Source organism: Ostrinia furnacalis, unplaced genomic scaffold (genome assembly GCF_004193835.3).
Source record: "Ostrinia furnacalis isolate ACB-3 unplaced genomic scaffold, ASM419383v2 OfSCF0638, whole genome shotgun sequence".
Lineage (NCBI taxonomy): Eukaryota > Metazoa > Arthropoda > Insecta > Lepidoptera > Crambidae > Ostrinia > Ostrinia furnacalis.
In genome coordinates, this window is record NW_021130877.1 from 700,246 (window position 1) to 988,603 (window position 288,358).

At 36.6% G+C, this 288,358-nt stretch overlaps 14 protein-coding genes and 3 long non-coding RNA genes across 24 annotated transcripts; 10 read left to right on the forward strand and 7 right to left on the reverse strand.

The window, feature by feature from the left end:
* Positions 1 to 1,306: 1,306 nt before the first annotated feature.
* Positions 1,307 to 31,922, reverse strand: LOC114366576 (phospholipid phosphatase 2). 3 transcript variants are annotated; one of them, XM_028323493.1, is made up of 7 exons: positions 31,486 to 31,922; positions 14,989 to 15,076; positions 6,664 to 6,818; positions 4,537 to 4,751; positions 3,529 to 3,655; positions 2,843 to 3,025; positions 1,307 to 2,461 (listed from the first exon to the last, which is right to left on the reverse strand). In XM_028323493.1, the coding sequence occupies exons 1-7, from the start codon at positions 31,585 to 31,587 to the stop codon at positions 2,345 to 2,347; spliced, it is 987 nt and encodes a 328-aa protein (XP_028179294.1). In that variant the 5' UTR covers positions 31,588 to 31,922; the 3' UTR covers positions 1,307 to 2,344. The 3 variants fall into 3 exon arrangements, with proteins under 3 accessions (XP_028179294.1, XP_028179295.1, XP_028179297.1); XM_028323494.1 differs by lacking the exon at positions 31,486 to 31,922 and adding an exon at positions 20,045 to 20,265; XM_028323496.1 differs by lacking the exon at positions 31,486 to 31,922 and adding an exon at positions 17,435 to 17,572.
* A 5,204-nt stretch (positions 31,923 to 37,126) lies between these two features.
* On the forward strand, positions 37,127 to 41,697 carry LOC114366577 (uncharacterized). Its single transcript, XM_028323497.1, has 4 exons — positions 37,127 to 37,288; positions 38,283 to 38,473; positions 39,588 to 39,701; positions 41,541 to 41,697. The coding sequence occupies exons 1-4, from the start codon at positions 37,174 to 37,176 to the stop codon at positions 41,673 to 41,675; spliced, it is 555 nt and encodes a 184-aa protein (XP_028179298.1). The 5' UTR covers positions 37,127 to 37,173; the 3' UTR covers positions 41,676 to 41,697.
* A 5,417-nt stretch (positions 41,698 to 47,114) lies between these two features.
* Positions 47,115 to 161,042, forward strand: LOC114366545 (phospholipid phosphatase 2). Of its 3 annotated transcripts, none has more exons than XM_028323455.1 (7): positions 47,115 to 47,439; positions 123,621 to 123,720; positions 156,026 to 156,180; positions 156,635 to 156,849; positions 158,513 to 158,639; positions 159,294 to 159,476; positions 160,145 to 161,042. In XM_028323455.1, exons 1-7 carry the CDS (start codon positions 47,311 to 47,313, stop codon positions 160,274 to 160,276), a joined length of 1,041 nt encoding a protein of 346 aa, XP_028179256.1. In that variant the 5' UTR covers positions 47,115 to 47,310; the 3' UTR covers positions 160,277 to 161,042. The 3 variants fall into 3 exon arrangements, with proteins under 3 accessions (XP_028179256.1, XP_028179258.1, XP_028179257.1); XM_028323457.1 differs by lacking the exon at positions 47,115 to 47,439 and adding an exon at positions 76,593 to 76,856; XM_028323456.1 differs by lacking the exon at positions 47,115 to 47,439 and adding an exon at positions 98,975 to 99,037.
* LOC114366547 (uncharacterized) lies at positions 68,792 to 69,134 on the forward strand. Its single transcript, XR_003657026.1, has 2 exons — positions 68,792 to 68,831; positions 68,911 to 69,134. It is a non-coding gene; the product is annotated as an uncharacterized LOC114366547 (long non-coding RNA).
* Positions 161,043 to 169,425: 8,383 nt separating the features above from the next.
* Positions 169,426 to 179,400, reverse strand: LOC114366582 (uncharacterized). Its single transcript, XR_003657030.1, has 3 exons — positions 179,387 to 179,400; positions 173,412 to 173,414; positions 169,426 to 169,981 (listed from the first exon to the last, which is right to left on the reverse strand). It is a non-coding gene; the product is annotated as an uncharacterized LOC114366582 (long non-coding RNA).
* Positions 179,401 to 181,453: 2,053 nt separating this feature from the next.
* On the forward strand, positions 181,454 to 187,143 carry LOC114366586 (putative phosphatidate phosphatase). Its single transcript, XM_028323506.1, has 6 exons — positions 181,454 to 181,860; positions 182,323 to 182,477; positions 183,066 to 183,262; positions 184,607 to 184,721; positions 185,315 to 185,491; positions 186,596 to 187,143. Exons 1-6 carry the CDS (start codon positions 181,812 to 181,814, stop codon positions 186,695 to 186,697), a joined length of 795 nt encoding a protein of 264 aa, XP_028179307.1. The 5' UTR covers positions 181,454 to 181,811; the 3' UTR covers positions 186,698 to 187,143.
* A 526-nt stretch (positions 187,144 to 187,669) lies between these two features.
* LOC114366560 (facilitated trehalose transporter Tret1-like) lies at positions 187,670 to 195,464 on the reverse strand. The gene is made up of 4 exons (XM_028323478.1): positions 192,624 to 195,464; positions 191,911 to 192,518; positions 190,106 to 190,232; positions 187,670 to 190,009 (listed from the first exon to the last, which is right to left on the reverse strand). Exons 1-4 carry the CDS (start codon positions 192,703 to 192,705, stop codon positions 188,685 to 188,687), a joined length of 2,142 nt encoding a protein of 713 aa, XP_028179279.1. The 5' UTR covers positions 192,706 to 195,464; the 3' UTR covers positions 187,670 to 188,684.
* Positions 195,465 to 199,323: 3,859 nt separating this feature from the next.
* Positions 199,324 to 202,692, forward strand: LOC114366579 (formin-like protein 2). The gene is made up of 2 exons (XM_028323499.1): positions 199,324 to 200,725; positions 201,279 to 202,692. The coding sequence occupies exons 1-2, from the start codon at positions 200,369 to 200,371 to the stop codon at positions 202,140 to 202,142; spliced, it is 1,221 nt and encodes a 406-aa protein (XP_028179300.1). The 5' UTR covers positions 199,324 to 200,368; the 3' UTR covers positions 202,143 to 202,692.
* LOC114366580 (uncharacterized) lies at positions 200,441 to 203,682 on the reverse strand. Its single transcript, XM_028323500.1, has 2 exons — positions 202,259 to 203,682; positions 200,441 to 201,225 (listed from the first exon to the last, which is right to left on the reverse strand). The coding sequence occupies exons 1-2, from the start codon at positions 202,733 to 202,735 to the stop codon at positions 200,971 to 200,973; spliced, it is 732 nt and encodes a 243-aa protein (XP_028179301.1). The 5' UTR covers positions 202,736 to 203,682; the 3' UTR covers positions 200,441 to 200,970.
* Positions 203,683 to 208,181: 4,499 nt separating this feature from the next.
* LOC114366571 (uncharacterized) lies at positions 208,182 to 210,133 on the forward strand. 2 transcript variants are annotated; one of them, XR_003657029.1, is made up of 3 exons: positions 208,182 to 208,779; positions 208,986 to 209,517; positions 209,813 to 210,133. It is a non-coding gene; the product is annotated as an uncharacterized LOC114366571 (long non-coding RNA). The 2 variants fall into 2 exon arrangements; XR_003657028.1 differs by having other exon boundaries at positions 208,182 to 209,517.
* Positions 210,134 to 210,514: 381 nt separating this feature from the next.
* Positions 210,515 to 213,626, forward strand: LOC114366570 (uncharacterized). Of its 2 annotated transcripts, XM_028323489.1 has the most exons (3): positions 210,515 to 210,862; positions 210,965 to 211,048; positions 211,738 to 213,626. In XM_028323489.1, exon 3 carries the CDS (start codon positions 212,224 to 212,226, stop codon positions 213,313 to 213,315), a length of 1,092 nt encoding a protein of 363 aa, XP_028179290.1. In that variant the 5' UTR covers positions 210,515 to 210,862; positions 210,965 to 211,048; positions 211,738 to 212,223; the 3' UTR covers positions 213,316 to 213,626. The 2 variants fall into 2 exon arrangements, with proteins under 2 accessions (XP_028179290.1, XP_028179289.1); XM_028323488.1 differs by lacking the exon at positions 210,515 to 210,862 and having other exon boundaries at positions 210,871 to 211,048.
* A 5,891-nt stretch (positions 213,627 to 219,517) lies between these two features.
* Positions 219,518 to 233,134, reverse strand: LOC114366532 (uncharacterized). Its single transcript, XM_028323429.1, has 2 exons — positions 232,562 to 233,134; positions 219,518 to 220,520 (listed from the first exon to the last, which is right to left on the reverse strand). Exons 1-2 carry the CDS (start codon positions 232,994 to 232,996, stop codon positions 219,705 to 219,707), a joined length of 1,251 nt encoding a protein of 416 aa, XP_028179230.1. The 5' UTR covers positions 232,997 to 233,134; the 3' UTR covers positions 219,518 to 219,704.
* Positions 220,483 to 221,427, reverse strand: LOC114366535 (uncharacterized). Its single transcript, XM_028323431.1, has 2 exons — positions 221,386 to 221,427; positions 220,483 to 221,252 (listed from the first exon to the last, which is right to left on the reverse strand). Exons 1-2 carry the CDS (start codon positions 221,390 to 221,392, stop codon positions 220,759 to 220,761), a joined length of 501 nt encoding a protein of 166 aa, XP_028179232.1. The 5' UTR covers positions 221,393 to 221,427; the 3' UTR covers positions 220,483 to 220,758.
* LOC114366531 (uncharacterized) lies at positions 223,866 to 225,834 on the forward strand. The gene has a single exon (XM_028323428.1). It carries the CDS (start codon positions 224,332 to 224,334, stop codon positions 225,820 to 225,822), a length of 1,491 nt encoding a protein of 496 aa, XP_028179229.1. The 5' UTR covers positions 223,866 to 224,331; the 3' UTR covers positions 225,823 to 225,834.
* Positions 226,310 to 229,067, forward strand: LOC114366534 (zinc finger BED domain-containing protein 4-like). Its single transcript, XM_028323430.1, has 2 exons — positions 226,310 to 226,630; positions 227,210 to 229,067. The coding sequence occupies exon 2, from the start codon at positions 227,574 to 227,576 to the stop codon at positions 228,552 to 228,554; it is 981 nt and encodes a 326-aa protein (XP_028179231.1). The 5' UTR covers positions 226,310 to 226,630; positions 227,210 to 227,573; the 3' UTR covers positions 228,555 to 229,067.
* A 44,489-nt stretch (positions 233,135 to 277,623) lies between the features above and the next one.
* On the reverse strand, positions 277,624 to 280,111 carry LOC114366557 (facilitated trehalose transporter Tret1-like). 2 transcript variants are annotated; one of them, XM_028323474.1, is made up of 4 exons: positions 279,984 to 280,111; positions 279,477 to 279,520; positions 279,201 to 279,327; positions 277,624 to 279,078 (listed from the first exon to the last, which is right to left on the reverse strand). In XM_028323474.1, the coding sequence occupies exons 2-4, from the start codon at positions 279,510 to 279,512 to the stop codon at positions 277,799 to 277,801; spliced, it is 1,443 nt and encodes a 480-aa protein (XP_028179275.1). In that variant the 5' UTR covers positions 279,513 to 279,520; positions 279,984 to 280,111; the 3' UTR covers positions 277,624 to 277,798. The 2 variants fall into 2 exon arrangements, with proteins under 2 accessions (XP_028179275.1, XP_028179274.1); XM_028323473.1 differs by having other exon boundaries at positions 280,066 to 280,085.
* Positions 280,112 to 280,432: 321 nt separating this feature from the next.
* Positions 280,433 to 287,494, forward strand: LOC114366561 (uncharacterized). The gene is made up of 6 exons (XM_028323479.1): positions 280,433 to 280,456; positions 281,712 to 281,823; positions 282,558 to 282,662; positions 282,968 to 283,131; positions 283,755 to 283,827; positions 287,454 to 287,494. The coding sequence occupies exons 1-6, from the start codon at positions 280,433 to 280,435 to the stop codon at positions 287,492 to 287,494; spliced, it is 519 nt and encodes a 172-aa protein (XP_028179280.1).
* The last annotated feature ends 864 nt before the right edge of the window (positions 287,495 to 288,358 follow it).

Sequence of the window (288,358 nt, forward strand, 5' to 3'; positions counted from 1 at the left end):
AAGAGAATGCCACATGGCATTAAGCTCGCCTGTTGTACCACTGTATTTTTATGTAGGTATGCAATAAATATTTTAAATAAATAAATAATACAAGAAAGGAAAGAAATACACACAAAAGAGATGGCACTACTTATTTAGGCGGTCAATCTTCTAAGGCTTGTAATTTTTTATATGCTTAAAATAATGTTTGTGATATGATATCGTGGTAGAGTCACCTCTACAACGTACAATTCAAATGGACCTCACACTTTAAAATACCATTTGTAATGTAAACTTTAGCAATTCACACCATGACAAAACGGGTCTCACAGTGTTTGCTGGCCCTTTACGAATTATGAGAACTCTTATACCAATTTTTTAGAATTACCTAAGCCAACAGGAACTTATCCACTTGACTCGAAAGGTGTTAATCGATAAAACTATTCTTAAAATCATAGTTTTTGATGAATGTTTTGAAGAGGTGGAATTAACTTAATATCTTTCTTGGATTTGGAAAAACCTATCATGTAGAGTCTTTCTACTCTACCCATATAGAGTCTCCCACCCATTTAGTCTTTAGTTTATTTGTATCATCCTCATCATCATCAATATGTATTTCAGCCGCATGATCTATTTGTCTATCAAAATGTCGATCGTATCATTGATACCACCCCGATTGCATAGGATATGAAACCTTGACACGCTTGCACTACGAAGATTGAGCGTAGAAAATTGAAGGGCTATAAATAACATACCTACCCACATTTATAACTGCTTTTGCCCATAGCTTTGTCTGTTTTGTAGGGAATTTAACGATCGATTTATAAAAATCGCCAGTAAGTCATTTTCTAAATATTTAAATTGACTTTTAAAATTACTTGAAAAGTTTTATGTAATTTAAAATTTAATTGAATATGGTATATAAACCAAGTAAAGTATAAGTATTAAAATAAAAAAAGTGGAAAAAAAGTCTTAACTAATTTAAACCTGCTGCCCTAGACAAAACGCACTTTTTGATCGAATCGAAAATCGAATCCGTCAAAACTGGGCAAAACAAAAAAGGGGCTTTTCGACCACTTTTCGACTGGTTTGCGATTATAATTTGCACTTTGTCTAGACCCACTGAACCACTAAGGCCGAGTTGCACCCACACTTTGACGATAGCCGGTGATTTTTGTATAGAGTTTGACAGATATTTTGACGTTTGTCAAAGTTAAAGTAAGATGGCGTGGTAACCCAGCCTAAGAAGTTACTGAGCAGATTAACCTTACTATCCCACTTACTACAAGATTTTTTTTCAAAAATGAGGGAAAATAATACAAAAGTATTTTTAACAATATTTTAATATCCGTAGTAGATTAAAATTAATGGCACCATCTATTTACAAGTTGCATTTTCGTCAATATATCTCATGTCATGCATGAGACTCGGTGAACTTACGTAATATAAATTACTTAAGTATAAAAAAATACACTAAATTCAATACTGACCGTTCACTACTTCGATACATTATTTACATTAAATTAAATAAATTATATCCTAAAACTAGGTATAGCCGCAGTATTTAATAATAACTTAAAGCTATTCGCACGTTGATACACATTTTTCTTGTGAAGACTGGCTTATGTTTGACATTTTTGTTGAAGAGTATGATTTTGTTATGATGAACAGATCATTCTAGTATAGCTATTTTTACCTATAGCTATATGAGATGATAGTAAGTAGGTAAATATTGTAACTGCCACAAAAAAGAGTCTCATGCCCGTTTTCACTTTCAATCCCTATTTTTTAAGTGACCCCTATGTAAACAAAATTCCTGTTATTTGTTACCATAGGGGTCACTTAAAAATTAGGGATTGATGGTGAAAACAGGCATCAAAGTCCGCTCTTGCGTATTGATTACTTAAAATAGCACTACAGTTAGGCTCAGTTGCACCACCTAATTTTGACCGTAACTTTAAATAACCGGTGTTTTTTTGTATGGAGTTTGACAGATTTTTGACGTTTGTTAAAGTTAACTTAAGATGGTGCAACCCAGCCTTAGTGTCAAATAGTTCGTGACACCCAAAGTGACCAAAAAGTTAACACAACCTTAGTAACAAAGACGTAGGTATTGCGAACTTTGGGTATCACAAACTACTTGTCGTTGACTGTACATCCTATTAATATTATAACAATTTAAATTTCACGCGGGTGAAGCCGCGGGCAAAATCTAGTAAGAAATATTTAGCCCTTTAACACTACATTATTGAGAAATGTCCTTTGAAAGGTATCACATCGCAATATTCTTAATTGCTTCACTGATCTATGATGCAGTCTTCTCAAGTCTTTAATTAATTAATTTACCTACAATTTAATTATATTGTCAAGGCGATCCTACGCTTGTTTGCGAGTCGAATACCAGAGTCCTGACGGAAGACTGGGTGGGAGAGGATTCTTCTTTGTTGCTTGTTCTTGAGAAGTTCTTGCAAAGGACTACGGCCTGAAAAGAATAGTTAAATATTATTTAGGTGCATTTTTAAATGTAACCACTTAAAGGCAGAGACGAAAAGTTCTAAATATGAATAAACGTACCTATACCTACTGCGCGAAGGAAGATTTAATGAACACTACTGACAACACCACTCTTGAAGCAGAGTTTTGGGCTGATACTGTGTCAAGACGACAAGAACGTGACAAGTGTATAGATAACTATAATAGACCGAGCAAGTAAGAACTACGTATAAAGGAGAAAGAATAGGACGATGGTGGTTTATGATCATCAGACAGCCAGAATATAAAGAGGTACCTAAATAAAAGTAACAATGACCACTGTGGTCTATGGCAGACTGAATTTAAAAATAAAGACGATAAATCAACTTACCGCATAGAAAAAGGTGGCAAAACCAATGAAGAACCCAGCGAGGACGTCCCACCAGTGGTGCCTATGGTCCGTGATCCGGGACAAGGAAGCCAAGGCTGCGAAGCTGACTGCAACGAACTGGATGCAGGGGACCACGAAGACGGTGCGGTGGCGCCAGTCGAAAGCCCTCTTTTGAACGTACCACTGAAATTAGAAAGAGCAAGTTGTAAGGTGCCATTTGGAGTGTAAAAGCCCGTAAAAGCGCATTTTAAAACTCTTTTGCAGGAAATCAATGTCATGAATTAAAAATTACCTCTTGAATGTACGAGTAACTAGGAATAGAAAAGATTGAATTAAAACAAAGACTAATTAAGTTTAAAACTTTGATTGAGACTGTTTTTGTTATTTCATGATATTTGTAACTGATGATAGTACTTTTGTGAAAAGTCCAGTGCTTATAATTGAGAGCTACAAAACTGAGGATATAGCCCTGGTGTTTCTACTTTTTAGCCATCAAAAAAGTGTAACATGGCTCAATCGGGCTGTCTAATTTGAATAAAGCAAATTATGACACTTGCGCGAAACTATGAGTAGTTTCCCCGCACTGCCAATAGATGGTGCTGCTCGTACAATAGATCGCAGTAACAAGCACAACTATGCTGTGGAATAAGTAACTTGAAATCAACAAAACTGTAAAAGTAACTTACCGCAATGAACAGTCCACAGTGCACAGACAATGAGGTATGGCCTGAAGGAAAGCTGTGGTGGGCATCATTCTGCATCCACCAGGAGAATCTCTTCGATGTGCATTTGTAAGTAGTTACGAATTCATTTCTGAAATAAAACAATTTTATGTCATTGATATGGTTTACATAAATAGTAGAGATGAAACGGATATCCGGTAACTATCCGGTAGGCCGGATATCCAGCCTAAATTTACTATCCGGCCGGATACCGGATAGTAACTCACTATCCGGCCGGATACCGGATATTAAAAAACTACGACAATTTCCTATTAATAAAATGAAATACATTAATCTTTGAGGTAAATATCAATAAAACGGCTTATGATAATGACGGCTTTTATTTAAAGTCCAAAAAGTTATAAAAAAGCCATATTAAGGCGTTTCAAAAAACTAATTTCTTTTTCTGGGCTATTCACTCTAATGACGAATACATAAATAGTAAATATCTGTAAATGTCGAAATATTGCACTGATGGTCTGATGACGTGATGCATGCAGTTCAGTCAGATTACGCAGCAAGTAAACTAATTTAATTTTCGCTATTCAATCACACACTCACGATAGCAACCGAAATCGCCCGAATTGATCTGCCCCCTAATCTAGTGGCAAAATCTGACATTCTATTCGGACGGATTCGATTTTCGAAAAGTTAACTAGTCTAGTCTACTAATAGACCCACTGATGGCGTTAAGCACCTGTGCGGCGCTAAACTCGTCACGACATGAAACGAGACAATGGGCCAACTATCCGGCCGCCGGATATCCGGCTATCCGGCCTAGCAGCTGGCCGGATATCCGGTATCCGGTATCCGGCCAAACAACTATCCGTTTCATCTCTAATAAATAGTAAAAGTGACTCTACAATAGTACTTTAGTGAGATATAAACAAATAAACAGCCTGTCTTAGCACTTATATTATTAAGCTCTTAAGAAAACCTATTCTTCAAAAACAAAGAAACCTAAATTCTTACCCATTGCAAGTCTTAGCAGTATCCGGCTCGCACAGATCGAAGAAGGTAGGCCTGGGGCTGCCTGCGAGGCCTTTCATGACCTCAATGACGACGAAGTTGAAGATCAGCCCGTAAATATAGCATTTGTATACCAGGAGGCACTTGATGAAGGCTTGGCGGAGCCTCGCTTTGTAAGAGTAGTCCGAGTCTGTGAAGATGAGTTCGGTGATGAACATCTGGAAAGAATAAATGAGGTTACTGAGAGCTCTTAATACATAGAAGCATATAGAGCTTTTGACACATAGAAATAGCTTCATATTTTATTTAATAAACCATGTGAAACCTTAAAGGTAGGGCCTACAGACTGGTGTTATTTTTCAAATTTTTAATGAACTGTGACCTCAGGTCACAAACTTGATCACAGCAACTTATGAACCTCCATAATGTGTTAAGTGAGACTTAAGCCCAAGTAGGTAATTTATCTCAGTTTCAGAAACTCCTAGTAAAATGTATAGTTCCCCGTCATTTGTTTACTTAGTTAAAGTGGTAGAATCTCATCTTAATCAAAGATAATTTCCTGCCTCGAAGGATATTTCCTAGTAGGAATATGAGAGATCCTCACAAAGTAGGTATATGAGATGCCAGTGAACACACATGCTGACTAATTTCCTTATAGGCCAGTACAATTAAACACAAAAATTGANAGCATAGTCCGATGTTTTAGCAAGCTGAAGTGATGGGCAGCATTTTTTTCTCGTAATATTTTGATAACTAATATTGTTTTCATAACAACAGATCTTTTTTTTTGTTATAATATGATTATTTTCTTAATATAGAGCCAATTGTACATAAAGATTTTAAATTTTATTGCTATTTTTGATTAATATGTAACAAATTCTGATTCATATGGGCACAAAATATTTAAACGTCGATATCTTGAAAACTACTTTACAAAAACGAGTCCCTTATCCAAATATATCTTATTGGGTGTACCTATTTTCATATGAGTCTATGTTACAGACCTAAAATTGAATTTGAAATTTGTCCATATGAATCAGCCGAAGAATGCAATTTCGAAGAAGTGCCCTTGTCCAAAACATATGAATTTGGTCTTATTCAATGCAGGATTAAGTGCCCTTCAACCGTCATGAAGACCACTTTTTGATAGGGTAATTCCTTTACGCGGTATAACCGGAAAACCGAAAAAATGCCCCTTTCGGGGGCCCCCACCACTTAAGCACAACTCCGTCGAAGTCGAAAACTTAGGAGAGTTTTAATGGGCAACCAATGAAGCCATTAAAACAATAAAATCTTTTGTAGGAATTATTTCCGATTTAAAAGCTAATTCTACTGGACTATTACTGGAACTTTATAATAAACTTTATTCAAAAAGAGCTGTTCAAAATAAATTGAGAAAAATTACTTTTTGTGACAGTTCGATGATTCAGTGATAGTGACAGACTAATCTCTGACGCTATGCAGTTATTACTGGTTGTTGCCTCAGCAGTACAGTTCCGTATATGACCTATGTCAGTCACCTATTAACTAGTTTATAAAGAATGACACTAGGACGGCTAACGACCGACATCGGTAATTGTACGGACTAGACAACTAGTGCGTATGAATGAATGTAAATAGCCTACTTCTAATGTTATTGTAACACTTTTATATTTTGTTAGGAGTGGATTCATCACAGTAGTTGACTCAGTAACTATGTATTACAACGAGGATCTCAAATCGACTACATTTAGATGGATTCCTCAAAAATAAACTGGAACAAATAGTTACACAAAGTAATTTTACACACAATATGCGTCCCCCTTGCAAATCGAACCCTGAACTACCCAGTTGGGAGCATCTAATCATTAGATTACGAGAGCATAACAACTGGAAACTTGGAAAGTGATTTACAAATACGTTGAGCATCGCTCTTGAGAATCGAACCCTGAATTTCCCAGTCGACAGAATCTTACTATCTAGATCACGGTCTTCTTATTTGCCTGGCCCATTCCCATTTTATTTGGGATCGGTACCGTCTCCAGGCGGCTCGGTTCTGGGTCGTCTCACTGTTGACTTGGGCCTCTTTAAAGTCCTTGTTTACTACGGACATCCATGTAGCATATTATATTTTATTATTTAATAACTTACCACTACAATGGGAGCGAAGAATATCACGGCTATGAGGACGCCCGTAGAGACTGTGTCACCGTTGAAAGGGAACGACAAGGATGGGTCGCCGCACACGAAGCCAGCCTTGTGACTCGGGATGAAGCCCAGCTCGAAGAGGCCGATGAGTGCCAGGACTGTGGACAATGAACACAAGCATAAAATAAATATTGGTCCAATAATTCCCATAGGCTAAGAATTCCCACTTCGTAAGGAATACATAATTCTACCCCAAAAACTCAATTAGGTTTCAATTGACCGTATCGTTCGTTTGTTTCAGCCAAATGACGTCCACAGCTGGACAAAGGCCTCCCCCAAATCTTTCCACAACCCACGGTCCTGCGCTGACCGCATTCAGGTACTTCCTTCAACCTTCACCAAATCGTATCCATCATCGTATTGAAATATTTAAAAAACCATTCATCACCATCATCATTATCATTGTCAGATCAACCAATCTCTTCCAGGAGGCAGGACCCTCTCTAATATACTAAGGCAAGTGATTATCCATCATTACGAATCCATAGCATTCCACTCATCCATCATCATTTTTCAGCAAATGGCAATCCATTACTCTAAATTATGACCTCCCAATTTTGTCACTTTTCTCTTTCGCTCATCCCTTCTAGAGGTAATCAGACACTACATTTGCTGTGATATAAACAAAACAGTCAAAAATCGATTGTCCCTTTATCCTGTAGACTAATCAACCGAAATAGGCGACCCGTACGTTCAGTGGGCAATCATCTCCCCTAATCTATTACGTAAAGCCTCAATTGGCCGTCGTGAACGACGATTAGTGACGTAACTACTAACTAGTTCCTGCACGTTGCCCACCGCGTGTAGACGGGAGCGTGCTCGGGCACATTGCTGGCATAGAGTAACAAACAACACTAGGTGAGACAGAAGGGTCTAACCGGTCTAACGCCAATATTCACAGACATTACTAAGAGGTCTCACAGTGCGCAGAATCAATCACAGAGCTCTATTCAACGCTGTGCGTTCGATTTGCTGCTTCACATAAGCAAGCAACGTTTGTGAATACGGGCGTAAATTAGGTACAAACATCACACAACTAATAGTACTGTCAACCCCTCGCGGTAAGCTTACTTAGTTTGGGTTAAGATTCACCACAATATTCTGCGCAGCGGGGTACACCCGCATTTCTCGGATCGATTCAATCCAATACCGACACCATAATAATGCTAAATAGAACATGAAGAACCTCCAAAAACTGTTAGATGACTAAATAAGAACAGTCTCTGGGTGACGAACGCCGTGAGGACGAAAATGGAAATTGTAGAGTCTAGGCAGATTTTTATGTTTGTTTCGAGGATTTCAATTTATTAGTCTAAAGTGTCGTGTTGTATAAAACTGCATTTAGGTATAGTGACTAATAAATGATGGAAAAATGAGTAATTAAAGTATTATCATGTGCGTTTATAATATCTATAATTACTGGTCGGTGAAGTCACTCAATTGAAGTCTTAGACGATGAAATGATTTATTTTCAGCAGTAAACTTTATTGACAAAGGTAGATATTTAATGACATTCCAAACACGACAGACATGTAAAAAAATTAGGTGTCATAATAATATCGTCATTTTCTATTCTGCGTCTGAACTTAATCTTTGTCCGCCAGCAGCAATTGCTATAAACGGTACTCCAGTTTCTACTGCACCTTTGATATTGTTGTTTTGCGGGCAAACATCTTATACAAGCAATATGAGATCGTAAACATGGACTTTAGTATAATATTACATTTCGATTAGAATCCATAACAAAAATAAACTTGTTCTAGAATGTGGAGTCAGTTGAAAGGATGTAAAAAACGTGTTAACTAAATAACTGTAAAGAAATTAGTTTTATAGTATTTCTCATTTTTCTTAGTTTTTTTAAGCTAGTAGGAATATTTAACAATACTAATAATTTAAATAGTTCAGAGTTAGTGGTTAGATAGAGCTAGAGTTTTTTTTAATACAGTCATATCGAACATAATTTTTGACGATTCTATGATTTCATAATCATTAAAAACTCATTTTATTTTTGCAGGTAGGGTTTTAAAATCACTTTTCACGTTGTTTATTATACTCATAGGAGGCAGGGCAAGCTTAATGTATTTAGGACGTGTAAAATTAAATGCCCTGAAAATTCCATAATTATTATAATTTTTTGAATTGTACACAATGTATGAAACAATCACTTTGTATACGGAACCACACACCAAATTGGCAAATGACCCGTATTGACATTGACTTTGAACTTGCCAGGAGGAAGTGGGGATTCGGCGGCAATTGGCTAATGCCAGTGCCAACGGCCACCTCAGTGCCAGCCGCGAAATGCGCCTTAAATGGGGAAGCGGTTACGGGCACTTGCTCTGTCAGATTATATTGAGAGTTATAGCTTGCCTTTTGATTACTTCTTTGTTATTCAGCCATAATAATATAATTATATTTTATTTTTGTGAGTTTTTTTCCATATTAATGTTCCCTTACTAAAACAAGATCGTTACTTATTACAATGTATTGTATTATAACAAATTGTAGAGCGCATTCAAAATCAAAAATATCAGATTGTTGACACAAAGATTTCAATTAATTTCAGGATAACGGTTTGGTTTATAAGTATGCTGATCCAAATTAATGTTATACTAAAAACAATCTCTTCTTCTTATTGTTTCGACAACAAACCTAAGTAAACAGTGTCAGCCCAAAACTCCGCTACAAGAGTGCTAAAAAATAATAGTTCTAAAAAGTACTAAAAACAACGTTACCTATATCTTGTTATTTCATTCAATATAAGTGATAATAACAAGTCGTAAATATTGGAATAACATAGTTACACTAATCTCGCGTTTGCTGTAACTAGTCTTTCTACTCGCCGATAGATGGCGCTAGTGCATCCGATACAGCTTTTACATGAATTCGAATCCAGTCAATGCTAAATAAATATACCGACAGTAATTAAATCAATGTACTAACAATAATTATTTATAATAATTAGTGACGAACATGTAATAGGTTTTTATACAAATCATTAATGTTGTAATAGTGAATGATTCATTAAACCTACTCATAATAGATTTATTAGGTAGGTACCTATATTGTACAACTAATTTGAATGCATTTACTCCTGGCAAGCAATTACTGATGACACGGGAAGAACTATCAATTGAAATTTATTTTTAACTTAAGTGAAAATTACACGGGTGTCAATCCTGAGAGCTTTTTGAATTAAAATGCACCTACTATGTTTCTATCTTATTTATCGAATCCCATGGGACCATTTATGACCATAAAATGAAATTCCCTTTTATGGTACTTTCGATTATGGCTTCGATGTCCAAATTAGGCGCCAACATAAGTAATGATGGGTGAAAGTTACGGTGTATGGTAATAGTCATTTAGAATCTCCTGTGGTTAACTAACTGATATTTTAAATGTGATGTTGATTAAAATACCTAATTATAATTAGTAGATAGACTTACAGATAAACAAAGCTTCCGTGGTTTGAGAAATGGAGTCTCTTAACTTTGTGGTTCCGAGTTCGTTAAAAAAAAACTAAGTCAAGTTTTTTAGACATTGGTGAAGATAAAGACCTACATCATCAAATGGACACCCAAAGTTGCTAAAAATTTCGCAACACGGTTACAATTAAAACAAGATTGAGTTGTCAACTTTTTGGCCATTTTGGGTGTCACGAACTATTTGACACTGACTGTACTATCCCGACTACGCGACTGTCCGAAAAGTATTATGATTAAAACTCATAAAACTCATTTATTTCTGTAAGTAGGCTTTAAAAAGCACTTTTACATGTCCCAGTATTAACCCTACCACTGCTTCAGGACAATAAATGGGCCAGTGCTGAGAAGAAGCAGCGCAAGAAACTCAGACACTATTGTCAGCCTCTTTTTCAAAGGTTTACAAGCTTTAAAAATAATAGTTATAAATGCGAGCTATGCAGTTACGCATAGCTTCAGAGCTTATTATGCTGTCGTATGATAGAGCTTAGCATATCAGCTTAACGCCTATGGAGGCACATGAAGGCGCTACCAGTTTTTTGTATTAAATTCTACTTAAACATTAACTGTTTGATTTTTTCCAAGAGAACAGAGTAGCATATAACAGCAAAGTTTATAATAACAAACAAAATGTACGGACAAAAACTCGTCTGACTTTTTGCAGTTCGAATTCAAGTCATGCAACCAATCGAGTTGGACACCTTTTTTATGCGATAATATGCGTCGTCCATAAAAGGATCTCCTTTTTAAATCAATGGACGATTAAAGTTTGTTGAACTGAGAAACAGACAGTCAAGTTGGCTTGGTGTAGCGATGCGCACCCATTTTGAGGCGCACCTAAACATTCCTCGAAGTGCACCTGTATTTTGTTGCCCTGGTAGTCCTGGTACTTATTATTCATCTTAGTAGAAAATAGAAATACAGTTTAAAATCTTTACAATAGTAGAAGTAGGTGCGCTTCTAGGAATTGTATAGGTGCGCCTCAAATTGGGTGCGCTCCTATGTTCTGTTGCCCTGGTAAGTACCTTTTATTCATCTTAGTCGAAATTAATTCTAAAATCATTACTTTGTAAACATAGGTGCGCTTCGAGCAAATAGTTTAGGTGCGCCTCAAAATGGGTGCGCTTCAAAGAGCATGAACGTTTTTACAGTGATTTGTATGATTTTAGGCGATTTATTCTTGCGAAATTTCTAACTTCTAATTTATCACGTTTATATTTATTTTTAATTGTTTACACAATCGCGATTTCACAGTTAAATTTATTATGCATGCTCGTTTGATATAATTGTGGCCGCTCTCAAAATAATTGCTTCCTACAATGCCGGCATCGCGCGATGGCATTTTTTACAGATATTTGAAATATTTGCCCAGAAAAATATAAACTATAAGTGTTACTTACCTACTTAGGTATTGTGATTTTTTTACGATTATTATTGTATTGATAAATTAATTGGGTAGAGTCACCACACAAATTGAAAGCCTCAAGATATTTCAGGCTGAAAAGTTGATAAATCAATAGAAAACGGGAGTCACAACACGCAACAGTAAGTATCAGATCTGTTTTTAATTGATAACATACACTCAGATGCACTGTTAGGTATTTCCATTCCAGAGTCATAATATGACTTAAAAAAAGTTTAAAATATAGGTAGGTATTATATTTTTTGTCATCAATGTACAAGCTCTGCTTTTAGGACAATCGGCGTTTTATGACAACATACGAGTAGTTACTATTATAACTTGCATGGTATACTAGGTACATATTGTATAATTATGACTAAATAAGGTGAGGTGTAGTTAACGCCTTTCTTCGTAAAGTATTTCATGTGAATTATCGGCAAAACATAATAACTTAATAACGCACAGCTGTCGTTGCGGTAAACGGACGGAGTCATGTGCGTTCTGCGAAGTTGAGATTGCAATGCGATAATTCGAAAAAGGCTGATGTGTATAATAACAATATTAATTTATTATTATCTTTCGCTGACCACGATTGTCAGAGCAAATATTTATGTTTAAAAGAAAGGTGTTATTATTTTTGGTACGCAACACAGTCTTAATACCTATGTTTATTTATTCGTTTATTAAAATGTGTTTTTGGAAGTCGTATCTGTACACTAGTAAGTCTTAAAAGTCATATGTTTTCAGCACATAGGCTTTTAAAAAGCGCTTTTACACGTTAAGGTTTAACACACAGAGAGTGTCAAACTATAGTACATACAACTTAATACCCATATTTTTTTTAATTTGGATGATTTACATACATTAAAGATTAATCGTGCGATGTGGAGTGGAAGTCATTGGGGGAGGCCTATGTTCAGCAGTGGACGTCCTAAGTATGGCTGAAATGATGATGATGATGAAAGATTATAAAGAAAATTGTTTTATTTGATCAGTTCCTAAATCTTCTTGTCGTGTCGACAACTAGGACCTATACAGTGTTCCTAAATAAAAAAGAATATCTAACTTAATTTTTAGTAAAAGTAATGGTGTAGTCCCTGCCTTATCATCGAAAGGTAACTCGTTAAAATGTAAATGAGAAGTGTGTGACATTAGGCGTAATGTCCACAAATGTAAAATTGTTTTAATTAATAAACCAGCGTGACTTATGTCATATTATTATGTGTACACCAACGCTGGTAATGATACGACGAAATTAAATTTTAATGAGGATGATTATTTTTGTGTATGAATATTTTAATTGGTGTCCACAATTATTCATGGGCGTATTGATGAAAAAAATCTATCATTTCAATATTGTGGTTTACTTATACAAAATTAAATGTTGTATAAACTACAATTTATACCTAGGTTCAGTCTTAAGTGCATATTAATTCAAAACAACATAATAAAACCAACTAAACCCAAATAGTCTCACTTAAGATATAGGTAATAATGTTATCCTGTGACCAATGAAAATCCTCAATACATGAATGGAACTGAATCGAGTTTCAGCTTCGTTTTAAGTTTAATACTCATTTAAAACATGACGTCATCTAATTGAAACTCAACTCCAATTAATTTCTATATAAACTACGTATTTATACGTCAATTTTACAAACAAGCTATAAAATTACGTACATATTATACGCATGTGCGTGTACTCATGCATTTGCGTCATAATCTCTGCATTAAAAGAGCAAAAATTTTAAAAGTTCGTTGCCAGTATCAAAAATCTTTTTATTTTATTTTTAAAACTTGCACACTGCGATTGCATTGCCATGCGTTCGCCACGTGTGTCACATTTAAACCTCTTTTTAAATTCTTTTGCCGATTATCCACATCTGTAGAGAATAAAATTTTGTTAATCTGTTTTTAATGGACCTTTTAATTGATTTTTTACTATTTTCGGTCTTTTTCGATGCGGTGGTAAGGGGTTGATGTGAAAAATATGACGCTCTTATGATGGAGTGTATTTTAGAATTTTTCTAATAAAACTATTTTGTAATAAAATAAGTGACTTTACCAAGTTAGGCCTAATTTGGCATCTCTACGTATAATTATTTTGAGTGTCAAATAATTAATTACTTATTTTCCTTAAAAAAACACCTAAATACTGAATCTATGCACATTAATCTAAATCGATATTCTATAGTTAATCATCAAGATAATTTAATCGATATGAATACACTCATATAAATTTTGTTATAAACAAAACAAGAACGTTAAGATTTAACTGATAAAAAGACAGCTGCGTGTAACGCCGTCTGCTTATTTAGCAGATCGAAAATGTTCTTTGATTCTTTGTTATAAAGTATAAAATAGTTTAACATTATCAATATCTTAATTTCAATAAATTACTTATTCGAATATTATGTTAGGTATACATCACTTCTGTCGAAGTTTTTACAATGAAAGGTATTCATTACTTTTTATCTCACTCACCTATTGACAGTTTTGATTAAAATGTAATTTATTTAAAACAAGTTTACAACTTAAGCCCGTGTTTTCATCCGTGTGAACTATACTTAAGTTAGTTACTCTCGTTTTCAGTTGATAAAATAAAAATCACTACTTATATTGACATTAAAAGTTAATAGACCAACAAACTGCTGCAACAACAAAATATTTTTTAACTCATTCTTTTAAACTTAAATTACGTAATATCTTAGTTCCCGTAATGATTTTGTATGTCACTTCAATGGATTATAAATCAATAAAAAAGAAATTGCTATCATGAAGAAGTAAATACATAAATAATTCATTGCGATAATGACTATAAAGCTATCTCTACATATTTATCTTTCAGATAAAATAACACGTGTTTAATCTATTTCGATAAGATAAGATTCTACTTAGAGCAAAAAAATAAACAAAATACCTTAAAAAATAATCCTCTAAATATTAATAAGTCAAAAACTTTAAACTGATAGAAATTGAAACCATAATTTACAAAAAGATCGCCTTATCTGAGGTATTGGTTCTTTCCATGGGGTATTTGAATACTTGTTAGGTCATTGTATGTAAATATTGTTTAAGTTGTTTACATAAAAATAATCTTTTTTTTTGTTTACTATGATTGTTATTAACTTATGATTGTGGGTTATCTAAAATTTAGATTCTAAATTAAGAACAAAATACCTTAATAACCCCATTTTAAAAAGCCTTAAGTTCTAATAACCATAATTTTAAAATTAATTCCTAAACATCGACATAACAACATAAGACAGTTGCGTCTCTACATTGAAAAAATGGTGCTGTTAAATTTTATATTAAAGCTCCTTTTTAAAAGCTCCTTTGTAAATAAGGAAGCTTTTATGAAGAAAAGCTCACAAAACTTACCGACACATAGTAGAGGAACGTCAATCAGTAGTGTCCACCAGTAGCTATGTCGTTTTGTGCCTTCTTTTTGTGACTCCACGTCTTTCCTCTGTGGACAAACAAATATAAAAATATAGTATTTACAGTCACATATTCCTAACATTTTTAACGCAACAAAATAAGTAGATACATCATTTTATTAATGAGAGTTTTGTAAAACATTCACAATTGAACTTCGTAAATAGATGATTAGCATCCAAACAATGTATGTTATTTTAAATAGGTAGACAAACTTAGTTTAATATTATTTTAGACACTTTGAAATAAGTTTTAATTTATAACCGTAAATAATAACAACCGGTGCGTGTCCCTAGTAAATATTAAAGCAGAAACTCCTTTAAACTTTGAATAGAAATAAACAGGCACATTTGGGGACTTTGAGCCACCCTTCGAAAGGTAAAGGTCACCAGCCAAACTTTAAAGTCCCTGGTACTAGGGTTACCATCAGGAAATTCCGGAAAAAATCCGGAAATTTTTGAAGTCCGGTAAACTGGTGGTTTTTGATGGTTTTAACCATAAAATTTTGCCAAAACGAGACATAGATTATATCTCGCATTACGAATCAGTTCTCATGTAGAGTCAAGCTTCTAGCTCTACATGCCTTAACTCAAGAAGCCTAAACTAAGCTAACTCTTACTTACTACTTACTTAGTCAAAAGTTATTAGTGGCACCCGGTTTTGATAAAGGCTTGTCTTGGCGGGGACACTCCTGTGCCCCTAGATCCCTACAGTGACATAGTGTTATCTGTGCTTAAAAAGGTTTGCGCCCAGTTTGTTTTAATCTAAGGCTCTAACTAGCTAACTCTAAGGAAAATTCCAGTTCCAAAGCCAAAATTCCGGTCAAGTCCGGAACAATAAGTATTGGTGGTAGCCCTACCATGTAACTTTGATCATTATTCGTATCGACCCGCCAAGGCTGACCTTCGGCCATTTGACCTTCGCACTTGAAGGGAAGGGGTGAGAGACCTTGACTTCTTGGATTGTATTTTTGTACTTCAATGCCAACATAATTAGTAGGCTTTCGAGTTAAGTATGTCATTATTGACGATAAAATTAATGATACTGGCTGTTAACGAAAATTTGACGGTTAAGGGCTCTTTCATATTAAACATTTTGAAACGGACGTTATTGTCGTCCGTTTGCAAGACCGCACACTCTGTTGGTAATTGACTGTAATTTTTAGGGTTCCATAGCCAAATGGCAAAAAACGTAACCCTTATAGATTCGTCCGTCCGTATGTCACAGCCACTTTTTTCCAAAACTACGAAGAACTCAAGTTCTTCAGATCGCTGGGAACAAAACAGAAGGGTGATTCCATACTTTTTCTCATACGTAAGTTTTATACTTACTTAAAATATGTCATCACGTCAAACAAATCTAAATCCGGCTTTATAAACTGCACAACATGCTGTAAGCGCCATCTATTGATGAGTGTTACATGCAGTCTCCAATAGATGGCGCTGTGTCCATTTAGATCGCGGTATCATTTGATTTTTTCTCGACTTTCAAGACAAACGTAGATTGTTCACCATAACAGTATTCGCAATCTATGAATTTTTCAATTTTTGAAATCGTCCACTTCTTTTTAAGTGGACGACGTTAATTATGTGCCTTATTGCAAATAATTGAAGCGATGAACACTGGTTAACATAATGAATTAACTTAAAATGATCTCATTGGAGGTCAATACAAGTGAATTAAGCAAGGAAGTTTACCCGAAGTTTATAGTTTCATATTAGGCATGTTCATAATATAATAGGTTATGGTCTTACCATTGGATGTAGATTAAGCATTTTAATAATTAATATCCTTGGACATTTTACACTACGCTTCTAGTCCCAAACTAAGCAATGCTTTTACTATGGGTTCTAGACAACGGATATAAACATACTTATACATATATACTATTTTTGTAAATACATACATAATAAACACCCAGATCCATCACAGAAATTAAAATTTATCATTTCAATTTCTGCCCGGCCGGGAATCGAACCTGGGACCTCTCGGCATAGTAGTCCGTTCTGACCAAACGGCCGACATGATGAAAATTTATTTATTTACAACTAGCTGACCCGGCGAACTCTGTTCCGCCTTAAAGGCAATAAATAAGCCATCGCAATTTTTCCTTATTTGCTCACCGTTTAGACCTACCCTGGACTACGACAAACATTTTAAAACCAAAATCAGCTCAATCGGCCCAGCCGTTTTCGAGTTTTAATCAGGCAAACGAGCAGAAATTCATTTTTATTTATATAGATAGATTTGTAACAAAAAGCATCACAAACAAGTAAAGTTGAAAACAGAAAACACTATTAAAACACGGCACAACATTAAACTCTACATTTTTGTTTCAAAAACGCAAAGCTACACAAAAATGCTAATATCAACATATTTATTTATTTACCGTGCTCAACACAGGAATACTTCCGTACATATCCATGTCGTCTGAACACTAAAACACTGAAAAATATTATTTATTTCTATATTTATTTCCTAATGAAACACATTCACTATACTAAATAACACACATGAATGACTTACTATATTTTATGTTCGATGATTAATTGGAGCTTATCACAAAACATCTGCATCATCGATTTGATAAGACATTGCTAAGTTGAGTCAATTCATGGCAAATAAATAGACAGAAAGTCACGCCCGTATTTACAAACATTACTATGAGGTTTCACAGTGCGCGTGGATGCACAGGGTGACACACAAATAAATCACAGAACTCTATTTAACGCTGTGCGTTCGATTTGCTACTTCACATAAGCAAGCATCGTTTGTGAATACGGGCATTAAACTCAATCGAACAAAGCAAACACTGTTCTATTTAATTTTGCAGTAAATTTTTGGCACCCCTAAAAACAACAATTTGACAGCTAAAAGCTTGGAGTTAGTAAAAACGGAGCTATGAATACAAATTAAAAAATAAGGGAAAGTTGGTATTTTCAATGGAACCGATATTTTTTTAGTTTAATATTGAGCGTCGTTGCAGGTTACGAATCTTACTGTTTTGTAGAGTTTGCTCATTATCTTCTTTAATTTTTGATCGTGAATATTGAAAAACTTGGCCATTATTTACAATCAGATATCAATATTAGCTTTTTGATAACGATACCTCGGCCATTAGTCATTTCAATGCGCTTGAATTTCTTTAGATATCACTTACGCAGGAAATACCTCTGAATAGATAAATCAACAACGTCAATGATACGTATAAATTATGCGTAATTTTTGTCAACTTTTCCGGAAAATTATTGAAAATTATCATCATCATTATCGGATCATTTAGTATCCACTGCGAGAGTACTAGGTACTACTTTCTAATGTACAGTCACGGAATGAAAAGGTTCGTCAGTTTTCAAATTGATTCCTTCAACGAATCGCGAGCACATATTACCTTTTGAAACTATGTTACAGAATAATCTCGAGTTAGAGAAAATAATCTTTAACTGTTCGTCAGTAAAGTTCAAAATTATTCAGATCAAAGTTGTTTGACGATTTATCTTGTCAAGAAGATTATTATGATTGATAAACTAAAACCTTCTTGTTGGTTCAACCTGCCATTATTATTTCTATTAAATAAAAAAAAACTATTGTCAATTGGTCAATGTCATCATTGCATTGCACTGATGGGATAGAAAAATAAACAAGCAAAACCTTATTTGTTAGCAAACGTCATATTTATTTAAATGTTAGCAGCTCTGTTTCTTGCACTGTTATGTTGGCAGGTTTGACTCTTACAGTACCTAGTGCAAGCGAAAACCGACACTAAGTTGACGAACCTTTTCATTCTGCGACTGTACCAGAGGCAAAATGGAGAACTTCAATCCCCGAATAAAAACAAAATACATCAGTGGCAATGGGCAGGGCACATATGGTACGCAGAACTGACGGCCGAGTGGGCAGCAAGGTTCTGGAGTGGAGGCCGCGTACCGGAAAACGCAGCGTGAGACGTCCACCCACAAAGTTGACCGACGACATCATTAAGGTAGCAGGAAGGCGCTGGCCGCAGGCCGCTACCAACCAAGAGCTCGTGAAGCACTTTCAGGATCAGTAACCAGTTTTTCGATATCTTGTATAGTTTAGAAATAATCGAGTGAGATCACTTATCGTTTCCACCCTGTATTTTACAGTTACATATTTTCTTATTTATCTCTACAACTTTGATTCACGATTGAGTAATATCTTCCTTCATTTGTCTTACTTATAAGAAAGGAGTTAATTATTTATCAGTGTGGTATAATATGCGCTATAAAATAGGAAATCTATGGACTTAACCCTTTAAGTGCACAGCAGTAAATTATAATTGTTTTTTTTTTAAATCTAATGATAAGTAGTTAAAGTCCAAATTAAGGTGGAAATATATTCACCAGAGCCATGTAAAGGCTTAAAGTGAAAACTTTATCTTCAATAGTTTATTATCTCCTACCGCAGGCCGCTACCAACCTGGCAAAATCAAAAACATTAGGGGAGGCCTATGTTCAGCAGTGGACGTCCTGTGACTGAGATGATGATGATGATATTATCTCCTAGTATACAAAGGTGACTGAGTTTCTTCCGCCACTTCTTCTCAGCACCAGCCTATATGTTGTCCCGAAGTGGTGGTTTGGGCAAGCTATATTTCGGACGTGTATAAGTGCCCTGGATAAGGGTCTATGTTCTGATCATCATTTCAGCCATAAGACGTCCACTGCTGAACATAGGCCTCCCCCAATGATTTCCACAATGGCCGGTTGGTGGCGGCCTGCATCCAGCGCCTTCCCGATATTATGTTATGTACTGATATACATATTATGTACTGAATAAACTATTGTATTTGTTTATTTATAAGCGCCCTGAAAAGGGCCTACGTACTGAATAAAATATTTGACTTTGACTATTCAGTTTAGAAGACCCCGCATTAACATTTTCATCTAAGTCTTGAATTTGCAAAATGGCGTACAAAGATTTCTTGTTTTTTCCTTCATGTAGTCTTCCTTCTATGAAGATTATCATGTGTATTTACCTGTTTATCATTATTCCTGCTCCTTCTAGTAATAGAAGCTATTCTTTTGAATCCCTCTATACTCGTTCTCACTGCACTTTGGGTCACCATTTTTATAATTTCACTTTAATGTTAAGATTTTTCACTTTGTTGTATCACAAATGTATTTTAACTAAATAGATGTAGATACTTGTTACACATGCAACTTGTTAATTAATCAAATACGTACACTCAGTTATAGTTTTCCGTCACGATTGACTATTGAATACAAAACCGCAATAGTTTTATTCAACAAAATGAGTAATTTAAAGGAAAACCCAATAAATACGTCACAGGTTCTTAACCTTAAGCCAGTGCATTAATCGTCATTAATTAAATGTAATTACAACTGTATGTAGAACGAGGTCAATTTTACGCATTTTTTGCGTAAAATATACGTCAAAAAGGCTTTTACTTGGAAGTTTTACTTTTGTATGAGTCATCGAAAAGGTTGAGGTGATTCCTGAAATGCACGCAAGCAGAACCTGATTTGTTTTAAACTGGTCCGTCCTTTTTTTTGTAGTAAAATACAATATTAGGGCTCATTTGCACGACAATCCAGTTTTTCCCGCCGCCGCCTAATCCTTAAAACCAGTTCCTGCAAAAATTGGGATGTCTCTCGTTTATTGTTTTTTTTTTGCCTCAAGACAAAAACGTTTGGGAAATTATCCTTTAGTTAGACGAAAAGTCACTCATAGAACGTCAGATTTAGCATTCCCAGAAATGTATTGACTCTTAACCCTTCCATATCAAGTGCAAATAATTACATGCGCGACACCTCGCCCGGACAAATGGCACCAATATTTCACGCCAAGCAAATAAATAAAACGAAGGATATAAATAAACAGGTCCCGTTTAGCAGCAGTCAAGGGTTATCGGCAGTACCTATCTGGGATGGTGTTCTGAGGAATGAACAATTTTATTTTTTAAATTAAATAAATAAAAAAACAGCTAAGAGATAGAGAGAGATCAATTATGGTGTACCTAACTCTCTTACTATCTGAATGCAATAAAAAAGTTATAATGGCATAAAAGTGTGAAAAAGATGAACAATTGTGATTTCTTTCGTTATAAATATGCCGAAAGATAAATCGATAAAAAAATACAGTGCTTCATTTTTTAAATAGATATTGACCTAGATTACATTTTTTTATTACAAATGATACAAACAGAAACGAAAATAATAAAAAATACTCCTTTTTTATTTTGACTGACATAAAGAACATAGAATAGGTACACAAATTTTAAAAAGCTTACAAAATTCTATGAATTTAGATGTCGCACTTTTGCATGACCAAACCACCAACATTGGTCATAACTCAAGATGCGCAGGCGCAGGATAATCGAGACGTCGTCAACGACAGCTAAGGGCCATGGCACACTCGAAACTAACATTCCAATTAGCATTGCTGAAGATAGCGAACAGTGTCCTGCTAATAATTTTACTGCTTTTTAAAAATTCTACTGCTTCAATTCTTAAAATAAAATATCGAATTACCTATAAAAAAATAAAAAAAAAATAAAAATAAAAGAAGATAAGAAAATACCTACCTATTTGCTTTTCTCAACACTGCATTTTATTGTTGTTCTGTACTAAAGCAGTAGTAGTAGGTAGTAGGGTTAACGAGCGTTCTAGGGCACGTGCTGATAGACAATTTGTCGCTTTTAAAATTTTACGTTTAGTATTAACTAGATTCAGAACTTTTGAATCTGAAGTACCTACCTACACAATTTTTTTTTTCAAACTTCAAAAACGAATCACAATATTATTGTGCGAGTGCACTTACTTCTACACACTATCACACACATACAGCTATAATTCATGCCTTTAGTGCATACAGATACCTACAACGTAAGCGGTTTGTGTAAATAATGTGGGTATTTGCTATATTTATTACACATAGCAAATACGAGTATTATGCGAGAGAACTCACGTATGCCGAAATAAAATAGGTACCTACACTGTAAATAATTAGATTTACCTACCTTCCTTTTCGTATTATGACAGTTTAGGTAGTAGGTCTAAACCGTCATAATAAATAATGGTTGAGTAATAGTGGTTATAGGCATTTTACCTTTTTTGAATATTTGTTGATAGGTTTAAAAGCTTAGTGACGTTTGAAAATACCCCAATACAATTAAGGAAAGTATGTAGGTAGACATAGTTTCACGTAGTTTCACGTAACAAAATTATGTTTTTTTAACATTATGATAGAGTCGAAGGTCACTACTTGTATAAAGCTGGACATTCACGGTCGGTTAAACTGATCATTGTACCGTGTATGCCTTTTTAGCTTTATGGTTCCTAAACTACCCTTATTAAAATTAAATTAAATAAATATCCTTGGACATTTTACACTGCGCTTCTAGTCCTAAACTAAGCAAAGCTTGTACTATGGGTACTAGACAACGGATATAAACATACTTAAATACTTTTTTTTTGTAAATACATACTTATTATACATAGAAAACACCCAGTCCAATACAAACAAATATGTTCATGCACACAAATGTTTGTACTGTGCGGGAATCGAACCCGCTACCTACAGAATAGTAGTCCGTTTCGAACCAATACTACACCAAACGGCCGACGGTCTGTTGTGAAATAAAACGTCATAATATGTCAATGTCACCCCTCCCGTGCCGCTTCCATACCTCATGCACTGAGTTAAGAGCTAGACTAATTCTTCGAAAAATGCATTTTTAATTGCACAGCGAAGTCATTGTGTAATGAATTGCATATTTAGTTGCATTTCGGAGATTTGATAAAACTACACTATTGACTTATACTAAGAATGCAACAGTACCTTAACAGTCTGTCTACATTGTAAATATGTATTTCGTAGAATATGTAGTAAGTACCTACCTACCTACTTTTCTTGATTATATGAAGTACATGGCATGTTAACAACAACATTTTTGTTGTTGCATTATGGTAACATGCCTATTCAATGTTAATGTATTTTTCACCTAAAATGTACCTACCTAAGCACCTTACAAAAATTAGCGATTAAGATAATCTATACTTATAATAAATCTGTAGAGAGGTCAATTCTGTACATGAAATATATTTTCAAAATAACTATCAGGAGGTGATTAGTGATCGATACTGATGCCAAAAATGCAATCAGTAAAATTTTTGTCTGTCTGTCTGTCTGTCCGTCTGTCTGTCTGTCTGTCTGTCTGTATGTTCCTTATAGAAACAAAAACTACTTGACGGATTTTAACGAAACTTGGTACAATTATTCTTCATACTCCTGGGCAGGTTATAGGATACTTAGGAATTCCCACGGGAACGGGAATTAGCGGGAAAATCCTTTTGTATGAAAAATCTAAACCGCTTGAGTTAGACGCTTGAAATTTGGCATGCAGGTACCTTAGTGAACGTAAAGCTTAGTTACAACAGGATATTGCAAAATTCCCACGGGAACGGGAGTTAGCGGGAAAAAACATTTGTATGAAAAAATCTAAACCGCGGAAGATAGATGAAGGGGGTAAAACGGGATCCACGCGTACGAAGTCGCGGGCGGCCGCTAGTAAGTAATATAATACGTAATAAATTAAATAATGCCCCTAATTAATTGTAACTCGAGAAGTCTAGTCTAGACCGTTATTGCTATAATTGTGTCTAGAATTATAAACTAAGCGCGTGGGCGTAGGTGCTCGTCCCAATTGCCTAGTTCACACGACTGTATCTGAAATTGTTATTCGAGATCAAATACCATGCAAAACTTAACATAAATTATAGCTGTGGGTGCATGTTTGTTTTAGAGCGATAGCGAGCTTTTAAACTTTCTTTTAGCGCCATCTGTTGTTGAGTAGAAAAACTAAAAGGCTTCATGAAAAACAGCTACAAGAAATAATAAACATTGCAGTGAATTTTTTCACCGTTCACTCGTGTCAGGAAAGTGAAACGACCATGCAATATTTTTGACTAAGGTTTTTTTTTGAATTTGTAAAGTCTACATTGACTTTTTCACAGTGCGAGTCTCAATTATGAACGTCTTGGCAACATTTTGCATGAAAATGTTGTTGCTGTGATAATTCTTATCAGCTAAAAAGTTGAACCTTAGAAACTTTAACATTCGTTGCAGGTGCTATTTTATGGCAATAAACTTCTTTTTCTCAACGTTATCTACCCCAAAATCTTCCTACAGCAGATCCTAAATGAAATTTTTAATTACTAACTAATAAATAGTTTTCACCATCAATCCCTAATTTTTAAGTGATCCCTATGGTATCAAAACTCCTGTTATGTGTTACCGTAGGGGTCACTTAAAAATTAGGGATTGATGGTGAAAACGGGTATAAGTCTACTGAAATAAGAGTAAAAGTGTCATGAACCACAAATTTTTTAATGTTCTTTTTGCCTACACGTGTTGTGTGTTACATAAGGTCTAAAGTATTGTCAAACGCGGAAGAATCAGACAATTTATCTAAGAAGGCTAGGTATGGTCAATCAGAGGTCATCCGGGTCATCATCGCCGGGCATGGACCCTGTTATTGTTGTCTATTTTGATGGCTGATGATGACAAATTGACAAATTGGTGACTATGGAAGTTTACGGACGACGCAATAGCTGTCTTGGTCGTTGTCCTTTTTGCCTTGCTGGATTAGTTTTAATACTACTTGCTTTTGGCCGTGGCTTTTCTCGCTCTTCTATTAATTATAGACATTATAGCCCAACGGTGAAGTGGTCGGACTAGCCGACTCGAGAGCCAAAGAATGCGGGTTCGAATCCCACCGCCGCTCGACTATTGTGGTGAGCCCACTCGTAACACAATCTTATTTAGCCTAATACGAGGGGCTAACGGGACTATTAGTAATTTGTGCAATACAAATCGCTAATAATCTTTTATTAAAACAAAATTAACTCTAGTTATCGTTAATTATAACCTTTATGATGTCAGTAATTCTAGTACATCGTTCGTTCGTTTCAGCCAAATGACGTCCACTGCTGGACAAAGGCCTCATCCAAGGTTTTCCACAATGCAGGGGTTGGAAGACGTAGCGTAGGCAGGCCTCCTACTAGGTGGACCGACGATCTGGTAAAGGTCGCGGGAAGAGCCTGGATTCTAGTACATAAACAATAATAATGTAAGTAGATCAAAATCCTTTCAGCAGCTTTTGCGTGAAACTGTAACAAATACCCTCACAGACTTTCTTTCAAAGAAGCTTCCATCCAGGGCTGTTGCACATAATTTACTCTATTGCCTGAAATAATATGTCGAAAACGCAAAGCATAGTGACTCTTTAAATTATTAATAGATAAACCAGTGAAACCTAGCGTCTATTCAAAATTTAAAAATACCAGCGGCCGCCCGCGATTTTATACGCGTGGATCCCGTTTTACCCCCTAAGAACGTGCTCACGGATATTATGAAACTCCACCAGTTTCGTAAAATCCATTCTTAATGAGCACCTACGTTCTAAATGGAACCCCCATGCAAAATTTGAGACTCCTAGCACTTGTAGTTTCTGAGATTTCGTGATGAGTTAGTGGGTCAGTCAATCAGTGACCTTTCGCTTTTATAGAGTAAGTGGTAATCGAGTTTCATTATTATAGATTCTTAGTAGATTTCAGGTTTCCTGTACATAAACGCACTCACTCGGCCATGAAAGAAACTAAGTAAGAGTCAGTCTAACATAAGTTTTAAAGTAAATATCGGTATTTATAATAAAATTGTAACAACAGAACGTAGAGCTCTAGCTATTTAACTTTCAAACGATCTTGATGCTTTGATTTATAGGCTTAGATTAATAAAACCTAGATGAATAGTCTTCATACAAACGCTTCGTCTAGAGTGAGGCAAAAATCTTATGTCATTAGTGTCAATTTTGTTGGGGAATGTAGACAGTGAAGGCGATTTTCCCGAAAGTAGGGAAATTTTTAAGACTTTTTTAATTATTTTATAACTAACAAAAACAAAACGCATCATGACCATCATGTACTTACTTATTTATTGAATTCAAAGTACCTACCTAATTACAATAAGATAAATCGACTTAAAAGTCTCGATTTCATAAAAAAGGAAGTGTATTTGTACGGCGAACAATTTTATTGGGAAATAAATTTTCTTGTTACTGGTATCATTCCCGTATTTAATTTTTGAAAGCCAAATTCAAGCAAAATACGCGTCGAATCGTAGTACTTACTTATGAAATGTAACACTGGTCACTTTCTTTAGTTTTTCTGATGTATTTAGACACCCTTTCACAGCACAAACCGTCTTAATTAATTAAAAGTCGTCGGACGTGTTTACCAATTGTTCACTTTGACAGTTCATGTGACGTTTACGAGTAAGCCATTCTGGCTCACTAAAATCTGCCTCACCCTTCGTGCACTGACTATCTATCTAGGTTTTATTAATCTAAGTTTATAGGTGAAAAATGATATGAATTTGATAGAAAGCAAGATACATATGTGACTTGATTAATATAGTGATATGTTACCGTTTCCTTGTTTATTTATTTAATACCAGTAGCTGCATAGTTACTACGCTCTGCTTATTTAGAGACTGTGTGATTTAAGCAAAATTTATCTTATTTTTGAGAAACTTCTGTCAATATTACCCAATTGAATCGAGCATAGTGGACTAAGAGACGTTCATTGGCTCTTTCTCTGTAGTTATTGTTTTAACTATGCTTCTATCATTTTTAAAGTGATCTTAGGAAAAAATGAAGAGACGTATAAAAGCTCCTTAGAAGCAAAATTTCACGATTTGTAAAGTAGGTTTTTTTAATTCTTAGGTTTAATCCACTAATTTTACGTTACATGTTTTATATTTACCGACTATAAATAAAACAATTGCCTAACTATATTGCCTTAATTGGGACGAATAAACTATTATGCTCTTAACAATTAAAACAGTATGAATATTTTAATAACTTTATCAAAGAATACAGAACAAAGTTTAACGTACTTTTTTTTAGCTAATTGCACGTTTCCAGTCAAATTGAGTCCAATTTAAATCAAGCGCTTGACACACGATGCGCACGCGCCGGCAATTAAAATCTGATACTTATTTCGTAATGAGTTTAGAGTCATTTTTGAATAACATCTAATCATCGAGAGTGACAGATTTCTAAAGTAATATTTACTTTAATAATCATATTATTGTTATGAAAACAGCTCAATAAGAATATATCATCTACAATAAGTAAATGGACAATTGGATATATCTTTATTGTTTATAAATACACTGTAACTTTTAATTATGCTCTGATTCCTAAACTAGTGAAAACTGTATTTCAAGAGTCAGTATCGTCCCAGTACCTAATTGGGTGCTTAATTTCGATTTGTAAACACATCTTAGTAGGACTTATAGAACTTCTAAATGTAAAAACTTTAGTCTTTCCTCAGATTTGGCTGGGAAAATACGTTTAGTTAATTCGTCTATGTCATAGTATTTCTTTCCTTCCTTTAGTAGGTAGGTTTATCTTAACTAAAATCAGACTTTAGACTAAAACAAATGGATTTTCAACAGGCTGTCTCAATATCAGTTGAAAACGGTAAAATTATCATAACAAAAACATTTATTTCGGCCTCGTTTTGTTTCAAAACAATCGTTTTCGTACGGAGTTATGATAACAAATACTTCAATCAATAACAGTGGGTCTAGTCAAAATGCCATCGCAAACCAATGTGAAGTTTTCACTAATGTCAGTCGCCGCGTCACCAGTGATTCGATTCGATCGGAAAATGGCAGCCAAAATGCACATTGAACCACCAACGACGCGGCGATATAAAAGTTCATTCAAAATCGAATAAAAGTTAAAAAATGTCTATGACTTTGCGATTGTTTTTACTTTTTCTAGCTTTTTTTTTTAAATTAGTTTCTTCCTTCTTTCTGCTCTCTGTTTACATCTATGCTTCGCTGTCAAACTAGCTGTCAAAACGACATCGCGATACGGATTTGTCAAAACAGCCTTAGGGTGGGTTGCACCATCTTAGTTTAACTTTGACAAACGTCTAAAATCTGTCAAACTCCATACAAAAAACACCGGTTAACGTCATAGTTACGTTTAAAGTTAGGTGGTGCAACTCACCCTATTGGTTTTCGATCGAATCCAAGCTTATCACCGGGGTTTTAGTAATCGCAATGAAAATGGCGGGTGTTGCGATTCGATTCGATTTTGATTGAGTCTTAAATGCATGTTGGCTAAGCCTTTGTATGGGAAATTTCAATCCAGTCTTTCGATTATCGATAGGTAGGGCTTTGCGATTCGATTTTTTGCCGTTTGACTAAGCCTTTTTTGTTATCGACCTCTTTTGCGATTTGTTTATTTGTTTGCGACTGGTTTGCGATGGGTTTGCGATTTTAAAGTGCGTTTTGACTAGACCCGCAGAGTGTACTCTGTGTTATGTAACTAGATATTATTTTGGCTACACATAAATCAATATATCGCAATACCTGCAGCCCACTGAAACTTTCTATTTCTTACACTATACGAGTACATTCTCTCGGATTGACATGGTAATTTTACAAAAATGACGGTCAAAGCTCTATTTAAACTGTAGGTGTATTGGTTTTGAATATTTAGACTACTCACTGCTTTTAATCTTATCTTGAGTATAGATTTACAATTGAGTGTTGATTCATTCGCATGTCAGGAGTGATGACATACGAAAGGTCGCTAGCACAAGATGTTATAAGAGACTTTTCCCACCTCTCCTTTCCTGCAATGTGTAGCCAGGATCTGCAGCTTGACCGCCAATAAAAACCCTACCAGGTCAAGTTTGTCTGAACTGAAGATATCTTTGGAAATATCATAGATATTGCCACGAGAGTAAGACCAAATTATAGAAAACACTTTCTACTATACAAAAAGTGGAAAAAGTGGTTTTGCCAAAAGTGTCAGTTATTTAATTCTGCCACGACGATGACGATATGGACTATTCCCCTGATACAAGACGATGTAGGTTAGGTAACACGTGCTTTGTTGAATACCAAAGAACACTAAAAGGAAAAGTTCTTATGAGGTTGGTATTTCCTTGTCTTCTCGTGAGTATTTAACTCTTTAGTATTCAAGGTGCAGAACATATTACTGCTTTAGTGAGTCACGATGTGTCAGCGGTATATCCGCCTTTAACAATAGACAAAGATGGGGTATGAACTTTAAACAATTTACAAGTTTTTTTTTACTTAGATACTTTACAAGGTGGTCCAGATAAGTTAAGGGATTTTATTTTAATACCATATCAAATGATGTTATGCATTTTTTAATCTGAGAAGTACCTAGATTTTCTTTTCGCATTGAAATATGTAAGTAGGTACCTAACTAATTTTGATAATAAATATTTTTTAACTTCAAATATGTAAGTAAATTAAACGTAAACTTCAAATAAACAACGGTTCTTTACGGTATCTTTAACAATTATTTAGTTAATTACATTTTATAACTTAACAAATCCCAATAGGTACTTACATCATAAGAACTCCACATCTGTGATAAGAACCTATCTTTCTTTGCAAACTTTTAATAATTGTTTGATCCGTGGGAACAGTTATTTTATTGAATATTCTAATTAGTCCTATTTGCTCACTTCATGCAGAACTAACCAGTTATTTTAATTATATGAATTGGCAGCCTGTTTCATCCGAGCCAATGTCCCAACCAAACTGGAATCCTCTAGCCCAGTGTTTTTCAACCTTTTTCATGCATTTTATAATGTTATAAAGATGTAGGAACCGAATATTTTAAAATCTATCTTTATAACTTTACTGATGTCTAGCCAAGATGATCCGGGAGCGCTGACATGCAGTACAGTCAGCGTCAAATATGTAGTTCGTGACACCCAAAGCAGCCAAAACGTTCACAACACGTCTTTGTTACAATTGGAATAAGGTTGTGTTGTCAACTTTTTGGCTGACTGTACAAATCACGGCACATAAAGCTAAACAATGTGGCATACTGGCATCTTAAGATGTTGTAATAGGGGAGATTTTTCAACAAAAATGTATAGTCTGACGTGATGTTGGCTGTACACAGCACATGATAATTAATTGGATCATCATCATCATCTCAGCCATAGGACGTCCACTGCTGAACATAGGCCTCCCCCAATGCTTTCCATGTTGCCCGGTTGGTAGTTGCCTGCGTCCAGCGCCTTCCTGCTACCTTTATGATGTCGTCGTCCACCTTGTGGGTGGACGTCCCACGCTACGTTTTCCGGTACGCGGCCTCCACTCCAGATTAATTAATTGGATATTAATCAGCAAAACCTTCTTAATTCTAAGCTGAAAATCTTTAAAGCTTTGTAGGTTTTTCCCAGTTTTTCTAAATTTAGACTTTTAGTAGCTTTGAAAGCTCATTAAATAAGTCAATTGAGTATACGGACTAGTGAGTTAGTGACTTCATGGAGCCCCTTTGACAGTCAAACTCTATGTAGAGCCGCGTTTTGACAGTTCTTAAAAATATGTCAACTAACTGGTAAAAAAAACCTTTTTCGTCTCACCACACACCAGCAAACATGCGACAATGCCCTGAAAATAACTTTTTTGTTACAACAAAGGCTTTTCGTGCACTTAAAGAGATTTAGAACAAATGATTCAAGATTTTGTGAGATAACATATTTAAAGATATAAGTAAATGAGTTTGCATATTATCTTTGTTTATCTTGAGTGTGTTCCTTTACAATCTAGCAACTGATTGTTTATGCTATGTTAATAACGTGTAAGAAAATAAAAAAATATTAATAGTGTAGATAAAAGATGGTAGATAAGGGAGACGACATCATAGGTAAAGGTAGCAGGAAAGCGCTGGACGCAGGCCGCTACCAACCGGGCTACATGGAAAGCATTGGGGGAGGCCTATGTTCAGCAATGGACGTCCTATGGCTGAGATCATGATGATGATGAGATAAGGGAGAAAGTTGAATACCTCAAGCAATGGGTCATGAACTCATGATGATAAGAAGAGCAACAATTGCAAAAACTATTCAAATAAGTTTTATGTTGTTATACCTTATTATTACCTACTGAATATTTTTTGTAATTACCTGATAACCGAAATTCACACACAATTTTATTTAGAAGGGAAGATGAATGTTATTATGTAGGTACCAAATACTAAATTACAAATATCAATCTCAGCCGATTTGTAGGTATCTACTACCAAATTACAACTATCAAATTTAGAACCGAGATTAATTTAGAACTATCAAATTTAGATACATAATAATGTTATTTTCTTAGGTATTCTCATGTAACCTACATTACGTATGTATTTTCAGAAAACAGTTTTTCTTGTGATGTTGTCCAGGCACCCAGAGTCTAAGTTTTGCTAAGTTTACGACTAGATGGCGCTGTTTATGATAACCATGGAAAGGCCTAAGTCTTAAATTAACAATACGTTCTCGAATCAGTCATCCATACATTGACCATTCAGTTCAAACCTACAATTAATAAAAAGTTACATACCGGTTCATTCAAAGTAGTATTCGATGATGTACTGATGGCGAACACTTCTGTACTGTCAGCTAGTTGCATTTTTCCGCTTGACATGCAATCTAGGGCACCCATACTCTATCTTCACTTGTAAATGTTTCAAATCTTTTCACTGGTATTAACTTGTAGTTTTAACTCAAAGTCATAGTAATAAAGTCTTTATTTACCAACACACAACGCCTACGTTAAACTAAATCGAAATAACACAACACAATCGATTAAATTTCAAAACATCGATAACAACTACAAAGCACCTAGCAACCGTGATTACTACACGCGTCGATAAAAGTACTTCAAGTTCTCACAGTAAACGTAAACAAACGGCTGTCAAACAAAATAGAACAACTTTCGTTTGAAAAATCGGAACTGGGAAACCGTAACCCACGAGCTGTGTCTCACAACTGACAGTGTGCGTGCGCGCAGCAGGCCAACGATATGTGAGCAACGGTATATTGGATGTGGCATCTTTAACTTTCCTTATCAACTCGTATTTGAGATGTGAATCATTGTGATAAATGGCTTTACGTTAATGTTTTCGTTGACATGTTAAAATTACCTTCGTGACAACGCGGTGTTAATTGCGGTAGCATGCATGATGACTCATTAGCATTTTAATAGCGATTGAATTAATTAGATTACGTAAATGGAATAATTGTAAATTCTTCGTTTTCTGTTAGGTGCTTATGAATGCTGTTTACAAGATTTACTTTCTTGTCTTATCAACAAAGTTCTTTTGTATGAATCAGGTTAATTTACTTCTAACGTCAGAATATTAACATAAACTTATTTTCTTCTTGGATGGCTTAAACATGGAGTGCAGGTGCGGTTTTGTTCCCCAGTCGATGAAGCACCTGATGTCGTGCCCTGAGTGCCCAAGCAACTGCACTCAGGAGGATTTGATGAGTGCTGCTGACAACGCCACTCTTGTGGCGGAGTTTTGGGCTGACACTGTAGGTTTATTGTCGACACAAAAAGAAGAAGAATTTATTTTCAAAATTGTGGTAGCTGAAAATAAACCATAATAGGCGTGCGTTCTTTGTAATCTAATAAATCAAAGGTTATCTGTTAGTTTTACTGAAGTGATAAGAAATAACTAACTATTATGACTGTTCATGTATGTTTCATCTATTTATTGTTACACATGACAGTTATTACACCAGCCCATATGCTGTGCTGAAGGGCAAGTTATGTTTGGGACATGCGTGTGGCCTGAAAAAGGTCTACATGGTAATAAAGAATTTGGATTTGGAATTGATAGATTTCATTGATAGATGGTGCTACAGGATACTGATTTCCTATTTCGGATTTGGAGCAGTATGAACAGTCCTGTAAATCAACCAGGGCCAGAAAATTACCATATTAAGCTGCCCGCTTTTACTGTCATCAGGCTTGCAACGGAGGGAAGTCGAACCTTAACTTCAAACTCCTCCTACGTTCTTCTAATTAATTTCATTGCGGGTCCAATGATCCTCGTAGTTAACTTTCCCCCGGGACAAACTTGACTTTTACTGGTTGGGTTTTTATGGCGGTCAAGCTGTAGATTCTGGCTACACAGGAGTTGCAGCGTTGGGAACGAGAAGTGGTAGTTTCGTGCTCGTTTTTTACAAAATACCTTTTAACTACGAGTAGGTTGCTATTACAGTCTTAAAGGAATGTTATTAGGAGAGTGGGATTTCAAACGTTAATAAGACTTTGCGAATCGAATCTTTTATCTTCTTACGGGTCGACTGGGCCAGGATTGTATTAACTTTATTATGAATAAGTTATTGCTGTTTAATGTGCCACATCCATTCACTCGTTTTCGTGGCTCCAGCATCATGTTATAGCAACAATCTCGCATGAATCACACGTGAGCACCATACGACACGCGCCACCGCCTCTGGGGACTGATGTTGGCTGTCCGACTGTCAACTTGGCTGACCACGTCGACAGCGTTCGTAAACTCTATGCACTTCTAGCAACAAACTTTCGTCTTCGAATCGTTTGCGTATTCGACAAAATTCGATACACAGCCTTCAAATTCAACAATAACGTGACGATCTCGATTGTCAAAATTAGTTTCGTGCTATCATTTCTCGTACTAAGTTCACTACGTCACATGTGCGCTGTTTATGTTTTCATACAAAATCTTTTGAATACGCAAACGATTCGAAGTCGAAAGTTGTTCGTGTTAGAGGTACTGACCGATTAACTACGTCCAGCGGTCGTTCCAACGCAGTAGGTCACGTAACATGTTGTTTGGAGAGGAACTACGTTTAAATGCGACCATTTGTTGCTTCATTTGATGAGTTATAGCGTCCACTTTTTTTAATAGAGACGCTCAAGCAGGATGACGTGTACTGATAATGCTTTAAGACATTGGTTTCCAAGCTTATTTGAGACGCGCCCCCTTTCGACCATACCAAAAATTCCGCGCCCCCGCCTCCTCCAGTCAAGATTATTTATTGGTCGTATCGAGCAGTCTGGAATGCATTCTCTCAGCAGTCGCAGGTTTTTTATAGGTATTAATAATAACTAATTAGTGCTTTATTTATCATTACACATCAATACACAGTTGTAGTGTCTAGTAAATTTGGATAACAACGTTTGCGGTACACAAGTCAATAAAATTATTATACTTTCTAGCTTTTGACAAACTTTTTCCTAACAGTAACGAAAACAAATAATTCATAGTGTTTTATTGTAATAAAAATCACTTAATCATTAAAAATAGTAGTTAAATCCCTGTAAACTGTTTTATGTCCTTCAAAATAAAATATTTAAAAGTACTACATAATTATCTTTTGAGTCATTCAGTAACACTTAGGCCTCAGCCTCGAACATAGCGGGCAGCGGGGCGGCGGCGGCGGCGGCGCGGAAGCGGAGGATCTTATGCGTAAAATCAAATAGACCGGTTCTCGAAAACAGCGGCGCGGCAGCGGGGCGGCAGCGGGCAACGAGCGGGCAGCGGCGAGGGAGCGGGCAACGAGCGGGCAGCGCACTCCTTCTTTTGCCCACAATAAATCGAGCGTTAGGAATAAATTTGAATCGAAATAAGATTGTTGCCGTTGTTCAGACATTTCGTTTGCGATTAAAAACAAATATCTCGACAACACAACCCCGAAGTGCCCCGAACACAACACTTCGCCGCTAAAGCGCCGCGCGAGCTGCCCGCTTGTTGTTCTAGCGATGGGCGTTATTCGTTATCACTGGTTATTAAACGAGTGATTAGCCCGACCAGTGATCACTCGTTATCCAAAAACGCCTAAACTAGTTTTTTTCTTAACGTCATACAACGTTAGAATCTCTTCGTTATTCAACACGATTGCTTCCACAACGCTCTAAAGCTAAACTGAATTCACTCGTAAGCAAACAGCATAAGGTAGACGTTTGGTTGACACAAAAAATAACGTGTTTCCGGCTTCGTTATGACAGTTTTGAGGACAACGTCGTACATTGACGATTCTTAAACATATTTTTGTAACCTAAAGGAGTAAAGCGAGTAATGTATGGTGTCCAAATAATAAGGATCGCAACGAATCGAGTGCGTGTGCGAGTGAGAAAGCCATAGGACGTTAACATAAGTGTGGATGAAATAGGTATAATCTTCGTCGTACGTTAGATATTCAATCGAATTTGAGTCTTATTTTGAAGGTCATAAGTTCCTAAAGGCCTTGCAGCTAACCAAACACCTAACGTTATTATTATCACTCTTGCTTGAGCGTTGTGGAAATAACTTCGTTTAAAAAAAACTAGTTTTGAAAACGTTATTCGTGATTCGAAAACCGTCGCGTTTCGTTATTTCAAAAACCCATAACGACACATCTTTATCGAGAACGGGTCTGCGTTGCCCGCCCCGCTCCAGCGCCGCCGCCGCTCCCGCCCCGCTGCCCGCTAAGTTCGAGGCTGAGGCCTTAGGCTGGGTTGCACCATCTTACTTTAACTTTGACAAAAGTCAAAAATCTGTCAAACTCCATACAAAACACACCGGTTATCGTCATAGTTACTGTTAAAGTTAGGTGGTTTAACTCAGCCTTAGAGGCAATCATAGTAGGTAATACCGATAGCAATAAGTACTTTAGAAGGAAAATATTTACTTATTCTAAGGATACTGGTAGTACGAGTACTTGTTTAACCACTCGTACTTCAACATTTGCAATGGAAAAACAGAATAACCAATATAGTTAAATAAGTAAAACCAATACCTACTCATTGTAATGCTACTTAGATAAGTAAACCTAAAAATACCAAAACAAAGTTTACAAACTAATTTAAAAACGATTTATTTATTTAAACAAGTTCATTTAAGTCAATATTTTTAGACCCCAAAATACACTTATCTTGGGTACGTAACTTAGGGTTTAAAGAAGAAGTTAATTTGCTTCTAGGCAGTTCCTTATCGTGTAGATGTAATAAAATTTTATTAGTTAAACACTCCACTAGTAGATGCGTAAAATAAAACTCTCACCACTGTAATTCCTTGCCAGTCTGCATCTGTAGCTTGACTACTGAAACTGAAGTGTATAATAGACCCAAAAAAGCCTCTACATAAACACTATGTACTATGTATGATACCACGTTTTCACAATTCAGTGTTTACCAGGGGCGTTTTAGCCTAGGCGCAGACCAGCGACTTTTAGTCGGCCGATAGTTGGACCCGATTTTAATTTGTATGAAGATTCGCCCATACCAAATCGGTCTAATGTGCGCACTTTCATTCATGTCCAACTAAAAGTGGGTGGTCTGCGCCTAGCCTTAAAGAACTTAGATACCTGTAGTAACAAAGTTTCGTATAATCAGAGGATAGAAAATCAAGGGTGTAGGTACTTCCACATTACCTACTGAATACAGTGCCACCATCAATAACTCTCCCATAGTATACAGAAGTTACTCCCATACCTAAAGATATCCATGTAATTACTACTGGCGTGTATCTTAATAAAGATAAAGATATTTTTATTTACCAGATCATGTGTGACAATATTACAATACAGAAATATATTTTTGGTGTTAGTAGGTTTTAATTAATTTTTGCAAAGATTGAAAAATCTCAGACTGCTTCTAGCACACTTTAATCTGCTTTTCTTCGAAGGTTTTTTAACGGGGTCATGTTGTAAGTTGTGCAAATACCAGTCTGCCATTCAGTGGAAGGAGTGACTCACACATATTTACTTTCGCTCGCCTGACGCATTGGTATTGGTTTTATATTGCCAATGTTTGAGAATACGGCTTGCATACAAATGAAAACTATGTAGTAGCAATTGTTTAACTATCAGAAAAATGCATCGCTAAGTGATTTTGTTAAGAGAAAAACTCAAAAACAGCTTGCTTGACCTATTCATCAATTTTCAAAAATTCATTTAAGCGGGAGTAAGGTTATATTGAACAGAGGAAAATCCCGGAGATATAGGTACAATCTGAAAGGCTTTTCCTGATTTCACAAGAAAGTTTATGAACACATTTTTAAGAGGCAAAACCACCTTCGTTGGACTGGGTCTAAGATGTTTTTATGTCATTGGATTGGGTCGGATTAGTTATGAATACAATAAAACCTTTCTTTTACATAAAAAATTGTCAATCCAAAAAATGTATTCGCCAATTTCATTTTGACAGTCACCTCTTGTCTTGTCACATATTCGTGTAAACAAATCAGAAAATATTTTGTAAAAATAATTATCCACCATGAATATACCAGAAATCAAGTCTTATGAAGAGCAAGCGATCGATACTTTAGTTTCTGTGATCAACCAGGCTCGGGAGAAATTAGGAGAGCGACAAACGCTTAGGCAACTTGCAGGTACTGATAAACAGCATAACAGCTCGTCAACCTAAATTCTGTAGCTTATGTAGTGGTAATAAGAACGCTTAAGGTAGCAGGGAGGCGCTGGATGCAGGCCGCTCCCAACCGTGCGATGTGGACAAATGGAAGTCATTGGGGGGAGGCCTATGTTCAGCAGTGGACGTCCTGTGGTTGAAATGATGATAATGATTAAGAACGATTGTGCAATTAACAAAATATAGGTATCTTTTTGTATCAACGATAAATATTTTCCTGAAGATAATAAAAAGTACAGAAAACAAGGAAAGTCATTGCAATGGCTATGATTAGGAAATGCTTCAGAAAAAAAATATTTTTACTATTACTATTAATTACTATTGGTTGGGCCTATGTCCAACTTTCTTCTCTTCCTTTTCTTCGGTGGCTCCAACTCTCAAATTATCTAGCTGCATGAGATGGTTTCCCACTAATCTGTTTATCGGATTCGGGGCCAGCACCTTCGCAGGAGCCAACCTTCGCGAAAAACCTCTATGGAAAATTAAGAAAAAACTCTATGTTGTCTTGGAGCGTCTGTCAAATGAAGTCAATGTGAAAAATCCGCTGAATATTTGCTGAAGATATTGAAATAATCAAAACCGCAAGAAATATCGACGGGTCGACCCTCGAAGCCTGGTCTCCGTCTCCTGATCCGCAGGTTGGTGGTTTCCGTTTTATGCAGCTGTATTTTTGAGTTGTTTGGAGTCACCAGCCGACCCCCGCATCATCTTTCTTCCCCGCAATTTTTTTTTATCCTGGTGTGGCTATTTACACGCCACACCAACTATTTTTTATCAATTTCAACAAAAAGCAACCCTTGGTCTTTTCTTTTTCTCAAAGGTATGCTCTAGTCTGGTTTGTATGGTTGGTTCCCAAATGCTCTGAAAATGGAATATAAAATCTCCCAATATTTTTGGAATCTATCACTTATTTTAGGCACCAAATTCCTAAAATAACCCCTGTGTCGTCTTTCCAGAAAGCAGGAACCTCCTCTCCGGAAGACCTAAGGTAGTCCTTACCAGCTTGCACAGCCCCCTGGCCATCACCTGTGAGGATCTGATCAAGGACACCATCGAGAAGAAGTGGAAGCTGACAAGTACCCTGAAGTATGTCCTGTGGTACAAGGGGAGTTCTAAGGATGAGTGCTCGCAGTATTACTACTTTGAGGTAGGTTCAAATACTTTAGGTGGTAGTCAATACATTTTATAGGGTGGAATTTTGTAATGTCACCTGAACGGAAAGTAGGTTTATATAAAATTTTACTCAGAGAAAACGTTCCTTTAATTTTGAAACGAAAGAAAACTCCATTCACATATTTCCGAAAATTCACTTGCCACATCCGTGAATCGCACCGACCAAAATTCGTAAGCATTACACCCTGCACTTTTGTTGCCTCGATCGGGATGAAAATTCTCTAACAAACTTCATAAAACAGATTATAGTCATCACAACTCATAAGAAAATTCTTGTGAAAAATCAAGAAGATGAAACACACCAGCCCAAAATATGGTTCCAAAATCTTGGCAAGTAATATTGGGGCTCGTATGTACCTGAAAAGTGCTTCTACATCCATTCGATCGTTATTTATAAAACAAAAAAAACTAATCCGTATATTAACAAATATCAAGCCCAAAGTCAGTTGTAGATAAACCTTATTTTCAAAAGTACAAAATTATACCTTTGCCTCGTATCTACATTTTAAATATTTGTAAATTTGTCCGCTCCCACTTTGAGTTTTTTACCAAACGCGAAGAATCATGTCCAAAATATCATTTGAGAAATAAAAATAAATTAAAAATACCAACTATCCGCCTAAATTTATCTTCTTCAAGCACCTACAATAATATTGTAGGTGCTTGAAGAAGATAATGGCCATAAAAATATATAACAAAGTGCCCGATCATTTGTTAAAAGAAAATAATAATAGTACATTCATAACAGGACTAAAAGAGCTATTAACTACGAAATGCTATTACACCATAAAAGAATATCTAGACGATAAAATTAATTAACGATGTACCTAACTAAACTATAACTTTCTATCTATAAAAAGAAGCCTCCTCTCCTTAGATTTTAAGTTTGCAGCGCCCAACAGGGTCCTTAATGATCTCCAAATATATGTAACACCTAAATGTACTTAAGGAAGCAATAACCATATTGAGTATTGAGTAAAAGACCATGATGATGCACACAGTAGCTTAATTATACGAGTATTAGGGGCTATTTTGCTACAAAAACCTGACCTGATGTCCACTGTACTTGAACGATTCTTCTTCAACAGGCAGTCTTCAGTCAGCCGACAGTGTCGTATCCCATCCCACAAGCCACTGTCTCTGTCTTCTTCAGAGTTGAAGATAAACATCTTGAGCCTTTGGAGTTAAAGGGTGTGCCTTCTGTAAGTACACCAGATTACTTTCATAACTTTAACCTTGATGCTTCCTTGGGGGAGGCCTTTGTCCAGCAGTGGACGTCATTTGGCTGTAACGAACGAACGAACGAACCTTGATGCGAATGCGTGCAGCGCAGGACCAGTCGTTATGGAAATCCTTGGGGAGGGCTTTGTCCAGCAGTGGGCGTCATTTTGCTGAAACGACGAACGAACCTTTACAGACAAAATGTTGATTTTTGTGTTTGGATCTTAATAATAACGCGGTTAGGTTCCAACTCCCACTCGGTGAGCCGATGATCATGTGAAGGTCGCGGCAAACATTTGGATACGGGGAACAGAACTAGTCGTGGAAATCCTTGAGGCAGGCCTATGTCTAGCCAGTGGACGAAATTCGGTTGAAACGATTGTTCTGAATTGGTGTTAACTGTATTTAAACAATCTCGATTATGAGGAAAAGGCTATAATATTATAATATTGTGAATTATAAGTATATTTACATTACATTAATTTATAGCCATAATATAACTACTAAAACACATGCGATGAGGTTTCTAACTAGCTTTGAATGTTTGTTGAAAGTTAACTAGAATGTAATCTTTTATTTCCATTTAAGAATGATTATTATTATTACCACTTTCATCTCTAACTACGGATCAAACAATCAATAAATCAATAAGAAATCTGTATTTACATTATCGACAAATTATCATTCGATACTATCGTCGTACACGTACCTAATATAGCAATGACAATGTATATTTATGAAATTTAATAACAAAATTGTTTTAAATTGTAATAAGACTCGTCCAATATGAATGCGAACCAATTTCTACATTGTACTTTCCTTCCGGTCAAAAAAGCCTTCAATATCCTACGTACTGCGTAGTAGTTTTTGTTACAATTTGTAACAGTTTATCGCGAAATAATATTGTATGTTCTAATAATAAAACTTGAAACTAAATAGACAAAAATCGGTCCTAAAATTAGTTATGTCCTAAATCAAAATTATTAAATCTTACCTAAGTCTGTCGCCATAACAACAATGTTAAAAGCATTGTTGTGTTCCGGCAGTTAGAGGTAAGATAGCCAGTTCCTCTGTGGTTGAGGATTCCGGGTGAAGCTCGCTTCCACCTTCGGCCTGATCATCACTTACCATCAGGTGAGATACATTCTAAGAGCTTCTTCGTTGTGAATAAAAAAAATCTACTAAACTAACAAGTTATTCATAATTTTAGTTATCTAAATCGCTAAAATAATTTATGTCAACATAGAGTCGTCGTTAGAAATGTAAATACGTATTATTGAGTTTTTGATAGTTTACGTGCTTTATCAGAGTATTTAAAAAATCCTATTCTAGGCTAATTCTGTATTAGTAACGAATGAGTCAAAGAGATAAAATACGAGTACTTTACCAAATGACACTTACTCTGTGTAAACACATTCTTTTGCTATTTTAGCCCTAATATTGCCTGATTTAGCTGCTATAATGATAAAACTGACTTAAACAGTCTACGATTGTCTAGGAAACTAAACAATAAAGTAACTTCGTAAACGATAAGTCATAATAAAGAACTTATGGTGTGAAAATCCTTGGAGGAGGCCTTTGTCCAGCTGTGGACGTCATTTGACTAACTTCTATTTAGTGGAGGAGGCCTGTGTACAGTCAGCACTGGACTGACATGGACTGATGATGATGACGAAAGTAATGATGATGATGACGATTTAGGTGAAAAGCATGATGATTATGATAGCGGTACTGGTGGTGGTAGTCGTGATGAAAATTAATTGTTGATGGTTATGTAATGGTAACGATGGTGATAATGATGAATACGTTTCTGTCACCAGCTAACCTTCAGGATCGAGGGTCACAAGAGCGATCACGACGTGCGTTTCGTCAAGTTGACGGCCGACTGGATACTCGGCGTCATCATGATGAAGATCAAGCTCTTCAAGAGGATTGAGAGCATCAGATTGTTTTAAATGTTTTAAAATTGAGTTTTTTCTTATAATAAATGTTTTGTCTTTTAATGAATACTAGTGGTTTCTCAAAAGCCTTTAAAGATTTCTTAAAACGTGATATGATAACATTCAAGAAACCTAAGTACGTAGTAGGTAGTCGCCAAACAACAGGTTTTTAGCCATATCATGAACTAAATATTTTTTCACGTTTAGGCGATAAAAATCATGAAAAAATGCATGTTTTTTAAAGAAAATTTACCACTTATAGTTCTAGCTATTGACTCAGTTAGTGCCTGAGGTATCGGAACGGCACAGGAGGGTGTTTTTAGAGCGTCAAACGTCAGCCACAGTCTAGGGCGGAGCCGCGAAAGAATGTCTAGGCCGTCTAGCTCGGACAATAACTCGCAGCTCCGTCCCAAAGACTTCGGGAGAACATCGTCAGGTTTTAGTGAGTAGGCCCTGCCCATCTGGTAGGGAGAGCCTCACATAACCCATTTGTTTCCCCGGGCCAGAGGGTATGCAATTTCATGCATTTCCTGACAAAAAAAAAATAGGTGGTGCAACTCAGCCTTAATAGGCTAGTTTCCTAAAAAAGTTTTCTTAGTCCGTAATGTTTAATATCAAAAAATATTGGACACATATATTTTTATTTGTCAATCTAACAAATGATTACGTCATAGTTATGGTGCGTTGAAGTTCCGCACGACGTCACAACGTGCGGCACTTTTATGCACGCATTGACGTCACGGGCTTCTTCTTATAAACTTTGGCGCGCTTTATCTCTTTAAATTTTCATTAGTTTGAAACAGTGAAAAATACGTGTAGAGTATTTTTTGATAAGTTAACTGACGGACTAATTAAAACTCTTGCGTTTTGACCCAGGAAACATCCCTATTATGTCAATGTGTGCCCTCCCGTGCCGCTCCCATATCTCAGGCACTGACTGATCTAAGCACGACTATAGCTTGAACATAACAGACAGTAACAAGGAAGTCTAATTCAAGTAATACTCATGTTCATCATCATCATGTCAGCCATAGGACGTCCACTGCTGAACATAGGCCTCCCCTAATACTTTCCACGTTGATCGATTGGTAGCGGCCTGCGTCCAGCGCTTCCCTGCTACCTTTACGATGTCGTCGGTCCACCTTGTAGGTGGACGTCCCACGCTGCGCCTTCCGGTACGCGGCCTCCATTCCAGAACCTTGCTGCCCCATCGGCCGTCAGTTCTGCGCACTATGTGCCCTGCCCATTGCCACTTCAGCTTGCTAATCAGTCGGGCTATGTCAGCGACTTTAGTTCGTTACTCATGTTACGTAGTGATAATGGAGTGAACTTATAGATGTATTAATACCCTAATGGTGTTAGTTTGCAATCGCTAAACCGTGTTTTAATCCTTTGCAAGTCATTGGAACTTTCACTATAAGCATAATGGCATACGCATTTGAAATGCAAATCCAATGTGCAGACTCGATCGGACTCTTTAGGGTTCCGTTGGGTAATCCAAAAACCATACTGAGTTCAACTTCTTCTTTGGTTCTGACTCTCCCCGTCTGCTAAAAGCTTAGGCTGAGATGCACCATCTTACATTAACTTTAACAAACGTCAAAAAACTGTCAAACTCCATACTCCATAATGTTTCATCCATCATACTCCATACCGGTTAATATTATTGTTACGGTTAAAATAAGGTGGTGCAACTCAGGCGAAAAGCAATATTTTGGGAAATAGTAGGTAGGCATTATAATCTATAATATAGATTCTATATGTATTATCTACTTCGACTTTTTTCTTTATTTTTCTTTTCTTTTGCAGTTTTCATAGCAGTTATACTCTATTTCCCATGACTACTTCAGGTTGGGTCTCATAGGCAGGTAAGTTGCTGATCATGGTTATACAGTAGGCCTATATCCATCATTTTTTAAACAGAGCCCTATCCATCCATACCTATAATAATATCTCAGTTTACTTGTGGAAGGTTGCGGGAAGCGCCTGGAATCAGGCAGCATAGGATCGGTCGCTATGAATTTCTTGTGGAGAGGCCTTTGTCCAGCTGATTTCGGCTAAGGAAAAAAGAAAGCAGTGGTAACTTGACAAAAAAACTGAAGCGAAGTTATTTTAGAATTAAAACTCTCGCTTATCTAAAGAAGCTGCTGCGTGTATAAAGAATTTGGAAGATAAAATAACTAGTCTATATGCAGCTACGGAACCCTGCCTGATATTGACATTTAAGAACTCTACCTACGCATTTTTTATTGAATTATCATTTGTGGCACGCTATCGTATTATACAGGGTGTTAGGTAAATGGGTATATGAGCCGACACTAGCCCATTTTTACATGGTCATATAAATGGTATGGTGAAGTCAGAAAATTGATATCTTCATTTTAATTATTTTATTTTTCATACAAATCAGATTTTATAAAATTTATTTTAGGCTCATATACCCATTTACCTAACACCCTGTAGAACTCACTAAGGAATCGATTTATACTGAATAATATCGGCTTGAAGGTTTTGTGTTGGGTAATTGTGAATTTATTAATTTTGACTCTCTTTAATGAGCGTCTCTAGTCTCTACTTTGAAAAGGTATTATTTTTTAAAGAAATAATATATTTAGTTGGTGCACACCCTAGATATAGGTACTTACTACAACTAGGTACATGATTTAGATACAATAATTAGATAACAACTTTTTTATCCACATCGAGGAAGCTCTTGGCCTGCATCTCACCTGAACTAAAACTATTTAACAGAGTAAAGGCACCAAAATCTTACCATAATGATCGAATCTACTTGAAAATTTTCAAGAATATAAAAATACTATTAATATTAATGTATTATTAAATGTATAATCAATGAAAACAGTTTTTATGTATGTTAGTGATTGGTTTCATTCAAATGATTAGTAATAATAATGCTTGACTCTATTCTTACGTATTTTATAATTAAGTGTCAATTAATATTGTTTGTTTAAGCAAATGACATTTTTATTTAATTAATGTTAAAATATAGATAAAGATAAAGATAAATTTTATTTGTTCAAACATGTGTACATAAGGTGTTAAGTCAGCATTTAAAATGGTATCAACATGTCGTACCTTTGCGGTGTACAAATTAAATTAAAAATAAAATATAAATTACAATAATACTGCATAATCAAATCAAATTAAAGTTAAAGTCAATGTTGCATAATCAGATTAAATGGAAAAAATAATAATATTAAGAAGTAGGTAAATCAAAATTTGTCACTTAGGAAGTCCGTCAGATTATAATAACATTTTTCAATTAATAAATTTTTAACCTTCATTTTAAATTCATACAATTTTAATTTTTTTATTGTTAAGGGGATGTTATTGTAAATTCTAGGTGCCATACATAATATACTTTTACTCATAAGAGCCGAATTTGAGGGGGGCATCCGTAGTCTTGAGTAGTCGCGTCGGTTGCGACTGACAACATCCTCTAAACGAATAAAAAGTGACGGATTGGCCTTAACAAACAGTACTAGGTATTTCTAAAATATATATTGACGGAAATGTTAAAATTTTATGTTTTTTGAAAACTGGCTTACAACTGTCAGCCGCTTTCATTCCAAACATTGCTCGTTTACAACGTTTCTGCATTTTAAAAATAATTTCTCTGTCAGTAGAATTCCCCCAGAAAATAACGCCGTATCTCAAATTCATGACCCGCATAATGAAATTCTCAAAATAACATACAGACGCTACCGTAATTATTGCAATAATCTTATTAAAAAAATTAAATACCATTATGAGAGAGAACTACTAAATAAAGCAAAAAACAATAATAAATTATTATGGGAAACTATAAGGAATCTGACTAATCTAAATAAAGAAAAAACAAAAAATACCGAATTACTAAGCANGCTTCTAAGTCTTTACAATAAATCTTACAGAAAACCCAAACCAACGGAATAATACTGCGAGTTCTTTTCAGTCTTGAAATTCGATAAGAAGTAACACACAGCTAAGAAAATTTATAATTCATTTACTCGTCACAATTTTTTTATTGAAACTCCAAACTTCGTTTTTGGAGTCCATATTTTTGTTGGAACTTTTTTGTGTGATCTTGGAAAATTAAATTAAATATGAATGCATTAAGGCTTGGTATTTCTTCTAAAGTATAGATGACCCACGCTGAACTGTCCCGCCAAACTCAATGACAGGGGGGCGCTACCATCGTTCAACTTTATGGTTTCCAACATGGCAAAAATCGGAACCAGCGATTCGGTATTGACGGTGGCGCCCCGCTGTCAATGTCATCGATAGGACAGTTCAGTATTTTGGAACTATAGGTATTTTGCGCTGTCAAAATCTGCGCGCGCAATTCTTCGCCGAAAACAGCGCGTCAAAGAGCTCCCGCCACAATTTCCAGCTACACAGTATAGAAATACGCAGTTGGTTAGGTTAGGTTGACTTCCTTCCCTTCAAGCGTCACACTCACAACACTTTCTAATAGAAATCATATCCAAGTGATACAAATTAAAACACCTTTCAGACTTTTTGGGAATATGTTCTAGAATCAGAGGCCGTGGCGTCGCCCGACCTTCTGGAAGTTCTGCACCGGCTTAAAGAATTTCAAGATTACGTCACCCGACCTATCGGTAGGCCCTTGGGAGCTTGAGCGATTGGATTTTTTTTTTATGATAAGTTACTCTTAGTAGCGATTATTTAGAGCTTGGATAATAAATTTAATTATAGTTGTTGCAATTCACGAAGCTTTGCATGTGGTTAATAACATTAATCAGTATAGGTACGCATCAATTTTGTTCAGTCTCTTTGTTTATTAATAAATTAAAATATCATACTAAAATTGCAGAAACATATTTGTTTGTATTGGCCTGGGTGTTTTCTTTCTATAATATGTNTATAATAAATGTAATATAAATCAATCACATCGACGAATAATATTAAGATGTAAGAACAAAATAAAGGAATTACATCTTACATTCTCAGTCGCGTGGTATTTTAATTACACTTGAAACTACACTAGATTATTGCATTTGATTGTTTTGGATCACTTTTTATTTTTTTTAATGTTTTAATTACCAACTTGTGTGATTGGTACTCCATTATGCTCAATACTAATGACCTTTTAAATATTTATTGGTAGAAACAATAATTAAGAATTAATTGGTGCGAAATTAACGCTTATTGCGTATAATTAATTAGTAATTTTAATGATATTCTTAAAATCTAATTTATACTCACAAGCTCAATTTAGAGGGTGTAGACGTTTAGGCACAGTGGAGTCAAAATAAAAACTACTTTTGCATCTAACTGGCTGTTAAACAAAAAAATGGCGGATGCAAACAAGAAAAAGATAATTTCATGACGTCACACCGTGTCGTCACGACTACCTATCTCAACATCTGTAGATGGCTCTACCTGGCTGACTCACGGCAAACCAACCACCCGTAACGTTCGCGAGCGTAATGACCTAAACCTGTCATTCGCCAGCGCTCAAGTTGCCCAGGCGCACGCCGCCTCGCGCCGCGAAACAAAACACTGTCGCCGTTCCATTTTTGAATGAAAAAGTGTCGTGGCATTTGTTTTTTGAATCAAAATCGTGTTGTCATTTGTTTGTTTAGTGATCTTGTGAAGTTTTACAGTGAAGTGATAGCCAGTGATAATGGTACGCACTTACAAAGTCGTCAGTTGTTTCAAGATGCCGAAACGTGGTACCAAGGTGGTACCCTCGCCTAGTGGTGCTGGGGTATTTACTATAGACATGTCTTCCACTTCTACCCTGGACATAGCTGTAAGTATGCTTTATTTGGTCTTACATCGGTATTTATAATGCAAACAGCTGTTTAATAAATAGACGTGGCGTTTCTTATGCTCAAGAGCATAAGGTCGAAATTAAATATCGTACTGTCTATTTCAAGGTCCATTAGACACAGTCACCAATAAATTATAGACATTAAAGTATAATGTATAAATACGGATGTAACTTTATGTACAATGAATAATTAGAATAGAAATAGTCATAATTATTATGTTTCAATTGTAGTAGCGGTATTACACGCTAAGTGTAAGTTATACTTCGTAAAACAACTAAGTAGCATGTAACATGTAAAGTTTATATTTTATGATCCAATACATTGTTTTTGTATAAATAAGTAAGGAAATTTCATATTTTATGCAACTCGCGTTTCGGGGATATCATAGTAAACAAGATTCGTTTATCTTTGAATGACTCACGTTATCTCGAATTAAGTCCTACTTAAATATTCAGTTTTTATGGTTCTCTGAAATATCTTAAAGCTTTTTTTATAAAACTCCCATAACAATGCTTAATTCCTACAATATTGTACTGAGAGGAAACTTGGTAGGTACTTAATTGTCATAAAAGAATAATAAATAACTACTACAAAATTTACAAAGTAATAAAGTTTTAGCTGACTTACAAAACCTATGAAAGTAAACAATATTTCAAACATTGTAGTATCAGCACAAGTATGAATGCTTTTACCATAAGTATTAGGCAAAATAATAATTAATTGAATTTTCTGAATCTTTAAAATTGAAAACCGCTAATGAGTACTTATTTTAATCTCTATTATTTCATGTCTATGTTTAAATAAATAAAAAGCCTTATCAAAAAAGGCCTCTTCAAATCTGTGTAAAAAGACAAGCATCGTTTACGATAAGACATCTCTTATCTTGTATTTGAGTATACAAACAATCATACATTCGTGTAGTAATACGCATACACCCTAATGGACATCTCACATACAACATGACAAGTTAACTGCGCACCTGGAAGCCGTGACGTCACATCGATGCTCTGGTACGGACAGGGCGAACGCGGGGAGGTTTGCGGGTGAGTTCGAGGAAGAGTTGCATTCCAACGAGGTGCGCAGTTAACTCTATCGGGTTGTACTTAAGTAAATTTAAAAAGTTTTCTGATAATCATATTATGAAGAAATATTTGGCTTTTATGATTGACCTAGTACCTACCTACCTATTTACCTACCGGATATAGAACATTACTAGAAGGTCATTTTTTATTAAGTTTTATCACAGGTTTTATTCAAAGAACTAAGAATGAATGGAGGAAACCGGTGATCATTAAAATAAAATAAAAAATCTGACGTTGCCGTGTCGAGGGATTTATCTCACGGTTTGTTAAATAATTGAATAATATAATTAAGGTTGTTATTTACTCCCTAATTCATATAATGGTAATAAAATAAAAGTTCTTGTGGAAAATAATAAACTAGCTTTTGCCCGCGATTAGCCCGCGTGAAATTTTGTCAGTCACAGAAAAACTTTATCGCGCGCGTCCCTGTTTCAAAAATCGAGATATAAAAACTATCCTATGTCCTTTCCTGGGACATACTCGTACCTGCCAAATTTCATGAAAATCAATTCAGTGGTGTAGGCGTGAAAGATTTTGAATTATAATAAATTACTAGTAGGGATAGGAATAATGAACTCTTAGGGATAGGAATAAGAAATTCTTTTAATTTGTCAAATGTTAATTTCAATGTGAAGAAAATAGACAAATAGTGTTAAATCAAAACGAAAACAGAAAGCTTTAGTTTCTTTGAATAACGGGGTCACTTGCTCTAAAAGGTCACTTTCTTTTTACTTCAGGCTCGTGCAATTTAAACTCCAGACAAGTAGACCAAAGAACCGTTAGGCATTCGTCCTTGCTAATTGTTAGCTGAGTAAACAAACAGATATGGTTAGATTAGGATTGTACCGTTAACACCATTAAGGCTGCTAATGGACATGGCGCACAATTTTTGTTGAAGATGCCAAAAAAAACTACAAAAAATTTGAATGAATACTGTATTTTTACTTTTTTGATATCTTTAAAAATGACTGAAATATTCAAGCTCAAAGTGCGCTCTTCCGCTAGGAGCGATTTTCCGCGCGGATTTTGAAAATGTGACGTAGTAACATGAAAAGCTGCATGTAAGATATTATCTGTGTACAGTGGTTAGAATGGTTAGTAGGGGAGCCGAAGCGGGGATTTCGGGACTTACTAAAGAGTGGCAGACTAACATACAAGGAAATACTTTGTACCTGGTTGAGTACCTCTAAATATGAATTTTTGATATAAAACGGCATTAGTTCTTATGCCTCTCACCCAAAAAATACCTCAATTAAGCCCAAATTTGAGACCGCATCCAAACTTTGACTGACGATGGAAACTAGCCTAGATGGAGGACACATGAAATTGAACTTCTGCTTCTTCATTGATAAAGACTTATCATTTACCATAATTATCATTTTGTAATCTATTTTCAAGTCACTTTTTTTTCGCTTACTGTTTAAACAAAACGTGGCCTGGGATTTTTTTTAAATCTCAGGTCTTTTGAACGCACATCTGAACGATGTCTGGTTTTAATTTCTTCAGTTACTCCGTGACCATGGCGCTTGCAACAGTGCCGAAATATTGGAAACTCAAAACTAAGGTACATTCTAGCAATCCCGTCAGTAATAATAATAGGAAAATGTCTTGAAAAATAAGTAAATCGTATATTACTTTATGTAACTAATTTTATTATGTATCATACTTATAACTAATCATTTCATTCAGAACTAGAAAACGATTCCAAGGATTCCACTTTTCTTCAATAGATGATCAAGATAAAGATTGTCGGCCGTTTGGTGTAGTGGTTCAGAACGGACTACTATGCCGAGAGGTCCCGGGTTCGATTCCCGGCCGGGCAGAAATTGAAATGATGAATTTTAATTTCTGTGACGGGTCTGGGTGTAAATATGTATAATATGTATGTATTTAATTAAAAAAAAAAGTATATAAGTAGTATATCCATTAAGCTAGCACCCATAACACAAGCATTGAGTTGCTTACTTTGGGGCTAGCTGGCGCTGTGTGAAATTGTCCAAAGATTTTATTTTTTATTTTATTTTATTTAGGAACCAACGGCGTTACAATGAATAAATCTTAAAGTAACTTAACTATAAGTATGGCTAATTATAGGTTTCCCTGGAATATCCTTAAAGTAAATCTACCGTTCGGATTACCGAGACGCAAACTCCAAAAGATGAAAACTAGAACATTACAAATAACTTACTTACATAATATTATTATGAGAATACATTTTGACACCCTATAAAGTTGAGCCACATTTGACGACTAAATTAAAGTTAATTAACTTAAAATGTAATTAATTTAAATTACTTAAACCACAGATAATATAATCTTAAACTAAGGTTTATAGTTTGACAGACAAATAGATATCAGATACCCGAACAAAATTAAATAATCACTCACCCCACAGACAACCCAAAAAAGATGTAGGTCAATTTAATAATAACTAGATTTTACCCGCGGCTTCGCTCATGTGAGATTAAACTTATTACGGATCATAACATCATTTATTAAGCATATGTATTTGGATGTATAAACTACTATGCAGCTTTTGCCCGCAGCTTCACCCGTGCGAAATTTAGTTTGTCACAGATCGCCACAGACCATAGCAAATATGTCATTCTGGGCTATAAACAACAACACTGCATAGTCTCATCAAAATCCGATCAGTAGCTCTTGCGTGAAAGAGAGACAATTAGATTTATTATTTATTTATTTATTATAAAGAAGTATTTATTATAAATTGCTCTTCCAGCATTTTAATTATTCTATCTTGCTTGATGAAATCTTTTTCAATTTTATTTACATGGTCATATCATTTTCACCATTCCTCTGCACCAATTTGTGAGTTACACCTGAAACCCCCGATAAAGCAGCTATTATAAGAATAATATTTTAAAAAAACCCTCCTTCTGACGCAGTTAGGTAATAAACTAAATTATCAAATTTCACTCCAACTTACTGTCAACCCAACGACGCGCTTTAAAATCAAAGATTGACTTTGAATTATGCCTTATTTTACAATAGGCTAGTTGCCTAAAAAAATTTTTTTAGTCCGTAATGTTTAATATCAAAAAATATTGGACACATATATTTTTATTTGTCAATCTAACAAATAATTACATAGTTATGGTGCGTTGAAGTTGCACACGACGTCACAACGTGCGGCATTTTTAAGCAAGCGTTGACGTCACGGGCCTCTTCTTATGAACTTTGGGGCGCTTTATCTCTTTAAATTTTCATTAGTTTGAAAAAGTGAAAAATACGTGTAGAGTATTTTTTGATAAGTTAACTGACGGACTAATTAAAACTCTTGCTTTTTGACCCAGGCAACATCCCCATACACATTGAAAACAATATGACTTGCTTTCTTGAGCTTTTTCGACTTTTTCACAAAAATAACAAATAGGCATGAAGAGATTACAATATTTCTGCAGCGACTGACAGTTCACTTGATTTACTTTGATAGGTGACAGTAAAGCCATAGACATTTGCCATATGAAAGACACACTTATCCAATGTTTTTGTTTGCCGTGAGATTCTGGTACACCTATACCTATCATTTAATGAAAAGATAAACGAATTTTTTTAGCACAACGAAAATCTGCTTTGGCGCGTAGGGGCCGTCCATAAATTACGTCATCGATTTTTTCAGATTTTAGACCCCCCCCCCCCTACAATCATCCTATCGTCATTTCTTAATGACCCCCCCCCCCCTTCTCCCAAAATTGACGTCATTACAAAATTAAAACACTTGGTTATAGAATCACCTTTTTTTTTTAATAGATAGAGTGATTCTTAAGTGGAAGGTTTATACAGTGTGAGTCACGTTAAAGTGTACATATGAAATNACCCGCGGCTTCGCTCATGTGAGATTAAACTTATTACGGATCATAACATCATTTATTAAGCATATGTATTTGGATGTATAAACTACTATGCAGCTTTTGCCCGCAGCTTCACCCGTGCGAAATTTAGTTTGTCACAGATCGCCACAGACCATAGCAAATATGTCATTCTGGGCTATAAACAACAACACTGCATAGTCTCATCAAAATCCGATCAGTAGCTCTTGCGTGAAAGAGAGACAATTAGATTTATTATTTATTTATTTATTATAAAGAAGTATTTATTATAAATTGCTCTTCCAGCATTTTAATTATTCTATCTTGCTTGATGAAATCTTTTTCAATTTTATTTACATGGTCATATCATTTTCACCATTCCTCTGCACCAATTTGTGAGTTACACCTGAAACCCCCGATAAAGCAGCTATTATAAGAATAATATTTTAAAAAAACCCTCCTTCTGACGCAGTTAGGTAATAAACTAAATTATCAAATTTCACTCCAACTTACTGTCAACCCAACGACGCGCTTTAAAATCAAAGATTGACTTTGAATTATGCCTTATTTTACAATAGGCTAGTTGCCTAAAAAAATTTTTTTAGTCCGTAATGTTTAATATCAAAAAATATTGGACACATATATTTTTATTTGTCANAGGCCCATGGTAAGCGACCACGTTTCAGATCTTTAAACTTTCCTATTTATTTCACGACTAGCTTTTGCCTGCGGCTTCACCCGCGTGAAATTTAGTGTCACAGATCGGCATAAATTATAGCCTATTGTTAATCAGGGTTACAAACAATAATATTGTACAGTTTCAACAAAATCCGTTGAGTACTTTTTGCGTGAAAGAGTAACAAACCTGAGACACAGGAATCTTCTTAGTTCAGGTATCAACCCACCAACATTCTTACTTTTTGTTTTTCCTGATTGTTTGTTATCATAATAATATTATCTGTTATGTTGGTGAGAAATAAACATTACTTTACTTTATTTTAAACTTCCAGACATCCAGACATTCAAACTTTCGCATTTATAATATTAGTAGGATACAATTATGTAATGTAGAAACATACAAGACAAAAAAAAAGTATACTTCAGCAACGCGAATTTTTTTATACTTCAGCATATTTAGGACACCCGGCAGCGTATCCTGCCATGATCAAAGAAAAAAGAACTCGCAATTCAGCAGGTACATTAATTTGACTGTTTCACAACTCTAAATCTATTTATTTAACTTACAGTACATTAAATTTATCACATTTATCAAAGCTTCTTAGCTTGTCTATGTCCCAAAATTATAAAAAAGTAGTTGTCAAAAACCTTTTTTTAAGGCGGATTTTTTTCAATAAGGCGGGCGCGCGCGCGTCTATAAACGAGGTCACAAAATTCGGAAAGAACATAGCGAAATCTATTATTCACCAATTTTCAAAAATTCCGGAAAACTTTCCAAGTAAAATTAACAAATAACTGGACTATTTACTTGTTATCGAGCACAGAGACACAAACTTGGTTATTTTTCCAGAAAAATTATATTTTTTTAAGTGCATAAATAGGCATAATAATGGTTACTTTTTTAGCGCCTAGTTTGAAATGTGATTGAACGATGACAACTAACAACAGTTGTCAGTTAGGTAAAATTTTATTTTAGTTGGAAAAAGACAAAAAGTGGTAAATGGGTTAACGTGCGGGGGCTGCAAAATCATGTTGTGACGTCACGCGCGAATATTGGAAATTTTTGAAAATTTTAAAAAGTCTGTAAACTTCTCGAGGCTCTATATTCGGTAATACTTGATGGATTGAGGTGAAATAAAAACTAGTGTAATGTGTGTGATCTAAACTTTAAATTAAGACATAATTTAACTTAATATTACAACTTATGCGTGTTGTCCATTATGACGTAATTTACAACATGACTCTACCACATTTTGCATGGCAAAGAGATCGTAAAGTACTTAATGAGACGAATGGATTTAGGGCTATATTTCACCTGGATACCATGGCGGCGCAACCAGTTGCCGAATATATATATAGCCCTAAGAAAAAGGAAGTGTGAAGGATAATATGGCTGAAAAACATCCTAGACAAAGTAACATTGAGGACAGATTAAATATCTCGAACGCTATACGAAGCGATGTAATAGTGACCAAAAAATAAATAACGAGGCGATCACGAAGATGAATCTAATGTCACGAAGCTGCCGATAACATCACCAATTACAAAAAAAATAAGTCAATAGGTATTATGTTTATTTTCGTTGACATATATCCATACTACTTCCTACAAGTTTTTCCAAACTGATATAGAGCTAATGTGTAGGTTAAATGACCTTTCAGCCCGCATATTTAAGGCGGAAAACATATCGACCATGGAATTTCATGAGTTTTCTTTGCTTGCATATTAACATGATTTTCAAAGAATACTAAATTTTATTCGAAATACTACTGATATTATTCGCCGCATCATAAACAACCAAAAAAGGAAATAAACTATAAAGGTTTATTTCACTACGCAGTTATAAGCAGTATTTATTTTTAATTTAATGTAAAGCGGTATTAAATTATCAGTTAACTATGTGAAACTTTATCTAGAACCGGCAAAACTGGCTCTATCATACGAGTATACAAATATTATGTAATCCTACTAATATTATAACTGCGAAAGTTTGGATCTCTGGATGGATGTTTGTTACTCTTTCACGCAAAAGCTACTGAACGGATTTTGATGAAACTTTAAAGTATTATTGTTTATAACCCAGAATAACATAATAGGCTATAATTTATGACGATCTGTAACAAAATAAATTTCACGCAGGTGAAGCCGCGGGCAAAAGTTAGTATAAACTAAAATTATTTGTAGGGATACACAACAAGGGATATGATTATACTAAATCTGAAAAACCCCATTCCCCAACCGGTCTAGCCAGCGAGGAAGGCCAAATCGACCATTTGTATTGTGTAAATTGGAGAGAATCGTGATCTTGTAGAGACTGAATGACCTAATGATGATTATGGAGTCCGAGAGCATATATCACGCAAAAGTTTTTTTTTTATCCACAACAAGGAAGCTCTTGGCCTGTATCTCACCTGATGGTAAGTGATGATCAGGCCGAAGGTGGAAGCGAGCTTCACCCGGAATCCTCAACCACGGAGGAACTGGCTATCTCACCTCTAACTGCCGGAAAACAACAATGCTGTTAACATCGTTGTTATGGCGACAGACTTAGGCAAGATGGTGGTAGCTAGCCAGGCGGACTTGGAACAAGCCTTACCACCAACCAAACTGAACAGAAAATTCTGCCCCCACTGGGAATCGAACCCGGGACCTTTGTGTCTGAAGCAGGTGGTCTAACCACTAGACCACAGAGGCGGTTTACTGATCTCACGAACTTCGTCCCACCTATATCCATTAAAAAATAGGATTCCAATGGTGAAACAATTTTTCAAATCGGTCTAGTAGTTTCAGAATTTGTTCCAAACAAACAAACAAAAATGTTTCCTCTTTATAATATTAAAATGTAGACTTTTCCACCCTGTATAATCTGGTTAACCACAGCGTGATTTGGGGAAGTACTAACTGCCATTTGACTGGTTTAGATAATTGCATAACAAATTAACTCGACACGAACCGATAAAAGGACTTTACTGATGATAATTATAAACTTGAGTCATTTACACGCGGACATTATAAAATGCGTCAGAATCTCTTAACTATCTTAAAAAATAATTAAAATAATTATTTATGAAGTACCTAACTGTAATAACACAATAGACGCCGTATATTTTACAGCTAGCTGTGCCCGCGACTTCGTACGCGTGAAAACCCGTTTTCGCAACATTTTTCATTGTTGCTCTGCTCCTATTGATCGTAGCGTGATGTTGTATAGCCTATAGCCTTCCTCGATAAATGGGCTATCTAACACTGAAAGAATGTTTCAAATCGGACCAGTAGTTCCGGAGATTAGCGCGTTCAAGCAGCGCGGCATCGGCTGAAACGAACGAACGAACGAAATACTTATTAATAACTAGCTAACCCGGCGAACTCTGTTCCACCTTATGGGCAATAAATAAGCCATCGCAATTTTTCCTTATTTGCTCACCGTTTAGACCTACCCTGGACTACGACAAACATTTTAAAACCAAAATCAGCTCAATCGGCCCAGCCGTTCTCGAGTTTTAATCAGACTAACGAAAAGCAATTCATTTTTATTTATATAGAAGATTTGATGGTAGCAGGACTTCCAAAAGATCATTTTAATAAAACATTCCCATAAAAGTTATACTTTATAACTATGCTATTCAAACTGGATTTTATACATAATATGTATGTATAACTTTTATTCGTGTCAGTTTTTAATATATTTCGATTGAATCACTGCTTCTTTCAGCGTATCATTTACATTGGTCATACCTTATTTTTTATCAAAAAAGAATAAGATCTTCTCATGCTAAAATTCTGCTTAAAAACTATGATCCAAATTCTTGGTAAAAATAAAAACCTCATAAATATTCATGTTCGCTTCAGAATCTATAAATATCAATTAAGTGGTCGACCTTGTATCTTAGCTGCTAAAGAAATCGTTTTTTTATACTTCGTAGTATTCGTCTAATTGGTATATTTAATCTTCAGTATAATCTGCTGCTTTGCATATTTAATCATGAAGATTTCGCGCCATAATTGAGGTAAACTTGCAATGAGGGTTTTCGCGATTGAAAAATCCACCAGACGGCAATGCGTAGACGCGAGGTCCAAATGCTGCGTGATTGGTGGATTTTGACATATCTGTCATTTGTCATGTCAAACATAACCAATCATGCAGCATTTGGACCTCGCGTCTACGTATTGCCATCTGGCGGATTTTTCAATCGCGAAAACCCTCACTAAATTGCATTCGATGCAAGTCAGAAAATTCGATCCAGAGTAGCAGTAAATTAAATAGTACTTATTTATTAGTAAAGAACTAAAAATTTTGGAAAAGCAACTAAGGCTGAGTACTGGAAACCTAAGCTTTAACCGTAACTATTTATAAGTTTGACAGATTTTTGACGTTTGTTTGCTTGTGGTGCAACACAGGACTACAATAAGTTATTAGAATGCAAGTTGTTACGTCACTTTTAAACGCAATAAATACTCGTACGTACCTTTACGTGCCTTAAACAATATTTGTCGTCGATATGTAAAATATATAGTAATATAAATAAATTGATTCTTACAAGACATAATCGTTCATAAAATGTGTCAGGTAGGTTCATTGGAATTTCAGCTTTATGTTTTGAAGATAAAGTATGAAAACCCAAATGAGAAAATATGTGTTAGTTCGAGGCAGGTGATTTGCTGACAACTATACAAATTAGATCATGTTAAAATACAGTCTGGTGCAAATTAGTCTGCTAAGTTACTAATAGGTAGGTAATTTGGTTGTGAACTCCGTCAGTTCATAATATGACGCGTGAGATTGTATTGTAAACTAAAAGTGGGTTAGATTAAGTTACATTGTAATATCTAACTGAATCAGTTTATAATCTGACAAACTTTACAATGTATTTTACTTTTAACGAACTAAGCAAAATACCCAATTATCATGTATTTAAGAATGAAATTGAAATGATGAAAAGTAGAGTTTTTGTTACGCTTGATAAAGTAAAGATTAAATTCAATTATAGACCGAAATATACCTCTTGTTTTACACAAGAAACAACCGTAGCACCCTACTTAATGATAAAACAATACATATTGGCAGTTGAACACTTTAACACCACCAAACGTATTGTTATATCTGGAAACCAGTCAAAGAAGAGCCGTAGAAAAAATCCCATTCTATTGTGGTAAAAACGTACCGTGAGAATATCCAAGTATCATTGATAAAAAAGGTCCGTAAGATAGTTCTATACCTGCGAAGTAGACCGATCTTAAAATGTGCAGTATTACCCTTATACCTTTGTGATAATCGTGCAATTAAAATTGAACTTTAAAGTCATAGTATACAAAGTGTGATATCGTTTGCGTTGTGTACCAAGGAAGGCTTCGAAGGAAATACATCAAATGACTGGGCTGTAAATTCCTGAGCGGTTGTTTCATACAAGAATTCCAACTTAGTACTCAAGTTGTGGTAGGAATGCTGTGGTTTTTGTTAAGTTATTTAAATATTCTCGAGTATTCGCGGAGCGAAATTGCGATTTGAACTGGTAATTTAATGTTTTGAAGTGTTTTGTTTCAGAGATGTTTCATTAAACAGCTTGGGAGGAATTTTAGATACAGTTTTGTGGTATGCCGATAACGTTGAGAAAACTGTTTGAATGAGATTAGAATAAGATTAAAATATTCATTTAATGTCTCGATGGAACAGTGGATTGAGTATTACACTCCTCGATTCATGATTTCTGGGTTCAAACTTATATAAATCCTAACTTATTACTAAACATTAAATGATTTTTATAAGGTTTTACAAATAATATCGAGGATACACTTGCCTATTAAAGTAGTTTCTTCTCAGCACCAGCCCATATGTTGACCCGAAGTGGTGGTAGGGCAAGCTATATTTGGGACGTGTTTATGTGCCCTAGAAAGGGCCTATGTACTGAATAAACTACCTATTTGAATTTGAATTTGCTGGATCATTGGCTCCATTATTTTGGTTAATTACAAAACTTATGACAGTAACTGTTGAAGAAATAACTGCTTATTTTAAAAGACAAAGTCGACCGATTTGAAACGTTTTCTATACATTCAGACACTAAAATAAATCTAGAAATGTTTCAGACTCTATTGATGTTATAGTATGACGTGTCATAGAAATTACTTTCGCAGTTTATTTATATAATTATTTGGACTACTTACAACAAAAACAAGACAATAAATAATTAGAGCAGTTGTAACGTTAAGTTCAAAGAAACCGAGATTTATACAGTTAAAAATTGCAGTAAGTATTGGTGTTTTCACAGTTTGTTGGTTTGAAAGAGACAGACAGTGAAAGAGTGCTGTTATTAATATCAACTAATCGATCTTCAGTAATAATAACAGATCTTCTTAGATAGGGAACAAACAAGATCACGTTTAAAAACGTTTTGTTACAATTATTTTTAAACTCATTTTTTATCAATCTGTCCATCTTTAAAAAAACACACATGCACTGTCCACAGTCCGTACCTGTGTACAGACTCTGGCATTTTCTAATGTGCCGTCGGCCGTAAAATATTATTAAAAAAACAATATTTTTAAGAAAATCAATATCTTTAAGAAAATCAATTCAAACAGCGATTGACTTATCTGATCCCTTCTTTTATCTGTTCAGTTTGCATACAGATTGCCTAAATTTGAACATCATGGCAGTTAAAAAATTCGGTTAAATGTAAACATAGGCTGTTGACAAATAAAAATACCATTCATGGCGGATAAGCACAACAAAGCAGTGGAAACGTTTCCTGCCATTCAGCAGCGACCTTTGGCACCCAACCGTGATGGAAGGGCAGGAATATGCGTAGTGCAGTTTTAGACTAGGCGCAGACCACCGATTTTTAGTTGGCTGATAGTTGTGCCCGATTTTGAATTGTATGAAGAATCGGCCAAATCAAATCGGTGTAATGTGCGCACTTCCATACATGTCCAATGTCCATACTGATCAACTGCCCGACTAAACTATCGGCCGATGAAAAATCGATGGTCTGCGCCTAGGCTTAGGTGATTTCTTTTGTCCTAATTAATTGGGTGGATTACCCGTATTCACAAATGATATTTGCTTAAGTGAAGGAGCAAATCGAACGCATAGCGTTGAATAGAGCTCTGTGATTGGTTCGTGTGTCACCCTGTGCGTCCACGCGCACTGTCTCATAGTAATGTTTGTAAATACGAGCGTTAGTTCGGTAGGAAGTACTTGTGTTACAAAGACAGAGTTGTTAAATGAGAAATCAAACTGCAATGTCAGAGTTAGATAATGTCTTTACTGTTTAACTTAATTACACTAATAAATAGGGGAGACCGAGGAAAGTTGTAACAAATGTGTCTTAGGGCCCTCTCCCTCGACGACTTTTTGTAGCGATGCAGTAGTGCTGTAGCGCGTTAGTAGCGCGTTGGCATCACTTCTGTAGTGCGCTGCAATTGCGACTAACACGTGTTAGTAGCGATGCTGTCGTGCCGTGGGTGGCCCTTATAATAAAGCTTCCTACCACAATTTCACGCAAACTGTGAATTGTTGAAGTGGCAACGAATTCGCGATGTTGCGGGGTTCAGGGAAACGGTCTTTGCAACAACTCACCTCTGTTACTACTCTCCTCGGTCTCCCCTGTTTATTGTTAATAGTCATGGAGCCTTCACGTGTCCTATTTTTTTTTGCCTTATACAGCTCTACCAGCGCTTCGAGACACATTTGGCAAGAGCTGAGAAGTAGCACCGCAAAAAAACTCACTAATTATATTAATAAAGACTAGTTTTATAAATAACACATTTGAGACGAATCCTAGAATGTGCATAAGAGGATACAAACAAATGGACCAAAATGATTCATATTTCGTTAAAAAAATTAAGACTTATCCGCGGATGAGTCAAGCTTAGTAATGTAGCCAACATAACCCCATTGTATTCTAAATAATTATAGTTCTACACGTTTTTATATCACACAATTGCATGACGCGAACAATGGGCAGTGAAATCGGGACCACGACACTACGAGTATCTAGCTCTATATTGTAGTAGTTTCTGCAGAAAAAAACTGAAGGTCTTCTTTTTCAATAATCTTAATCGCCTTATGTACCAACTTTGTGGAATTAAATTATAAATAAATAAATTTTCTAATCTATTGTGCTGTCGCCTACGTCGCATCATAAATTGGAAAAAGATGGCCAGATCCAAAACTTTTTATTGCAACTGCACTCGCACTGCTGGATATAGGCAGCGCCCAATACGCGCCTTATAATACCCTGACTGCTAGCGACCTTCAGCAAATCATCAATCCACTCCAATGACTGGTTAACTTTTGCCCCGTACAAACATGACCTTCACTGGTTGGGTTTTTAATTGGCGGTCAAGCTGATCCTGGTTACACAGTAAACCAGTGAAGGTCAAGTTTGTCCCGGGGAAAAGTTAAACTGTCATTGGACCCGCAACGAAATTAATCAGAAGGGAGAAGAACATAGTTTAGGAGAAGTTTGAAGTTAAGGTTTGACTTCCCTCCGTTGCAAAGCGTACTAATATAGAGTATTAGTACCGAAGTAATGAAGCTGCTGATTTGAAGCTGAAATTCAAATTACATATTTTAATTGTAATGACGATTAAGATCTGCTAATGAGCGCTCTCCCCAAGCCAGCTGAAACTAATAAATAGAATCCTACAAAAAACATGTCAACAAAAAACTGAAAACCGCCGCAGGAACGTTGCGTGAGATCAAAAGACGTTCGATTCATAATCAATATTGAAAAACACGACGTGATGAAGTTTTAAAGAATTACTTATCGAAAATATTGTTTTTCATGCGTGAGTTATCTTATTTAATTGTCCAACAGTGTATTTTCTCTCGAATATAACATACTCGTATCTTAATGTCACTATAATTGACATCAATTAATACTCTGAAGTAATTATGATTAACAGCTCACCCACTTTTCTTTAACTTCAAAATGAAATAGTATGTGAAAATAGTTTTCTCTTAAGAAACTACAAGCACTGGGAACGATTACTTCTAATTAAATGGATGCTGTCATTATAAAATATGTAGCTACGTAAGTATAAGTTATTATTGCATTTTTAAAGAAATTTAACCTACTTACAAAAATAATGCTCGTTTTGATATAAATGAATAAAAATATCAGTCGTTTTGTAATATCATGCAAGTATAATCTAGTTGCTGTATAACTAGAATTGCATTTATAAAAATAATGTTTTTCTAAATTAATAGACCGGGAATTAAATTCAACATTCCTCAATTCGAACTAAGTATTTTAAAGAGCGTATAATTTTATTACTTTAAAACCATTCCTCATTTACCAGAGTGACTAGATTACCTAGATAACAGATAAAATTACATCTACAACTAATACGATGTACTCGTATACGTATTAGTCAGACTAAAAGTCAATGAATATGTTTATAAAATAATAATTGTGCTTGTCATTAACATTTTTGCTCCTAGCGGAAATAAAACTCGTTAGTACCGCATGATGCTATAACCCGATCGCCCGTATTCACAAACGATGCTTGTATAAGTGAAGCAGCAAACCGAACGCACAGCGTTGAATAAAGCTCTGTGATTGGTTCGCGTGTCACCCTGTGCGTCCACGCGCACTGTGAGACCTCATAGTAATGTTTGTGTATACGGACGTAAGCTATTCAGCCGATGTATGTAATCCCACAGAAATGCACTCTTAATAGCCAAAGCTTAGTGTATACTTACACCAACTTAAGCTTTAATGGAAGCGCACAAGAGTTAACCATATTATTAGTTCTCTGTAAGCAGTTTAAAATTGCCTCCAGGTATATAGCTACAGTATACGTGTAGAGAAAAAGTGAACAAGCCGATCATAATTACGAATAACATCGGTAATAGAAGTAGAGGGAGTAGGATCAGTTCTTAGTGATAGTAGAGCAAGCGAGAGCATGCAAAAAGCAATCCTCAGTCTTTCCACAGAGAAGGAACTCGCTGATGGTTTTTGCGGTGATGTGATATGTATACTTAAGCGATCGAACTAGTCAGAACAGATTTTAGCATACTTGGAGACTGACTGACAGCGCATATGGTCACTAGTTAGGCCCTAACTAGGTTACGGTTAGGCCCTAACTACGTTTCTCAATTTACGCTATTATATCCTAACAGCAACGGGTGGAGCAATGAAGACACCTTGGCATGCCCATTCTAATGTTTCCTTATCGCCTTCATATTTTTATCGCTTATTAAATTAATTGGCAATCAAACTCTAGGTTTCAGCATCACAGAGTTACAATGATAGCTACCGAAAGACCTACTACTACGACTAACTACTCGCATTACGAACAATCCAGTGACAGTTTAAAATTAAATATACCAAACTACCTTGGAACTTTCTTCTTAGCCATCACTGATTGGGTTTTATTCGAATAAGCTGAAGCTCTCTACACCGGAATTGTAGTGCATACGTAAGTGGACCTACTTCTTACACCTTTATTGCAATAACATCTCACATACCAGTTTCCATCAATATTTATATCTAGGACACCCTCGTATAAGTGCTTCATTTTAAACCTTAACACTTTACGAATAAAGGTCACGTACAGATGCTCTTATTGGTACCAGACGGCCATGATCGGACAAGTTCTATGAACTATGTCTTAGTCTATGGATCAAAAAAAGTTTACATTATACCTTGGTACAGCATCAGATGTTAGTCACAATTAGTTCTTACGCCAAGGTGGTAAGGCTTAGAATTGCTCACCATTTCGATGCTCCATGTAGTCAGAAGGTAAATGTCAGGTATTACATGAAATGCCTAGAATCTAGATTGGATAATGGTTAGTTTTAGCAAAATGGAGGTAAGTAAGCATAAAAGCTTGTAGCTTTTGATGGCGGCTGAGCTTTGATAGAGGCCATACAAGAATGCGTGGTAAATTCAGTGAACTGCTCCTGAATCAAATGTACCGACTACTGCTATTTATATTTATTTATATTAACCGGCAGACAGTGGTGACTGAGTTTGTTGTGGCGCTTATTCTCAGCACTTGCCAAATGTTGGTCTCGAAGCGCTGGTAGAGTAAAAACATTATGAGACATGTAGAGGCTCCTTAAGAGCAAAATAATGGACGATTTGTAAGTACTATTTATTAGTCTAAACAAATAAAGAAATTTTGACTTTGACTTTAGAGATTAGTGTTCATTTTTAGGTATGTTTCAGTTATAGGTACTATGTAGGATCGGAGTAAAAAAATGATGTAAATAAGATATCAATTAAATCAAATCATTTTTATTTACGAACATGAATACAACAACTACTTATACTGTTTAGTTGTTATAGGTGTTGTCATATGTTTTTAAGTACCTAAGTATCTTCTTCATCAGTTCAGATTTCTTCAGTTGGTTGGAACTAGTTTATTCTTTTCTTTATCATAATTATTATAAAATGTAGTATAATATTTTAAGCTATTATGTTGCATTTTTACTATAAAATTATAACGTCGGGAGGGTAAAATTAAATATTTTATTTACCGTCTAAAATAGATATATTATTGCAATAAATCCCGTGAAGTGATAATTTTAAAATGTAGAAGTTTGTTCACGTGGGTTTAGCTTGCCATTTCTTCACTAATTTGCAAAGACTTCTAAGTAGTATTACGAAGCTAAATTACGTAAACAATAATATGCGCACCTACGTAAGTACATAGTGACGTTTATTCACATTAGACGTGATTATTTAAGCGTAAGTACAACGTTCTAAGGCTTAAGATTAAACTAAATTACTTAAAGAGGTTTAAATAGGTACTTATGTGAAATCTCTACATACTGGACTACCACATCAAGCGTTATTATTTTATTGACGAAAAGATACGGTTATCTCGGTGTTTACAATGTTCTAAACTTTTCCATTGTTCCAATTTAATTCTTAATGTCTTTAAACTTGGTACTTACATCCCATCTTAATGGTGTAAAGATTGAAGAGTTGATCACTGACTCACATCGCACATAATGATACATATCACACACGCAGGCTTACCTACTCTCTCTTCGCATTCTATGTAAGCTTATTAGTAAACTAGCGACCGCCCGCGACTTCGTATGCGTGGATCTCGTTTCACCCCCTTAGGGGCGGAGTTTTGTAAAATCCTTTCTTAGCGGATGCCTACGTCATAACATCTGCATGCCAAATTTCAGCCCGATCTACTGTCCACTGATTTGGGCTGTGCGTTGATAGATCACTATGTCAGTCAGTCTCCTTTGAGTTATAATATAACTCAAAGGAGATATAATATATTATATGTCACCGTAAAATTGTGAATTCCGTCAGATTATAATCTGACGTAGTTAAATTACAATCTAACCTAACCTAACCCACTGTTAGTTTACAATCTAACGCGTTATATTATAAACTGACAGAGTTCACAATTTCACGTTGACATATGTCATATACATATATTTAGATGGTCTCTACAGTGGTCAATTCTACAGTCATTGAGTAATCCAAAGGCATGTCAAATCGCATTTGCTAAATATAACCGCAGTTAACCGCAGAACTATTGCTACTGCATGTCAAAAATATAAATACAAGTCCGGCAACTGAGTCAACATAAGGCCTGTATCACACGATACAAGAATTCAGATTATTTTTAGTAAGTATTAAAATGAAATCTAGTATTATAGAATAGTAAAAAAGTTGACATAGTTAAATAAGTCCTACATTTACATTCTTCTGATCATGATGATGATCGACTGAAAGCTTAAAGTAATTTCTTAAAGTAAGCTCTCCTGTGGTCTAATAGTCTTGCGTAAAAGTTGCGTATCCAGGTAGGTGGACATACATCTTACCACTAATGCACTTCACTGGTTGGGTTTAATTATTGGCGGTCAAGCTGTAGATCCTGGCTACACAGGAGTTGCAGTGGTGGGAGCAAGATGTAGGAATAGTCCCGTTAATCTACTAACTGAATGAATAAACAAAATTCAGATAATAATAATGAATAAATCAATTATGTAACAATCAATGCAATCAACTGAAGATAAGTTTAAAATAAGATTTTAATCAATAAATTTTATTATAACTCGCTCCAATTATTATAACTATTATAACAAATAACGTAATCCATTTTGGTAGGTATGTTAGTTAAAAAATAATACATATAGTTCAAAGTGTGGATAAAAGTTAATTCGGATACTTAATACTTACAATAATTAAGAAAATGTCTAAATTTGTATGAACTAGTTTAAAACCTGTATCTCAGCTTGAATCACAAGTACGTTATGTAACTTAATTCAGAGTTAAAATAAGTGAAGTAACTTTTACAGTTAAGTATCTTTATTTTTACTGATTAATAGATTATGCACTAAAATATTATTGAAATAATTTCGGTTATGTTAAGTAACGTTAAAAATCTAATGTAATAAAATAAGTGTGATAATAAGTAAGTAGTAGTTACTAAGGCTGAGTTGCACCACCTAACTTTGACCGTAACTTTGACGATAACCGGTGCGTTTTGTATGGAGTTTGGCAGATTTTTGACGTTTGTTAAAGTTAAAATATGATGGTGCAACCCAGCCTAAGTATGGGTCATTCCATAAAAAACTGTACATTTTCGACGTCATTTTGTCCGTAACTTTTTTAAGATGCTTTTGAATACTTTATTAGTGTAAATTATAGTTTATTAATTCATTATGTTATGTCTAAAAGGGCCAGTCACTTTATGCTTTATTTTAGGAGAAATTATAATTTTCAATTTTTTCATACTACATTACTCCTATATGACTTCTATTAAAGTGTAAAACATATAACCTTAACATTTATAGATAAGTTAATATACATAATGTACTTGTTTTGTTATTATCACTATATAAAAAACATCATTCCCTAACTAGTAATTTAGTCCCAAGTGCCGTTTAAAGCTAGGGCCTGACGCTCTAGGGACTGACGATTTGGAGTAAAACTTAACACAAATGCAGATTAACTTTATATTATAAGATGCTTAATACGATGTGCCGAAAATAGCCAAAAAGCCACACGTAAATACTATTAAATTATATACAATTTCCTATTGTAATCAATAAAGCTACTCAACTAGGGACTGACGAAGTGACTGGATTAACACATGTTTCCGCAACAACTGGCACGTTTGCACTATAACCTTAACATTTATAGATAAGTTAATACACATAATGTAGTTGTTTTGTTATTATCACTATATAAAAAACATCATTCCCTAACTAGTAATTTAGTCCCAAGTGCCGTTTAAAGCTAGGGCCTGACGCTCTAGGGACTGACGATTTGGAGTAAAACTTAACACAAATGCAGATTAACTTTATATTATAAGATGCTTAATACGATGTGCCGAAAATAGCCAAAAAGCCACACGTAAATACTATTAAATTATATACAATTTCCTATTGTAATCAATAAAGCTACTCAACTAGGGACTGACGAAGTGACTGGATTAACACATGTTTCCGCAACAACTGGCACGTTTGCACCAATTCAAAAAACGGCTAACGCAAAGCCAGTATGGTCTTGAGGATAACTTCGTATCGTACTTTAAACACAACTAAATGTCATTCACTCTAAATACATATTAAAGCGCAAAATTATAAAATCAGTGCGTGGCGAGGGAATGACGCTAAAAGCTGTAGACTCTTTTTCAACTAAAGAAAATCAAATTATTGTTTATTGAAACCGCAAAATATTAATAGAATTTGGTGTAATATACATTTAAATAGATTATTCGTTAATTAAAACAAAGGATAAAGTTGATGTTTTTATAAATGTGGGTCCCAAAACACAAACTTTTGGAGTACGGACATGCCTAGGGAATGACGTTTTGGGTCATTCAAAAGGAATTTAAGATGTTTTAAAAATAGTTTCAAAAAATATAAATGGGTGATGAATAAAGCACATTGCGAGCTGTTACTTAACAATTTTGGAATAAAATATTAACAAATATTTCATGTGAAATGTGGCGCGGACTAAGAGTTGACATATTTTTGTGGAATGACCCGTATAAGTAACTAACAATTATTATACAGCTGATCAGCAAAGTCTTTTCAAAAAGTGCCCCAGCCATCAGCTCTGCTTGGCGCGCCCACGGCCACTTGATTTTAAGGAGCTATTTGTCAGTCACCCAAAATCGAAATTATAATAGCCTGAAAAAGACGTATTAAATTAGTATTTTTTTTAGACTGTGTATCGTCAGATCTCTTCATTATCCTTAATAAAATAAAATAACTTAGATTACTCTTCTTCGTAGCCATCTGATTCAACCATGACTCACGTGGCGCCACCTAGCCGTAGGTATTCGTAAATATTATACGTAAATATACGACATTCGTACATTACTCACTGTGCACTGGCTACTGTGCTGGTAGTAAATACCTACTTACTGAAATTATGTCACAATGTTTGAATGGTAGGTACGTTATGGAACGAGTACCTGTGTAATGGTTTTTCGAACAAACATTGTACAATGGGAAAATTAAATAAATAATAGGTAGGTAAATATTATTATGCTTTGTGGAATTAATTGATTATTGACAAAAAAATATTTATCAATTTCAAAGGTGAGCTCAATTTAAAAAAATAATAATTTATTATTCGGCATGTGACGATGCACAGCATCTGGTGAGAGATGCGTCTACTTCCGGTGTAGTTTTTTTTACCATTTTATACCTTAAATGACGTCATTTCCGCAATTATTTAATAGGAATTGATTTGACTTACTTCCGTTTGCCGCCATTTTAGTCACCTGGGGGCGAGCTTGCTCGGAGTTCTTCATAGCGTCTTTAACTTCCAAACTAGCAACATCGTAAGCAGAAACTCTGCTCAGATTTTTACTGAAATAATTTATTTCTCAACGTTCTTATACTAAGTTTAAAATTAAAAAGTGCAATTGACCGCGCGTGTGTGACCGCGAACGACATGTACGTGATGGTGGTTGGCGCCAAAGGGGACGAGTGTCTTCCGGACGACGAGCAGGTGGACCCAGAGCGTCGGATACCGGAGAAACTCGGACCCCGGCGAGATTCAAAACGGATGAAACGAGGTACGTGGGATTCTGATAGCTTTAACACTCTTTTCGATCAAATGAGCATTCTCGCGAATCTCTATATTGTATGCGCAAGAGGACAGCTTATGGTCTCCAACTGTCCCTTCCTAACAGGCCTCGGTCGCTAGACATGGAGGTGTCTGGTGGCGGCTAAGGACGAATGCTACAGGCAACAGCCAATGGCGATGTCCCGCGTTCCCTCATATCACTTATATGGATCATGGCAGAAACAGTCAGGTTTTTAGTGGGTGTAGGGGCTACCCACCTTCTGGTAGGAAGAACCCCAAATAACCCACTAGCTGCCCCTGCAGCTGGTGGGTATGAAATGTTATGCATTTTCCGGAATAGTAAACAGGAAAAGTTTGTTTTGAATAGAACCGATTTGAAAAAATCTCTCACAATTAAAATTCAAAAATTTTTCTGCTGAACATAGGCTGTATAAAATATTCTCAAAATAGTAAAAAACCTTTGATAATTTACTATTTGATAAAGAATTTACGTATTTATTATTGATTAGGACTAATGTATACCATTATTTATAATTATGGAGTCGGTGTTGGAAGATTTGAAGATTTTATAGTTTCCTTGAGCTGTCACTTGACAGCCTGGCATACTTTTACGATGGTGGATCAAAGTATTTTGATTTGACTATAGAGCGTGAGAACACGCACACAGTCATAATTATTTTAGTGTGAATAAAACTAGCATCGAAATTACCTAAACTTGACATACCACGCTAGACGTAAACGCTCTTAATCAAGTTGATAACTTTTAAATTGAAATTTATTCGAATTTTAGCTTTTATTGCTCCAATAAATATGAACTAATCGCCATTCCGAATGCAATTCAAATTTATGTATCAGTAATTAACGTCGATTGTTATTAATCAAGTATTATCATACTCATTCATATTTAAAGCGACAAACGGTTGTACAAAAGAGTGCGGCTAATTTGAAATTTATAAATAACTTGAAAAAGTCGAACTGCCTAAGGCGGGAATTGATCCCACGACCTTCTGCTTGCCGGGCGACAGGACTGCTCTTCCAACTGAGTATGGCTGAGTTTCCCACCTGTGGTTCCCACCGCTGCAACTCCTGTGTAGCCAGGATCTACAGCTTGACCAATAAAAACCCAACCAGTGAAGGCCAAGTTTGTCCCGGGGGAAGTTAAGTCATTGTACCCGCAACGAAATTAATCAGAAGAATACAGGAGTTGTATAAGATGATATTATTTAAGGTTATTCATTCAGCTCAAATGCAAATATATTGAAAATTTGACATGTAATGAACATTATGAATAAATTTCTTATTCTTATTCAGCATCTAGCCGTTTGCATTTCTTATAGTAAATGGTGCCCATAAAAACTGGCAATTAAGTTCTTTTTCCCACGAGGAATCTCTTGGCTTGCATCTCACCAGATAGAAAGTGATGATCAGGTCGAAGGTGGAAGCGAGCTTCACCCGGAATTCTCAACCACAGAGGAACTGGCTATCTTAGCTCCAAACTGCAGGAACATATAAATAGTTTTTTTTAACAAACAAAGCTGAATAATATTAACGAGCTGTCTATCAGTGATTAAGTAAGCATGAAAATCAAAATCAAAATTATCTTTATTTTGTATAAACTAAAATTAACTTAATACTACAAATCGTGGCGACCACGAGCTGGAAGACGTAGCGTGGGCAGGCCTCCCACTAGGTGGACCGACGATCTGGTGAAGGTCGCGGGAAGTACCTGGATGCAAGCGGCGCAGGACCGGTCTTTGTGGAAATCCTTGGGGGAGGCCTTTGTCCAGCAGTGGACGTCTTTCGGCTGAAACGAACAAATCGACAAATTCTCTTAAGGAACCTATACAATATGTCTCATTCTTTTTTTGCCCTACCAGCGCTTCGAGACATGAATGCAGTAAATATGCACTTGTTTAAAAAAAAGATTACAAAAAACTTAAGAGTCAAAAATATCAAGTGACCTGTCACTCGATACGTTCACCGATAACTAGTATTTGCTATCGCTATCGATGCCTTGACCTGAGTCAACTGATAACACATGACTGATAACAGCAGTTCCGCAATGACGCTACAAACACTCGTACTTTCAACAATCACCTGATATTGGTAGTTATTAATACAATTTATAAAATTATTTATTATTCAGTAGGAAACATCAATCTTTTAACTGCGATCTCCAACCCGCTTGCCAAGCGTGGGGATAATGGCAAAACCCTCCACTTTAGTGGAGGAGGCTCATAGTCCAGCAGTAGACTGTAGAGGGCTGTTGATGATGATGATGATGATGATGATGATGATGATTGCAAACCACAAAAACAAACAAATAAAAGAAATACAAAATCGAATCATCACCACGCTGGATAAGAGTAAGTAGGTAGGTACTTGATGCCCTAAGCAATCCACACCTGTATGCCTTTGGCGCTTTTTTTGGTGCCCTCTTAGACGTGATGCCCTAGCACTTGCTTAATTAGCTCAAGGGTTAATCCGGCACTGATCATTTATTTGCCCAAAACGGGATTCGACGCAGACAGGCAGCTGTCACTGCTGTCAGGATGTAAAAGAAAGGTTAGCAAAAACTGGCAAACAATAATAATATGTCAAATCGCTACACGAAATTGAATCAAAATACATTAATTTAGTACCTATTTATGCTTGACGATTAAATTTAGAACGCTCGAAATCAAATCAAATTAATTTAGGTGTTGGTGAATTAATCTAGTACCTATTTCCTACCACGGAAGTATTAACGTTTCCTATTTTAATTTTTTGCTAGTAATTGAATTACAGAAGAGGGAAATCGATTAATAAAATTCATATTTTAAACCCCTCATTTGCAAGTGAATCCATTAGGAATTGTAACAAGTTTTAATTGACGACGAGCTGAAGGTAGATCCTGGCTACAAATCATCATAATCATCATCATTTCAGCCATAGGACGTCCACTGCTGAACATAGGCCTCCACAAAGACCGGTTGCTGTCGGCCTGCATCCAGCGCCTTCCTTTTTTTTCGACTGGAAAATCCATGAAACTGCATACTATCCAGCGCCTTTCTGCTGCTACCTTTATGAGACTGGCTACACAAGTACACAGTTGACTCAATTTGACTGGTAAAGAATGCTAAGGCATTAAGTTCGTCAATTGCACTTTTCTTTGTGCAATGAAGTTCTGCTGGGCGCTGGATGGGCTGCTGCCCGTTCTCTGTTTGATGTGTTCTCTAAGTCGCCTCTTACGACACCCGCGGGTGATGTGCAATAAAGATAATGTAACTCATAAATAGTAAGGTACATTCATAGTTGTGTTGCATTGTTGCATTAAAACAACAATTTCGTAATATCAAGCTATTTCCGTAGAAGTAAATAAAATCGTGCGTTTATGGCTTTAGAAACAATAAAAGCAATACGACTTCCGTGCTCGCTCACGTGACCAAGTTATTGACCAAAAGCATGTTTCTAAGTTACACCATAAAATAATAAAGTAAAGTAAAAAGGATTTTATTTGCCAACAAAAGGTTTACAAACATAATTCTAGCGGCTGCTGCACTAAGCTGTGCTTGTGTCATAAGTAACACAAGTTTAACAATATTGATAAAATATAGTGAGACACACAATTTATGGCAATTAACAGTTAATAAACTCTTAAAATAACTAAAACTAGTTTATGATAAAAAAAATCACATAAAATACCAACCCTACTGAGAGCTTTTAATACTCTGTATCTGTATGGCGACTAACATAACAGATGCATTCTTAAAAGATACATTATTTTGATTAATTAATTATTTTTCATCGACATCGTAAAGGTAGCAGGGAAGCGCTGGACGCAGACCGCTGCCAATCGATCAACATGGAAAGCATTGGGGGAGGCCTATGTTCAGCAGTGGACGTCCTATGGCTGAAATGATGATGATGATGATGATGAATTATTTTTGTCATGTTAAAAAGCTCGTGCTTCTCACATTATTAAATATCCTAGACTGTATCTCACTTAACACCAGGTCCAGGTGCGATTGCGGTCAAATACCTGCCTTGTTATGCATAAAAATAAATTGAAATTTCCCCAAGCGGGATTCGACGCAGACTAATTTGTAAAGCGAATCTAATTATGCACTTTCAGAGGCATAACTGCATAATTATTATTACATGGAAAAAAATTACAAACTACCAATGAAACCCGATGATATAAAAGAAAATTAAGTCATTGTATTTCTTATCACAAACTTAAAAGAACATCATCAAACACTTCTCCAGACGGCTGCCCGCTCCGGGATCTGAACCCGCGACCCGCCGACAATCGCCTTTGCGGGCAGTTGGTCAGTGATAACAACAACAACATTGATAAGCTTAATGAACACATTCTAATTAAAATATTATCTTTGTATGGACGCTAGTTACTATCAACTTTACCATGAAATGGGTGAATGGAAGGATTCATTTTGTATCTTATTTATTAAGGAATGTGGTTCAAAGTCCTGTTTTGACCATTCTTACTTAGCTTCATAGTTAAAACGAATGTTTTATGTTTTGAATTCTGTAGAAAGGATAATTTAGTAATTCAATATTATCTCAAGTTGTTCTTTCGTCCCAAAATTGTGATAGTCGTAGATGAAGATGGTTCATAAACGGGTAACAGAGATTGAAATTTAATACTGTAGCATCTAATTTAGACAAATAGCTACTATTTTAAAAGTAATTACGCGTTTTGGATTTAATAAAATTATAATCAGCTTCTGCTACCATCGGTGTAAATACTGTACCAAATATTTTTAAATTAATTTACTATTTTAAAGTTTTAATTTTCAAGCAAATAGTTCGTCCGTTACAGCCGAAAGACGTCAACTGCTGGACAAAGGCCTCCATCAGTAGTATTTTTTTTTAAATTGCCCCTTTTTTCCAAAATAAGAGGAGTCTTTTTAATCAACACTAGGCATAGTTTATGTAACTAACACACAAATACAGAATTTCAACTTTGTTTTGTTGATTGTAACTACTAAACAGAACTTTCTACAACTGTCGACAGAAGTTATTATTTCTGAAGCTGTTAATTAATAAGATTATCGTCCTCGCTTCGGGAGCAGGGGCGTGTGGCCACTTAACACCACACACGAAAATGAACGGTAATTAGGTCATTTTGCTGCAAGTGCTTGTAGGGTTGCCACATCATAAATTGAAACGCTGGACATGGACTTATCAGAATCTAAAAAAACTACAAAAAAGGACTCCAAACACTTACAGGGATAGTACACGTACAGCTATACTGGTAGTAAAGACAAACGACTTCGAACTCCTCCGATTTTTTTCTAATTGATTTCGTAGCGGGTCCAATGAACGGTTTGTCCCGAGGGACAAACTTGACCTTCACTGGTTGGGTTTCTATTGGCGGTCAAGCTGTAGATCCTGGCTACACAGGAGTAGCAGCGGTGGGAATGAGAGGTGGTAGTAAAAACGACTATTCCCACCTTTCGTTCCCACTACTGGGTTTGGTCACCAATGGCAACAAATCGGCGAGGATTGCATGGATCTGGGACCTTACAATAGTGAAACTCAGACAATCCAAAGTTCCTATTTTAACTTAGAAATCATGGTGTTTTGCTGCTAATTTTATTAGATTCTGAGAATTCTTTGCAATAACAAACCAAAACGCAGTGTGATTTATTTTTTCTCGAATTTTTCCAGACGCCCGACAACCATGGTTGCATACGACGGTTGTTGTAAGAGTGTGTTTACATAAGTCATTTTAAATACAAGGGACAAGATGGAACACCAAATTGTGGCGACTTGGTATATGAGAACAAAATTATGGTTTTGTAAGTTAATTTTTCGGTCTTGATTTCGAAAGACAACAGCTTTCTTCAGTGACTTACAGATTTTAAAATATTTTCAAAAGTGACCTATTATTCTAATTATCCTGCTTTCGCCTCCGAGATTTATTTTACCATGTAGTAGTACCCCTGTACGACAACCCAATCCGCACACAATATTCAGCGTAGTAGTATTAAAAAACAAAAGAGCGGGCAACCCCACCCCTACCACGCTGTGGGCTCGGTGTCCGAGCGGTCTCATTCCTTTGTGCGCACGCGCAACGACCGCACGCAGTATAAGAAAAATGCTTAAGTGACGTCACCAGGACGTTTTTACCGACAAAAAACGTAATTATTTTAAGTTGTGCAGTGTAGTGACGAGAATTAGACCCAACACAGAAACTCGAAAACTTTCATCACATAGCGCCATTGGTAAGTAGTCACCAGGAGCTAATAAACAAGTCTCTCACCAGATGCTGTGCATCGTCACATGCCTAATAATAGTACAAGTTTTACAAAACAATAAAACTTGTATTATTGAGCAGAGACGATGCACAGCATCCCAAGAAGGCCTCCTGGTGAGCTCTCTATGAAGAACTCCGAGCAAGCTCGCCCCCAGGTGACTAAAATGGCGGCAAACGGAAGTAAGTCAAATCAATTCCTATTAAATAATTGCGGAAATGACGTCATTTAAGGTATAAAATGGTAAAAAAAACTACACCGGAAGTAGACGCATCTCTCACCAGATGCTGTGCATCGTCTCTGCTCAATAATACAAGTTTTATTGTTTTGTAAAACTTGTACTATTAATAGTAACCCATAGTGGTAAGCTAAATACAGGGTGTAATTTTTAACAGATTTTAGTTGGTTCAATCCCGGGTGTAGCAAGAAATTTTTTTGAAATCTTTGAATGCAGTTTACTCTTTCTTTTCAAAAATAAAGGAATGTTTTCTTTGAGTAAAATTTTCTATCTACAATATTAAGAGTAGGTAGGTACTTTCCCTCCAGATGGCATTTCAAAATTCCACCCTATATGCTTGTGTTACGAGTGGCTTCACCACACTAGTCGAGCGGCAGCGGGGATCGAACCCGCGTTCCTCGGATCACGGCCAGTCGCCGTCTGACCCTTCAGCGTTCCGGCTTTTTAGGGCCAGAATGAAGTGTCAGAAAAGTTCATTATGTCTTGGAATTATTATTTTTTGCTATAAAATACCCATCTAAGCGTATTCCTTACATACCAGGAAGTCACTAATTTAAAATAATTTTAAAATCCGTTTCTAACGAACGCTTAAAGACATCTTAATACTATTACCGCCATCTAGCGGCGAGCGGCGCTTGTGTAACTCGTCTTAATACGAACCATGCTTTTAGCGCCCTCTACTGTGGAGTGGCGAAAGTAGAAAAGTTTGAAATAGTTTTGCTACTTTTTCAGGCGTTATTTTTTGCCCAAAATAATGTACCTACACAGTTTTAGTGCTACAAATCTATCTTATTAATTTTGTTACATTTCCCCTCTATTTTGTTAACAGTCAAATAAAAGTAAGTTTTGTCTAAGTAGTTACAATGTTGACAAATTCCTGCGTCGCTTATCTACGGGTCGCGATCTAATTCTTTACCATTGTATAACATAAATAAACATCAACATCCGTCGTCAAACCGCTGTGGGTGTAATAAACGTACCTCCGATTTTTTCATCAGACCAGCCGAGTTCACAGTGAACTCAGTTCTCGCCCGCTGTGAGCGGTAGATGAACGTGTGTTCCCGCCACTTTTGTATCCGACATCGCGATCGAACGTTCGAACTTCAAAGTTTTGTTTTTAAATTTTGAAAATAATCTTTTGTTTTTGGAACTGTGACAGTGTGTGCAGTGTTTTTTTTTGTTTGCATAAAAGAATGTTCGATATTTTCGGCCAGTGGAAAATGAAACTGTGTTGTTATTTCGGCTGAATACAGCCGGCTAGTTCAAAACAAACTTTTTGGTGAGTTTTAAAAGTAATTTCGTTATTTTTTCTTTCTTTTTTAAGTTATTTGCGGCCAGAATTTTAACGACAATCTTAGCTAAAGTTTTGCGATAAGAACTAAACTCGTAGTTTTAGAAACGCGTTTATCAAATTATTATAATAAATAGTCGCAAATTGCGATAAAGTAATGATTAATGCAATTACGGTCAACCACACATAAATGAACTTTGCTAATTATTGTAAATCATTAGTTACGCATTTGTAATAACATAATAATAATATCGCTTATTTATAACAAGATATTTAGCGTAAATTTAAGATGTGTTTGCTTCTGTGTGGTCTACAATAATAGAAATATAATAATAATGAAAATATTAACTAAATAAATAAAAAAACTGTGAGAAATTTTATTGTTGTAGCGTAGTTATGAGAGAATGTCACATTATCAAAACAAAACATTCTCTGTCTACCCTCGTGTGAAGATAAAAGTAAAGGAATGAAGTTAATTATATTTCAATAAAATTAAGAAATGATGGTCGTTTGACTTGGTATGATATCACTGTCTATCACTGATGAACTTGGACTGAACTTTGGAACAAAACATTATTGTGAACAAAGTTTACAAGGACTAAAGTTGCAAAATTTCTACATTTTTATATATCAAGTAACTCCTTTATCTTCTCTGTTTTACTAAATAATACTTAAATTTGATTAACTACTTACATTTAAAAATTAAGAATATAATTGTGACTTAAAATTGTCATAAGTGCATTTTCCTATAAAAATTTGTAATAACAATAAACTATTACATATAATGAAATACCTACCTGTTAGGTAGTTAATATTTTTAATCATTAGGAGCCAACATAATTTATGACTGAAACAAACCGAAAAAAATCTTTACTAAAATTCTTAACATACACAGGGTTAAATTAAAAACCTATTAAGAGCGTTTACGCCGTTTGGCGCAAAAACAGTACTTTTTCAACTCGTTACAATCATTAACCAGTAATACTACAAATATGTTATAGGCATAAATAGTTAGACAATTTCGTCGTCTAAATAGTTAATTGAGAAAATATTGCGATTAGTTTAGCATTTAAGAATTCTATCCAGATAAGTCCACACAGGTTTTGTAAATTTCCACTTTAGCGTCAGTTTACAAGCTGAAATTTTTATAAAAACACTGTGAAAACGATTTAACAAACATATATATCCTATAGCATAGATCCTTGGGCAAATAGTTATCTGAGAAAATTTTTAGATTTAAGCATTTTACACTAAGAAATCACAAATTAAAAGAACGTGAAATACCCAAAAATCAAAGTGATTTTTTCACCAATATTCTTCCTTTATTCAACACAAAAATAGCTTAATATAATAGAAGAATATCTTATCTAAAATATTTACTTTGAAATTTAAAATAATTCATTGTAATTTTTTTTCTATGAGTATTTGAAAACTACTATAAATCGCCGCGCACGAATCGTTCAAATTCAGTCCGCCTCGAGGCGTTCTAGAGTGAGGTCACGTCGCTCGGTGCTCTGCTGACATGTGTCAAATGATCAAACGAACTTACCAAGTGAAGTTCGATCTAAATTATCCTGTTTTCGCCGAAGAGATTTAAGGTCCCTCCCAACCCGAAGATTTCTATATCTTCTTCCCTGGAGGTAAACGTCAATGTCATCTCTTCTCTAAATATAATGAGACCGCTCGGACACCGAGCCCACAGCGTGGTAGGGGTGGGGTTGCCCGCTCTTTTGTTTTTTAATACTACTGCGCTGAATATTGTGTGCGGATTGGGTTGTCGTACAGGGGTACTACTACATGGTAAAATAAATCTCTTCGGCGAAAACAGGATAATTTAGATCGAACTTCACTTGGTAAGTTCGTTTGATCATTCAATAATTCAGAAAACTCAAATGATTCAGAAAAGATACTAGTAACGATTCGCGAAAACAAAATAAAAATAAAATACAAATAAAGGAAATATTATGTTACACTAATTGACGTAAGATACGAGTTTATTAGCTAACAATGTTGTGGAAACTGAAGCAATAATATTTTAACAAAAAATTATTAAGTAACAATAAGTAACAATTTGTTGAATTTTTAGTCTACATTATTACACTTTAACGGATTGTTAAATAGACTCAAACTCACATTAACTGAAGTTTTAATAGACAAAGTCAGTTAAAGTGAAAATTTCTTTATTTGTTTTAGACTTACAAATCGTCAAACATTTTGCTCTTATTAAGGAGCCTTGACATGTCTCACAATCTTTTTACCCTACCAGCGCTTCGAGACCAACATTTGGCAAGTGCTGAGAAGTCAATGTTTAAGTATTTTTTACGAGCATTAAATTAATTTCTCTGTAATCGACCCCAATTAATTCAATTCCACACGCCAATCATCGCAAGAACATTTATTTTGTTCCATAAATCAATCTCAAGGGTCTCGGACTTTTATGACGTTGTTAAATGCTAGGACTATGAATGCGCGGGCGCACTCCTATTGCGCAAGACTTTCAAAATACATACAGTGACTGTGCAGTGGCTGACTCTTTAAAACAACAATACAAAATAAAAAAATCAAAAATATTTTATTCAATTTAGACCACAAGTGGCACTTAAGAACGTCAAAATATAGTAATAAAAACAAAGATAGCCCTTATGGGGCACTTTACATGTCTCCTTATTTTTTGGGCCCTACTAATATTAAATATCGAGAATCAAAGAACCTTATACTTATTCAGTTTTACTAAAATAAGCCTTTCATTTTGTAGTCGTGGTTAATAATTATAGGTTTAAAAGGCAAATACTTGCTTCAAAGAGAATATAACTATGCTATGGTGGCAGTAAAATAATGTTTGTTTTTTCTCTAATTTCTCATGGTGTCTAGTGGCCGTAACGTGCTCCCTAGTACGTCTGAGCAGAGAGCAATTTGGTACAAATAATTCTTTTTTTCTCTTTATGTTGATTTGTATTGATCTTTGATACCAAATAAATATTTTTTCTTTCTTTCTTTCTAAAATCATAATTAATCTCCGCTTTATTTAATAGAATAAAAAGAAATACTTTTCTTAACATTAAGTTACATCAGAAGTGAAATATTTCAAGTCCACGAGGTCGTTAACACCGCGTCCGTTAACAAACACCTCTTCTTACAGTTGGTTAAATAATTGTTCTGTGTCAGTCATCTCCGTGGTTCGGGCCATCTCCCCTTGCGAGAAACCCTGGGACGTACTGAGAGTTTTTTATACACATTTAAAATTGTCAAGATACAAAAAAACTTAAAATTTTTCAAGCTTTTAAAATTGTGTAAATATATTTTTTAAAATAAATAAATGCCACTTTAAATTAACTGGTAAATAAAAACAATATTCTCAATACTCAATACTCAATACTTTTATTGCATAACCACATTAGCATTCACATTTATAGGTCTTACAATTTAGGCAGTTATACAATTTATATATTTTAACAAGAACCTCATATTTTTTTAAAACAAACCTGAAAAGATTTGACAAACATTTCATTGAGTACTAGTTGAGAGTTTTTTGCACGATTGCACATCAAATTACTGTAACATCTTATGAAAAAAAAAAAAACATACGGGTCGAATTGAGAACCTCCTCCTTTTTTGAAGTCGGTTGAAAATAATGTTTGTTTGCGATTTACAGCAGAAAAATGTATCATCATAATAATATTGTGTTGGCGACATTGTACATTGTACAATGTTGAAAACCACTGCGTCTGAGAAAGCTAAACGAATTTAAAGGAAATTTTATAGCAAAATTTAATCGTTCCATCGATACCTTGCTGATAAAGTTACTAGCGGCTGTCTATATCTAAAATGTTAGTCAACGTAGGCACCGATTTTACAACAAGTAATAATTTTACTAATTACTTTCAGTTTATTACTTATTTAGTACGCAAGATACTGTTTAAATTACATTATAAATAGAGTTATGCACACTTACAAAACCAGTTACGAGTATACTTAGAAAACCAGCAATTATGTAAAGAGAATTTGGGTTTAGAGTAACATTTTCATTCCTGGTATTAAATTAATTTCTGTTTTGTTAACCAGCAAAGTTAATAGTCCGTGTGATTCCATACTAAAATACGCCTAAACGATAAACCAAAATCCAGGTTATGTGGGCAAGAGCAACTCAGTTTCAGCTCACTGGCAATTCATGAATTTTGAACAGCCGTGGAAGCCAGGTTACATAAACTTTTACTGCTTACCCTCGCCATGGACCAAGGATATCAGCCAGATCATTCTGAACAAAATGTAGACATACTAAAACATTTGAGTAGTCTGTTACTCGACACTATACCACAAACCACATGCTCCACAAGATGGGCCTAACTACGGACAACAGCTGTCGAGCATGTGGAGAACATGCGGAGTCCATGAAACATCTACTGTGCGAATGCGACGCGCTAGCTAGAACTAGAATCGGTCTCCTGGGGTCGGCTTATCTGACACCAGAAGATTATTAGGTCCCTCTACCCAAGCACTTGATTCACATGGAAAGGATCTTTGCGGATGAGGGGGAATAAAGGTATAGGGAAGCACAAAAGATCCCACTGGGTCAACGTGCACTGCGCCCGGGGCGGCCCTAGATAAGATAAGATAACTCTGTTACTTGAATGGAAAACCATACCAAGGAAAGTTCTACATTTCATTCAACTGACACCATTTTCGATATCGTCATCAATTCCGAATCTATCATGCCTATAGTTTCAGCCTAAGATAAAAGAGAAGCTGTTTTTCCTATAAGGGAACTAGTAAGAGAAATAATGAAACTCATAGAAATATTACATAGTGACTGAGTTTCTTGCGCTGCTTCTTCTCAGCACTTGCCCATTTATTGTCCTGAAGCAGTGGTAGGGTTAATACTGGGACGTGTAAAAGTGATTTTTAAAAACCTTCATGCATAAATAAGTAAATGAGTTTTAAATGAGTTTTTAAATAGACAAATGGACTGGCTGATGAACCATACGAACTGTGACGGTTGCCCTTATTCCGGCTTTGTTAAAATTAACTAAAGCTCTCGTGATATTGTGAGGTAACCTGGAAGTGGGTTATGATGATAAAGAATAAATACTATTGAAGTCCGTGCCTAAACAATTTGCGGTTTGTAAATGTCAGTTTGTTTTCAATGATTTTATATGCTCTTGTTTGCACACTATACAAATGTGAAAATTACAATAAATACCAAAATTGACACGGCACTATGAACGCACGCAAGGCACGTGCTTTCTTTTTTTTTTTTATTTGTAGTATTTTGACCGTGCCTATCTTCGATCCAGCTTTTAATCCGGCCCTGTGCTATTGCCTTATCGATTTTCAATTGTTTTTTCATTTTTATTTTCTTATCAGTGTTTTTATGACGGGCCGATCTTTGACCCGGGTCCTAAATCCGGCCCTGCTCGCCTCAATTAATATGGATATCTGCAGCTGTCCGTTCGTCTGTCAATCTCGCGCGTAAGTAATGGCCCGATCATTGATTTAGTAGTGGCTCGGTGATAATGACTAGTACAATAACTTACCATGTGCGTACCAAAATCAAAACAATTTAGAAAACAGTAATGTTGGTTTGAACTATGAAAGAACTCCATTGGTTCCTTGCTTATTTTTATTGCTTGAGCTTGAGCTTGAGATAAAAAAGTAATAAAATAGAATCACCTAAATTAGATCTGGTAGCGGGTCACAATACATCATTTTACATGAACTAAGTATAATAAACTTAAAAAGTCAGTCAAACTCCATAAAAATCACAGATTTTAGTTTAAAGTTACGGTAAAAATTAACTGGTGGTGTAACTTAGCCTAAATTATTAAGATGGGAATCCTAATATTTCTTCATAAAACATACTTTCATTAATTAGGTGTTGGACTATGTATCCGAAACAAACTGTAGACTCTAAACATGATTTTTGTATAAGAGAAAAAAAATATTTTTGCCTTCTATTAGTAGTAGGTACACTTATATGCATGTCGTGGCAGCCTTTAAGTAAGGCAACACCACATAATGTTTGATGTATTAAGGTTATAATATTAGATAAAGTGTACATGCTTCGTTGGCTGTCCTTAAAATAAATAAATAAATAAAATTGACTTTGTTAAAAATCAACACGGGAAAAGCTGAAGCTTGTAATAAAATAAAATGTGCTTTAATTTTTAAGCCCTGAACCAACTTTAAGGGCTTTTCATTAGCTAGGTACATGATAATCCCGTAAGAAGCCATAAAAATTGTTGAAGCTCGAAGAAACCCTGAAAATAATGGGGGAAATCCAACACTGAGCACATCATTGGAAATATTACTTAAACATCAACTAGTTCTTAATCAAAATGATTTTAAATTAATGCTATTGATTTTACCGCCACTAAGAAATTGATTCGACGTCGTTCCCGTCTGTTAGTTGTGAGATAAATTTAAAACTTGTAAATGAAGAAATTTCTACTTTCTTTGCGAATAAATCAATTTAAAATTGTTTGTTCGAGACTTATGTGGCCAATAACTACATACGAGCTAAAGTCATCGAAATACATTTTTCGGCGCTCTAATCAATACTCTCTCCTGGCTATATCTTCAGTTAAGTTGATATTTTTATCAACAGAGTTTTAAGCTAGCCTTTTGTGCTCACCTATGCCCGGTGTAGCCGGAAAAGCCTTCTACAGCCACCAGCTAAGTCATTAAAAAAACCTCTTACCTGATTACTTAATTTCTAAGAAAAAATAACAAATAACTTAAATAGAAACTCTCCTGTTACTATGCCATTAAGTTATACTGAATGGTGGGGAAGAAAAGTTCACGAGCCTTAAGACATAGTGTGGGCAGGCCTCCCACTTGTGGACCGACCATCTGTTGAAGGTCGCAGGTAGAGCCTGGATGCGGGCAGCGCAGGACCGCGACCGGCCGTTATGGAAATCCTTGTGACGTCATTTGACTGAAACGAACGAACGCACGATATTATAAATGCGAAATTAACTGTCTGTCTGTCTGTCTAGTTTTCACGCCTAAACCACTGAACCGATTTTGATTAAATTTGGCATAGAGATAGTTTGAATCCCGGGAAAGGACATAGGATAGTTTTTGTCCCGGTTTTGAAACAGGGACGCGAGCGATAAAGTTTTTTTGTGACGCACAAAATTCCACGCGGGCAAGCCGCGGGCGGAAAGCTAGTTACTAATAATTTTTATAGCAATTCTCCTGTTACTATGCCATTAAGTTATGCTAAATTCCCATGTAAATTTGAGGTGCGCGCGCGCAGCGATCCCGGGCTTCCTGCGCCATCCGGAATGCGCTGGTTTTAGCTTCTTTGCCTATTTATTGTTAGCGCCACGTTAGGGCTGGCACTTGGTAGCATATTTTTACGAGTTTTTCTTTCGTTTGATGTTAATAAAGCCGTATTTAAAGAATCCTGTTAAAATAGAGTTAAAAGTAGTGGTAAGCTTACCTACTATAATCTCTGTAATCTCTCATGAATCTCTCATGTTAAGTATACCTTTCTTTCTTTACTATTTACTTTTCATTACCTACTTTCACTTCTTACTTAAAATTTTGTTCGATTGTTCACATGTTTTGTCACAAAAGTTTTGTGTTGTGATTACGCAATGAATATAATTACATTTTCTATATTAGGAAAACATACAGCTTAGTTCATTACAGAGAACATAAAATCAAATGAGTAATGGAAAATTACACAAGCCTAGAAGTTTTCACTGCTAATTTAAATTTTTGTTGTTTCAATCCCGTTTTCACCATCAATCCCTAAATTTTAAGTGACCCCTATGAAAACAAAATTCCTGTTATGTGTTACCATAGGGGTCACTTAAAAAATAGGGTTTGATGGCGAAAACGGGCATCAGCGTTTTTAGAATAGAATATGTAGAATGGAAAGTATTTATTTGTCTCAAAACAGGTTTCATTTACAGTTTTTCACAGATACAAAAATCATACGAGACAAAAAGGTCTATGACTCAGTGATTGCAGGAGACCCACAAACCCTGTTATTCTGCCATAGCCAAGATATACATAAGCAAATAAATATAAATTTATACTTAAAATTACAATTTACAAAAAATACAAATTGCTATGTGAACTTTTTTACGACAAATCCAACGTAGTCAGCCCTAGCATTGTTTGTGTTGCAGTCACTGTTCCAAACGCGGCTTTACGTAACTCTGATAAAGGTTCGCGTTTGTTGTTTGTTGAAACTTGCATAATATGTTGTGTACGTAATTAACATTGTTGGTATTGTGAATTCGTTTTGTTTACGTTTTACGCAGCGTGGTATAGTCGAGTCGGTTTTTTGCTATGAGTTTTAAACTTCAATGAGTTATTAATAAATTCGACGAGTGAATCACTTGGGTTCAGGAGTTCTGGGTTCCATTCCCAGATGCATCAAAGTATGGGTAGGACAAGGTGGGAATTCAACAGTGGACAGCTTAGTAACTTTGATAATGGTTATGGTGATTACTTTGTATAACTATTTGCAAGTTTGTGTATTATCATATCCATATCAATATTTATCTAGTTAGAAGTGCTATAAGTATGTATAAGTTTTGTAGACTTATTACGTCATAGATTAAACAGAGCAGTGACACGGATAGTTGTTATTCTTCGATGGTTCTAATAGACTGGTCCTTACAAAGGTACTGTTAAGTAACAATGGGTCACAAATCTTTGACAGTGATGTAACTAGAGAAAGAGTCATTAGTTATATACAATGTATGTGTGCTTCGAAATGCTTCCATAGTTAAGTTATGGTACAGTCACACCCAAAGTTGTCAAAAATTGTCAACACAAGCTTTTTTCAGTTGTAACAAAGACGTGTTGCGAATTTTTTACTACTTTGGGGGTCACTGACTATTTGGCGCTGACTGTACTTATTTGGAATGACTCAAAAATTAAATGATCAAACGAACTTACCAAGTGAAGTTCGATCTAAATTATCCTGTTTTCGCCGAAGAGATTTATTTTACCATGTAGTACCCCTGTACGAAAAGCCAATCCGCACACAATATTCAGCGCAGTAGTAGTAAAAAACAAAAGAGCGGGCAACCCCACCCCTACCACGCTGTGGGCTCGGTGTCCGAGCGGTCTCATTATATTTAGAGAAGAGATGACATTGACGTTTACCTCCAGGGAAGAAGATATAGAAATCTTCGGGTTGGGAGGGACCTTAAATCTCTTCGGCGAAAACAGGATAATTTAGATCGAACTTCACTTGGTAAGTTCGTTTGATCATTCAATCGTTCGTTTCAGCCAAATGACGTCCACTGCTGGACAAAGGCCTCCCCCAAGGTTTTCCACAATGAACGGTCCTGCGCTGCCCGCATCCAGGCTCTTCCCGCGACCTTTACCAGATCGTCGGTCCACCTAGTAGGAGGCCTGCCCACGCTACGTTTTCCAGCCCGTGGTCGCCACTCGAGAACTTTCCTGCCCCAACGGCCATCGTCTCTACGAGCTATGTGCCCCGCCCACTGCCACTTGATTTTAGCAATTCTGCGAGCTATGTCGGTTACTTTGGTTCTCCTACGGATCTCCTCATTTCTGATTCGATCACGCAGGGAAACTCCGAGCATAGCCCGCTCCATCGCCCTTTGGGTGACCTTGAGCCTTCTTATGAGGCCCATAGTAAGCGACCACGTTTCGGATCCATATGTTGTGTCCATTATGTCTAGGCACAATGTATATAATAGAAATGCTAATTAAAATTAATCTTCCATAATAGCTTACTCAAGAAGAAATGTTACAATAAGCAACTTAGCGAGGCGCCAGGCGGCCGCCTTTGACTTCCGCGAAGCCTGATTTTGTACTTTAATCACTATAGTACAAAGTCTAAAGTCCCTAGAACAAGTGAGTCAGGATATCTACAGATGAGTGCACACATATGCAAACTTAACCACGCATGCGATTAAATACTAATCCATTGATTTAAAGTCGAAAATCGACCGATTCGAGTGCATTTCGCATTGTTGAAGCTAATTGCAGTTGCAGGTTATAAAGTCCGCTATAAATAAAGTATTGTTTGTATCGTACGCGTTGCCATGGCAACGGGTTTTTTTTTGCAATCGTAAATATGCCAGTTTTGACACAGGCGTGGAATGGTTAAAAATAAAAATTGCATGTCGAAAGGCCGTTTGTAAATCGTAGGGGTGTTTGCAATAAATATAAATTCCTTTCTCCAACGGGAATTTATTTCTATTGCATAATTATAAAATATTGCATTCCTCGTATAGGTTTTAGTCATAGGTACTCCTACGGAACATACTCGTAGTAGTTTGATTTTTGTTTCGTCGACTCTTGTGCAAAAGAAGTTGCAAGTTCACAACTAAAAGTCATAAAACCTTGTTGGTTGATATTTACTTATTTATTTTGAAATTTATAGAAAGTAGGTTCTTACAAAAAAATAAATTAAGATTGAGAATTCTAGTTTGTAATTTTGAACACACAGCGCCACACTGGCCACTAAGAAAATTTCTTCTTTTTTTCGTCGACCGATTTCGTTATTCAATTATTTCACTCTCGATTTTTTGTAATATTTCCCACGACTCGAATTTGTAATTTCTAAAATAATTACTATTGTTTTTGTTACTTTTCTTGTATTAAGTACCTACTTAACTTATCGAATTCTGAGTTCTGACACTAGACAAAATTGTTCTTTTTCTCGTCAACCGATTTCGTTACTCAATATTGTTTCTTTCACTCTCGATTTTCAATCGATTTTCAAGAACAAGTCGCTCTTTAAATAATATGTTTAGAACCGAATTTTGAAGATTTTACTTGTATTGTACCATTCCAAAGAACATTACATTACATAGAAATGCTTTTGTCTATCTCACCTTTAGCTGTGCCTTTAGTGATAACACCTCAAAAATGTGCCACTAAATTATTAATTACTAGCGGCAGCCCGCGACTTCGTGCGCGTACGTGATCCACGCGTCCTACCCCCTTAGGGGTAGGTAGAGTTTCGAGAGTTTCGTAAAATCCGTTCTTAGTAAGCACCTACGTTCTAAAAGCAACCCTCATGCAAAATTTAAGACTCCTAGTTTCTAAGATATCGTGATGAGTGAGTCAGTCAATCAGTGACTGAGCTTTTATAAGTACGTAATACCGGACAACAAAGGCTATTTTCTATAATTGAACATCCTCTATCTCTATATTAATCTCTCTATTCATCGTTTAAAGTCGGCTTTGATTTACGACTTAACTGTAAAAGCGTAAAGGGCGTGTCGGTAAAATTAAGTCCTCTATGCGCGCGCGCAGAGGCGCTGATAGTAAGGCCCTTTTCACACGTCCCGGTTGCCGGCTAACCGGCGCCGGCTACCCGGCGTCAAATGTATGGGCATGCCGGATTAATTACGCCGGAACATGTGAAAGCTACGTACCATGCCCATACACTTCACCACCGGGTACCCGGCGCCGGATAGCCGGCAACCGGAACGTGTGAAAAGGCACTAAGCGTAGATGCGTAGCGGGAGATTTATCATCGATAAATGAATCGAAAAGCTATGTTTAGGCGTTGTGTGATCACTTAATAATGTAGCGATGTTGTTAAATTGTACCTAGAGAAAAAAAAACACTCATATACATACAACTCGTACAAGTATGAAAAATCAGGATTCGTAGACCAAAGTAAGTAAATAAAAGAATAGTAACTTCACTTCTTGCTTGATGGTTGTCGCACTGGACATAGACATAGTATTCATAAAGGACAGTGCCAATCCATGTATGGAAGTTGGACCAAGTGCTGCCCAGAATCAACCCATAGTGCATTTTGTTCCTCAGACCAATACTAATGTGTAAACCGAAGCGCACTGCAATCTATCCCTGGAGTTATGAGAAAAAAAGAGTTTTGTTTTGAAATATTTTCATACAAAATATCATCGATGTATATGTACTAGGTACGCATAAGATTTCGTGATTTTGGCATTAAATAACACTCGTTATGTTGAACTTAACCATACTGCATCCGTACACCTTACTTTAGTACGACTTCGACATTATTTATAAGCGATCAAGCGCTGTTGCATTACTTAGTTTGGTTAGTTGACCGAAATTAATTATTTATTTCCAAAATAGAGCATGAAGTTTTAGCTTACAATAACTTTAATAATCGATTGTAATACACCAATAAATTGATTTTTCGCAAGGATAGAGAACTAAAACTTCTTGATTCATTTTGGAAATAATGATTTCTGTCAAGTAACCAAACTATTGCAACAGCGCTAGATCGCTTATAAAGAATGTCTAAGTCGCACTAAAGTAAGGTGTACGGATGCAGTATGGTTGAGTTCAACATAGCGAGTGTAAGTCTAAAAAAAAACATCGAAACTTTCATTTGTTTTTCTACTCGTTCCACTTTTGAATGATTATCAGCCATTTAAAATTTAAATCGACATCACACTCCAATGAAAACCAGTATTGTTTAACCTCTAGTTTGTTTATGTTCTTTTTTACGATTTTCACGTCTCAATCTAACGTCAAACGTTACTTCAACAGTTAGGTCAACAATTTTACATAATAAATACATAATTTAACCCAAAACAGTCTATAAAATGCCCCAATAGTTATACAAAATGCACGAACTCACGTTTAGTAGCAATTTAGGTTAAAATAGCCATCAAAATAAAATAAATAACAACGCGGTTTTGGAAAACCGCTACTTTATGAATCAAGATACTACACAAAAGAATGACAACTTTTTATTTAGATGTTTGTAACGGTAAGTTTTTTACGATCAACATTTTGCGTGCTGAAATCTTGTAGAGTTAGCTCTACCTACTGTTATTAAAAAACACAATTATCATATCTAGGCATAGATACTTATACGGAAGTTCTTATATGAAATAGTGCTTTTACTCCAAAAAAACAAATAGAAGCGAATTCCAACTTAGTTGTTAATCGCAAAATACAGGAAAGCTAAAATTTGGATTCCTTACACGGTACAAGGTGTATCTAAATCACCCCTATGTATGTTCTACGATTTTGCTTAGTTTAGAAGATAGAGCTAATTTTGTGATTTATCCTTAACTATCACCTAAGGTTGGTTTTAAATTTTTTCTCACTCTGCCAAGCACTTGTAGTTTGTTTTTACTTATTACGCTAGAGAAACTTTCAAAGAAAGAACTTTTTTTAAAACCCACCATAGTTGAGGGTAAGGATAAATCACAAAATTATTTATTATTACAAAAAATTTAATCAATAATTCCATAATTTAGAATTATAGAATTATTGATTTAATTTTTGTAATAACTAGTAGATAGGCTGGTTACACATTAATACTTTGTGATAGGTAAGTTAAGAGATGATTGTCTTTCACAATAGTTTACAGCACTACGTCCCAGTTTTGCTTACGTGAGCGAAAACTTACACAGCGAAAGAGTCTTCTTATTGATTTATTTTTCCTAATGCAATGAAAAGGGGGCTTTCCCCTAATATCTTAAGGAAAATTGGACCCCTCGCACTTCCCTAGCTAGAGTGGGCATAACGTTTTATTGGCAATTGTCATTATCATCGTGGATGTAATGAAAATACGGGACGTGATGACTAGGGGGGCGTGAAAAATAAAAACAAAAAAGAAAATGTAAAAATTTTTGAAGGCACCAAGAAGTGGCGATGTAGATACTAGCTAAGTAATCTAATTTATTTTAAATGTTTTTTAAATAAAATCTTTATATTTAACTCATCTTGTTCACATCACATCGGCATTTAACCGAGCCATTTAAACTGCTGACTGGGTTTACTGTTTTAGAGTTACTCATTAAACCCAGTTACTACAAACGATGCACATGTATTTGACCCAAAAGTGCAGTTTATTTTTACAATCATCCAGATGGCGCCGTCTTCCTACGGCACCGCAATCTGCAGGATTACATCAGTTCAAAGATACACAAACTACTATAATTTAGAACGGTTACAATATACAAATGCATCCTGATCAATGATGTAGTTAATAATAATGATATTTGTTTTGTTACAGGTACGTATTTGCAGATCCTGCATTCCAGCTACAGGTTTTTTTTTCATTTGGTCAAATCCAGCTTAACTTTTCACGCAAAGACGAGGTACTAAACCAATTTAGACTAATTTCGGTAATATCTAATTTACCTAGATTGGAACTTGGTAAAAGGACATACTTTAAGGCTTCATTTTGCTTCCAAAAAGCACTGAAAAGACTTTTAATGAAAAGTTGCTATGCTGTTGGTTAAGATGAATATTTTTACCAGCGGTGGTTGCTTAATAAAGAGTTTGTCACAAACCAAAACTCAGGCGGACGAAGTATCAACAAAAAGCTAAGTTGATGTAAACAAATAAAAGATGATAAAGGTCAGAATTACAAAAAACCTTTTTAAATCAGACTCAATGTACTTAATTCACAGATTACCTGTGATTGATTTAAATATTGAAGTTCAATTAATCAAAGTAACCGTTTGAGATTGACTCGACTTACGGAGCTCACTTTGTTAGACACTGTGTCTGCCCGAGATTCCCTCTTAAGTATTAACTATCAACACTAAAGTTTAACTAGTGACACGTGTAATGAGTGATTAAGTTTGTACACTCTGTTAATTATGTTTGCCATTACTGGACAACTGACTGAACGTTAAGTAGATGATGTGTCGGTTTGTTCGTCTATTGTAGTAGCGAAAATGTAAATGTATTTGTATTTTTCCGCAACCTAGAGTCATGGACGTTACTAGAGTATTGTGTGTGAGTTAATCTGTATATTGATAAGTAAGTGATCTTTATTGCTTATCTAAGTGTCGTGTACTTAAATCTGTACTGAAAGGTCATGGGTTTAATTTATTTTCTACTTGAAGCGATCGATGTTTATAAGTTTAATGAACATAATTAAGGACTAGCTAGCTAGTGTGCTGGTTTTCAGTACTTGTTTTATAAGCAAACTTATTCAAACAACATAACCCTCCTTCTGACACAGTCGGGTAATAACAGAATTTCTCATCAAAAAGGTGATACTACCTCTAGTTTTATTTTAATAAGCCGTAACTATTAACATACTTATTATTACAATAACACAAAACTGAATAATTTATCTCCATTTATAAATTCAACAGCTCATAATATTTTATTGATTCTATAAACACGTACCTCTTTTCTCTAATCAATATTAAGATTGTTTATTCTATAAATAGAGAGGTCTATTGACCAACGCTTGTCATAACGATTGTGTGACATTTAAATACGCAAAATACTGTGTAACTTTCGACCTTATTGCTATTAAGTTAAGGTCGTATCTGGTCAACTTAATCACAAAAGATACAGCACAGAAAATGACAGTTACTAGTTATCAGCCTGACACATTTCGCGGCGACGTCATTAGCGAACAATGTTTACGTTTAAAGCCGAATTTACACAACAAATGTTATATAAAAAGCTGAGCAGCCATGAATAAACCATGAACTAACTGTTTGACGATTTTATTGTTATCGGTCTTTTGGCAACAGCTCTCAAACTTCCCAAGTCCCAGCGCCCCTCTGGTATAAGAAGTAACTCTTGAGCAAGGCCTACTAAGATGGGGCAAAGTCTTCTAAAGCTAAAGATATGTAATATAGTAAAACTAAGCCAAATTGAGCATTGTTACTTAAATTTTACTAAAGGGCAGAGCATGTAAGGTTTTTAGTCTTTCACGTTCCATTACATTTGACACTGAAACACGCGACGCTCTTAGTTACGAAAAATGTTAGATAAAATTTATCATTTTTCAACCCTTCCAATCAAGAAAGTTCAAGACGAATTAATAATTCCTCTGAATTATGTAAACAGCAATCTTACAAAAAATACGTTATTTTAAAATTTTTAATCCTTAACTCCCCGGCTTATAAGGGCCGCATGTTGAGAACCGCCGTCCAAACGACCGAGTGTACGGCTCGGTGTAACGTTAGGTTAAGTTTACGGCCGTTCGATTGATTGTGGAGTGCTTATACTACTGTCCCATTACTTACGAGTCGACTTTAACAAGGTCCGATGTTGTTGTTTACGTTAAAGTGTACGGTATCTATAAAGTGTTTTCAGTTTGAGTTTTCCAGCGACTTGGAAAAGAATTTAAAAACTACATCCGGTGATTTCGCCCATGAACCAAGTTAAAAGTGGGGAGACTCTCCACCTTTGACTCTGCAACAGATTTTAAGGTGTGTGAAAAGATTTATTATGTTGATTAAAATAATCTTGCTAAATTATTAAAACAATAAAAACAGCAATTTACAAATCAATTACTGTATTTGAAACACTTCCCATTTTCCAAAAAATAAAAGAGGTTGTTAAATACCTTGTAAATAAAAAAATACATTTAAATGTAGAATACATTTTATCAAATCTTTTGGGTCTCCCAACAGTCCCACTGTTGACCCCCATAAATAAAATCCGTATGTTGAGAACCGCCGGCCAAACGACCAAGTGTACGGCTCGGTGCAACATTAGGTTAAGTTTACGGCCGTTCGATTGATTGTGGAGTGTTTACTGTTTATGTTTATACTTAACAGTCCCAAGCGTAGAGTTGACTGCAACAAGCTCCGATTGTTTACGTTAAGTGTGGAATTACAAAAGTTTTTTCACCTTTGACTCTGCAACCGATGTAAGTGTGGGAAGAATTTTCTTGTTATGTTATACTTGTATGAAGCTGTTAATATTACCAACAACAAAATTATGTAGGTACTTACCTATATTAGGGAAATACCGTTGTAGTATTCGATAACCTACTGATAACTCCAGGGACTTTTTTCTGAATTTAATAAGTGAAACATTTAAATTTAGTAAATGGAAAGTCTACTCTTAACATGGTTAAAAATACAAAAAACACACTAAACCAGAAAATGTAGTAAAAAGAATAAAAAAGCTATTTTCACCGTAATATGGTGCTTTTACTGCAAAACACACTTATAACAAAAAATAGATTTGTTTGTTGACGTCCTATGAGTAGTACAAGAGCAGTTAGGGGGTTAAAGCCAGTCCTTCACCTTCACTCTTTCGACTCAGGCTACTTGCCTGAATTCCTGCCTGGATTTTTACCCATTTTTGCGATTCTGTAAATTGTGAAATATACGACTCCTTAAATTGTTCTAATTAAGAGCAATTTAACAATTAACCGCTGGCAATTTTCACGAATCCTGCAAAATGCATTCAACAAGGTTGCGTATGTACCGCGAATAATGTGTAATCATCAAAAATAACTGCATTTCACATTAAATATTTTGTGTAGGTACATATTAAATATAGAAATTAATTGTCAAAATCGTAAGTAACTGATGAGGAATTAATTACGAAACACGATGAGTGACTAAAAATAAACTCTATAAAATTATGTTTAAGCTTAGGTAGTTATTAGTTGTTATCCTATTAGGCAATACAACTAAGGATACTTTACGCGGTGAACCATGCTTTGCTTAGGGCTTAGGAAAACACTGGTAAGTTTTCGATGTACAGTCATGAACAAAAAAATCTCACATATTAACAAAATTACATGGAGTAAGGGCTTAATTGATGTAAATAAAAAAGCCCTATACTCCCGAACTTCCTGTTCAGAGAGCGAGCTTGGTTATGATGGATAGAAAATAGATAGACAAAAAAAGAATGTGAATTGACAAAATAAATAGTAGATTATCAAATTCCTGAACCATTAATTTGTGGATTCCCATGTTTTTATCCCCGACTTGGTCTTCTCTGTTTTATTTTTTAAGCCCCTCCAAAGAATGCACAGCCTGCACCTGTGTGTAAATAGGCTTCCGGCGGATTCTCTCTTTCAAAGATTACATCTGCGTCCTGGAATAAGATTGTTATCATCCCATTCGTTCAATTAAAACAGCAATAATAATAAATGTTTTAGTAGAGAGGTTACAGGAAATGTATGAAATCCGTCATTGTATACAATTCCTAGGAACTGTGTATAAGTCCTAAAATCACCCGGAAATGTGTGATGTAAATTATATTAGACACATTTCCTAGGAAAATTACACATTTCCTAAACAGCAATCGGAAATGTAATTAAGATATTATTTTTTACACAAAATTATTTTTATTACGCCCATTTTTGTTCTCCGAAACTTAAATGGCGCTACCGCGCCGCGGCTGCTATGTATGTGTAAGGTCGAAAGTCTAACCTAACCTAACCGAGACTTTGTTATCCAGTTACAGGAGTACTAAAACCTTCATGCCAATAATAGTATAATAAAGGAGATGTTTAAATTAGGGATTTCCAATACTTCAGCGTAATATGCGTGATGCCGAAAGAAAGGTATGCCAATAAATTTAAGCAAATATTTTTTTCGGCCAAAGTATAATAGTGCGAAAACAACTTCAGGCTTAACAATAATTTGTGAGTTAAAAGTACCTATCAGCCAATGTGGTTTGGCTAAATGAAATTTTAGGCGTACCGAGGGGCACCCGATCACGCGACCGCGCTTGTGCCGATTAGTTTTATACATTTCCTAATACAATATTGGAATTCTATAAAATTCCTAGGAAAAGTATACATTTCCTAGGATATGTGCGTATTAAAAAATCTCTGAAGCAATATTTTATACATTTCCTAAATAGCTTCGGAATTGTATACATTTCCTAGGAATAGTATACAATTCCTAGAATTCATACATTTCCTGTAACAGAGATACATAATTTTAGAGACTTCTACTAAGATGTCAAATCCACACTCACACCGTAAGAAAAAAGCATGATTCATGAAAAAGTTGATTACAAATCAGATGGGAGTTTAACAGTTCGCTTTCCAAACAATGGGGATGTTGCCTGGGTCAAAAAGCAAGAGTTATAATTAGTCCGTCAGTTAACTTATCAAAAAATACTCTACACGTATTTTTCACTTTTTCAAACTAATGAAAATTTAAAGAGATAAAGCGCCCCAAAGTTTATAAGAAGAGACCCGTGACGTCAACGCTTGCTTAAAAATGCCGCACGTTGTGACGTCGTGCGCAACTTCAACGCACCATAACTATGTAATTATTTGTTAGATTGACAAATAAAAATATATGTGTCCAATATTTTTTGATATTAAACATTACGGACTAAAAAAATTTTTTTAGGCAACTAGCCTATTACTGCCATTAAGAATCTGTCAGAACGATGCATGGCCCGAATGAATGAGATTAATAACATAACATTATATTCACTTAACATCAGGTGATCTGTCTGCTAGTTTGCCTCCTGTCACATAAAAAAACACACAAAAATAGCAATAAAAAAAATAATGATAAAAAATATAGGTCGCTTTTGTCGCTGACTGTACTTTAATTAAGTTACGTGAGCAGAAGTCGGTCAGTGGCCGAGTTCACGTCAACAAACCATAGACATCTGTCTACAAACGTCTAGTATTGTCTATGGACATCGTCTGTTTCCAATGATAGACTAGAATAAATTGGTATTCCGATTCCTAGTACGACTCTTCTGGTCACTGAGTCACGAGGAAGGATTCGTACCAAATTAGTTTTTGGTAGGAATATCTAATAATAGCAGAATTTACATTTATTTAAATAGGACTAAAATATATTAACGGAATCAGTTTATAGCTGAAATACCACATCTTATTTTTTATTACGGACTACATTGTGGCATTATTATGTGGTTATAATCAGTAACATTCAACAAAAACATAGTACATAATTAATATGTAGTCAGATGTGCTGTTGGTAGCACATTACACTTTCCTTATTTTAGTACAAGTTTATTAACTTATGACAGTTGGTATAAGGAATCGTTGACTCTACCTATTTATTTTTGTGAGGAGTTGGGACTTGTATAGGTAATTATCCTGGAATGGGCCTAAGTATTGAATAAAAGATTTGATTTGATATTCATTTATGTATTTTGGTAAAAAACAAAATCTGATATAGTTTTCTTATCTTGATAAATAAAGAGTTTTTGAGAAAACAAGTTAAACCGCGGGTAAAAGCTAGTTTTATACTAAATGACGCCATTAACTTTACTGCATTTTAAATGAAAGGAATGGCTCCATACATTAATAAAAACAGCACAATATTATTAATGAATGGAATCCGTCTAAATATTAGTGCAGTCGGTTAATTACCCGGCCTTGGATCGCGTGTCAGCTGTCTTCCCTGATGAGTTCATACGGCAAGTGCAACTCGAATTCAAGCTGGGTTCCGTAGATAAACATTATAAACTTGCAAATAACGGACCACGGGCTGGAAGACGTAGCGTGGGCAGGCCTCCTACTAGGTGGACCGACGATCTGGTAAAGGTCGGGGGAAGAGCCTGGATGCGGGCAGCGCAGTACCGTTCATTATGGAAAACCTTGGGGGAGGCCTTTGTCCAGCAGTGGACGTCATTTGGCTGAAACAACAACAACAACATAACGGTAAGTACAAAAGGTGAACTTAATGCCATTCGGCTTTCTCCTCCAGTTAACCTTAGGGATAAACTGAAAATATCGCCCTACCTGTAGTGGAGGACCAAAGTAACCGACATAGCCCACAGAATTTCCAAACTTCAGTAGCCGGGGCATATAGGTGATGGTCGTTGGGACATACTTCCCTCCCCATTTTTCTTGTGGCAACCCCGTGGTCGGAACGGAAGACTGGTGTGGACAATCCTTCCACTCGGTGGACGATACAGGTCTCGGGAAGCACCTGAATGCGGGTAGCGTAGGAAGCAGGACAGATCGTCCGAGGTATCTGGCACATGCGACGCGACATTTGATTCTTTAGCTAAGGACCGATAAATGTCAAAAAACTTACAAGAAACAAGCTATCTTTAAATTCTCGAAATATATCTTCAAATAGTTGTTTAAATAATAACTAACTAGTTCGACTAGAGAACCCTAAAATTATCGCGTTTCTGTGGCAACTCCTTGTCCGCTAATTTCTAGCGAGTGGTTAAATTGCCGTTTCCTGGTGGCCAGGCGGCTTATCTTGGGATCGCTTGTGGTTAATTTTAGCCAGACCTATAACTGAACGTTATTTTAGATGTCATATTTAAGATTAGCCTTTGCCCGCGGTACGAGTTGAGTATTTCAGTTCGTTAAAGGAAGATGCTTTTGCACATTTACAGGATTCCTGCCCATGCCCTTACCCTACTGAGTTTGTTGCGCTGCTTCTTCTCAGCACTGTAGCTTTGTTTACGTAACTAAACTTCAACGACAACAAAACACTGAGGTGCGATCCTATCGAGTAATCATTCTATCAAAATGATCCTTGTGAATACGGGTTTAGACCTGTTTTTCAATGGGACGACTTATGAACGTCAGCAAGATCATGACTATCAAAATACGTGAATTAGGCTACCTAATTGTTGTCCCGAAGCAGTAGAATTAAAATAATACTAGATATTGTAAAATCGCTTTTTAAAGCCTAATTAACAAAAAAACTTCGTGGTAGAGTCAATTTCCTGACGAATTTATGAGGCAACTGGAACGTATTGGTTACCGAAATAAACTGACATGACTTACCTTTTGTAAAAGGATAGACACACTGGAATTATTCGCATTCCTATTGGCCTATTTTTAACCATTAACTACAAAACTACCTAATATGGATTAATTTTGATAGAGATACGAGTAGGTAAATAATAATTGGTATTGTGGTAATAGGTTTATGTACGTTACGTACGTACTTACCTACGTACGTACGTAAATAGGCAGGGTAATGTTTAGTCAGATAATACATATTAAACAGAGTGGGTACCTATAAGAAATGTAGGTACCTAAGTTTGTACACAGATAAACGTATTTTAATAAGTTTGTTACAAATTCAAATGTGGCTGAAATAAATTTTATTCCTTACACAGATTATAAAAGAGAGATGAAATGACGTTAGTAATGGGCAAAAGAAAAAGAAAATCAAAATATTTTTTTAAATCCATATTTTAAACTATTAAATTTTACGCTTCATACCATAAAAGGAAAGCAAACACAGTCAATATCTAAACCAGGAAAGGTAAAGTTAAACTAACGTTTAATTCGATGACGTCACTGGTTTTACTCCCCACAATTTTTATCAAAGTGTGACACATACAGCCTATTGTTTGACAATATTATAATTTAATTATTATACTGTTAATTGTCGTTCAAGTGACAGCGTCGTAGTCGTAGTATAAAGTGGAAATTGTTTAATAATTTGGTATAATTTAGTAAGTGTTCTCTTAAAATGTTAGGGGCTAGAACGTCGCGTTATAGTTATCAAAGCCTAGATGCGGTAAGTTTCTGCATTATAGTTTTTAGACTTTTTACTCAAATAAGGGGCTTCCCTGCAACGCTATCTGTAATATTCTGTCTAGGTATCACTGTTTTTCGTGCTCGGTTTTCACTTTGGGTGAGAAGGCTGGATAATCTAAATACAGTGTGAGTCACGTTAAAGTGTACATATGAAAATAGATAAAACTAGACCTATTTTTATCGACAAAAAAGAGGTCAAAAAATTTTTGAGATTTTTTTTTAATTTTTTATAGAATTTTTTTTCTTCAAATTACTTATTGTAAAGAAAACGTAATAACTTTTAAACTAAGCTGTATATCCTGATAAAATAAAAACAGTAATAATGCTAAATAACAGGCGATACTAAAAAAATACATAAAATACACAAAAAATGCCAACAAATAATAAAAAATGATACTTTTTGAAAAAAATCTGTTTAAAAATTCGTGTTTTTTTGGTTATTTTATAAATTTCTCCAAAAAATGCCCCTATAACCGGTGGTTTTTATTACTTTGTATTATTTTCTATCGTATTATCTTTGTAAAACCAAAAATCGCATGTCTCTATCCCTATCACAACATTTGCTATGATCGTTTGAACTAAGCCTCTCCGGGCGCGCCATTCAACGCTTCGTTAACAACAAAACTGAAAATGGCTCTAGATTTGTAATTTTGATAAAGACAAGTTAGATTTCAAATAAAAACAAAAGATTTCGAAGTAAAATAAGCATTTTAGTTAAAATTAAAATTGTCTCTACCTGTAGCGGAGAATAATGTTGTGGCAGGCCTTTGTTCAAACGATCATAGCAAATGTTGTGATAGGGATAGAGACATGCGATTTTTGGTTTTAAAAAGATAATACGATAAAAAATAATACAAAGTAATAAAAACCACCGGTTATAGGGGCATTTTTTGGAGAAATTTATAAAATAACAAAAAAAACACGAATTTTTAAGCAGATTTTTTTCAAAAAGTATCATTTTTTATTATTTGTTGGCATTTTTTGTGTATTTTATGTATTTTTTTAGTATCGCCTGTTATTTAGCATTATTACTGTTTTTATTTTATCAGGATATACAGCTTAGTTTAAAAGTTATTACGTTTTCTTTACAATAAGTAATTTGAAGAAAAAAAATTCTATAAAAAATTAAAAAAAAATCTAAAAAAATTTTTGACCTCTTTTTTGTCGATAAAAATAGGTCTAGTTTCATCTATTTTCATATGTACACTTTAACGTGACTCACACTGTATAATAACTCAAATGTGACTTAATGACTGACTGACATAGTGATCTATCAACGCACAGCCCAAACCACTGGACGGATCGGGCTGATTTGGCATGCAGGTAGGTTATGACGTAGGCATCCGCTAAGAAAGGATTTTACGAATCTCCACCCCTAAGGGGGTAAAACGGGATCCACGCGTACGAAGTCGCGGGCGGCCGCTAGTTTAGAAATATAACGTTTTAGGGAAACAGCCAGGTAATATTTGAAGGGCACTTCACAAATGAGCGGATGGGGATTCGGTTCAACACTTATAAAGTTTTAAGACATCTAAATTATTAATTTCAGCATGGTAGGTGGTATAAATGAATGATGTTAGGAAAGGTTTCCGTAAACTCTCCTATGCATACAACTACTAACACTATTGAATAACCATAGTCTAACATCGCATTCTCAATATTGACCCCAGAATCGGCTCTAAATCAACCGTATTAGCCAATCAAAGAGTGCCGCTAGCAATAACAATATTTAACGCATTTAATTGTCCTGTAATGACCGATATCGGCCCAACAAACGGACAGACTTCAAAGCGGTTATCGGATCGTGCACATAAATAATAGGTCGCCAGTTGGTCCAAGATTAGGGCACTTGGTTTTGTCTATAGTTATTTCAATTTCAATTTAATTGGTCACTATAGGTTTACTGCTTAACTCAATCAGCCTGAGTTATGGGAGTGGCACGGGAAGGATGGCATTGACATATTTTATGACGTGACAGAGCATGCAAATCTGAAGTCTCACTAACGTTCGACATTAACAGAAACGCTCCCGTGCCGCTCTTGTAGCTCAGGCACTGACTTTTTTTTATATACAACGTAGAAGCTCTTGGCCTGTATCTCACCTGATGGTAAGTGACGATCAGGCCGAAGGTGGAAGCGAGCTTCACCCGGAATCCTCAACCACGGAGGAACTGGCTATCCTACCTCTAACTGCCGGAACACAACAATGCTGTTAACATTGTTGTTATGGCGACAGACTTAGGTAAGATGGTGGTAGCTAGGCGGACTTAGAACAAGCCGTACCACCAACCAAACCGAACAGAAAAATCTGCCCCCACGGAGAATCGAACCCGGGACCTCTGCGTCTGAAGCAGGTGGTCTTACCACTAGACCACAGAGGCAACTGAATTATGCGGTAGACCTTTATATGTAGGTCTAGTTCCTTTATAGGTAAGTTAGGTTGTAAGTGTACATCATAGGTCTTGTCAATAATACAAATACGTCTATTAAGTACAATAATATGTTTTTTTTTTATAGTAACAGGTCCTAGCACACTCGTTAGTCTCTAGTCTGTTACTCCAAAAAATACATACAACTCGTCCTGTTATTGCTCAAGGCCCTCCTTGAGTGCCATGAGTTGTTAAGATCAACTAGATAAATCATAATTCCTATCCACGACATTTAAAGACTGGAAAAATACTTGTCTTGCGCGAGCTAAGTAAGCACAACGCCATCTGTTGGTGGCGTCCGGAATTTGACACGACCAATCCTGCTTTTATTTCGTTCCCCCACCTCCCGCGGTGACGTCAAGTCGCGAGGGGTTTATTTATGTTGCCGAACTCGAATTTTACTATCGATTGTACAAAGCTACATGAAATAGATAGTAAATAGGAATAGTATGGATAGTGTAGATAGTATTGGACAATAATAGGGACTATACTATCGAAACCATTCTCGAATTCATCAAGCAGGATTTCGGTATGACTCGTAAAATCTAATAATGTGTCAAAAGGTAGGTATAGTCATTAATTGTGAACTATTTGACATGTATCCTCCTAGAGTTAGGCTACTAGGATAAAGTCAACCACATTCAATATTTATTTATACTCTAAAGTATAATTTTATTAGGTAACTAGCGGCCTCCCGCGACTTCGTACGCGTGTATCCCGTTTTACCCGCTTTAGATTTTTTCATACAAATGTTTTTTCCCGCTAACTCCCGTGTCCGTGGGAATTTTGCAATATCCTGTTGTAACTAAGCTTTAAGTTTACTAAGGTATCTGCATGCCAAATTTCAAGCGTCTCACTTAAGCGGTTTAGATTTTTCATAAAAAAGGATTTCCCGCTAATTCCCGTTCCCGTGGGATACTCCTAAGTATACTATAACCTACCCAAGAGAATGAAGAATAATTGTACCAAGTTTCGTTAAAATCCGTTTAGGAGTTTTTGTTTCTATAAGGAACATACAGACAGACAGACAAACAGACAGACAAAATTTTTACTGATTGCATTTTTGGCATCAGTATCGATCATTAATCACCCCCTGATAGTTATTTTGAAAATTTATTTCATGTACAGAATCCAAAACAAAGAGACGTAGCGAAAATTCAAACGTCACAAATGTAGTCCTTGAACTGCTGTACAACATATATTTTTTTCAACTATTTCTGTCCAGCAGTAATAGAGGAGTAGGCTTTACAAAATGCCCATTTGACGCGGATTGAGGACACTAATCGCCTTAAGGTTTATTTTACGTATAGCCCTACTATTAATTACTTGAGACCAACCCTACTTCTTACATAGCTTGCTAAGGAAAGTATCAACTTGAATAAGCTTTAATTTACTCCACTATACAAATACCGCGGCATTCCTTAGGCACTCGAGGCAGCCACGAGGAGCTGGACCGCATTAATATTGTCAGGGGCCAACAAAAGAGCGTTGCAGTCACGAATTTACTCCGATGCCAAACAGAGGTGCTTAACCTTAGGTGGTTAAAAAGTGATCAGATTGAAATGATTCAATTTGAAACTTGACCACCCCAAAATCGTCCATTTGCGATAATGCGATGCGATGATGATGATGATGATCGCAAATGGATGATAAGTATTTTTGTCGTTTCTAAAAAAAATCTTATCTTTACATTATATTTTTTGCTAAGTATGTTTTATTAGTGGCAATACTAAAGAGGTTTCAAGCAGCAATGTCAGTATTAAATGGGAATAAGAGCCGTGAAAAGGTTAATTAAATACTGATAAAGAATTTTATTATATCTTTTAATACTTTTTCTTCCGGCAACTGGGCCTACTATTAAGATTCTATAGTAGATTTTTGTTGATTTGGTGTTTAATTTATTAATTAGACCCCTGGACCAAGTTATAACTGTACCAAGTCGCTAGAAGACTCCTAGTGTGTCCCATTAAAGTTACCAATACATACCAAATGTTTGTCACACCTGTTAGTAACTGAAACTTGGCGCCAACCTCATGTCCAATGGAAAGTCAATTTTGCCTTATTGTTAGGAGTAATCGCCAGTGATCGGCTCTCGGTCTTGTATTTCCTCACCCAGGGAAAGTAAGTGATTGGTCTAACTCCTGCTTTCAATGCCTTGGAAAGTGTTAACTACCTTAACTAAGGTGCACTTACAAAGGTACAGTCACGGAATGAAAAGGTTCGTCAGTTTTCAAATTGATTCCTTCAACGAATCGCGAGCACATATTACCTTTTGAAACTATGTTACAGAATAATCTCGAGTTAGAGAAAATAATCTTTAACTGTTCGCCAGTAAAGTTCAAAATTATTCAGATCAAAGTTGTTTGACGATTTAACTTGTCAAGAAGATTATTATGATTGATAAACTAAAACCTTCTTGTTGGTTCAACCTGCCATTATCTAGGTATTAAATTAAAAAAACTACATTTTGTAACATTGCACTGATAGGATAGAAAAATAAACAAGCAAAACCTTATTCGTTAGCAAACGTCATATTTATTTATATGTTAGCAGCACTGTTTCTTGCACGGTTATGTTGGCAGGTTTGACTCTTACGGTACCTAGTGCAAGCGAAAACCGACACTAAGGTGACGAACCTTTTCATTCCGCGACTGTACATTTATATAACTTTGATTGCAAACATTATTGAATTTGACTAAGGCTTAGTTGCACCTTCTTACTTTGACTTTAACAAACGTCAAAAATCTGTCAAACTCCATACAAAATGCACCGGTTATTGTTAGTTACTGTTAAAGTAAGATGGTACAGTCCAGCCTAAGAGACTCTGACCTATTATAAATTTAATAAAGCCCATGAAACCAAGAGATGGGGTGGACTGGACTGTTAAATTTTTAGACTTTTTTCGAAAAATAAAACATTATTTTGATAAATAATATCTATTTTCAATTTATATTGTTTCTGACTCACCAGACTCAGTGAAAAATCTAACCAGGAGTGGACACTAATAGTGGCACCAATCCATAGACTTTCTGATTCGAATCTTCTTGCAAAATAAAAAAAAAATAGTACTTAGGTAACTCAAATCGTACTTACAAACCCTAGTCCACTTCTCTGCGCTAAAATTCCCGTTCCTTATTTGCGATGAGTCGCGCACGCGCATCCAGTGTCAACGACAGTTTGACAGCTCCGCTTAAGGCCTGACAGCTGTCACTTCCCTTACAAGTGCTGCCACCTGCGGCATTAGCATGCGAAGATGACCTCACTCTACGTGAGCGAGAATAAATATTTTTAGGGTTCCGTAGCCAAAATGGCAAAAACGGAACCCTTATAGTTTCGTCATGTCCGTCTGTCCGTCTGTCCGTCTGTCCGTCTGTCCGTCTGTCCGTCTGTCCGTCTGTCCGTCTGTCACAGCCGATTTACTCGGAAACTATAAGTACTACAGTGATGAAATTTGATGGGAATATGTGTTGTATGAACCGCTACAAAATTATGACACTAAATAGTAAAAAAAAGAATTGGGGGTGGGGCCCCCCATACATGTAACTGAGGGATGAAAATTTTTTTTTGTAAAATAAAATAAACATGTTAAATTGATCCCAAATGACACTGATCATTTAAAATTTTGTTTATTAATTATTTTAAAAATACACATTCATAAATATTCAGTTTTATTTCATTGAAAAAAATACTAATTCAAAACTGCCCCAGGCGTGTTCAAGGCTGCCCCGACTACGGGGCAGTTTTGAACGTTTACAGGTCTGTGCAAAGATCTAAATATCTTAATAAGCGTTCATGAATAATTAAGAAAAACATCATTATTTTGTTGTGTGATAACCATGACCTCTATCTAGGAAGAACAAATTAATGAAATCGTTCAAATTTGGAAGATATTTAATAAAGTATGAAAATTGTTCAAAGCTGCCCCACTCTCCCCTAACCGAAAAAGCCTCATGTTTGTCAGCATTTTGTTCACAAAACTTTCAATTAAAAAACGTTAAAAAAGATGATATAACACTGAATTAGCCTCTACTGAAGTTTATACATAACTTTGATCTTATTGAAAGTAAAAATTAAAATAATGTAGGTAGGGTAATTGCGCCGGTTTTCCGTCCAGCTCCTGTTTTCGTCCATTTGACCGACTTGCCACAAACCAATACGGAAAATTAGAATACAAACCTAACTTTCCGTGCAAGTTTGGACTTGTTACAATCTATAATATCTAAGTAACAGTTCTGCCTGCATAAAAATGTAATTTGACAAGTAATAACTCCAATAAAATCTACGGAAGTTGCTGCTGCACACAGGTGAATGGAAAACGTCGTCAAGTTAGAAAAAAAACGTGCCGGTAGGGAACTTTTATGGTATAAACATACCATGAATTACTGTTTTAGCTACTTTCCGTACCTAATGTTTTTGGCACGTGTGTCTAATTATTAGCATAATAAACACTATTTTAAGGGTTTATTAAAGTTTTTGTATAGAAATCTTAGATAATTAAGTGGACTAATACTAGCATAACAATTTTGCAAGATTTTGGTTTTCGTCCACGTGGACGGAAACCCTGACACCTAGTTAATATTTTTAATAATCATTTTACTTCAATGGACCTACAAAAAAAATTGTTTTTCTACCAATATGATCTTTATTGCTATTACATTGAACATTTTAGTTTACGTCCACTTTTTGACAGTGATAAACACATAAAAACCGTTAAAAAGATGTGGACGAAAACAAAAAACAGCTTTAAACGTTGTTGTGTTTTCGTCCATGACGTCATGAGCAAGCACTGGGGTGGACGAAAACCAAAATTAGCTATTCCTGTAGATTAGTTTTCGTCCATTTGTCCTTCGACCTATTGCAATATTTTTCTAAATTTTCATATCATTTGAAAGCTAACAAAATTACCTTTNCTCTATTTTTATAACTACGGGGTATAAAATTCTAAAAAAAATAGAGGTGATGCATGCTAATTAACTCTTTCAACGATTTTTGGTTTGATCAAAGTATCTCTTATAGTTTTTGAGATAGGTTGATTTAACTGTAATTTTGGTTATATTTGCTGCTACGGAACCCTTTGTGCGCGAGCCCGACTCGCACTTGGCCGGTTTTCTAATAGACATTTAGAACAATGGGATTATCTAACGATTAGCAATTATGGATTTGTAATTGTCAATAGTGTCACGTTGGTCTAATTGTTATTTTGCGATTGAAACTTTTTTAAGTGGGCTGACTTACGAAAATAGATTTCAGTAAGTACCTACTTAGAATTCTAAAACTGTATTCAATGAGAATCCTGCATTTGTTTAAATCATAATTATTCGCTTTTGTAAGCAACTACCCAGTGGATAGAGAGATAGACTTTCCAACTCAAAAGGTGACCTATCCTCAACCTTAGGAAATCGCAGGCTTAAGCCTAATTTTGATGGTATGACGTGGTACATGGTTGGGATGGTTCACCAAGCTGTTAGTCCTATCTTAGACGCCCTAAGTTAAATAAATAAAAAATCGTTTATTGCTAACGTAAGTAACTTATAAAGTGTGGCACCAAGCTTTTTAGCAACAGAGGTCTACTTCATATGTTACAATTACAACCCATCATAGCCACGATAGCCGAATGGTGAAGGGGTCGGAGTGGCCGACTCGAGATCCGAGGAACGCGGGTTCGAATCCCACCGCCGCTCGACTATTGTGGTGAGCCCACTCGTAACACAAGCTTGTTTAGCTTAACACGAGGGGCTAATGGGACTATTAGTAATTTGGGCAATACAAATTGCTAATAATCTTTTTTTTTTAAAAACCCTTTCGATAATGGGCGGAAACCAAAAATTGGTAGTGGGCAAGTCCAAGTCTAGAATTATAGTTTGATACATTTTGCATACGTGATTTTCCACTAGTAAGTAAGTAGATAAACTATGAGTCTTAAGACTTAATATTGTATGCATGAGTGTTTAGAGGGTTTGACTAATACAAATTCAAATGGATTTTCCTTGGCTAGTGGTTTTTTGACCCAATTTGATCCGGAAAAATCCGCTGAGCGGGAAAGTAGACTCATACAATTCATGTTCATTTGCTTATAAAACTTAGAAGTTCATTACATTATTATAATTATTCTCTTTAGGTAATTCTTAGATATGACAACGCATAGGTAATGCAGTCATTGTGCAGGTGTATGTGTGTCATTAAAAATGCGGTTTCTTTGTTAGTTTGTAGAAATCTATTAAGATTATCCTTTTATTGAAATTAAGTACTTTTCAGGGACGCTTCCCAACGGCTGACAAGTAGGGGAGAGGGGGGCAGCTTTGGACAGGGGCAGCTTAGAACAAATGATTTTAAAAATCACTGGTTTAGGCTACAATGGTATAAATCATAATTTATATTGCCAGCACTGATGCGCATAGCCGTCACATCTCATTTTTAATATCTAACTGTAGGTTAACCGGCAAAAGTGTTTTTTTGTTTTTGACTGCCAATTTCGCACTTTTTTATTTTGGTTCTAAGGATTTTGTGGACGTAGTTTTATAAAATAGTGAGTGGTTTGTTTACTATATGGAAGTTTAAATAGTTTCAATGAAGATTTGATAAGAAATTGCGATATAAAAGTATGTTCCGTTATTAAATTTATGTTTTTTTCTGGAAATATACCCATGGGGCAGCTTTGAACGAAATGGTTGGGGCACCTTTGAACTTTATAAATTTTCTTCTTTAAGTGGTATTATGAAACCTTAAGTTTTCTAATACTTCGTAGAAGGTTTTTACATAAAAAATAAGCAGATTGCTTTACTGTGACAGATAAAATTTCAAGCTGGGTGAAGTCCGGGCAAAAGCTAGTTTTAGTAGTTGATTGATATTTTTTCAATTATGCAGTTTTGTCTTTGATGTGTCATTAAACAGAAAGTTTATTAGTATTTAGTTAATTGATATATCTTATATTAACTTTTTTTTTAATAATATCTTTAAGTTTTGTGTTACTTTGTACAGAGTGATGTAAAATAAAATAAACATGTTAAATTGATCCCAAATGACACTGATCATTTAAAATTTTGTTTATTAATTATTTTAAAAATACACATTCATAAATATTCAGTTTTATTTCATTGAAAAAAATACTAATTCAAAACTGCCCCAGGCGTGTTCAAGGCTGCCCCGACTACGGGGCAGTTTTGAACGTTTACAGGTCTGTGCAAAAATCTAAATATCTTAATAAGCGTTCATGAATAATTAAGAAAAACATCATTATTTTGTTGTGTGATAACCATGACCTCTATCTAGGAAGAAAAAATTAATGAAATCGTTCAAATTTGGAAGATATTTAATAAAGTATGAAAATTGTTCAAAGCTGCCCCATATCATTTGAAAGCTAACAAAATTACCTTTCAAATGATATACCACAATCCATAGTTACTGTATTGTAGAATTGGTTTTAAGTTAATAATTCAACTGCACCCTTTTTTCTACACAGTGGTCGAAAACTAGCGTACACTAGGACGAAAACTGATTTTTTTGGACGAAAACTAGTGAAATCGCCTCTTTTGCATAAAATATTTTTTATAAAAAAACCCGTGGTATTTACTTATTGTCATATAATATTAACGTAAAGTAGACTATATAAGGACTAAAATGACATATGATACATATGAGTAAGGGTTCGTTCGTTCGTTTCAGCCGAAAGACGTCCACTGCTGGACTGAGTAAGGGTATTTTAAGATATTCATTTCGCATCACAAAGTTGGCAACTCCGATAATTGGACGAAAACTAGCGCACTTACCCTACAATGTACAAAGCTTTATAAATAAACAAATCATTTAAGTCGCTTCCTTGGGGGAAGGTGCCCAAAAGGCTGGCCACATTGCTACTGAAGTTTGACTACACTATAACATGTGTATTCGAGGGCATGATGAGATTTTTTAATTAATCTTGTTACATTTTATAACAAAGTAAACGCAATTTAGATATAGGAACTTATTTTTAATTCCAAAGAGGCCTGCCTACGTCCTGCATTTAAAGTGGCAAAAAACTAATTCCCAATGCGCACGAGCGGAATAAAAAATGACAATCGAATTCCTAATCGCAGATTAAAAATAATTGCAACATCGCAAAACGGTTACACCAGGTGGTGTATTGTTTAACCGGCCGTTATTATAACGGTTGACCGTTAACATTGTTTAACCATGTGACTGAGGACATGTTGGTGTGGGTAGTTGACGATTTGCCGAGATAGTGAGAAACCTCCGTGGGAACGAAGTCGTTAAGGTTGTCAACATGAGTGTTCCATTTTTTAATGTGTAAAAATATGTATAATGTATATTTTTCCGTGTTTTTCTTGGGTGTGTGGGCGATTTTATTTAAATGCGTCAAATATTAATAAATAAACGGACATTTAAACAAAATCTTGCAAAACTCTGCACTTTACGCAGTTGGTACTATCACTTTCAGCTACCATTCCTTTCACCGTATTATCTTTAAATGTTATTATTATACGACTAAGAAAGTAAAACATTAGTGCAAATTACTTATTTAAAAAGTGAAATCAGCCATTAAACGTAATTCCTTATTAGTACCCCAAAGGAAATGTTATTCAAATAGAGGATTATTGCTTGTATTCATAAGCGACTATCGCAAAATGTTTTACGGCATAATTTGTTAATTGTGGCCGTAAATTATACAACTACATGCTGTATAGGCTACCAGTTGTATATTATGTCAACGTGAAATTGTGAACTCTGTCAGTTTATAATATAACGCGTTAGATTGTAAACTGGAACCGTTCATTGTGGAAAACCTTGAGGGAGGCCTTTGTCCAGCAGTGGACGTCATTTGGCTGAAACGAACGAACGAACGATTGTAAACTGACAGTGGGTTAGGTTAGGTTAGATTGTAATTTAACTACGTCAGATAATCTGACGGAATTCACAATTTTACGGTGACATATACAGTCACAAAACTCTTGAGTCATTTTATACTCCTTCTTTGTTAGTGAATCCTTTTTTTATTTAGAGTTTCTGTTGTACAATTTATCATTAGGTCATGAGACTCCATCTGATGCAGGAATACGACTAAATGGCCCCTTTGGCGTGTATTCCCCAGCTGGACAGACGGGTTGGGGGTCTGATGTTAGCATTTCTCCCTTACGGGACTATTCCCACCTCTCGTTCCCACCGCTGCAACTCCTGTGTAGCCAGGATCTACAGCTTGACTGCCATAAAAAACCCAACCAATGAAGGTCAAGTTTTTCCCGGGGGAAAGTTAAACTGTCATGGGACCCGCAACGAAATTAATCAGAAGAACATAGGAGGAGTTCGAAATTAAGGTTCAACTTCCCTCCATTTCTCCCTTAGTCGCCTCTTACGACATCTATGGGAAGAGTGTGTAGTCTACTCTGCTAGACCACTTAGCTAGATTTCATTAATTACCTACTCCCAAACTGTATGATACTGAATAAACATTTCTTCTTTCTTTTTTTCAAACTAAATAGAGCCTTAGTTTAGATAATGTGTGTTTTTTATTAATTATCATTAATTAGTGACTAGATAATGGACAACTTACTACTTTCAAAGTTCATGACCTGACACAAATTCTTCTGTGCTTTTTAAATTCTATTGTGGTCCGTACATACAGGTTGTCCCAAAATTAGCACGTCGCGCTTGACACCGGAGGTAGGTAGGGCCAACGCCGCACCGAACGAATCTAATTATGTCCATAGAAAAGTTTCATGAATTTAGGTACGAGTTACTAGACTGCATTCCACTTAACTTCAGGAGCGATTGTGGTCAAATACCTGCCTTGTTATGCATAAAAAAAAGATTTAAATGTGATGGCCAAATATTGGAACACCCTGTGTAATAGTGCTTCCATCGGTCAATAAGCAGGCGGATTAGAGTCAGCTCGTGACTCTATTTGATTGAGTATAATCAACATTTAGGGTTACGTAGGCAGAAAATTATACTACTGTTGATTTGTTACGTCATGTCTCAGATATTCAATTTTGTGACCACTTAAGGCCAATTATTAGAAAACGAAAGTTGCAGTATGACTTCATATTTTCTACATTGATAACATCATTTTATTTTACTTTTACTCATATTGATTTTTATTTGCTTTTCTTTTCTTCTTTAACCGCGAAGGCGGTTTTTTGAAGGTTCTAAAAGATGAAGACTGAGGTATCTTTCTATTTGACCTTTTGCGACGGACTTCGGTCACAATTGGACAAAGATTTTCCATTTAATTTCATACTAGTAAGCTAAAGTAACGGGATTGAAAATATCAAAACCAAGTGTCCCTTATAAAGAACTCGCCCACTCTGTTTCGTGCTTTCTCATACAAGCGTTTTATTAGCATCTTGTAGCAAACAAGATTAATATAGGTAGATAATGTTTTTATGATAATTTTGTCGTTATCGTGGACACTTTTCTATCTTGGGATGCTGATAATAATATGATAGTTGGTACAGTCGAGAGTACATTAGGGCCATCGCCCACGGCGACTTCTTGTAGCGATGCAGTCGCGCTGCTGTAGCGTTAGTAGCGCGTTGGCATCACTTTAGTGTGTTGCAAATGCGACTAACGCGCGTTAGTAGCGATGCTGTCGCGCGTTTCGTAAACGTTGCCGTGGCACGTGGGCAAGGGCCCTTAGACTTACATTTTAACACCAAAATATATTATTGTGTTTACTTTTATGTTAAAAATAAAATAATGTACCTAATGTAAGACGTCATAATTCGTGTTCTAAAATCTGCAAATAAAATCACAGTTTCAAATAACATAGCATCAACTTAACAAAAATAGATTTTTTGACATAAGGTAATGTTATTAATTTACATTAGAGAGTTGGCTTTCTGACTACTGTGGCCTTAATTAAAACATAAAAATATCGTCAATTGAAAATAATTTTGGATCATAATAATTATAGTTTTTGTGTATGTAATATTCTTCAATCAATCAAGTAAAGAATGTCATCTTTAAATTATTCATTAAAATAACATTACATTTAATGATACCTACGTACAATCATCGCTAATATTTGATTGCTGTATTGATTGATGAGTCAATTAGCGTACAATAAAACACAAATTAGTCATAGAGTTAAAACACATAATATTCAATGAAATACTAAGATCCGTACTAATAAAACAACGATCAGCACAAAATATTTTACTTTGTCCAAATTCTCTGTTTTGTTAAAGGTGGTGTGGCGTGTAAATAGCCACACCAGGCGGGATCTTAATCGGAAGTCCAAATTACGTTTCCCAAATGATTTTGCCTGCAGAGGAGAAATAGTTGGTCCACTAACCTCTGAGCCAATCTCGGGTCCCCTTCCGTCAGCTCGACCACTGCTGGCACCGGGACACTCCGGGATGAAGATGGATCGGCTTCACTTCCCCTGCAGGGGGTTCAGGTCACGAGCAATTTGGGCTTTGACTGCGGAGATGCGTTTGCTGCGTATGCGTTATGCGTTATGATGCGATTTGCGGGAGATAAAAGTGCGGTTTTTTCACTCGCGAAACTGCGAATATGTGCGTTGCGTTTTAGTTCTTACGGTGAAGTGTGTCAAAGCTTGACGTTCAGAAACGCCAAGAATGACCACAGAGATGTGGAAACCAAACAGTTTTCTACCTGCAGACAAAACTATTTGGGAATCAAAAATAAAACTAAAGTTAAGCGTATATCTGCGTAACCATACTCCCCGCCTTGGAAGTTCGCAGAAACTTTCAAAAAACTTAATAAATGTGAACGTATTACGTCGCAATCCTTGCAATGCAACGGTGTAAATTAAAAGAAAAGAAATAAATTAATTAAAAGAACTCAGACCTCGAGTCTAATAACTTAATAATAAAGAATTAAATGCGTTAAAATAAAATATATTATTGCGTAGGTACTGGGTACAACTTCACGACAGGACGTTTAAAGTTACCATATTTGGTCCTAACCATCGCTACGCGAGTGACACCATCTGTACCAGGGTACACCTCAGAAATATTAAATGTTAATTAAATGCGCCATCCTTATGTTCAGGAAAATCCGTACATTCAGTAGGAGAAAAAGATGCGAGAGGCCACTCCGATGGTAGTGATTGCATCCATGTGGGTCCTTTCCACCATAAATCGTTATTAACGAGGTGAGAAGGCAATAAGCCTCTAGAGAGACAGTCACTCGGATTCTCTTCTCCTCTGACATGATGAAAATTACCTGGAGATATATTCTCCTGTATTTGCGCGACTCTATTGCTCACGAACACCGACCATCGATGCGGTGACGAGCGTATCCACGACAATGCGATCGTAGAATCAGAAAATGCGTATATATTTGCGATGTGGAAACCAAACAGTTTTCTACCTGCAGACAAAACTATTTGGGAATCAAAAATAAAACTAAAGTTAAGCGTATATCTGCGTAACCAAAAGGTTAGCTGGGACAGAATGCCACATGGCATTAAGTTCGCCTTTTTGTACCGCCTATTTTTTGTGTGAAATGTTTTTTTTAATTAAAAATAAATATACCTACCTACAATTAAAAAAAAATCCTTCTACTACTTCTTAGGGCAAGCTATATTTGAGACGTTTAAGCGCCCTAAAAAGGGCCTACGTGCTAATAAATAATTTGAAACTATGCTATAAAGTTTAAAGCTGCATGAAACGCTCCAAAAGCACTTTAGATTTCCAGATGCAAAATAAGCTTAAGCGTACATTGAGTCTGCCAAATATAGTGGCAAAGATAATAAATTCTGCCAACGGAGGTCCTCGTGCCACATCTGATCCTTATAGGAATGATCTTCGTTTTCCTCGGCACCCGTTAAGATTCTTGATTATTTAGAATAGCAAACTGAATTTAATATACATAGGCTGTCCTTCTAACGTGTAGGTTGAAGATATTAACTGGTATCAGACTCTATATGAGACGCTATCGGCGTTTATCGTGTACTGTGCCTTTTAAAACAACACTTAGGCCGGGTTGCACCATCTTACTTTAACTTTGACAAACGTCAAAAATCTGTCAAACTCCATACAAAAAACACCGGTTATCGTTAAAGTTACGGTCAAAATTAGGTGGTAACTCAGCCTTATGCCCGTTTTCACCATCAATCCCTAATTTTTAAGTGACTCCTTTGAAAATAAAATTCCTGTCATGTGTTACCATAGGGTTCGCTTAAAAATTAAGAATTGATGGTGAAAACGGGCATTAGGCTATTTATTTATAGACAACCAGATCAATTTAAGGCTGTAATGTTCTAACCTAACTTAGCACGAAAAAACTTAGATTTGATTTGTGTGTCCTAACAGGGTACATAAATTTGATTAGACTGACCCTCTAACTACTGGACTACCCAGGAGTTCTCAATCATCTAAGAAGATTCGTGTTTCTTTTCGTTTCACGGTCTCTTTTATGTTATACCTTCACATTACCAAGTTTAGCTTTAACATACTCCTTGCAATTTCAAAATCGACCCAAAAATAATCGCTTTTCCGATAAGATCTTCCTAAACACACCCTGTATAATCCCTTTTATGCCCAAAGGCAATGGGCCATAGCGAATTTGCCCATTTGCAATCTTAATAAAGGCTTCTCAGATCTAATGGGTAATGGTTATCGCAGATTCTGTTACTTTATGGTCCAGGGTTCAAGCCTAAGCTGGATTTAAGTAGCTGATGCTATCTAGACGAGCCTAGGTACCTGTTAAGTAAGCTGGCAATCATTTTGTAACTATAGAGGCTCTATTATAAATTAATTTGCAAGAACACATAATGTTAGATACTAAAAAAAAGATTGAGGTGTTTGTTGAAAAATTAAAATCAGGTTTTTATTTTACTAAATGCATAATTATTATGAGGAATTATTAAAGTACATACATAAAACAAAAAAGAAACTTTTTACTTTTTAAATTCACTATCTCTAACTACACTTCATGAAATTTCAAAGTTTTCTTTTGAAATCTTGGCACCGTATTAAAACAGACTGTACCTACGTATGTAGGTAAGTCAACGTACCACATATTGTAATTCTCCAGTATTTTTAGTTTGTAGAGTGTTTGTGTGAATTTTATAGAAGTCATTCTTTTTAGTTCATTACTTATATGGACTCTCATAGTGTTGTCAGGTAGGTTAAAGGTTTTTTTAAACTCGATTATATTTTTAACTATTAAAATAAATTAACCACTCAACGGTCGAAAGGGTCGGCTAGGATCGGAATGCGGCCACCTTTACCCACCGATGCCAAGCGCCCGCGAGTATTAAATACAAATCGTAGGTAGATCATAAATAAGGTGATGCAATGTGGGTACACGCGCACGCGACGCTAAAGGTTCCGTAGAGAAAGGACTACAGTTATTGGCCATGTAAAACCGCCTCTGTGGTCTAGTGGTAAAAGACCACCTGCTTCAGACGCAGAGGACCCGGGTTCGATTCCCAGTGGATGCAATTTTTTCTATTTCGTTGGTGGTAGGGCTTATTCTAAGTCCGCCTGACTAGCTACCACCATCTTACCTAAGTTTGTCGCCATAACAACAATGTTAACAGCATTGTTGTGTTCCGGCAGTTAGAGGCAAGATAGCCAGTTCCTCCGTGGTTGAGGATTCCGAGTGAAGCTCGCTTCCACTTTCGGCCTGATCGTCACTTATCATCAGGTGAGATACAGGCCAAGAGGTTCCTCGTTGTGGATAAAAAACTATAAAAAACCCGTAAGTTGTAAAAATCGGTGAAATGTCCCTTGCAATTGCATCTTTTTTGTAACGTTTATGTACGAATCAACCCCTCGTAGTAAGCTAAAAGTGTCAACATAGTCCAACGACTGAGGGTTTCGAATCATATTTCTTTGGATCTCGATTTGGCAAGTCCGATAACGACAACTTTGGGCTATAGTCACTCTTTAATTTGGGTTATCAAATTTAATATTTAACAATATACAGACAAATGGAAATCAGACGGTATTACACGTCAAAAATCTGTCAAACTCCATACAAAAAACACCGGTTATCGTTATAGTTACGGTCAAAGTTAGATGGTGCAACTCAGCCTAAGTTAAATAGTAAAATCCACAATCAACACAACAGGTTACTGTTATATGTATACTTATTGCAAGTGCTAGTTACTTGTTGAAACTGACTGTTAACCAAACCTAACTGGAAATCAAGTAATCCCAAGATAATCTCTAAGAACGCAAGGTGCTAACTACTAATTTGGCTATTGACACCAAATCCCTCACTAACCTTCAGTTAACTCTAAACTCAACTCGAGTCAGCGCAGCCGCATGCCTATGTTAATGCCTAGGCCGAACTAACTGTGTCTATTGACTATGGATGCCTCACTATGGCCTGGAGTCGTATTACAACCTTTTATAAATCCAGCTTGTTTCCAGGCAGTTCAGTTTACGGCCAAAAACTGCCTTGTTCTTTTTCGTATTATGACGTCCGTTAATCTCACTGGGATCATCCTGGATAAATTGTCTATGGCCGGTTTAGACTGGCATGGAGGTGACGTTCGGAAATCGACCTAACGAAATACCGGTTCTTTACCGATTCAATAATTTGTGTATTAAACATATTTTTTCGTACAAAACTGGTGTAAATAAATAATATTATTGAATAGACATAGAATAAACATGAAATTAATTAATATCTATTCAGATTCGTTAGCAAACGCTTAGAAAAATTATATTGACGGCTGCTATACAAAGCACTATACTTATTTCTGAACGATACGACACGTGTATTTTGCTGAGCCCGCAAAAAACAAATTTATAAACATGCTCGTAGTCATTAAACCAAAACTTTTAAGATTGAAATGGAATGTAATACTTAATGTATGATGCTGTAAGATTTGTGTGCTATTCTTGGGTTCGGAACCCTATGGTGTTTATGAAGAACCGAATGTGTGATTGTCCATAGTAACGTAAATACTTGTGTAAATACTGAGGGCCTTTGTAGGGTCTTGATACTTATACCTTTGTTTTGAATGCTTAACTTAGGTGGAATGGAAATAACAGTGTACTTGTTATTATGCCGGATGACGTGATGGGTTTGAGGAGAATGTTCGTGTGTACAAGTGACACGAATACTTATTATTGTGTGGTGTTACTTGATTGCGTTGCATCGACGACGTAATTAATTTGTGTTGCTAAGCAAACTTTTATGGAATTTTATTGAGAATGGCGTAAGTACTTATTTCTGTTTTTACTTGGGTTTTTGCCTATCTCTCAAGTGATAAATTCGAAGCCCTTGCGAGCTCAGCCACAACACAATAATATGCGGTCTCAATTTTTTGCACCAATCGTGAACTAATTGTTTACTTACTAAACCTTTACTACAAACGTTTTATTAAGTGCATTTCATCAAATAGCAAAGGGTCACAGAGGTCTCCAAGTTGCCTTCGAAGTTTAGCATCATTTTCAAGAAATTAGAAAATTACAAACTCGTCATACATGTTTATATTACCCTATTATTCGTTTTTGAGTCATGTTATAACGTAAAACTCTGTAAAATTAGTATAAAACAGAAAACTATATCAAAACAAGTCACAAAAAGTTGATCAAAGACGACGAAAACTCAAGGCTACAAACGTCAAATTGACCGTCGTAATACGAAAATTCCAGCCAACTTCCAGTCAGAAGTCAGTCAAGTGTCACGTGACCGCTGCCTGGCTGGCCATAAGGGATCATAATACGGAAACGCAAGGCAGTTTAGTTTAAGGCGTACACTGACTGGAATTAAGAGGTCGTAATAGGCCTGCTGGATTGTTATTGGTCGTGGCTTTGGTAATTTGATACATCTATGTATTTTATATTTAGGTCTTAGGTCTTTAATTTATTAGGCTAAGTTGCACTACCTAACTGTAACTTTAACGATAACCGGTGTTTTTTGTTTTTGTTTGTAAGATGGTGCAATCCACCCTAAGTAGTTAATTACAGCTTAGCGGTCTTTTTATAACCACGAAAGATTGTGAAGATAAGATTATCTCTCAAGTATTTTGTCAAAACTGCTGAACGGATATAAACGCTACGTATCTCGTAGCAAGAAAGCGATTTCTTTGAAAGAAGAAGTTTTTTTGAAACAAACTTTATTCTTTGGAATAACTTAATAAAACAAATCTTTGTAAAGACTAGTTTTTGCCTGCAGCTTCACATGCGTGGATTTGTGTATCTCACAAAAAAATTTAAGAATCACGCACACGCCCCTTTTTCAAAATCACTTTGTATTTCAAAAAACATGGATTTCAAGTTTCAACACAGTTCCATAGGCAAATACCATTTTCAGTTTCGGCCACCGGATAACTGGTCTAAATCTACTTATATTTCCTGTCGTAAATCATTTATAATCATTTGCAGTGTACCTACCAATTAAACTCCATTCACTTTAGTTGTATAGTGAGCTTTACCAGATTCGAGCGCGAACATGAATTAAAATGTATTAAATGTCTAGCTTAGCCTAGCTATGAATAATACGCATACAGACTAGTTCTCAGTAGTAGTAGCTATAAAATATCTGTTAGTTTGATTACTTTTAGAAAATTGAATGGTTTGGAACATGAAGAAAGCCGTAGGTCAGTATGAGGCAGTGGCGGCGTAGCATGGGTTGGCACCCGGGGCGATCCCCCCCGTCCCCCCCCGTCATAAGGCCTATGGCACCCCCTGGTTCCCCCCAGGATTTTGAGGTTACCTACTGATTCGAAGATTGGAAGACAATCGTACCCCCCCCGTACCATGACATAGACCGCAGATTTTGCCATGCAGATGTGCCAGTGAGTACTAATCTGCGCGTCTTGTGTCACCCCCTAATGCTTGGCACCCGGGGCGGACCGCCCCCACAGCCCCCTTACGCCGCTACTGGTATGAGGCATATTATAAGTATGTAAGACTATGACGGCACCTCATGATGTTTTGACACCAGTCCCTCAATTGTTATCCCATCAAAAACAATACTTGTCAAAAAAACCAAGTCTCGCAACTCAGTTGTTCTACGGTAAAAAGTTGTGAGATCCATGTAATACCAAGTCCAGGCCAGGAAATCTTTAACGTTTTACATAAATATATTGACTTGGCCATCGCACTAAATAATTTAATTTACACGTGTTTTCATGCGATGGCCAAGTCAATATATTTATGTAAAACGTTAAAGATTTCCTGGCCTGGACTTGGTATTACATGGATCTCACAACTTTTTACCGTAGAACAACTGAGTTGCGAGACTTGGTTTTTTTGACAAGTATTGTTTTTGATGGGATATCATTTCTTTTTGTATTTTGTAGACAGCAGTTATGTATCTAGAAAACTGGACCGAAATTGAAAAATTTTACTCGACTTGGCGGTTGCACTACCGTGCCCCCAAATATTTTAGTTTTTCCTTGATTCATACACCAAACACTACTTATATTCCAAATTTGAAGCTTCTAGGTCTGCTAGAAGTGCCTTAGAGTTTTGATGATCGGTGAGTCAGTGAGTCAGTGAGTCAGTGAGTCAGTGAGTGACAAAATTAAGTAACTTTGACCCGTTATAATTCTTAAACTACTGGTTCAAATTGAATGAAATTTTAAATATACCGTGTCTTTACAATGCCTGCATAGCTAATGAAAATTCAGCCTTCTAGTTTTATCCACAACGAAGTTACAGGCAGTCGAAAATGGCCTGAATTGCTTCGAGAAAAGGATGGTACGGCCGTGCCGCTTTTTGCTCGACTTGGTGGGGGCACTGCCGTGCCCCCAGATATTCCCGCACTATGGAAGAAGGGTCTAACATGAATGATAGATAAAAATTAAGTATTGAAAACCAGTGATTGTTTTGACACTAATTTTACCTACAGATCTTCCAGAAGTCGTGAAATGACCATGACTTGCGTATAATTTGTAAGACCGCAAATATTGTGTGTATTAAAATGTACGATTTGTATGACTGTAGTTAGAATTCCTTAACACAGCACATTACAAAACAGACACATCATTTCAAACCAGTTGATTTTACAGTCAGTATTTTCAGGAACTTTCTACATTTATTTAATACTACCTTTTAAAAAAATATGTCACATATCGTCATAAATTATAGCATATACATATGTTAATATGGGTTATGAACAATAATACTGTGAAGTTTCAACAAAATCCGTTCAGTAGTTTTTGCGTGAAAGAGTAATAATATTAGTAGGATAGTAGGAAGTAGGATAGTCATCCTACTAGACCATCACTCTAGACTGTGACAATATAATATGTAGAAAGATCTAAGACACATCACAGATCTAAGTACAGGCTTTTTTTAAAGACAATCAAAATACATGACAAAGAGGAACGAAATTGGCTGTTCTCTTTGATCTATGTCACACATTTTGCGGATATTTGCGGTTCACACTTTATTGTCTATGATTGCGATTACGTAATTACCTTGATGACTTTACGGTGTCTCAGTGCAATTTAATTTTGCACGCTTGTTACGTTGACTTTATTACGCATTGTGCTGTTCGCTTAATTTGAGCTAAAGTTATTTGGTAGCTCATCATCACCATTTTAACTTACGGCTCACAGTTGAAGTAGGTATACTGAACATAAACTTAAGTTTCTTCCATTACTCCTAGCGGAATCCATAAAAGCCTGCAGTAATGTCTGTAAATAGTAAGTCGTCCGTCAATCGGGTACAGTTAAACAAACTTTCATTAGATAAGTATGTTAAACTACCTGCAGCGCCTGCGTAAATTTTGATCACAGAAAGACTACCTGCGCCCCAAGCTGTTTGTTTCTTACAAAAAGGCTTTTATTGACATTATTTGATAGAGCCATGAAAAATTATCTTTACAAAATTCTATTCTGTTTCCTTATTTTGAAGTTTCTACTGTTTCTTTTTCTCTTTTATCAGATAACTGATTTATCTTTAAATTTTTAAAAGAAATACGAGTAAATAAATATCCTTGGACATTTTACACTACGCTTCTAGTCACAAACTAAGCAAAGCTTGTACTATGGGTACTAGACAACGTATATAAACATACTTTTTTTTGTAAATAAATACATATTATACACTAGCGGCCGCCCGCGACTTCGTACGCGTGGATCCCATTTTACCCCCTTCATCTATCTTACGCGGTTTAGATTTTTTCATACAAATGTTTTTTCTCGCTAATTCCCGTTCCCGTAGGAATTTTGCAATATCCTGTTATAACTAAGCTTTAAGTTTACTAAGGTACCTGCTTGCCAAATTTCAAGCGTCTAACTTAAGCGGTTTAGATTTTTCATACAAAAGGATTTTCCCGCTAATGCCCGTTCCCGTGGGAATTCCTAAGTATCCTATAACCTGCCCAGGAGTATGAAGAATAATTGTACCAAGTTTCGTTAAAATCCGTCGAGTAGTTTTTGTTTCTATAAGGAACATACAGACAGACAGACAGACAGACAGACAGACAGACAAAAATTTTACTGATTGCATTTTTGGCATCAGTATCGATTTATAATCACCCCCTGATAGTTATTTTGAAAATATATTTCATGTACAGAATTGACGTCTCTACAGATTTATTATAAGTATAGATAGTAACACCCAGACCCGACACAGAAATTAAAATTCATCATTTTAATTTCTGCCCGGCCGGGATTCGAATCCGGGACCTCTCGGCACAGTAGTTCGTTCCGAAACCACCAAACGGCCGACGAAAAATAAACAGTCAGTATTAGACGCATGTAGATTATCAGAATATGTAAAGTAAAATAAACCATGTCACAATCACGTAAAGAAGTTTCATAAAAAAAATATTGCTTAAGGGTAATCTCTTCATAATGTGAATGGCCCCATAATTAGTCGACACCGTAAACCATTGTCTTTCTTATCAACGTCTTTTATTTTTATCCTGTATCTTTACAATTATCCGTATTCGTTGACACGCGTGTAAGCTGTAAGCAGGCACAATTGAAAACAATTGGGTATGTAAATATTATTTTAATTTTTGTGTTTATTGTAAAAGAAACTCGTGCAATTTTCAGTAAGAATTTCAATTAGTTGACTAGGTAGATATTTTTAATGAATATAAATTAAAATGGCATCAAGTAGAGTTCGCAGATAATGATAAATGAGATGATCCCCCCTACCCTTTGAGTGTCAGTAAAGATGTGGCAGTTTACTGAAGCCAGACGTGAACTTGAGGGAACTTGAAAACCGATGTTGCACTGTTTTGTTTAATTTGCCCTCATGCACGTTCGTCTTCTTCGTCGCTACACTCTTGCCAGAGTGGTCGTGGTCGTCACACCAGGTCCGGTGGCAAGCCTCACAATCCGTCGCTATTCCTCCCGAACTGTAGCCTTTCTTGTGCGCTCGTGGAGTGGACCATTGAGTGCGCTTTTGACCTGGTCAGTCCAGCGCATGGGCGACCTGCCGCGCGTTCTTGTGCCTTCAACCTTCCCCTGCACGACAAGTCGTTCAACATTCACGTTCACGAACACTTAATGCTTAATAATCCTCCATTATTACACATTAATAGTCGGCTAAACAGGAATTTCAGATTATAAAATAAAACTTCTAACATGACGCTAAAACCACAAAATATATCAAACAAAATATAATGCAAACTATTACTATAATAACGTACTAAATATAAATAAGTATACGTGGATATCTGTTATTGTCTTTCTTGCATAGTATTAAGTAACATTTTTCTATCATAACGAAATAAACACAACACATGACAAGACAACCCTGGCGCGACGGCCGAGCGTGCGAGCGAGAGAGGTATGCAAAGCGAGGTACATACATGAGTTTACCTTCTGTTATATTTTGTGCTAAAACTGTCATTGGACCCGCAATGAAATTAATCAGAAGAACATAGGAAGAGTTCGAAATTAAGGTTCGACTTCCCTCCATTGCAAAGCGGATGACAGGTGACAAACAAAAGTTTAAAACCTTTAAGAAAAGATATGCACCACGGATAATAAATATCAATTAAGGGGGCCTATCTTATGAGCAATTAGCAACTACCTACCAATAATATTGCGGGTCCAATGGCAGTTTAACTTTCACCCGGGACAAACTTGACCTTCATTGGTTGGGTTTTTGTGGCGGTCAAGCTGTAGATCCTGGCTACTCAGGAGTTGCAGTGGTGGGAACGAGAGGTGGGAATAGTCCCGTATGACGCTAAAACACGAAGTCCTTCTTTTCACTCATTTGAATTTCTCGTATTGTTCCAGGCAGTGCCAGAGCAGAGAGCGCCCGCCGCGCCTCCTGAGATGCAGGCGCGACACAGCTTCTGGTGGCATCTGTTTATCGACCTGCCCATATTGATACTCGGTAAGTCACAACACTTCAACACACAACAAGTCGACATCGTAAAGGTAGCAGGGAAGCGCTGGACGCAGGCCGCTACCAATCGATCAACATGGAAAGCATTGGGGGAGGCCTATGTTCAGCAGTGGACGTCCTGTGGCTGAAATGATGAAGTCACAACACTAGTGGAATAGAATAGAAACTTTATTGACGCACTAAGTACTTAGCAATATATAAAACAACAACAATGTAAGAACAAAAACAAAAACAATGGTAGGTACTGAGCCACTGTGCCAACAGGTCCTATTTTGTGCAACAGGCTCAGGATTTACATGCTGGTCTTTCGCGTAAGCCCTTGTTTTAGTAGGAGAACTAAAGCATAGATTATTTAATAGTTACTGACGAAAGTTACCCGCAGAATTGATAAATTTAAGTTAGGGCAGTAAAGTTCTTAAGTGATGACTGCGGACTGAAAAATATAGAGTAGGCTGATCTGCCAATTAGTGGTCTACCGATGGTGGGAGCGTGTATTTCCACGGTGAAAACAAATGAAAACACATTACAGCCTGTGGACACCCCATATGCCTTAATCTTACAATCATCATATTCAATTGAAGGCCACGGAGGCATCTGGACTCTGGAAAATTATTTAGTTTTTATGGTGGTGGCATTTTTAACATTTCCATCTCTACGTCTGACAAAAACCTAATTTCAAACTGGCCAATGCCCCTATAATACAGTGGCACATTCTAAAACGTTTTTGCGCAAAAAGCAGCCATTAAATTGGTGTTAACAATCATCAATTTTTGCGAAATGAATAAACGTTTTCAATTGTCCATGTGACTTCCATCAATGCGAAGGTATTTGTTTACCAAACAATATAGTACTGCGAAAGTGCGGCTTCATTTCCTACCGGATATTGCCTACTGACATATTACACGTGGAAATGCAAGCGGCTTGTTGTTTCGCAAACCATTCAACATTTGCATTCGTATTGTAATTATTGTGAGATAGTGTAGGAAGTATGGCATGTCAAGCTAACTCTATTATTAAATGTGGGTAGTTATAGGAGCTTTTGGTAGAGTCTTGCGTTGACTTCTTAAATGGTCAGGTAACTAACGCCCGTATTCTCAAACGATGCTTGATTAAGTGAAGCAGCAAATCGAACGCACAGCGTAATAGAGCTCTGTGATTGCTTCGTGTGTCACCCTGTGTGTCCACGCGCGCTGTGAGACCTCATAGTAATGTTTGTGAATACTCGCGTTATTTCTTGCATAGCAGCAACTAGGTACATAGGAGTCACAATGTTTACCTTTATTCCGTCATCTGCACCTCAAACACAAATAAACAATGAACATCATACTCTTAATCATTGATCATCAAAATCAACATCGCCTGCCCGTTAAAAGTAAATAAACAATCCATTCTCGTTCCTGCCTTCAGCCATGTTTAAACAAAATAACTGTCACCTTACGTTCAAATAATGACATGTCCCAGCTCACCGGGCATCAGAACGTGTCAGAACGTTGCGGTTGTGTCATGCGCCTACGCATGTATCAGGTTACTTTGACCACTCGGTTTGTAAGATAAAAACACTGTTTTATTGGAGACAATGTGTTTAATACAAGGTCATTAAGGGTAAACAATAGGTTAATGTAATTTAATAAGTTTTAAAAAGTGATATTTTGAATGATATAAATAAAATGCCACTTAGAAGAAATAATGGCTATCAAGTTTAATGGAGCTTTTTAAAAGCTAATAAAAATACTTTTTGTTTTAAGATTGTGTAGATTATGTTGAAAATAGCTAATATTCACGTGGAAAGAACTATAGTCAATTAAAAAGGCCGATATTACTACCATTTTGGATGGAGCAGGTAGCGTTCAAAAGGTATTTAATATTTTAAAACCTTAGCCTGATTTTTCAAACCAAAAATAAATTACGCACTTTTAGCGCTTCACTGACGATACTATTTAATTTTCAAAACAACAATAAACAAAATAAATAAAAAACTCATTGAATGAAATACAGAGTTTAAGAGGCAATTACTGACACTTTATAGCGAGTGACCGAACAAGAGATTGGATCCGGCGAGTGAGTGACCGGAACGAATCGCGCGCCAAATATCAGCGAGTGAATGATGAATGAAGTGGTTAATGTTAAACATCGAAGTTGGGCACGTAAAATGTAAAGTAAAACAATAAATGAGTTTTTTTTATCTTATCTTTATAGAGTACTAGCTTTCCACCCGCGGCTTCGCCCGCGTGGAATTTTGTATGGCACAGAAAAACTTTATCGCGCGCGTCCCTGTTTCAAAATCCTATGTCCTTTCCCGGGACTCAAACTATCTCCATGCCTTTCATCAAAATCGGTTCAGTGGTTTAGGCGTGAAAGCAAGATAGACAGACAGAGTTACTTTGGCATTTATAATATTAAAGTATAGGTAGACTACGTTTTAAATAGATAATCTAAGAACAGTGCATAGGCAACTTCAGCGCCTACAAGAGCCTTAGATTTTGTAATATCTACACCGCCGGTTTGTTAAGGAAGGATATTTTATTTATTTAGGAACTTTTATTTTAGGAAATTATGAACTCTACAATTTGATACTTTCTTTTGTGACTTACGATAGAGTACGCGTTTCCAAGAAAAACTATTGATAAAGATAGAGACGCAATTTTATTGTCTCTAGAATAAAGCTTCTAGAAACTGCGAAATAGTATAAAACGTAATTATTTGGTGTCAGAACGATAACCTCTTTTTAAGGCAAATAAGATAAAAGAAATTAGCGCTGAAAAAACATATGAGATTATGCAATGTCATTTGTATTGTTTTAATTAATTAGCCAACTCACCTACATATAAAAAAATCTGTCGTTTATCTTATCAAAATTCTTATTTAAATAAAGTTTATGATTTACTAATTGTAAGTCATTATTTCTTGCCCCTCTTCATAAAACTGTTTTATCATTAAAATTCTGTCAAATATCTTCATGCCGGTAATCTGTGATGCCATAACTTTATCCATTCTTACACAATTAATGCGGTACAAAGCCATGTACTATCCATAGTAAATTCAAGACGAGATCGGGATAAATTGTCGATTTGCCAAAAAGTTTATTCGTCAAACTTTTGTAAGTTCCATCCATTTTAAGTAATTTAAACATTGTGAACCATGTCAATCCGAACTGTATGCGAAGGATAGTTTGTCTCTCTGTCAACTGCTTTGCACTCTACCTAATTTAGGTGAAAGGTACAGAAATAGTTTGGAAGAGAATACCGTTAATTATGAAAAATCTAAAACGTTAAAATTAATAACGGTATCGTTGTGGCCAATGAGATGCTGTCATAGTGACATTGACAATACGTCAATGTCACGCTAGCATCAAACGTCAGAATAGAGGGACACGCGGAGACGACTCCGCGCGCTTTTGTTTGTGCTAAGTGATGAATTGTATCTAAAATAAGGCAATAATATACTGTGAAAGTTAAGTATCCAGTGTTTTATTTATGAGAATAGATCTACCGGCCTTTAATAATACCTAAGTCTTTTGGTAATAGATATTCACACGAGCGTAGATGCACTTACTATGCAGATGTGACTTGCTTTTTGTGCTGTAAATGATACCCACTAAATAAATTAACCCCAAAAATATGGCCAATGCTTGCCCAGTGTCACATTGTTGTCTACAGCTTCTCGTGTCAAGTCACGTTTGGTGTTATGTCAACATTGTATCGTATTTCCCTGACGCAGCGACCACCTAGGGCGATAGCTGAGAATGCACAATAAAACGGAATGTATCTTGTAATGAAATTAAGCTGGTATGTAAAAGGCCGTAAGTCGGGGAAAACGCTGCGTTTCATACTTTATTATTGCCGTTTGTCATGCAAGTTTTTCATAAAATGCAGATTTTATGATGACTTTTCGTTTCAATGGTATTACAAATTATGTAGAATAAAATTTAATATACGTTTATTTTAATTAATAACAGTTGTAGTGGGAGTGCTCCTAAATAATAGCTAGTAAATAATAACTAAAATCATAATATAAATAATAAATTATTTATTTCATGTAGTTCTAATTGCCTAGGTAAATCGTAATTTTTAGACTTTCAATAATTAAGAAAATTGACAGTTTTGCTGTTAGAATATACTGAAACATGAAAAGGGAAAGGCTAGTTAATAAATGGGGTAAGTAGCGGATCGTAGATTATTCTGATACAAGTTAAGAGTTAATACATTAATTTGAGAATAGTGTGAATTTTTTCATGTTGTATAATGTAGTACAGATGAGACGGCACATCAAGGTTAACACTGGGGGGTCTTAAGCAGTTGTGATAAGAGCGATATTGCAACAAAAATGGGTAGTCTGATATGCTGTCTCCACAATCATGAGCAGAGAAATACAGTTGCAGAGATGACAGTAAAACGGCACTCTCACCTGACCCAGCAAAGCTACATTATTACAAATAAATGACCTATTCACTCAAACGCATTCCTACCACAGATAGTCTGTGCGCGAACGCATCGCGCGTCTGTCACAAACGTCAACAGTGTCAGGTGTCAAGACCACCCAAGGAGACTTGGAGTGGTTTACACTGGAGAAAATGTCAAGTGCATTGTTTGATGAGTTAGTCAATATTTGGTGTAAACAAGAAAGCAGAAGTCAATAGCGGTTTTGATTTGACGGTTTCACCCCAGAATATCAATGGAAACTTATTCTAGTACAAGATAATAGCCAACCAACTTATGATATACTAATTAATAATAAGTATCCCCGTTAAATAAGCTAGGGTTGGAATCTTGAAACGGCTAAATATTCAGCTTAATTTTAAGAGACAAGAGAGGGTTAGTCCAGCGGTTGACTGAGTTTGGACCAGTGTTCCTCGAATTGCAGTCCGAAGTCGACAGCACTGGGCTATGGTCGCCATACAACTTCAAGTTTTATTATAAGTAGCCTTGCTTCTACTAAATGTGACATGGATCCCCAATACGAGACCAGTCCCACCTGACCCCCAAAATCCTCAGCTACTGAACACCTTCCACAACGTGTGTTAACGTCGATGAAGCACATGTTGTCGTGGCCTGCGTGCCCAAAAACCTGCACGCAGGAAGATGTAATGAATGCTACTGACAACGCCACACTTGTAGCGAAGTTTTGGGCTGACACTGTGCAGATTTGTTATCGAAACGACTAGAAGAAGAACGTGTGTTATATGCATCGCGAAACAGAGGCTTTCCCCTAACCCCTGCACGTAATATTCTCAAGTAGCCACCGTCCATTCTTTTTCGGAACCCGCTTTATTTGTCAACCGAATGGAACGCGTTTCATAACACCGAGTCAGGTTCCAAAACCACAGCGAGCCTTCATGTTCTCCCAAACATGTGTGACATCCAACACCGGTTCTTCTAACGAATCAATCAACCCAAGTGCCATTGCTCTCTGATTTCATAATATCAACGCCTTAAAGAGGCAAGTAGTCTAATTGTAATGACATTATCATATTAAATTAGGTTTTTATGATGTAATGAATCTCAGTATTCAAATACTTTTGGTTTCATTTTAACACGTACCTATCTTCTGCCCGCAGTTTCATATTAATAGATTTTGTCTTTCTTCTTCTCTCAGCGCCAGGCTTGTCCCGAAATGGTGGTAGGGCAAGCTGTAATTTGGACGTGTATAAGTAGGAGGTACTCTGAACCAAAAAAGAGGTACATACTCAGGTCTCTATCAGTTTATAAGGGGCATAAAAATCAGTCCAGCTGTTTCAAAGATAAACTGAAACAAACTGCAGACGATGTCCCTTAAGGGAGTCGATCCCAAACCCTCATATTTATCTCTTACCACTGAACCACGGAGTCTTTACACAAACCTACTAACTACTTATTTCGATAGCGAACTATACCGTATCCACAGTAGTTTTACGACTTTTCCCGATTTCTTAGTTTAACAACCACGCCTGTGGTCGGCTGTCACAGTAAAAACAGCCCAGTAACTCTACTAAAACGAGTGTAGTTTATGTGAGACAAATGCTGAACGAATGACTTTCGTTCCTTCTAGTAAAAATTTTGTATGCTCTATTTTGTGTAAATTTAAGTGGTTTTACTGAGGTAAAAATAACTTTAAATAATAGTTTGAACTATTGTTTTTCATCCTAACATTATACTTACCAGTTCACTTGAAATTGACATGACACACGACCTTTTTCAATACCGTAGACTTGGTTAGGTTTGATTTTTTTGGCAAAGGTACTCGTACCAATTTTTCACATAGCTATTACATGAAGTTCATTTCATTGAACGTTTACATTTTATTGCGTAGGTTACAATAATATGATTTTCTTTGTACCTTAACAACCATAAGTTTCTGATTAGAATTTGACTGTAAATATAGATTCAGACTGGAAGCTTGAGCTGCATATAAAACCTCATACTGGCAATTTAATAATAATAATTATGGCTTTGTAAAGTAATAGAATATAATTACACACATTGATTACTTCAGTAAAATCCCTTTTTATGACCTGTCTCTCATAATTTGTACCTTTAAACGAGAAAAGGAGAATCTATAATACATATTATGTTTTGCAATTTTCTTGTCAGTTTTCATTTAAAGTATCTTTTTCAATCTTTGAAAGACCTCGATTTTTTTATTTAAATCTGTGTAATTATAAGGATATTTCTTTCGTACTACACAAAAATATCGAGTCTAATTATACAAGCCGAAACAGGCTTTAGATCTCGACAGGGTTTGGGTTCTATTCTCTGTCATAGCAAAGGCTTCATTGGGTTGACCACAGTTATTTACTGGCAATTCACAAAGACAATGTTGTCTCATTTGTCATGGCCACAATGTCTCAGTTGTCGTTTCCAACGTTTCTGTTTTGTTTTGGAAACAAACGGAAGTCGGTCTGTGGGCTGCGCGGGCGCATTGTGCAAATGTCGTATACAGGGTGTCCTACATTGCAAATTTACATGTCTATGCAAGGTTAATGAGCGTAAGAAATGCACGCGCTGACGTCATAGTATTCTTCTTATTTTATCCATTTACACTTGTCGAGCAAGCTAAGTACATTGCTATTTATCTTCTTCTTTTTTAATAACAATGACTTTACATCTTACAAACCACGATTCTGCCAATGTTACTTTTTTGTGTAAACTGTTAAGCATAATATTAATAATTAATTTTCCGAATAATAAAAACCATAAAAAGTGTCCCAATTACTGGTAAACTTGATAAATTAAAACATGAATCTAGAAAACGTCAACAAAATTCTCTAAACTTAACAACAATGTTGTTGTTGTACAACAGCATTGTTGTGTTCCGGCTGTTAGAGGTAAGATAGCCAGTTCCTCCGTGGTTGAGGATTCTGGGTGAAGCTCGCTTCCACCTTCGGCCTGATCGTCACTTACCATCAGGCGAGATACAGGCCAAGAGCTTACTCGTTGTGGATAAAAAAAAACTACTTTCATGGACAACCCGATTGGTGTACTTATACCTAAAATGACACTATACTTCGCCTGTATTTAACAGTATAAAGACAGTTAAGTTTTCCCATTGCAATTGAAAATGGCAATAATTTCTAACGACAACGTCGAAGTGTCGAGTTATTGAATAGGACAAGGAATTGTTTAAATATAGACGTTTGAAAGCTGGAAGCAAAGGTTAACTTGACAATAACATAGGAAGGGACAGAAGGATCGTATAAAATCATAAAAGTCGATTTACACGGCCCAGTGTAATGTTAAACATACTTCTAAACATGTTTTGGGATAATGTTATAGGACCTAGATTGGACAAGGACTTTGTCGTATGAAAATGTTACCATTTCTTCATTGTCTAATGAAAAATAAACAAAAATTGGAAATAGGAAACTGACATTTCGCATGAAACTCCTTTGACGTAGATCGTTCTTTCATTTAAAATTCATTTTTAATCATCACTATCTAGCTATTTAGTCTCTTCCGAGCATGATGCTCTATAATTTACATGAGTCAAATCAAAGACGCCTCACATATTGGCCAGAAGGATTGCGAAGGCCTGATGTTCGCAAATTTATCCCTTAAAAAACCTCTTCCAACATCCGTTCGCTATGAGCATACTGTTTAAAATTACTTTGTAGACCGTTGAATCACTCCACGAGGAAAGCCAAGCCTGAGGCACAACAAGTATTACTAAACAGGGAAATAATCGAATAACGCCTTAGGCTGAGTAAGGACCTATTCATACATACCACACATTCATTCATACACTTCAATATCTTAGCCAAATATTTACTCTATAATTTTTTTTATCCACAACGAGGAGGCTCTTGGCCTGTATCTCACCTGATGGTAACTGATGATCAGGCCGAAGGTGGAAGCGAGCTTCACCCGGAATCCTCAACCACAGAGGAGCTGGCTATCTTACCTCTAACTGCCGGAACACAACAATGCTGTTAACATTGTTGTTATGGCGACAGACTTAGGTAAGATGGTGATAGCTAGCCAGGCGGACTTAGAACAAGCCCTACCACCAACCAAACTGAACAGAAAAATCTGCCCCCACTGGGAATCGAACCCGGGACCTCTGCGTCAGAACCAGGTGGTCTTACCACTAGATCACAGAGGCGGTTTAATTTACGCCATACAAAACTGATGAACAATAAATTATCGAACGGGGAAGGTGTTGGACTCGAGATCCGAGGAATGCTGGTTCGAACTCCACCGCTGGACTGTGGTGAAACCACTCGTAACACAAGCATATTTAGCTTGGCACGAGTGGTTAACGGGATTATTAGTAATTTGTACAATACAAATTAGTTTGCGTACAAAATTAAGGCCGAGTTGCACTACCTAACGTTGACCGTAACTATGACGATAACCGGTGTATTTTGTATGGAGTTTGACAGATTTTTGATGTTTGTCAAAGTTAAAGTAAGATGGTGCAACCCAGCCTTAGTGTGTTTTTGTTTCAAGAGATACCAGAGAAAGCAAATAATTTACGCTTACTTGAAAATGACTTGGAGCTTGAGCTGATTTATTGTTTATCAGTATCAACTAACCAATTACCATTATTATGAAATAAAACCCGAAGCTTAGACTTCATCGAATTTAATATATTACTTAGCCATTTGTAATCGTGTCACTGAAAGCTATAATTACATAACGTGTTTATAATAAGTTACTTAATATTACGTTATTTAATATTTATGTAAATTAAATTTAACACTGTGGCTTGTTCCTTATTTATTATCTTATGAAATTACTCATTATTTATAGTTCTGCTGCTCTTTTGCTTTACTACGGTCAAAGGTTTCTAATTGATGGGAAAATTTGCTGTTTTATTTATTTCCTTATTATACAAGGTGACCCATTGATAGTGTTCAAACTTAAAGGATTAATTCTACTGCTCAAATACAAAAACTTTTTGGAAGACAAAGAAGTTCAAATCTTTCAAAAAATTTAACTTTTTACACAAATTGTCACCATTAGCCAGCCAGTTAATAGTATGGGAACGTCAATTTTTTTTAGACTTTCGATAAAATGTCCTATAGTTCCTGTACGAAGTGGTTCATTTGAGCAATAGAATCAATCCTATTTCTAATGACAATAATTTAGGATGTAAGACAATAAAATACTGAATAAGTTCTAATATCTCAGTATACGCATAAATACTATACATATGTATAGGCATAAGGATACTGTATGTGATGTAAAACTTTTAAAGTTTTTTACACCTGTATTTTAATAGCCACATTAATATTTCTATGTAACAAGAGGTGCTTAATGCGTAATATTTTGCAATGTAGTGGCACTTTCTTTGTAGTTTCTATATTATAATTTAGGTACAAGTACAAGAAAACCGAAAACAAGAAAACGTGTTTTGGCAATAAGAAGATAGTGAAAATTAGTAAGTTGTCTTACGAGTATAGGAGTCTTGTGGTAGAGTTGCAGTCTCTCGATCTGGGTCTTAGGTTATATTATTATTTCCAACTGGGACATAAGAATTGCTTTGTGAAGAAAAGTTACTAAAGAAAGGATAATGTAACTCTATCGTTCTAGAATTCAATTAATTAAACATGAGCCTAAATGGAAATTCTCACACAATTGTTTTTTTATTCTTATCTCATGGCTCTAATGAGGGTTTTCACGTATGAAATATCCGCTAGATGGCGGGACGTGAATGTGGGATCTGACTGCTGCGTGATTGGTGGATTTTGACATATCTGTCAAGGTCATGTCAAAAATAACCAATCATGCAGCATTTGGACCTCGCGTCTACGTATTGCCATCTGGCGGATTTTTCATACGCGAAAACCCTCATTCCATGAGGCTAACTAAGAATTACTTTTTCTTATGATTATAATATTTTCTCAAGAAACTAATAAATCTATTACAACATGTAACTCGCTGTAAACTATTTCGGTGTTGCAACGACTTTTGTGCCGATATCAACGGCGATATCAGGCGGAAGTTGATGTAATAATTAGTTATTTGATTAGGAAGAGGAAACTAGTTATAAATACACTGCAGATATATTATGTGTCATCGTGGGATTTCATCCAAGTACTTTTTTTACCTACTGTCATAAGTAAACTTAAAAATGTTAAGCTGCTTCTTCTTCTTTTCGTGTCGACAACAAACCTACACAGTGTCAGCCCAAAACTCCGCCACAAGAGTGGCTTATATCTTAAAGCTGGGTTGCTGCACCATCTTAATTTAACTTTAGCAAACGTCAAATTTCTGTCAGAGTAAGTTGATACCGTGCATTTCAGCCTAAGTTGCCACATATTAACTTTAACAGTAACTATTACTCTAACCGGTGTTTTTGTATGGAGTCTGAGATACTTTTAACTATAACATAGTTGAAGTAAGATAATGCAACCTATAGGCTTAGTCTTTTGACGTATTTGTACAGAGCTTTTAAATACCATAAAGGCTTTCATAAAAGCCCATATTCTGTATCAAAGTTATATCATTGATTGAGCGTTAATAATCGTTCATTATAACCATCGATGAATGGCTATGACAACTTTTTACCAGCCATACTTTAGATCTGAAATCTATCCTAAGCCACACCTAAAGGGGTATCTAGGTATATGGTTGCTGTAGTGTTGACAACTTGACATTCTACACCAGACACCTCTATAAGTGTCTGCAAACCAGGCATTCTGAGAAAGCATTTGAATTATGATATCTAACCTAAAACAGGTAGGAATGAGATACGCTCAAAGTTTCCATTAGAAACTTGCACCAGAGGGCTGAGTGTGAATTTACATCAAACTTCGTCACTAGTGAGCGCATAAAAAAGTTACATTAAATGTACAGCGCCCCTAGCGGAAACTCTCAAGAACTAAAATTTTCATACATTTTTTAACGCACTCACTATACAGGGTGGAAACCTTAAGTGATCTCACTCGATTATTTCTAAACTATACAAGATATTGAAAAACTGGTTACTGATCCTGAAAGTGCTTCACGAGCTCTATCCAACGCTACCAATAATAGGTTACAAAATAAACTGAATTTATCCGAAAATTCAATGTTTCCAGCTTTCATACATTTAGTACTGCCACAGTCATGGCACACATGTCTTGATAATATTATAGCAAGTAAAAGCCTAAAACCAATATTTTTCATGAATAATTTTAATTAAGAATGCAATTTGGAGTTCAATTTAAGTGTTTATTATTGAATAAAAAAAAGTAACACTTCTAATATTGTGTGGCTGGCATACATTTAGTATGAAAGCTAGAAACATTGAATTTTCGGATAGTTCCAATTTATTCTGTAACCTATCATTGGTACCGTTTGAAAAGAGCTTGTGAAACACTTTCAGGATCAGTAATCAGTTTTTAAATATCTTGTGTAGTTTAGAAATAATCGAGTGAGATCACTTATCGTTTCCACCCAGTATATCGTCGTCGTCGTCCTTTTGAACTGACAGCAACTGTGCTAGTGCGGACGTTAAATTTTATGTAAACTCACACTCAGCCCTCTGTAAGTAACTGACAAACTGTCAAAAACATCTTTTGTAAAGCAAATACCTATACAGTGGCGATTCATGTCGGACATCAGATCTCAACAACCTTAGTTATAAAAGCCGCATGAGAGAAGAAGAAGACTTAAACGTAATATCTTTATAATCATTATCTTGTCTAAAACAGTTCATTGCCTTATTACTAAAACCATACTCTTGCCCTAGGCCAGGGGTCGGCAACCTTTTGAGTCGGAAGAGCCAAAAATTACTATTTACAAAATTTCAAGTTTTTAAAGAGCCACAAAAATTTTTCTTGCCAATAATAAATAGCCTCTATACTTTCATAAAGTTTGTTGATAAAAAAAAGTTATCTATTTATTCATAAGAAAAATATCTATTTATTTATATAACCTCGTTAATCGTTTCAGAACATTTTTTTTATAAAATCTTCTATACTTATAATAAATCTGTAGAGAGGTCAATTCTGTACATGAAATATATTTTCAAAATAACTATCAGGGGGTGATTAGTGATCGATACTGATGCCAAAAATGCAATCAGTAGAATTTTTGTCTGTGTCTGTCTGTCTGTCTGTATGTTCCTTATAGAAACAAAAACTACTCGACGGATTTTAACAAAACGTGGTACAATTATTCTTCATACTCCTGGGCAGGTTATAGGATACTTAGGAATTCCTACGGGAACGGGAATTAGCGGGAAAATCCTTTTGTATGAAAAATCTAAACCGCTTAAGTTAGACGCTTGAAATTTGGCATGCAGGTACCTTAGTAAACTTAAAGCTTAGTTACAATAGGACATTGCAAAATTCATACGGGAACGGGAGTTAGCGGGAAAAAACATTTGTATGAAAAAATCTAAAACGCGTAAGATAGATGAAGGGGGTAAAACGGGATCCACGCGTACGAAGTCGCGGGCGGCCGCTAGTAAATAATATTTGCGAATGGAACTAAAGAGCCGCAGCCTCACATCCAAAGAGCCCCATGTGGCACGCGAGCCGCAGGTTGCCGACCCCTGCCCTAGGCATTTGCTATTAACTGAGCCTGAAGTAGGCGTCTAAATATTTCAATCGCTAAAGACTAGGTCAATCTAACAAAAGACCCTTATTCACATCTGAATTATCCAAATATCTCGCACGCTTGGTTCCCCAAAAATAGGCTCGTCTTATGGATACGCAATGACCGCATACGTTCAATTAACTTCACGAAATGCATTACTCACAAACTTAAGTTTACAAACGTGTAGTTAAATTTGAACTTTATACCAAAGGTTGAGAGATGAAGATGTGTTTTTAAACTTGTGGTTTGTTTATATGCAACCAGGTCAGTCGATGCAGCATGTTAATTTAATGAAACCCACCTTTTGTGTTTCACTATCATTCATTGATTAGCACGACCGATTTCTATGATAAGTGATTGTAAGAAATTAATTTAATTTGGTGATGAAGGTTCCGTGACTGGTTTTGGAGTTGCGGTCAAGCAAGCAAACTCATCTAAGGTCTAGATTTTATTTATTTTAAATCTGCGTGCATAATTTTATTACCTTTTAAAATTGCAGTATTGTTTTAATGTTACCTATAAAACATTTTGTCTCGACTTTGTAAATTGGAATGGGAAAGTTTAAAATCTTATCCCCCAAGTAATAATTTTTGACCATTTGCATCCAATGCAGAACTAAAACCTCCCAGAACACTTATTCAAAATTATAGGTACCTGTAAATATGAACGTTAGAACATTTTGGAAAAGTCGTAGCATTCTCTTTTTTTTTTCAGAAGTATCTTTATAAAATATTATTATTATAAGCTTTTTTGTTGATAATTAATTTTGTTGTTATTGCATTTGTTAGGTAGTAAATGCAGCCAGCATCCTCGGCCTCCCCTCTTTGCCTCGCGGACACACTTTTATTTTTGAGTAGTATGTAAGTTTATATATTTTTTTGTTTAGAGTTAAGTTTGCTTTAGTTTTTTTTTTAAATCTGTTTATTGTGAATAAAGATATCTTTCATTACATTTGTAGTATCTTTAACTAATACCAAAGAGTTAAGGTACATAGGGTCTTTAGACACCAATGACCGAGTCTAGTGCCTTCCATCCTCGTGCACGCGCGGAGGTCGCGTCACTCGCGGGGAAATAGCTATTTCCTCGCGAAAAATACGCGCTGATATTGCGTGCGCGCACGTCGTAGATTTTCGATATTCTGTCAAAAATTTGGGAACACAGTTTTTTGTGTAACGGCAAGGATTTTTTTAGTGTTTATTGATCTGTTGAAATATTAAATATATCCTCCAATGATCGGCTCTACAAAATGTCAAAAGTTAAATAAGTTCGTTCGTTCGTTTCAGCCGAAAGACGTCCACTGCTGGACAAAGGCCTCCCCCAAGAATTTCCACAAAGACCGGTCCTGCGCCGGTCAAATAAGTAAAACTGTTAAATACCTAGGTACTTTACTTACTTACAACTTAGTAAGTTATTGTGTTTTTATTTTGCTTCTTTTTAGCGTTTATTTTAGACACTATCCTTAAAATAACTTCTAAGAGAAACTTCTAAGAGCACTAGAAATAACCGCTTTGAGAATTACTACTCAGAATAAAAATGTAAACTGCAGTCGCGTCGCGCAAATTAGTGATCCGTATATTTCGTACCTCCGTCATCGATCGCTCGCAGTGCAATTGCAATTGCGGTTGTGCTGCCCTACTTACAATGTAGGTACAGTGCACGCATTGAGATGAACGAAACCACTGAAAATTATTTAGTTTTCGTAGAATAATCACTAAGTATAAAGCAAAATTTCAGCCACAGGACGTCCACTGCTGAACTTAGACCTCCGCCAAAATTGTCTGGTTGGTAAAGGCCTACATCCAGCGCCTTTCTGCTAGCTTTTATGAGGTCGTCATCTGTCCACACCTAGCAAGCTTGAGTTGGTTCAAGTTTTAAGCGCCGTGTCCGAATACAAGCCTAAAAGCTTCCTGTTTGACCAAGCCTTTAAATTTATAGTGTAGACTGGACATACCCATGCCCTACCCATTCATCGACGACTTCCTCCTACTTTTCTCCATTTATCACCAGGTCAGAGGCGCCTGCGACGACAGCCGATATATCTCTGCAAAGACTCTGAAACAGTGCCGGATTTAGACTTTTGAAGCCCTAAGGGTCACAGCAGAACGTGCTACTTTTTAGCATCGGCGATTGTGAAACTGTATCGATGCTGAATAACGTCTTGGCGACTCTCTAAGTGTTCAATCGCAGCATCAGAATCGCGCGCTTTAGCGACTCTATCAATGCAGCATCACGATTTCGCTCGAGCTTCGCAAAGCGACTCAATCGCCGCATTTGGCATTTAAGTGTGTGGTCGCTGCATTCAGCCTCTAAAAAGCTAAGCTAAAAGTAGCATGTGTTCTCTTTTTTATTGAAAATCTTGCCACTTACTTAGCTTTACGCCCGCGGCTTCGCCCCCGTGGAATTTTGTCTGTCACAGAAAACCTTTATCGCGCGCATCTTTGTTTCAAAAACCGGAATAAAAACTATCCTATGTCCTTACCCAGGACTCAAACTATTTCTATGCCAAATTTCATCAAAATCGGTTCAGTGGTTTAAGCGTGAAAGCAAGACAGAAAGACTTACTTTCGCATTTATAATATTAGTATAGTATAGATTTTCTTTTTGGTGTCCCCCACGACATGATACCCTAAGAAATTGCTTAATTTGCAGGGCTAATCCGGCACTGCTTAGAAACTTATGTTAATGTTACCAGGCGATAAATTATTGATTGCACGACGCATTTAGCTTTATAATTTCACTTGCATTTGCATAATGAGTGGTGATAACGCGTTCGGATTGTCAAATGAGAGTTTTAACTGAGGTGTTAAGATTTATTGGCGGTAATTTGCTTAATAAAGATTTGTGTTTACATTTTGTTGAGTTTAAGGCCCAGACCAGACGGCACAGTAGATAGTAGATTTAGCTCATATATATACTGTGCAGACGGTGAAACGCAACTGCAACGAAACTGCAATTTTGTGATGATTCTGATGAATGAAACTGAAACTGAAAGTGTCAAACTGGTCGCGTCATGTGTGGTCTCTCAACGGACGCTATGGCAGAAACTTAGATGCAACTCAAAAGTAACTAGCAGTTGCAGTTTCGTTGCAGTTGCGTTTCACCGTCTGTTCTGGGCCTAAGGTTAACCCCACACTTGCTAGTGTAAGCCAAATCCTCCATTTGCCTCTGGTAAATTAGAGGGTTATGCTCCTACAGTGGAGAGAGACTATATTACTTGATGATGAATGTTTAGAACATCACAGGATTAAGATGCAGTTTTTGATTGTAAAGTCATAGGTATTGGAGAGTCGTTATACTAAAATACAGGCCTAGATATAGTTATTTATTTTTAGCGTTAAGAGTCGCACCTCAAACTAATTTGAAAATTATAAATAACTTGACGGGTTCATCCAGTGTCTAAGTAGCTCAGTTGGAAGAGCAGTCGCCCGGCAAGCGGAAGGTCGTGGGTTCAATTCCCGTCTTAGGCAATTCGATTTTTTCAAGTTATTTATAACATGCCTAGATAACCTAGATTAGCCTGAAAGCCTGAATTTTAATAAAAGAGACTCTCAGACAATATAAGCAGTTAGTAAACGTTTTTAAACTCTTTTTACACCAATAAAATTAGAGGAAAATAATGTTTGCAGGTCGCTGCGCTTGTTCATACTATAATTATTTATTAATTATAAATGACACTACTGAATGACGACCAACGAAATCAAAGATCTTACAAAAGTTGCCGCTCCATCCAAATATTTTTATTAATAAACCGATTCGGATGCGGCTTTCTCTGACAGCCTCTTACTACAAAGAACCGTTACAATTTTAATTAGCTAATCAAACTTAACTAAAGAGATAGGGTATCACATAATGATGGAGGCGAAACATATGGTTTTCTTAATAAATTTATTACGCCTACACGTTTTTAATCTAAAAATGTTAATAATGATGATAAGTTATGCGCTTGCATTGTATGCAATTGAGAACAAAGGCTGTGGCCTGTGTGAGAGCGACTCGATAGCTCTAAAAACACTTAGTGTGGGCGCACACTAGGCGACACGCGACAGCGGCAGCTCGACGACTCGACGCCGCCCATTCTAGACAATTTTATAAATGGCTTGTCGTCGCGACTCCGCGACTCTAACGCTAAGTGTGCGAAGCTTTGAATAAAAGAAAGATATGAAATTATCGACCGCAGTCTGTCGTCGCTTGTCGCTTGTCGCTGTCGCGTGTCGCCTAGTGTGCGCCTACACTTAAAATGTTGGTTGGTTTTAATAAATACTTACTTACAACTTATTTACCGTATATCAATCCAATTAAGTAGCCTCTTTATGGACGTATGTTTTTGCTACAATTTCCAATTACTTTTTATCAAGTCCAATTAGGATCAATAAACTACGTTTACTAATTAATAAGTTGGTATTTACTGGTTGTAATTGGTATAAATATTTATAATTTTATTTATTACAATATTTGTTCAGCTGAAAGCGAATTTCACTCATAATAAAATAAAGTATCAACTTTATTAGAATCATGTCTAATTGCCTCAAGAAACTACGACAATTAAAATTTTCATACATGTGTTACAAATAAATACTTATTTACAGAAAAATATAAGCGTGTTAAGCGTACAATATCTTCCAATCGCATAATTAATCAACAACTAAACATTGAAAACATTAAAATTTATAATACAGTGAATTACATTCGTAGAATTACATTACTAAAATATTATTGAAAATATCTATTGCATTAGGGACCTGAGGCATTTGTTGTAATTTTTAAAGTTTTAAATGCAACTCGTCAATACAAAAAAAATACCATTATAACCACAAAAGTTTAAATACTTCCCATCTCCGCTCGCAGTCAGGCCCCGTCCCATCGCCCACTCTATTATTTTCGTCTGCCCATGCTTTCTCCTCCCGATTAGTATGTCCGATATTCCATATTAATATCTAATAATAACCGTTGTCTGTCTGTTGCACTATTGTCAAACAAACGATGTTAACACGTTGATTAATTTTGTTTTATTGTTACGATGATGTTTTATTGTTTGTTGTGATTTGTTTTGGTTCTTAGATTGTGCTATAGCACACCCAGAAGGTGGTTTGACCTACTAGTTGTCCGTGTCAATAAGAACTGGCAATGCTTCAAACAAAGGCTATACAATTAACATGGTTCTTTAGTAACTAAAACGCTAAAACTCCAATTTTCATAAGCTAATTTAATTAAACTTAATAATTTACTTAACAGACTTTTGTTTGAACAAAATATAATGTTATGATTCACTTCAGACTTCAATCTAAAGTTAGGTAACTGTCCTAATATAAATATTTGTATGGCATCGCTCACTTAACGGTTAATGTTAGACCTGTCGAACCTAGGAAATGATCAGTCACCGCTCTACAGCGTTTGTCTAAATTATTTAGACCAGTGTTTCTCAAACTGTGGTACTTACATGGGCCTTTGGGGGTTCGCCAATTATCATAACGGGATTTTTAGAAGAAAAAGACCTTACTTATTATAAAAATCTAGCTTTTGCCCGTGTCTGGCTTCGCCTTTGTAAACCTTCTGTGGACGCCCTGCCCCATCTAAGAGATATAAGACCTAAAGTCAAGTAAGTCATGGTGAAAGACTTTTTGAAAACAGTTCAGTAGTTTTTGAGTTTACTCGTTACAAACATATTACATTCAAATATTTCCTATTTGTAATATCAGTGCTAAGTAAAACGGGGGTTCATAGTGATTAGTTTGGAAAACCCGTTTTAGACCAAATATGATTGATTATTATATTATGTTTCAAGTTGTCCAACTCACGTCTATTGGCTGACATGTGTTCGCTTGGGTGGCCCTGTTTGGTTCCCAGACTAAAAGTTTGTTTCAGTTTTGTAACTGTAAACATTTTTTGTAACTTTTAAGTGAGATAGTGTTTTTTGGTTGGTTGTGTTAACAAACCTGATGATGTCGGCATCGCCAGCTGCATTTTAATTGTAAGCATAATATTTTTTACGCTTGCTACTTACTCATGAAACTCAGAATAGGACCTTCCCCACTGGATACCGAAAGAAACTACTAAGGGAGAAAAAAGTTAACCATCACTAGAATCAAATTCGATTCTTAAGACAAGGAATTCTCAAGTCATTGCCAAAAATAAAAGAAGAAGTTTAGAAATAGTCTTAAAAAAGCATTTAAAAGTACTCTAAAAAGCGCTAATCTGTATAAGCCCTTATCTTGACACCACTAAACGACTTCCACTCCCACAGTAGAACTACATAACTTTATTAATTTCCCTAATCAATTACATTATCAAACGCGGAAAGCGCATGATAACCAAACGACCGTCCACACGTCAGAATTAATTGCCACAGATTATAAATACGGTTATTATGACGCAATTTGTGTCGCCATCCGTCATTTAAGATGATGTACCGGTTTAGTTATGAATGGATTTGATTTGATTGAAAATAAATGATAATTATATCATTTCCGCATCTTATTTGATGAATGCCAAATCTGTAATTCGCATACTGGTCTACAACGGGACTATTCCCACCTCTCGTTTCCACCGCTGCAACTCCTGTGTAGCCAGGATCTACAGCTTGACCGCCAATAAAAACCCAACCAGTGAAGATGAAGTTTGTCCCGGGGGAAGTTATAGCATACTGGATAGACTACAGCTCCAGCTGTCATGGGATCGAATCTCGCAAGGGGCAAAACAGGCGCTGCCTTCGGGGACTGGTCAAGACAAGATATTACCTACCTTAAATTTTTTATCATAACAATTAACAATCAAGCTAGACAGTGGCACGGCACTAAATATAAATATATACAATTCTCCTTAAGAGCATTTGACGATTTGCAAGAACTAATTTAATTAGTCTAAACAAATAAAGATTATTTTTTTTTAACTTACTCTATGTTTTGTTTGACGTCCGTCCACTACTGGATAAGTGTCTCCCCCAAGGATTTCCACAAACTCTGTTTACCAGTACCTAAAAATTGACACTATAACTGCTTAGTTGCACTCGACTACAGACAGACCTAACGAATATACCATACTTCGTTAGTCTTACCATTCCATTCCATCTAAAGTACAGTTACTCTTCAGCAATCATTACGTCATGTACTACTAAGATTTTAATAATAACCCCTGCACCTGGTAATGTTCTAAAAGTGATTCTAATAATAAGTTCGGATGATTCACGGACTAGAGTCGCATGCGCAGACTACATATCCGAGCGGATATCCGACTGGGACGCGACCTGCATCGACATTTTTAATTTGGACCTTAAGAGATATCAGTTTTGCTATAATATAGCCTACACCATTCTTAAGCTGGTTTGCACCATCTTACTTTAACTTTGACAAACGTCAAAAATCTGTCAAACTCCGTACAAAAAGCACCGGTTATCGTTATAGTTACCGTCAAAGTTAGGTGGTGCAACTCAGCCTTAGTTTGGCCCTGAGGTTAACTAGAGGAGAATGCCGAATGGCATTAAGTTCGCCTTATGTATTTATGTGCATTATGTTTTAAGTAAATAATAAGTTGTAAGACTGCTGCCACTGCGTTTCTTGAAACGCTGATAGTTCGCGCCACAAGTCTTCTTTATAGCAAACCTTAACACTTTTATAGTATTTTTTGCCTCTATGAGATAGCTCTGGGACTGCATCTTACCTGATGGAGTGTGCTGATCAGGCTGAAAGTGGAAGAGTTTCATTCGGAATGCTCAACTACAGAGGAACGATGGCTGTCGGTAGGTACCTACAATTTACCGAAAGTATAAAACAATGCTGTTAACATAGCAAGTTGTCATGGCAACAGACTTAGGTAAGATAGTGGCTAACCAGGCGAACTTGGAACAAGTCCTGCAGTGGTGACTAAAGGACTTTAACGTATAAAAGACTTTCTGTAGAACAAAATACACGTGTGTGAAGCCATTGAAAGAAGCTAGTTTAAACTCCACGTCGAGAAACTTCTTCGACTGATATTAATAGCAATAGGGAAAGACCTACATTTGCCTGGACATTGTTATGCTCTTACAACCTGTTATATCAATTAATTTAATGAACCATCGCTTTGAAGATAAACTGCGTGTGTTGTTGCACCTTTCTTTGTAAATTATGGTGCTAAATATACATGACAAACATTGTAATGGTACAGTAGGATACATTAAATTGTTCTTATTTTATCATCCTGTCTTAGTTAAACAGTAACTATGAAAGATTTGACTCCACCAAACTATCGTCCTATCTTCTACTTACAGTATCTAAGAAAGGTTTGACTCTATTGATTTTGGCAAAGGTCAAAAAGCAATGATGGGGCCATGGGTGGCCTAAATTCTGTTCCTTTCTTCCACATAAGAATACTCCAAGTCCAATCCAAAGTATCACGGTGCTGATGAACGAACGGACATCGTTCGTTCGTTCGTTCGTTCGTTCGTTTCAGCCGAAAGACGTCCACTGCTGGACAAAGGCCCCAAGGATATCCACAAAGACTGGTCCTGCGCCGCTCGCATCAAGGCACCTCCCGCGACCCTCACCAGATCGTTGGTCCACCTAGTGGGAGGCCTGCCCACGCTACGTCTATGTCGTGGCGGCCACGAGTCGGAAGACGTAGCTAAAGACATGCATCTTCATTATAATCAGCTCATTTATTTAGTTTCCAATGCAGGACAGGAGCATGACCTTCTCTAACTTACCAGAGTCAAATAGAAGATGCTTTAACTGTAACGAATGTCAAAGGTCTGTCAAACTCCATACAAAAAACACCAGTTATGGTAAAAGCAAGGTGGTTTTTTACACTCCTTACGCTGACCAGTCGGGTTGGGGAGGCCTGATGTTCACATACATAGCACTAAATTGTAGAAGTTTCTATTAGTGTTCAAATCATATTTGTGCCAAGAAAGAGTCACTGTTTATTTACATGTTACATCATTTATTTACCTGACTATACCGTTGGAAGCTGCGCAGTTATCATAATTTATATGAAAGGATTATCGCCTGTTTAATTAGTCTGTGACATTTAATGACCAAACGAAGTACACGTGGCCAGTTTGACATTTGACATTTCGTTATGTAATGTCAATTTGTTTACATTGCATTTGATTCTAGGTATTTCTAGTTAGTTAAGTTAGGTTCATAAGTGCCACTTGTGGTCTAAACTGAATAAATATTTTTTGATTTTGATTTTGATTTTGATTTCTAGGATGGTGCAAATGAAGATTTATTTAGAACAACACATAAAATTAATAAAAAAATCTTACAGTAGCCAGTACGTCAACCTACACAATAAGACAGTTAAATTGATTATGAACCTATTCCCAAAGACATTAAGTTCAGAATATATTGTGAGTTTCGTCATTGTGTTGTGACTTGATTTGCTGGCCATACATTAACTTAAATGATCCTACAATTTATTGAAAGATAAATCAGTGCACATAAAGTACCAGTAATCTGATCCTTTAAGGCCAGTTCAGTGGCCTCCCAAGGATGGGTGACCGCACCCTTCAGTTGAAGAGATACGTCATAAGCATGGTATACACAAAGGATGGGAACCTGGGACCTTCTGCCCTTGGCCCGAATGCATCTGCCAATCGATTTTATTGAGGTGGAGTTAATTAAAAACCTTGATGGAGAAATAATGTTCAATACTCATTGAGATTGATTTAAATTAAATTTAAATCATGTCATCGTAAATTTTAATGCAACGGCTACTGAGCCATGACGACTGCATCGTAACAAGATTCAGTTTTTATAGATTTCTAATTACTTAAAATGCGACAGTTCCTGAATTAATAGCAAAATGATGATTACATTTACTAATAAGCAAGTAATTGGTTACCCTTGATTACATTTAATATTTATTGAGATTGCGATCAAATACCTGCTTCAAATTCATTTAAAATTCACAAAAAAAACCAAAGGTTGTTATTTGTAAGGTGAGATACAGGCAAAGCGCTTCCTCGTTGTGGTTAAAAAAAATCCATCAAAAACGACATAAAATACAAATGTTTGGTGTCAGAAGAACGAGAAATGATGAAACAACTTAGAGAAAAACAAATTATGAAGCAACTGTTAAAACATAGATAAATACAAATTGGTTACGTATCTAATCTCAACATATGACCCTTTTGAAATCGAAAGCCGTAGGACAGCTAATTGCAGTTTCCCAACCAGAGGTGTGGAACCGAAGTGAAACCATTTTGAAACCCAGACCCTTATCTGACGGGTTTCCTGTGCTGCCAGCGGACACAGCCAGTGATTAACAGCAAGCCCATTTCCTAAATGAGAGCTAATTTTTACCCTAGTGGGCTAAGTGTGAATTTACATCAAACGCGCTCGCTGAAAATGAAAATGATATTTATTTAGTCCAAAAATATTACAGTACATGATCTGGTTACTGTTACATTCAAAATAAAAACGGATTACAATTTATACAGTATGTACTAACAGCATCACTGGACTCTACACTAGGATTCCCTGTGTCGTGGAGACCAGTCTTCCCATTGAAATTTCGAGATAAAGTGCGTGCATGACTTTGTATGTGTTTTAAAAATTATAAATAACTAGTGAGCGCATTTAAAAAATTATGTATGAAAATTTTAGTTCTTGAACGTTTCCGCTACGGGCGCTGTACAATCCGCAATACATAATGTCATTTTTTGACGCGCTCACTAGTCAATCTCACACTAGGCCCTCTGAAAGCACTCAACTTTGATTTCGTTGTCGTTTAAAAGCATAGTGGGCATATGTCATATTTAACAGCTAACGCATTTACTTTACGTGACAGGTTATGTTTAAGCCAGGATGCACTCAACGTGGCTGGATTTAGTTATGGACATGCAGTAATTTTATTTCTGTGTCTGTTTTCTAGTACGAAAGTAAGAATGGAATAGTCTCAAATGTGTTTGACTTGATTGACTTTAGTAAGCTTGGTAGATGTTAATTCTGGGTATTATGAATATTCATAGTTAAAAGCGTCTATCATCGTCTTCTGCTTTAGAGTTCTTTAAAAAATCTGTCCTACTCTATTTCAATTTAACTGGCTGACCTGGCTGGCTATTGATAACTGCTTGTCACCAGATAACACAAATAAACGTCAGAAATGATCAGTTAATCGATATTAATCCGCTGCATAGAATGTGTCAGCACATTACATTAGCATACTTGACTTTTTTAGGCTGTGGCCCTTTTAATTTGACAGTTGAGCCTAATTCGTCGATTGGAATCCACAGTGAAGGTTTATAATATTTGTAAGTAGGTAACCTAGGTAGGAATGCGCTGGACGCAGGCCGCTCCCAATCCCAACCGGGCAACATGGAAAGCATTGAGGCCTATGTTCAGCAGTGGGCGTCCTATGGCTGAGATGATGATGATGATGATGTTGAACCTAGCTGCATTGCTTTTTCATAATTACTTTTGGAAAATAAGTAAATAACCTAAATTACATTCTAGATTTGCCTGAATTCTTGATTGAGTTACAACCAACCTTGTTTATGGACACTGGCAGGAGACGTTCAGTTCAACCCCCATACCATTCAGCACTGGCCCATTTATTGTCCTGAAGCAGTGGTAGGGGAATACTGCGAAATACTGGGACGTGTAAAAGAGCTATTTAAAAAGCCTATTTGCAAAAATAAATGACTTTTCTGAGTTTTTAGTTTCATATTATTTTCCTTTTCCATAATTATCATCAATAAAATTATCCACGTAAACTAGCATACCTAACTAACGGACGTCTAAGAACCAGAAGAATATTACTAAATTAGCAAACGCTTTAAAAATAGTAGTCACCATAATCGATTATGTCAGACCCCGTGAAGTGTGGCGTTCTTATTGCCTAAATACATAATGAGCAGTTCGTGTGAGAATATTAATAATTATGTGTATTTTTAACATAATGTATAAGCAAATAGACGGCTAGAAGTAATGCAAATAATTGATCGCGACAACTAACACAGACTTAACTTCCTTATTAAACGATCGTAATAAAATTAAATAATATGAAAACCAATCAAATAACTACCTACAAGCAAAAACAATGAACGAGCTAATACTTCATTACAACTACCTACTGAGTTGCACGGTTGCACCTCACAACTTACTTTAACAAATGTCAAAAATTTGTCAAACTCCATACTCCGGTAATTGTTAGTTTCGGTTAAAGTAAGCTGGTGCAACTCAGCCTAATGTCACAGTTTTTAACTCTATGTTACTTATCGTCATTTTCACAAAGAAAGAAAGAAAAAAAACAGTTATTTGGTACCAAAAAATAAAACCAAAAATTGAGATTTCATTCTTGAGTGCTCTTTGCTCTTGGAGAAGTTGATGTAATGATTCTTCCTCGAGTAGAAAAGGAGCACGCTCTAGCTGGAAATCTCAATTCGGAAATCGGGTCATTGAGTAACAAATCAAATCAAATCAAGTATTTTTTTATCCACAACGAGGAAGCTCTTGGCCTGTATCTCACCTGATGGTAAGTGACGATCAGGCCGAAGGTGGAATCGAGCTTCACCCGGAATCCTCAACCACGGAGAAACTGGCTATCTTACCTCTAACTGCCGGAACACAATAATGCTGTTAAGATTGTTGTTATGGCGACAGACTTAGGTAAGATGGTGGTAGCTAGCCATGCGGACTTAAGATATTTGACACTTATATTTGCAACGCCCCAATTTCAATAGTAATCCAATAATTGTAATTCCAAACGTCTCTCGCGCCTCCGCGGCCATAATTGGACCGCAAGTAGACCGACGTTTACACAATGATACTGGTAAATAATACTAGAATGAGCAGTTTGCATACTTAGTACGATCTTTGAGTCAATATTTGTATGTTTAGATAAGTATTATTTTCTTAAACTATAGTAGGTATTGACGAAGAAGTAGAGCTAAATGTTGTGACATTTTATAAAATTTACATTTGTTAAAGGCACGATATCGAAAAGAAAATGAAGGGCTGACATCATTTTCACTTTATTGAAAAGAAAACTAGATCCTAATTTGTCATACAGAAATCAAAACAGTAACTACCTAAATATAAACTAAACTTAGGTAGCGATTTATGTTAAAAAGGCGCTCGCTTGCATGCTTTTCTTTCCTCTTCCATCATGACATTATCATCATATTCACATTAATGACGAATTTACTTTTAATGTAGGTATGAATGTAACTTACAAAAGTGTGACAAATTAACAATAACCCTTTAACCCTGCCCTCTACTATTAAGTACCACGATCGTACAATTGATTCAAATCACTGACAGCGCATTATCTAAATTTCACTTACACCGCCAATAAATCTAAATCTTGGAGATGCTATCTGCCGGAAACGTTAAATGGATGCAGCTAAAGTCTAGACGTATCATTAAACTGTGTCACTATTGTCTCGGTGCATCGCAGTTAGGCTGGGGACACACTGGTACACACGCACATCAAGTTAACCACCGTGGCATCTTCATCATCAGCTCATTTAGTCTCCGCTGCCGGAGGAGTACGACGCTCTCTAATTTAGCAGAGGCAAATGGAAAATTGACCGACGACATCAGAAAGGTAACAGGGAAGCGCTGGACGCAGGCCTCTACCAATCGATCAACGTGGAAAGCATTGGGGGAGGCCTAAGTTCAGCAGTGGACGTCCTATGGCTGAAATGATGATGATGAAATGGAAAATTTGGTCTACACTCCCTACGCTGGCCAGAAGAGTTGAAGAGGTCGACTGTGGCATCAAGTAGTTTTAATAAGTAAATTATTTGGCAATAAAAGTGTATAGTCTGATGACCCTCAACTGTGTATTCTGCACCAAGCTATAACGCCAGCTAGAAAAATATCTCAGTAAGTGGCAGAGGGCACGTAGCTCGTAAAACTGATGGAAGAAGAGATAACTACTTGTAGATGTGAAATATGTAGACCTGTCTAGTCTGCCGCTCGGTGCACTGACGACCAGTCGTTGTAGAATTTCTTACCTACGAATATCCACAATTTCATACAAGGCCTTCAAGACTCGAATACAACTTTATGCATCTTCTGGAAAAGTTTGCTCTATCATAAGGGAGTTGCAGCCTTCTTCTTATGACCCACCTCTACATTTGTCGTAATGTAAGCTGGAACGTTACACAATTTGTCCAAACCAAAAACGCACTTGTGAGTATCCTGCTTTAGAGCAATGCAGCTATATTAAGAGGTATATTAAAATAATGCTTATGCCTCTGGACATTAAGGCACAAATAGCAACATGCCTGTTTCGTAGAGATGGGACGACAACCGCGAGTTATCGCTGACTTTCACCCGTCAACCGTAAAGGTCTATGTCTACTGTAATGGTTTAGAGGCGATAAAATTGACGTGTTGACAATTTACTGCTCGGTTGATACGAATAAAATTTACTTTCAATATCTTAACACCTTAAAGTTACGGCTTGGAAAAGTGAATCTGACACTTCAGCGCTGAATGCACTCTGTGACATCTGACATCATAAAAGTGTAATAAAATGATAACTGTTTTACATTTGCTCTAGTAGCAGCCATAAATTGCTTCATACAATTTTAATAATACCGACAACATTTATCTCAAATATGTAGCTTTTATAGCTTCATCATCATCATCATCAACAGCCCTTTACAGTCCACAGCTGGGCTTTGAGCCTCCTTCACTGTAGTGGAGGGTTTATAGCTTATTTAACCGTAACATATAAAGCCATTAAGAGTAGGTATAAGAATGTAGACCTAAGTACAAAATTAATACCTTTTATTAATCCTTAACTTAACTAACCTCATCCATACTTAACATGTGCTAGTTTTCAAAAGGCTCTATCATAAACGAGTAAACTACTGGTTTCGACCTTAAATTGAAACATTAACTGGCCGTAAACTTAGCTTCGAATCGCTTGTACCGCTACCCAGCAGATAGCGAGCCTAACTTAACTGTAACTTAAGGTTACTGATTAGGATAACTGAGAGCTTACAGCTAACGTTTAGATAAGTGCTCTTGCGCACAGTAACGGCTTTTAAGGATTTTTAATGGATTTTTAAATGAAATACTTTTACAGTTTCAAATTATCGATCCTTTTAACGCTTTATTGGTTTTTAACACTTGATGATTAAGGATTTTTATCGTTATGTGTATTTTAAGAGGTGTTAGTCATTGATGTTTTTTTGGGAGTGTTAATGATAGTTTAGGGTTAATAGAATCGTAAAATTTTTATAATGTCATTCCTACAAAAAAATATTTAAATAAATTATAACTTTGGGCCAATATTGGAAGATTAGTTGACTTTTTAAATGTTATTTCAGCGAACTTTTTACTTTATTTCATGTAACTTTAAATCGAAAATTGTCTATTTCATAACTTTTTGAACTATCCTTTTGTGTAAACTCATTACTTGCATTTAACATGTAAATTATAAGACAGTTTTTGTCGCGTGACGTCTCGCCATACCTTGACTAATTTATTTGTCCTGCCCCACCGGCCTTAGATTGCCTGGTATCTCCGAATATATTTGTCTCTTTTACTCCCTTTGATACGGTAACATGAGTGAAAAAGACGGACAGATTGAGTTGACAAATTTTATAGTCACCAAAGGCAAGATTTCTCAAACTTTTAGCTCTACTTCACCCCACATTTCAGTATTTAGGGCCCAAACTCTTTACATAGTAATTAATTTATTAATAAAAAACATAAAAATGTACAAAAGAAGATAATATTATTATGTATTTATTAATTTGGTATAATTAAGGTGTGTTTCTTGACAAAAAAAAATTTAGTTGATAGAGTTCAATTTACAACTTAAATTCTTTCTTTATCTCAAGTAGACTTTGATCAAAATGTGAAGTTACATTCTTATGAGAGCATGACTACCTTTTTAAGAGAGCACGGAGACACGCATTGCTATACTCATCTCACAATTAATGTCTCTACCCACATTCGCACTTTATATTATGTACGAGTAAGGACTGAGAATACTTTAACTGACGTACCCATGGGGTTCACACACCCCTTTGAGAACCGCTACCTAACGTTGGAAATAAAAATCAGTCCTTTAAGTGATTGCATCAAAGTACGCACTTAGTGCGTTGTTTATTTGTTATTGGAGTAGTGCGTGTCGAATACAAATTAACGCGAACTTTAACGTTGTTGACTCTACCTGTTTTTTAATTTGATGTGCTGGGGTTTTTAAGTTATTTTTAGGTAGATACCTAGATAGATAACACTTAATTGTAGGTATACAACACAAAACAAGAATAGAGAATACATAAATACACAAAAGAGACCTCACAATGCAGGCGGTTTTATCGCTATGAAGCGATCTCTTCCAGAGGACAATTGTTAAAATAAAAAGGGGAAGGCGGTGAACTAGTTAAATAATGGTTAATTTCTTCAGTTTTTGCAAAAAACAATAGTTATTTACTTCTTAGACTGACCACCCAATTTTAACGGTTACTACATACATAACGATAACCGGTTCTTTTTGTATGGAGTTTGACAGATTTTTGACTTTGTTAAAGTCAAAGTTAGATGGTGCAACCCAGCCTTAGACTTCACGAGCCGCCATAAGCATTGAAGCATTAAAACATACGGCAGCGAACTAAATATATATTATTATGAAATATATTTTTTTCATTTTCATAATTACATTAAAAATACATTACAGTGAAATTAATACTCGTAATTTTAGACAAGCAATTTCGAACTGTCAAGTTGTCGATTAATTGAATTTTGAGCAATATTCCGTCGAATTCTATTTCTTAATTAACTTGTTTCTTTCAGCTTTCAATTTTATTGAAAAAATAAGTAGAGCAGTGTAACCAGTTATACCTGTGTAACGAGTTATGTTACTTATGTTATAGATGGCACATTAAGCTATAAACTAGAGCACCTAATAATGTACATGTAAAGAAGCGATTTCGTTACTAAAATGTGTGTCTAATGAAGTCTAATGAAGATGATATACACCTCTTTATAATTATTTCCAAACGAGAATATTCCATAATAATTATTACAGTTACTCCGTGACTATTGCACTTGCAACAGTGCCGAAATATCGGATATTCGAAATTAAGGTACATGGTAGCAACGCACCTGTAACGCCCCTGGGTCTGCGGGTGTCTATGGGCGACGGTAATCACTTACCATCAGCCCCCTTAGACAAAACGCACTTTTTGATCGAATCGAAAATCGAATCCGTCAAAACTCCATACAAAAAAGGGGCTTTTAGACCACTTTTCGACTGGTTTGCGATTATAATTTGCACTTTGTCTAGACCCACTGGTAATCCGTCTGCTCGTTTGCGTCCTGTCACATAAAAAAACCCCGTCAATAATAAATTAACTGGTGTTTTGTGTACGGACTTTGACAGATTTGTGACGTTTGTCAAAGTTAAAGTAAGATAGTGCAACCCAGCCTAAGAGAATATTCAGATTCTGTTTTTAACCAACTTCAAAAAGGAGGTTATTAATTTGGTTCTATGATTTTTTTTATCCATCGGTAACGCTTATATACATTAATATTTTCATCTCAATAGAATTACTAAAATGATTTTAGGAAACCATAACGTCATTTTATTTTATTTATCTGTTCTATCACAGATCGTATCCAGCAGGAAGGATAAGGTTATGGTTTCCGGAGCCAGTCTCAAAACTTAGATCTGGACTCTGATAACTGAAGACATTAAACTTAATAATAATGTGGGTAGAGTTTGGTAGGTTGGGTAAGATAGACGACTTAGGTGACATTTCATCCGCCAAAATTTCTACGGAGGTTTATATCTCTAAAAGAACCTCTGTTGAAGACTGATCAGTCTCTGAAAGAAAAAAAAGAAAAATCTTTATTTGAAAACAGCTAAAAGAGAAAAACACGCAAAATACTTCAATATAATTTACTTGACACTGGCTAGTACAAATCGTAAGAAGCCATAATCCAAAAAATATAAAAAAATTAAACCAAGACTCTAAATTCAAATTCAAACTTGAAAAAAACAAAGAGCTTCAGAGCTTGTTTTAAAAAAAAAGACATGACAAGACATACTTACGAGTAGCGCGTAGGTTACCTATATTTTCTTTAAATCCAACGCACAGTAGTAAATAAATCCTATTTACTAGAAACAACATAATTTTCGGAAAACCGAGTGGGTGGCTCCATTTAAACAACATATTAATTGCCTCTTGAGTTTTGACTCATCCAACTCCGCAACGATGGTTATAAATCTCAAGATGCTTTATTGCACGCCTGAAATTATTACAGAATAATTTACAATGCACGTCTGTATTTCCAAGACGTGTAATATTTAATTGTATTCTGGCAACACATAAATCTCATATGTAAAGATATACTGCTTATTTATTTGTAAAAGACAATTTTACAGCCGTTCAATCAAACGTTGGCGTGAAAAAGAAACAAAAACGAATCGTAAAAGACACAAAGACAATATTATTACAGAATATTCCATAAATCAATAGGACACTTAAATATTTTAAGGTAATACCGTAAATCATTGGAGAACATTATTTATGATGGTGAAGATAAAAGTCTACGTACAAAGCGGGATTAAAAAATAAAACTCCATAAACTGTTGTCTTTGGAAACATCGCTCTTCTCTTTAAAACTACATATTTTTTTTCTGAATCTTGCACTGAAAAGATAAGTAATTAATTAAATTTTAAACAATACGATAAAATAAATAAAATCAAAGAAAAATGTTAGAAATGTCGTTAAAATAACATTAAAGTTTAATTACTTAGTTATTTTTAGTACGCGACTCGAGCTAAGAATTCTTGTTGATATTTTGAAGGAATTTGGGTCAATTTTGTGAAAATATTTCATAATAGTTTATGCGGACATTAAAATTGTTTATACTTAGTTCTTGTATAGGTAGTCCACTTAACGTAAAATACTATACAATATACACGCAAACTAGTCATTTAATTCACTCAAGTATTTCATATAAAGTAGGTAGGATTTTGTATTCATAATATTAAATAACTTTTTAACATAGTTAATTCAGTTCCTAGTCTGAAAATGTAGTAACTTATTGAATAAATAAGTACCTATCAAGAAAAACCTTTTCGGGTCTTTAAAAGTATATCAACTCGTACAATACCAAAGTAACCGGTGCGCGTGCGAATTCATAAGAGAGCGTGTAGAGGCCTTATACGCCCCGCACTTGCCCCACGCACGCCCCGCGAAAGCCCCACGAGACCCCCACGAAACCCCCACGAAATCCTCGCCAAAGCCACACGAAAGCCCCACTCATGACCCTGCCTTGTTCTGCATTAAAAAAAGAAAATTATGTTCATTCTAAAGTTTCCCATATCTTTGTCAACAGTGGCAGCAGTATGCATCCTGCTAGAAGTCGGGGCGTTGCCGAGTCGCCGGAGTGGGTACACATGCAACGATCCTGCCCTCTCTTTCAAACACACGGGGGATACTTTCTCCATCTCGCTCGTGGCTGCCATCACAGTGATCGTACCGTTTTTGATTGTGAGTATGAATTTTTGATTGTAAATCTAGCTCTATCACATTATGTTAGTACTGTTATTAAAAATGATAGTTAATAGGTCGAAGGTTATCGTTTTAGTGCTCACCAGTTGCGCTACTGTAGAGTAAGGTCCTGTCACTCGCTAGTGGCGCCAACTGGTGAACGCTGAAGCGGTAAGACTGTAGCATTTGCTCTTACCATGATAACGCCACTGTAGATAAGGTCCTACTGTCTTTTGCCAGTGCAAATGTTGATCACAAAAACGATAGCTCTCATCTCATTAAAAACATCTTTCTTCACGATTTTTTGGTCTTCGAGATCTTCAATTATTTTTAACCGACTTCATGAAAGAGGAATTAATAACAGTTCCATGTTTAGATTTTTTTACAAGTGAATTTTACTACAATTTCTTTCATTAGGTGAATTTTCACTAATTTAAAGTTTTCTTCTCCATAGATGTGGGCCGTAGAAACAATACACCACCGCGAAGAAGAATACAGCATGAAGCAGAACAAGCTGTTGACCACGGCCAAGACAGCCGGCTTCATATACCGCGACTACATCTACGGGGCCGTGGTCAACCTGACTGTTCTGGAGGTGGTCAAGTGCGTCATCGGGTCCCCGAGGCCGACCTTCTTTGATCTGTGCGAGCCTGATACTCCTTGCAATGGGTAAGCTAAGCTTTAAGTATCATCATCATCATCAACAGCCCTTTACTGTCTACTGCTGGACTAAGCTATACTATGAGCCTTCTCCACTATAGTGGAGGGTTTTGCCATAATATCCACGCTTGGCAGGCGGGTTGGAGATCGCAGTTTAAAAGATTGATGTTTCAGAGCTTTAAGTATATTCTGTCTGAAGTCTTCTACCTTTTGATTTACCATTATTGACCGTACTAAAGCCTGGTCTGCGAGCACGTAGAATTTTGTCCAATGACCCCAAGCTACCCATTCTTATCACTCGCGCGTAATTATATTGCTGTCGCGACTGCGCGACAGGCGCCCGCAGTGAGTGTGCGAGCGCGACAGCAACATAATTACAGCAATATTATTATTATTTTAGTAAATAAATTCGAATTAATATCCTAGTAATTTATTTTATGTTTATCACTTAATAACTCATTTTCCTTAATAAACTGTTTACTAAGATATTTAAACCAATTAAGTTAATAACATTCAATAATTAACTTCCGGTCTGCGACTTCATCTATGGTGATTTCAGATGTTGTTAATTAATGTGTGCACATAATCGTCATATAATCAGACAATTATTGATTTGTTAACAAGATTATTGACGTTATATCTGGACTGTCATTATAAGATTGTTTAACTTTGTAAGGAAAATTGTAGAATTGTGTAGAAATATCGATTATGATATCAAAAGATTTTCAGCGTCTTACATTATTGTTATTTGCAAATCTTCAGGAATTCTTTTGTTGTATGTATTGAATACGATATTATTCAGTGTGTTTTAAATAATGTGTCAGTGCGCATGATGTTCTGAACAATATGAAAACATTCTTTGTGTGATTGTTTCTTGTTAGTGTCAGTCTTCAAGTGATTGCTATAATTTTAAAAGCGATTGGAATTGACGTTAGTTCTGTCGTAGATCATGTACTTTAGAAATCATGTTTTGCTCAGTAAAACAATGCTCTGTGACCGGATTGATGTATATTGTTAGCTTGTTATTGAAATCATTGATTGATATTACTACGTTAGCCCAGTCAAGTTAGACATACAGGATTACAATACTTGTAATTTAAACACAGAGCTATTTTTTTTTTTTTTCAGATAATGTGAAAAAATTCAAGGTCTTTCGAATTTTTATTTACTTAGGCTGAGTTGCACCACCTAACTTTATAACCGGTGCTTTTTGTATGAAGTTTGATGTATTTTTGACATTTATTGTCAAAGTTAACCGGTCGACACGTCTTTTGATACGGAAGCATTGAAAACCTACTTCACTATCTAACACAAAGGCTCTACTCATAAAAAAATCAAACTGCTATTGATCTGGACCTAATGAAATTCAAACATTCACATACATTTAAATTCGAGTCTATTTGAGCATCCTTTCAAAAAACGAACCAAAATCCAAGAAAATATTGGGGCCTTTAGCCTAGGCGCAGACCACCGATTTTTCGTCGGCCGATAGTTTAGTCGGGCAGTTGATCAGTATGGGCATGTATTGGAAGTGCGCACATTACACCGATTGATTCTTCATACAAATTAGAATGGGGCCCAACTATCGGCCGACTTAAAATCAGTGGTCTGCGCGTTAGTTCTGCTTCATGTTTGATAACTGATAAAATATAATCATATTCTTTATCCACAGGTCTGAATACGTGAGCAGCTACACCTGCACCTCTACCAAGTACTCCCGGTACCTGGTCATCGACTCCACTAGGAGCTTTCCGTCTGCGCACTCCTCGCTGGCCGTCTACTGCGGCCTGTTCTTAGCTGTGAGTATTAATCCTTCAAGGCCCGCGAATCTAGACACAATAGATAATCAATTGTTATGACATTAATGAATGCCGTCTGGGACTCAAGCGGTTAAGATAATCTTCATCTGCTTTTGTATTTCTGATGCCCATTTTCACCATCAATCCCTAATTTTTAGTGCCCCTATGAAAACAAAATTCCTGTTAAGTGTTACCATAGGGATCACTAAAAATTAGGGATTGATGGTGAAAACGGGCAGTAGAAACACAAAAATAGATGAAGATTATCGTCAGTCCATCGCTGGATGTACCTAAGTAAGATAAGGAAGACCATTAAGAAGAAAGAAAGGCTTTAAATACTCAATACTTTAGCGCATAGAACGAGGAAATTTTTCGAATAATAGAGGCGAATATTTACTGGACAAAGGTTGAATCCTCAGGTGACAATTGAGACTACGAAACTTTGCTTGCACAGCAACAAACTCGCGGAAATTTTCTAGTGTTCTACGCCTCTATACTCGGAGAAGCTGCATGGCAGTTTTTTTTACTACGAGGAAGCTCTTGGAAGAGCGAGGAAGAAGATTGTGGGTTCAATTTCTATTAAACAATATGATTCTCAGAACTCCAAACTCCCTCAGTCGATATCCAAATCTTAACCAAACTTCTCTTCCACAGTGGTATCTCCAAAGAAGAGCGTTCAGCTGGCACAACCGCTCTGTCCTGGTGGTGCCACTCCTCCAAATCGCCTGTCTGGTGTACGCAGCCGTCTGCTCTCTCAGCAGGCTCACCGACCACCGGCACCATTGGTGGGACGTCCTGGTTGGAGGCTCAATGGGGATGCTCACTGTTCTGTATACGGTAAGGTTTAATGACTTTGATTGGGCGATCGATTCAGTAAATCGATTTGATTTTACAGAAGTGACAGCCCTCTGTACAAAACAGCATTCGTGACAGATTTCACATCGTGACCGCTTCAATTACATCAGAATTTTGAAGTACCTAATAACTGCGTAAAGCGCTCTATTGGGCTATCATGAATGTCAATTTGTCTAGGGACAATTGCTGCAGTCCACATAAAGTATTGAGTTAATGTTAAGAAAAGAAAGCATTGTGAGGATGAATAAAATTTACTCATTTCATGAATTTATCCTTAGTTTCTCTATAATATCTCTCATAACAATCTATCTGTACTAGGTTCAATTATTGCAATTTGAACTCATTGGTTTTGTCTCTTAGTTGGGGAATGTACTATTTTATCATGAGCAGTCTTATTTTAAAGGGATGTAGATTCTGATGATGTGTTCTGATGATGTGATGACAGTATTATTGTTTTGTAGTAACTTATTAATACAGCGAGTGAGCTCTATATGGCGTGGTGGCTCGCTACTGTTCGTTTTTCAAAATTTTTGACAGCCATTATCTACACTATCGTTATGTGCATGTACACGTACACAAACAAGTAAAGCTCACTCGCCTTCGTGAGTTGCAAGAACTATGGCTGTACTAAACCTCTGTAATCTTTCCAGGTGCTAGTCCTCTGCAAGAACTTCTCCCAGCCAGCCGTAGTCAGCACCAGCGATATATCCAGCAGCGACGGCAACAACCACCACTCAGTCCGACGGCTGCTGTCCAGCGAACCACACGTGGTCGTGCCCTAGCCCCAAGCCGTGTAAGCTGATGCTTACAAAATACCGACCGAATTGAGAGCCTCCTTTTGTGAAAAGTTAAAGATGCTGCCACCGGCAATTGTGACTTCTGTGTGTGATTTAGACTGTATGCTATGTCTTGGCAATTCGGCTTGGAGACTTTTTGGAGGCGTACTCGTGCAGTTGCGCATGTTATAGTCTGTGCCAATAGACTGACAGTTTTTTTTTATTACATAAAATTGGCTGAAACGGAGGCTGTTATGAGTAAAAGCACTTCTAAAAATCCTAGTTGCAAAAACTAAATTACTTTAAAGACCTTTTATTTATCAATATCTTCAATAGTACCTACTTTAATTTACAAGAAGAGATTTCCTTAATCACCAGACAGTAATCGGTGTTCCCCATAAGTTGTCCTAAACGGGTGGTAGGGCAAGCTATATTTGGGACTTGTTTAAGCATCCTAAAAAGGACCTAAGTACTGAATAAACTATTTGAATTTGTCATTTGACAAATCATTTTACTGCTGTAACATTATCAGTTATATTGGCACAGACTATAGATCTCTTTTATTGAAAAAAAATGATGCTACTTTAGAAATTGGACTTTTTAAAATTAACTTAGGTATGTTTTGCCATAGTAAGAAAATAGTGCAAGTTGTGTGTTTACTTTAATTAGTAATTAGACTATTTGCATTTAAATTCTCAGTAAAATACTAGCTAGTGCTCTATTTCTCTACGTCTGACAAAATACTGTAGTATTTGATCTATTGCAATTATTGTATTAACTTAATAACCCCATGGTATGATAGAGACGGCGCTCTACTATTGTTTTTTCTAGCATACCTCCGTTTCAGTCTTTTTCAAAATGGCGCCCAAAGTTTGGCTATGCAGCCGTATTCTGTAGTTTGCCAGGATTTATAAAAAAAATCGATAGCAAATAAGAGTTTTAACATAATGTCTTAGAGTAGGCGCACACCGTTGATTTTTAGTTGGCCGATAGTTGTGCCCGATTTTGATTTGTATGAAGAATCGGCCAAATCGAATCGGCGTAGTGTGCGCACTCCCATACATGCCCATACTGATCAACTGCCCGACTAAACTATCGGCCGACGAAAAATCAACGGTGTGCGCCTACTCTTACTCATGTTATATTTTTTTTCCTATTTGCTATGGGATTTTAAATACATATTTATTTATTTCTTTATTATAATACAAATACTGATCATAGGATATTTAAATGTAGACCTCATTGTGAAACCGTGATAGTAAATAGTTAAGATTTTACGTAATGACAACAATGTATTTAAAATAGTTGAAGTAATTTTATAGCAAGAAAAACCAGTGATGATCTTTTTTGTGTAGATATCTTTAGTTATTTTATATTATTTTAGTAACAGATCAATATAGTACAGTCGATATCATAATATTATTAAGTTATCACAAAATTACGATACCAAAATTAAGAATCTATCAAGTAATTCGTAATTTTGTGGTAACTTGAATGTAGCAAACATTATTTATTTTCTTTATTTGTACGATTTTGTAGAACGTGATCGATCAGTTCCAATCATTTTGTTTTAATGTTTAAATTAAGACAAATCATGTAGTCCAGTCAATGAATGCCTTAACGACGGTGTAGAGAGAAATCCGTGGAATACAATTTCTGACCTCGGGACTTTATTTAGCCTAGTTAGGTGGTGAACATAGCAAAAGTCCCCGCCCTTAGCCCTTGAGCCGGCGGGGAGAGGGGGGTTTAAAGGTACCACTTTTCGGTTTTTTGCTTAATTCTCGGAAACTATACGTCCTAATGACATGACTACTATGAACCAAAAAAAGCTTATTCAATGCATGCTGCATTGGACGTCAATATCTAAAGAACCGTTTGAGGCATATTTATAAAATTTAAAACTGATGTATATCTTGCAAGTCTCAACACATGAGCCAAGTTTGAAGTGTTAATGCACAGTAGTTTTTGAGTGATGAGGAGCCAAAAGTGGCTCAAAGTGATTCGTCTAAATATACGCACGGTGTAGTCCCCTCACAGGAACTAGGCTTAACATGCTCCCGCATGTCTAGAATGATTGCTCAATGTTGATTTAGTCGATTTTCTCCTGATGGGAACATGTAAGACAAAAATAAAATTTCCAATATTACAGACCTTCTAGAGCAGATGCCGCGAAAACTATACAATTTATAGAAAAACTTGTCTATCTCACCTGTAGCAAATTGAATATGCTTTTTTTGGTTCAAAGTAGTCATGTCACTAGGACGCATAGTTTCCGAGAATTAAGCGAAAAACTGAAAAGTGGCACCTTTAAACCCCCCTCTCCCCGCCGGCTCAAGGGCTAAGGGCGGGGACTTTTGCTATGTTCACCTCCTAACTAGTCTAAATAAAGTCCTGAAGTCAGAAATTGTGTTCTACAGTTTTCCATCTATAATGCTTTATTGACTGGACTAAATATTAAAATTCCATTTAAAAAATCGCGATATATTTTTTCGTTATCATTTGTATTAAAAAATACAAGCTTTTAGGAAAAAAAAACATTAAATATTTTCTATCGATCACAAAATATTTGTATGTTCTTTCTTACTTGTATTAAATGTTGTGTGTTCATACTCTTTTCTCCGTATTACAGAGGCAATGCACTACTTACTCGATCTTAATTTATTCTATTTAAAATAAGCGTTGAATCCAAATCAATTTTATAAAAACATAAAAAGACAGGATACAAGTTTGTAGAACTGATTTTTCCGAAAAATAATGGTTCTGGTGCTTTTTTAGAAACTTCGTTTTTATGGAAATGGTTTGGGATAGACAATAAATGGTGATTAAAAATTGTGTAATTCAAACAGACGCTTGCAAGTCAAACTTCTCAATATTATCAAAATTTTGGACTTTAAAGCTAAAATCCATTGAGGAATTTCGACTGGCGACTATACACTACTGAAAAAACAAATTTTACATCGAAATCGTTGATAAATTAAAATCTTTGACAGAAAATTATTAGCGATTTCGATGTATTTTTCGTAGTGCAAGTTGTTAATCATGAATCATACGATTTCTAACACCCTGTAGTTAGGTCAGCACTGACAGTATTCGCTGTATGGTACCTGTCTAGTCGTAAGATAAAACATAGTTTTATTTAAAACTTAGCAATAGATTATCCACCCACCTTATACCTAACATCTATCTTTGAAATCTGCTTATATTTAAGTTTAAACTTTCTTAAAAAAGTCGTAATTCGACTTACGTCTTTTTTGCAATAACCATTTTTATGTTAAAAAATACGATTGAAAAAGTTTTTTATAATTTTACGGTCAGAAAAAATGGAACTACAAAAAAATTATGGGTATTTTTTTGTATTTTTTTTTACACGTGACCACAATGACATTCCTTCGCATTTAGTTTACGTAGTTTTAGTGTTATGGCATTGTTGTAAATATAGTTTAAGTAGCTGACGCGTGTTTGAATATCAGTTCGTGTATGTGTCGTCAATAAACTGAATAGTGAATTTTTAATTTACTTGTTTTATTCATCCATATCTACATACGTTATAAGTACACAGTTAATAAAAAAATCTACAGTTAAGAGTGGCATCTGAAACTAAATTTTATATCATCATCATCATCATCATTTCAGCCACAGGACGTCCACTGCTGAACATAGGCCTCCCCCAATGCTTTCCATGTCGATCAACATGGAAATTTTATAGTCACCTGGCAAGCGAAAAGTCGTACAGGTTCGATTCCCACCCTAGGTAGTTAGATTTTTTCAAGTTATTTAAAACTTAAGACAGTCGACAGTATTTAATTTTCAGACTAATTTCGCTTCTATTAGAACTAAATTAAGAGTAAACGTGCTCTAGAGTGGAGACCACTTCCGAGAAAACGTAAATAAAAGAAGATGGTGCTTTATTGCACTATAAAATAACATAATTTATCAACAATTTGTTCAGAAAATTACTAAAAAACTTCTCGTTACAAATAAACTCACTTATTACATGATTGATTAGTTAACAACGTGCCCTCTATGTCAACCAAATCCAACTTCATAGAAAATTACACAATATGAACTCTACCTACCATAGCATAAAGTTTATTATTCATTAACTTTAAACGCCACCTTACTTGAGATCCGAATACTGATACCCTTACAAGCAATAAAATAGCCCGCATTGTCTATGCTATGGGTTTCTAATAGATCATAATTCAATAAACCACACTTACATGGTTTGTTGTCGCCATCACGTTGAGACGTTATTTAACAGTTACTGCAGAATTTAAAATTAATCACAATGAAGTAGGTAATTCTAAAACAATAGAATTAAAAATTAAAAAGTACATCATGCAATAATTATAAAACCATCTCCAATCGTTTGTTCCTGCTTTCCTATAAGTAACCTTAAAAGTATAGTGAATAAGTATACTACGTTTTAGGAAAGCGTGCGTGCTCTAATAATCGGTTTGGTCGAATTTCGATGACTCTTTTATAATGCGAACAGCTAGGGACTGGAATTCGCTGCCTGGCTGTCTTTCCCGAAGACTATAATCCGGGCATTTTCAAGGCGAGAGTGAATAAGCACTTACAGGGCAGATAGACTAGATTGCATCTCGCTTAACACCAGGTGCAATTTTGGTGTAATACCTGCCTTGTTATGCATAAAAAAACTCTTCTGTCGTCCCATTCCGTAGCAAAATCGTGATCTATTTTACCATAACAGCCGTAACTGTAACACAGAGCCCTAATTCTGCTAATATCACTATAAATATTTTGTAAACAAAAGGTGTAAAGTGGAAAATAAATAGGGAAATGCATGTTGATAGAGCGAATTTACATCGACCGACGCAAGCGCACCGAGAGAAAGGCTCAAATTTCATTTGATTGCACTGATTTCTGTGCTAATCATACTAAAAGTGCTTTTCTTTTAGAATCTGTTGTTTTTTAATGAAATTACCTATATTTTATAACATCAAGTATCAAATAAATCAGTTTAACAAATAAATATAGAGTGTGTAGTTGAAACACTAGTCTACTGAAAACCTTTTTAATATCTATCAAAACGCGACTCTCTCATTACGATAGGTGATCAAATAAAAGGATTGATTCTAAATACTTACCTTGTGCTCAAATGCAACAACTTTCCTACAGGACATAAGTACCTGCTTACTTATGCATTTTTTTAAGATTTGAACTTTCTTTTCTTGAAAAAAGTTGCTGCACTCGATTTTCAGGACTTGATTGAAGTGATTTAAGGATTTATTGATAACTAGCTTTTGGCCTATATGTTATTCTGGGTTATAAACATTAATACTGTAAAGTTTCGTCTTATTCCGTTCAGTAGTTTTTGCGTGAAAGAGTAACAAACATCCAGACATCCAAACTTTCGCATTTATAAATATTAATAGGATATTAGTAGGATGGTGGTTAATACAGATTAAAGAGCGGTGTCATCTACCCATTGGACACGATACAGAATAGATGAAAACCAATTTGTTTTGTTCCTTAAATAGAAAAGACGTAGTGTTTCCGCCGATATTATGACTGCGGTAAAATTTTATGTTGCGGTGCGAGAAGCTGATATAAATATAACACTATATAATCTTCTTTTTCTAGTCGTTGAACGCCCCCGTAGATGTAGAGTTGGACTTTCTAGCTCGCATAGGTCTTTATGATCAATACTTAAGTATGTGTTCCAAGTTTGGTCATGATATTGCAGGGTTAATTTAGTCTGAATATCGAGGACATGTTAAGAGCGTTGTCACATTTTTCATGCAGAAATCGAGAATTTGGCAGATTTCGAAATGATTTTAGTCATATAATTTATTGTTATAGCTTCTTTTGACTTATATCATCGTAATTATCATACTTTTTTACGGAATGTCTATTGACAAAATCTCGTTCAAATTGGATTTTTGCCTACGAAAACAGTGAATTTCGAAAGCCCGATTTCCAGGTAACTCGCGAAGGCACAACTTTGAACTAATATTACAACAAATTTATTTCTAAGTAAGAAGATAGAATGTATTCATTAGAATAAGCATACCCTGAAGAAGAAAGTGTATTGAGAAAATTTTGATGTTTAATTCATTAAAATGCATTTTTATCATGTCTAAGATAGTCAAAATTCGAGAAAATTACTGCAAGAAAACAGGTCACATCTCATAATCTAAAAGTCATTTGGCAACATAAACTACTTTATACTTAAGAAGAAACATAGTACTATCATTGTGTGAAAAAGAAAAAATATCTATCTTCAATCTTCAAATGAAAAATTAATTTGAAAATACTATAAAATCGGGTGCATCAAATGGCATAAATCAGTCGTGCTTTGGCACTCGTAGACGCCGGGTCTATGTCAGTTGACTGCCCACTGACGTATATGCGTCACGCGTGATTTTTTCGTAAATTGTAGTATGATTGAGTACTTTTGATCCGCAAGTATTTTTAATTTATTTGTTTAGGTAAATCGGACTTGTAATTTCTTTCTTTTCAAACTTTTTATTATTTTACTTACAGAATATGGGTAGAATAGATAAAAGATATTATTATGGTATCTGTTTGGTCAGGAAAAAATAAATGACTAATAAAAATTTTAACAGGGTGTCAAAACATTAGTCTATGCTATTGTGTTTCTACCAACATAAAATATACTCTTCCTTACTAATAAAAGTTGAATAGCGTCTGTATGGTCACACAACGCTTCGTCATGTTTTTCCGAAAGTTCAATTACTGACGACTGAATGAAAGAAATTGGTGCGTAACTATTCATCTGATATTAAACGTTTAGTAATAAAGGGGTAGGTCAGGTAAATGGCAAATCCACCAGCGGTCGCTCGATGACACTTAGACAAATAGTTTTATAAAACGTCAACTAAGTTGGTTAGGTATTTGTATTGTAGATACTTATACAAATGAACGTATAAAATGAGTTTATTTTTAAAAGTATAGGTACAGGGTGGAAACGATAAGTGATTTCACTTGATTTTTAATTATACAAGATATCGAGAAACTGTTTACTGTTCCTGTAAGTGCTTCATGAGCTCTTTAAAACAATAACAATAAATAGGTCAAAGAATAAACTGGATCTATGCGAAAATTCAATGTTTCCGAATTTCATACTAAATGTATGCCGCCAGCCATACCTACATTACCTACCATATTAGAAGTGTTAATTTTTAAAATTTGAATTTTTAATTGAGTAATGTATAATAATCAAACAACAAACTCGTAAATTGCATTCTTATTTAAATTATTTACGGAAAACATGATTTTAGGTTTAACTTGCTACAATATTATCAAGAGATACTAATTAATAAATACTAAATAAACAGATAAAGGGGACGGCATTAAGGCACTCAGAATTCTCAGACACCATTGATTTCGTGTTTGTTTGTAACTGTATTAAATGTATGAAAGCTGGAAATATAGGTTTTTTGAATAGATTCAGTTCGTTCTTAAACATATTATTGATGCCGTTTGCTAGGTCTCATGAAGCACTTTTTCAGTAAGTAACCATTTGTTCGACATCTTGTATACCTACTATAAGAAATATTCGAGTGAGATCACTTATCGATTATTTTCGTCATCCTTATTTGTATTAAATTTAATTAAAATACACTAAGGCTGAGATGCACCACCTAACTTTGACCCTAACTGACAATAACCGGTGTTTTATGTTAGATAGATTTTTGACATCGAAAATTTTGATGTCAATGTTAAAGTAAGACGGTGCAACACGGCCTAACAAATGTATCGTAGACAGTACTTTTTATTTTCTTCATAAATATTTCTTTTCTTTGTAAAGCTATCTACAAGCTTTTATTTTCTTTGACATCTGGAGTTGTAAAATCTTGCAACTTAAAATTTACTTACTTCCCGTTTTCCCATTGAGCTGAAATTTTGCATGTCTACAGAGGCATGCAAAATTTCGTTTCATTTCGCACTAAATAATTTAATTTACACGTGTTTTCATGCGATGGCCAAGTCAATATATTTATGTAAAACGTTAATGATTTCCTGGACTGGACTTGGTATTACACGGATCTCACAACTTTTTACCGTAGAACAACTGAGTAGTGAGACTTGGTTTTTTGACAAGTATTATTTTTGATGGGTTTGTATTACAGAACGCATGTGTACCTAATGGGGTAACTGTTTAAAAACACGATTAGATAAATTTTGCTCAATGGATAAAAATCTTAAAGTTACCTCTGATTTTTTAGCATTATACGACCGTGGTTTATAATAATAAGTTCTATAAAATCATAATGATATCAGTATTTACCTCTTTGATTTCCTGACTTGTTTAGATTTACAAAAACTAAATATTTATTATTAACTCTTAGATAATAATTTGAATGGCGCTTACGATGTTTAGTTACGAGCTCTTTGATAGACACAGATATTATAGATAACGTTTAAAAAATGGCACGCCCGTTTTCATACATTTCATTCTATTTATTTAACCTATCCATATTTATGTGCGGAAACGTCACAAAATCAGAATAAATTTTAATTTTTCCATCCCGCATCATAAAAACTAAAAAGTCAAAAGTAAAATTTAAATAGTAAATATTTATCATAAACAAGCTTTTGATGCTGTAAAAAGAATAAAATAAAACATAAATTCTTTCAAACCCATCAACTTATTACTTTACTCAATTTAAAGATTAAAAACTTATCGCGGGATTTAGGGGAGACTGGGTACGGTTGAAACAATTTTGCTTTTATTGTCTATAATTTTGTTGTTTAATAACCAAGTGACGATTACGATACGTGAAATTGAAATTTGAAGTTTTAGCTATGATATGGCTGTATCATTATAGTTCCCGGGTTACTATTTATAGAAATATACGAAATTTAAAACGGCGGTTGAAACAGCGATTGGGATCTGTTGAAATACATACAAATAATACAATAAGTACTAATAAAACGTGTTTTATTTATCATTAATACTACGAATATTAAAATTATGGTACCACATGACGACATTAATCAGTCTAAGTATTTAATATTTCTAAAACATTAATTAGCCTTTGATAAGTAGTAAACATTTCAAAAATAACAGAAATATGATTAACTAAATGATATTTCCAAACCTAATAAACATTAATAATAAAATAATATTAACATTCTGAATAAAGTTAACGAAAATCTTTTATTTTTTTTCAAATCATAAATTTTCGCCGCTTTCCGCAGTGAATCTCCAGCTTTTACCTCCTCTTAAGCTTTACTAAGTCAATTTCCTCTCTGGAATCTTCCTTACCCAAACTCTCGGTATCTACAAAAAATAAACATTAATAAATTTTCTGTTTCAACCGTACCCACAAAAAATGTTTCAACCGCCCCCAACCCCACTTTTGGTAAAATATACTTTATAGTTTCGACACTAATGATAACACATTAAAAATAGTTACTGGCCCTTATTCTGCAAGCTTCATTATAATCGCAAACGCACACTCGATACATTCACATAAAAAGAACAGGTAGTATAAGCGTTAATGTCTGAAGAAAAATACTTACTTTTGGGTGGTAAAAAACAATATGGCGTTTTGCACACAACGTCAACGCGTTAGGAAGTTTTAGGCACTAAATTCGTGTTCGGACCTGTTGTCCGCTTCTTTTTCCCCTAGGACCCCTAACTCCCCGTGGAACCGTTTACGAGATATTTGCTCTGTTTCAACTGTCCTTTGTTTCAACCGTACCCAGTCTCCCCTACTAGTGTAAAAAATACATTAATTACGTAACTTGATTTTGCTAAAAGTCTGATCTGAGAAAAAATCAAATAGGTAAATTATACATTATTTCTTTATTATTATGTATGATGTACTGTCTTAAGTACGATACAACTACGGATTAAGATCGTTTAGTCGACGCAGCGTTGAAATTGTACAGATAAATGCAGTTTGCGCACTCACTACGCGACGTCAAGCAATAAAAACCTAAAATTCGAACGCCAACTTTTTGCTACAACGCTCTTAAACTGTCTATTAGATAGCGCCACATCTAAATCTCAAAGGTGACTGACTGACTGACTGACTGACTGACTGACTGACTGACTGACTGACTAACTGACTGACTGACTAACATAGTGATCTATCAACGCACAGCCCTTAAAATCCTTTCTTAGCGGATGCCTACGTCATACATCTACCTGCATGCCAAATTTCAGCCCGATTCGACCAGTGGTTAGGACGAATCGGGCTCAAATTTGGCATGCAGGTAGATGTATGACGTAGGCATCCGCTAAGAAAGGATTTTACGAAACTCCACCCCTAAAGGGGTAAAATCCACGCATACGAAGTCGCGGGCGGCCGCTAGTCAGACAATATGTAGTAAAAAATACATCGTTCAAGACAATGGACCACAGTCGTATCTTTCTACGTAAGTAAGTAACTTTAGTAGCTAATAATGTAGTAAGTATTATTTTGCTTGGAATCGAAACGCCAGTGCGTTGGAATAATTACTTCTTTAGGCCACCATTAATTTCTATTTATTTATATTAAATTTTTTGAATTTGAGTCTTATCAGGCAGACTGTCTTGGCGCCTCAGAAGGAGAGCCGACCCCAAAGAATGGGAAAAAGGACTAGAGAAAAGAAAAGAAGGGAGTCTATTTAGAAAATGAAAAAATAGTGTTTATTTTTAATTAGTTGTAGAAGAGTCTACTTTAAGAATATAAAAGGATTTAAGGCTCTTTTAAATTCAACGAAAGACATTCTAAAATTAGCCAGTCTTTTGTACCTGAATCACAGCTAAAGTAAAAATAATTGGAATTTCATCCCGTACCACGTTGTGTAGGCGATATTATCGGCTCGCGTGCCTTGTCGCGGCCTTTTGCGTCCTTTTGCTGAAAGAAATGCAGCAATTTATTTATCTACACTCGACAGCAAATAAATCGCACCACCCGCGACGCGAACTTTAAAGATTTTCTTTTGACACAATAATGGTGCCCCAACAATATTGGTGTTATTTGAAAGCCCAATAAATATCCTTAAAGAAAAACACATTTAATTTCTTAATAAATGATTAACATATACCATAAATGTGACTTGAAAAAAGACCTCACTTTGGGCTCACCTCTGGGATCAATTAGACTAAATTTTATGGTTATAAAACCAAATAATGATCACACGTTTCCTCTTTAACAGATGAATAGCGATTAATCCCAACTTAACAGTTTTATAGCCATAAAAGTTGGCTCAAGCGTAACTATCTATTTTTTGAAGAAGTGACTCTGGATTCTTCTAAAGAAACATTTTTGGGGTAAAAACCTTTCCTATATTGAAATGAAGTTTAGAACTAGGCTTTTGAATGGTACCAATATTGGTGTGAAGTGAGGATGCATACGTTTGAAAGTGCTTGTCGCGGGTGGTGCGATTTATTTGCTGTCGAGTGTATATAAATTGCTGCATAATATTTTTAAATCTATTTTGCTTCTTATTTGTCTTTACTTAAAAGGCAAGTAGTTATTTTAAAAAGTGGAAAAGGTTTAAATTATGTTTTGCAATTGTATTTTGTTGCTATACATAACGCTACATTTTTCGATTATTTGTTTAGATATATTCGTCATCTGTAATTTATCGAGGACTTTAAAAAAAGTTGTATTTATTTTTGTAAGTCGATTGATTGTCAGAATTAGGTACCAAAGCCCGCAGAATTGCTAAAATCAAGTGGCAGTGGACGGGGCACACTCGTAGAGATGATGGCCGTTGGGGCAGAAAAGTTCTCAAGTGGCCACCACGGGCCGGAGGACAGTCTAGTGGGCAGTCCTAGGTGGACCGACGATCTGGTGAGGGTCACGGGAAGAACCTGGATGCGGGCAGCGCAGGACCGGTCGATGGACATCCTTGGGGAGGCCTTTGTCCAGCAGTGGACGTCATTTGGCTGAAACGAACGGTATCCAAACGAAGCCTTAATGAATTATTTCTCTAGTAATACAGTCGGCGTAATAAACTCGTTTCTGATGGCAATTTGTGGTCCAATCAAGGCGAGTGGTAAGAAATTACTGGTCGCATAGCATTCCGTTTTTTGACGGAAAAGAAAACTTTACTTAATGACTTTATAATGCTTTGCTATTTCTTAGAAAGTGTTTATAGATCTTAACGACGCAGATTCTATGTTTTCTACGAATGTACATAAGTTTAATTATTGCAGATACCTACTACGAGTATAATCTATATACCTACATTACCTACTAATGTATTTTATACATAAAGCAAGTTTATTTATTGCAGATAGGTACCTACTTTATCTATTTACTAATGTATTTTATACATAAAGGTAGTGTTTGTTTGATTGCTTAATTAGTTGTAAGTGCTAATCTCATGAATTTCATGAAAATTAATTTTGTGTTGGATAGTCCATATCGAGGAAAGCTACTACAAGCTATACCTAATATCACACCATGACCAATAGACGAAGTACATTATTATTCTATGACAATAGGTGTGGAGCTTATAAAAACTTATTTATTTTTGAAAACAGGCTTTTAAAAAGCACTTTTCCATCAATGAAAAACCATTTTCACGAGTAGGTACGAAGTCACAGGTATAGTTCATGTAAAGGAAAACTGGAAAGGCCAAAAGATTTCTTAATTATAAACAACCTGAAACGTTTTAAACTTGCTTTATTTATCAAGGAAGTGAGTAATTATAAAACCAAGAATTCCGTAAACACTAGCCGACCAAACGGCATATCTCGGACTAATTCCACACGAATAACACTATTGCTTAATATAACTAAACATTACTTAAACTTAACTCAACATTCAATTAGTTACGCTTAAGCTTTGGTAAGGCTACGACCACACTACGGTGATTTTTTATCCCATACCAAACAGAGCTTTGTTCGCGTGAGATAGCCCACGTTCCCACTAACATGAACATTATACGTAGTCGCTAGCTAAGTAAGTACCTTTCATTCATAGCAAATATATATACGAATCCGATAATTTCGTGAATTAATAATTGACGACTCATACAATACAAAAGTACCTATAGAGTTTTAAAAGCTTACTTGCCAAAATAAATGATTTTATGTGTATTAGATATCTCAACGATTGATACTACGAGTATTCCTAGATGCTGAGACTGTTCACTGTCAATATTATTCGGTATTATTTGTCTGAATAAATACTAATTCCTGTACCTTCTTATGTAGATGTATCACGCCCGTATTCACAAACGATCCTTGCTTAAGTGAAGCAGCAAATCGAACTCACAGCGTTGAATAGAGCTCTGTGTTTAGTTAGTGTGTCACCCTGTGCGTTCACGCGCACTGTGAGATCTCATAGCAATGTTTGTGGATACGAGCGTCAGGCAGCAAGTCCGACAGTGTGACCGCGTCCTAAGTCGTAAACTTCACTGAGCACGGCCCAGCTGAACCAACATAGTTATGCTAATATGTTATGTTTATGTTGTAATCTATATGTTGTTATAAGCTTTTTAGGTTGTGCAACGTTAATAATATGGTAATGACTGCACTGCAGTAAGTGTTGAAATTTGTCAGTTCTGGTACAGTTGCAGAGAAAAGTGTCTTATAAAGTGAGATTAAAATATAGATTTTCAGGAGTTATGTCATTAAAAATATACTCTTCATTGTTCCCCTGGATTTTGCCAAGAAAAGTCATGTAGGTAATTCCTGAAAAATGCCATAGCTGAAAACTATGCAGAACACTCTGCATAGTTTTCAGCATTGTAGTTATTCACATACACATGTGAATGTGAATAACTATAATCATGTGAGCTTTTTTCAGGACTTGTTGAATGCACTTTGTGTGACTTGTAATTTTACCTTTGTACGTAAGTAAGGTACTAAGTGATATTGCACACAAACAAATTATTTTTGTTAGAGAGTACCTAATAAAATAGGCCAAATCCTCCATTTGCCTTTGGTAAGTTAGAGAGAGTCGTGCTCCGGCATTGAATACTAAATGACCTGATGATGACGATTCGTTCAGTGAAGATTTCCTGATGATGCTGAGTGATAGTAAACAAAATTAAATTAATAAAAAAATAAAATAAAATAAATCTTTATTTGAAACCAGAAACAATTTTACACAATCATTTTAGCGTTAACATTTGCAGTAGTCTAAGACTGTGTCGCAGATGTTAGCGCCCACCTCTAATGTAGACGGGCGTTTCAGACAAAGACATTAACAAATAACATTAAGTTGGTATACATTTAACTAAGAACAAAAATAGCAGTGTGTGAGTAATGTGTAGTGTATGATGTGTTGTGTGTGATGTGAGTGTGAGTTTATGTATGTAAAATTACTTAACCAGGGCTTCCACATAACCAAGGGTAAGCAGCCATTTACTCAGGAGGGCTTTACACTTATGTGATGTTAGAGGGTAAATGTTCAGTACCTACTTTATTAACCTTGTTGTAAAGTTTGGGACTTATATAATTATAATGATGCTTTGCCAATACCAACCTACACCCCACTGTAACACATACTATGTCTTTTCTTCTTTTAGTCAGCGATATATTTGGATCAAAGACAAGGTCTTTATATTTACGCAAAGCAACACTTACGATGAACAATTTTCAGACAGAAAGAACCTCCCAGAAGCAGAAAATTTCTATGGTGGGATATCTGATTGGCTTTGACGCCATTACTTTCAGAACTGCCCTTTGAGCCCGTTCAAGCTGTATTAACTTTGTTTTACCAGCGGCTCCCCAAACTGTAATGCAATAAGTAATTATTGCCTGGTAAATTAAATTGAGCTAACTTATGAGTTAGCATTTAACTAGCAAGCCTTTCGCGCGCGTCTGTACAATTTCAATAATCCGTAATGGACGGAAGAGCTCCCATACTTCACCGAAAGTGGTCGCTGCACACCCATCATCGACCGACCAATCGACCGGACACCGAGATGGTGCATTGTGAAACATATGGCGAGCTACTGGGTGGCTTGACGTCAATCCGACCGTTTAGACATGCTTTTCGCATAATGTTATTTAGTCTAACTTTAACCCATGATCCGGAAATTTCAAGCTAAATTGCGTATCTTTATTAGCAAGAATTGCATTATTATGTATTTGTTTTCCTGCAGGCAGCTTATTGGTAACAATAAAGCTTATGTTGCAAAGGCATTGATAAACATGATGCTTCTTATTTCGTCATAGAAAACAATTTTCTTTTGTACGCATTATTGATTATCAGTTATTGTGATTGTTCTCTTTTGGAGGGTCGCTTGCCCTTAGGTTCGCGTTCCGAAAAAACAACGCTGCAGTTACGAGTTTGAATCCTGGAATAAATTCATATTTTTTAACTATTTTTGTTGTATGTAGAGTTGAAATCTGGACTAAAGAGAGAATTCAATTTGTATCATTCTATATCTAGTGCAAATAAATATTTTTTCTTTCTTTCTTTCAAAGGTCACGATCCATCTACGGCAAAAAGTGCTCTAAGGATACCTATCCCACAAATATATTTTTAGAAATGCGGCAATTCATAGAGATATGAGACATTAATACTAATTAATTACTTATTAATAAGTTGCACCATAATTCCAACAACTGCATAGTTTGGACGTAGGTAAGCGATAAAAACTATAGAATAGAAAGAGAGACAAAACATTTCTTTACAATGCGTTGTAGAGCTGCACATAAACAAACAGACAGACGTTTTACCGCTAATCTCAGCCTTTGTTTGAATGTCCGGTTTTTTACATGCGGCTCCTGCTGTAGATAAACTATGAAAATAGTCGTGCTTTGATTTAAATACGAAACGCACTAAAATATAGAAAATATTGTTTTCTTTTAGTTCTTTGTAGTAAGCCGACTTGTTAATTAGTATAGAAAAAGGTTTGTTATTATTTTTCCTTTACTTACTGTCGTGGTTTATAAAATGGTTAATAACCGACATCACATTCAGAAACCTTGTGTTAGGCCCGGTTCATCATCATCATCATAATTTCAGCCAGCCATTCAGGACGTCCACTAGAACATAGGCCTTCCCCAATAACTTTCACAATGGCCGGTTGGCCTGCATCCAGCGCCTGCACCTTTATGAGGTCGTCGGTCCACACTGTGGATGGACGTCCTATGCTGCGCTTTCCGGTACGTGGCCTCCACTCCAGGACCTTGCTGCCCCATCTGCCGTCACTTCAGCTGGGTATTAATCCGTCGCGCTAGGTCGACCTCGTAAAGAAAACAATGCTCTCCATAGCACGCTAGGCCCGGTTTCTACATTGAAAATTTGTTACAGTTTGTACGTGCTCATCATAGAAAATGTAGTAGACTCAAGGATGAATTTAATATGAAAACTTGATTCAGGTAAATGACTTAATGACCGGCAACAACATGAATCGGCTCAATCTGACCCATTCCTAAGATAAAGTATTTTTCCCAGCCATTGTGAACTTTACCTGAAATCCAACTACATCCGCAGCATAGCGCCATTCTAATGCGATGATCAAACAAACGTACGGAAGCGCAAACATCCCATTCCTGTTCTTATTTTAGTTTTAATCTCACATAAACGTTATTGTAGATATTAAAACTCGCACAGTTAAAACTTTTATTGTACTTAGGTACATGACCTATGAGTATGAGTATGCTTATTTTATAACTCTGGAAATTGCTAATTATTTAAATTCGTGTTATTAAACCAGTAAAACAAAATAACAGCCACAGGAGAACCAAAAGTAACCGACCTAGCTCGCAGAATTGTTAAAATCAAGTGGCAGTGGGCTGGGCACATAGCTCGTAGAGACGATGACCGTTGGGGCAGGAAAGTTCTCGAGTGGCGACCACGGGCTGGAAGACGTAGTGTGGGCAGGCCTCCTACTAGATGGACCGACGATCTGGTAAACGTCGCGGGAAGAGCCTGGATGCGGGCAGCGCAGGACCGTTCATTGTGGACCGTTCTTTGTCCAGCAGTGGACGTCATTTGCCTAAGACGAACGAAAACAAAATAACAGGGGATTAAATATCTCCATAGTTAAGTTATGTTACACCATGGAACAAATTATGTCTTTATTGCTCAATCCAACAGCAAATACACGGAAATATAATTTCCAAGATTGCTTCATACAAAATAACTGCTTAGTCTTATAGCTCTACTTTCCAGTAAACTTAGTACTTGTACTTAATAACACGTGTAGGCGGTAGTTCAATAAAACGCCAGCAGTTAAGTTTAAAAGCAATCAAATTCAATTGCTTTTATAAGTAAATTGGTAAATAAACGCTTTCACAATAATATTTCTAAATAATAATGACGTTATTTTTATTTTAGTAAATTTTGTCTGCAGTTTAACTCAACTCAATTGATAAGAATGAGTTAATGAGTCAAGAAACGTAATTAATAAAAGATTTGTGTCTACTTAATCTATAAAATTATTTAAAAAAAAAACAAAAGAAGGAAGCTGCACTACTTTATATTACCTAAATAAACTCATAATAAATTATCTTAAAAATTAATAAGGAAATTATCTTTTTCTTTATTCAGGCCGTTCAACTTTGCAACCAAATAAAATATGGCCGCCATGATACGCTTCATTATTTTAATCCACAGATAGTTTTATCTGGCTCATTATAAATTAACGCGCTCAGTCTATGGTTGGCCAACAGGACAAAGTGGGACTGGCCACACACGGTGATGCTGTAAAAAAGAAATTGCTTTTTTATTTTTGGTAGAGCGTGTAAAGAGGATGAAAGATAAAGAGGTGTCTTTGATCGTTGTTTATGGAAGCAAATATTTTTTCTTGACATAAAAGTCTGCAATGAAAGAAAATAAAACTGCAAATATTCCTAAGGCAATATTGAAAATGTCAAGACGTTATAAATAGGACAAAAGTATTTCCATTTCTCACGCAATATAAATAAAGATTTTAATTTTAATTTTTCTAAGTTGGAATATCAATAAATTCTTATAACTTGTTTGTGATCCTGAAAAAAGGAGCTAACAGCATGTCATTGCTAACAGCCACTAAATAATTTTATCAAGCAAGTATTTTTATGATATCCATTAAAAGGAACATGTCATTCTGTGTGGCATACAAATGAAACATACCCACGATGGCCATTATCCTTTTTATAGACAAATTCATCAAAGGACGATTACAATTAGTATAATGTGCTCTCCTCAATCAGTTAGATAGGATCTTCAATTTGTCGGGAATGTTGGACCACCAAAATGTTAGATAATAAAACGATGTTTTTTAAACCCGACTACGAGTTGAGACTTCAAATTCTATCTTAAAAAAAAATGGCCAGTCATCGCCATGGGACAACGTAAGTTCGACTGGTACTGAGAAGAAGTGGCGGAAGAAACTCAGTCACAGGACAGAATGAAGGTTATTGTGTTTTTCAAGTGTTATGTAGGAGTAGAAAGAAGATCCTTTGGCACACTGCCAATTAAACAGCTTGAAGGATTAGATAAGTTTAGCTTCTCAGGTACCTCCCAGCAAGTTCAAGGCCGTCTTTAACCTACTAGGGGCCCTGGGCACATAAGGATCAAGGGAGGCCCTTCTCATCTGGAAAAAGATCTTTTATGAGAACGCGCTCCTCGATGCGAGGCCCTGGGCACACAGGGTGCCCAGTGGGAAGAGGGGCCTGAGCAAGTTCAGTAGCTTTTGCTAGGAATTGTAACTGAAGCATACCTAAACCTAGAAACTGGGGCCATTACCCTGCTCGTAGTTGTACGTTACAATTCTAAGGTTCAATCATAATCATAATTTCTAAAACCCTGGTATTGTTAAGGTTCTGCCGTGTTATGTTACAAGTGCACACAATCGGCATTGTGCGCTGAGATCGCGTAACGAATTATGCAAATTTTAATTCCGATGTAACAATATTTCAAAGGGGTTCGATGAACGAAGGAATTAGAAGTTACGGAAAATGTTAAAAGTCTTAGGACTCTACCAGATTCACGTTCACGCAATACCTATAAAGTTAATAATATCTTTCTTTTTTTTTTCCATTTTGATACATTTACTAGGTACGTGCCTATCTCTACCTGTAGGTAGGTATTATTTCAGGACCTACAGATCAAGAAAGTCTTACTTACTTATTAGTAGACACAGTAGGTAGGTATACCTACACTACACTACACTACACACATCTTTTTAATAAGCTGTTATCCCTTTTAACTTATTTAGTTACTTAAGTAATACATAAATGCGAAAGTAACGCTTTCACGCCTAACGAACGAAATTTGGTATAGAGATAGTTTGAGTCCCGGTAAAGAACATAAAATAGTTATCCCGGTTTTTGAAAAAGGGAAAAGTTAAAAAAGTCCAGATTAAGAAAGTTACCTGTCTACCAAAGCAAGTACCTAATAAGTAACTCAAGCTTTTGATTACTAAACCTTCTATATTACCTGTTACAATATCCAATTTGTACGGTCAACAGCACGTCAACGTAAACACTGTGGTATCTTACGTAGTTGCGATACGGGCGACTTTGCAACGAAAATGTATAGCTTGATGTGCTGTCGACTGTACATTATTGCACTTTATGCTGACATTTTGGTGCCAATGAAGCAACAATCATCAGTTTACCTCAACACCGAGACCTACATTCGAGAATCGTAACAGAATGTCAGGTCTAGTAAATGCTTGTAATTGGCATTAAGGTTTCAAAACAACAATTTTATTTAGGAAAATTAGCAGGTTACAAATTCTAACAATCCTATTGTGTTGTGTTGTGTCCAATAAGGCAATATAGTTTATAGTTTACCACAATCAAATGGAATATTAGCCTAAAGTTCATACGCTAACCAAACGGGTTGGGAACTAGGAGATTGAAGATGAAAACCAATATTTAGTAAATACCTACTTTTTTAAGTTTTTTTACTTTCTATTGTAGGCCAGTAGAATTAAACACAAAAATTGATTAAATCGGAAATAATTCCTACAAAAGATTTTTTTGCTTTAATGGCTTCATTGGTTGCCCATTAAGACTCTCCTAAGTTTTCGACTTCGACGGAGTTGTGCTTAAGTGGTGGGGGCCCCCGAAAGCGGCGTTTTTTCGGTTTTCCGGTTATACCGCGTAAAGGACTTACCCTATCGAAAAGTGGTCTTCGTGACGGTTAAAGGGCACTTAATCCTGCATTGAATAAGACCAAATTCATATGTTTTGGACAAACCGTTCTCGCGCTAAAGTTCGGCAAAGTAGAAAATATACGTATAATTAATGACCTTCTCCACGTCCAATGGCTTGTTACCCACATGAGAGGGGAAGCCACAGTAGGTAACACAGAGTCGTTCAGGTGAGTGCCAGGAAGAGGTGCAGCAACCGCAGTTAAGGAACGGCTGGGACGAACAAGGATAGGCGCATCAAGCTCGTAAGCCTTGATAGGGTTACACTGGTTGAGGTGGCCCTTTTCAAGACTTGGAAGCCTGTGGGTAACAAACCATTGGACGTGGAGAGGGTCATTAATTATACGTATATTTTCTACTTTGCCGAACATTAGCGCGAGAACGGTTTGTCCAAAACATATGAATTTGGTCTTATTCAATGCAGGATTAAGTGCCCTTCAACCGTCATGAAGACCACTTTTTGATAGGGTAAGTCCTTTACGCGGTATAACCGGAAAACCGAAAAAATGCCTCTTTCGGGGGCTCCCACCACTTAAGCACAACTCCGTCGAAGTCGAAAACTTAGGAGAGTCTTAATGGGCAACCAATGAAGCCATTAAAACAATAAAATCTTTTGTAGGAATTATTTCCGATTTAAAAGCTAATTCTACTGGACTATTGAAGTTTTAAACGAAACGCAAGACTTCTTGGCGGGAATCTGAAGCGTCATGTTAGCGGTTTGTTTTATTTCCTCAAATTCGTGTTTGGGCGACTATTAATGTGTAATAATGGTGGATTATTAACCATTAAGTGTTCGTGAACGTGCATGGGTGTGGGCAAGTGAAGCAAAATAGTGCATCGTGATTCTTCTGGTTCTCTCAAGTTGTCCATAGGAGATCTCAGTAAAGCACCACAACTTTACTGAGACTCAAAGGGTGGGAAGGGGTATCATCTATCATCCTTCATTATATCATTACTTGATCTCATTTTGTAACTCGTATCACCTATAAACTTGAAAATGGCACAAATCAAGTCGACTTCGACGTGTATTTACTCCTTTTTTAATTTGATGATGTTGGCATCATCAAATAAAAAAAGAAGAAGAAGAAACGAAACGCAACTGTCAACATACCATGACATTGACAGATACAGCAACGTCAACATCAGCCGATATGCGATATTGCTTGTTTGTATTTTCAAACAAGTTATCTTTGTATTTGTACTATTTAAGGAGTTTTACATGTTTACGAGTACATAATATGCGTTAATAAACCCATACCTCTCGCTAAATCCAACTATACCGTTATAGACCAATTAATATAACCGTAAAATATTATGCAAAGATGTTCCAACAGTGCGTTACATGATCGAAAGACTCGGTGTTATTTTTACATTTATGATATAATCTTATTAAGTACGATGATTCAGTGATATGTAGTTTGTTCAGTAGAGTAATAAGCTAGTCACGAGAAAGGTTAGCTACTAAGTGCGAGGTTAATTTGGTAATATTCCGGTCGAAATGGATAGAGTAAAGTTATTGTGGTCTAAAACAAATCGGTGGCATAGAGGTATGTACTTCATTTATTTATCATTACATTATTTTCTCTAGAAGTTCAAGGAAAAAAAATCTAAGAGAGAGATTATAGCAGAATTATTATAGAGGTTATAACTTAGAGAAAACTAAATTTTACCGTTGTTTAAATAAATAAACTATTGTACAGACGACAGCACATTGAGACTATATTTTTTTTATTGTAAACTCATCTCTATTACCTACAATACTACAAGACCCTTAGGCTTGTTGGGCTACCATCTCTACATAAAATGTAGATCAAGATTTACAGATCTTAGTAGCAGTACATTTCTAGAATAAATACATTGTTATTTAAATAGACTTGTACATTGTTATCTCATTCTCACTATTTACTATTTAGCATACTAGGTAACTAACTATTCTCCTGTATGGCTTTGAATATGTAATTTGTATTTACAATAGCGAATATTATTTTTACAAATATATATTTTTTCAGTAATTCTGATTCTTCTGATCGTGGAACTCCGCCTGCTTCCCAACCGTCAACTGGGCTTCTACTGCAACGATCCAGCGCTCTCGCACCCTTTTACTGGCGATACAATCAGTTGGAAGTGGCTACTGGCTACCGTTGTGTTTCTACCGTTAGTCGTTGTAAGTAAATCACTGTTCGTTATGTACGTTCTACCAATTCTAATAAAGTAAAAATACTGCACTACTTTTTAATAAACCTTAATTAGGTAATTTACGCCTGTATTCACAAACATCACTATGAGGTCTCACAGTGCGCGTTGACGCACAGGGTTACACACAAACCAATCACAGAGCCATTTTTTATGCAAGACAAGGCAGGTATTTGACCGCAATCGCACCTGGTGTTAAGTGAGATGCAGTCTAGGATTTGTTTGATTTTCTGCTTCACTTAAGCAAGTATCGTATGTGAATACGGGTGTCTTGGTCTTGATTAAGTACACATAAAGAGTAAGTATCACCTGTCATCCGCTTTGCAATGGAGGGAAGTTGAACCTTAATTTCGAACTCATATGTTCTTCTGATTTATTTAGTTGCGGGTCCAATAACAGTTTAACTTTCCCCTAGGACAAACTTGACCTTCATTGGTTGGGTTTTTGTGGCGGTCAAGCTGTAGATCCTGGCTACACAGGAGTTGCAATGGTGGGAACGAGAGGTGGGAATAGTCCCGTAAACATAAAGAGTAATAACTATGAAAACTCTTTGTTTCAGTTACTTATTGTAGAAAGAGTATACAACAAGGACGATGCAGGACGGTCAAAGGAACAAGCGTTGTGCTGGTACAAAGAATACATGTATGGTGTGCTGATCAACTTAATGGTGGTGCAGTTGTTGAAGATCCTCGTAGGGGAACCTAGACCAGACTTCTTTGACACTTGCAATCCGCAAGAGGCTGGCACTTGTACCGGGTATGTTTTTTTAAATGTGTTTTTTCTTGTTACATGCTTCACCATCTTTTGAGTCACAATGGAATTGTATAAAATGTCCTCCATCAGCTCAAAAATATACAATACTAGCGGCCGCCCGCGACTTCGTACGCATGGATCCCGTTTTACCCCCTTCATCTATCTTACGCGGTTTAGATATTTTCATACAAAGGTTTTTTCCCGCTATCTCCCGTTCCCGTGGGAATTTTGCAATATCCTGTTGTAACTAAGCTTTAAGTTTACTAAGGTACCTGCATGCCAAATTTCAAGCGTCTAACTTAAGTGGTTTAGATTTTTCATACAAAAGGATTTTCCCGCTAATTCCCGTTCCCGTGGGAATTTCGGGAACTCCTTTCTTAGTGCACCTCTACGGTACCTAAGCTACGTCCCTTCCAAATTTCAAGTGCCTACGTTTAGCCGTTTAGGCTGTGCTCAGCTCAAAAATATCTATATCTGCCTTACACCCTATATATTTGTTTAATAAATTACACAGCATTATTATACTATTTATAGATGTGTCTCAATTTGTATTTTAATTTGTGTTCTTTGGTTAGTTTGACTGCAGATTTGAATAAAACTTGTGGTAGCAAAAGAAAGGACATCATCCACGTTTCATATATTTTTGGTCCAAAATCAAAAGTGCCGGCCAACAAAAAAAAGTGCTGTATTCTGACAGAATACGTCTGCCTTAGCATTTGTTACTATGGCACCAAAGCCGTAGCTCCACTGTGCGTCGAGTATTTGAGATCTAAAAGTCATCGACTATTCTATTCATACATTTTTTGTTCAAAATCAAAAGTGTCGGCCAATAAAAAAAAGTGCTGTATTCTGACAGAATACGTCCGCCTTAGCATTTGTTACTATGACACCAAAGCTGTAGCACCACTGTGCGTCCAGTATTTGAGATCTAAAATTCATCGACGATTCATACATTTTTTGTTCAAAATATAAATGTCGGCCAAAAAAAAACAGGTGCTGTATTCTGACAGAATACGTCCGCCTTAGCATTTGTTACTATGACACCAAAGCTGTAGCACCACTGTGCGTCGTAGTATTCGTCAGTCGTTTCATATATTTTTAGAACTCAAATACTACGATGCACAGTGGTGCTACAGCTTTGGTGCCATAGTAATAAATGCTAAGGCGGACGTATTCTATCAGAATACAGCACTTTTATTTTTTGGCCGGCACTTTTGATTTTGGACCAAAATGGATGATGCCCTTTGTTTTGCATCAAATTTTACACCAGAACTATGCCCTAAGTTGCTGCAATGCAACCCATATAATAATGATAATAAATTTAAATAGACTATTTCTTAATTTCAGGTCAGAATATGTGTCAAGCTACACTTGTCTGAAAACTCACTGGCTACGTCAGTCAGATAAAAGCTTTCCTTCAGGCCACACCTCCCTTGCTCTACACACCGGGTTTTTTATAGCTGTAAGTATTTGTAGAAAGAGTAGTGTAAGTATTTGTGTAACTCTGTCTGTCTGTCTCTCTTTCACGCCTAAACCACCGAACCGATTTTGATGAAATTTGGCAAAGTGAGTCCCGGGAAAGGTCATAGGACAGTTTTTATCCCGGTTTTTGAAACAGGGACGCGCGCTATAAAGTTTTCTGTGACAGACAAAATTCCACGCGGGCGAAGCAGCAGGCGGAAAGCTAGTTTAATAATATCCTGTACAATACAAACCTATTCACTGTAGTAAACTAAACTGCTTGTTATGACTGGTTTCACCACAACACTCCAGTGGCGCGTTATTTATTAAGTTACTAGCTTTCCGCCCGCGGCTTCGCCCGCGTGGAATTTTGTCTGTCACAGAAAAACTTTATCGCGCGCGTCCCTGTTTCAAAAACCGGGATAAAAACTATCCTATGTTCTTTCCCGGGACTCAAACTATCTCTATGCCAAATTTCATCAAAATCGGTTGCGAGGTTTAAGCGGGAAAGCGTAACAGACAGACAGACAGACAGAGTTACTTTCGCATTTATAATATTAGTTGGGATTTATATTATTTCATCATTCTTCACAGTACTACCTCCATCAAAGAACGAAACGCCTAGTTCGATCGCGCGCTATACTCTGCGCGCAAGTACTAAGTATAGTGAGCGCGGTGTACTGTGCGATATCCAGGATTACGGACCACAGGCACCACTGGTGGGACGTACTAGCAGGGGCCGCTTTGGGAGTCCCTATACTGTTTTACACTGTGAGTATTAATTAATTACCACAAACACAATTAAACACAAAATGTTTGGGATGCGTGCGTAACTGCCTTGTTCGCATAAATATTTATAACTATGTATTTTCAAAGCCTGTAAACCTATGCCTCGCTTACTATGGGCCTCATAAGAAGGCTCAAGGTCACCCAAAGGGCGATGGAGCGGGCTATGCTCGGAGTTTCCCTGCGTGATCGAATCAGAAATGAGGAGATCCGCAGGAGAACCAAAGTAACCGACATAGCTCGCAGAATTGCTAAAATTAAGTGGCAGTGGGCGGGGCACATAGCTCGTAGAGATAATATGGCCGTTGGGGCAGGAAGGTTCTCGAGTGGCGACCACGGGCTGGAAGACGTAGCGTGGGCAGGCCTCCTACTAGGTGGACCGACGATCTGGTAAAGGTCGCGGGAAGAGCCTGGATGCGGGCAGCGCAGGACCGTTCATTGTGGAAAACCTTGGGGGAGGCCTTTGTCCAGCAGTGGACGTCATTTGGCTGAAAAGAAAGAAAGAAAAAACCTATGAAAAAAGAGGCTGACAATAGTGTCTGAGTTTCTTGCGCTGCTTCTTCTCAGCACTGGCCCATTTATTGTCCTGAAGCAGTGGTAGGGTTAATACTGGGACGTGTAAAAGTGCTTTTTTAAAGCCTATTTACAGAAATAAATGAGTTTTATGAGTTTTTTATAAAATGAAATTATCTGTGAATATTACAGTTATAGCGCTTAACTCGGCCAATGACTGTATGAGAGCGGCACGGGAGGGACGACATTGACATAATTATTATGACGTGATAGAGCATAGAAATCTGAAGCACATTAGGTGTCTCGCTGCCATTTGACGTCTCTAAAACACCGTCTCATAGGGTTGTCTGTCAGAATAACCCTAGACTACTTCCCCTTAACGGCTCCTCCCCTAAATACCAGTCACCCTGTATAGCTGTGTGTTTTGATAATTATCCTATCTTGTCAAAAATAATATTGACTGAAACATAGAAAGTAGCAGACGAAGTAATCTGTGGTAGAAGTACCACCTATACTGTGAGTGATTAAAATAATTATAAAGTAATGTTATAATACATCTTTTATTTTTCTTTCCAGGTCGCGTCACTTTGTAAGAACTTCGACTGCCCCAACCCTGGTAAAGAAGAAATCTCGCATGAAAAACCAGGCACTGCCACAGTGACCGTGTGTGATACGTAACACAGGGTTATAATGGTTTGGTTTCTTAACTTATTATTTATTTTAGCTATCTCTTATTTTAACCGATATAAAATTCCACTATTGAGATTTTCATACAGGGTGTCAGTCTAGGAAAGTCGTGAATTCTTGAGATGGATTTCGGTTTTTCGAGCGTGATCTGTACACACTATTTTGAATGTTTTGCTGACCTATATCTTTTTATATCCTGTATGAAATAAATATTTCAATAAACGTGAGAGAATAAAAAATAGATAAAAAAAATCGTCAGTAAAATATTTATGTAAATAAATATGTAAGTATCTGTATTTCCGCTTTTTTTAGTTATTTATTTTTTATTTAACTGTAGTAGTAGTTCTAGTAAATCAGTATGTATGTAGTATACAAGGTGTTAGGTAAATGGGTATATGGGCCAACACTAGCCCATGTTAACATGGGCATATAAATGGTATGATGAAGTCAGAAAATTGATATCTTCATTTTAATTATTAAATTTTCATACAAATCGGATTTTATAAAATTTATTTTTTATGAAAATTTAAAAAAAATAAATGATGATATAAATAAAAAATAAATGGTATGGTGAAGTCAGAAAATTGATATCTTCATTTTAATTATTTAATTTTATGAAAATTTAAAAAAATTAAATGATGATATCAAATTTCTGACTTCACCATACCATTTATATGCCCATGTTAACATAGGCTTGTGTCGGCTCATATACCCATTTACCTAACACCCTGTAGACTTGTTTTTTTGTGGGTATACTATAAGGGGAAAATGGTGTTTGTGGTTATTTATTATTATTATATTTTATTTATTCTAGATTATATTTGCGTATAAATACTCATTTGCATAGAAAAAGGCTAAATGAAATAAAATGTGCTTGACTTTGCGTCGATTTATAAGGTATTATTATTCTAATACGAAAAATCAAGAGCTTGTATTTGCGCAACTTGATCGAATATTCGTTACTCGCAAAATTAAATATTGTTTTTTGCGGTATAATTTAATTGATGTGTCAATAAACAAAAAATATTAATTTACCTATATTAGAAACCAACATCAACTTACATCTTTATTTAAATTAAACAGATATTTTTACAACTAAAGCAAACTTTACTCTAAACAAACAAAGAAACATCTACTAATATGAATTTATGATACTTGCAATTAGTACTATCCGATGATTTAATATCAACAAACATCATATTATTTTATTTGTTTTCTATTACTTACGTGTTATATAATTTATTAGTGAAAATGTAAACCAATTAATTTATAATTAATGAAGTATTATTCCACATTCCAAATGCTTTAGCAGAATAATGTTTATTTATTTTATTATTGAACACAACCAAAGATAATTATTTTATAATATGACGTAGATATACTATGTAACATGTGTACAGTAATATAACAATGTGATTCTTCCTTTTATATCTATAGTTTATTTTTTAATCATAACTTATTTATTTCATCACACTTTCTTATTATTGAAGTTAATGAAATAAACGTTTTTTTTTACATTTCTACCCAATTAACATTATGTATAGAGATAATTATAAAGATAATAATTAGGTAAAGTTAAATACAATATACAAATAAAATACATATAACCGCTATGTAGCGGTTTATTTAACTTCTAAAAATAACTGAATACCTTTGTTTATTAAATTGTATTTATGTAGGCTGTATTTGAGCAGCTATCTAAATAATGCTTAACAATATATTTTTCAATAATATTGTAATTAATCAATATTTAAACAAATTAAACTTATTTATAAGCAAAAATGTTCTTTGACCGGATTAAACTATTTTTACACAATTTTAAGTTTTTGACTGCCCTAGCTGTAAACTATTTAGCTGACAAAATCAAATAAATTTCAAAGATACTATTTCTTCTTCTTGCTTTGCATTAATTTAACTTCATCAGGGCTACTCCGAAAGACTGTTTACGTAGAGTTTTTCGGGACTACGTCACCGTCGCTCATTCTGGCATCTCGCTTTGCGTGAGAGGGACGACAACATTCGAATCTTTGGATAACGATTTTCGGAGTAACCCCGCAGTAATCAGCGGTTCACCTCTGAACTCCTCCTCAATGTCAATCAAAACTCGGTCTTTAGTCTCTGGTAATAAGATCCACGCTACCGTCAAGCAATACGCCACCAACACTGCATACAACAAGTAAGCGCCTTCCACTCCTATACTAGCGAACAAATATCGCGCTGACTTAATATTGATAGTCTCATTGATTGAGAAGAATAAAATTCCTATCAATCCGCAGAGACCTCTGTGTTCCAAAGGGAAGATTTCTCCAGCTATTATATTCGGGAGGGGTACGGCACCCACAACCACCGTAAACATATGGATATGAACCAAAGTCAATCCTATGAAAAGGTGGTCAAATCCCATCAAGCCATGAGTCTTCAGATAAACGTACAAAGCGATGCTGACGTACGATATAACATTGGCCGATATTGTCACTGAAAGCACCAACTTTCTTCTCATCTTTTTAATAGCTACAATTATTAGTGCATTCGACACAAGCCTCTGAATATCCAATGATACTATTATGGCCGGGAAATTGATATCTTTGCCCAACACAACATCAAGAATATCTTTCGCGTATGTGTCAAATGTGACGGCACCAGACCATTGGGCGATCCCGTACATATGCATCATTATAATAACCGGTATATAAACTTCTCGTTTGCTCAAAGTTGTTTTAAGATAATCTAGATTCCTTTTGACTTTATCTGAAATGCTCTTGTTGGCATTATTAGCCTCGTTTGATGTCCTGGCCATGTTCATTTTTATAAGCTTCTCCAATTCCTCCTCTTCTGAAAGACCTCGTAGCCAATGGAACGCTTTCCGACACTCGTCGTACTTTCCCTTGATTGCATAAAAACTCGGCGATTCTGGTGATAAAATTATTATTATCAAGTCTGCAAATGCTATGAAAGCTGCTATCAGGGCAACCCTCTGCCACGAGACGATGGTTCCTAAAAAGTGAACCAGGAAAACGCCAAACATGATTGCTAAAGATATAGTTGTCAAGAGAGCGCCTCGATTTTTGGGACTGCAACATTCTCCAATGAGGACGTTGCCCATATTGGCCAACAGGCCCATGGAGAACCCTTGGAGGCATCTTGCGAATAAAAGGCTGGGTGCACTCTCGGATGCGCTGATGATGAGCCATCCTACGGTCATGAACGCAGCGCTGGCGATATTGACAGGTTTTCGGCCGTATGAGTTCATGACGACTGTGACCAACAATGCTCCTACTATGAGGGATAATCCGAATATGGACGCTGAAACAAAGGAAGCAGATTTTAATTTTGAATAGTTGTCGGACTATCCCTCTGTCATTACATATTCGACTAGGTGGGATCTATCCATTCACTTACCGATCCATGTCGCCGACGCTTCGTCAATGTCGGTCGTTTCTCTCAGCTGTGGTAAGAGCACTGAAGAGAACCCCATGACCACGCCATGTGCGAGGAAGTTGAGGGACACGCCCGACGTCAGGAAACACTGCAAATATTGGAATCAGAGTGATACACCTGGTTTATCCAATGCAGTATTTGAGTATAGTAGCAGGTTTGAGGACCCTGAAGAATATTCAATATTCATTGATGCAACTGTTAAATGGTATTTTATTTATCGTCGAATCGAATAACATGACTAATATTTTGCGCATGCCTATTGGTTTTGAAACCCCACTGCTTATTTGATACCTACCGTCTGCGACCTCGAAAAACCGCATACTTAGGTAGAAGTTATTCAGAAGCATTTTTAGTCTCTATCAGCAAAAGCAGAAATGAGTAGGACGAATTTGAAACTTAGTATAGCATTTATGATAAAAATAGTAAAACTTTGAAAGAGACATCTTTAACACGAAACATTAAGTTGGAATGATAGTCAAAGTGAGAATTTATTATTATGATTATGATCTTTACCTGTTTAAATAAAGGCGTGAACCATTGTGCTGGCATTGCTTTCAATTTTATCTTCGATGGCTTACATCAATCAACCCCTGTAATGAATCCATGGCTGATTTTTTTAAACTCAAAATGTGATTAATAAACTAATTTGATTTGAATTTTTATTCACAAGAATCGATATTATTATCGATATTAGTAAGTTTTACTAAAGACACGATTACAATCAATATTTCACTTCGTCGTTGTGTGGTTTAGTCTGGTTTATTTAATTTTTTATTGTTCTGCCAACTGCAATAAAACAATACTTACTGCTAACGAGTTCAGCATGGTAAGTCATACTCATAATTTAATGCCTGTGCTTAATTACAGTACAACGGTACAGCAATGTTATCTTGCAAACAGTCTTGGACAGTGTTTCCCAACATGTACCAACTTGTGATTTTTTATATGAAATCACGCGCTCCGCGGCGGAGCGCGGCGCAGTGTGATAACCGCCTTAGTAGACAGAAGCGTAGATACTCTGTTGTTATTACATTCTTGTTTTAAAATTAACCTACCTAATCTATTATTCTTAATTCTATCTAATCTTCTTCTTCGCATTTGCTTTCCATTAATTGAAGTTCATTAACCAGCGGTTTACCTTTGAACTCCTCTTCTATGTCTATTATACTTCTGTCTTTTGTTTCTGGTAATAAAATCACCACTATTGTAAAACAATACGCCATATAACAAGTACGCCCCCTCCACTCCTATACTAGCGAACAAATATCGCGCCGACTTAATATTGACAGTCTCATTCATTGAGAAGAATAAAATCCCTATCAATCCACAGAGACCTCTGTGTTCCAAAGGAAATATTTCTCCGTCTATTATATTCGGAAGGGATATGGCACCCACCACTACTGTTACCATATGCATGTGGACCAATGCCAGCCCTATAAAAAGATGGTCGAAACTCAACAAGTCGTGTGTCTTCAGGTAAACATATAGAGCGATGCTGACGTAAAATATCAAATTAGCGGACATCGTCACTGTGAGGACCAGTTTTCTACGGAGCCTCTTAATAACTAAAATTGCCACCGCACTCGATACCACCATCAGAATATTTATTGACACAATTATGGCTGGGAAATTATTATTTTTACCTAGTATATTTACCTAGTATAATGTCAATAACATCTTTTGCGTATGTAAAAAACGTGATGCCACCAGACCATGCGGTCATACTATACCTACATGTGCATCATAATAAGTATTGGTTTATAAACTTCTCGTTTCCTGAATGTGGTTTTAATGTAAGCTATGTTCTTTTTAACTTTATCTAATAAGCTTTCATGGGAACTAATAGCTTCATTTGATCTCCTTGCCATATTTATTTTTATAAGCTTCTCCAATTCCTCCTCTTCTGAAAGACCTCGTAGCCAATGGAACGCTTTCCGACACTCGTCGTACTTTCCCTTGATAGCATAAAAGCTTGGCGATTCTGGTGATATAATTATTATTGTTAAGTCTGCAACCGCTATAAAAGCTGCTATCAGAGCAACTCTCTGCCACGAGACGATGGCTCCTAAACAGTGAACCAGGAAAACGCCAAACATGATTGCGAAAGATATAGTTGTCAAAAGAGCGCCGCGATTTTTGGGACTGCAACATTCTCCAATGAGGACGTTGCCCATATTAGCTAGCAGGCCCATGGAGAACCCTTGGAGGCATCTTGCGAATAAAAGGCTGGGTGCACTCTCGGATGCGCTGATGATAAGCCATTCTACGGTCATGAACGCAGCGCTGGCGATATTGACAGGTTTTCGGCCGTATGAGTTCATAAGGAATGAGACCAACAATGCTCCTACTATGAGAGATAATCCGAATATGGACGCTGAAACAAAGGAAGCAGATTTTAAGTTTGAAGGGTTTTCGATGTCAAACTGTTTCTCTGTCGTTACATAAATTCAGACTGGACAGTATCTAACCATTTACTTACCGATCCATGTCGCCGACGCTTCGTCAATATCGGTCGTTTCCCTTAGCTGGGGAAGGAGTACTGAAGAGAATCCCACGACCATGCCATGTGTTAGGAAGTTCAGGGACACACCCGATGTTAGGAAACACTACAAATTATAGAGTAGGTAGGTATATAGGGTCCTTCTAAATCAGCTACGTTCCGTTTAATGGGAGCATGTATACGTCACACTGAATACGTTCCCAAAGTTTGAGCCAAAAATTCAGGCTAGTTTCCGAGATAATTAAGGAAACAACTTCATTTCTTATCAACCCAATACAACACCCTGTTCAGCTGATTCACTACTACACTGACAAAAATCCGCACGCACACGAGCTTACGTAATGGCCGCCATTGCGCTTGTGCGGCCGTTGGGCCACTGGCCGCGAACACAAGAGTGCCGCCTGACGACGGACCGGGCGCCACACAAGCTATTCTAGGGCTACTACTAGTTATTTAAGGAATTAAATTAAGCAGAAAATTAAAGTTTATTTATTTTTGGTAACATAAAAAAATCTTATGTGGTAAGTACTTATTTAGTGGCCTTAATGGAATGATGTTTATTCAAAAGTTCGTTAAAATACTTTTGCGCTTGTAAAAATCTTTTATTTCAAACGTAGCAACGAAACGAAGCAAAAAAGTTAGTTGCCGAAATCAATGACTTATTTTTATGCCATACACAAATGGGATAGTTACCATGACTATGAAATTTAGAATTACGGTTATTATTACGATAAAGCAGGCACATTTTTCATGTTAATTTTAATCGCTTAATATCCCCTTAGCAAATTAAATAAAAATGTGATTCGTAATTGACTCGATCATAGCAGAAACTAAACGCTATCGAATTATCTACCTGTGATTATTCGCAGTCTTTAGTATTCCGAAGTAAATAAGTAAATAATTGTTCCCAACTATCAATTTTAAACTGAAATAATAATCATTAAAATCATCGTAGAAACAAAAAAAAATTATAAAAGTAAATAATGATAGTTTTATTATTATTAAGATTAGAAAGAATTTTGGAGTTGACATCCTTATTTATGCGTGGCGGAGTCGGTGGTATCAAAGACAGCCGTCCCTCACAATAGCCGACCGCGCTAGTGTTGTAAGAACCTCGAGTCTTTAATTAAAGTCTTTATTTTGAGACTTGAGTTTATTTTTAAGACTAGGACTCGTTAGTCACATGAATAAGGGAATAATTGAGTCTTCCGAGTCCTTTCGAGTATTTTAAGTTCTTTGAGCTAGACTGAATCATGACATGAACTTGAGTTGGTGTATACTAATAGGCAATAATGAGTGATTTCATATCATCATCCGTATGTTATATCCTAATTGAAAATAAAATAAATCGCACAATACAAATGTAATATCAATAAAATTGCATTAAACGCAAATAATCGAATCAGAAGTATCCATCTAAAGACTGACGATTTTCGTAATCAAAAAGTTAAAACGGTCCAATAAAATAATAAACACACAGTCTTAATTCATAGCTATTTTATTTTCTTCAAACTTTTAATAAGTAAGATTCCAAGACTCGAGTGTCGTATCGTACAACACTAGCCGGCGCGCAGCAAACGAACTTTTAGACACGTGCCGCCGCCTTTAGACACGTGCCGCCGGCCGCCGGCTAGCGCAATGTACACTCACCAAAATAAAATTAAGAAATGCAACAAACTTTTTTTTACTATTCAAATTAAAATTGTGTTTATTGTTAAATCACAGGTACATAAGATAGGTCATAAATAAATACCAAGTTGGAACGGAAATGATTCGGAAATTTTATTTAACTAATTAGGTACCTACCTACCTCATCTACTTTTCTATTGTAATAGAAATGATGACATTAACGATTAATTTAAGAATGGACTTTGATTTAGGATAAATGGAATATCAATACAAACAAATTGAAGAGTTTTATTTGCTTCAATAGTCTAATTTAATGTTTCTAAATAATTGACTAGGCCATTGAATTACCTTCACAAAACAATAAGTTCGATTAATTTTTAATTATTATCTGTTATAGGATATTTTACCATGAAATACTCAACACCACAATTTAGATTCGAATCAATTGAAATCGAAAGCAAGCAGATAAAATAATAAACAAATAAGTTTCTTTTTTGTCGTCGACTGTACGCTTATGCCAACTTTTCGGCTCTTGCTTTGGCGGCGTCGGCGTCTTTGTGTCAACAAAAGGCGTGCGGCTTGTCGGCATTTGTCGGCGCGTGCGCTTTGATTTAATTCAGTTTTTGATTAGCTTTCTTGTGTGAAGGTGCGTTTTGTAGTGCTCGTGAAGTGAACTATGACGCACAGATGCACAAATGCAAATAAATTTACTAAGACGCGCCTTAAAAATCATGGCCTTTGCTGATTGATTTTTCGATGGTATCGTGAGTCCGTTTTACTGTGATTAACATAAGATAATAAGGATAGACAACGATATGAGAGTAGGCCTGCAACATTAAAGTGATAGCTCGCCCAATCAGTCGATCAGCTAATCGGCTATCAGCTGTGACGACTGCTGTGAGTTGTTATGACGTGAGTGTAAACAACAAAAAAGTGTGCAGTGGTAGTGAGCGTTGTGTGTGTTGTGTCTCGTGTTCCTGTGCAGAATGAATACACTACAGCTTTGTTGTGTGAGTAAAAAATACAGCATGTTCCATTATGTAAGACGAAATGAATTTTTATTTTTGTTAGAAAATGTAACTTTGTAAAATCATTATAAAACACATACTCAAATTTGGTGAACTTGTTCAGTGTACCGTATAGATGCCCCCATTAAAAGGAATGTAGCTAGTTTAGAAGGACCCTGTATAGCATTTTTGGGTGCCAAATATTCGTTGACGCACTCGTCAGAAGGATCCAAATCGAAATTAGACTTTAAAACATTATATTGTATTTTCCTAATATTTACTCTGTTAGATCTGTGGCCGCGCAACGAAATTATTCTTAAAGCTAAAAAAACATGAAAAATCTCTATCAACAGAAGAACGAATAACGAAGACGAATTCCAAGTAGCATAAATTATAAAAATAGTAAAACTTTGAAAAGATACCTTTAACACGGAACATTGTGTTGGAATTATAAGTAGTCAAAGAAATATTAACTTACCTGTTTGAATAAAGGCGTGAACCATTGTGCTGGCATTGTCTTCAATTTTATCTTCGATGGCTCTTAAACGATGGCAATTAAACTCCTATAGCGGATCCGTGGCTGATTTTTAATACGAAAGTTGAATTGTTGATTTCTTACACAAAATTTGATCAGATTATTTATACCAATGTTTGTAATAATTGATAACTACCATAACAATTGTTATGTCAAAGGCGAAAGGCGCACAAAAAATCAAACTCCTGATAACTTCGACCGCCCTGCCAAGAGTGTAACGAATGAAAATAAGATGCTAAATTTATCCATGAATTTTACTAAAATCAATTAATCCGTTTTATCGACGTTGAATACAAATAAATACCTCCCTTAATAGCAATATGCGAATTCCTGTTTTGTTTCTTCGTATTTAAAGCTCAAGTTTGTCACACATTGTGGTAACGTGTTAAATTATATGGACGTAGTTATTTGACTTCACTGTCTTTACTGTTTTTTTTTTTACTTTTATTGTTGCATCCATGGACCTATAAAAAAAGTCGGACGGATTCTCATCAACAAAATACTGTGACATTAGGATACACCAGCTTGCCTGTACGTACAGGCCGGCACGCACACATTCACACCCTGTTACACCACTTCGAGTGCAAACTTCACACAGTTGACACATTTAAGCAGCGAAAAAACAACACGAATACGACATGTCTTGTGTGATGAAATTGTGTAAAAACCGTTCTGTTCGAACAAACAAAAATTAAGGAATCACATTTCACAGGCAAAATAATAATCCAATCACTTATTTCCCGACATTAAAATATTGAAATTAATTGAAATCAAACGTCATTCACTCGAAAAAATAATACGTCAAAGACCAGTGTTCTCAGTTATTTACGTGGGAAAATTACCCGAAATATGGGAAATTAATAATGATTTTAGGACTTTTTAGTTATGTATTACGCATACTATGGAAATAAAATAATTTATCATAATAATTGTGTTTTAATGGGATATATTTTCATAGGCAAATTTGATCCTTCCCAAAAATGTGGAACTGCGAAATTCAAATTTTCTTACATTGATTGCAAGTCAGTGTCAGGTTGTATGTTAAAAAAAATCTATCAGAGATAATAATAATATATTGATGATGCATAAGATTATGATTATAATGTACACAAGATTCGTAATTTGTAACTGCGTGAATCATTTTTGATCAACATTATGTACATACCCTGACACACTGACTTGCAAACAATGTAAGAAAATTTGAACATTGAAAATTTCGCGCCTACCTCAACGCATACACCTTTCATCCTTTTAAAATGGCACGGAATAATTCTGTCTACATTTCCAAGTAACATCTGCCGATCTATGTTTTTCTTAAAATAAATGGGTAAAATGTTTTGGCTAACATGGCATCCCTAAATTTACTCACACAATAGACAAACGCCAAAATTTTGCGTCACAGTTTTGTTGTAGCGCGAGTTCCGTCCGCCTTTTTTTATAGGTCCATGGTTGCATCAACTGCAATAAACAATACACATAGTTTATTGAACCGCTGCTAATTTTAATGCAGCAGGAAAGGACAATGTTCGTTCTCCATACATTGTTCGCCTAAAGAACCAACAATTTTGACATATTACTACCCGAAAGCGAAATAATACGATTCTGTGTGTAAGAACAATGATTCCTGATGGACACTTGCCATAAAATTAATGATTAAGAATATTAAATCACAGCGATTTTATAATATGTCGTTTATGACAACATGGCGTCTAATGTATTGTGTGAATGTATGAACACCGATTCGCGAAAAATGTTTTGTATCTGAAAGAAACGATCACATGAAATAACCACGTACTGGAATACGAAAAATATCAATCACGAAAAATAAATAAATTCTCCGACGGGAACTTACCTCATGTGTGTTATTTTTATTTATTCATCAAGAAATTATCGTGGATGCATTTTGCACCACCCGATTTGAAATAAAAGGAATTACATTCCCGAAAATAATCAAATTGCGGTTGCGCACGATCGACAAATTCCTAAGTCATTTGACAGCTCCACTGACAGCCGCTCTGTCATAGACATCGCGATACGTTTCGTTTCGCCGTTTGAAAAAGTAAATACTGTACTAATAAAACCATGATGAAAACAATTTCCAGAACACTGAAAATATTCTATTTGAAAAATAGAATAATCAATATAAAAACACTAGGAAATGTTTCATCAAAGTATATTTCAATTAACTGAGCAAAAAGCGCCATCTATTGCAAATTAATTCTAAATCACGCCAATAGATGTCGCTAGTGGTATCCAAAATCAGAATATTGAGAAGAAATATTAATTTGTGAAAAAACAGCAAACGGCAACGTTACAATATAGTGACGTCATCGTCCCCGCGCCGGGCGGTCAGTGAACTTTTTTAGTAATTTGGCCATAACTTCGTCAATTTTTGTCGTAGAATTAAAATTTTTGGACAGTGTATTAAGGATTTCTTAGCCCTATAAATCTGCATTCACAGCTAAAAATCGAAATTATCCTCATTGCCTCTTAACGGCACCTCTTTTACCGTGTCCGGACTCGGAAAATGACCACGTAGAATGTGACAGTTTCAATTTTGGGATAAATAAACTAAAAAGATAAAAGTTTTTTTTTTGGCGGTACTGGCTACTTGGGCCGTCTGAAAAAAAGTGTTATAACCTTGATTTCAGGGTTCATTTCTTTAGCAAGTTTTATAACAGGTGTCAAATGAGCCCAAATGGCATTTGGCTCGTAGCAATTGGAATCAAAAACAGATACGAATGATTGCGATTGTTGTTTCCAGAATATTACGCCACAGTGTAAAGTAATCGTGTTCTTGGAGGCATTGATTGGACCTGTGTTCGCTATATTTACAGTTAAAAATACATTACAGTTTAGCTGTAAATACTTTTGCCAGATTTTTCATACTGATGGGTTACCCTAGCCTATTTATACCAGGTGATAGCAGAATCGGCTTTTTCTTCGTCATATAAAATACTTTGAGTGCAATTTTTACATTTATTGTACATGCAGTTATAGAACGTAGTATCGCATGCGACAGTGTTCAAGAGCTCCTTTATATTACTGTAAGAGATGACGCCTTTAGATTTCAGTGCATTATTTGTATTTGAAATTACTATGTTTTATACATAAACAGGTTTCTCTTTTATTTATACTTGGAGACAAAACATAATAAGGCTTGTATCTGTAAAAAGTTGTAAAGCCAGCTGATCCACCGTCTTTTCTATAAATTTCGTATATATTTTTCAGTGTGTCAACTAAATACCCACTTTGTGAAACCCTATTTAATGCAAATAAATTATATTTGATCTGATTTGATTTGAAATACCTAATTTGTGATTTTTGTTTATCTTTGGTTCTGGTTTCTTTCATACCAGCTGTACTTTTGCTAATATCATCTCTCAAATAAAAATTCACTATTTTTTCCTGAATTTTCGATTTTCATACAAAATAAATTTTATAAAATCCGATTTGTATGAAAAATAAAATTATTAAAATGAAGATATCAATTTTCTGACTTCACCATACCATTTATATGACCATGTTAACATGGGCTAGTGTCGGCTCATATTATACCCATTTACCTAACACCCTGTAGATAACTAAACTTATTTTAAGCCTTTGTTTAAAATACCTAAAGATCGTTTCACAGTTTTTTGTAATTAACAAATAAACAAAGGCTGAAAAAGTGTCTCCTTTTTCCATATTTTGTGCTTTTTTGTTCAACACTATAGCACTCAAAACACATACTTTTTTTTTTATGTGATAGGAGGCAAACGTAAATGATTACCGTCGCCCATAGACACCCGCAGACCCAGGGGCGTTACAGGTGCAGGTTACAGGTTACAGGCGTTAAGGTAAAGATACGCTCTCCTCTTGAAAGCTTGCAGGTCGTATCCGTCCGGAAACACCGCAGACGACCTACGGGTAATACGTTACATTAATATCAATATTATAAAAATATTGTCATTAGAAGGACAGGCAGGGAGCCTGGTGAACCGGCCTTTAGAATTCCATTACGTCACTTTTAAGTTCCATTCATGAGACGGTAGCGTAATGGAAGTAACGTAACCACGTCAATATTTTTTCAAAACGTATTAACGAATAAATTATGAAACTACTGTTGATTCTAACTTAACATTTTATACAACAATAAATCAACAAATTTAATACACAATAGAGTCAAACACATATTGTTAACTTACCTGGGAAAATATGGATTCGTTGGTGGAATATTTTTTTACACTGCCTAGAGCGACCACTTCTATTACGATTTCTTGGCAAACTGGCTGTCAAAAACTAAACATGGCCGTTTTACGTTACGTTTTTGCTGAGTTCTAAAGAATTCGACTGTAGATGTCTGCTAGAAGAAAAGCAATTAAAGCTGGGTTGACACGATAAGAGTCAGTTCGGACCGAGTGGACTCGGATTACTACTCGGACGCTACTCGTATCGTGTAAACATGTAATCCGAGCGCACTCGTACGAATGTACTATGACAGAGCGGACTAGGACGCTGCTCTATTTTTTCTATCACTCGGATCTGAGCTCGGACAATTTTAATTAAAAATAATGGCGGCGTCAAGGAAAAAGTGGTCGGAACGTGATACTGTCAGGTTCGTGGAACTGTATGAAGAAGAAGAAGTGCTGTGGAACGTGAGACTTAAAGAGTATAAAATCAAAGATGCCCGAAATGCCGCTATTGAGCGCATTATACATAACCTCAACATGGATATTACAATTCAAGATGTGAACACGAAAATAAATAACATTCGCAGCACATACAACCAGGAAAAACTAAAAATTAAAAAATCTACTGGGACCGGATCAGGAGCTAATGATGTTTATGTTCCTTCGTTGGCTTGGTACGAAATCGCCGACAGATTTTTATCTGGGGTCATAAAAAGCAGGAAAACTTATCAGAATGTGGTAAGTTTATTTATCTATACTTACTAATATTATAAGATTTTTATGTTTGTGTGTCTATTTGAAACGAATAAACTCAAAAACTTCATCCTGCCTGAGTAACATAGGCCGCGGAAAAGTAGGTACACTATTCCCACGGGAAAACTTATTAAACAGCGGGCTGACAGAAAGCTATGTAGTATTAATAAAACATTTAAACATTTGTATTTAAATTTATTAGCTGTAGTTTTATAATGTCACAGATATTCTTAAAATATTCTGCTACTTTGCCATGGGACGGAGCCATCTCCAATGAAGTAATTTTTATAATTGGTTCTTCGTTGCTCTGCCAACCGAGATGGATGATTACTTTTACCTTTATAATTAAAAAAGTCACTTCCACTGTCGATTGGTTGTTGTATATTGATGTGCTTTCCATCTAGGGCCCCACAACATCCAGGAAAGTTCCAACGGTTACCAAACACTCTTGAAATATTTGTCCATTCTTCAGTTGTCTTCGGGATCTGAAAAAAAAAACAAAGCATGTTTTTAATTTTCTATTATTGTTTTGTTCCAGGAGAATTCAGATAACAGCTCTTCAAATCCAGACGTTCCAGCCGCACCTTCACCAGACGTTCCAGCCGCACCTTCACCAGACGTTCCTGCCGCACCTTCACCAGACGTTCCAGCCGCACCTTCACCAGACGTTCCAGCCGCACCTTCACCAGACCAGACATTCTCCAGACATTCACCTTCACCAGACATTCTCGCCAAGCCTTCATGGGACATACCAGGACCTCTTTCGCCACCGGCAGATTTTCAAACGCCATCATCTTCTCAGCAGTCAAATAGTGAAATATTCGCTAAGGCACAAAATGTTCTCAAGAAAAAGCGACCACTTAAACGACCATTAGTACCTCAACATATTGAGAAGTCTATTGAAACACTTAATAGTATCAAGGACCAAGTACTGTGTCATAAAGAAATAGAAGATGAATTCTCCCTTTTCGCTAAAAATATTGCCAGTCAGCTCCGACAATTGCCCCTAGTGGATGCTCTAGATGTTCAGTCTGAAATATTACAAATAGTAAAACAGAAAAGAATAAATCGAATGCAATCGGAAAACAATTCTACTACATCGGATGAATATTATACAATGGTAATACCAGAAGATTTATTCGACAATCTTGAATCTCAGATGCATATTCAACGTGACGAAACAAGGCAAGAATCATTACAACTTGTTGTAGAAAATGTTGCATTACAAGAGGAAGGCATCGAAGTTCAGATCCAACGTGACGCAACAAGGCAAGAATCATCACAACTTGTTGTAGAAAATAATGTATTACAAGAGGAAGGCATCGAAGTTCAGATCCAACGTGACGATGTTGTAGCAGATGATCCATTACTAGAAGCAATTCGAAGCATTGGTGGAATGTGAGAACTATCCATATTTAGCTGGACAGTAATTAAGATTTCTTTAACTGATTATTTAATTAAGATTACTTTAAAGCTTGATATTAAATAAAAAAATCACTATAATTTCTTATTACTGACCTTTATGTACTCCTCCAATCCTTCATATATTGCATCTAGGACTTCTGGAAGAAACTTGGATATGGTGCTCTTTGGAACTCGAAAAGAACTTTCTAAACTTTGAAAACTATCTCCAGTAGCTAAGTAACGCAAAGTTATTTGTAGCTTTATTTTTGCAGGTACAGCAGCTCTCATTACTGTATCGGCTCTCTGTATTTTCGACGTTACTTTTTCTAACAGATAGTCAAATTGTTGAACGTTCAGCCTCAAATGATTCTTGTAAGTGGCCTTGTCTTCCAAGCGTACTTCTCGGAGAAAATTATCTGATGCTCCCTTCTTTTCACGCCTTAATATCCATTCGCGGGTCCAAATTGATCTCTTCTTTCGTTCCTTCTTCCTTCTTACATTGCTTGTTTCTTTGCTTATATTGTTCAATTCTTTTATTAGTATATCTGCAACAACTGTGATACCTTGCAACAGCAGATCAGTCTGTTCCATGTTGAGCAGATCAGTGTTTTCCGAGAGTTGACACAAAATTGGTGCAAAATTGAATGAGCTTTGATAAGAGTACACTATGAACGTGTAAACCACTATAGGAGTACACTCGTATGACGCTGACTCGTACGAGTGTACTCGGACTTGACTCGGTCCGAGCTGTCTCGTAACGTGTCAACCCGGCTTAATCGACACATTGCACGAGGACGCCAAAAATGTAACAAATCAAAATCAAATCAAAATTCGTTTATTTGTGGAACATAGGTCAATTACATATTAAAGGTGTTAAAAATTAATGTAGATAAAAATAATGATTCGCGTGCCAAATCCATAATCGTACAGTGCATCACCGACAAACATTTAGATCTGGTGAAAGCTGCAAAAACAACAAAATAAATGTTTGCCATTTTGTGTTCTATTTTCGAGAGAAAGAAAATCAATCGTAAGCCGAATAAGGAAAAACTTGCTAACCCTAAAACTGCAAAACAATGAAAAATTGGAGGAATATTTCCTGAAATTCGAGTCAATAATCAGAGAATTAGAGAATGCAGACAAGAAACTTGATGAAGATGAGAAAATTACCTATCTTTTGTTGGGACTTACTGAAAAATATAACACTGGTATCGGCACTGGATACAATGAATGAAAAGTTGACATTAGATTTTGTGAAAGGAAGATTACTGGATGAGGAACTAAGGAGTGCAGGACAGGATGAGCAAAACCAATAATTCCATCAGATGGCATTCAAAACCAATACAATAATATGTTACAAATGTAAAAAGAAAGGCCATAAGAGCTTCGAATGTCAATCCAATGCAGCGAGAACAACAATTGGTAATTTCTGAAGAAGAGGAGGAGATAGTGAATGTACCCTACAGATAATTAATTGGAAGCCTTTGTCTACTCACGGACATTGCCCGCGGGCGGCGTGACCGGAGGGAGCGGCGAGCGTTCGGCGAACGAACGAGCAATGTTCGGTTCGCGAGCGAACATCTAGGAAGACGATCCTGACACACTCTCTTCAACGACTTTGCACTAAACGGTCTCGATATTATTGTAAATTTATACCGAATAGATAATTAATTTCATACAGTCCACTCTTTTCATTTATAAACTTTCACTACACTCACTATCGAAGTAACAGCCTTACTAACCTTTCAGTGAAAAGTAGACCGGATATCACCTATGCAACTTCTTTCTTGGTAGATATCTACCTGGACAAACCTACATACATCACAATTAACAAAGCAAAAAAAGCGGGATCTTTACCTGCCAAAGTTTCAAGTTTAATAATTTCATCTAGTAGCTTTAGGAATAATTTAGAAGATTTACTGAGTCGATGATTCTTCTCAGCACTTGCCAAATGTTGGTCTCGAAGCGCAGGCAGGGTAAATAGATTATGAGACATGTAGAGGCTCCTTAAGAGCAAAATATTTGACAATTTGTAAGTACTATTTATTATTTATTAGTCTACTATACAAATAAAGAAATTTTGACTACCGTAAAATGGGGTGAAAAGGGTTAACCCCCCAGGGGTTAATAGGGTAGGAACTGTTTTTTTTCTTTGCTGGCTTTTAGTGTGCCTCCTGTAAGGTCAAACATGTTATATCTATAGTATGACCGGTTAAATGAGTCCTCGCCTGCGGAACGCGGGGACGCAGGGGCGTGACGAAAACGGGGACCGTACGGGGTGCGGGCTCAAAATTCATTTCGCTGCCGATGCGGCTAGCGATCGCTTGTGTTATTGGTTACGGACGCTTTGTGAGGGCTATACATGAGATTACACATTTTTAAGATGAGTCGACAGATTTTCGGACATAAAATTAATAGTCAGTGCAAGCAAATAGCTTTTTTTTTATCCACAACGAGGAAGCTTTTAACGTTTATGAATATTTTAGAAGAAAAAAACTGGATCCAAATTCTGATGAATATCAACAAGATATACCGTTAAAAAAACCGTGGCAAACGTTACTGGACTATCGGAAAAGACTGTATCCAGAATTGTACAACAAGGAAAATTATTAAAAGACCATGAAAAATTTTAATCACCGAAGAAATCGGAACAAAGCCGTAGGAAAAGGCTGGAAGTAAATAATTTCAAAAAGGCGTGGTAAGAAGTTACTCGGTATTACATACATAATTAAAAAAAACCATCTCTGAAATCCTTGAATGCTACCCTTAGAGAAGATAATGTATTATACTGCGGCAGAGAATAAGGTACTTAAAAACACAATTAACAAAGGACTTACAGAAGTCAGGACTGACAAGCCGATAAAACTAATAAATTTTAATATTAAAGCTAATAATAACATAATATTACTATACAGATGCAGACTGGGGAAGTGATAAAACTGTATTTATTTATTTATTTATTTATTAAAAGGTATATTGAGTAACTTTTACAATCATTTTTGAAACCTTACTTTTGACTGATAATAGAGTGCTATAAAAATAATAACTGTTACTTCGATAGTGAGTGTAGTGGAAGAGTGGACTGTATAAAATTAATTGTCTATTCAGTATAAATTTACAATGATGTTGAGACTGTTTAGTACAATGTCGTTGAAGAGAGTGCGTCAGGATCGTCTTCATCCATGTTCGCTCGCGAACCCAACATTGCTCGTTCGTTCGCCGAACGCTCGCCGCTCCCTCCGGTCACGCCGCCCGCGGGCAATGTCCGTGATTAGACAATAACTAACCCTTAGACTGCGGAATATAAATAACTGTCATGGCGCCGACTGCGGGGCTCCCGGCGGGTCGGCCGCCACTTGAGCGACTCGGGTTACAAAAACAATGATTTCTCAGAAACTACTGAGAGTTTGGGCACGTTGTTTATATCACCGAGTTCGTCTTGAAACAACCAAGCTCGCTATTGAATAATCTAACCAGCAGATGCTTTACATTTTTTACAATTTTGAGCTAAAATTGCAACTTTTTATTTAACCTTATGATTTAATAAATGAAACGTTCTTTCATAGAAATAATCGTTTATTTAACTTACCCAATCAACAAGAAACAATAGTTAAATGTAAAAAATTCAGCTCCCATACACTTTTTTTACACGAAGAGCTTGATATTCTCAAGCTCTATACCGAGCTTTCGAGCGCCAGGCAAAAAAATAGGTATACTTTAGGGGTAACTTACAAGCTAATCATGGCACAAATGCGATGAATTGTACTGTATATTATAAATACACTATATTGACATGGGAAATACTAAGTTTTACCAACTACAAACACTTATTTTAAGAATTATAACCATAAGACTAGGACCCTTGAAAACCAGTGCAAAAATAGCCCTGAGATATCTTTAAACACTATTATGAGGCACTTTCTAGAATAACTTGTAATATTAGATTCATTAAACCTACCACCAGTTTTCATAGAAAAATATTTCAAAACACACTTACAAAAAAGTACAATTTTACTACAAAAAATACCAAGGTGGGCTAACATAAAATGGATATGCATTTTGGATGACTAATTCAGATACTTAGTATACTATTGAGGATACTCCACCGACAAGTGGCACCCACTTAAATGAAAGAAGAAGTATACCAAAGGTGGAAATTATATATTTTTTTATTATTTTCGTACTTCATTTTTTTAGGAAAATTATACAGGGCGTAAACCTAGAAGGTTGCCATATTCACAGATATCATTCTACTCATGAATACGAACCACTTTCATTATGGGACCACCTCAGAAATAGCGAAAAAAAAATCAGCTGTTCCATACATTTCAGCCCAGTAGGTATTGCACTGTTGTATGAAACAGCTGATTTTTTTTCGCTATTGTGTTTTTGATGAGATTTTTTTACAAAATTTAGTAGAGTCTTGCAAAACAGGTGCCGATGCAGACAAGTGTGTCAGCTTCTTGCAAATTACGCATTTGCGTCGTAGACGGCTTTTGTTGGCACCGATCATATACTCCAGCAGGTAATGGGTTCGGGCGTTGAAGAAATTACCCGTATCCCGATTTCCGGGTCCACACTTTCTGATACATCGTGGCGTAAACGTGGCGTTTCCTGCGTAAACCTCCATCTTCCACACATATCCTGTTCGGGACTCGCATAACTCGTAGCTTTTTATACCTACCTGAGCAGCTTTGGTGGCGATGAGTTGGGAGAACGAGTCTCCCTTTCCAAAGAAGGAGAGACTCATCTATCGCTATGTTCTACTCGAGTAGGTATCGTGCAGACCAAACTATAGTACGAGAGCAATTAGCCGCACTGGTTTATCTCACATGCATTAGCGATGTAAAGCGGTAATAATACTTTCGTAAAATTCTGTAATTTACTATATTTTACGGTAAACCTGTTGCTTCGCTGTAATCATAATTTTATGTCTGTCATGTGTTGTGGCACTAATATGCTCCTCAGGTCTTGAATTCGAAGGCAAAAATTTTTATAACTTTCGCCCCTTTGTATCTCAAGTGCTTCCAGCTCTAGTAAGAGACATTCTTCGGTACGCAGGTCCCCAAAATGTTGGTCTAATAGGGTTTTGAGGTCTTCCCACGTCTCGATGTTATCCCTTTCTCCAACCAGAGTTGCGGCTGGTCCCACTAATCTATTCGTTACTACATGAAATAGATATATATTTTGATCCTGTGATCCTTTGCATGTATTTAGTACGTACTCGCATTTTTTAATAAATAACGGTAATTGTCTCGCGTCTCCCTCGAATAGGGGAATTATTTGGAGCATATCAGTGTGTGCTCCGCCGTATCCTCCGGGTTGTTGCAGTGGTGGCAGGCAGCGGATTCCTCGCGGCCGATACGGTGCAGGTATTTACCAAAGCAGCCATGCCCGGTCAACACCTGCACCATCCTCCGGTACGTGAGACCCCTGCGCACCTCCAACCACTCTCTTAAGTAGGGTTGAAGAGCAGCAATTGTGCGGTGACCTGCACTGGGCTCTTCCAACAATTCTGCCCACTTTTCCAAAATCCATTCGCGGGCCTTCTCCCGCCAGTGCTCAATTTCGCGGGGCGCTGGGGGGTTACCACTGCTTATACTTATACTTTTATATTTTATTATATGTCAACTTGTCATCTTGCTGTCTCTTCTATATCATGTAACTATTCCTGTATCTTCCTTTTATCCTTTTATTATATCGCTTTCCTTTCCCTGAGCCTGGGTATCATTTATTTATCCCCAATTCCTAACAACTGCGCTTTGCGGCAGCGGTTCGGTGGTATACTTCCGCCAGCACCTTGGCCTCGAGCTCCCACGGCTCAAAAACTGAACTCCGACAAACGTTACTTCGACATTACGTTACTCCGACACTACTGAATATTGACATGACTTTACTTCGACACTACACTACTTAGATAAAGGCGAATATCCTTTGTCGGAGTAGTGTAGTGTCGAAGTAAAGTCATGTCGATATTCAGAAATGTCGGAGTAACGTAATGTCGAAGTAAAGTTTGTCGGAGTTTACTTAGGTAGCCAGCTCCCACGGAGGAGTACTCGCGAGGGCGCATGCCGCTTCCCGGGAGACCGTGCAGTACGCTCGGACCACCCGTTTGGCGACTGTGCGTTGTGGTCTTCTGAGTGCCGATATATTGTCTCTACACAGGGAGACTCCCTTACATATGGGGCGCCGGACAGGGCTATGGATCGTACGACCCCTGCAAACAGTCGGCGGCACCCTATATGCGGGCCTCTCAAGTTGGGCATTATTCGACACAGTACGCCAGACACCCTCAAAAGTTTTGGGGTCAGAGCCTTGAAGTGGGCCTTAAAGTTCCACCGGCTGTCGAGGACTAATCCTAGGTACTTCATGGTCGACTCGACACCGATGGAGACGCCACTCACAACAATCTCGGACCCCACAGGTGGCCTTCTCCGCGGCCCGTGGAAACAGATGGCCTGCGATTTATTGAGGGCCAAGGTTCAACTCTTCATGAAGCCGCTTATTGTAGAACTAAAATTGGTTCCCTTCTGAACAAAATTATGGGAGAACTTTCAAAATTTACTTCCATTGCGATGGTTAGAGGGAAAAAACTAGAAAAAGAAGTTCTTAAAGTAGTGAGCGGAAAAGAAAAGGTAATTTCATTCATCATCACAGACCGGTATGCGGCAACTACAGTAACTTCCCGAACGCTGCCCAGCCGAGCTGAATTTACTGAGTGACCTCTTTCTCGAATTTCTTTCATTTAATTTCTGTTATTTAAATATTTTGGATAATAGAATTTATAATGTTACGTTCAAGGCTTGTGTAGTAATTTATAATCATTGTTTCTGCATTTCAGATTAAAATTGTAAAGCTGGACTTCTTAATGCTGAGTATCCTATTTTTGGTGCAACACCTGACGGGCTTACTGAAAATTACATAGTAGAGGTGAAATGCCCTTCTACAGAAGCTACCATACCTTCCTATGTGAAAGAAAGTAAAATAACACCTAAATTTTGGGCACAAGTACAACTTCAAATGTTTTTCAGCAATAGAAAAATGGCACTTTTCTGTCCAGATTTCGAAAAATCCAAAAAAGTAGATATTTATAATGTGCCGTTTGATGACAAAATTGTATCTGTCATGAATGATGCTAAGAAATTCTGGATAGATGCTGTATTTCCAAAATTAAAAAATATAGTCGGATGTCTCACAGTGAACCAGGCAGCTACATTGAACCATCGCCATATTTCTAAAATGCAACGTTGTCACTTCGTGCTAATGCGAGGAAAAGAGACATCTATAGACGCCGCTTTTACTCAGTAGTTTGCGTGGCGACAGCGTGCAAGGTGGCTGAGTGCGCACAGTTTCTTCGAAAAATAGTCTCAAAAGTAAGATTTTTGTTTGATTTTCTTTGTTTTTTCATTTATTTTCGGAAATAAATATCAAAATTGTTATAGTTAATTTGAGTTGTATAATTATCAAGCTTGAATCTCCTTAATAAATCATTGCGTAATGCTACTTGCATGTCGTTCGTTTTTTAAGGTTATTTCAAAAACCTGGTGTGTCCCACAATGAACCACTGTTGGTTGTCCTACATTGAACCATGGTTCATAGTGTACTCCCTAATTGGTGTTTTGATTTACAATTGGATGCGTAGGTATAATGCTTCACGTTTTATTTCAGAATGGCACGAAATAGAGTATTGGTAAGAAAACGGGGCGGGCACACAGCGGAAAGCATGCTGAATGCTCTTAAACTACATAGAGCTGGCGAATCCATTAGAAAAGCTGCGAAAACTTATGGCATTGCTTATCCTACCTTACGCCGCTATGTAAAGCGGAATTTAAACGTAGTTGAAGAAGAACTTGCTAACAAGAAATTGACACCGAATTATGAAAATCATTTGATTTTCAATAATCAACAAGAAGAAGCCCTCAAAGAATACATCAATGAATGCGCTTTGAAATATTATGGACTGTCTGTGACCGACTGTCGCAAAATTGCGTATCAAATGGCGAAATTGAACAACATTAATATTCCTGATAGCTGGGAGAGAGAAAAGAAGGCAGGCAAAGAATGGTTCCGTTCATTCAAAAAACGCCATGGTGACATTTCAGTAAAGAAGCCTGGCACATTGGGATGTGTAAATAAAACTTGATTTTGGAAAATACAACTTGTGGTTTTAATGGCTTCCGATTTGCGATACAGGCATAGACAAAACAATCATAGACAATGACAGTTCAGAAATGCAAAATAGTGATGTCTTTACTTTACATCTCCCTTTCTTTGTAAATAAACAGAAAACATCATGTTGTACCTACTTTACTTACTGCTTACATGTTGACTATGACTCAAGGTTAGGCACAATTTTTTAATACAGCNTAGTTAACACAAGTAGCATTTATTGAAAGTAAAGATAAAAATTATACAAAACTGCTTGATATTGTGATTTGTTGGAGTGACAAGTTTTCGAACGAAGATCTGAGTCACGGGTGATGACCGGCGCTTTTTGGGAGTGCCCTTTGCTCTGCTGGCCACGGTCGTGAACAGAAGTTTTGTAGTGTGTGGTGTTGTGGCATCCTGAGTCGGCCTTAAATGTGCCATTCCCAACTCAAACGGGCAGGGCACGCATATTGTTGTGGTCAAAATAAGGGAATTCCGGTTGAACACCGAAAACCCGCTGTTCGCCGATTTTGTGGACTCACTGCCACGTGCTGAGTTCTGTTACTGAAGGTAAGCAGGTCCTATTCCAAGGATCACCTAGGATTCCTCCTTGTTATTTTCTTGTTTGCATTAGCGGCATTGTTAACCAATGCGCGTGGTTGTTATTCACAGATTTTGGTTGGGCAGTGCTCGGTGGCGAGCTCTGCGCTGTGTCCTGCTTTAGCGGCTGTCGCCGGATTTTTTCCTCCGTTGAAGGTATGTTGTGGTTTCTTTTCAAACTCATTCGCCTCTCCGCTGAGTTAGAATGAATTATTAGAAACGTGGCACTCGGTCACGGGCTACCCTACTTCATAGGTTGGTTCCGTTTTCTATTGAGCTTGTCAATTATTTTAGTTTACTTTGAAAAAGTAGATTACCCACGTAATGATTACATTTTACCAAAAAGTAAATTCCTAAATAAATTTACCATTGTGATGTATTATCGATGGATTTTGTTGTGTTAACTATTTTTAGTTCGCTTTGTGAAGATAGATGATGTAATAATTACAATGATTACATTTTACCAAAAAGTAAATTCCTAAATAAATTTACCATTGTAATGTATTGTCGATGGATTTTGTTGTGTTAACTATTTTTAGTTCGCTTTGTGAAGGTAGATGATGTAATAATTACGATGATTACATTTTACCAAAAAGTTACTTTCTAAATAGATTTACCATTGTAATGAATTACCGTTGGATTTTGCTGTGTTCACATTTGCTCCATCCTTGAGAGCGATGGATTGTTTTTTTGTGTGTCGTAGTAATTTAACTAAGCGAACACAAGTAAATTAATTTCTTTGTATTAATATGCCTATTATTACCTGTTTAAGCTGTAGGGTATTAATGCACCAGTGGTGCACTTACTGTATCGATATTTTTTTAATATATTTTTTTGTACACTAGGAGGTGTTTGGCACCGGCTATAAGGTGTTTGGCACCGGCTGTCCCGCAGTGCCAGACGCTTGCTGCGCCCGACGGGTGCGGAGGGGGTTGAGCCGAGTGGTGGATAATAGCGCGCTAATCTTAAGTATTTTTAATCTGTACCAACCAAACGGCCCAACGACCCATCCCTTCCTTTTTTATCTAGTTTTATTGTCTCACCCGCAATAAATTGTTGTCAATTTAAATATCATTTTTTTTATTTTGCTCCGGCAAAAATTTCTTATTTACATGGCGCCCGAACAGGGACGTTGTTGGGTTCGTGGAGGTTCTCCCTGGCACTGGTCTATTGCTCAGTGACGGATTGGTTGGTCACCTTAAACTTTTTTTTTGATGCTGTTGTGATACTGTGTTGAGTGTGATCATGCTGTGTTAGTGTTTAACTAATATTAGTTAAAATTATTGTAACTTATTTACTTTTTTTATGAAAGTTCATTTTATAAAGTCAATATGAAGGAGGAACGCCCTATCCGTTTTAATCTTTTGACTAAAGAGGAACTCATTTACGAAGTTGTGATCCGTGATGCTGTGCCTGAGCGAACTATAGAGTTGTTGCGTGCTCAGATTAGACATTTGGCTCAGGATATACCTAGCGATGAGGTGAGTGAGTTCGAGGGAGATGCGCTGGCTGAGCTGAAAACTATTTCCTCCAAAATAGACGAGCTTGAGGAGCTGTGTAATAGGAAGCCCCTATTACTCAAAAAGCTAAATAGAGTGCAGACTTTAGGAAACCACGTCTTCCATAGGTTAAGCCGTGTTGAGGCTACGGAGGAAAGTGATAGGACTTTGTGGGAACGGTTGGATGAGCGTCTCATCCCACTTTTAAAACGGATCGACCGTATGACGCACACATTCGTTAGCAGTTATGATTTTCAACCTGCTGAGGAGGAAGTTTCTGGGGTCCCTGGTTTGGCTGAGAATGAGCCATTAATGGTCAAACCTGTGAATTGTTTTGCGTGTGTTCACTCTTTGAATTTGAGGTTTAACGGGAAAGACAGTGTGCAGGATTTTATTGTTAGAATTGAGGAGTTGTGTCTGTCTCGGAATATTTCGAGGGAGAAATTATTCAACTCAGCGGTTGAATTATTCACCGATGAGGCTTTATATTGGTACCGAGGTACTCGTGACCAACTAAATAGTTGGGAGTATTTAAAAGCGTCATTATTAGAGGAGTATTTACCCTACGATTATGATCATCGTTTGTTGCAGGAGATTCGTTCAAGGACCCAAGGTCCTGATGAATCCATAAGTAGTTACCTAAGCATTATGCAGAATTACTTTTCGAAGTTGCGTAAACCTTTGGACGAGGAAGAAAAGTTAAGCTTAATCAAGTTGTCTACGCATCGTCTCGACTCGCCCTCCTGCTGCCCACATCACTACGTGCGCCGGAAGCCGGGCACAGCACTACAGCGGTCTGCGCGGGCAGCGGGAGGGGCGGCTCTCGGGAGCCGCCACTTGGACTTCCTTCCGCCCTCCGCGAACGCGCGTCGCGCACCCTTGCATTTCTTGATTTCTTGTAATAACATGAAGAACTACCAGTAAACACCTATAAAATACAGTCCACTCTTTTTATTGAAGACCCTACGCTACACAAGTTTAACATTAGGCCATCCTATTCCATCCCCTTGGTCAATGTTGATATAAAATCGTGGGCTGACTTGAAAAAACATTGTAGGCAATTAGAAGCGGCGAGACAGAGGGCGGAATCCTTCGCTGAACCCCCGCGCAGTGTACAGAATACTGTCGCCCCTGACCTGGCACATGGAGGATGATGATGCGTGCCACGCATCATCCTCCTCAGCGAAGAAAAAAGGGAAATCTCGGATAAAATCCGAAAGCCCCGTAATTTTGTGGACCCACTGCCTTACACTAACATACAATAAGCCTATACAGGGTGTCCCGTAATGTAACGTCAAGCCGGAACTGGGTGTTGAGGCAAGTTATGCGGGTTATCAGAAAAATATAAAAAAAAATCTATGTGGCATTTTNGCTGGACATTCTCTGCGTTTATGGTTTGTACCACATCTTTTACAGTCAAAATTCTTGTTTTGTTCTCTTTTGTAGTGTGTCGTATTTTTCACCACGGATACTTTATCTATTTTGTTTTTATTTTCGAACTCGTCCAATTGTTTTGAAGCTTGTTCACTGGTTTTGCAGATAGTTATCGCCTTTGTCAAGTCTAATTTGTCTTCTGTCAACAATTTCTCTCTTNCCAAATTTTGACATCTGTCTGACATCTTTGGAAAAAATTTCAAATTACGATTATAAAATTTTATTTTATCGCAAATAATTTTCGGGATCATTGCATTATTGTTACGCATTATAATTTCAATAGGTACGGTTAAGTAACCTGAGGTTATTCTGGGTACAATTTTGGACCGAACGTTCGCAAGTTCGCATATTCGCAATTCCGCATATTCGTAAATAATTTTAATATTTTTATTTTTTGTTACGCACTTTTATCTATATATATAAAAATGAAACCCGTTTCGCGTTGTCACGGCATCACGTGTGAACGGCTGAACCGATTTCGATAATTCTTTTTTTTAAATGTTTGTGGAAGTCCAAGGATGGTTCTTACGGAAAAAAATATTAAGAAAATCTCTACGCTAAGGCGGTACGAAGTTCGCCGGGTCAGCTAGTAATTAATAAATACGCAAAATGGAGGATTTTCAACGTAAATTGAAGATTCTTCACGCAAAAAAAGACGCGATATTTCAGAAAGTGAACAGCATTTACGAGCTTTCTTTAAAAGTGACATCATTTGTGGATACTCGGTCAAACGAACACTTCATGATCGAGTCCGAATCTATTGACGCATTACATTCCAAATTTGAGGCTATTGTGGACAGCATAAACGAATTTAGTCTGTTAGAAAACGCATCGGCTGTGCCTGATTATAGCCCAATGATAGCTTTTGAGGATTTATACACGCGCATCAAACGGATGAGGAACAAGATGAGTGCCTCTTCAGCCACGTCATCGAAACCGGTTGAAACGCATATGCATATCAAATTACCACCGATTGACATTCCATCATTTGATGGTAGCATGGAAAAATGGCCGGTTTTCTATGAATCCTTCAAGGCCAATATACATCATAATCCCCAGCTGACTGACTCGCAGCGTGTGCAGTATCTGGTAGGGAAACTTACGCATAATGCCCTCAAAATTACTGCTGGCATAATTCCGACTGGTGATACCTATCGCGTGCTTTGGAACAGTCTGGAAAAGAAATATCAGGACAAGCGTCGATTAGGCATCCATTACTTAAGCAACATCTTAGATTCCAAAACTTGCACAACATCTGCGGGAAGTTTGGATAATTTCATACAACGGTATGCCTCTTCGGTTGCAGCTCTAAAACAATTAGGTATAGAGGATTTGACTGATTTTATATTGCTCCATTGTGCCCTACGCAAGGTTGATGGGCAAACAGCTCACGCCTTTGAATTTTCAGTAAGAGATAAGGAGTTGCCCACATCAGATGATTTTATAAAGTTCATGCAAGATCAAACTAAGATTATGACGCTTTCTAATAACTTCAATAGTTCGAATTCGCAGTCGAACGCACGCAGCTCGAACAAACCAGCTGAGACTTCATATAAATCTTTTATGTCAAACGTAAATAATAATAACAGCTCTTGTTTATATTGTAACGATGGCAACCATAGAATTTACAACTGCAATCAATTCAAAGGTTTAAGTTCTCCGCAAGCGAAGTTTGATTTTATTAAATCCAAAAATAGTTGTGTCAACTGTCTTAGCGCATTGCATACGTTAACTAATTGCAAATCCACGTCAGTTTGCAAGCAGTGCGGTAAGAAGCATAATACACTTTTGCATTTCGAGATTAGGAATGATGATGTTCGCAAAAATACGCATACGCATGCTGTGCACATGAGCACGCCCGCACCGGTTCATTCCGCCGCAATGGACTCGAACCCGGAATGGCGCGCAGTGAGTCGCGAACCCGTGCAGCTTACCCATACTGCGGGGAGCGCAGCTTCGAATGAGAAGCCACCGCAAGACGGTTCTTCGCTGTCTTTTAGTGTTAAATNAGACGATCTCGTTCATTCTGTTCCTGATGAGAAGACTGCCGCTTTTTTGGCGCAAGAATTGATCTCGCTATTCAAGTCCGGTGCATTTGACTTGGTCAAATGGTATAGTAACTCTCGTACTTTATTGGAGAATCTCCCTGAGTCACACCGGAGTCCTATAAACATTTCAGAAGGAAACATTGTCTCCTCTAAGATCCTTGGCCTTTCATGGGACCCTGTAAATGATTCCTTCCATTTTAAGGCATGTCAGAGTATTGAGAAATGCACAAAACGGAATATTCTTTCGGTTGTGGCCCGCCTGTTCGATGTGCTCGGTTTGATAGCTCCGGTTATATTATACGCCANATGGTGGCTTTATTCCAGATACTGCGTCGTTCGTGGCCATTTTTCAACTTTATCATTTTATGTTGTTTAACTTGAATACTTTAGTTTTACTTCTGACACCATGGCACATTGGGATGTGTAAATAAAACTTGATTTTGGAAAATACAACTTGTGGTTTTAATGGCTTCCGATTTGCGATACAGGCATAGACAAAACAATCATAGACAATGACAGTTCAGAAATGCAAAATAGTGATGTCTTTACTTTACAAAGCCCGAGGCTGTTAGCTTAGCCCGCGTGACGTCATTTAATAGAGAGACTGTAAAATTTTTCTTTGATAACCTAAGAGCAGCTATATCTCGTCACCCATCTTTTGGTACCGGTTGTCGAAACAGCCACCACAACTGTTCAAAGTCCACAAAAAGTAGTTGGGCCTAAAGGCAAACACAATATTTCCAGAGTAACTAGTGGAGAAAAAGGGGTCTTGGTCACCACTTGTGCAATTATATGTGCTTCAGGCCAAGCCCTGCCACCAGTTCTTGTTTTCCCACGCAAACATTTTAAAGATATAATGCTGGCAGGTGCTCCCCCGGGTTCTCTCGGTTTGGCCAATCCAACAGGATGGATGACATCTGAATTTTTTTTTTTATGTGATATTCGTTGAAGTCATGAAACATTTCATCAAGCATACCGCTGCTAGCAAAGACAATCCCGCATTATTGATATATGATAATCATGAGTCACACTTATCCATAGAAACTTTGGATTTGGCTAAGAATTCAGGAGTGACTATTCTCACATTGCATCCACACACAACTGCAAAAATACAGCCTCAGGATGTGGGGTTAAACGCCCCATTTAAAACTTTCTACAACAGTGCCATCGACCCTTGGATGGTGCGGCACCCTGGAAAATCGATAACAATTTATAACATTGCTGAATGCGTAGGGATTGCATATGCTCGAGCAATGACTCCGGTTAATATAACATCAGCTTTTAGGAAATGTGGCATATTTCCATTCGACCCACACGTATTTTCGGATATTGACTTTATGCCCGCGGACGTGACCGATAGGCCAGAACCTGAGCCTCAATACCCAGACATACCCACAAATGAACAGAATACTGTAATTGATAGGCCAGAACCTGAATCCCAATTTCCAGAAATACCCTCTAAAGAACAACATATTGCTGACACTGTATCTTTGAAGTCTGATGATACATTTTGTGAGGAAGAACCAGAAAGTCCATCACTAATAGAAACCACCGAAAACATTACTGAAGCCAATCCTTTAGACAAATCTTCAGCAGACCCTAACAAAGAAGTCGTTTCCAGTTCACCAATATCAAAAATGCAAAAGATCTCTTTTATTTCACCAAAGCAATTTATGCCGCCTCTTAAAGCTGGCCCACGGACGGAAAACAGAAAATTGAGAAAAAGAGGAAGAAGCCGAATTGTAACTGATACCCCAGAAAAAAATGAAATTATGGAAAATAAAAGAAGACTTAACGAAAAGAAACCCAAAAAAAAAGTTAAACGAGATGTGATTCCCAAAACAGGTGCCCTCAAGAAGATAAAAAACAACAAGCGTAAAAATGTTGATATAACTCCATCTACTTCCGAAGATGAGCTTGAAATAGTGCCTGAATTGAGTGATACTGACGTTAGTGGGATCGACGAAAGCGATGAAGAAGAGGTCTAAGTAATAAATGGAAATTTTGCTAAATTAACCCGTAAACCGGCAATTGATGATTACGTTTTAACGCTTTTTAATGTTAAAAATGTCAAAGTTTACTATGTAGCTAAGATTATTCAAGTGAACGACAATGACGACTATGATGTTTCATTCTTGCGACTGCTTAACAAGCAAAATATGAAATTCCGAATGCCTTTGGAACCTGATTTGGCAATTGTTAATTTAAAAGAAATCAAAATGATTTTACCGTCGCCGAAAATTAATGGAACAGAAAGTCGTACCTCGACATTATGTTTCCCGGTTTATGTTGCACCTACTATTCACTTACGTTGACCTTTGATGTTTTTTAAATTGCTTAAACTTTTTTTTAATTTGTTTCCTTGGAGCATTGTCACTTTTAAGTTTTAATTTTTTTAAATGTTTGTTTTCTTCAAAGAATATCTTTTATATTTGAGTCGTCTAGTTTCAAAACCCGCTAAAATGCTCCTGCAACTAATTTCTGTTTATATCTCTATATGATGCTACTGCAACTTTCTCATCATACTGTTCAATCATTTTCGATCATAATACGCTAAAAGACTACTAAACTAGCACTTAAAATTCGATTTGTGTTACAAACTCCGCCAAAACGCCGTCTGTTTCTTTCAAAACCCTCCAAAAGTTGATTGACCAATGGCAGCACGGTATTCTAGTCACGTGACTGCGAAATCAGTATGGCGATTTTTTCAAAACGTGCTTAAGGTTGCTGCGGTTTTTTATTGTTTTTGATCCAAAATAATGGAAGATTTAGCTCAGTTCGTGGAAAAATGTAACCCTAAAGACGCAAGAAAGAAACCAAGTAATGAAATAGCCTGGAAACGCACCAAGGAGCGCCAAAAACGGTAAGAGAATTTTGTCAACAAACTACTTTTTAAGGGGCTTCGAAGGTGTTATGCCAAATAAACCATTTAGTTTTCGTTGATTGTTGTTGTTGATACTATTAAGTGTTGGTGATCACTAGTGGGATTATATAAACTTCACTAGCTTTATGCCTTTAGACGAATTTAATTATAAAGGTAATAAATAATAAAGTATTCTGATATTCTATCATTTCATTAGTAAACAATAATATGTTTCCATGGAAACGTCATACGACACGTCCATAGACATGACAAAAGGTATGTTACTTTTTACCCGAGTGCAGGAGGGTAATGTGTTTCGAGAGTATGTATGTATGTTTGTATCCCTGTACAGTCAGTGTAGTAAATAAATAAATATTGTGGGATGTCCAGGATTTGATAATTTACTTGTTTGGTTAGGCCTTTTGACGAATACAATTATCTATACTTATAATAAATCTGTAGAGAGGTCAATTCTGTACATGAAATATATTTTCAAAATAACTATCAGGGCGTGATTAGTGATCGATACTTGGTTACGCGGATGTACGCNTGTAATACCAAGTCCAGGCCAGGAAATCTTTAACGTTTTACATAAATATATTGACTTGGTCATCGCATGAAAACACGTGTAAATAAAATTATTTAGTGCGATGGCCAAGTCAATATATTTATGTAAAACGTTAAAGATTTCCTGGCCTGGACTTGGTATTACATGGATCTCACAACTTTTTACCGTAGAACAACTGAGTTGCGAGACTTGGTTTTTTTGACATCTATATTATTTGTTCGGCATGTTATTTGTTTTTAGGTGGAATCTAGCAAAACTAGTGGCGCTGGAGTGGAAGACTTGCATGTCCCGACATTGTGGTATTACCAACATTTGGGTTTTCTGCACGAAACAAACCCGACATCCGAAATGGTTGACAACTTTGAAACAAATACTAAGAATCAATCTATTGAGGTAAGCATTAAATATTCAGAACATTAATCATTCTATCTTGAAAATTAACACGCCCTTGATTGTTAAAATATTCTGTAAATATTTGCCTAACAGAATTACCATCTGCAGTGCGTTGCCTTTCTGTTCTATTAACACTCACAGTGTTGTCATTTTGTCGCCAATCTCCCGGCCGGTAGGTGTATTTTTCAGTGTCCTCCAAATCGACACAGTTCCTTGTCATGTAGTTGCAAGACTTTTTCCTCAAATAATTGTGTAATGCGCATGAAGCCATTACCACTTTTGGTACATTTTTGACATTAATTTGTATAGGTTTTTTAAATACTCTAAAACGTTCGGCTAAAATACCGAATGCATTTTCGACAATTCTTCTAGCCCTGCATAATCTATAGTTATAAATTCTTTTGTCATGTGTCAAATTTCTCTGTGGGTAGGGTTTTAAAAGGTTTTCATTAATAGCGAATGCGTTATCTGCAACAAAACAATATGGCGCAATAAGATCCGATGTAGGCAAGGCAGAAGGTGTTGGTAAATGTAATTGATTATTCACTAATTTTTCATAAAAAACTGTATGTTTAAATACTCCGCCATCAGAAACACTGCCATTTGCGCCTGCATTCACGTAAATAAATTCGTAATTGGCATTTACGATACCAAGTAAAACTACACTGAATGTTCCTTTGTAGTTGTAATATAATGAACCAGACTGTGGTGGCTTTTCGATGATGATGTGCTTGCCATCAATGGCACCCAAGCAATGACTGAACTGCCACTTCCTTTCAAAATCTGTTGCTATTTGTAGCCAAGCATCTTCTGTTTCAGGAACCTGCAACAAAAAAGGAAAAATCTTCAATTAAACGACAAAGTGCTATCTTTAAGAAACAAGAAGAGCTATTAGAGTCTGCCAAACAGTTAGTGAATGCCAATAGCTCATCGGAATTGACCTCAGCAGATGCTTTTGGACACTCTGTGGCCTCCCAGCTTAAGGAGCTACCAAAAATGCAAAGACTCATTTGTGAGAAATTAATTGGAGAACTGTTTTTTTTATGCAAAATTAGGAGAACTTAGCTTAGAAACTTCAATATCCATAAATTCACGTTACTACTTAACCCAAACACATAACAGGCCGGTACTACAATATCAGTTGCACACACCACAACAGTCTGTATCATCAATGCAACCGTCGCTATACCAACAATCACCATCGCCATCACCACAGCATTCACATCCATCTCTATCGCCATCACCACAGCAGACACATTCATCTCAATACCAACCATCACCACAGCATTCACATCCATCTCAGTACCAACCATCACCACAGAATTCACATCTATCTGAATACCAACCATCACCATCGCCATCACCACAGCATTCATATCCATCACCATCGCCATCACCACAGCAGTCACATCCATCTCAATACCAACCATCACCACAGCATTCACATCTATCTCAATACCAACCATCACCATCGCCATCATCACTGCATTCACATCCATCTCAATACCAACCATCACCATCGCCATCACCACAGCATTCACATCCATCTCAATACCAACCATCACCACAGCATTCACATCTATCTCAATACCAACCATCACCATCGCCATCATCACTGCATTCACATCCATCTCAATACCAACCATCACCATCGCCATCACCACCAGCATTCACATCCAACTCAATACCAATCATCACTCACATCCGCTCACACACGTCCTCCTCTGCCCCAAACACTTATAGATGTGTGACGCGCCCCAGGACGCATCGACAGCCCTAGCACCGAGCGCGGAGATTTTGACAACCCTACGGCTGCGCGGCCGCACGCCGCACGGACCGAGCTAATATAAGAGACGGCGGCGACCGCGGGCGCCTAGCATTCGCTCGGGAGCCATTGTAACAGCCAGACGTTCGCGCGCGCGTCTATCATTCCCTCGGCTGCATTGCAAAGAGTCCCTAGCGAATAGCTATCCACATTGCTCCCTACTAACCCTAACTGTTCGACTCTGGCTTGATCCGATACCTCGTCATTAATCCGCGGCTTGCCATAAAGCGTCGTGTCGAGACGTTCTATCGTTGATAGCCAACCGGTTCTCGTCCTTACCGAGTAGTGCATGAGATACTCATCCCGAACCTGCGGTAGCAATCCTGCTGCCACCCTTCCTGAACTTCACACCCCCTCGCCCCGTAGGTCCAACGCCTTTCCCCAGTGGTCGCGCTCACTATTGAGGCTTCGGTCTCTGGCTCGAGCTAATCGGACCACATCCTACCCCCCTAGTTATAAGTATCCAGACTAACACTCGATAAACCTCGCACAGGGCGCCGCCCCTCTCGCGGATACGAAAGCTAGCTAACGGGACGCGAACCGGGCGCGTCGTTATTCCTCTTGTTGTAATTAGTAAATTGTGATATAACTTGTAAAGTACTTGTAAACTTGCTCATTATTAAACGATAGCGATTTAGAGTCAGTGAAACTAGAATAAGTAAACTATTGTGGAACCTAGATTATAAAGTGCCATTGTGTTATTGATTGTGCGTTTCCTTGGTCAAATATCCCTGTAGGCATCCTGGATAGGTACACATCCCTCATCGCAGAAGGCGAACTGGGACTTAGTACTAAACAGCGGGGTGTCAGACTGAGCTAGCTNATTATTATCATTTTTTTAACATCTTTTATTCATATTTTTTCCCAACAACAATGTACTTTTATAAAAAGGGAAACCTTTCATTGGCTATACTATCAGTCTAAATCTTATAACTAATATTTTCAATGTATCGCTGTTGGTTTCTATAAAATAAATAAATAAATAAATAAATAAATAAATAAATAAATAAGGCTAGCGCATTTAATTAACATTTCTGAGGTGTACCCTGGTACAGATGGTGTCACTCGCGTAGCGATGGTTAGGACCAAATATGGTAACTTTAAACGTCCTGTCGTGAAGTTGTACCCAGTACCTACGCAATAATATAATTTATTTTAACGCATTTAATTGTTTATTGTTAAGTTATTAGACTCGAGGTCTGAGTTCTTTTGATTTATTTATTTTTTCTTTGAATTTACACCGTTGCATTGCAAGGATTGCAACGTATTAAGTTCACATTAGTAAGTTTTTTGAAAGTTTCTGCGAACTTCCAAGGCGGGGAGTATGGTTACGCGGATGTACGCTTAACTTTAGTTTTATTTTTAATTCCCAAATAGTTTTGTCTGCAGGTAGAAAACTGTTTGGTTTCCACATCTCTGTGGTCATTCTTGGCGTTTCTGAACGTCAAGCTTTGACACACTTCACCGTAAGAACTTAAACGCAACGCACATCTTCGCAGTTTCGCGAGTGAAAAAACCGCACTTTTATCTCCCGCAAATCGCATCATAACGCACAACGCATACGCAGCAAACGCATCTCCGCATTCAAAGCCCAAATTGCTCGTGACCTGAACCCCCTGCAGGGGAAGTGAAGCCGATCCATCTTCATCCCGGAGTGTCCCGGTGCCAGCAGTGGTCGAGCTGACGGAAGGGGACCCGAGATTGGCTCAGAGGTTAGTGGGACCAACTATTTCTCCTCTGCAGGCAAAATCATTTGGGAAACGTAATTTGGACTTCCGATTAAGATCCCGCCTGGTGTGGCTATTTACACGCCACACCAATACTGATGCCAAAAATGCAATCAGTAAAATTTTTGTCTGTCTGTCTGTCTGTCTGTCCGTCTGTATGTTCCTTATAGAAACCAAAAGTACTAGACGGATTTGAACAAAACTTGGTACAATTATTCTTCATACTCCTGGGCAGGTTATAGTATACTTAGGAATTCCCGTGGGAACGGGAATTATCGGAAAAAAGCTTTTGTATGAAAAATCTAAAGCGCTTAAGTTAGACACTTGAAATTTGGCATGCAGGTATCTTAGTAAATTTAGAGCTTAGTTACAACAGGATATTGCAAAATTCCCACGGGAACGGGAGTTAGCGGGAAAAACATTTGTATGAAAAATCTAAACCGCTTAAGTTAGACGCTTGAAATTTGGCATGCAGGTATCTTAGTAAACTTAGAGCTTAGTTACAACAGGATATTGCAAAATTCCCACGGGAACGGGAGTTAGCGGGAAAAAACATTTGTATGAAAAAATCTAAACCACGTAAGATAGATGAAGAGGGTAAAACGGGATGCACGCATACGAAGTCGCGGGCGGCCGCTAGTTTTAATATAAAATACTTATACCTACCTTTAATTTGGGTTTTTGGGCAAATCGTCGGGCATTTTTTGTATTTCTAAAATTGGAAGTGTTTAACAATGAACATCCCAGACGTGTGACGGAAGGGTATATACGTAGTTTTATTTCAACTAGATGTTTTATCTCATTTTATCTACATAGTTAAATCTCATATTGTTTTCAGGTACGAAGCCAAAAGTCTGCCAAAATTTCAAACGTGCGCACATAACCAAAAGTCTTTTAGATGCACAATACTAACATCCCAAGACATCAGAAGATTTCATCGAAACTTTTACAAGTGTAGTACAAAAATAACGCAAGATTCATTTATATTAAAATATTGCAATGTTAAAACAAGCAAAAAACAAAAAACCAATAGCAAGAGGCAGATTGCCACAAAATACCACATTATTAATAATCGAGGACAAATGATACCGGTTTGCCAAAAAACATTTCTTGATGCACTTATGATAAAGAAAGATAGAGTAAAGGGTGTTCTGAGCAGATTTTACAAAAGTGGCGGAAATCATCCCACAGAAAAAAGAGGCGGTGATCATAGAAGCGCAAGGTATGAAGCAAAGAACTTGTCTGTTCAATGGTTCATTGAAAAGTTTAAAGGACAAGAAAGTCATTATTGTCGGTCCAAAACGCAAAGATTGTACCTACCATCCGGCCTTAACATACGCAAAATGTGGCGTATGTACAACAACGAGCGCGAGAATGATTTGAAAGTGAAGCAAGGCTTTTTTCGCAAAATATTCAACTCTAACTACAATATTGGTTTTAAAAGTCCAAGAACTGATGTTTGCTCCACCTGCATATCTTTAGAAGAGATAATAAAAAATGAAAACAATCCCGTTAAAAAACTAGAAGCGATGACTCAGAAAAGAATTCACCGATTAAAATATAAAGCTTTTTATTCCATTTTGCAAAAGGAGGACAAATCCATGAAAACAATAACCTTTGACTGTCAGAAAAATCAAGCCCTACCCAAGGTTCCAGACCAGTCTGCGTATTACAGCCGACAATTTAGTTTTTACCATTTCGCAATAGTTGAAGGAAGTTCGAAGGCCAAGCTTGATAAAAAAAATGTTCATTCATATTACTGGAATGAAACGATTCACAGCAAGGGAGGAAATGAAATAATAAGTGCTGTGTACCATTTCTTACAGAACACCACTTTTGACGAGGAAATTAAAACTCTACGTGTAGTTTGTGATGGATGTTCAGGACAGAACAAAAACACCGGGATGATAACCATGTTAGGAAAGTGGTTGTATTCTGAAGCTCCGAGACATGTAAAAAAAGTTGAACTGATTTTTCCCGTTGTTGGACATTCGTTTATCCCGCCAGATCGTGTATTTGCGAAAATAGAGAAGACCTTAAAGAAAAAAGAGGTCGTCACGTGTCCTTCAGAGTACGTGAATGTGCTGAAAGAACATGGAACTGTCATTGACCTTTCATGCATTCCCGTGTTAAACTGGAAAAAGAGTTACGAAACTATAATTAAACCAACCACTGCCTGGCATTTTCCATTCATGAAGTCAAAACGTTTCTTTCTAACTCGCACTAAAACTGAAAATATTTTTGTTCAAGGAGAAGTGGCATACAAATCTGAAATCAACCTTAAGAAAGTAGTTACAAAAAAGAACAAAAAAATTACAATGATTTCACCTGAAATTGTTGAGCCTAATTCTATAACACCGAAGAAATCCAAAGTCGTCGACGTCACTAAACTTCTTCAAAAACACTTTGGCACTGACTGGAGGATTTTACCTGATTTGGAATTTTATAAAAATATTGAGGAACGATTGCAAGGTCTGGATTTGAACAGGTTTGGTGACGTCCCGGAGACACTTGGCGATGACGAGGACCACCTGTGTGAACATGGTTTTGAAGATGTTTTCAATTGTATTTAATTTATTAAAGTTTATTTGCATGCTATAATTTAATTGTTTGTTTTTTTTAAGAACTCGATAAAATTTTATTAATCTAATAACCTAATCAATAAGTCCAATAGCTTTGAATATTATAGAATGGACGAACTAATACGGAAAACTATTTATTTTATCATTATTTGGTATAAACTTAATATTAAACTTTATTGTAGAACGCCATCCATGCATTACAATTTGTTCATAACAAATCCCGCTAAAATACAACATGTTCGTTTCAAATCCCATCAAAACCGAATGTTCGTAACAAAGTACGCCATAATGAAAATAATTTCCACTATAATTCAAATTATATTTAATATAAAGATGAATAGCAATTACTGTTAGTATTGCCAGATGACAATAATAATTCGTATCATATATTTTTTTGCCTAAGGCAAAGCTATATGGATAAGCGGTTTTTTTCAATTTCTCGAAATTTTATCAAAATCGTTTTAGCGGGATTTGAAACTAGACGCCTCATTTGTTGATTGGTCTAGGGTAGTGTCCGACCGAAGCTTCGGCTTCGGCTTCGGCCACCTTCGGCCAAAAAGTGCACCTTCGGCAAAACAAAGGTTTCGCCGAAGGTCCGAGCGACTGCCGACATTAAACGAACTGTTACGAATGTCATGAGGCGGCGGGGAGTCACTGTCAAAATATCACATTGCATGCTTCAAAACAAGTTCGTACGTGTTTTTAAACTAGTGTTTTGTTTTGAATTTGTGCTTATCTTTTAAATTGTGATAGATTAGTGTTGATTTACAAGTGAACAAGTGAAAAGGACAATCCTCACGTAAGTATTTGTTTAGTATTTAGTAAGAAATCAATAGGTACCTATTTTGTATACGGTAGTTATTATGAGTTAATAGAAATTTTCTATTAGTAACGACTTAATGATATACATATTTAGTAAATGAATGAATTAGGATCGTTCATGTTTTTCTCATTAATGTTTTGAGTTTTTATTTTAAAACTTAATATCATTTCTAGTGTATATTAGGTTTATTACACTCAAAAACTTAGGTACTTACACACGCGATATCCTCCGTGTTTAGGGCTTTGGAGGAGCTGAGGAGCTTTAACATAGGTTTGGATTTGTATGTTATACTCTCATAGGTAATTATTATAATTTCTATTGGATATAGTTTCTTAGGAAATGTTTATTTTTTTGTTAGAATCATTTCATAGTTCCAAATTAATAAATTAGATTTCCAATTGAAAATTAGCTGTATAAAGACTAGGTATTTACTGTTTGAGTTTTAATTTATTGTCGTATTCATATTGTATATGCAGTGTTGGGCTTAGTTTGGAGCTTAATGAATGTAGTTGAAGAAACAAATAGGTATTTATTATATTTTTTTAATTATTTCAGGTACGTGATGGCATCTACGGGTCCTATATGGGAATACTTTACAAAAAACAATGACATTGATAAAGCAACTTGTAAAATATGTAACAAGTCTTTGTCTCTTGGTAGCACCTTACCAAAAAAACAAACAACAACTAATATTAAAAATCATTTGGCAAAACTTCATGAAAATGAATGGGCAGCTTATTATAAGAAAAATGAAAATCGCCAGAGCTTGATGAAAAAAAAGTCGGAGTCTTCTGGCCCTTCGCAAATTAAAAAGAAAAAAAATCAATCTCAAACTACTTTATAAGAAATCATTGAAAAAAAAATTGCGCCGCCGTGGCCTGATAATCACCCTATATCATCACGTATTGATAAGAGTATTATGGATCTCATTATCGTCGACATGCTGCCATACAACCTTGTTGAAGGAGAAGCATTTCAAAGGCTCCATCTGAATGACCCTGACACTACGTTCAGGTATAGGAAAAAGTCTGAGAAATACTTCAGAACGACTTTAATGCCAGAAACGTACGAAAAAGTAAAAGGTAAAGTCATACTTCTCCTACAAAAAGCTGAATGGGTCAGCTTTACTACTGATATTTGGAGTAATCCAGCAAAGACCTGTTCGTTGCTAAGTTGTACAGCCCACTTTATTAATGGCTCAAAAAGAGAAAAAGTTATACTGGCAGCTAGTGTCCTGGAAGAAGATCATACAGGGCAGCATATTTCAGCGAAACTTAACGAAATTATTGCTGAATTTAATTTAACAAATAAAGTTCACATGGTTATCCGCGACAATGCTTACAATATGCAGGCGGCTATGCGTTGTGGTAACTTTCTGTCTATTGGGTGCGTAGCTCATACGCTCCAGCTTGTTATTCATGATGTCATATTCAAAGACGCTACTTCTATGAATCTGATTAAGAAATGTCGCAAAGTCGTTGGTCATTTTAAAAGAAGCGAACAAGCTTCTCGATATTTAGAAAGGTTTCTAGAAACATGCAGCTTACCCAGACACGTTTTAATTCAAGATATCGAAACCCGGTGGAACAGCACTTATTTAATGTTAGAAAGACTCTTAGAACAAAAAAATGCAATCAACTTATATATGGCAGAACGCGGTGGAATAGAAATCCCAACTGCAGAAGAATGGGAACAAATAGGCTATTATATAGCAATACTTAGGTGCTTTTATCAAGCCACCCTTGATATTTCGAGCGATTCTTCTTCGATATCTTTGATAATACCATTGATCGTCATGCTTAATTCAAAGATGACTACAAAAGATGAAGATCCTGAAAAAGTAACACTGCTGAAGATCCAGTTACGTGATTCAATTCACAGGAGAATAGTCCTCATTTAATGATTGCCACTCTAGTAGATCCCCGATTTAAATCGAAGTATTTGACCAACGATGAAACTGAAATTACAAAGACTGAAATATTATCATTTTTACGACAAACAGGGTCTCAGTCACGATCAGCAGCTTTTATGGATATAGATGTTGATGAACCTAGACCTTCTTGTTCAAATTCGGATCCAGCTAACGAAGGGGTATTCACAAAAAAAGAGATGATGACTTGTGGGATTCGCATGATAATTTTGTAACATCTGCCACAATTGCAAGTGAAAATTAGTTGGGTTTGGATCAACCTGGTCCCCCTTTTGAAGAGCATCTTACATGTTTTTTAAAAGAACCATTGCTTCTGAGGAATGCTGACATATATGAATATTGGTCTTCTTGTCCGTATAGTTGTCTACGTCCAATTGCAATTAAATATTTATCTGCTCCTCCCAGCAGTGTCCCTAGTGAGCAATTGTTCAGTGCTGCAGGACAAATATATGCGGACAGACGATCTAACTTGATTGGTGAAAATGTATACAGGGTGACTGGAACTCAACCCGCCATAGCTAATACGCGTATAGAGGAGGTCATTTGCTAATTATTGAACCATACTTTCTATGTCTAAAGTTTTATAGTTTAGGAGATATGTCAATTTTTATACTTTTTTCAGATTTTTCCGAAATTTGACCTAAAAACTGCTTAAATTTTTTTTCTCGCGTAATTTCAACAGTTTTTTTTATTAGATATTAATATCGAATATGTCTTTATTAAAATAAAATAGATTTCGGATCCAGATAATGATTGAATAAATAGTTACGAGCCGCCAAAGTCTAAGAAAAGTACAAACCACGAAAAAAAATTGTACTTCGAATTCGATTTAAAAAAAACTAATGGTGATAATGGATTGCCAATAATCTTAAAAATATCTCTAACTTCTCTTCTTTCCAATGATATATCACACGTTGTAATTAGATGTTGAAATTTGTCAAAAATTCTAAGTTTATGGAAGAAAATGGAGTATATAGCAAACCGGTTACTACGTGCCTATCGCGCCGGCATCACGCTACGCTACCCGATATGGGCATAGCTCGAATCCCGCGCGAGCTACACCCCGCGCGCCGCGCCCCGCTAACGGTTACAGCGCTCTAGAATTTTCGATCGGCGTCCCGCCCATAGCCGCGACGCATCGATCGCCAGTACGCGTTCGCGCTCCGCACGTTACACGCGCGCGCGCTGCTCATATCTGGCGCCCAACGTAAAATATGTATAAGTGACCTACAGTGACAGTGTAAAAGTTATTCGTTCTCCGCAATGCACACAAGAAGCCGAAACGCGTGTGACAGAGAGAATGCGGCGCCGAATCCCGCATTTCCCAGCCCTCTGTCGCCCACGCCGCCGACGCAGGATCGCGATGAACACGAAGTTCCAACAAGCCGCGATACGACCTACGTTCCCGCTTCTCACTTTTCTACTGAAAACGTAGCCAGCATAATAGAATCATTGCAAAGATCGCAGACGGAAGCATTCAAAGACCTCCTGTTATCTGTGACACGAATTAACACGTCGACACCGGCCCCAGGGGAAGGCACCCTGGCCCGCTGTAAGTCACAATTTTCCGGCCACCCGAACGAATCGGTAGAAGCGTTTATAGACGCCGTCGAGGCGTACAGCGACTGTGCTCAAGTGTCCAGCACTAACATCGTTCGCGGCCTCGCATTTCTCTTCAGTGGTGATGCTGCTACGTGGTGGCTTGGCATCAAGAACACCATCACATCGTGGGACGAGGCCAAAGAGAACCTGATAAGTGCCTTCGGTGACCGCCGCCCGCCACACCGCATTTACCTACAGCTATTCGCGAGCCCGCAGATGCACAATGAAAACACGGACACATTCATAGCGCGCAGCCGTGCCCTTCTATCGAAAATATCGGATAGAGACGTCTCGGAGAAGGCCAGGCTAGACATGGTGTACGGCCTCCTACACACTAAAATCCGGCAGAGACTACGCCGTGAAGAATTTGCCACTTTTCAAGACCTACTACGTCATGCGCGCAATATAGAAGACAGCCAGGGCGAGGCAGATACGTCGAGAGGTACTCCGACGCCGCGCACGGCACCCCGCGCGAGCACAACATACGCCGGTCCCCGAGCGCCCACTTATACGGCGCCGGAATCCGCCATACGTGCCCCGCAACCGCCGCCTGCCGCCGCCGCCAGCCGCTATCCGGCCCCCGCAGCCGCCGCCACCCGGGCGCCGCCGGCCGTCACGTACGCCGCCGCCCGCCAGCCGCCGCCGCCCCCGCCGCCGTCGTCCCCGCCGCCGCAACCATCACCTGACGCCGCCGCCGCCCCCGCCGCGAGAAAGTCGCGTCCCACATGCACGTACTGCAAAAGGTTTGGACACACCCGCGATCAATGCCGTAAGTTGCAGAGCCAAGGTCAGTCCCAATTCCCTACTAACTATTCAGTGCGTGATAACGGTGATAACTCGTTGCGTGATAAAAGTGAGCCATTCTTTAGTGTCGAATCCCGGTCGTTTTCGCGTAAAGTGCGTAATCAGTGTTCGAAACCAATTCGTAACTTAAACTCTAAAGACTCTAACCATAAAACTACAAAGAAAACGACTCGTCCATCAAATAATAGTAACTCGAAAATACCTACTAATTGTAGTGATCAAAGTTCCTACTCGTGTCCCGCTTCCGATGTGCAAAATCATTCTATTTCACAGAGTTCAAAAACGCGATTAAATACATTATTTGATGAACGAAGTCGCAATAACATTCAGTGTAATAGCGATAGTTACAATGCTCAATCTTTTAAAAGTTCGATTACTCCAGAAAAATGTAATTTTTCTCACTCTTGTAAAGATAAACAAGATGCTAAGAGTAACAATAGTATGCCACAATGTAATACGAATCAACATGTTCAATCCTTACCAATGTCTCGTAAGTGTAATTCCGAAAAACTTAATTTTTCGCTGCCATGTGATTGTCGTAATAATTTGTCACAATGTAATAGTAATCAGCATACTCAGTCCTTACAAACTTGTAAGTGCAATTTTGATAAAACCAAATTTAATTCTTGTCAATCCTGTGACAATCGAGATAACGTGTCACAGTGCAATAATGTTCAGTATACTCAATCCTTACAAGCTTGTAAGTGCCATTTTCATAAGACTAACTGTAATGTTTCTCAATCCTGTGTTAATACAAATAGTGTGTCACAGTGCAATAATGTGCAGTATAGTCCATCCTTACAAGTTGATTGTAAGTGCAATTATGTAAAATTTAATTCCACTGATTCTTGTGATTATAATAATTTTGTGTCACAATGCAACAATAGTCAGTGTCGCCAATCCTTACACAGTCGTTGTAAGTGCAATTTTGAAAATTCTAATTTTGTTTATTCTTGTGATAATTCTAGTAATAATGAGTCACAATGCAAAAATGATCAGAATAGTCAATCCTTACATAACTGTAAGCGGGACGCGAACCGGGCGCGTCGTTATTCCTCTTGTTGTAATTAGTAAATTGTGATATAACTTGTAAAGTACTTGTAAACTTGCTCATTATTAAACGATAGCGATTTAGAGTCAGTGAAACTAGAATAAGTAAACTATTGTGGAACCTAGATTATAAAGTGCCATTGTGTTATTGATTGTGCGTTTCCTTGGTCAAATATCCCTGTAGGCATCCTGGATAGGTACACATCCCTCATCGCAGAAGGCGAACTGGGACTTAGTACTAAACAGCGGGGTGTCAGACTGAGCTAGCTAAGACGCCCCGTTGCAGATGAACTACTACAGCATTCCATTGTACAACCACCTTCAAATAACATTCCTTCTGAGATAAGCCAGCAGAACGTTTTTAGAGGAAAAGGGACTGACATACATGAATATTTGATATTTAAAAAATAGAATTTGTACTTACTGCGGCTTCACTGTCACATTCAATAATTAACGAATAAATAAAAAAAATATGATTGAAATTATGTTAGTGTTATTTGATACCTATAAATTATACATACCTTCACATAGTTTTTGAGCACTGTATAGATTGCTTCACAGGTCTCTGGTATTATCTCTGATAGTAATTGTGATGATATACTAGTGCTGAATTTAAGTTCTCTGAATTCTCTACCAGACGCTAGAAATTTTAAAGTAGCCACCAATCTCTCTTCAGCACTCACAGCTTGTCGCATAACTGTATCGGATTTAGTTACATGTGGTTTCACAAGATCCAACAATTCAATAAATGCTTCGGAACTCATTCGAAGATATATACGAAAATCTTTATCATCGAGATCTTTAATGAGATTCATATGACTGTACTGTTGTCTGTTTCTGAGATAAAATTTTGCCCATTCTTTTCTTCTTTTTCGTTGGTTATGTAATGGCGATGTAGCAACGATAGTTGCCGCAACTAATGCAATTTTGGCCTGTTTTGATAGAATAGGCGGCATGTCGAGGAGACGTGTTCACGCAATGCTAGCACAATTAAGACTGGACGATTCGGAGTCTGGTGCGCTAGTCTGTTGTGTAGACCGCACCGTACGGTTCGTGGTCCGTTCCGAACCAAGTTCGATCGTCTGTGAATACTTTTAATAAGTAATTGATCAACAAGTAACTTTTTTCAATAAATCGGAAGCGGGAATGTGATCCACATCTTCAGCTCACAAACAAAGGTATGTAGCAATATATTTTTAAAAGAACATTTATTTCGTACAAAAGATTATGATAGTATTAAACATTTTTTTTACTACATGTTCGAATCTTGTGTGCTGTATTGCGTCTCGTATATGGTCGGGGCTATTCTCTGGCGGAACGGACGTAATACGGAGCACNTTTGGGCACACCCGCGATCAATGCCGTAAGTTGCAGAGCCAAGGTCAGTCCCAATTCCCTACTAACTGTTCAGTGCGTGATAACGGTGATAACTCGTTGCGTGACAAAAGTGAGCCATTCTTTAGTGTCGAATCCCGGTCGTTTTCGCGTAAAGTGCGTAATCAGTGTTCGAAACCAATTCGTAACCTAAACTCTAAAGACTCTAACCATAAAACTACAAAGAAAACGACTCGCCCATCAAATAATAGTAACTCGAAAATACCTACTAATTGTAGTGATCAAAGTTCCTACTCGTCTCCCGCTCCCTACGTGCATAATCATTCTATTTCACAGAGTTCAAAAACGCGATTAAATACATTATTTGATGAACGAAGTCGCAATAACATTCAGTGTAATAGCGATAGTTACAATGCTCAATCTTTTAAAAGTTCGATTACTCCAGAAAAATGTAATTTTTCTCACTCTTGTAAAGATAAACAAGATGCTAAGAGTAACAATAGTATGCCACAATGTAATACGAATCAACATGTTCAATCCTTACCAATGTCTCGTAAGTGTAATTCCGAAAAACTTAATTTTTCGCTGCCATGTGATTGTCGTAATAATTTGTCACAATGTAATAGTAATCAGCATACTCAGTCCTTACAAACTTGTAAGTGCAATTTTGATAAAACCAAATTTAATTCTTGTCAATCCTGTGACAATCGAGATAACGTGTCACAGTGCAATAATGTTCAGTATACTCAATCCTTACAAGCTTGTAAGTGCCATTTTCATAAGACTAACTGTAATGTTTCTCAATCCTGTGTTAATACAAATAGTGTGTCACAGTGCAATAATGAGCAGTATAGTCCATCCTTACAAGTTGATTGTAAGTGCAATTATGTAAAATTTAATTCCACTGATTAAAGCAATGTTAGCACATCTCGTGGAAGAGGACCACACATCATGGCCAGTAAAGCTACCGGTGATCCGCTTTGCCTTGAATAGTGCAAAGTGCCGCACTACAGGTACGTCACCAGCTTTTCTAACTTTCGGCAGAGAAATGCGGTCCCCCACAGAGGTCGTACACGACCTTCGTGCTATCTCAAACAAAGACAATTTCGTCCCACAAATTACCCCTTATCTCAGGACATTCCTGAAGTCACTGTCAGCTGTGCGAGAACGGGTGGAGATCCAACAGGATAAGGCTAAGCAGTACGCTGATTCTACGCGTCGTCCCTCAGATGCATTCCAGGTTGGTGACTTAGTTCTTTTAAAATCTCACCTCCTGAGTAAAGGCTCCAAAGACCTGACGGCCAAGTTCTTCCCGCGCCGTGATGGACCTTATCGCATAGCAGAGAAGGTTAGCCCTACTACTTACAACATCTCCAGTACCGACCAGCCTGACATTGTTATAGGGAGATATCATACACAAGATCTTACCCGTTACCAAGGTAGCGAAGCCGTCCCTCCGAAGCCCGTTATTCCTAAAAGGAAACGCGGAAGACCACGTAAGGTTTAGGGGGGGATGATGGTTGATGCTAGACCACGGACGAGGGCGTTTCCCTGGTCTAGAGGGGGAGCATATAGCAAACCGGTTACTACGTGCCTATCGCGCCGGCATCACGCTACGCTACCCGATATGGGCATAGCTCGAATCCCGCGCGAGCTACACCCCGCGCGCCGCGCCCCGCTAACGGTTACAGCGCTCTAGAATTTTCGATCGGCGTCCCGCCCATAGCCGCGACGCATCGATCGCCAGTACGCGTTCGCGCTCCGCACGTTACACGCGCGCGCGCTGCTCATAAGTAATAATACAAAAATTATCCATACAAAGTTGATTTTGAATTTTTTTTAAATCTTTTCTTCATAATGTGATTATTATTTTAAATTAATTTTTCAAAAAACACACAAAAATAGTTATGAAAAGGAGTATAGCAGAAAATATGAGATGTTTGAAGAAACTTTGTATGGATAATTTTTGTATTATTACTCCATTTTCTTCCATAAACTTTGAATTTTTAATAAATTTCAATATCTACTTACTACGTGTGATATATCATTGGAAAGAAGAGAAGGTAAAGATATTTTTAAGATCATTGGCAATCCATTATCACCATTAGTTTTTTTATAAATCGAATTCGAACTTGAATTTTTTATCGTGGTTTGTACTTTTGTTAAACTTTGGCGGCTCGTAACTAGTTATTCAATCATTATCTGGATCTGAAATTTATTTTATTTGACTAAAGGTTTATTCGATATTAGTATCAAATAAAAAAATCGGTTAAAATCATGCGAGAAAAAAAATTAAGCAGTTTTTAGGTCAAATTTCGGAAAAAGTATGAAAATTGACATATCTCCTAAACTATGAAACTTTAGTCATAGAAAGTAAGGTTCAATAATTAGCAAATGACCTCCTCTATACGCGTATTAGCTATGGCGGGTTCAGTTCCAGTCACCCTGTATAAATTATTAATTTTAGCATACAACATAAGGCTATTTAACTTTGATTACTAATATTTTCAATTAATACATAACATTACTATGTGATTTTTATTGTAATCAATGTAGCTCTAGTTAAAAAGTTTCTGAGAGAGAAGGTTAAGTACAGTCGCGGAATGAAAAGGTTCGTCACCTTAGTGTCGGTTTTCGCTTGCACTAGGTACTGTAAGAGTCAAACCTGCCAACATAACAGTGCAAGAAACAGTGCTGCTAACATTTAAATCTGGGGGCACAGCAGTGCCCCNTGCCCGAATATCTATAGACTGTGACAGCAAAAATATAGTATGCGCCATAAATGGCATAAATACTCATTATTTTTGTTTTATTTTCAGTCATATATTTAAATCTCTAAAAATCATTAACGTATGTCATTTTTCTTGTTATTAGCACACTTCTGATTAAAAATATTTAAAAAAAACCTTCTCCTGTAAAATTTGGTTTTTGTCGGTTGCGCTAAAATGGCGGTAAAGGCTCGCTTAATACGTGTAAATCAGCCTTTAGAGAGCTATTTCTGCAACAGACAGCCATTGAATTATATGGTTTTAGAAGACTGAAAAGTAAAAAGTACTTACTAACATTTTTCAATAAAATCTACACTACAACTTCCATTAGTCCCACGCTATTTACCTTCCATTAAGATCTTGAACAATAAAAATGTTCTCAAAGGAACACTTTAAAAACATCGACACCACAAACTACTCAAACGCTATTTGGAATTCAATAAATAAAACACCTAAAACAATACAAACAGTCTTCTGTTACGAAGAAAGAGGTTTCTTTAAGTTCTTTAATGGTTAGTGAATTGTTTGCATTCCATTATCAAGTTTGTAGAGTTGTTTATTGCGACCAATGATGCGTTTAAATAATGACGTTCAGTTGTTTTCAGTCTCGTATACAGTAGGCCTAAGATGCGCGTCGTGATAACTTTTATCGACGTCAATTTGTATAGGCAAAATCGATAAAATGGCGTGATAACCGCCTATCACGGCGCGCATCTTAGGCCTACTGGTGTGTATAGACTAGCCACTAGAGCATTGGTTCCCAAAGTGGGGGGCGCGGCCCCCAGTGGAGGTGCAAAGACCTTTAAAGGGGGGCGCGAGCCACCTGTGTACTTAAGTATAAAAAACCTGCGACCGCTGAGAGAATGCATTCCAGACTGCTCGATACGACCAATAAATAATCTTTACTGGAGGAGGGCGCGGAATTTTTTGTATGGTCACAAGGGGGCGCATCTAATAAGTTTGGGAACCAATGTACTAGAGCATTTACTTGTAACAAAACAACAAGCCGCTCTATGATATGTGTCGCACCCTTTCCCGAACCAAAAGTCGTACATGTTACCTGCATTGTACCATTCGTAAAAACGTTTCATCTATACTTCTATACAAATATTATAAATGCGAAAGTAACTCTGTCTGTCTGTCTGTCTAGCTTTCACGCCTAAACTACTGAACCGATTTTGATGAAATTTGGCATAGAGATAGTTTGAGTCCCGGAAAAGGACATAGAATAGTTTTTATTCCGGTTTTTGAAACAAGGACGCGCGCGATAATGTTTTTCAGAGACAGACAAAATTCCACGCGAAGCTGCTGGCGGAAAGCTAGTTATACATATATATATATAAATGCTCGAGAAAATGCTCCTATCTTGACTTACTTGTTTATTTTTAATGTATTGTTAATGTAGGTAATGCATGACATTACTTCGTTTACCGTCTGTCGGTCACGACCTTTCAACTCAGAAACAGTTAAAAGTATCGTGTTGTCTATCAGGTTAATTTGAAGCAGTTTGAAAACCAAGCTTTAAGTTAACGCGGTTTCATAATACTCTAAAGACCTACGTCAGTATTTTAATTTTCATTTACTTCCGTATTGTCTGTCGCCTACACTCTGTATAACAATTAAACGGTAAAAATTAAATTTTCATTTAAAAATGTGATGCTACGTATTCAGAAATCCAGTCCACATTCTGAAACTTCACATGTGTTTACTGGACTACGTAAAATGTAGTGCTCATTAACATTACCACTTATTGTCTCCCTGAAAATGGCAAAAGCTTTTTGTGAACAGAATGTGTTTCGGTAGAGGCATAAGTGAGGCATCATTGTTATTACAAATGTATTATATGCGACTGGAGATCCGTAGGAGAACCAAAGTGACTGACATAGCCCGCAGAATCGCTAAAATCAAGTGGCAGTTTGCGGGGCACATAACTCGTAGAGCTGATGGCCGCTGGGGCAGGAAAGTTCTTGAGTGGCGACCACGAGCCGGAAGATGTAGCGTGGGCAGACCACCCTCTAGGTGGTGGTGGTGATCCTATTTTTACTTTTAGAAAACTGCAGACTAATTATTGCGAACTCGATAGCTCAGTGGTAAGAGTGATTGCTTGTCAAGTTTGACCATATCAGTGTACCTACCATGAGTTTACGTTATGTGTGCTCGCTAGCGATTACGTCAAAAATCTCTATGAAGATTTTGTTTCTTGAAAGTAGCCGCTAGGGGCGCTGCACAATATGTCATACTAATTAATGTCATTTTTTTACGCAGTCGCTAGCGAGCACACCTGACGTAAACTCATGGTAAGCACACAGATCAGATATTATACGGGTTTTTGTTTACTGGTAACATTACCATCTCATGTTCGTTCGTTTGCTCGTTTCAGCCGAAAGATGTCCACTGCTGGACAAACGATTTCCAAAAAGACTACGCCGCTCGCATCCAGGCACCTCCCGCGACCTTCACCAAATCGTCTGTCCACCTAGTGAAAGGCCTGCCCACGCTACCATCTCATGTATTGTTAGTTAAATAGCATGTATTACCTTGACAGTGTAGTTTTAACTTGACATGCTATTGTCTTTACTAACATACAACCACTCACAATAAATAAATAAATAATAAATAAATAAATAAATCTTTGGACAATTTCACACAGCGCCAGCTAGCCCCAAATTAAGCAACTTAATGCTTGTGTTATGGGTGCTAGCTTAACGGATATACTAATTATATACTTTTTTTTTTTAAATACATAAATATTATAGATAGTCACACCCAGACCCGTCACAGAAATTAAAATTCATCATTTCAATTTCTGCCCGGCCGGGAATCGAACCCGGGACCTCTCGGCATAGTAGTCCGTTCTGAACCACTACACCAAACGGCCGACAATCCCAACTAATATTATAAATGCGAAAGTAACTCTGTCTGTCTGTCTGTCTGTCTGTCTGTCTGTCTGTCTGTCTCGCTTTCCCGCTTAAACCTCGCAACCGATTTTGATGAAATTTGGCATAGAGATAGTTTGAGTCCCGGGAAAGAACATAGGATAGTTTTTATCCCGGTTTTTGAAACAGGGACGCGCGCGATAAAGTTTTTCTGTGACAGACAAAATTCCACGCGGGCGAAGCCGCGGGCGGAAAGCTAGTTACTGAATAAACTATTTCTGTTTTCTCACCTGTCCGGAGGTGCGCGCGGCGTTCCCGTGGTGGATGAGCTTGAGCACCTCGTCGACGTTGTCCACCACCTTCTCCGTCAGCCCCACGATCTGCACCTGCTGCTTGCCGTCCTCTAACACGCGCAGCTTCGCCTTGTCAGCTAGCAGGTCGAACACCTGGGGAGGATACCACCACGATATCATCGCCATCTTCATCATCAGTGTGCTTACCATGAGTTTACGTTAGATGTGCTCGCTAGCGAGTACGTCAAATAAATCTATGAAGATTTTATTTCCTGAAAGTAGCCGCTAGGGGCGCTGCACAATATGCCATACATTTAAATGTCATTTTTTACGCAGTCGCTAGCGAGCACACCTAGCGTAAACTCATGGTAAGCACACAGTAGGCTTAGGATAGGAACCGAGATCGTTTATTGCGCCTTTCTATCGATTTTACGCAATAAGCCCATATATTCTGACGTCTAAAATCATAATAAATCTTTGGACAAATAATAATAAATCTTTGGACAATTTCACACAGCGCCAGCTAGCCCCAAATTAAGCAACTTAATGCTTGTGTTATGGGTGCTAGCTTAACGGATATACTAATTATATACTTTTTTTTTTTAAATACATAAATATTATAGATAGTCACACCCAGACCCGTCACAGAAATTAAAATTCATCATTTCAATTTCTGCCCGGCCGGGAATCGAACCCGGGACCTCTCGGCATAGTAGTCCGTTCTGAACCACTACACCAAACGGCCGACAATCCCAACTAATATTATAAATGCGAAAGTAACTCTGTCTGTCTGTCTGTCTGTCTGTCTGTCTGTCTGTCTGTCTGTCTGTCTGTCTGTCTGTTACGCTTTCCCGCTTAAACCTCGCAACCGATTTTGATGAAATTTGGCATAGAGATAGTTTGAGTCCCGGGAAAGAACATAGGATAGTTTTTATCCCGGTTTTTGAAACAGGGACGCGCGCGATAAAGTTTTTCTGTGACAGACAAAATTCCACGCGGGCGAAGCCGCGGGCGGAAAGCTAGTAAATCACATAAATCATTAATCGCAGGTAAGCAACAATAATCGCTAACGATAAATTAACGGTTATGTTTAATTACTATTCCCTCTTTGATTACGTATTACAGAGACTAAGATTATGTAATGTAAATATGTTTATGTAATCACAAATTATATGTATTTGCGAACCGTTCGTAGAGGTAGCTATATTTTCCTGGAATTCAAATTGTCTTATGTTGATTAAATTATTGTGTTCTCGCTAAGTTTAGACCTAAATCAATATTTGGTGTATGTGTACATTCTATTTGCTTTGGAATTAACTATGATTGTTCAAATAATGCATGGTTATACAGGATTATGGTTTGAAATCCGAGTTAATGCTACTTGCATATTGGCTATACATAGGTACACTCGTATTTACCTATATGGTTTTAAGTCAATCAATACGCCTTTAACGCGTTCTCGTTAGGTAAGAACTTAATATGTAGAAAATATTTATTGTACCTACCTATAGTCTTTTTCACCTAAGATGATCCGTATGACGTTTCGAGTTTGAAAGATTTAGAGATGTCACATAACTAAACCATAGCGATTTATCTATCGATTTTATTCGAAGAGTTAGTAAACCTAATTTTAGAGAAATATTTTGTATATGTGTTATTTAACAAAAAAACATGTTTTTTTAATTACAAATATTATTGTAACAATTTTTTATTGATAATATTCAAATTTCATGGTTCGTGTTCAAAAAAACGATTCCTAAAAAGTACTGGTTCTGTTTATTTAAATTAAAAACCATTAATTTATTTTCAATGCGTTTATTAAAGTCAATAAACGAAAAATATAGTTGATTTTTGTGATGTTTTTAATAACTAAGTATTTACTGCAATCGATTAATGAACCGCGGAAATAATCGATTTTATTATACAAGAAATACCCCAGCACTAAATCTATTCCGTTTCACACATTGCGTACATAAAATAAAATATATTTTTACATCGTATTTAATTAAAATATAATCAATAGACTCAGATTTTACTATATATTTCAAGACAAGTAGTTAATTTTTTTTTATTATATTGCTAATAAAATATCAATATTTTTTCAAAATATTCTGCATATGTAGTATGCGTAATATGGATAACCTTGAAGTGTCATACGGATCATCTTACGTGAAAAAGACTATAGGTTTCTGTATTTTTTATGGAATGATAGAGATGAAAGTTATTCGAAAATCTTTCAAGACCTTTTCATAATTGAACCGAAAACTTACTCATCAGTATGTGAAATCGTGACGCAACTCACAATTTCATTTTTCACAATTTTTGAAATCAATTCGTACAAACCTACTGTTTGATTTTAAATCACTTTAGTCCCATAGTCAGACAATATAACAATCTGTTCTATCAAGATACAAAATGTATCGTAGGATTTAAGATACAAATGTGTCTCGTAAACCGTCCAAAATACTGCTTTAGAGAAAGGTAGGGCAAGGGCGCAGCTGTCGACAAGGATCCGTTGAAATTGTACCATTTTTCTGCCTGAAACCAGATAGGATGTATGCTATACATACTGAGACAACATTTACATATATGGCAAAGGTACTATTTTTGAGTAATTAGCTGATGTTGTTCGTATTTTCGTAGTAAGTGTCTATGTCGTAGCAAGTAGATTACTACTCATTATTTTCGTAGCACTGCAGTCGTAGGCGTCGTAGCAATAATATGACTACGGTAATGGATGCTGATTGTTTGATTCATGGGCGGCGGCTTAGCTACGGCTTTCTACAATGGAGCCGTTTTTAGAGTTCCGTAGTCCTGACAAGGAACCCTTATTGATTTTTTATGACAGCGGCGAATAAATGAGCAGTATTATCGCTATACGTTCCCACCGCTGCAACTCCTGTGTAGCTAGGATCTACAGCTTAACCACCAATAAAAACCCAACCGGTCAAGTTTGTCCCATGGGAAAGTTAAACTGTCATTGGACCCGCAACGAAATTAATCAGAAGAACATATGAGGAGTTCGAAGTTAAGGTTCAATTTACCTCTATTGCAAAGCAGATGACAGGTGACAAGCAATGGTTTAGTAACTTTTCTCTTTATAAAACACTTGTCACTTTTTCCACAATATTTCATTTACACCACTCTACAATTTCTTCCTTATCGCCTAACGCAAACAAAGAAAATTGATCTGCGTACGAACAACTGCAAGGAAGTGTACATATTGAGATAGCAAACGATACATGAAGGCGGTTACCATACATGAAAGCGGTTACTACCGAGATCCTATTGCAACTTTGTTTACTGATACATGAGCATACAGGGAAAGGGGATCTAGTACTAGATCCAGGAAGTTTATGGAGTGGAAATTTATTGAGACATTATGTTTGAAATACTATATTAAACTAGCCCGTTAAAGTGGTTTCTCATGAGAATATGGTTCTTATAAATGAGAATATGGTTCGTTTAAATGAGAATTTGGTTGTCAAAGTCAAAGTCAAAATTTCTTTATTTGTTTAGACTAATAAATAGTTCTTACAAATCGTCATATGCTCTTAAGGAGCCTCTACATGTCTCATAATCTTTTTACCCTACCAGCGCTTCGAGACCAACATTTGGCAAGTGCTGAGAAGAAGCGCCGCAACAAACTCAGTCACCACTGTCTGCCGGTTAATATAAATAAATAGAAATAGTAGTAGTAGGTACATTCGATTCAGGAGGATTCAGGTTGAACCGGAATTTAAAGAACATCAGGATTATTAGAATTTTTAGCTAGCTGCAAAAAGCGGTATTGTTAAATTAAAAATTGGTGAACATTCATCCTTCATCTTTTTTCATTTTTAAGATCACTGACAACATTTTTTTAATTGTTAAAATTTTATAGCCAAGGAATCTTAAAATTCGTTCATACTTCATACAAACCATGTCTGCTCTAATCAAAGTGATTTAACTAGGAGCGGGTTCAACTTCGTAACTTCAAGAAAAATACACAAAATATAATTCAATTAGTTCAGGTTAGTGGATAGATCTAGTCGTAAAACTGAGCTTCAAAATTGAAGGATTGAGACAAATCCCACGGTAAGTGAATCACAACAAAGTAACCAGTGCTTAGGTTGATAATATCTTTATTACTTAGTCCAATACAAAACCCCTAAAAATAACACTTATAGCAAACCGGTTACTACGTGCCTATCGCGCCGGCATCACGCTACGCTGCCCGATATGGGCATAGCTCGAATCCCGCGCGAGCTACACCCCGCGCGCCGCGCCCCGCTAACGGTTACAGCGCTCTAGAATTTTCGATCGGCGTCCCGCCCATAGCCGCGACGCATCGATCGCCAGTACGCGTTCGCGCTCCGCACGTTACACGCGCGCGCGCTGCTCATATCTGGCGCCCAACGTAAAATATGTATAAGTGACCTACAGTGACAGTGTAAAAGTTATTCGTTCTCCGCAATGCATACAAGAAGCCGAAACGCGTGTGACAGAGAGAATGCGGCGCCGAATCCCGCATTTCCCAGCCCTCTGACGCCCACGCCGCCGACGCAGGATCGCGATGAACACGAAGTTCCAACAAGCCGCGATACGACCTACGTTCCCGCTTCTCACTTTTCTACTGAAAACGTAGCCAGCATAATAGAATCATTGCAAAGATCGCAGACGGAAGCATTCAAAGACCTCCTGTTATCTGTGACACGAATTAACACGTCGACACCGGCCCCAGGGGAAGGCACCCTGGCCCGCTGTAAGTCACAATTTTCCGGCCACCCGAACGAATCGGTAGAAGCGTTTATAGACGCCGTCGNGCTCATACATTTAAAATATTATTGAGAACTTAAGTCCTGTGCCTTTATGCTATTAAAAACCTAACGATTTTTCCCTGCCTTTTTCTATTTTTTCCCCCAATAGAAATAAAAATCTTGGAAATACGGGCTGGAAGCAGAATTGAAAAGTTTACGTATCAAAAATTACAAAATTACTTTTATTTTACATTATTGGAGCTTTGAATTCACATTGCCCCACTTCTAATAACAATCTTGAAGAGGAAAATAGTGTTGTGTAGCAATTAACGTTGGTTATCGATAACTTCCAATATTTCACTTTACGAAACAAATAATTTCCATAGCTAAGCTTGCTTCATTAATTTTATTCAAGGATTTATTTATACAGTATACGTAATAATACGTATAGAACAGATTGGAAAAATAAGGTTGGTAACAATAAATGAGTCAAAATTAAATTCATTAATAGTCGGAACTTAATCGTTAATCTTATCTAATAAAAAGCTTTTTAAGTTTAAAATAATCATACAGCCTGTACTTTGATTTTTGGCGCAGATCTGCGAGTTTTTTTTACTTTAGAGTATAGTTTAGTTGAGATAACATTTTAAGTCTCATTATGAAACCAAGCGGTTTCCACAAAATTATTCATAGTTGATTTTCCCCATCACTTCTATCGATAACTCAACTCAAGAACAACAGCACTCAAGATTTGCCGCGACAAGAGGCAAAACAACACGACCAAAACTAAGTTGGAGTATAATTTGTTCTGAGGTCACTGCTGGGACGGCGCGCGCATTGCTTAGGTGCTCGAACAAATTTACGACTCGAGAGAGTTACGGACTAAAGTTATAAATCCACTGAAAGCTACCTTTCACACAGACTTGCTGTAAAAAAAACATTTTATTTGCTGTTTTGAACATTTTCCAAGCCGTCACTAGTACCTTAATTCAAAATTCCAAGCAATTACTCATGAGTAAATTCAATAGTAAAATTAGATCTTTATCTCGATATCGATATTTTTTTCGGAAATAAAACGCGTAGTCCTCCCTATGTCATTAACTAGTAACTTTATCACTCCTTATCAAGTTAATTAGGTAATCTACAATTAGGCAAAAAAATATCTATACTAGGATACGAGACTTCGATTCAACTACATGATGTCAAGTGATGCGCAAAGGCTTCTTCCAAAGTCTTCCAGTCTGTGGTCGCCACTCGAGAGCCTTTCTGCCCCGACGGTCATGATTTCTTAGAGCTACTTACGAGTAGGTACGTGCCTCGCCCACATAATTTCCAAATATATACTCAACATCAAATAAATCGCACCTTCCGCGACGCGGACTTTAAAGATTTTCTTCTGACATAATCATGGTGCCCCAACAATATTGGTGTTATTTGAAAGCCCAATAAATATCGTTAAAGAAAAACACATTCAATTTATTAATCAATGATTAACATATACCATAAATGTGACTTGAAAAAATACCTCACTTTGGGCTCACCTCTGGGATCAATTAGACCATTTTTTATGGTTATAAAACCAAATAATGATCTCACGTGTCCTCTTTAACAGATGGATAGCGATTAATCTCAACTTAACAGTTTTATACCCATAAAAGTTGGCTCAAGCGTAACTACCTATTTTTTCAAGAAGTGACTCTGGATCCTTCTAAAGACACATTTTTATGGTAAAAACCTTTCCCATAGTGAAATCAAGTTTAGAACTAGGCTTTTAAATAGTGCCAATATTGATGGGAAGTGGGGATGCATACGTTTGAAAGTGCTTGTCGCGCGAGGTGCGATTTATTTGACGACGAGTGTAGAACCATCATCTTTAAAAATAGTACTTCTTCCAAAAAATAGTTAAACTTTTAGTGGAACACAGTCTTTTCCTCTCATTAAAGTTTGAATGTAGTCCTCTTTGCTTACGACTTTAAGAATCCCCGGCATAATTTAAAATTAATTAACATTCCTTTATGCTTAATGAAGTCAGAACTTCCGTGAGCAAATTGTTATAGGATTGATTAGTTTTTCCATTAAGTACACAAATTATATTTAAAACGGATACTGTATACATTTTAATTGAATTAAATGGAACCCCGTTAATCTACGAGTATGCTTTCCTTGTTTCGCAGAAGCGTCTTAATCAATTTTAATTATATTACAGCGGGAATAATCTTAAGGGTGTTATTTATTGAGTTACAATAATTATTATTACAAATAACTAAAGTTCAGAGTAATGAAAATTGTTTCCAATTAATCGTTAGCGATATTGTAGAATTAAATTACTGAACATTCCTACAATTGTATTGTAGATATTCAAGCTTTACTGTTAACCTAAATACCTACGTTGCCTAATTTTTAAATAAAATAGGTAATGTTTAAGGAAATAAAGGATAGGTACTAGGCCTATCTGCATACAATTTTTGCAAAAATAATTCTAAAGATTGTGAAATAGGGGCGACGGTGTTTCGAACAAGAAACCCAGCAGTGAAAATAAAAACGATAAAATACCATTTTAGTGCTCTTAGCAAAAAACCATAGTGAGTGACATGCTAGGCTTTCTGTGACAGATCGAAACTCATGAGGGCCAAGCCATGGACAGAAAATAGTATCTTAATGACTTTTGTATAAAGTTTAATGCATTATGTACCTATGCCATAACACGTCTAAAAATCTCCCTAGTTTTTATCCTGTGAAGATTTAAAATTGATTGGACTTCTTTTGCTTCATCATCATCATCATTTCAGCCACAGGACGTCCACTGCTGAACATAGGCCTCCCCCAATGACTTCTACATCGCACGGTTGGTAGCGGCCTGCATCCAACGCCTTCCTGCTATCTTTATCAGGTCGTCGGTCGACTTCTTTTGCTTAAATTTCATTAATAAATGAATGCCAGGAGTTTTAATAAAACGTTCAAACAAAAGCGGCACATTCACATTGTTTTTCATTAATTACGAATATGAGAACAGGTACCCACGCCCGCATTACACAATGTGTTGTGAATGTGCCATCAAAACAACAATTTAAACTCCACTCTGCTACCTGAATGAATGAAAGGCATTATTTTCGGCTTATAATAATGAAAAGCTTCAAAACTTCAGGATTTTCTTGTAGGGGAGATCGAGTAAGTTACAGGTAGAGGTGAGTTGTAACATTTTCGATTATAGTATAGGACAGGGTTTCCCAATTTTTTTTTACCAAGGAACCCTAATTGATTATACTTTTCCTAGCGCGGAACCCTACTTTGATAAATGGAAATTTAAATGAAAAACAATAAAGTTTTTATGCAATTATTTGTAAGCAAGTCGGTGCGCGCGAACAACGTCGGTCACGAAACGTGGGATAATATTTTTTACGGAACCCTTGCGGCCTTTCCACGGAACCCCAGGGTGCCGCGGACCACCTTTCGGGAACCGCTGGTATAGGAAACTTATTAATTAAAAAAATATATTAAATTATCATTTGTTAGCTCGAGTCTTGATCTAAAAACGCACACTGTTACGAGCTCGATAGTAGTAAATAAGTTCAAATAATCGACAATTTCACAACAACTCTCCTCTGTTACAACTTACCTCGGTCTCCCTTATAATTAATCTCAGGTAGTTTAAGACAAAGTAATATTAGTTATAAATTCGATTTCAATTTCTTTATTCAAGCCTTTGTGCTACGATCTCTCAAAATAATTAGCATTGTTTTCTGGCTTAGCAGCATGGAGATTCCAAAAAAATTAGAGCTCTATGAATAAACTAGGTACAGACTAATGTTTCAATGATTATACAGTTGTCATGATTATCTTTATTCATTTTTCAATAGCAAAAAAATGGTTCTCTAGGTTAAAATTGGAAAGGTGTTTTGATTCCATTAGTGCGGAATTATTTTCTTTATAATTTCATAACCATTGGATCTAACAAAAATATATTCTTCGAAATTAAAAGAAATCCGCAAACAGATTGGTCCCCCGTCTTCAGGCGCCATACTTTTTCATTAAATCCTCTTTATCAATAATCCCCGGCATCAATAGTATGACAGCACGTCAGTTTATACATTTTGTAGCAAAATAACCTGTATCACAACGTGATAAGACGCCAACGTATTTACCTAGAGTGCTGTCGTTTTTACCTCGTAACTGATATTCCAGAATCCGAGAAAATTATTCCAATACTCGATCTCGTTTCCATTTAAAAGGAATATTGTTGTCACGCGATGGCAGACATCTTCAGGAATGTTCGAGATTGTATTAGGATTCAGGACGACTTTTTATCAGTGACGTCACTAATTCTACCTTTTACGAATAAGAATACGAATAGCGAGAGCGAAAATTTAGTTTTTCATACCATATTTCTTTTATTACAACCCTCTTTTACGTTAAGCATATGTTCGATGTGGCGAAACCCAAGAAAAACTTACCTTATGCATTGGATATTGTTTTTATTTCAAAAACACTTGATTTATTTTTAATAATAATAAGTCAATTAAATAATTTTTGGATCGATCATAATTACTTTGTTCGTATCGATATTTTCATGTCAATACCTACATTTTAATGAAATAAAAAATACGATTTAAAAATACTCGCCGAATAACAAAAATTCGTCAACACATCACTAGTCTTAAGACTTAGCGCCGTACCTACCTGAGGGCTCGGTTAAGAACATATTTTATTGTGCTTGAAATATCTGGGTACGTATTGTTTTTCAAGAGTCATCATCAACAGCCCTTTACAGTCCACTGCTGGACTATGAGCCTCCTCCACTATAGTGGAGGGTTTTGCCATAATCTCCACGCTAGGCAGGCGGGTTGGAGATCGCAGTTTAAAAGATTGATGTTTTTCAGAGAGCGCTGCTGCCCATTCTCTGTTTGATGTGTAGTCCCTAAGTCGCCTCTTACGACACCCGCGGGAAGAGTAGGGGTTGGTGACAAATGTATTCTACTCTGCCGTCACCACACGGCTTTTCAAGAGTATACCGACATTAGTATACAATATCCCATTGCGAATCCTTGTGCTAGTATATTCATAATGTTCCAATAGATTTCTACCTATCAGTTTCGAATTTCAGTTGATCTTATAGTTATTCAAAAGTATATTTAGAAGTTCCCACTTACAGGTGGACAGATGACCTTTTATAGGTTGAAAGGCGATGTATGCTGGCCGCTATCAACCGGCCAATTGGAAATCATTAGGGGAGGCCTGTGTTCAGCAGTGGACGTCCAGTGGCTGAAAACGTGATGATATACTCGTACGTATGGTTCAGTAAAATAAATTTAGTAACAAGTAATATTACTACTTGGAAGTTGACTCTATGTAGAGATTAATATTATCGAAGAATACCTGGGAGCGTTGTAGTTAGTTTGTTGTTCATTATTTAATCCTGAAGACAAGCCAGGTGTGCACTTAGGAAAGCCTATGATGAGGTAATACTTATAAAAACATACAACATCAAGCTATTTTTTTTTTGGGTATTTATTGTGAAAATATTTATTAATACGTTTATTACACTAGCTACCTTCTCCACTATCTGTAGTAAGGTGATCGTGACGATCTAAAAACCATGGTCGGTATCCTGTGTATGCGGTCTGGTTGTGACGTTTTGGCCAAAGTATACCATATCCTAAAAGTAGCATAAGGGTTAATTAGGTAATTCTTATTTATAACTTACATTAATCTCTTTCTAAGCACATTAAACTAACTATACACTGTGGTTTCTTAATTTTGTTATAATAAGTACCATATTACAAAAACAATGTATAGACTGATGGACTGTACCTTCAGTTAATAACAAAACCAAGAAAACAATCAGTGGCCGCATAGTTAATTTCTACTCTATGGAACTCACTAACTAAGATTTGATTATTTTTACGATTGAATGCAACCAATCAATCTAGTTACATGGGGTTAAGTATTGGTATGCATTTCCAGAACCTTTTTTTCTTCTTGCTCGGTGCCTTTTCCTTAGGTTTCATATAACAAGAAAAAAGAGGTTCGTCCACAGTTTCCTATTAGTACTCAATACTCAACTATGTTCTCAAGTATTTTTAGGTAGCTTTTCAAACCTTATTTCAATACTAATTTCAGGAAACTATTATTTGGTCTAAATTGCATGTTTTTATCTTGTTACCTAAAATAAAGGTAAACTGAGCAAAAATTTACACAATGAAGTTCCTTAACAACTAACAACATAGACGGTCCAGCCACTAAAGATTCACAGTATTAGTTCCTGCCAACTTGTCCTGTACATCTATAGTACTTATGTTATAAGGCTGAAGAGTTTGTTTGTTTCTTAGCTAATAATCTCAGGAACTACTGGACTGATTTGAAAAAAAAAATGTTTTGGATAGTCCATTTATCGAGGAAGGCTTTAGGCTATTAATATGACCCTACAGCCAATAGGGGCGGAGCTGTAAAGAAAAATGTTGCAAAAACTGGAAATATTATTCAAACTCTTTTCACGCGGACGAAGTCGCGGGCACAGCTAGTTCTAGTTCTGTATATTTCCACTAACTTCAACACCATTACGGAGTATTTGTCGAGCTGTTGACAATTTCGAAGCGCTTTTAAAGTGTCACGGGACAGCCAAACTATATCGAAACGTCGGAGCACTCAGAACTCAGCTAACACACCACTAGGTACAGGTATTCGACAGATCTTCCTGTAAATTCTAAAATTAACTGTAGAATAATACCATTTCAGACCTATTCAGACCTAAGCGGTATTGGCTACCGTCTGCGGCAGAGAAAACCCAGTGGGTATGCGGTAATAATACTGTTCACACCTAAGCTGTATTCCTTACCGTCTGCCATGTACCTCTACCCACAGCGGCAGCGAATATCGCTCAGGTTGCTCTAGCCGCGATACTTGATACTAAATACCTGAGCGAAACCCGCGCGATATGTACCTCTACCCACAGCGGCAGCGAATATCGCTCAGGTTTGAATAGGCCTTTATAAAGACCTGCTTAATATGCACCTAAGTACTATTCGCTGATTAATCACGAAATCTCAGAGACTATAACACCTTCAAACTTGAAATTTGACTTCTTTATAGGATGTAGACATCCACTACGAACGGACTTTTTGAATCTCCATCCCTAAGGGGTTTAAACGGGGTCCACGCGTACGAAGTCGCATAGTAGGGGGCGCTTAGTACTAAATAAATAAATTCAGCTGAGTGATGAGTCTCGAGGCGGGATGACAACTCCATAGAACAACTGGTCGTCCAGGGAAAAGTCGAAGGAACCCGATCGCGTGGCAGGTCACCAATGCGCTGGACCGACCAAGTGAAAGCAGAAGTGGGAGACGGCGTATGTGACTGCACCAGACAGTCTGCCAATAGAGAGAGATGGAGGGAGATCGTGCGGAGAGTTGTATCCGCCTCTACAACCGATGTGAACAACGCCTCAACGTGACCACGACCGCTCTGCCAAGAGCGTAACGAATAAGAAGAAGAAGAAGAGTGATGATACTTCTAGGTAGGCAGGCTTTTTTAAACAGCTCAGTTATTTAGTCGATTGCAGGCAAGCTTATGACAGGTGTATCGCGAGGTCTGCGAAGTTCGTTCGTTTATTTCAGCTAAATGACGTCCACTGCTACACAAAGGCCTCCCCCAAAGATTTCTAAAACGACCGGTCCTGCGCCGCCAACATACAGACGTCAGACACCTCCTGCGACCTTCACCAGATCTTCGGTTCAGCTAGTAAGGGGTACTGCGAAGGTCATAACTGACAAACTAATACCTACGTAACGGTTAATAAACTGACACAATTGTGTCATCATCATTTGCTCTAAATTGCAGTTTTTTTTTGTTTGTAAACATCATCGAGAAAACCCAGACGAACTAAAACATCTACGAGTATACTACCCTTTAACTGGTATAGAGAAAAATATTTTTCATTAGTTGTGTACCTTATGTTTTCACATAAGGTTCAAAATATGGTGGCAACAATTCTGCCACTACCAGGTAAAGGTTTAAAAGTTTTTGTGTGGTAAGTTATTCGCCTTAAAGTGTACTGAGAACATTTCAGAAACGAGTATAGGAGACACAACGCAACCAATTTTCTGTTCAATTTACCTGCAAATTAACTGAGCCTTTAAGACGAGTGTTTGTATGCGAAATAGCGGGGTCTAATCTCGACATAGATCTATCTTGGTGTGATGAGCCTATTTTTAGATCTTGAATTAGTATTAGAGACATGTTTGTATATCATTAAGTTATTTCTAGATCCCAAATTAGAAGCCACGCGGGAGTCAGAATGTATTTATTTACTTTGAGCTCTGGTATTAATCTCCTCTAGACGTGAAAGTAATTAATTTTCCAATAACACTCAGAACATGTTTGAAGCTGAATGCTTTGATGTCCATATAAATTGGAGTCTACCACTATCAAAGTCAATAAAGTTGAAATTAAAATCCAACAAAACTCCACAGCACGTATAAAATAGTTAGGACATCAAAATATATTTTGTCGGAAAATGGCACCTGTTACAACTATTACATAAAACGCCAGTACTTGGAAATAATAATGGGAAAATAGTGACATACAGAATATCATAATTGTTTACGAATATTTGCTATTCCAAGAAATAGTATTCAGAGTACCGCTCCATAACGCGTTGTGACATATTTCAATAACGGCACGTGTCATATCGTGGCTTTTATTAAAACGTACTTATTTTTCTATTCTAAATTATTACTTATTTTTCTATTCTATGCTTCATTGCCTCTATTATATCTGTTGCAGTCAAAACTCATAATCTTTTAGCCTGATTTTAAATTTTACCAATCAGTCAAAATTCATACAAAGTGCAATGATTAGTGATAATTACTTGCAAATCATAAAAATGTGTTCTAAAACCATTTTAAAGTGTAAAATTTGTATGATTTGTGCATACAAAATCATCACACCTATCTTAGGTACCTACTAGTTTTACGAAATCTGGGTATTCTTCAGGTAAAAGATAAGTAGATTATCAAATTGTTCGGTCGGATGAATAAAATTTTTGCACTCAAAATTGATATTGTTCAACGCGCTTGGTCAAAACCATTTTTGACTGGAAAAATCAGTCAAAAGTGATATTGACCAAGGGCATCAATCAGTCCGATTATGAGTATTGACTGTAGGTAACATATCGATAAAAATATGTTATTTTTAAGGGAAAACTCAAACTTATCTTTTAGCTGCTTGCAATAATCGCAAAAAACCAACAGCTTATTTTCGTAGTCCATTACCTATACTTTGTTCAGTCGATTCCATGTTACTTCCGTAAATAACTCCAAATGAAGATTTCTCATATTCTACTAGACACGCTGTTCACAATAACAATTATGTTACGGCTGTTGCCTAAAATAAATTAAAAACACGTAGGTAAACAAAATCTGTATGTAAAATGTTAATATCTCTTTTGAAGATACAAAAGGCTGGCAGCTATTTCGGTCAGAGAATTAGCCTGGCCATTCAACGTGGCAATGCTGCCAGCCTTTTGGGCACCATTCCTGACTGCGGCGCTGGGGTTGAAATATTTTTTATTTTGTAAATAGTATTTATTATAAGTAATTTTTAAATTTTAGTTTTAAGTAATTTTCAGTTTTTGTAAATATATTATAACATTGTTTATTGAATAAATAATTACTACAGACACAATGTTACCTATTTTTTCGACTACAAATACCGCGGGTCTCACGACATCTGCTCATCTCGCGCGCTCAGAGCATTATCTCTTATTTTGCAACCTTTTTCTAAAGGTATACCTTTGTTTTGTCACCGATCATCTGCTTTGCACTGGAGGCAAGTCATGCCTTAACTTCAAACGCCTCCTATGTTCTTCCGATTAATTTCGTTGCGGGTCCAACGACAGTTTAACTTTCTCCCGGGACAGACTTGATCTTCACTGATTGGGTTTTTATTGGCGGTCAAGAGAGCTGGAAAATAGTCTTTATTTAGCAGCATGTCTAATAGTACATAGAACTGTTTACTTCCAAAATATACTTCACGCTGGTTACAGGAGCGCCCGCAACTTCGGAGTTGACACAAGTTGTAAGCAGCTTATGTGCTTTCAGCGCAACTTTCTTCTCGAATATACTCGTATCGGCTCTATATACTTAGTATTAAAGACTATAAGATAAATATAAGTATTATAAAGTAAACTAAGGGTCATAATTTCAGTTTAAAAATGTGTATTCAATATATTTATGAGAGTGTCTTTGTTTTGGCACTATCAATATAATGGGTGGATAGCAATTTTCCTTAACGATACATTACAGTTGACAGTCTAGTTGAAATCTCTGATGAATAAATTACCTACCGAACAAGAATTAGAAATAATAGATAAGTAGTTTACTGCATAAAACTCGTACAACTTATACACATACATTTTAATAGATTTTAGTTTGTATGTAGCATGCTTGTTTCCCGTTTCCAACAAAAAATTCCCTAAAGAGTTGCTAATTTCTGCCAAAAATACACTAATTGAAAACAAAATGAATGGTAGTCTAATGAAAATTTTAATTAAAGCATACTTTGAGGAAAGACTGGGCGTTCATGTTTTTTTCGCTACAAACTAATTAATCAGTGTAAAGGCAGTTTAAAGAAAAACAGTAAATAAAACACGGCTTTTATATCTAAAACATTACTGTTTGATACTTTAGGATCTGTTTTCATCAGAATTACTGAAAACTTACTAAAATTGATGAAGGTCGTAGGAAATACCTAGTTGCGGGCAGCGCAGGATCGGTCGTTATTGAAAACCTTAGGGGAGGCCTTTATCCAGCAGTGGACGTCATTTGGCTGAAACGAACGAACTGTAAATACCTTAAATATCACTGTCTGGTCAGTCCAGTGACCTTTTGTTCCATAAATTAAACGTAGAAAGAGTTGATCTCAATCTTTTTGTGGTGGGTACAGAGTAGAACCCCATTTCAAAATGGGAAGCACATTTTTATAATGGACAGCACATTTGACTATACTTTTTTGTTGCAAAATCAATCTTATTACAACTGCAGAAGAAGTAGCAATGTTAAACTTGATGTGCCGTCATTTGTACCAAGTTGATACATTTGATACTGAGAATATAAATTGTAGGGAACCGCAATTAAAACGTTATTTTGGGGTAAAAGTAAACAATGAAAATGATGACTTAAAACTGCATAGCTACTTAAAAGATGCATTGAGTTATTTCAATACCTACATGTTCCAAATTTCATAACGTTTCCAAGAAAATTTTGTAGTGACACAAACGTCGAAAATGTTATTCGTGTTAATAATGCATTTATTTACTCTTCTTAAAATATATTGCTAGCTGCAATTGTTTTGGTTTGTCACAAAGGTCAGCTAAATAAATAATGAAAGTACCTACTTGAATTTGTATTTTATCTCATTAAAGTATTTTCGTGGGACCTAAGAACAAATCCCCTTTCATGATCTCTTTCATAAACTATTCACAGATCTTATTAGTATCCAATGATGCAAAGTTCATCTTTAATCGATTTCATTAATCGACTGACTGAATCTCATCTTTAATATTCGAGTTATTCTAACTCGATTAAAATGGGAGACTTTTACGATGCGCCTCATTACCCGTAAAAATCCTTGCCGGAAGTCATGAACCTCCAGGAACGTGTTAATTCACTGCCTTAAGGGAAACGTAAATAGAAAGGGTTAAATCTCGCAGAAGGACTTACAAAAGGTGTAACAATAAATGCAAATTAGGCGGTGTTAATGATGATTCAAAAATTAACTAAATACTGGGAAAGGCTCGAGTGAATAAAGGACTGGAGATAATTAAAACGAGTTTCTGTTATAAAAATAATAACAATAACCTGCGCTTATTTTAGCCAAAGTTGTTGAATTGTAAATTACCATTAATTTATTTTCTTGTTCCAGGAAATCACCTCATTTTCTACGTCGACGTCGAACGAGGTAAGTGCAGAGTGCTCATAACTTTAATTATAAATATCTTCGTTCGTTCGTTCGTTTCAGCCAAATGACGTCCACTGCTGGACAAAGGCCTCCTCCAAGGTTTTCTACGATGCACGGTCCTGCGCTGCCCGCATCCAGGCTCTTCCCGCGACCTTTACGAGATCGTCGCCCCACCTAGTAGGAGGCCTGCCCACGCTACGTATTCCAGCCCGTGGTCGCCACTCGAGAACTTTTCTTCTATCTAAAAATAAATAATAAATATCTTCATCTTAAAGATAATACTACAGAATATGAAACACCACAAAAAATCATATAAAATGTTGCCAAAACGAAAACATTAGATTTAATGTAGAGCCAAGTTTTACTCTACAAGCCTTCCCAAACTCTACATCTTAATTAAATTATGTGACTTAGGCCCAATTCGATCAAACTTTTATCCGATAATAACTCCTGGTATAACTGGCACATTGACAGTTTCAGTATGGGAAATATGACAAAACTGACGATTTATTCTGAGATTAATATTTACTCTTGTTTGGTCGAATCCACCCTTAGCCGGTACCGGTGGATAACAGAAAATATGTGAACAGTGAATACATTCAACTTACCCTCATCTGAGGGTAGTGGTCTGACACGCTTGATCTCGTTTTGGCAACATTTTAAACAACATATGATAATGGTGATATTTCACTTCTTTTTGGTATATTGCTGAAGACGTAAACCTCCCATATTTTAATTATTTCACACTTATTTAAAGCGGGGAAAAGGTTACTTCCGTAATTTGGGTAAATGCAAGTTTATCCGGCATCCCATCGATTTGGCCCTTCGCAATCCCATGGGCCTGCGGGATCATGGTCATCATAATTGGATTCATGGCGTCCATGGGGCATTTACGTCTATACAAACACCGTCGTTGGAAATCTATGTTTCCTTATAAATTCAATTAAAAAATCAGTCTCAAGAGATCAAACAAATTCCGATTCGCGAATTAGTTCAGGTGGAGATCTATAAAATTATGTAAAACTTACAAGAACAACAATAAAAGTAACTCTGGGATCTTCATTCTTCTACCAATATACTACTATGCCGAGAGGTCCCGGGTTCGATTCCCGGCCGGGCAGAAATTGAAATGATGAATTTTAATTTCTGTGACGGGTCTGGGTGTTACTATGTATAATATGGTATGTATTAAAAAAAAAAGTATATAAGTAGTGTATCCGTCAAGCTAGCACCCATAACACAAGCATTAAGTTGCTTACTTTGGGGCTAGCTGGCGCTGTGTGAAATTGTCCAAAGATTTATTTATTTATTTATTTATAATATAAATCTGAGAGTATGTTCAAAATTAAATCGAGTTTTCGGCTTTCTTCTGTAAAAAATATGTTTAAATGCTTCATCCACTAGAACACTTTTCTTTCGCCAGTAAACTTCACATTTTGCGAAATCTAAAGACCTACGGAACATTTTATTATAGCACCAACCAGTAAGTAATATCAGTAACGTTCAAATGAATTGATATAAATGGGCCTAGGTATTACTTAAGAAATATTTCAGGGACATTAAGGTGAGCCCTTTAAGATAACGGCTGTAACCGGGCAAAGTTATCGTTTTGTATCTTTGAAATAACAAACTTTGTAGATTTAAATTCTCTATAAATAAATATAATATAAATATAAACTGCTGACTGCTAAATAAATACTGTCGACAGTATTTACTCGTAATATGTATTGAGTTTAATTAATGCAATGTTACGCAGGAGAACCAAAGTGACCGACATAGCTCGCAGAATTGCTAAAATAAAGTGGCAGTGAGCAGGGTACATAGCTCGTAGAAACGATGGCCGTTGGGGCAGAAAAGTTCTCGAGTGGCGACCACGGGCTGGAAAACGTAGCGTGGGCAGGCCTCCTACTAGATGGACCGACGATCTGGTAAAGGTAGCTGGAACAATTTGGATGCGGGCAGCGCAGGACCGTTCATTATGGAAAGCCTTGAAAGGCCTCCCGCCTTTGTCCAGCAGTGGACGTCATTTGGCTGAAACGAATGAACGAGTATTATGCCAAAGTAAAGGATAAAATCTTCTAAGAGCACAGTCTTTTCCCAAAATCAGATTGAGCCAAAAAGGGTTTATTAAATTTTTTGTACTAGTCCAGCAAAATGTCACAAAGAACTAGATATATTGGAAACTGCGACCTAAGTGGAACCAAAAGTTCTGAAGTCCTAAATAAATTAGGTACCAATTTCTTAGCGAGCCACACAACGGCACAACTAATGAATCTCACAGATTCTCAGCACGCGAACGGCTTTTAGTGGGATAATACGAACTTTTATGGACTAAAAGCTCTACAAAATCAAAATCAAAATGAAAATTATTTATTCAGTGTAGACCACAAGTGGCACTTATACACTAAAATTACAAGTACTAACAAGAACAAATAGAAATACCTATAAGTTGTGTGTCACGAGGATATACCACACCAACGCGTGCAGATCGCCATCGCCAGTGCGATTATGGCTTGATCATAGACCAATGACGCGATCATAGGCCTATGACAGGTCGCGCGGACTGTCATGGGTCGCGCGACCTGTCATTGGCCTATGATCACGCTGGCGATGGCGATCTGTACGCGTTGGTGTGGTTGAAGCTTTAACCACTGAAACTTATCTATAACCACGATCTAGGTATAGTCTGTAGTCAGGATCTATAATTTCACCACCAATAAACCCATTTAGTTAGAGGAAAACTGAAGAAAGAGACACTTTCCATTGGACCTACAACGAAATTAATCGTAAGAAAAGTGGAGAATTTGCGTTCTGTACGTGCTTGTAATTTCAATTCCCTATATTGGTCAGTGTGATAAGAGGTACTAACTATTATTATAATACGGTCGAGGTCTGAGCAAGCTTAACACGAGAACTCCATGTACCTAATTATAATAAGTATGTTTTTCCTACAAATATGTACTCATATGGGTCTGATGAGCCGATGCAACAAGTTCTGCTTAGTGTTATTATTAATATTCATTCGTGTAAGAATAATAGGATCAAAGTTTGCCTAAAAAAGGAAAGAGAACAAAGGTAAGTAATATCCGTGAACCTTTATGAAATTACGCTCACCTTGTTTCTTTTTATAGTTGATAATAAGGCCCCGAAACTTTATCCTCAATGCATTTTACGACAATGCCCTGTGTGGGGAAAATGACCCACAGACGCCACGAAGAATGACCCACACACGACGTAGTAAAACAATGAAGGAGGATGTGGGTCAGAAAGGACCAAACTTTAGGAATGTTTAAAACATGTACCTACTCATATTTTTTATTTTTTTGGAAAACATACAGGTTTCATTTTATACGAAGAGGATAATAAAAATGTGTTTTACATTAGCCTAGAAGTTTTATGTACTTATTACGAAGTAATTACACAATTTTTGTAATATTTAAAGGCGGCTGGTTGCTCTGCTACTAGCCATTCTAGGGGCAAAAAATACTCGGGAATAACATGCTTTTCATAGCTTGATATTTTTTAAATTAAATTGTATTCGCAGAGGTACAAACACTAGAGCTACAACGCCAATGGCGTTGACTGTGACTAAAAAATTTTTCAGGCCTCATAAAATTGATTAATTTTAATGTATTATTTTTATAATTTCCCAAACCTCTCTCTGCCACCTATCACAAAATAAATAAAACATTAATCACAAGACACAAGTACTAATTTACGGTAGCAGATGTCCTTTACATGTCACTCGTGATACACATTACACGTGGCCAATAGGCCGTGATTAACCGAAATTACCGTTACCGCGACGGCGATTCCAATAACGCAATAACGTTAACGGTAACGGTACGACGGACCAACGAAGCGGACAGCGGTAATGCTTGTTGATTGGCCCGTTCCTATTGGAAAGACATTAATTGTCTGTTATTGGTTATGATTAGTACCTACCTACTAGAATAACTATCCGCTATACATAAACATTACAAACGGTCGGCTGAACACCAATATATGAAAAAAGAGAAATGTCTGTATTTTATTGGTAGCCTCCTACACACCTGTCCCACCTAAGAAAGGAATCAAGTACTTCTAAGGCCAGGTTGCACCAACTTACTGTAACTTTGACAAACGTCAAAAATCTGACAAACTCCATACAAAAAACGACGGTTATCGTTAAAGTTACGGTCAAAGTTAGGTGGTGCAAATCAGCCTAAGCCTAGAGTGTACCTCTTACCACTGGTCACTGGACCGCAAATAAAAAGGGTCAGTAAAATGTTCTTATCTTTAAAAGTACTGACCTAGCTTTATAAAACAAAACATACTAAAGAAACTACGCTTGAATTAATTTAGACTTTATTTCATAAAGCGAGGTTACTTTTGAAGATATTAAGGATTTTCTAAATGACCCTTTTTCTTTACGGTCCATTGTAGTAAGTAATCTAACGGCCGTATTCACAAACGATGCTTGCATAAGTGAAGCAGCAAATCGAACGCATAGCCCTGAACAGAGCTCTGTGATTGATTCCAGTGTCACCCTGTGCGTCCACGCGCACTGTGAGACCTCATAGTGTTTATGATACGGGCATAAGTTACTGGACCAAGTTAAGTTTATGGGTGGTCAAAAGTTAGAAAGAAAAGGTAGAAATGGTGTAGAATACTACTGGATTACGTAGACTTTATATCAAATCAGTACAAGCATCTTCTTCTTCTTCTTCCTCGGTCCCTCATTTGATGAGGATCGCGACCACAGATAGTGTTCCTCCACAGACTGCGGTCATAAGCTGTGTGGACCGCACGATGCAAACTCCCGCCCACTGTCTTCTTCACCGCGTCCGACCATCTCGTCGATGCCCTGCCCCAAGCACGTCTGCCTTTCATTTGTCCCAAGATAATTATCGTTTCTCCAGCATCTTAAATATGTAGATTAAAATTCAAAGGGAATCACACTAGTAAATTGAGGTGTTATGACAACTGTAGAATAGATAAAACCTATCCTCCATTTGAAGATTTATGACCTAAAGATAACTCATTATTACGGATCCCACAACAAAGCTGCCTCCATTTTGGTAACCGCAGACCATATTACCCCTAACCACGATAGGTTTACAATCTAATATAGCATAACATTTAGAGACTGGCGAAAATGAGTTTCTCTATCGGCCGATCTAAACGACACATATATTTTGGGACACACTGGGGTAACCAAGTCACGACCTCTTCAGTACAATCTCAGTATAAAATATGTCTGTATCATAGCGCAAGAAAATTCAAGACAATAATATAAGTTACGTCTCTAGGCAGCTCAAAGGTTGTATACGAAAAATTCAGCTCTTTGTGTCCCCAAGGATTTATGACACCAAAAGCACGCACTGATTAAATTATAAAGAGATGATACTTACACCCGTATTCACTAACGATACTTGCTTAAATGAAGCAGCATCGCTATACGAAGTCGAACGCACAACTAAAACAAAAAACCATCATTTTACCTATACCCAAACTGTGTATTCCTGACTCTTAGTGACTTTTAGGGGAATAAATTAGACAAAGCTATGTTTGTGATTGTGGTATTACCGATCTATGCAAAGTAGAAAGGAAATATACAATGTTACTTTACTTTAACTTAACAAACGTTAAAAGTCTGTAAAACTCCATACAAAAACACCGGTTATAGTTACGGTTAAAGTAAGATGGTGCAACTCAACCTAAGGAATGAATTTGAGATGAACCAGTCGTAATAGACGAACCACAATTCCCCGAAATCTCGAGTCGGCTGTCCGACACCGACACCGTTGGGCTATTTTCGCTTATATTAAGACATATTATTATGACATAGGACCAAAGTTCGACCTAGTTACCCTTGCTAAAGGTTACGCCTGTCTAGACCCAAATAAAGCGCTACCGTGAATAGTTAGACCGTTTCAGGAACGGTTGACGTAAGCGCGAAGAATAGAAACAGTCTATGTCTGGAAATGGGACCTAGATTGGAAGGAAATTAGATACCGAAACAGAAATGGGGTATTTGGTTAAAGTTACTTTTTGATTTTGCAAACGAACATTTTGTAGTGGCCAGCGTAATACACTATTTGGTTGTAAAATCGTCTATTTTTTAATCACATCGTTGACAAAATGAATTTAATGAATGATTTAGTACTTGCTCTGTTTAAATCATAGCCAGAAACTGAAAAAAAAAATTACAAATCTTTTATTAACAAAATTTATTTAAAAAAAGAGAGATTGAACTCTCACATTATTTTCAGTTTGCTCGTACGTTACGAGAAACTATCTCTGTCTCTAAAAAAAACTATCTTAGAAAGTCAAAATCCACATGTATCTTTAATATATCCCTAGTAATAAACTTCCAGACTGAAAAAAAAGTTTTCTAATTCATTATTAGATATTTACCGACAGATTGTACCAAAGAGATTTATGTGACTTCGAACGTGATTGAGACTTCTATAAGAAATTGTGAACGCTTGCCATCTGCGACCAAGATTCAATTAGACGAAATTCGGATAGTTTACTCTTTGGTTAAAATCTTTTAAGTATTTCTCATCTAAATAAACTCTTCAGACACATTTTTGTTGCAATATTATTATTATAGGTAGGTACCTACTTACTGTCGATACATACGAGTACCTACTCCTCGTATATCAAGTACTAGCTTTCCGCCCGCGGCTTCGCCCGCGTGAAATTTTTCGATTTTTTATATAACCTATGACACTCAGCAATAATGTGGCTTTTTATTGGTGAAAGAATTTTTAAAATCGGTTTAGTAGATCCCGAGATTACCCCTTACAATTTAACAAATATACAAACACACAAACTTTACCTCTTTATAATATTATTAAAGATGAAATGGATATGAAACATAAAATAAATAAATAAGCTTTTCATTTCGTGGAAAACGAAATAAGCCTTCTGCCCCTTCGAACTACTCGTAAGTAATGGTTTGAAAATACGAAAACAAACAAAAATATTTGTTTTCTCTCAAATAAAAGTCAGTTTTTCAAGAGCAGTCCTTTGTGCCGTTTTTTAAATGAATTTCAATATTTTCATTCTGTAATACTCGGAAACTTTTCAGAAACGCGTTTTTCATACAAATAAGTATGAAAGTTTAAACTATACCTGCCTACAAAGCCTTTTTGCTTAAAGGCATTTAATTAATTAATGTAAATTATGTTAAAGTTTATTTATTATTATTTATTCAATGGCTTTGTACGGAATTGCTATTTTACAAGTGTACTTATAAATTAAAAACAGTATTTTTTTTACTCAAAAGTGACGTCACGCAATATTTCAACTCCATATAATACTGTAATTATTTGATTATGAAAAAAATTAAAAAATACATTTATGTGTCAACAACTTTTTTATTATCTGTCTGACGGATAAATAGAATTTCGCTTTTATTACCCAGTCATCATCCCTAAGACATGTTGTGAACTTTTTTGCTACTTTGTGTGTCACGAACACTCAACGTCAAATAAATCGCACCTTCCGCGACGCGAACTATAATGATTTTCTCCTGACACAATCATGGTGCTCCAAAAATATTGGTGTTATTTGAAAGCCCAATAAATAAACTTAAAGAAAAACGCATTAATTTTTTTTATAAACAATTAACAGGTACCATAAATGTCACTTGAAAAAAGGCCTTGGGGCTCACCTCTGGGATCAATTAGACCAATTTTTGTGGTTATAAAACCAAATAATCATCTTACGTGTTGTTTTTAACAGATGTATAGCGATTAATCCCAATTTAACAGTTTTATAGCCATAAAAATTGACTCAAGCGTAACTACCTATTTTTTGAAGAAGTGACTCTCGATTCTTCTACAGACACATTTTTGTGGTAAAAACCTTTCCTTTAATGAAATGAAGTTTAGAACTAGGCTTTCAAATGGAACCAAAGTTGGTGGGAAGTGGGGATGCATACGTTTTGAGAAGTGCTTGTTGCGGGAGGTGCGATTTATTTGATGCCGAGTGTATTTGAAGCTGACTGTACCCCCTTATCCATGGACTTAGCCACAATGGCCGCTGACAAACGCCGTGGTCCAGGATTAATGAACTGCGTATAAAAAGGATATTATTGATTGCCTTCCCCCAGGATCCTTATTAATGATACGTAACCGTTTTGGTCTAATTTCTATTTGGTCTAATATCTATATTTCTGATATGATTTTGATTTACGTACCTATGTGTATGCGTTTAGAGAGTGTAGGTAGTAATTAAAAGGCATCGTCTTGTCTAATTTTAACAGGTATCTATACCTATCAACCAAAACGTTTATCCAATTTTCTTTCGTTCGTTCGTTTCAGCCGAAAGACGTCCACAGCTGGACAAAAACCTCCCCCAAGGATTTCCACAAAGACCGGTCCTTCCTGCGACGATCGCATCCAGGCACCTCCCGCGACCTTACACGAATTTACTGGCTAACTAAATCTGATTTATACTCTTTCAAATTAAAAAAAAACTCATATTTTTACATCATAGTACAAGCTCTACTTATTTTGTGTGTGATAAAGTGTATTTTGTTATATTATTTTGGGATGAGTTGAGGTAATTCATTAGCCCTTTTGCCAAGAGTAAGTCGAAAGAAAACAAACCATCAATATTCTAATATTCTACAAACATAAATAAAATTATAAACTCATAGATAAGATAATCAAGAAACACGTTCACTCTCAAAAGAAGCTCTTCTTAAGCCTTCAGGCAGTTCCTGCTTAGGGTGCAGTTCCAGTACTAGCGGATAAACTCGCAGGATAAATTAAATTATTACTTTGGTAAAGTATTGTCCTGCATTGGTATACAAATTAACCGATAGTACAACCCGAGGGACTTGAGTTAACAGCGCATCTGGCGGCTATGGCGTCACATCGACGCTCTGGTATGAACGAGGCGATCGCGGGGAGGTGTGCGGTTAAGTGGGAGGGAGAGTCGCATTCCAGCGAGGTGCGCAGTTAGCTCGATAAAGTTATATTTTGTCATTTTTGGTGTTGGTGTCGGACTTGTGGTGAAGCAATTCATAACATAACGGTAACGGTAAAATACCAATAATCCCTCAAGCTATTAGCGCCGCAAGCGTGCTTTCGCGGAAGTCCTCGCGACGTCACGCCGACGCGGCATAAAAAATACTTAAGCACAGTCTATCCGTAAAATAGCTTAAAATTATTGACGTTACATACTATTATGTTAAATTTTTGGAATCTAGATAAAATTTGCCATCTTATAGTGTAACTTTTAACTCTCTCCTATAAATATTTTAGGTAGGCTAAGCTTACTCGAAACATTTTTATTTTATTTTAATAACTATTTGTGAATTAGGTTTTTATTTTTATTTATTTATTTATTTATTTACACTTTTGCACATACAACTGTACATACAATTTCAAAATAAAAATTAGGAGGTAAATTTTGTATTGTGTATGAAAATCACAAGTCATCATGACCTCCCGCTGTGTTCGAGGACCAACCCCACCGCAAAAGTTTGGTGTATTTTAATGGCGGTTGGCACTTCCGACTCCACGCTTCTAATTGAACGGAGTGATTTAGTTTAAACGCCCGCCGCTTTGTTCCTTGAGAACGAAGGAGATTAACGATGAAGAACCAGACCGAATAAGCCATTGGATGCTACAAAGTTCGTGTGATTCATTTTGTCATCATCGCCTGATTGGCGGAAAATTTTGTATGAAATTTTGTTTGAAAAAGTAATTTTGCATGAATAGCTTTTGTCAGCGGCCTTTCCGTCATCTGTCGATGTATTATAAGCAACAAATACTGTAAAATCTTATTTATTCATTAATATTTATGAACGGAACCTTACTTTACCTTGATGAGTATAATATTTAATGATAATAAATATTATTGAATTAGTTATACATATAAATACAGATTATTACCGACAGGGTCCATAATTGTATCTTACCTTACCAATAACACCTTTTTTAAACATTATGGAAGCAATAAACTATTGAGCATTGAAAATCTTATTAATATTCGTTAAAAATTCGTGTAACGCTTAAACGTTATAATAATATGTAGCATGATTCTAAATCACTATCATTGTCTCTCCTATCCCATAACATTCTTGTACTATCAAATGATCATGGAACAATGCAAACGCTTAGAGTTAACGAGAAATTAAATATTTCATTGAGCTATTTACTGATTGATAAAATAATCCTTCGAGTATCAAAACATTATTTTAAATAAATTAAACCCAGAAAATATTTGTGCTTTTTTAATAACTTGAAAATACTAAGCAAAAGAGTGACTTTTATTTAAAATACCAACAAAACGAAGCTCAAACAGACCTGGACAATAAGCATATAAATTACACAACAAAAAGAATCCGCTCGAGCGAACAAATCACATTCTCTGTCTTAATAAAAAGTTCTGTTTAAAATAAATTGGAATTCCAAAGATTGCGATAAAGCATCCCGTTCGTTTATTGTCTGGAATGGCTAAAGGTCGCAGACAAAATAGAGAACTGCTACTTAATAAATCGGTGCTAAAAATCTGATTAACTTAGCCGTTTATACGGCATTAAGGTCATAACAGACTTCTTCTTCTTATTCGCTACGCTCTTGGCAGAGCGGTCGTGGTCACGTTGAGGCGTTGTTCACATCAGTTGTAGAGGCGGATACAACTCTCCGCACGATCTCCCTCCATCTCTCTCTATTGGCAGACTGTCTGGTGCAGTCACATACGCCGTCTCCCACTGCTGCTTTCACTTGGTCGGTCCAGCGCATTGGTGACCTGCCAGCAGGCTGCCACGCGATCGGGTTCCTTCCTAGCAGACTTGTCAACTCGGAAAGGGATCAACACCGTATCGCGAGCTGTCATCGCCTTTCGCGCACTGTCAACCGCGAGGCGAGGCGTTTTGTTTAGTACCACCCTATCCTGCATCTACCCATAAGGGGCTATAGCAGTGCTTTTTGCAAAAACATTGGAAGGAAGAATAGAGCCATAAAATCAATGCGCTTCTGAACAAAGAATTCTTTGTTGAAAGCCTACTTGAAATGGTTACAAAAAAAAGTAATCAATTAACCTATTTACTGATGGCCGGCTTGAAACGGACTTTTTGTAATCATTCCAATTTGTCTTCTATCAAAGGGTTTTTGTAACTATAAGGTTCTCGTTCCCGATGACTCGTCGTTAATTTGTAGCGCTTTTTATTAATTTGCGGGAAAAATATTTCAGTCAGACCGGTTTGTCTTGCGCTTTTCAGTACACAATTACAGCGTTCTTCTGTGTATCTGTTCTGCCTACCTGTTTAAAAGAGAATTGGCTGCTTTATAAGAACCGGTTGTTATTTTATAGGAACTTTAGGTAAGGTCCATAATGTAAGACGTGAAGGACTCACTGTTTAGATAGACAATATTTACTAAGTACCACACGGGCACGGGTGGCATTTTGTTTACAATCCAAATCGATGTATGTAAATAACAGTGCCTGCGGACAGTGAGAATTCAATATCAATTTGTATGAGTATTCGTAAGCAAATCTAAAAAGAATGTTAAATGTACACAATTCATGCTGCTGTTTCTTTAGCAATGAGTCCAATGATAGTTTAACTTTCCCCAGGGACAAACTTGACCTTCATTGGTTGGGTTTTTATGGCGGCCAAGCTGTAGATCCTGGCTACACAGGAGTTGCAGCGGTGGGAACGAGAGGTGGGAATAGTCCCGTTGCTGCTTCTTTCACACAATCACAATTCCGTTTGTTATTATGAAAGAAAAGTATCGGTTTTGGCCATACTCATTTCAACCAATAGTGGTCAAAAAAGGTACAATGCTCACACACGGTACTACCCTATTATCTTATTCATGCCTATAATATGCAAAGGCCATAAAGATGCATTTTTAACGTCCACATCATAATGTAACCATTCCATGGGTATCATGGTATCATTACGAGATTTCTCATGGGATTCTCGATGGACGTAAAGCATATGAGATCCCTTGAATCTTATTTTTAAACTCAATTTACCTTCAAGGGAAATTTTTATACCAACCTCAAGGAAACCTCCCTTAGGATTCAAAGTGCCTCGCTCGGATACTCTAACATATAGGGTAACATTTTTATCACCCTTAGGAATATTCTATGCATACATAAATATGTGTGGTTGAATGTTGAATTTCGACTTTAAAGTACTAAGATCTTTTTTCTATTGGACCAGCGTCATATACACAGAGGTGAATCGTTATTTTGCTATGCAGGTGTTATTTTCGTTTTAGTCAAATGACGTCCCACTGCTGGACAAAGGCCTCCCCAAGGATTTCCACAAAATCGGTCCTGCGCTGCCCGCATCAAGTTGTTAATTATTAAATAAAATAAATAAATATCCTTGGACATTTTACACAGCACCTCTTGTCCCAAACTAAGCAAAGCTTGTACTATGGGTACTAGACGACGGATATAAACATACTTAAATACTTTTTTTTGTAAATACATACATATTATATACATAGAAAACACCCAGACCCGTCACAGAAATCAAAATTCATCAATTTCTGCCCGGCCGGGAATCGAACCCGGGACCTCTCGGCATAGTAGTCCGTTCTGAACTACTACACCAAACGGCCGACAACATGAGACTAAAGTATTCATTTTTGTTATAAAATAAGTAGTACCTATTACAACTGTATAAGAACGTACTTACCTTGATGTACTGTCCATTATACTATTGACTGACTGACTGACATAGTGATCTATCAACGCACAGCCCAGCCATTTATGTTACAGTCACTTAATAATTCTCCCTACATAAAGAAATCCCAAAACGTTCTGTTCATGCCCAATGTGGGCATTCATATTTTTTCTTTTTCCTACCTACCCGCTTCTGTCTAATAATTTTACCCCGCTATTATTCGCTGCTTTCTACACTAGTCTACGAATTGACGTGGCTCACTCCGGACGCCGTCGCGCCGCATCAGAGTTACCGCCTCTTCTTGCTGGAACCTTCTATCGTTGAAGTCCACACCGCTGTACTGTACTATAAGCTGGAACTGTTCAGCCGACGCTGAGAACTGAAATATTGCGTGTTTGTGAAGTGCGCGTTATATGCACCCGCTGTCTTGATCTACGGAGTCAAGGCTGGTCCTTCATCATCTTCCATCTTCGAGGGCAGACAAGAGATTGGGAACCGCGGTTCGCCCCCCTGAAACTGCTGGTGCTGGTGGATTGCAGAACGGGTGAGTGCGCTGTTTGTTCGTAGTAGTAGAAAGCAGCAATCTTCCCTTTCTTTGATCTCTTTTCTGAAGTATAAAAATACCACGACCTATGGTGAATATTACCCCGCAACCGCTGTGTGAGTAGAATTTACGAATCTTCGGATTTATCGCTCGTACANCGAACTGAATTTCATGCAATCACTGAACTAATTGTAGACAAAGAACTTCAGCTCAATCCCGATTCTGACCCCAATTATCAGAGTCTTAATGCATTTGACGAACTTTATTGTCATTGTAAACGTATTTCTACAAAGTTGTCATCTCCTACTGACTCAATTAAATCGGAAAATAAAACTTATTTTCAAGCAAAATCCGTCATAAAGCTTCCGACACTTGAATTAATTGGTTTTTCTGGGGAACTTGCGAATTGGCCCATTTTTTATGAATCGTTTAAAAACACTATTCACAATAATCCCGCCTTAACAGATCACGAACGCGTGCAATACCTGATCAGTAAGTTGTCTGGCCAGGCACGTTGCGTTTGTGCTGGAATCGCACCGAACGCCAACAACTACGCGTTAATGTGGCAGACCCTAGTGGATAGGTACGAAAATAAACGCAATCTCGCATCCGCTTACTTAGATGAAATGCTGAATTTCCGATCTTTTCGATCCGCAACTACAAAACATTACGATACATTTTTAGATAAATTTTGTGGGGCTGTAGTCTTCAGTCTTTAAATCTTGACAACCTTTCGGACTTTCTGTTGTTTTATCTCGCTAGTAAAAAACTTGATCTAGATACTATTCGTCAATTTGAAATGATAAATCGTGATACGCCGTTCCCTACATACGATTCTCTCGTTAACGGCCATTCTCAGATGAGCTAGTTTTTGCATGTCCGGGCTGTTAAATCGTTAAAAATGACAAATTAGAGACATGTTAGTATTTTTATATGTTACTTAACAACCCCATCCAGTTGTGCATTAAATCATAGGCCTCTATTTTAAGTATTTGTGACTTAATTAATTTCATGAACCTCTGTTCTCTAATTACCGTTACGCGTCCGCACACCGACTTAATGTTAAAACTTGGCTGTAATTTTTATGTCGTATAGATTTGGTTTACTCCATTCAACATTTTAAAGAGTACAAAAGATTGTCTTACGCATAGCAAAATATCTATTCAATACAACCATTCTGTAAATAATTAGAATTAAAAAACTGCTTGTCCGAGCGAAAGTCCTAATTCCCGTGACGTTTTCTGTTTTTGGGCACACAAGCCTAAATAATAATATTTGACACATCATTTACGCGCGCGGCGCGAGCCCTTAGTTAGTTCTAAGACCTGTTAGCAAGTAGACGTCTATTGCGTTGGCGTACCGTCGATGAATTGCGTAAGAGTATAATTACCATATCTTTGGTTTTCAATTTTTCTATTTACCATGTCCTTATTTTTATACGCGATTTTTGAAGGTAGATCCACGTTGTTAATTTAAATAGATTCAGTACTTTAGCCTTCATACGTTGTAGAAAGACAGTATTTGCATACGCTGAAGATTTTGGAAATTTTGAAGAAAAACTATCGTTTTATAATTTCCATGTACTAATTACCGTATATTTATAATCACCGTTGTATGAAATTATTACCTACAAATTGCACTCACGATTGAATACGTATGATGATAAAATATGAATTATATCTAGACTTTCGCATAAAAACTGTACGGACTTTTCTTCCAATCTTACAATCAAAATTTTAAAAAACTTTCGTTAGAGTAACCTCGAAATAGATTCGATTTCATGACGGATGTTCAGCTTCAGTTGCTGCATGGTTTTTGGATTTAAGAGTATATTTTAACCCCTAAGGTGACCCCACAAAAAGAAGTTACCTGGAGTGAAATCGGGGCTTTCTGATGGCCAGGAGATGTCACCCCTGCATGAAACATGTCTCGTACCATATATTTATTTTTACTATTAGTATAATTGATATTAACATCTTAAATCATTAATTAATTATAATATAATACCATTAACATCTATCCATAATACCTTTGCCCTAAGAAGATGAAATTTTCCAACAGTTACACTTACCTGGCGTGATCACATTAAGAACAAAAGAGAACAAATCAACAGACAATGGGACTTTTCAAGGCATTAGTGTATAGGCACTTTGTACCATCCTAAACTGCATCCTACCTGCTTTGTTATGCATAGAAAAAACTTCGTGATATGCAATGGGTACTGGACAGAAGAAGCTTGGAGAACAAACTATATACAAATGGATCCTAAAACCCATGTAGACATGGCATCGACTTAGCCTTGCAAATGTAGAAATACTTTAACGTTTTCAAAATAAAGGTTTAAAAATCTTGAGCTGTGCACCTTGGTTTACAAAGTCCAGTGAAGTGATACCAAACGTCAAAAAGGGTGTGGAAAATCCTGTAAAGCTTACAACCAAAGACTAGAGTCTAGTCTAGATTGCATGAAGGTCTAGTCACTAGACCTTCATGCAATCTATTTGCTGCATCCCTTCTAAATTCTAAGAATTCTGCATTTAGGCTCAGGAGAAAGCGAATAGCATCAATCTGAAAACTTATTGTAAAAGAATCGAGGTGACAAATCATGGGATATGCTGAGCTGGAACTGTCATTATTACAAATTCAATTTGATCTGATAATGGGTGATGGCTGATCGCAGATAGATTAAAAAGAGGAAAAATCAATATTCAACTGCAATGTCTGCTCATGAACGCTTCAAACTCGGTACTTCTTTCCCAATTCCATAAAATTCAAAACTTAGAAAGTGACAAAAAACTTTAAAATAGGTAGTTGAAACAGACTACAGCTAATTTTCATAGTGGACTGTACTATACGATAAACATGTCAGTCAATTTGACAACCTTTGTCGGAAACATTATTCAATGAAAATATTGTCCGAACCCTTAGTATTTCTCTTCGACAAATACATTAACACATCGTGAACCACTTTTCTTTCACGACTATAAAAATATTTTAGCAATTTAATTCACAAAATCAATTGCACACATTTAAAATAAAGTTTGTTTACACTTTGACAACAATAGACTGACATGCAAGGTGACATGTCAATGAAGTTTTCAGTTACTGTTGCCATTAAAAGAAATTAGTACCATTAGTTTTCCGCAACATGGCGAGGGTTTTTATGTTCCTGGTCAGGCTATACACATTATACACTCGGCATCAAATAAATCGCACCTCCCGCGACAAGCACTTATCAAACGTATGCATCCCCACTTCCCACCAACATTGGTACCATTTGAAAGCCTAGTTCTAAACTTCATTTCATTAACCTTTGGTGTGCTATTGAGCCGCGCAAAACTGCACCCCCCAACTGCTAAGGTTTCGCGCCGGCAATCGAGCGCGCGCGCAGTGTTGTCGAAATATTCAAATTGTTCAAAATAATTGTTAGGCACACACTAAACTGATTGGTGTTTCTTAATCCTAAATAAATAACGAATCTTATGCCATGTATGCTAATCATAAAATGTCGTTTATTTATTTTCCACAGACCCTTGAACACAGAGTTGCTGTCAAAATTTCACTTATTACCAAACATGAACGATTTTCAATAAACTCTGCTAACCAATTTTTGTTTCACTTTATGTTTTTACATACTGAAACGTCTGAGGAATTCATTGTCCAAAACAGTTACCAATTTCTTACAGTAGAAGACCTATAAATATCACTTTGAAAATGACAAAAAAGATCTACAATTTCACCATTTTGCATTTCACAACACTGTACTTTGGACTTTTATTTGAACGTATTTTTGTCAAAACTAGACCGCGTAGAGGCTTTTAGATTCGTAATTATACATTGATTTCTGTATAAAATATATAACATGTGCTTAATTATTGCATTTATATAGCAAAACAGTCTAAAAACTGAAGAGGAGGCATTTTGACACTACCTTTTTTCGAATATTTTTTTCTCCGTGTTGTTCAAGTCTATGCTGTAGTATGTAGATTGTGTGGCAAGCTTGAAAAATAACCTTTCCTACCATATATTACACTACTATACCTTTCATAGACAATATTATTGAAAAACGGTTAAATATTATCAGGTTTTATTTAGATTTTGTGTGCATGTGTGCGTGCCTTGTCTGCAGTGCTCATCTGCTTAGTCTCAGATCTAATCCAAGATGGCGTCCTTTTGTAGCTGCCTATTTGCTTTGTCTCAGATCTGGGCATAGCAAGTATACGCCTGTATGCTTTGGCGCAGATCTGTGCATGTATATAGGATGTTCATTTAGGAAATAAGACACGGAACAGTAGAATTAAATCCTTTATTTTTATTAATTTATAATAAAGATTTATAAATAAAACCATTCAGTAAATTATATAATCAATATTTATTGTTATATATCACGAAATAATATTTATAAAGTATTACAACGGGGCTGTTAGCCGTTGAGGAGTGCCCTCGTGAGAAGACAATCCTGGCTGCAGCAGCAGGTCATGACACGAATCAAGAACATCGGATTCTGACACTTTTACAGTTATGATACCATGAATATCAGTTTATGGTCCTAATTATTTTTATTTTATTTACGACCTTCGACCAGTTGGACACTTTAGATATCTTCTTGTAATAGTGTCAAACTGTCAATATCTTTTTAGCTTTTAACGCAAATCTAGTCTTCAAAGCAGTTTAATCGATTTATTTTATTTTCAAAATCGATATTTTATTGTCTATGATGGCCGCAGGAACATCACTATACATGGACTCCCAGCAATAAAGTACGGTAATGCCTCGTACAGATTTTATCGGCAAAAATTATGGAACTTGATAGGTTTTAGACCATGCCACGCACCAAAACGTCCGGAAGTTGTAATAGTATTAAAGAATAAACGTTAAAAGACTTATTTATTTAATTTTTCAATGCTTAAGTGTCCATTAGAATGAAAGGGTGCTTAATGTATTAAAAAAAATAGAAAATAATTATGATGGGTTAATGTTTTTGGGCGGTTTTTTAGGCGGTTTCTGACAATGTCCTTTCCCAATTAGTAGGGTTTTTGAAAGATAAGGCCATTATCAGTGTATAGTTTCCTACACATAAAAATTGGCCAAATGCGTGTCGTGCCACGCGCATTGTAGGGTTCCGTTGTTGTCCATCGTTAACACAATATTTATTATTTTCAGAAGCAAGCAATTACTTCATCTAAAGTCACTTTTAATATTTTTTTCTAAGGATTTTTTACTAGTGAAGAAAATCTTAAACTAACTGATGTATCTTAACCGTTATAGTTTTCCTTGAAAGTTCTTGAAAAGCAGTATTATTACAAATGTTTCCAGATTTTTCAAGCCAACAGTTTAGTTTTTAGAGGGGGGACTCCCTACTCAAACAAAAATTGGTACTTTAAACTTAAATAATTCGCAAACAGATCCCTAAATGGAAAAATAGTCTTAGAAACCCCTAAGTTATTTTAAAAGACCTATCCAACGATACCCTACATGATGGGGTAGAAGATTAAAAAAAACATCCCCACTATACATGTAAGGGAGCTACCCTAAAAAAAAATTTTTTTTTCACAATTTTATTTTACCGTTTTGTCGGCGTAATTAATCTACATAGCTCCACAAAATTACAGCTCTGTAGTGCTAATAGAATTTAATACAGACCGTATTAAAGAGGCGATTGAGCGAAACAAGGGCTCTAAAGTGTTCGCAAGAGATCTGTCTGTTGGCCAAAGTCAACTGACCAAGCTGAAGACAGAGGATGGCAGAGCCATTTCGTCGGGGCCGGAGATATTGGAAGAGGTCGAGAAGTTCTACGGACAATTATACACGAGTGTACGTGCACCTGTCACAAATCTAGCCGAAGACCCAAGAGCTAGACTGACCCGACACTATACCGAAGATATCCCGGACGTCAGTCTGTACGAGATTAGAATGGCTCTCAAACAGCTGAAGAACAACAAGGCACCGGGTGATGATGGAATCACGGCTGAGCTTTTGAAGGCAGGCGGAACGCCGGTACTGAGGGCTCTTCAGAAGCTGTTCAATTCCGTCATCCTCGAAGGGAAAACGCCTACGACATGGCATAGAAGTGTGGTGGTACTCTTCTTCAAAAAAGGTGACAAAACCTTATTGAAGAATTATAGACCCATCTCACTTCTGAGCCATGTCTACAAGCTGTTTTCAAGAGTCATTACGAATCGTCTCGCTCGCAGGCTCGACGACTTCCAGCCTCCCGAACAAGCCGGTTTCCGAAAAGGCTTTAGTACCATAGACCACATACATACGCTAAGGCAGATTATACAGAAGACCGAGGAGTATAATCAACCACTTTGCCTGGCGTTTGTGGATTATGAGAAAGCCTTCGATTCGGTCGAGACCTGGGCAGTGCTACAGTCTCTCCAAAGGTGCCAAATTGACTATCGATATATCGAAGTGTTGAGGGATTTGTACAAAAACGCCACAATGTCGGTCCGCCTCCAGGATCGGGATTCGAAACCTATCCAGTTGCAGCGAGGGGTAAGACAGGGAGACGTCATATCTCCAAAACTGTTTACCACCGCCCTGGAAGATGTCTTCAAGCTTCTGGACTGGAACGGATTTGGCATAAATATCAACGGCGAGTACATCACCCACCTTCGATTCGCGGACGATATCGTAGTCATGGCTGAGACCTTGGAGGATCTAGGCACAATGCTCGATGGCCTCAGTAGAGCCTCTCAACAAGTGGGCCTCAGAATGAACATGGACAAGACAAAAATCATGTCTAATGTCCGTGTTGCACCCACTCCTCTGAAGGTTGGAGACTCTACACTCGAAGTTGTCGACAATTATGTATACCTGGGACAAACAGTCCAGTTAGGTAGGTCCAACTTCGAGAAAGAGGTCAATCGTCGAATCCAACTCGGATGGGCAGCGTTCGGGAAGCTTCGCCATATACTCATGTCCGAAATACCGCAGTGTCTCAAGACGAAAGTCTTCGAGCAGTGTGTGTTGCCAGTGTTGACATATGGATCCGAAACGTGGTCGCTTACTATGGGCCTCATAAGAAGGCTCAAGGTCACCCAAAGGGCGATGGAGCGGGCTATGCTCGGAGTTTCCCTGCGTGATCGAATCAGAAATGAGGAGATCCGTAGGAGAACCAAAGTAACCGACATAGCTCGCAGAATTGCTAAAATCAAGTGGCAGTGGGCGGGGCACATAGCTCGTAGAGACGATGGCCGTTGGGGCAGGAAAGTTCTCGAGTGGCGACCACGGGCTGGAAAACGTAGCGTGGGCAGGCCTCCTACTAGGTGGACCGACGATCTGGTAAAGGTCGCGGGAAGAGCCTGGATGCGGGCAGCGCAGGACCGTTCATTGTGGAAAACCTTGGGGGAGGCCTTTGTCCAGCAGTGGACGTCATTTGGCTGAAACGAGTGCTAATAGTTTCCAAGCAAAACCTCGGACAGACAGACAGACAAATCGAAACTATAAGGGTTCCTTGTCAGGACTATGGAACCCTAACAAGATTATCTCCTACATAACAGGTTTCTTTAGGTACTTGAGCGATAATGGCCTAGTATGGTAGAAGGAAGCCACGGAGCAAGAGCGCAATGATGATCCAAACGTGCTCTCACTTCGCCGTCGGTGGAAGCGTTAGAAGCGGCGACGACAGTATGATCGGGACTATTCCCACCTCTCGTACCCACCGCTGCTACTCCTGTGTAGCCAGGGTCTACAGCTGGACCGCCAATAAAAACCCAACCAGTGAAGGTCAAGTTTGTCCCGGGGGAAAGTTAAACGGTCATTGGACTCACAATGAAATTAATCAGAAGAACATAGGAGTTGGAAGTTAAGGTTCGACTTCCCTTCATTACAAAGCGGATGACAGGTGACATTAACAAAGGTTTAGTAACCTTTATGAAAAGATATGCACCACGGACAATAGAACGAAGAAAAGAACAGTGTAGCGGCGCCGCGACGGCGCGGTGGCGGTGTCGTGTGCAGGAGCGCATACTTTCGATGTTAAGAAGCAGAAGCGCTATGATCGCTTTCTGTTTCCTCTTCTTGGTGATGGCCAGCGGACCGATGGCGTAGGGGCGCCGCCGGCTGTATTACACAGGGATGGGAACAGCTGTGTGCTCCCAGCTACTCCTGTCCCTCTCCTGGCTTGTAAGGTCCATTGTGTAGGTGGGAAATCACCATGAGGGACTATGATTCCCACTTTTACGAATGCGTGAGCACCGGGGTCTTTTTAGTGGGTATGTCTTGTCCTTCTGACTTGGTGAGCCCCACATAACCATGTCGGGCTCACCCTGTCAGAAGGACAACCTAACCTACCGCAAGGTACCTAACAGTTAGGAATGATTAAAATAAAAATGCTCATAAGTTAGCCATTAGACTTTTGGCGTTTGGTATTTTAAATAAATCAGTAAGCTTATCTCATAAACATTAATTTAATTACTAATATGTATAATTTATAATGATTAAGCATGCATAATGGCGTATTTATTACCTACCTGTCTACTCCGCAAAACTCTCAGTAAAAACATTTTCCTGTACATTTAAAATGCGCATTCTTATGGCATAATTACACGCTTTAAACATTATGTTCTTATCAAATTGTTGTTTTTACCTTAAGTTCTTCTTAGCATTTGCTTTCCATTAATTTCATTTCAGTAACCAGCGGTTTACCTCGAAACTCCTCCTCTATGTCTATTACACTTCTGTCTTTTGTTTCTGGTAATAAAATCACTACTATTATAAAACAATACGCCACCACCACCGCATATAACAAGTACGCCCCTTCCACACCTATACTAGCGAACAAATATCGCGCTGACTTAATGTTGATAGTTTCATTGATTGAGAAGAATAAAACTCCTATAAGTCCACAGATACCTCTATATTCCAGAGGGAATATCTCTCCAGATATTATATTCGGAAGGGCTAAGCCACCCACCACTATCGTTGCCATATGCAGATGGAGCAACGTCAGCCCTATGAAAAGATGGTCGAAACTCAGTAAGCCATGTGTCTTCAAATAAACGTATAGAGCGATGATGACGTAAAGTGTCAAATTAACGGAATATGCCCATAAAAGGACCAGTTTCCTACGCAACCTCTTAATAACAAACATTGTTAGCATACATGATACCACCATCTGAATATCTATCGACACAATTATGGCTGAGAAATAACTACTATCTTTACCTATTATACTGTCAATAATATCTTTTGCATTTGTAACAAATGTCATGCCACCAGCCCATGCGGACATGGTGTTCATATGCATCATAATTATAGTTGGTTTATAAACTTCCCGTTTACGGTATATGGTTTTAATGAAAGCTAGGTTCTTTTTAACTTTGTCTAATACGCTTTCATTGGAAGTAATAGCTTCGTTTGATCTCCTGGCCATGTTCATTTTTATAAGCTTCTCCAATTCCTCTTCTTCTGAATGACCTCGTAGCCAATGGAAGGTTTTCCGACATTCGTCATACCTTCCCTTCATCGCATAAAAACTTGGCGATTCTGGTGATATAAATATTATTATTACGTCTACAAACGCTACGAAAGCTGATATCAGGGCAATCCTCTGCCACGACATGATGGTTCCCAACCAGTGCACAACTAGAACAGCAAGAAATATGGCTAGAGGCATAGTTGTCAATAGAACTCCTCGATTTTTGGGACTGCAGCATTCTCCAATAAAAATGTTGCCCGTAATAGACATTAGACCCATGGCGAATCCTTGGATGAATCTTCCTAATAAGAGGCTGTGTGCACTCTCCGTTACTCCTATGATGAGCCATCCTGCAGTCATAAGCGCAGCACTGACGATGCCTGCAGGTTTCCGGCCGTACTTGTTCATAAAGAAAGTGACTATTAATGCGCCAATCATAAGGGAAATGCCGAATATGGACGCTGAAACAGAGAAATCATATCCATAAGTGAAAATTTCAATTATTGAACTGTCATCATAATTTCGTTGAATGATCGCTGCTATGGAACACCCATAGGATTGAAAGATGAAGCGTTACACTTACCGATCCATGTCGCCGACGCTTCGTCAATGTCGGTCGTTTCTCTCAGCTGAGGCAGGAGTACTGAAGTGTACCCTATCACCAGGCCATGCATCAGGAGGTTGAGGCTTACACCCGACGTCAGGAGACACTGCAAATGTTATATTAAAATTACGATATAGTATATAGGCATTGGCAGAATGATAGACCATTAAAAATATGGCAGAAAGTGGCAATTAAATAATTGAATCGAATAAGTAATACATCGTTTGGACTTAAAACTGGAGTAGTCTATCTCACCTGTGTGAATAAAGGACTTAACCATTTTAGGGGCATTATCACACCTGCAAAAAATCAAAGGAAAATTCTGAATATAAAGTATTATACAAGCTTAGATTTATTGCAAAACTATCAATTATCCCTTCAGTACTCTTCTCTATTGATTAACAGCTTTCGAGGAAAAATAATATACAAGTTGCACTGACATCTGCATCTAGGAACAATAGTAATTTATATTATACTAGCTTTCCGCCCGCGGCTTCGCCCGCGTGGAATTTTGTCTGTCACAGAAAAACTTTATCGCGCGCGTCCCTGTTTCAAAAACCGGGATAAAAACTATCCTATGTTCTTTCCCGGGACTCAAACTATCTCTATGCCAAATTTCATCAAAATCGGTTGCGAGGTTTAAGCGGGAAAGCGTAACAGACAGACAGACAGACAGACAGACAGACAGACAGACAGAGTTACTTTCGCATTTATAATATTAGTTGGGATAGTTGGGATTGCGACGGTATGAATGAAACTTACCTAAAAAGAGTAACTGACAGTGTTAAGGTTTTTTCTTTAGATTATTATATTTTACGTTTGCTAAACCTCTGAAACCACTCACCAAACCGCATCTGAACCGTATGTTAGTTAAAGCATTACTAGTATAATCTTTTTTTACTGTTTATTTAGCATTCGCATAATTAACGTGTCCAATGCTTTCCAAAATTCTTACCCTTTTTAATTAAGAATAAAATTAATTGTAGCGAATATTTTAGATGTTACAGTTCGGTTGGACAGGTCAACAATTCTTGGCTAAGAAGGTTCAGTAAGCTTAATAGTCGATTTTAATATTAGTCTGTAGAAGCAAAAAAAATATATAAAAATTATATAATTAATTTCATGACACATTGCAGACATTACAATTTTTATTCAAACATGGTAAAAAATAGTAAATCGATTCTAAAAATGATGAGTAGAAATTGATAAAGATGGGGCATTCACAGCTGGTCCTGGTACCACCATAATAAAAGTTTGAGAAAGAATGTCTTTAGATAGTCATTTAAATTTTATTGTCCCTTTATACAAATTCAATGAGATTTTGTACAATAATAATGTCTTTAAAATAGATGTTTTCTTTTTCAAAGTTAGAATTTGTATTTTCACAATTTACTCCGTTTTGAAGTCAAAATCATGAAAACGTGTATCTCAATATTTCAAACAATGGGGCTTCAACACTATTAAGAGCCATTTTACATTTTCGTGCGAATTTCTANATCAAAACCTACAGGATACTTCCCGTAAACTCAGAATCTTGAAATTTGGCATAAAGCATTGTCATATAATGCAAATATAGGAAAAATTGCGAAAATTTCATTTTTTTAGTTATCCCAATCCCAACTAATATTATAAATGCGAAAGTAACTCTGTCTGTCTGTCTGTCTGTCTGTCTGTCTGTCTGTTACGCTTTCCCGCTTAAACCTCGCAACCGATTTTGATGAAATTTGGCATAGAGATAGTTTGAGTCCCGGGAAAGAACATAGGATAGTTTTTATCCCGGTTTTTGAAACAGGGACGCGCGCGATAAAGGTTTTCTGTGACAGACAAAATTCCACGCGAGCGAAGCCGCGGGCGGAAAGCTAGTTAATTATAAAGCGCCTATGGGCATTTTAATAATTAATGATAATAATTAACTTAACATTTAAATTAATTATCCAATAGGTCTAGGAACAGCTTAGCAATAGTACAAGGTGTGCACCGTGCCGCGCCAGAGCCAAGACTGCCTGCTCCGTCGCTGCGCGCTCGATTTATACCCGTTGCAAAACAACCGTTGTGGAGGTGGGGGAAAAGTGAAAGGTGCTTGCTCTGACGTTGTACGGTGCAGCTGTTGTTTACGAGTTTGTAACAAGTTCGGCGTGCGATGACGCCGCCGTCACATATAAGTCTGAAATAGCCTGTTATGACCTTATCTGTCAGATAAACAACAACGTTGAGTTGCACAGATCTTAGTCGTTACCGGACTAATTAATTTACTTATTAAATAGCGCTTATGTCAGATATCTGGTACTGGTTCCATAAGCTTAACTTTACCTGACAGATTAATTCCTGATAGGCTATCAAGGACTTTATTAGTAAGATGAAGTAGGCCCTTAGTATTATAACACATTAAACTATACGTAAAAGTTATCTGACAGATAAGTTCCTGATAAACTATCAGGGACTATATCTGCAAGATAAAACTTGTCCTTAATATTATGAAATATTTTACAGGATGAATCCAACAAGCAAGCTGATATAGAAACAGTTAAACTGTCAGATACGTCAGATAACGAGGCCGAAAACGAGTCTATGTTGAAGAAACTACTTGGTAATGATGAAAAAGGTAAGCTGTCATTCTAATTTGAACCTTAACACGTTGTGTTCTTGTCAAGAATTTAGTGAAATTGCAGAAGAAGATGGGTAGAAGTATCATTTGTGGCCACTTAAAATTTAAATGTGTATAAATTCCAAAAGTTAAAAAAAAATTGATACATTTTTATAAATGAAACATACTAAATAATAATAAATTGATAATTTTATAATGCTTTAAAATATTAGTAAAATTTTAAACGGCGCAAAGATACAGTGCTTATAACTGGTACTTCTACCCTATACCTTTTTTACTATGAACCTTATGATCTTATAATATGGTTCAGAATCCGATAAAATACAAGTATATTAACGCCCGTATTCACAAACATTACTATGAGGTCTCACAGTGCGCGTGGACGCACAGGGTGACACACAGAGCTCTATTCAACGCTGTGCGTTCGATTTGCTGCTTCATTTAAGCAAGCATCGTTTGTGAATACCGGCGTTATTCAGGCTATAGTCTGGTCCGTGAGCACGTAGAATTTTGTCCAATGACCCCAAGCTACCCATCCTTATCGCTCGCGCGTAATTATGTCGCTGTCGCGCTCGCACACTCACTGCGGGCGCCCGTCGCACAGTCGCGACAGCAATGTAATTACGCACGATAAGGATGGGTAGCTTGGGGTCATTGGACAAAATTCTACGTGCTTACGGACCGGGCTTTAGAAGAATCTCAAATGAAATCTAACAAAATGTTTCATTCAGAAGCTGCAAAAGAAGAATTTGTCGATAAAACAGAACAGAAGAATGAAGAGCCATCTGGAAGTGATATGAATATCGTTGAGTTGGAAGAAAGTTCTTCTGAGGATGGTAAGAAACAAAAAAATATTACTATTCATCTTATACTCTTAGAATAGTGTTGCTAACTATCGATAGTTGACCTCAAAAAATATTTTGGATATTGATAGTGCTGTTAATATTGTTATGTGCAATAGTATCGATAACAAACTATCAATAAAATAATTAAAACTGAACTTGAACAATTTATCGATAAAAAATATAGCTCAAAATGCCCATGCGGCCAGCGCTTCCCTGCTACCTTTATGATATCGTCGGTCCACCTTGTAGGTGGACGTCCCACGCTGCGATTATATACATAAATTTTGTTTTTACAGACATACAAGAAGTGAAAAAGGCTTCCAAATCAGAAAAAAGCACGCTCATAACAGTAGACGGTTTAAACATTACCATACCAGGGTGCGTGGAAGTGAGCAATGTGAAGGTCGCCCATACACCAAACGTGGAGAAAGAAGCAGTGATCCAGGGTACTGATGATAAGGTAGGTCAAAAGTCACAAAGACTTCTATCATCAGGTCATTTAAGGACGTCGCACACTTATCAACCCAGAAAGGGCGTAACCGTACCGTACGTAGCCGGTCAGTATTCTTTGTATGAAATTCCTTACTTAAACGCACACTTAGGCCCAGAACACACGATGAAACGCAATTGCAACGAAACTGCATCTAAGTTTCTGCCATAGATTCCGTTGAGAGACCACACATGACGCGACCAGTTTGAAACCGGTTTGAAATGCAACTCAAAAGTAACTAGAAGTTGCAGTTTCGTTGCAATTGCGTTTCACCGTGTGTTCTGGGCCTTATCCGCACCACATCGGTACACGCCTCACCTCGCGATTGTCAGCGCGCGAAATGCGATACGGTGTTGATCCCTTTCCGAGTTGGTAAGTATGCTATGACCTTTAGTCTCCACTGCAGGAGCACGACCCACTAAAAATCAGAAGCAAATGGTTTGGTGTACTGTACATCAAGCACCAAGCTTGGGGCCAGTCAAAAAAAGTGGATAAGGTCGCCACTCGAAAACTTTTCTGCCCAACGGCCATCAGCTCTACGAGCTATGTGCCCCGCCCATAGCTATTTGAATTAAAGATTTTCTAATTTTCAGACATCTGCAGAGAAGCCTAAACCAAAGTTCAGCCTGGAAATTTTCAGTCTAGATTCAGATGAGGAAGACAGTGGTGAGTTTGGGTTATTAACCTAATAAATTATACAAAGCGAAACTAGGGTACACTATAGTTCTAACGCTTAACTCAGTGACTGAGGTATGAGCGGCACGGGAGGGGTTTTTGTAACGTCAAACGTCAGCGAGACTTCAGATTTATGCTCTAAGTTAAAATAAAAATTACTATTAAATAGTACAGTCACGGAATGAAAAGGTTCGTCAGTTTTCAAATTGATTCCTTCAACGAATCGCGAGCACATATTACCTTTTGAAACTATGTTACAGAATAATCTCGAGTTAGAGAAAATAATCTTTAACTGTTCGTCAGTAAAGTTCAAAATTATTCAGATCAAAGTTGTTTGACGATTTATCTTGTCAAGAAGATTATTATGATTGATAAACTAAAACCTTCTTGTTGGTTCAACCTGCCATTATTATTTCTTTTAAATAAAAAAAAAACTATTGTCAATTGGTCAATGTCATCATTGCATTGCACTGATGGGATAGAAAAATAAACAAGCAAAACCTTATTCGTTAGCAAACGTCATATTTATTTAAATGTTAGCAGCACTGTTTCTTGCACTGTTATGTTGGCAGGTTTGACTCTTACAGTACCTAGTGCAAGCGAAAACCGACACTAAGGTGACGAACCTTTTCATTCCGCGACTGTACTAAAATATTTTCAAAAACTTTAGTCCAAAATCTCTGATAAAATTCGACGTTTAATAAATAAATTAGATAACATATTAATATTTTTTTTTTCAGTACGATTTTAGTACTTGTTTTTCAGAAATTCTACGATTTAACTAAACTTCTAAAGTGTTTATATTTTATGCATAATTTATTAACTTCTAAAATATACATATACAGTAGAACGCCGATTATCCGAATCAATTGGGACCGGGGTCGATTCGGATAATCGAAAATTCGGATAATCGGACATAGACAGGTAATAGAGAAAAACGAACTGTCACACATGGAACAAACTCTAATTAGTTTAACAAACAGATATATTTCTACTTGGCGTTATTGTAAAACTGCTACAATAACGCTCAGTTGAAATATATCCGAATTCCAATAAAATTATCAAAAATTACTTGGTTTTAATTTTTTATATTACTCTTAGGACCGATTCGGATAATTGGCGATTCGGTTAATCGGCGTTCGGATAATCGGCGTTCTACTGTATCCTATTGATAGACGTGCTTCGTATTTTATTAAAATTATTACCTGACTAGGTTAAAAAGGTGTGGAATGTTATTTTGGAGATAACTTGGTTCCATATAAATATAGAGAGATGCTAAGTAATGCGCTGAGTTCGAAACTCAGTGTCGTATTAGAAATTCACACACACAAAGAAATCAAATTATGTGCTCATTATCCATTGCGGTATCAGTATTCAACGTTCGAATAATCTTTAGTACTATGCAAGCAATATAAACTGTTTACATAATGACGTCGCTACTGTCATCATTGCTTTCACAAGCAATATGTTCCAATTTGTCCCTTGTCACATTTCCCTTTAGTTTCTGTGATCTGTGCTTGTTTCTAAGTTGATATCAATGAAATATTCCTTAGTACTTTTGATTTAAATTATTTTTTTTATTTTGACACGTGTTTGAAAAATCAAGGTCAGATTACAATAAAATAACAAGTGAAAACGTAACATTGCATTGCAACTCGCAATTTCGCAATATTGATGAGGAGATTCCATTGGAAAGTCTGTATTCATTCCTAGGATTCCCCTAACACCATCAAATTCAAGAGAATTCAAGAGAGTGCAGTTTCCCATCTCATGCTTAGGGACCACGGTTTAAAATAGTGTGGTTGCATAGAGCCTGCAACGGGCAACCGCGTGCGCAGCTGCTCATACTAATTTTCGATACAAAAGCAAGTGTTGGCGCCCTCACGAGTTTTAGCGGAGTTCCATATGGTAGCGGGAGTAGACTTAATGGAAATCTATGCTTCTCCGACGACCAGTTGTATGTGGAATACTCCAGAGTATGCGCACACAATAGCCTGGTGATTTTAGCACCTGAAGGAAAAACAAAAAAACATTGTTTACAAAGAAATCTGCGGCAGGTGTAGTGTTTTAATTTTGTTTTAGAAAGATCTCATAATTTTGTAAGTATTCAAATATTTAAACATAATGATGTGTAGATTTTATATCAAAAAATATAATCATTTAACAAAATTAATTTTCTTAGAATATTTTAATTCTATTAGAACCATTTTCCACTTCATCGCAGAAGAAGTCGCGGGCAAAAAGCTAGTATGAAATATGTAGTATTGCCCGCGGCTTCACCCGCTTGAAATTTAGTTTGTCACAGATCGTCATAAATTATAGCCTATACATTGTAATTCTGGTCGACGCCAGGGATGGATGAGCGTCGCTGTCGCTGGCGACAGGGTCTTCTGGTTCAGGGTTCATGGCGTAGGTCTCAGGCAAAATGAAATCCACTCGTAGAAATTAATAAACTCAGTGTATTCACGAAAATAATTACACACAGCACTAGAGTCGTATCGGAACTGAGTGAACCAAAGGTCTTGCGATAGGAACGTCCGACCCGAGTGATAGTTGAACACAGACTGCCTAGTACTGCTGTACTGTACTGTAAAGTTTCATCAAAATCTGTTCAGTAGTTTTTGCGTGAAAGTGTAACAAACATCCAGACATCCACACAAACTTTCGTATTTATAATATTAGTAAGACTAGTAAAAAGTAAGATAGTAAGATGAATTATTTTAGTTATTTGTTTACTTATAATAATATTTATTTATTTATTTCTTAGCTCTGTCTGATAATGGATCTGGAGAAGATGCAATGGCCACCTCCGTAACAAAACAATAGAACCCTATGGAGTTAAGGCTTGTGTGATTCGCCTTGACGAATATTTCGTATCCAGGGTCCGATGATGGAGCTGTAAGGGGGCAGATTTATTTTTCACTATGTGACTGTCTTTATTTTGTACTTAATATATATTTTACATATTATACCTGTTCGTGTTTTATTATGAATTGAAATATAAAAGACTTAATAAACTCTATTAAAAATTTAAATTAATTAATCAATTTTGAATACCTCATTCTACCTTAAAATTAATAACTTAAATCAAGTCTTAATACGGTCACGGCTCAAGATTTTTTTGTCCATTTCAGCGTTCTTTTTACTCTTTTGACGTTGCGTTGACAGCTTTTACCTAAATTCGCGCGGAATATTTTTGTGAAATGGCTCTTAAAATGAAGAAGAAAATTTCTTACCAGTAGACCTAGGATTTCTCCAAAGAGATTCGCTCTCCTTCAGTTGGATGATAGTCGCTGTGAGTGGTCTGCAATCACAACTCAGAAGGACTGTGGTTGAATGCCCATAACCATAACCGGAGACGCTATAACCATTTGATCCCGAACCACTCATAGTCTCCTCGATATCAAGGTTGAGAAGTGGGAGCCACGTTGGCTAACTTTCTTCGCTGATTGTGACTGCACTTCATGAAACCAATAGACGACGGCACGTCAGGATATAACACTGACATTAATGGAATATTTCGTCCAGTGTCGAAATACGAGACCTGCCTAAAAGCAGTAGGTATATCATTTTGCCATGTTGACAATGAATTCCACTAAGGCCATATTTCCACCAAGGTGGAGCAGAGCGGAACGGGCCTGAGAAGTGTTTTGAATAACCAACAGATTTCATTACATCTTTCCACATCTACTCTCCGCTCCGCACAGCTCCACTCCACGCCGCCGTCAAATTCTATAGAAAACATAAGTCCTTCCGACACATCTCATCTCCTCTTCGCTCCGCTCCGATTTGGTGGAAACCGGGCCTTAGATTAGATTTCGACATTGTTAATTATAGACGCTTAAGTATGAATACCTAGCTGTTAATAAAAACATATTATTATGCAAATACCTGTTTTGTTTTAAAAATATCATGGCCTTAAAATGTGTTCGTAACGACATCATGGTGTTTTAAAAAGCACGTGTCGTAGTGACCATCGTTATGATTTATTATTTCGCCAACTGTAATAGTTAGGTTAGTTACTAAGCCAAACCGACGAGATATTATCACGTGATCAGCGACCACGGGCGTGCAGCGATGGCGACCAGACTTAAATGCATTGATCGTCATTGCTGCACGCCGGCTGATCGCATGTGATCGCGTTGGTTTGGATGAACCTGGCTGATCGCGTGTAATTGCGTTGGTTTGGCTGAACCTTTAAATAGCTGAATAGACGCTAACGAGTGATTTAGCATGTTAAGTCATGATTATGATAATGCCCATACATAATAATTGTAGTAGAACAGTGCAGCAGACAGTGTTCCCCAACATGTGGGGCTGCAGAGTCAAGGTTTAGAAAAATAAGGAATTGTAGGTAGGTACTTAGTTGAGCGATAGAGATATATGCATACTCCATAGGTAGTAACAGTGGCGAATTAATTGAAAAAAAAAATGCTAAAGCTTAGAATTTTGACTTTCGGCGATAGGTTTTAAAAAAAATAGTAGGCAAGCATATGTAAACACTAATTTTATTTACTAAATA

Bases quoted from the DNA above. Each gene is read 5' to 3' on its own strand.
- LOC114366557 (XM_028323473.1), bottom strand. The intron at 279,328-279,476 runs GTGAGATAGACT...TAACATTTGCAG, and splicing joins TAAGTCCTTTATTCACACAG to TGTCTCCTGACGTCGGGTGT. The intron at 279,079-279,200 runs GTAAGTGTAACG...TCTCTGTTTCAG, and splicing joins AGCGTCGGCGACATGGATCG to CGTCCATATTCGGCATTTCC.
- LOC114366570 (XM_028323489.1), top strand. From the start codon at position 212,224: ATGAAGGAGGAACGCCCTATCCGTTTTAATCTTTTGACTAAAGAGGAA.
- LOC114366576 (XM_028323493.1), bottom strand. From the start codon at position 31,587: ATGGGTGCCCTAGATTGCATGTCAAGCGGAAAAATGCAACTAGCTGAC. The intron at 6,819-14,988 runs GTAAGTTTTGTG...CATTGTCCACAG, and splicing joins CGTTCCTCTACTATGTGTCG to TCCTGGCACTCATCGGCCTC. The intron at 3,656-4,536 runs GTAAGAATTTAG...GTTTTATTTCAG, and splicing joins ACTGCTAAGACTTGCAATGG to AAATGAATTCGTAACTACTT.
- LOC114366534 (XM_028323430.1), top strand. From the start codon at position 227,574: ATGGATCTCATTATCGTCGACATGCTGCCATACAACCTTGTTGAAGGA.
- LOC114366561 (XM_028323479.1), top strand. From the start codon at position 280,433: ATGGGGCATTCACAGCTGGTCCTG. The intron at 280,457-281,711 runs GTACCACCATAA...AATATTTTACAG, and splicing joins GGCATTCACAGCTGGTCCTG to GATGAATCCAACAAGCAAGC. The intron at 281,824-282,557 runs GTAAGCTGTCAT...TGTTTCATTCAG, and splicing joins ACTTGGTAATGATGAAAAAG to AAGCTGCAAAAGAAGAATTT.
- LOC114366579 (XM_028323499.1), top strand. From the start codon at position 200,369: ATGGCGGCGTCAAGGAAAAAGTGGTCGGAACGTGATACTGTCAGGTTC. The intron at 200,726-201,278 runs GTAAGTTTATTT...GTTTTGTTCCAG, and splicing joins GGAAAACTTATCAGAATGTG to GAGAATTCAGATAACAGCTC.
- LOC114366577 (XM_028323497.1), top strand. From the start codon at position 37,174: ATGAATATACCAGAAATCAAGTCTTATGAAGAGCAAGCGATCGATACT. The intron at 37,289-38,282 runs GTACTGATAAAC...TCGTCTTTCCAG, and splicing joins AACGCTTAGGCAACTTGCAG to AAAGCAGGAACCTCCTCTCC. The intron at 39,702-41,540 runs GTAAGTACACCA...TTCTGTCACCAG, and splicing joins AGTTAAAGGGTGTGCCTTCT to CTAACCTTCAGGATCGAGGG.
- LOC114366531 (XM_028323428.1), top strand. From the start codon at position 224,332: ATGATACCGGTTTGCCAAAAAACATTTCTTGATGCACTTATGATAAAG.
- LOC114366560 (XM_028323478.1), bottom strand. From the start codon at position 192,705: ATGGTCGTGGGATTCTCTTCAGTACTCCTTCCCCAGCTAAGGGAAACG. The intron at 192,519-192,623 runs GTAAGTAAATGG...CCTTTGTTTCAG, and splicing joins AGCGTCGGCGACATGGATCG to CGTCCATATTCGGATTATCT. The intron at 190,010-190,105 runs GTAAGTGAATGG...CCTTTGTTTCAG, and splicing joins AGCGTCGGCGACATGGATCG to CGTCCATATTCGGATTATCC.
- LOC114366532 (XM_028323429.1), bottom strand. From the start codon at position 232,996: ATGCCGCCTATTCTATCAAAACAGGCCAAAATTGCATTAGTTGCGGCA. The intron at 220,521-232,561 runs GTATGTATAATT...TTTTTGTTGCAG, and splicing joins TGCTCAAAAACTATGTGAAG to GTTCCTGAAACAGAAGATGC.
- LOC114366545 (XM_028323455.1), top strand. From the start codon at position 47,311: ATGGTACGCACTTACAAAGTCGTCAGTTGTTTCAAGATGCCGAAACGT. The intron at 123,721-156,025 runs GTAAGTCACAAC...CTTTGTCAACAG, and splicing joins CCTGCCCATATTGATACTCG to TGGCAGCAGTATGCATCCTG. The intron at 156,181-156,634 runs GTGAGTATGAAT...TCTTCTCCATAG, and splicing joins TGATCGTACCGTTTTTGATT to ATGTGGGCCGTAGAAACAAT.
- LOC114366586 (XM_028323506.1), top strand. From the start codon at position 181,812: ATGGATAGAGTAAAGTTATTGTGGTCTAAAACAAATCGGTGGCATAGA. The intron at 182,478-183,065 runs GTAAGTAAATCA...TCTTTGTTTCAG, and splicing joins TGTTTCTACCGTTAGTCGTT to TTACTTATTGTAGAAAGAGT. The intron at 185,492-186,595 runs GTGAGTATTAAT...TTTTCTTTCCAG, and splicing joins TCCCTATACTGTTTTACACT to GTCGCGTCACTTTGTAAGAA.
- LOC114366580 (XM_028323500.1), bottom strand. From the start codon at position 202,735: ATGGAACAGACTGATCTGCTGTTGCAAGGTATCACAGTTGTTGCAGAT. The intron at 201,226-202,258 runs GTCAGTAATAAG...TTTTTTTTTCAG, and splicing joins GATTGGAGGAGTACATAAAG to ATCCCGAAGACAACTGAAGA.